General features: G+C 53.4%; 2 protein-coding genes across 5 annotated transcripts; both read right to left on the reverse strand.

Moving 5' to 3' along the window:
- Positions 1–21,113: 21,113 nt before the first annotated feature.
- Positions 21,114–48,311, reverse strand: LOC116954066 (tubulin polymerization-promoting protein family member 3-like). Of its 2 annotated transcripts, none has more exons than XM_032974479.2 (3): positions 47,443–48,311; positions 41,169–41,322; positions 21,114–25,957 (listed from the first exon to the last, which is right to left on the reverse strand). In XM_032974479.2, exons 1-3 carry the CDS (start codon positions 47,721–47,723, stop codon positions 25,763–25,765), a joined length of 630 nt encoding a protein of 209 aa, XP_032830370.1. In that variant the 5' UTR covers positions 47,724–48,311; the 3' UTR covers positions 21,114–25,762. The 2 variants fall into 2 exon arrangements, with proteins under 2 accessions (XP_032830370.1, XP_032830371.2); XM_032974480.2 differs by lacking the exon at positions 47,443–48,311 and adding an exon at positions 45,131–46,241.
- A 17,905-nt stretch (positions 48,312–66,216) lies between these two features.
- LOC116954071 (chromodomain-helicase-DNA-binding protein 7-like) lies at positions 66,217–173,666 on the reverse strand. 3 transcript variants are annotated; one of them, XM_076052164.1, is made up of 41 exons: positions 173,558–173,666; positions 168,751–170,287; positions 166,205–167,434; positions 131,408–131,994; positions 130,016–130,142; positions 127,889–128,038; positions 124,600–124,668; positions 122,744–122,802; positions 121,587–121,704; positions 116,308–116,394; positions 112,239–112,376; positions 109,681–109,802; positions 109,066–109,309; positions 107,908–108,084; positions 107,072–107,215; positions 105,896–106,157; positions 103,409–103,619; positions 96,375–96,570; positions 95,258–95,425; positions 94,865–95,044; positions 93,830–93,940; positions 92,076–92,275; positions 91,110–91,309; positions 90,688–90,847; positions 88,475–88,564; positions 88,126–88,229; positions 87,707–87,824; positions 87,139–87,220; positions 86,657–86,702; positions 85,815–86,046; positions 85,041–85,249; positions 84,300–84,585; positions 83,248–83,578; positions 80,877–81,753; positions 80,333–80,499; positions 79,661–79,924; positions 77,056–77,634; positions 75,385–75,657; positions 74,584–74,724; positions 73,638–73,742; positions 66,217–72,892 (listed from the first exon to the last, which is right to left on the reverse strand). In XM_076052164.1, the coding sequence occupies exons 2-41, from the start codon at positions 169,924–169,926 to the stop codon at positions 71,690–71,692; spliced, it is 11,223 nt and encodes a 3,740-aa protein (XP_075908279.1). In that variant the 5' UTR covers positions 169,927–170,287; positions 173,558–173,666; the 3' UTR covers positions 66,217–71,689. The 3 variants fall into 3 exon arrangements, with proteins under 3 accessions (XP_075908279.1, XP_075908280.1, XP_075908281.1); XM_076052165.1 differs by lacking the exon at positions 166,205–167,434; XM_076052166.1 differs by lacking the exons at positions 130,016–130,142; positions 131,408–131,994; positions 166,205–167,434; positions 168,751–170,287; positions 173,558–173,666 and adding an exon at positions 129,890–129,924.
- Positions 173,667–211,931: the final 38,265 nt, after the last annotated feature.

Here is a 211,931-nt window from a genome sequence, read left to right on the forward strand (position 1 = left end):
CACCAACGTTGGAAATTGTTGGGGGGGGGGGGGTGCGTCTTATAATCCGGTTGATACGGCAGTGTTTGAGACTCCTTTGGAGAGGCGCATTGCATCCGGCTGTAATGTTGGGAGCTCGTCGTAAACACGGGCTGAAAAAAACCACACGTTAGGGCTGCGTCCGTATGACTCGTTTTCAGGAGGGTCCTGCCACTACGTTGCGTTTAAAACATTGTCAAGATCTTTTAAGCCGATTAATGAGCGACGAGTTGTTGTTGTTGTGTTTATTATTCACGTGGGGAGGAAGAAAGCGAAGAAACCGGAGAAGAACCCCACGCCTGGCGCGAGGGGGAAACGCTGTATCCCCGTCCACAATGAACAGGTGGAAATCCACACGTTTCGGTACACTGCCTTCTCCTGGCGGGCCAGGGTATCACTCCTCCACATTACGATGTAAAGACAGCGCGGAGCGATAGCGGGACAGTGTGGACCATGGTTACTAATGGACGTGCTCATGATGATTGCTGACACAAACGTTGACAGGGTCACGTGAGGGGGAGCACGGGATCCAATGGCGGGGGGGGGGGGGGAGTGCAATTAGGGCGGTGATTGACGGAGCAGATGCGGCGAAGAGAATTCGAGAATAGGGGCATGGCCGGACCGGGCGAGGCTTCAGAGCCGGCACGAGCCGGAGCTGGGGGCTGTTGGTGTGGGGAATCATCGCCGTCGCCGCCTTGGAACGGGTCGTCTCCATCGTCTTCAAGATGTCTTGAGACTAGAGGCTACGTTGTCTCAGAATAGAGTCGTCTAACTACCCCAGTGTACAGAGTCACTCGTGGTTACTCGTTGAGTTGTCAGTGGACTTTATTCATAATAAATATACAGAAAGACAAGACAGTGTCTCTGAGAGTTACATTACAAATACATATACAATACAGATAAATACATCCACGTGCCACGAATGAACATTACCCAAGCTCTGTAGTCCTACATATGAAGTTTGAATGAAACAAATAATGAATAATTAAGGTTCAGGGTATGTTAAAAAGTAAGCAAACCCCTGGTATCATTCGCTCAATTAAGGGAATAATTAGAATCAGGTGTTTAAATAATTTGGTAGATCTTCAGGGAGGAGTTTGGGAGGCCCCACCCTACATAATGATCAGAAACTTTGTGAGTTTGGTCATCACCATACAGGGGTGTGGGAAGAAGTAATGCCAAGATCATCTCTGAGGACCTGAGAAAAATAGTTATTGATGCTCATCAGTCCGAAAAGGGTTAAACAACAATTTCTAAAGATGTGGGGCTCCAACAATCCACTTTCAGACAGAGTCTACAAATGGAAAGAGTTCAAGACCATAGTTGCTCTACCCAGAAGCTGTCGTCCTCCCAAAATATCTCCAAGAACAACCCGGAAAATCATCAAGGAGGTCACAAAGAAGCCCAGAAAAAACATCCAAGGATCTGCAGGCCGCTCTCGCCTCGGCCAATGTGAGTGTTCATGACTCAGCTATCAGAAAAAAACTGAACAAGAATAATGTGTTCATGGAAGGACAGCGAGGAGAAGACCCAACGCTCTCCACAAAGAACATTGCTGCCCGTCTGAAGTTCGCCAAAGAGCACATAGATGATCCACACGACTTCTGGACCAACGTTCTCTGGACACATGAGTCAAAGGTATAACTTTTTGGCCTCACTGAGAAACGTTAGGTTTGGCGAAATCCGAACGCTGCTTTCGAACAGAAGAACCTCATCCCAGTCGTCAAGCGTGGTGATGGGAATGCGATGAAGTCTGCGTTGTATCAGAAGATTCTCGAGGAGAACGTCAGACCATCTGTCCTTGAGCTGAAACTAAACCGAAAGTGGGTCTTGCAGCAAGCCACACACACACACGTGTTCACACACACACACGTGTTCACACACACACACACACGTGTTCAAACACACACACACGTGTTCACACAACAACCGCCATTCGCCACTAAGTGGCGGTGACGTCACCATGACGCTTGTGCGAGGCCATGTGCACATTGAGGCCACATGGAGTGTTGAACGCCCGCTGGCAGGAGGTCACGGGGCAGACCCAGGTGCCACGGGTCGACTGACTGAGATGACTGGCTGATGCACCACTTGTGCCCCCTACTGTGCCAACCTGCTGTGCTTTAGCCACCCGGCGCTCCGCTCGTTATTGTGAGCGTCGCTCCTCCGCCCTCCGTTGTTGTTGGAGGGCGACTGCCTCCAACTGCCCAGTAGCGTCCTTCACGAGCCTCCTCCACAGAGGCCGAACTCGACACCGCTGGTACCAGTCATCGGCAAGTCCACTCAGCTCCACGTCCTCCTGTACCACGTCACTTCATCTCTTCTCTAGCCCGTGCTGCGCCCGTTTAGCCCCCTCGATCCGGCCGAACAAAAGCTGTTTTGGCATGCGGTGGCTGGGCATGCGGGCTACATGACCCAGCCAACGCAGCCTTGCCTGCCGGAGGAGCTCATTGATGGGAACGTGCCCAGATCTTTCAAAGATTTGTGAGCTCCTCACACAATCCAGCCTGGTTAAACACAGGATGGATCGTAGGCAGGCAGGCCTAAATGTTTCTAACCGGTGAAGATGTTTCATTATGGGGGTCCACGTTTCGCAAGCGAAGAGAAGGGAGAGAATGACCGTGGCCGAGAAGACCTGAAGCTTAGTGCGGAGCGACAGACCAGGTAGCTTCCACACACCATTACACAACCGATGAAAAGATATTGCCGCTCGACTGATTCGGAGTGAAACCTCTGCTGTTAAACTGGAGCCGGTCATAAGCACACTGCCCAGGTATGGGAAACTCTCCACACTCTCCACAACTGCCCCATCACCGATTGGGAGTTGTGAGGTGGAGTGTCCGATGGTACAAAATACCCAGGCAGGTGCTTAGTTTTAGTGGGTCTGATGGTAAGGCCCCATCTCTTAGTAGCACGCTCCAGTCTTAACAGCAGCGTCTCCTCCTCTTAATGAGCAGGTATTACCAAATAATCGGCATACATAACGTGGTTGAGCAATAGGGAGCCATCCCTTGACCGCACCCGGGCATCGATCAGCCTCCCATTATATCTGTACCATATGGAGATTCCCCCGGTACAGCTATTGAACGCTTCACGAACTACGTGGTCAAAATATATGTTAAAGAATGTGGGAGCCAGAGGACATCCCTGTCGCACCCCAAGGTGTACAGGGAATGGATCTGACTCCCGGCCACGTAGTTTTACCCGGGCCCGCTCACCATTATGAAGGTCCTTAATGATCGTGAGCAGAGGGTCAGGTATCCAAAAGCACGAAGAACAACCCAGAGCCCAGGCCTACTGATGGTATCATAGGCCTTGACCAGGTCAATAAAGCAGAGCTGCAGGTCTTGCTGGAATTCTATACACCTCTGCTGTAGCAGACGGACAGAAAATATGGCATCCGTGCAGGACCGCCCTTTCCTGAAGCCGCAATGGGGCTCCGCAAGCCTCTTTTCAGCGTGCCTGGCAAGGCGATGTTGAATAATCCTTGCCAGGACCTTTCCCGGCACACTGAGGAGTGAGATGCCCCTGTAGTTGTTACAGTCTGTGCGGTCCCCTTCTTAAAGAGGGGGACCACCAGGGCATCCTTCCAATCTTGCGGAACCTGTCCAGTGGTCCAGACTGTTGCTATGATGTCATATAGGGCAGTCTGTGCACAAACGCCACCCTCCCTCAGCATTTCGCTTGGGAGATCAACTCTGCCCGCTGCCTTTCCTGGTCTCAGACTCTGGATCACCTTCAGTACTTTCTCAACAGATGGCACCTCAGCCAGCCACTCACAGGGGGTGACTTCTTCCAATATTTGAGGCACCGCAGCCTCAGCAGGGTCATCCCCACTTTGTGCCACGACGTTTTCCTGGCTGAGGGATTTCCCCTCCCCCAGGACCTCACAGAAATGCTCAGCAAATCTGCAAACCTGTTCCTGGGGCTCGGAGATTGGATCACCGTTTTTTCCCCTAATGATGGTAATAGGTGTGGTGCTGCAGGTTACTTTTTTGATGGAGTTAAATAGAGATTTGTGATCACTGGCCACTGAGGCAGACTCCATCTCCTCAGTAACCCGCGACCACCACCCGTCCTTGCAGCGCCTCACGGCTCTCCGAACCTCTGAGTGAAGGCTGCGGTAAGCCTCCTCATTCTCTGACGTGAGATTCTGTAGCCAATGACAGTGGGCCTGTCGCTTTTTCTCAACCATCCTGAACACCTCCTCTGTCAGCCAGGGTCTCTGGGGAGGTCTGGACCGCGTACCCAAAGCAGCCATTGCAGCTGCATGAGTCATAGTCCTAAATCTCGCCAATTTACCCTCGACATCAGGAGGAGTGGGGGACGATGCCAAGCCCAGCCGTATGCGATGATGAAATTCTCGCTTCAACTTTCATCAGATAACTGAGACCAGGCCACTTTAGGTTGGAATGGGGTCCTGGGTGTACACCCACCGCCGGAGTGGAAGAATGGCAGGCGCATCTTACAGATGACTAGTCGATGGTCAGAGGGCAGATCAGCTCCACGGTAGGTCCTGGTGTCAAGAACATGGGCTCGCATCCACTGGTCCGTCACTATGTCGTCCAGCAGATGTTCTTGCTTGGACCCGGCATGCATCCATGATGTTGTGTGGATGCGCCGATGCCGGAACAGCGTGTTGGTAATTACAAGCCCATGGGCTGCACAAAAATCTAGCAGCCTCCTACCGTTGTTATTGAGCTGATCTGGCCCATGCCCTCCAATCACTCCAGACCAGGTGCCAGTATCATGACCAACTCGGGCATTGAAGTCACCCAACAAGATGACTCTATCCCGAGGGGCCACTTTAGCCTGCACCTGTGACAGGAGGTCATGGAAGGCATCTGACTCATCGGCTTTGCCTGCATCCCTCCACGGATGTTTGTCTTCGGTGGGGCATAAGTAACCACGACCACCACTCCTCGCCTCCAGTTGATGGGAAGGCGAGCCCAAAGTAGCCTGGGGCTTACACTCTTCCCACACCTCACAGCCACGCTCCCATGCCCCCTTCATTCTTTTGTTCAAAAGAAGAGCCACACCCTGTTGTTTGGCAGTCTGCTGCCCCCAGTAGAGGACTGTCCACCCCTCATGGTGGCAGGAGCCAGAACCGGTCCACCGGACCTCCTGAATGCCAGAGATCCAGGCGGTACCGGTCCAGCTCCCAACAGAGGAGTGACAGCCTCTCCTCCGCAGTGAGCATTCGAACATTCCACGTGGCCATCCGTAATGGCTTTTCGTTGTTTCTGGAGGAGCCCCGAGGGTAGAGATTCAATCTCCTGGCTCCCCAATTAGAGTTTGGCCAGGAGACATCATAGACGCCTGTTCCCCCGGGGCCTCCGGCACAAGCTTATTAGTTAAATGTTGTATTCGTAGTTTAGTGGTAATTAATTGAAGGTGGAGGGGTTACCAGCCCCTCGCACCCGTCCAGAGCCCCCGTTTAGCCACTGTGGTGGACACAGACGCCATGAGGGGAGGAGCCAATCGGAATTGGACATACCCCCACAGCACTGTCCACGACAGAGTTGCCCATCCGGCACCGCGAGGAGGTAGGGGGTTGTTCACACACACACACGTGTTCACACACACACACGCGTGTTCACACACACACACGTGGTTGTTGAATGTAGAATCATTTGAGGATAAATGTTGAAAGACTATCATGTTCGTGTCATGTTTGTGTAATTTGTTTAATCAGGTTACATTTATCTATTATTAGGACTTAGTTCTAATAACATTTTAGGTTTTGAAATATGTGAAAGTTCTAATGGGTTCACAAACGTTTTATCGGCACCGTTGAGATGTAAATGGGCAGTGCATTGCGCGTAAACATCGTCACTGGGGAGACAAAAGCGGCCGGGCGTGGTGTTTGACCACCCACACCTTCGTGTGCCGTGCCAGCCATCAGAGCTTCTTGCTAACAGACAGCCCTTGACCCAACTTACTGTTCAAGGCAATGCGGGGGATGTTTATGTTGAATGTGTTTATGTGACTGTGTGGGTGAGAATGTGTTTGTGGTGGTGTACGTAGGCGAGACTGTGTGTGCACGCGTGCTTACGTGTGGTTTGTAATGACGGAAATCCGAATTAAGTTTCCCCCAATCACAGATGAGCATCAGGGGCGAGAGATAACGGAGAGTCACTCGGCCCTCTCACCTGCACGGACATCGGCTCTGGGTGAGAGAGTCACACCACTCGTGCACTGCCATTGCCCGTGGAATATTAATATTTATTATTTTGTTATGCCAGGTCAGGCCCACTGAGCTATATAGCTCTTTTTAATTAGCGACCTGGACATAAATGATAGCTCAACGAAGTGTCTCATCAGCATGTGCAAATTGAAAGCAGCCAAATACTCTTAGACGTGTGATGTTGATTATAAATGTGGAGGGGACAAAACCGGAGGACCGAAGAAAAATCCACGCGACCACGGGGAGAGAGACACCGGAGAGAGACACCGCGAACTCCAAATATAGAGCAGCAGCAGGCGTCAGGGTCGGGATGGAACCCACGACCTCGTGTATACCAGGCGAGGTAGTTAACATCTCACCACGGGAGAGAGAGACACGCAAGTCCAAATATACAGCAGCAGCAGGCGTCAGGGTCGGGATGGAACCCACGACCTCCTGTACACCAGGCGAGGTAGTTAACATCTCACCACGGGAGAGAGAGACACGCAAGTCCAAATATACAGCAGCAGCAGCAGGCGTCAGGGTCGGGGTGGAACCCACGACCTCGTGTATACCTGGCGAGGTAGTTAACATCTCACCACGGGAGAGAGAGACACCGCGAACTCCAAACATACAGCAGCAGCAGCAGGCGTCAAGGTCGGGATGGAACTCACAACCTCCTGTATACCAGGCGAGGTAGTTAACATCTCACCACGGGAGAGAGACACACGCGCACTCCAAATATACCGCAGCAGCAGCAGGCGTCAGGGTCGGGATGGAACCCACGACCTCCTGCATACCTGGCGAGGTAGTTAGCCTCTCGTAGCCACCGTGACGCCCAAACTTGCGCACGAACGACCACTTGCTCCAGCAGTCTGTCAAGGCTATGCTATTTTTACGACGCGTGTCTTTGTTTTACCGCGGGGGACCGGGGAGGGGAGGGCGTTCTACCACTGGCTCACCATCCTCTCTGACCGCCTGCGAGTGCAGAGGAGTCGCCCTTTGTCGTGGAGCGCGGGGTGAGAGAACTACACAGGGGCAGAGAGGTGGCGGCTCAGGGCGAACAACGCCAGCCCACGTGGTGCTCCATAATCCCGCAAACTCTGAGTCTCCGAATTTAAATAACCACGCAAATGAAAATGAGTGGAGCAGTTGCAGCACCATCAGCACCAGCAGCACCATTAGCACCATCAGCAGCAGCACCATCAGCAGCAGCACCATCAACACCATCAGCACCATCAACACCATCAGCACCATCAACAGCAGCACCATTAGCAGCAGCAGCACCATCAGCACCAGCAGCAGCACCATCAGCACCATCAGCAGCAGCACCATCAGCACAATCAGCAGCAGCACCCTCAGCAGCAGCACCATCAACACCATCAGCACCATCAGCAGCACTACCATCAGCACCATCAGCAGCATCAGCAGCAGCATCATCAGCACCATTAGCAGCAGCACCATCAGCAGCAGCACCATCATCACCATCAGCAGCACCATCAGCACCATCAGTGGCTGCTGCTGAAAAGCGGCACGCGTTTGGACCGCTCCTTCACCAGACACACACAGGCGGCGGTCCATCCCGGGTTACTACCTGTGTCACTACCTGTGTATCACTACCTGTATGTCACCACCTGTGTGTCACTGTCTGTGTGTCACTACCTGTGTGTCACTATCTGTGTGTCACTGTCTGTGTGTCACTACCTGTGTGTCACTACCTGTGTGCCACTGTCTGTGTGTCACTACCTGTGTGTCACTATCTGTGTGTCACTGTCTGTGTGTCACTACCTGTGTGTCACTATCTGTGTGTCACTGTCTGTGTGTCACTACCTGTGTATCACTGTCTGTGTGTCACTACCTGTGTGTCACTGTCTGTGTGTCACTGTCTGTGTGTCACTACCTGTGTGTCACTGTCTGTGTGTCACTACCTGTGTATCACTGTCTGTGTGTCACTATCTGTGTGTCACTACCTGTGTGTCACTGTCTGTGTGTCACTGTCTGTGTGTCACTACCTGTGTGTCACTGTGTGTGTGTCACTGTCTGTGTGTCAATACCTGTGTATCACTACCTGTGTGTCACAGTCTGTGTGTCACTACCTGTGTCACTGTGTGTCACTGTCTGTGTGTGTCACTGTCTGTGTATCACTACCTGTGTGTCACTACCTGTGTGTCACTGTCTGTGTGTCACTGTATGTGTGTCACTACCTGTGTGTCACTACCTGTGTGTCACTGTCTGTGTCACTACCTGTGTCACTACCTGTGTGTCACTGTCTGTGTGTCACTACCTGTGTGTCACTACCTGTGTGTCAATGTCTGTGTGTCACTACCTATGTGTCACTACCTGTGTGTCACTCCCTGTGTGTCACTGTGTGTGTGTCACTACCCCCCCGTAGTGGGGAGCGATAGTGTAGCGGTTAGCGCGCTGCCCTATGAACTTGGCGACCCGGGTTCGATTCCCGCTCACGGCCAACACCAGTGAGGGTTATCTGAACCGATCCCGGGCCTCCCCTAGGTCGACTCAGCCTCAAATGAGTACCTGGTGCGGTGTGTAAACATTGCCACTAGGGAGACAAAGGCGGTCGGGCGTGGTGCTGGCCACCCACCCCCTCGTGTACCGTTCCGGCCTTCATAGGTGCTCGCTAACAGCACTTGCCCCTACAGTCTGTTAAGGCTATATGGGGGATCTTTTTTTGTCACTACCCGTGTGTCACTGTCTGTGTGTCACTACCTGTGTGTCACTACCTGTGCGTCACTGTCTGTGTGTCACTACCTGTGTGTCACTGTCTGTGTGTCACTGTCTGTGTGTCACTACCTGTGTGTCACTACCTGTGTGTCACTACCTGTGTGTCACTGTGTGTGTGTCACTCTCTGTGTGTCACTACCTGTGTGTTACTACCTGTGTGTCACTACCTGTGTGTCACTACCTGTGTCACTACCTGTGTGTCACTACCTGTGTGTCACTGTCTATTTGTCACTACCTGTGTGTCACTACCTGTGTGCCACTAACTGTGTGTCACTGTCTGTGTGTCACTACCTGTGTGTCACTACCTGTGCGTTACTGTCTGTGTGTCACTACCTGTGTGTTACTGTCTGTGTGTCACTACCTGTGTGTCACTGTCTGTGTGTCACTACCTGTGTGTCACTACCTGTGTGTCACTGTCTGTGTGTCATTACCTGTATGTTACTACCTGTGTGTCACTGTCTGTGTGTCACTACCTGTGTGTCACTACCTGTGTGTCACTTCCTGTGTGTCACTCCCTGTGTGTCACTACCTGTGTGTTACTACCTGTGTGTCACTACCTGTGTGTCACTACCTGTGTGTCACTGCCTGTGTGTCACTCCCTGTGTGTCACTACCTGTGTGTCACTGTGTGTGTGTCACTCTCTGTGTGCCACTACCTGTGTGTTACTACCTGTGTGTCACTACCTGTGTGTCACTGTCTGTGTGTCACTGTCTGTGTGTCACTACCTGTGTCATTACCTGTGTGTCACTGTCTGTGTGTCACCACCTGTGTGTCACTACCTGTGTGTCACTACCTGTGTGTCACTGTGTGTCACTGTCTGTGTGTCACTACCTGTGTGTCACTACCTGTGTGCCACTGTGTGTCACTGTCTGTGTGTCACTACCTGTGTGTCACTACCTGTGTGTCACTGTGTGTCACTGTCTGTGTGTCACTGTGTGTGTGTCACTACCTGTGTGTCACTGCCTGTGTGTCACTGCCTGTGTGTCACTGTCTGTGTGTCACTGTCTGTGTGTCACTACCTGTGTGTCACTGTCTGTGTGTCACTGCCTGTGTGTCAGTGTCTGAGTATCACTACCTGTGTGTCACTACCTGTGTGTCACTGTCTGTGTGTCACTGTGTGTGTGTCACTACCTGTGTGTCACTACCTGTGTGTCACTGTCTGTGTGTCAGTGTCTGTGTATCACTACCTGTGTGTCACTGTCTGTGTGTCACTGTCTGTGTGTCACTGTCTGTGTGTCACTACCTGTGTGTCACTGTCTGTGTGTCACTGTCTGTGTGTCACTACCTGTGTGTCACTGTCTATGTGTCAGTGTCTGTGTATCACTACCTGTGTGTAACTGTCTGTGTGTCACTACCTGTGTGTCACTGTCTGTGTGTCACTACCTGTGGGTCACTACCTGTGTGTCACCGTCTGTGTCTCACTACCTGTGCGTCACTCTCTGTGTGTCACTCTCTGTGTGTCACTCTCTGTGTGTCACTGTCTGTGTCTCACTACCTGTGTGTCACTACCTGTGTGTTACTACCTGTGTGTCACTGTCTGTGTGTCACCGTCTGTGTGTCACTACCTGTGTGTCACTACCTGTGTGTCACTACCTGTGTGTTACTGTCTGTGTCTCACTACCTGTGTGTCACTGTCTGTGTGTCACTACCTGTGTGTCACTGTCTGTGTGTCACTGTCTGTGTGTCACTACCTGTGTGCCACTGTCTGTGTGTCACTGTCTGTGTGTCACTGTGTGTCACTACCTGTGTGTCACTGTCCGTGTGTCACTACCTCTGTGTTACTACCTGTATGTTACTACCAGTGTGTCACTGTCTGTGTGTCACTGTCTGTGTGTCACTGTCTGTGTGTCACTAACTGTGTGTCACTACCTGTGTGTCACTGTCTGTGTGTCACTACCTGTGTGTCACTACCTGTGTGTCACTACCTGTGTGTCACTCCCTGTGTGTCACTACCTGTGTGTCACTCCCTGTGTGTCACTACCTGTGTCACTGTCTGTGTGTCACTGTCTGTGTGTCACTCCCTGTGTGTCACTACCTGTGTGTCACTACCTGTGTGTCACTCCGTGTGTCACTACCTGTGTGTCACTACCTGTGTGTCACTGTCTGTGTGTCACTACCTGTGTATCACTGTCTGTGTGTCACTACCTGTGTGTCACTGTCTGTGTGTCACTGTCTGTGTGTCACTGTCTGTGTGTCTACCTGTGTGTCACTACCTGTGTGTCACTGTCTGTGTGTCACTACCTGTGTGTCACTACCTGTGTGTCACTCCCTGTGTGTCACTACCTGTGTCACTGTCTGTGTGTCACTGTCTGTGTGTCACTCCCTGTGTGTCACTACCTGTGTGTCACTGTCTGTGTGTCACTGTCTGTGTGTCACTACCTCTGTGTTACTACCTGTATGTTACTACCAGTGTGTCACTGTGTGTGTGTCACTGTCTGTGTGTCACTGTCTGTGTGTCACTAACTGTGTGTCACTACCTGTGTGTCACTGTCTGTGTGTCACTACCTGTGTGTCACTGTCTGTGTGTCACTACCTGTGTGTCACTCCCTGTGTGTCACTCCCTGTGTGTCACTACCTGTGTGTCACTACCTGTGTCACTGTCTGTGTGTCACTGTCTGTGTCACTCCCTGTGTGTCACTACCTGTGTGTCACTACCTGTGTGTCACTGTCTGTGTGTCACTGTCTGTGTGTCACTACCTGTGTGTCACTACCTGTGTGTCACTGTCTGTGTGTCACTGTCTGTGTGTCAGTGTCTGTGTGTCACTACCTGTGTGTCACTGTCTGTGTGTCACTGTCTGTGTGTCACTACCTGTGTGTCACTACCTGTGTGTCACTGTCTGTGTGTCACTCCCTGTGTGTCACTACCTGTGTGTCACTACCTGTGTGTCACTGTCTGTGTGTCACTACCTGTGTATCACTGTCTGTGTGTCACTACCTGTGTGTCACTGTCTGTGTGTCACTGTCTGTGTGTCACTGTCTGTGTGTCTACCTGTGTGTCACTACCTGTGTGTCACTGTCTGTGTGTCACTATCTGTGTGTCACTACCTGTGTGTCACTGTGTGTGTGTCACTGTCTGTGTCAATACCTGTGTATCACTACCTGTGTGTCACTGTCTGTGTGTCACTACCTGTGTCACTGTGTGTCACTGTCTGTGGGTGTCACTGTCTGTGTATCACTACCTGTGTGTCACTACCTGTGTGTCACTGTCTGTGTGTCACTGTCTGTGTCTCACTACCTGTGTGTCACTACCTGTGTGTCACTACGTGTGTGTCACTGTCTGTGTGTCACTGTCTGTGTCACTACCTGTGTCACTACCTGTGTGTCACTGTCTGTGTGTCACTACCTGTATGTCACTACCTGTGTGTCAATGTCTGTGTGTCACTACCTGTGTGTCACTACCTGTGTGTCACTACCTGTGTGTCACTCCTTGTGTGTCACTGTGTGTGTGTCACTACCCGTGTGTCACTGTCTGTGTGTCACTGTCTGTGTGTCACTACCTGTCTGTCACTACCTGTGCGTCACTGTCTGTGTCACTACCTGTGTCACTACCTGTGTGTCACTGTCTGTGTGTCACTACCTGTATGTCACTACCTGTGTGTCAATGTCTGTGTGTCACTGTCTGTCACTACCTGTGTGTCACTACCTGTGTGTCACTACGTGTGTGTCACTGTGTGTGTGTCACTCTGTGTGTCACTACCTGTGTGTTACTACCTGTGTGTCACTACCTGTGTGTCACTACCTGTGTCACTACCTGTGTGTCACTACCTGTGTGTCACTGTCTATTTGTCACTACCTGTGTGTCACTACCTGTGTGTCACTCCCTGTGTCATTACCTGTGTGTTACGGTCTGTGTGTCACTACCTGTGTGTCACTGTCTGTGTATCACTACCTGTGTTTCACTACCTGTGTGTCACTACCTGTGTGTCACTACCTGTGTGTCACTGCCTGTGTGTCACTCCCTGTGTGTCACTACCTGTGTGTTACTACCTGTGTGTCACTGTCTGTGTGTCACTACCTGTGTGTCACTACCTGTGTGTCACTGCCTGTGTGTCACTCCCTGTGTGTCACTACCTGTGTGTCACTGTGTGTGTCACTCTCTGTGTGTCACTACCTGTGTGTCACTACCTGTGTGTTACTACCTGTGTTTCACTGTCTGTGTGTCACTGTCTGTGTGTCACTACCTGTGTCATTACCTGTGTGTCACTGTCTGTGTGTCACCACCTGTGTGTCACTACCTGTGTGTCACTGTGTGTCACTACCTGTGTGTCACTACCTGTGTGTCACTGTGTGTCACTGTCTGTGTGTCACTACCTGTGTGTCACTACCTGTGTGTCACTGTGTGTCACTGTCTGTGTGTCACTGTGTGTGTCACTACCTGTGTGTCACTGCCTGTGTGTCACTGTCTGTGTCACTACCTGTGTCACTACCTGTGTGTCACTGTCTGTGTGTCACTACCTGTGTGTCACTACCTGTGTGTCACTGCCTGTGTGTCACTCCCTGTGTGTCACTACCTGTGTGTCACTGTGTGTGTGTCACTCTCTGTGTGTCACTACCTGTGTGTTACTACCTGTGTGTCACTACCTGTGTGTCACTGTCTGTGTGTCACTGTCTGTGTGTCATTACCTGTGTGTAACTGTCTGTGTGTCACCACCTGTGTGTCACTACCTGTGTGTCACTGTGTGTCACTGTCTGTGTGTCACTACCTGTGTGTCACTACCTGTGTGTCACTGTGTGTCACTGTCTGTGTGTCACTACCTGTGTGTCACTACCTGTGTGTCACTGTGTGTCACTGTCTGTGTGTCACTGTGTGTGTGTCACTGTGTGTGTGTCACTACCTGTGTGTCACTGTCTGTGTGTCACTGTCTGTGTGTCACTGTCTCTGTGTCACTACCTGTGTGTCACTGTCTGTGTGTCACTACCTGTGTCACTGTCTGTGTGTCACTACCTGTGTGTCACTGTCTGTGTGTCAGTGTCTGTGTATCACTACCTGTGTGTAACTGTCTGTGTGTCACTACCTGTGTGTCACTGTCTGTGTGTCACTACCTGTGTGTCACTACCTGTGTGTCACCGTCTGTGTCTCACTACCTGTGTGTCACTCTCTGTGTGTCACTCTCTGTGTGTCACTGTCTGTGTCTCACTACCTGTGTGTCACTACCTGTGTGTTACTACCTGTGTGTCACTGTCTGTGTGTCACTGTCTGTGTGTCACCGTCTGTGTGTCACTACCTGTGTGTCACTACCTGTGTGTTACTGTCTGTGTCTCACTACCTGTGTGTCACTGTCTGTGTGTCACTACCTGTGTGTCACTGTCTGTGTGTCACTGTCTGTGTGTCACTACCTGTGTGCCACTGTTTGTGTGTCACTGTCTGTGTGTCACTGTGTGTCACTACCTGTGTGTCACTGTCCGTGTGTCACTACCTCTGTGTTACTACCTGTATGTTACTACCTGTGTGTCACTGTCTGTGTGTCACTGTCTGTGTGTCACTCTCTGTGTGTCACTGTCTGTGTGTCACTCTCTGTGTGTCACTACCTGTGTGTCACTACCTGTGTCACTACTTGTGTGTCACTGTCTGTGTGTCACTCCCTGTGTGTCACTACCTGTGTGTCACTGCCTGTGTGTCACTCCCTGTGTGTCACTACCTGTGTGTCACTGTGTGTGTCACTCTCTGTGTGTCACTACCTGTGTGTTACTACCTGTGTGTCACTACCTGTGTGTCACTGTCTGTGTGTCATTACCTGTGTGTAACTGTCTGTGTGTCACCACCTGTGTGTCACTACCTGTGTGTCACTGTGTGTCACTGTCTGTGTGTCACTACCTGTGTGTCACTACCTGTGTGTCACTGTGTGTCACTGTCTGTGTGTCACTACCTGTGTGTCACTACCTGTGTGTCACTGTGTGTCACTGTCTGTGTGTCACTGTGTGTGTGTCACTACCTGTGTGTCACTGCCTGTGTGTCACTGTCTGTGTGTCACTGTTTGTGTGTCACTACCTGTGTGTCACTGTCTGTGTGTCACTGTCTGTGTGTCACTGTCTCTGTGTCACTACCTGTGTGTCACTGTCTGTGTGTCACTACCTGTGTCACTGTCTGTGTGTCACTACCTGTGTGTCACTGTCTGTGTGTCAGTGTCTGTGTATCACTACCTGTGTGTAACTGTCTGTGTGTCACTACCTGTGTGTCACTGTCTGTGTGTCACTACCTGTGTGTCACTACCTGTGTGTCACCGTCTGTGTGTCACTCTCTGTGTGTCACTCTCTGTGTGTCACTCTCTGTGTGTCACTGTCTGTGTCTCACTACCTGTGTGTTACTACCTGTGTGTCACTGTCTGTGTGTCACCGTCTGTGTGTCACTACCTGTGTGTCACTACCTGTGTGTTACTGTCTGTGTCTCACTACCTGTGTGTCACTGTCTGTGTGTCACTACCTGTGTGTCACTGTCTGTGTGTCACTGTCTGTGTGTCACTACCTGTGTGCCACTGTTTGTGTGTCACTGTCTGTGTGTCACTGTGTGTCACTACCTGTGTGTCACTGTCCGTGTGTCACTACCTCTGTGTTACTACCTGTATGTTACTACCTGTGTGTCACTGTCTGTGTGTCACTGTCTGTGTGTCACTCTCTGTGTGTCACTGTCTGTGTGTCACTGTCTGTGTCTCACTCTCTGTGTGTCACTACCTGTGTGTCACTACCTGTGTCACTACTTGTGTGTCACTGTCTGTGTGTCACTCCCTGTGTGTCACTACCTGTGTGTCACTGCCTATGTGTCACTGTCTGTGTGTCACTACCTGTGTCACTGTCTGTGTGTCACTGTCTGTGTGTCACTCCCTGTGTGTCACTACCTGTGTGTCACTCCCTGTGTGTCACTCCCTGTGTGTCACTGTCTGTGTGTCACTACCTGTGTGTCACTACCTGTGTGTCACTACCTGTGTGTCACTGTCTGTGTGTCACTACCTGTGTGTCACTCCCTGTGTGTCACTACCTGTGTCACTGTCTGTGTGTCACTGTCTGTGTCACTCCCTGTGTGTCACTACCTGTGTGTCACTACCTTTGTGTCACTGTCTGTGTGTCACTCCCTGTGTGTCACTACCTGTGTCACTGTCTGTGTGTCACTACCTGTGTGTCACTACCTGTGTGTCACTGTCTGTGTGTCACTACCTGTGTGTCACTACCTGTGTCACTACCTGTGTGTCACTACCTGTGTGTCACTGTCTGTGTGTCACTACCTGTGTGTCACTACCTGTGTGTCACTACCTGTGTCACTACCTGTGTGTCACTACCTGTGTGTCACTGCCTGTGTGTCACTGTCTGTGTGTCACTACCTGTGTGTCATTACCTGTGTGTCACTACCTGTGTCACTACCTGTGTGTCACTACCTGTGTGTCACTGCCTGTGTGTCACTGTCTGTGTGTCACTACCTGTGTGTCACTGCCTATGTGTCACTGTCTGTGTGTCACTACCTGTGTCACTGTCTGTGTGTCACTGTCTGTGTGTCACTCCCTGTGTGTCACTACCTGTGTGTCACTGCCTGTGTGTCACTACCTGTGTGTCACTGCCTGTGTGTCACTACCTGTGTGTCACTGTGTGTCACTACCTGTGTGTCACTGCCTGTGTGTCACTACCTGTGTATCACTATGTGTCACTATCTGTGTGTCACTACCTGTGTGTCACTGTCTGTGTGTCACTGTGGGAACTGGCCGTGCCCGATGCCTCCCGCCGCCAGTCCCGGTGGGGTCCGCGTGAAGCCCTCTGCACGCGAGGGCTTCACGGCCAGCGAAACCCCCCCCCCCGAAACCCCCCCCCCCGACACCCCCCCTTATACCCCCACCACCCCCTTATATCCGTCCCACCCTTATACCCCCCCCTTATATTGCTCTCTTACACGCCCCCCCCCCCCCACTTCTGCCCCCCTCTCCTAAGCCCTCCCTCCTTATCCCCCCTTTAACCCCCCAGTTGTATCCCGACTTGTCAGGAGACGCGTGGGGATCCATTCGGAACTCTCGCAGAGCGAGGGCGGTAGGGAGTGGGTTGTCGCTGCCAACCAATCACCATCACCACCCTCACCACCATCACCAACCATCACCACCATCACCACCATCACCAACCATCACCACCATCACCACCATCACCACCATCACCAACCATCACTACCATCACCATCACCACCATCACCACCACCCATCACTGCCATCACCATCAACCATCACTGCCATCACCATCACCACCATCACCACCAACCATCACTGCCATCACCATCACCACCATCACCACCACCAACCATCACTGCCATCACCACCAATCATCACTACCATCACCACCACCATCATCACCACCACCAACCATCACTGCCATCACCACCAATCATCACTACCATCACCACCACCATCATCACCACCAACCATCATCACCATCACCAACCATCACTGCCATCACCATCACCACCATCACCAACCATCACTGCCATCACCACCATCACCAACCATCACTCCCATCACCACCAATCATCACTACCATCACCACCGCCATCATCACCACCACCAACCATCACTGCCATCACCACCAATCATCACCACCATCACCAACCATCACTCCCATCACCACCAATCATCACTACCATCACCACCACCATCATCACCACCACCACCAACCATCACTGCCATCACCACCATCATCACCAACCATCACTGCCATCACCATCATCACCATCACCAACCATCACTACCATCACCACCAATCATCACGACCATCACCACCACCATCATCACCCCCACCACCATCATCACCACCAACCATCATCACCCCCACCAACCATCACCACCACCACCATCATCACCACCACCACCAGCATCATCAATACCAACAACCGCCATACGCCACAAAGTGACGGTGACGTCCCCACGGCGCCTGTGCCAGGCTAGGTGCACTTTGAGTCCACGTGAAGTGTCGAAGGTTCGCTACTCAGCTCCACGTCCTCCTGTACCACATCACTCCATCTCTTCCCTAGCCCGTGCCGTGCCCGTTTAGCCCCCTCTATCCGGCCGAACAAAAGATGTTTCGGCATGCGGTGGCTGGGCATGCGGGCTACATGACCCAGCCAATGCAGCCTTGCCTGCCGGAAGTGCTCGCTGATGGGAATTTGTCCAGATCTTTCAAGGATTTGTGAGCTTCTCACACAACCCAGCCTGGTTAAACCCATAATGGATCGTAGAGAATGCCAGCCTGAATGTTTCTTACCGGCGCAGATGTTACATTAGAGGGGTCCACGTTTCACAAACATACAGAAGGGAGGGCATGACTGTGGCCGAGAAGACCCGAAGCTTCGTGTGGAGCGACGGACCAGGTAGCTTCCACACAGCATTGTGCAGCCAGTGAAAATATATTGCCGCTCGACTGATTCGGAGTGAGACCTCTGCTGTCAAACCGGAGCCGGTCATGAGCACACTGCCCAACTATGGGAAACTCTCCACTCTCTCCACAACTGCCCCATCACCAATTGGGAGTTGTGGGCGTGGAGTGTCCGATGGTACAAAATACCCAGGCAGGTGCTTAGTTTTGGTGGGGCTGATGGTAAGGCCCCACCTCTTAGTGGCACACTCCAGGTTCAGCAGCAGAGCCTCCAACAAGGTGGTCATGGTGATGGTGGTGGAAATACCATCACCAACCACCACCATCATCATCGTAACAGACGCCACCACCATTGTGTTAATCGAATCGCCGTGGTTGGCGATGAATCATTAATAACCACTGAGAGTAATTTGTATTGAATCTGTGCTTCATTCCGAGGGGACCGGTTTGGACATTGGGGGGAGATACGGTCGTGGTCGTGGTGGTGGTCCCTTAACTAATTAATTAATTGGTGCACGGGCGCTAATTGTTATTGAAGCTGATCGCACGATTACTCCGCAATCAGCGTTAATTGAGCGGCGCTAATTGTGGCCTTGATCCTTCCCCCACCACGCGCACGGCAGCCTTGCGGCGGTGGTTGTGGGCAAGGTGGGTGGTACTGTCGTGAGTTCATTCGTTGTCACCCTCTCTCATGGGGACGTTCGTTTAAACCAAACTAAAACACGGTTTCATCATTAGACCTCCTTTGCCAGTACCAAAATGTGATAATAGGGGGTTTTCCCCCTTTTTTCTGGCAACAAAACTGAAACCTTTTTTTTACGAGGATTCATGTCTGCATTAACCACAAAATATAAAACACTGTTTTTTTATTTCACCAGGTAAGGCCCACTGATCCATGGTAGCTCCTATTTCATAAGCGACCTGGCTATCACGAATGATAGCTCAACGAAGCGGCTTATCGCGTGGATTGATACATCAGCCAAAGACTCTGAACGCGCGACGTTTATTCTAAATATCGAGGACCCGGAGAAAAATCCACGCGACCACGAGGAGAGAGACACCGCAAACTCCAATCGTCCTTCATACCAGACGAGGTAGTTAATATCTCCTGGCCACCGTGATGATGATGATGATGATATAGAGATGGATGTACACTCAATATATAGTAGCAGGTATCGTCAGGGTGTGGATCCAACCCACGGCCTTACTGTATACCAGGCGAGGTAGTTGATATCTCCTAGCCACCGTCGCTGTCTGCCCGAACGCTTTCCTCACTCCCTCACCAACTCCCTCACCCACACACACTCGGCAACTCTTTAATTCAATCACAGTACTCAACAATTCCCTCACCCACAAAGTCCGTCACACGCTCATCAAGTCCCGTCACTCGATGGCTCACCAACTTTACACACCCATCTCACGCTGAGTCACCAACTCCTTCACAAACTCAACTCTTTAAAATATTCAATCAACAATGTCCTCACTCATATTCTTGGTTCTTTCGGTAAAGTCACGTAGAAGGGTAACAATAAATAATACAAAATATAAAACAATAAAATTCTCACGTTTCAAACTGCAACACAAGCAATCATCATCAGGTGTGAAAACCACAACAAGAAAATTTGAAAAAAGTGGCGTTTTTTTATTATTTTATTGTTTACCTTCTACGTGACTTTACCGAAAGAACCAAGAATATGAATCCCTGCAGTCACGAAAGCTTCAAATAAAAATTGTCCTCACTCATTCACCAACTCCCTCACACTTGACGAAGCCTTACACACAACCACTCACCAACGATGTGCACAACTCACCTCACAGGCCGAATTGAATCGACTCCCTCACCACTCACTCAACATTTCACTCATTCATCTACTCGCTCACCTCACACTCACCACTCACCATACACCTCACCACACCACTCACCTCACCACACTACTCGGCCCCATCACTCACCTCACCATACACCTCACCACACCACTCACCTCACCACTCACCATACACCTCACCACTCACCATACACCTCACCACACACCACTCGGCCCCATCACTCGCCTCACCACTCACCATACACCTCACCACACCACTCACCTCACCACACAACTCGGCCCCATCACTCACCTCACCACTCACCATACACCTCACCACTCACCTCACCACTCACCTCACCACTCACACCACCACTCACCTCACTACTCACCTCACCACTCACCTCACCACACACCTCACCTCACCTCACACCTTACCTCACCACACACCTCACCTTACCACTCACCTCACCACACACCTCACCACACACCTCACCACTCACCTCACCACACACCTCACCTCTCACCTCACCACTCACCTCACCACACACCTCACCACTCACCTCACCACTCACCACACCTTACCACTCACCTCACCACACACCTCACCACTCACCTCACCACACACCTCACCTCACCACTTACCTCACCACACACCTCACCACTCACCTCACCACTCACCACACCTCACCACTCATCTTACCACTCACCTCACCTTACCACTCACCTCACCACTCACCTCACCACTCACCACACCTTACCACTCACCTCATCACTCACCTCACCACTCACCTCACCACTCACCAGACCCCCGATCACTCACTCGCGCTCGCGCATTTCCCGCTCTTTTTTTATTGAGGGCAGAACGAGGCGCGCAACAAAGCGTGGATTAAACATCAATTCTCACGCTCACGTTACATAAAGTACATCCAAGTATGCGCTTGAGAAACATTCAGTCAACTATGTATAACGTAAGGAAATTAGATGTTAAGGTTACAATGTGTATGCTAACGAGGGGAACAATAACGGACAAACGAGACGGTTGGTAGCGCGGGAAGAAGAAAAACGACGCAAACATTTAATCGAATCGTTCACGGACCAGTGAATTGTTACACGCGGGCAAGATACAGTTTATAGAATAACAGGCAAATTAAACACAACAACAGTGTGCCCCCCACTGAGATATATATATAAAAAAACAACTAAATATACGCGGCAAGTATGTGCAAGTATAATGGCTCTTAAACGCCGGGGCAGGTCCCAAGCGCCTCACCGCCTCAGCCACGGCAGCTGTCCCTGTGCACGGGTGGACGCGAGACATTAGTCTAACAGTAGGAATATCTCGACGTTTCGGACGAACGGCCTTCTTCAGGAAAGTCTTAAATATTCGGACATTGGACTCACGGGGGGGGGGGGAGGGAGAGGGCTTAATATGGGTACAGTATCGTTACAGTACACACGTACATACAGTATACACTTAAATAGAGTACATAGGTAGCAGTTTGCGTCATTCTGTTGCGAGTTCCTTAACAATAGCAAAGCCTTGCCAGCCTTCCCCCTGCACCGTGCGGTCTACAGAGTGTCCAAGCCCACACAGCCCCCCACTGCTGTTGGTGACCAAGCCCACAGAGCCCCCCACTGCTGTTGGTGGCCAAGCCCACAGAGCCCCCCACTGCTGTTGGTGATCAAGCCCACACAGCCCCCCACTGCTGTTGGTGACCAAGCCCACAGAGCCCCCCACTGCTGTTGGTGGCCAAGCCCACAGAGCCCCCCACTGCTGTTGGTGGCCAAGCCCACACAGACAGCCCCCCACTGCTGTTGGTGACCAAGCCCACACAGCCCCCCACTGCTGTTGGTGACCAAGCCCACACAGCCCCCCACTGCTGTTGGTGGCCAAGCCCACACAGACAGCCCCCCACTGCTGTTGGTGACAAAGCCCACACAGACAGCCCCCCACTGCTGTTGGTGACCAAGCCCACACAGCCCCCCACTGCTGTTGGTGACCAAGCCCACACAGCCCCCCACTGCTGTTGGTGTCCAAGCCCACACAACCCCCCCACTGCTGTTGGTGACCAAGCCCACACAGCCCCCCACTGCTGTTGGTGGCCAAGCCCACACAGCCCCCCACTGCTGTTGGTGACCAAGCCCACAGAGCCCCCCACTGCTGTTGGTGTCCAAGCCCACACAGCCCCCCACTGCTGTTGGTGGCCAAGCCCACACAGACAGCCCCCCACTGCTGTTGGTGGCCAAGCCCACAGAGCCCCCCACTGCTGTTGGTGACCAAGCCCACACAACCCCCCCACTGCTGTTGGTGACCAAGCCCACAGAGCCCCCCACTGCTGTTGGTGACCAAGCCTACAGAGCCCCCCACTGCTGTTGGTGGCCAAGCCCACAGAGCCCCCCACTGCTGTTGGTGGCCAAGCCCACACAGCCTCCCACTGCTGTGGTGCAGCAGCGGCAGCTTCCGTTGTCGCCCCCCCCCCCACTACTCTCAGCCCACGGAATAGATCCGTAACCCTTACGGCCATAGCTGTAACCCCACACGGTTTACCCCGTAGCCTCGTACAGGCACATTTAGTTCTCAGGTCCATGCGGCGTACAGCCGTTTCAGTACGGGCAATAAAAAGTGCGTCTATTTGTTTGTGTTTCTCCCTTGTGATGGGACTGTATGATGCACGGAGTGACCAATGAGGTCTGAATTGGTCTGTAATAAGCTAGGCAGCAGTGATAAAGGGATGACAGACACACTTACCCCCCACGTTATCTCCCCGGCAGATTCATTCCGAGTTGGCGACGGTGACGATGGTTGTGGTGGTGGCTGCGTTACTGCTAACAAGCAGTGGCCGCCACGCCTGTTAATTTTTTTTAGCTACTCAACATTTGTCAATCTTGAGGACGTGTGAAGGATTTTTCCTGAATAATCATCACGTCTGGTATGCTGTTGGTCAGGTCTGGGCTTCGGGGCAGGCCACGTCACATCAGATCTTCCTCCTCTCGATTCCGCCTCGTCCACTGAATTCCCAATTCAAACAATCCCAGAATTATCTCTAAGGGAACATTCACATTTCGTGCTAAGTGACTCTCTGTATGTCTCTGTCTCTCTGCACGGGCCACCCTGTAGACCAGGGGTGGGGAATGTCCGGCCCGCGGGCCGTGTAAGGCCCGCGAAATCATTTGGTGTGGCCCTGCCAAGGCAACCGCAGGCGGGACTCGAAATTCAATAAATCTAGGAGCAAACCTGGAAAAGCAGTTGCGAGTAGCAACAACATCGTCAATACCAGCTAACATCATCACCACGCCTCACCAGAGAGAAGCAGTTCCAGCCATCGCATTAAGGGCGAGTTAGTTAAATGTTTGACCAAATATAACGGGCTAATTTTTAAGTTGATAATTTTGTATGGCCCGCGAATGATGTTACAAATATCCAAATGGCCCTTGGCAGAAAAAAGGTTCCCCACCCCTGCTGTAGAGCGTCTAAAGCTAATGGCGCATGCTTTAGCTGCAATTGCGAGTCGTAATTACGCGATTACCGTGCCATGAATACGCACGGACACGTAACACAGGATTCTAAACCGTTCCGCAGTTTATATGTACAGTGCAAATCGCACACCGCGCGGTGTGAGCGCTGGGGGTTTAAGGAGGTTACTGGGGTATTTTTAGATGACCTCAGGGTTAAGTGGAGTGAATCTGAGGTAACTGAGATGACCCCGTGGTAACTGGAGGAAATGGGATCATTGAGATGATCAAGGTAGCTGGTAACTATACTGAAGAAATTGGGGTGACTGGGGTAATTGAGATGACCCCCGGGTAACGTGTAACTGAAGGGAATGGAGTGCTCGAGATGACCAAGGTAACTTTTAATTGGACTGGAGAAACTGGGGTAACTGAGATGACCTCATGGTAACTGGAAGGAATGGGATTATTGAGATGACCAAGTAACTGGTAACTGGACCGGAAAAAAGCCAGGGGTAACTGGGGTAATTGAGATGACGTCAGGGTTAACCGGAGCTAATTCGGTAATTGAGATGATCCCAGGGTAACTGGCAACTATAAGGCATAGAGTGAGTGATATGACCAGGGTAACTGGTAACTGGAGTGGAATTTACCAGGGTTACTGATAAATTGGATAACTGAGGTAACTGAGACAACTGTGGGGACAGAATTGTCCAGAGTGAGTGAAGTAACTGATATTAAAGGGGGGTAATCGAAGTGGCAGGGGTAACTGAGAGCTGGGGTGAGTGAGATGAGTGGAGTCTGCAGGGTTAACAGAAGTGAACGCGGCAATTGAGGTAACTAGCATAACTGAGATGAGTGTGTTAACCTGGGTAAAAGGGTCGCTGGGGTCTAGCGGGGGACTGGGCCAAGCCAGGTGTTTGAGGTAACTGGGGTAACCTGGAAAACGGGAGTGAATGGGTTAACTGAGATGACTGCAGTAGCTGTGAGGACGAAGGTAATGGGGGTAGCAGGGGTACCCCCCCCACCACCACCCGACAGAGCCCCCAACCACCAGGATAACGTGTGGAGAGACAAAGGCGGCTGTGAGGGCAGAGTGAGGGGGGGCTCTTTCACCACCCCCCCCCTCAGACTATACCCCACCACTATAGAGTCCGTGAACAGGGGAATACAGTAGGAGCCAATGAACTTCACTTAAGTATGCGCTGTTATAATTAACACATTCACCTCAAAGTGAAGGCCAATCCTGTAACACATTAACAGCTGTTATGTAAATATAATAGTGGATAGACGCCGTGGATGGATGGGGGTGCTACAATAAATAACTCACACCTGGCATGGGGAATCTAAGCCGAAGTGCTTCCTGCCCCTGGGCTATAGCGCCTCATCCCCTCACCCCCCTAGAGCCTCATCCCCTCATCCCCTCATCCCCCTAGAGCCTCATCCCCCTAGAGCCTCATCCCCTCAGAGCCTCTTCCCCCCAGAGCCTCATCCCCTCAGAGCCTCTTCCCCTCAGAGCCTCATCCCCTCATCCCCTCATCCCCCTAGAGCCTCATTCCCTCAGAGCCTCATCCCCTCAGAGCCTCATCCCCCTAGAGCCTCATCCCCTCACCCCCTCACCCCCTCATCCCCTCAGAGCCTCTTCCCCCCAGAGCCTCATCCCCTCATCCCCCTAGAGCCTCATCCCCTCAGAGCCTCTTCCCCTAGAGCCTCATCCCCTCATCCCCTCATCCCCCTAGAGCCTCATTCCCTCAGAGCCTCATCCCCTCAGAGCCTCATCCCCCTAGAGCCTCATCCCCTCACCCCCTCACCCCCTCATCCCCTCAGAGCCTCATCTCCTCAGAGCCTCATCCCCTCGGCCCCTCATCCCCTCAGAGCCTCATCCCCTCACCCCCTCACCCCCTCATCCCCTCATCCCCTCAGAGCCTCATCCCTTCAGCTCCTCGTCCCCTCAGCCACTCGGACCCTTCCCACTTTATTATAAAATAATGGCACCAACTATGGATGGCTCTGGGGGGGGGTGGGGGGGGGGCTTCGGGAACTGTGAAGGGGCTCACCCCCCCCCCCACCACCACCACCATTGCAAAATGTTGGCGCCACCTGTGAATAGTTCTAGGGGGCCCTAGGGGCGGTGTTGGGGGGGGGGCTACGGAGCTCTGGTGGGGGGGGGGGGGCAAAAGCGGGGGTGGGGGTGGCGAGGGTGGGGGGAGGGGGCTCGAGTGCGGAGGGCGGGGGGGGGGGGTCACTTCCCCCCCTTAACTTTGTCGTGGTAGCTGCCGGCGCCCTTGTACGAGGCGACGTAGCCGCTGGCATCCACCTCCTCCTCGCGGCCCGCACGGCCACGGCCTCGCCCGGCCTCGTCAAACCTCTCGCGGTGGCTCCCCGTGAAGCGGCTCGCGTCCGTGAGGCGGCTCACAGCGCCCGCGCTCGTCGCCTTCTGTACAGGGCAGGGAGCAGGGGGAGACACCCAGTGGGGGTTGAGAGGGGACAGAGATTGAGAGAGACGTCGGGGTGTGAGAGAGAGAGTGAGAGACACGTGGAGGAGAGGGGGTGAGGGAGAGGCGTATTGGGAGAGATGAATGGGAGAGTCGGCGGCGTGGGTTTGTGTGGGTGGGGAGAGAGTCGTGGAAGAGACACGGGGGGGCCTGTGGAGCGTGGCGACAGCGACTTCAAACTCTCAGGGGTTGTGGAAACGTTTGGGCAGCCCGGACTATGGCAACCTCCTGGCTGTGTCAAACTTCACCGACAGACGTCATCATCATCGTCATCATCACCGTCATCATCGTCATCATCACCGTCATCATCACCATCATCATCACCATCATCACCGTCACCATCACCGTCATCACCACCATCATCATCGTCATCATCGTCATATCATCACCACCACCGCCACAACCATCAGCCATGGGCAGTCCGCTGCTGGACGATGGCCCCGTCAGGCCGCCACCGAGGCGTGCGACCCCAGCGATCCACGGGAACAAACCCCCCGGTGGACGACTCGCCGCGTGTTCAGCGTCCACCTCTCCCGCCGCGTGGTGATTTTGTCGTGGGTGGACGCGCGCGTGCCCCCCGACTCCCCCGGGGGCGCGGTTCCTCTCCGTCATGGGGGGGGGGCAACCCCCACTCCGACCCCCCCCCCCCCCCCCCGAGGCAGCGTGCGTTGATATCGTTGCGATAATAATCTCGCCCGTGCGGCGTAAACACTCCGGCGACCACGACAAGACACTCGCGAGACGTCGGAGCCCGCGACGCGGTTGGGGAGAGGGGTGGGGTGGACTTGGTTAATCCGAGCGATGAGAGGCGCGGTGAGTGTGGTTGCTGGCGGTAGCACTCGGCTGTGTTCAAGGTGGGAGATGCAAGCTCAGCACGGAGTGAAGAGTGGCATCACGAAAACACGTTTTGTTGTACGGATGGTGTAGCTCGTTTTCTTTAAGAAGCGACCTGGCCATCACAAATGACAGCCAGACGACGTGGGCTCATCGTCATCGTCATCATCGTCGTCGTCGTCATCATCGTCGCGTGGAAATGTAAAGCAGCAGCCAACTACTCTAAACGCGTGTTGTTGTTGTTTCTAAATGTGGAGGGAAAACCCGGACGACCCGGAGAAAAATCCACGCGACCACCGGGAGAGAGACGCGGAAACTCCAAATAAACAGGCGACATGGTCAGCATCGAACCCACGACTTGCTGAATATCAGGCGAGGGAGTTAACATCCCGCCAGCGTGGCGCCCTATAATTAATTACGGAGCCGATGCCAACCCATGACCACGTCGCCCTGAATGTGCCCGATGTCATCAGAGCAGACTTCAGCCTGGTCGGTGTACAGGACTTGAATGGGCGATTACCACGCGCTAGAGACTTGGGGTACGCGGTAGCCAGAACATGATGGTACAGGCAGAGCCGGATTCAGGTTCTTGTAGGCCCTGGGCACGTCTCTTTCGTAGGCCTTCAGTGCTCACTTTCTACAGCTGCGACTATCGCCGATGTCACTCGCTTGGTTCACGCGAAGCACAACAACGCCGCTCGTCTTCCCTTGCACCGCTCTCTACTGAGAATGAGATTGTGCGAAAAACACCATTTGAAGATGTTATTGGTAATTTTGCAATGAAAGAATCTCGAAAAGTTAATCTCTGTTGTTACATTTTCTCACCTTATGGAAAAAAAAAAAACGATTGACATTGGCACGCATCTGCCTCTTTGCATATACACTGTGCCTATCCTCGCTATAGAAATACATTTATTCAAGACGATGTCTTTGGTAACACGTTTCATCATACAAACAACATGGTGTACGGATCTTTGAGTGTCACCCCCATGCATAGTGCACTGCGGTGGGGGTTTCTCTGAGTTCTCCGGTTTCCTTTGTAGTCCACGGGCCTACGGCTGCAAGCAGCACTTCAGTTGTCGCGATGTCTTTACGTGGCTAACGATGATACAATAGCCCCAAACGAGTTTGAAACGGTTATGTAATTCGCCGCAGCTGACCGCATCAAAAGGAACTGGAAACCGCCAAAGTGACGCCACCCCTCTGTGACAAGGCGAAGACGTCTTGGATCAGGGCCCGTGGACCGGCGGCCTTAGAGGCTTCAGCAGCCGTGGCACAGGGCAAGAAATGTCAGGGCCGCGCCTTCACCCCTCAATAACCTCGACACCGCAGACGCCGCCGCTGCGCGTGCGTGCGTGCGATCCCATCTCACGCTCCGGTCCCACAACTCCGCGACTGCTGCCACTATTGAGCACAAGTTATGGGCGTAGGGGGGGGGGGTGAGGTATAACACTAATAAAGTCGCGATGCACGCCTCGATTTTCAGTACCAGCCGACCTGCGGGCGTGACGTGTGGCGTGGATTGTGGGGGGAAGGGGGTGCGGTGTGGATTGTGGCTTGTGGTGTTGGGGGGGGGGGCCTCGTGGATTCCGTGCGGCGCGGCCACGCGCCAAGCCGCGTTGGTGCGGGGTCGCGCTCGGGTTTCGGGGCGGTAGAATTCCACCGCGCGGTCGGGAAGAGGGGACCCGGACCCGCACGGAGACATTGGCGGGGTGGCTGGGTGGGTGGGACGCAGAATCTGGCACGGCAGTGAAGTTGCCTTCTCGCCCACCGGGTCTGCTCGGGCCGGTTTCTCTCTCACCCACGTATGTATGTTGAACTTCTTTCGCACTGTACGTAGCCAACCGTGCTAATCGGAGACGCTGGGGTTAGCCCTCGCACGAATTCTCATGATGAACGGAGGTGCCCGGGTGCGATGGGGAGATGTTAACTACCTCGCCTGGTATGCAGAAGGTTGTGGGTTCGATCCCGACCCTGACGCCTGCTGCGGCTGTGTATTTGGAGTCTGCGGTGTTTCTGTCCACCCGTGGTCGCATTTAGAATCGCAACGTCCGCTTCGGGTAATTGGCTCCGATTAACTTCTTACACGTGATAAGCTATTTCCTTCAGCTATAATTTGTGGCCAGGTCGCTTCTGATAAAGAGCTACATATGTCAGTAGGCCATATCTGATCAAATAAAATAGCTTAGTTTAGTTTAGTCTCTGTTTATAAAATGTATTATAATAATACCGCGTCAAATTCATCTCATTCTAATACTTTAAAATCAGTGGGGGGGGGGGGGTCTCGCCTGCGCGTGACCTCACCAGCACGGGCTCACGTGCGACCACAACCTCTGCTCTACCCTTTCTCGATCGTGAAAAGCAAACGCAACCCCAATGACCCAGCCAGCCCCACCATGCCGTCCACACCGGCCTCCACTGCATCGCCACTGCGATAACGCGGGCGCCTCACTCGTCCCAAGCGTTCTTGTCGCTTTTACTTTACATATCATGAACTGCCACCCACGTGATTGCGATGCCCTCGGATGAAAATTCACCGCCCCCCGGGGGGGAGGTGGCAGAGGGGGTGGTGGGAGGGGGATGGGGGGGTGGTTGGGGGAGCTGGCAGGGGGGGTGGCAGGGGGGGTGGTGGGGGGGGGTGTTGAAGGAATCGGGTGGGTGGTGGAGGGGACGGTTGGGGTGGATGGTGGGGGGTGGTGGTAGGGGGGGGGGTCGTTCAACTGAGCCGGGCTTTGCTCCGTGGTGGAAGAAATTACTGTCCTCGTCATATGCACGTGGAGTTTCCACCGCTGTCTCGATGTGTATAATAGAGAAACGCTTCTGTTGACTAACTGCTGTGTGTGCACTTTGCTGTCTCCACCCCCCCCCCCTCTCCGACTAACGCGGTTGGCTACGTTCACTGCTCGATCAAAGAGGAGTTGGGCAAACGTCGCCATGTAGCAGGACCCTCCTGATGAGAGAGTCTTGAGACTCACCAAGGCTCAAGACTCTCCCCCTTTAACGTCGTTTCACAAAAACGTCGTCGCTCTATGAACGCCGCTACACCTCAAAGCCCACGCTTCTTTTTCTCATATAAACTAAGCTTATTTTAATAAAGAATTAAAGCTTTCGTGACTGCATAACTTACTCATTGTTTTTTTTTCGGTAAAGTCAAGTATGTAGAAATACCATCAAATTATATTAAAATAAATCAATCACGACGTTTCGACCGCAACACAAGCGATCTTCATCAGGTGTAAAAAACAAATCACGTAGGTGAATTCTCGTGTCTCATCTTCTTGTTGTATTCACCTGCGTGATTTGTTTTTTTACACCTGATGAAGATCGCTTGTGTTGCGGTCGAAACGTCGTGATTGATTTATTTTAATATAATTTGATGGTATTTCTACATACGTGACTTTACCGAAATAACCAATGAGTAAACTTATTTTATTTACCAGGCAAGGCCCACTGAGCTGCACTGCTCTTTTTCAGAATGCGACCTGGCCACCAATGGTAGCTCAACGAAGCGGATCATCGCTATCATGTGGACATTTATAGCATGCAAATTCTCTAAATGTATGATTCTAAATGTGGAGGGGAAAACCAGACTACCCGGAGAAAAATCCACGCGACCACGGGGTGAGAGACACCGCATACTCCAAATACACAGCAGCAGCAGCAGGCGTCAGGGTCGGGATCGAACCCACGACCTCCTGCGTACCAAGCGAGGTCGTCAACATCTCCTAGCCACCGCGGCGCCTCTCGGCCCCTACCCCCACTTTTTGATTGACGTCGTTTCGATATTCGTCGTCGCACCTTTCAGGAACGCATCCCCGACGTTAACTGGGGTGTTGCTGTATTTGTATTTTTTTTTAATGGGCAAAAGATCCCCCCCCTTGCCCCCTCCCCTTTGCCCCTGCATGATAATTATCTCCCCCCGCCCCACCCTTCCCTCCCGCTATGAACTTCCACGCTCTTGCTCGCGGTCCCCACTTGCGTGGGACAGAGAGAGACCCAAATCCCCCCCCCACACCGCGACGCCGCCGCCCTTCTCTCGGCCCCTGGAGCACCCAGCCATGGGATTTTGTCCGCGGAGTTTCTGACCACTCGCCCCTCACCTCCCCACCTTGCGTCGCGGTCGATGCTTTCACCTGGGCTGTCGTTGCATTGTAACACACAACAAACATTTTGTTTGCGTGTTTGTAACAATGGACAAAACAATGACGTCGGGACGTGTCGTGGCGAGAGGGGTTGATGTCCGGTGGCCATGACGAGTGGCGGAGTGGCAGCCAAAGGGCACGGAACGCGTCCGTGAGACAGAGACAGAAGATCCAGCAGTGGATTGATCATGGCTGATAATGATCATGGTTAAAGGCACGTGTTCAATAAAAATAATCTTCTTCTGTAATAAAAGGCTGATAAGGAAAGGTCACCTCTATTCCTATCCATATCTCCTCCTATCTGTGGCTGTTCACATGCGTGGCATGGCTCCACTCGATTCGATCTGAAAGGTTAGCGGATCTAAGTTATCTGCAGCGATAAATACAGTACAAGATAGTGGGCTAAGTGGTGGCCCTGCGGTTACCCCGCTGTCATACGAACCTGGTGACCTGACCTCGAGTTTCTAGTCCCCGACACGGCCAACTTAAGCGGCAATAATCCGAGCAGGTCCACCCTGCGTCCTCTTCGACCAAATCATCCCGACCAGATTGGTGAAGTATGGCCAAAACAACGCCAATGGCAACTCTGCCACGCCAGCCCTGCCACTCGAATCACACCGATTGTTCCATAAGAAATTCTGCGAATACTCTGCGTGTGTGGTGAGACTCGTCCATCGCCGGTCCATTCAACGATCACCAACTGTGTGAAGCAAAAAAACCCCAACGCGGGAGATCCCTGGGGTTTGATCTTCCACGAAGCTGCTCATCGTCCACCCTTAACCACATCCACTGCACAAACCATAGCAGATGCGTGATACCTGAAAAAAAAAGTCTCCAATAAGTCTGAATAACGTATAGCGACCCAATGCCCCCGGTCCACGAATGCGAAGAAGGAGACATCACCACGCCGCTGCTCCTGTCTGGGCTTGACCGTTTACATAATCCGTACGAAAGAAAAACGCTGTGTTGGGAAGTCCAGTCATGGGAATGTGGAATTTCCACAACTGGCTCTGCAGGCCTGTAAACAGGAGATGAGCACCAGTGTCTTACTGCTTTGGCTTCGAATCTCAAGATCCGATATCATCAATTAATCAATGCATCTACGTACCGTTACAAGCCTTGTATCGTCCATATTCCGAAGCCAGAACAACATCAGTCAGCACTTGAGCGTTTCTCAAAGTGAGAGGAACGGAGAGCGGAGCACCCGGAGGACCCCCCCCCCTCCCGCCCCAACGCGTGTGAGGGAGACAGAAACTCTGTCTCTCCCAGGGGGTCGGCAACCTTTACAAAGAAGAAGAGACAATTTGTGTTGTGTCTTTGACCAAAGTATTTCGAGAGAGGCCGCAGCACGCACGCAGAGCCACTGTAAGACAAACACAGCAGCAGCAGCTGTGCGGCAGATGACAAGCACACTCATTCTGACTTAGTTAAACAAAATAGGTGATGGAATAAACTGCGTCTATTTAGTGGTTGACTGTACACTTTGTTGTCACCAACACAGAAGGTATGGTCCGGTTTACGACGGGGTTTCAATGAACGCGGTGTGGCGTCGTAAAAGCGGAGACCGCCAGTACTACACCTTTAGAATGTAACTAACCGAATATAGTATATTAATTTAAAAAAAAAACAGCTTCCCGCGCGAGGGGGCAGCCAAAGAGCAGCAAAGGGGGCAGTCTCAAAAGAGCCGCAGGTTAGCGACCCCTGATCTTTCCCGTACGGAACGGAACATTCATCGCCTGTGCCTCCGTACCGCTGGCGAGCCAGGAGACGGCGCCACGTCGCGATGCCCCAGGGGAGCCTCACAGCCCGTCTGCGTGTGATCCACCCACACCACCTGACGTTTAAAAATGAAATAAATAAAAACTGTCTCTGTTCATTCCGCGCGTTTGTATTCACTGCTTGCCTCTCGAACGCTACTCGTCGTGCACGGCTGCACTCTATTTTACTTTGCTCAGGCGGTGGTGGCAGCGGAGGGCGTGAAAGGGTTTCTGTTTTAATTCACCTTTCCCTTCTGGAAGCGCTCACTTCCGATGCAATCTGCACCGATGCCTCCTTTATCGAGGGCGATATCGGCACGTTAAATGAAGATCGATTGATTGATTAAGGCACAGGGCCGTCCATATACAGGCGGGAGGAAGGTGCGGGGCCCGGGTCAAACCCCACACCGTGTGGGTCCCTTCTGACACCGTGGATGTCAAAGCATGCCCCCAACGCCCACCAAAGCGGGGGCCCGGGGCAGTCGATTTAACCAGGTGAAACGATTTAACCAGGCGAGTCGATTTAACCAGGTGAGATTATTTAACGAGGTGAGATGATTTAACCAGGTGAGATGATTTAACCAGGTGAGACGATTTAACCAGATGAGACGATTTATCCAGGTCAGACGATTTAACCAGGTGAAATTATTTAACTAGGTGAGATGATTTAACCAGGTCAGACGATTTAACCAGGTGAGACGATTTAACCAGGTGAGATGATTTAACCAGGTGAGATTATTTAACTAGGTGAGATGATTTAACCAGGTGAGACGATTTAACCAGGTGATATGATTTAACCAGGTGATATGATTTAACTAGGTGAGATGATTTGACCAGGTCAGACGATTTAACCAGGCGAGACGATTTAACCAGGTGAGACGATTTAACCAGGTGAGATGATTTAACTAGGTGAGATTATTTAACCAGGTGAGACGATTTAACCAGGTGAGATGATTTAACCAGGCGAGACGATTTAACCAGGTGAGATGATTTAACCAGGTGAGACGACTGAACCAATTGAGATGTTTTAACCAGGTGAGATTATTTAACCAGGTGAGATGATTTAGCCATGTGAGATGATTTAACCAGGTGAGACGATTTAACCACGCGAGATGATTTAACCAGGTGAGATTATTTAACGAGGTGAGATGATTTAACCAGGTGAGATGATTTAACCAGGTGAGACGATTTAACCAGATGAGACGATTTATCCAGGTCAGACGATTTAACCAGGTGAAATTATTTAACTAGGTGAGATGATTTAACCAGGTCAGACGATTTAACCAGGTGAGACGATTTAACCAGGTGAGATGATTTAACCAGGTGAGATTATTTAACTAGGTGAGATGATTTAACCAGGTGAGACGATTTAACCAGGTGAGACGATTTAACCAGGTGATATGATTTAACCAGGTGATATGATTTAACCAGGTGATATGATTTAACTAGGTCAGACGATTTAACCAGGTGAGACGATTTAACCAGGTGAGATGATTTAACCAGGTGAGATGATTTAACTAGGTGAGATGATTTAACCAGGTGAGACGATTTAACCAGGTGAGACGATTTAACCAGGTGAGATGATTTAACCAGGTGAGATGATTTAACCAGGTGAGACGATTTTACCAGGTGAGATGATTTAACCAGGCGAGTCGATTTAACCAGGTGAGATTATTTAACGAGGTGAGATGATTTAACCAGGTGAGATGATTTAACCAGGTGAGACGATTTAACCAGATGAGACGATTTATCCAGGTCAGACGATTTAACCAGGTGAGATGATTTAACTAGGTGAGATGATTTAACCAGGTCAGACGATTTAACCAGGTGAGACGATTTAACCAGGTGAGATGATTTAACCAGGTGAGATTATTTAACTAGGTGAGATGATTTAACCAGGTGAGACGATTTAACCAGGTGAGACGATTTAACCAGGCGAGTCGATTTAACCAGGTGAGATTATTTAACGAGGTGAGATGATTTAACCAGGTGAGATGATTTAACCAGGTGAGACGATTTAACCAGATGAGACGATTTATCCAGGTCAGACGATTTAACCAGGTGAGATGATTTAACTAGGTGAGATGATTTAACCAGGTCAGACGATTTAACCAGGTGAGACGATTTAACCAGGTGAGATGATTTAACCAGGTGAGATTATTTAACTAGGTGAGACGATTTAACCAGGTGAGACGATTTAACCAGGTGATATGATTTAACCAGGTGATATGATTTAACCAGGTGATATGATTTAACTAGGTGAGATGATTTGACCAGGTCAGACGATTTAACCAGGTGAGACGATTTAACCAGGTGAGATGATTTAACCAGGTGAGATGATTTAACTAGGTGAGATGATTTAACCAGGTGAGACGATTTAACCAGGTGAGACGATTTAACCAGGTGAGATGATTTAACCAGGTGAGATGATTTAACCAGGTGAGATGATTTAACCAGGTGAGACGATTTAACCAGGTGAGATGATTTAACCAGGTGAGACAATTTAACTAGGTGAGATGATTTAACGAGTTGAGATTATTTAACCAGGTGAGATGATTTAACTAGGTGCGATGATTTAACCAGGTCAGACGATTTAACCAGGTGAGACGATTTAACCAGGTGAGATGATTTAACCAGGTGAGACGATTTAACCAGGTGGGATGTTTTAACCAGGTGAGATGTTTTAACCAGGTGAGATGATTTAACCAGGCGAGACGATTTAACCAGGTGAGACGATTTAACCAGGTGAGATGATTTAACCAGGTGAGACGATTTAACCAGGTGAGATGATTTAACCAGGTGAGATGATTTAACCAGGCGAGACGATTTAACCAGGTGAGATGATTTAACCAGGTGAGACGACTGAACCAATTGAGATGATTTAACCAGGTGAGATTATTTAACCAGGTGAGATGATTTAGCCAGGTGAGATGATTTAACCAGGTGAGATGATTTAACCAGGTGAGACGATTTAACCACGCGAGATGATTTAACCAGGTGAGACGATTTAACCAGGTGAGATGATTTAACCAGGTGAGACGATATAACCAGGCGAGACGATTTAACCAGGTGAGATGATTTAACCAGGTGAGATGATTTAACCAGGTGAGATGATTTAACCAGGTGAGACGATTTAACCAGGCGAGATAATTTAACCAGGCGAGTTGATTTAACCAGGTGAGATTATTTAACCAGGTGAGACGATTTAACCAGGCGAGATGATTTAACCAGGCGAGACGATTTAACCAGGTGAGACAATTTAACCAGGTGAGACGATTTAACCAGGTGAGACGATTTAACCAGGTGAGACGATTTAACCAGGTGAGATTATTTAGCCAGGTGAGATGATTTAACCAGGTGAGACGATTTAACCTGGTGAGATGATTTAACCAGGTGAGATGATTTAGCCAGGTGAGACGATTTAACCACGTGAGATGATTTAACCAGATGAGATTATTTAACCAGGTGAGACGATTTAACCAGGTCAGACGATTTAACCAGGTGATATGATTTAACCAGGTGAGATGATTTAAGCAGGTGCGATGATTTAACCAGGTCAGACGATTTAACCAGGTGAGACGATTTAACCAGGTGAGACGATTTAACCAGGTGAGATGATTTAGCCAGGTGAGATGATTTAACCAGGTGAGATGATTTAACCAGGTAAGACGATTTAACCACGCGAGATGATTTAACCAGGTGAGACGATTTAACCAGGTGAGATGATTTAACCAGGTGAGACGATTTAACCAGGCGAGACGATTTAACCAGGTGAGATGATTTAACCAGGTGAGATGATTTAACCAGGTGAGATGATTTAACCAGGTGAGACGATTTAACCAGGCGAGATAATTTAACCAGGCGAGTTGATTTAACCAGGTGAGATTATTTAACCAGGTGAGACGATTTAACCAGGCGAGATGATTTAACCAGGCGAGACGATTTAACCAGGTGAGACAATTTAACCAGGTGAGACGATTTAACCAGGTGAGACGATTTAACCAGGTGAGACGATTTAACCAGGTGAGATTATTTAGCCAGGTGAGATGATTTAACCAGGTGAGACGATTTAACCTGGTGAGATGATTTAACCAGGTGAGATGATTTAGCCAGGTGAGACGATTTAACCACGTGAGATGATTTAACCAGATGAGATTATTTAACCAGGTGAGACGATTTAACCAGGTCAGACGATTTAACCAGGTGATATGATTTAACCAGGTGAGATGATTTAAGCAGGTGCGATGATTTAACCAGGTCAGACGATTTAACCAGGTGAGACGATTTAACCAGGTGAGACGATTTAACCAGGTGAGATGATTTAGCCAGGTGAGATGATTTAACCAGGTGAGATGATTTAACCAGGTAAGACGATTTAACCACGCGAGATGATTTAACCAGGTGAGACGATTTAACCAGGTGAGATGATTTAACCAGGTGAGACGATTTAACCAGGCGAGACGATTTAACCAGGTGAGATGATTTAACCAGGTGAGATGATTTAACCAGGTGAGATGATTTAACCAGGTGAGACGATTTAACCAGGCGAGATAATTTAACCAGGCGAGATGATTTAACCAGGTGAGATTATTTAACCAGGTGAGACGATTTAACCAGGCGAGATGATTTAACCAGGCGAGACGATTTAACCAGGTGAGACAATTTAACCAGGTGAGACGATTTAACCAGGTGAGACGATTTAACCAGGTGAGACGATTTAACCAGGTGAGATTATTTAGCCAGGTGAGACGATTTAACCAGGTGAGACGATTTAACCTGGTGAGATGATTTAACCAGGTGAGATGATTTAGCCAGGTGAGACGATTTAACCACGTGAGATGATTTAACCAGATGAGATTATTTAACCAGGTGTAACGATTTAACCAGGTCAGACGATTTAACCAGGTGATATGATTTAACCAGGTGAGATGATTTAAGCAGGTGCGATGATTTAACCAGGTCAGACGATTTAACCAGGTGAGACGATTTAACCAGGTGAGACGATTTAACCAGGTGAGATGATTTAACCAGGTGAGATGATTTATCCAGGTGAGACGATTTAACCAGGTGAGACGATTTAACCAGGTGAGATGATTTAACCAGGTGAGACGATTTAACCAGGTGAGATGATGTAACCAGGTGAGATGATTTAACCAGGTGAGACGATTTAACCAGGTGAGATGATTTAAGGACAGGGAGAGATTCGAGTCGGGGGTTTGAGCAGCGATGCGATGTCGCCCTCTCGTGGTTACTTTGTGTAGTAAAATATAGACATTATTTCCAGTATGTATAATCAATGCATATATATCTCCATATATAAAAAGGCAAAGTTGTGAATGTCTGTTCAAAATGTTTAGCGTACTTCCCAACATGCAACAAACTTGAAATTTGCCATGTGGGTACTTTCCAGACCATCCACCATGCAGAAAATTATAAAAATACACTCATATTTTTTGGGGGGGCGAGCTCAATAATGCATATTTGTTTTGCACGGCAAGTGAGCTGTGACGTCACATCTGTCATGTGACCCGCGTGCGGAAGCGTAACGGAGTGTGCCTGCTGATCGCGGGTAAAGTGAAATACAAATGTGTTGCAGGTCTAAGGCATTCTTCTCGCAGCATTGCTTTATTATTTGAGCCGTTTACTGCCGTACGCACCCTGAAAGTTGCGTGTGTCTGCAGCAAGCGCGTGTTTGTGTACCTATGGACGCACGCGCGTTTGTGTGTGGGGGGAGTGATAGTGTAGTGGTTAGCGCTACGCTGCGCTACGAACCCGGCGACCCGAGTTCGATTCCTGTTCACGGCCAACACCAGTGACGATTATTTGAACCGGTCCTGGGCCTCCCCTAGGTCGACTCAGCCTCAAGCGAGTAACTGGTGTGGTGTGTGAACATCGTCACTGGGGGGACAAAGGCGGCCGGCCATGGTGAATCCAAGGCCTGGGTGAAGCCGGGTAGTAAAGCTCGTTTTGTATAAGTAACATACAAATGCTTCGGGCCCCGCACTTTCAAGGGCCCCGCGCTAAATGCTTCCAAGCCATCAATTCCGGTTCAGTGATTCTGCACTTGCTCTATCACTACAGTACTACACCGCCTTCAACTTTTATGAACGACAGGGTGTTTAAGGTTAGCGATTTGTCGTATTACCCGGCGGCATAGCAAATGAATAAACACAATAACTTTACTATGCAAGTTAAAAAGTGTATTTGTTTTAATATTCGGGTTTTTTAATGTAGGGCCCCTCGATAAGAACATACGCTGGAGGCCCCGCACGAGCTTCATCCGGCACTGGGGGGGGGGGTCAAGGCACCCCCGTGCCTGCCCCTTGCTCGCTACGCTGCTGAGCGTTGCACGTGAGCGGAGTTGCAGGGCCGCGCCGGCGTTCAGCATCGCCAGCGATTGAGTGGAGGCCACGCCACTGGTGACGGTGGCCGCGTCGGGTGGTGGAGGGCTTCTTAACGGCGCACGTCTCGTCGCATGGTTACGTGGCCTGAGCCCCCAAGAAACATCAACCGTGCGTCACTAATCACCGTGCGTCACTAATCACCGTGCGTCACTAATTACCGCGCGTCACTAATCACCGTGCGTCACTAATCACCGTGCGTCACTAATTACCGTGCGTCACTAATTACCGTGCGTGAATTATTGTGGATTTTTCTCCGGGTCCTCCGGTTTTCCCCTCCACATTTAGAATCAACGTCACGCGTTTAGAGTATTCGGCAGCGATGAATGTCCACTTCCTCGGGCTATCATTTGTGATGATATCCAGGTCGCTTCTGAAAACTAGCCACACAGCTCAGTGGGCCTTACCCCGTAAACATCGTTTAAGTGACGAGTTGTGTGATGTTTTTGAGCGTGTAACGGTGCTGCTGCTGTTGCGCTGTGGTGCTGCTGTTGCGCTGTGGTGCTGCTGTTGCGCTGTGGTGTTGTGGTGCTGTTGTGTTGTGGTGCTGCTGTTGTGTTGTGGTGCTGCTGTTGTGTTGTGGTGCTGCTGTTGTGTTGTGGTGCTGCTGTGGTGTTGTGTTGCTGTTGTGCTGTTGTGTTGAGGTGCTGCTGTTGTGCTGTGGTGCTGTTGTGTTATGGTGCTGCTGTTGTGCTGTGGTGTTGTGGTGCTGCTGTTGTGTTGTAGTGCGGCTGTGCTGCTGTGCTGCTGTTGTGTTGTGGTGCTGCTGTGGTGTTGTGGTGCTGTTGTGTTGTGGTGCTGTTGTGTTATGGTGCTGCTGTGGTGTTGTGCTGCTGTTGTGCTGCTGTTGTGCTGTGGTGGTGTTGTGGTGCTGCTGTTGTGGTGCTGTTGTGCTGTGGTGTTGCTGTTGTGTTGTGGTGCTGCTGTGGTGTTGTGGTGCTGTGTGGTGCTGTTGTGGTGTTGTGCTGCTGTTGTGTTGTGCTGCTGTGCTGTTGTGGTGCTGTTGTGCTGCTGTGCTGCTATTGCGCTGTGGTGCTGTTGTGGTGCTGCTGCTGTGGTGTTATGGTGCTGCTGTGGTGCTGTGGTGCTGTGGTGTTGTGCTGCTGTTGTGTTGTGCTGCTGTGCTGCTGTTGTGGTGCTGTGGTGCTGCTGTGGTGTTGTGGTGCTGTTGTGTTGTGCTGCTGTGGTGTTGTGGTGCTGTTGTGTTGTGCTGCTGTTGTGTTGTGGTGCTGCTGTTGTGCTGTGGTGCTGTGCTGCTGTTGTGTTGTGGTGCTGCTGTTGTGCTGTGGTGCTGTGCTGCTGTTGTGTTGTGGTGCTGCTGTTGTGCTGTGGTGCTGCTGTGGTGTTGTGCTGTTATTGTGCTGTTGATGTTGCTGTGTTTGTAATGCTGTTGTCCACGCTGTTGTGATTGTGTCGCGGTTATGCCGCTGTTTGTTGTTGTGCTATTGTTGTCATGTTGTTGTTGTTGTGATTGTCAGTGCCGCACATTAGGTTCTGGGAGCCCCCCAAGGGCAGATCCCCCCCTCCCTCCCCTCCCCCGTATTTATGAGCGGCAGAGGGGGGCAGAGCGGTTGTTGTTGATGTTGTTGTTCATGATGTCGATGTTGTTGATGATGTTGATGTTGTTGATGATGTTGATGATGATGTTGTTCACGATGTTAATGTTGTTGATGGTGTTAATGATGACGTTGGTGATGATGATGTTGGTGATGTTGTTGATGTTGTTGATGATGATGGTGATGTTGTTGATGTTGTTAATGATGATGTTGTTGATGATGATGATGATGTTGATGATGTTGTTCACGATGTTGATGTTGTTGATGGTGTTAATGATGACGTTGGTGATGATGATGTTGTTGATGATGTTGATGATGTTGATGTTGATGATGATGTTGTTCACGATGTTGATGTTGTTGATGTTGTTATTGTTGATTATATTTTCGATGATGTTGACGATGTTGTTATTGTTGTTGTTGTTATTCTTGACGATGACAATGTTGTTGTTGTTGTTTGCCGTACCGTGACCCCCGCGATCGCGGGCGTTCCCCCCGCCACCAGCCCATGGACCCCTCTCAGCGCGTGCTCCGGCTCGCGGCTGGGGAAGCGCTTGCGGGAGAGTTCCTCGAGCGCCGACAGGAACTGTGGGACCGTGATCACTCGCGCCGTGCGCTCCCTGGGGAGTGGGGGGGGGCACGGCAAGGATGTTGACTACCTCGCCTGGTATACACGATGACGTGGGTTCGGTCCCTGCTGCTGCTGCTGTCTATTCGGAGTTTGCGGTGTCTCTCCCTCCGCGTGGTTGCGTGGATTTTTCTCCGGGTCCTCCGGTTTTTCCATGCACATTTGGAATCAACATCACCACGCGTTTCGATGATTTGGCTGCTGCTGCTGCTATCCATGTTTACGTGACAAGCCACGTGTTTGAGTTATCAGTTGCGATAGCAAAAAGCTACGTGGCGCAGGGGGGCACTTACCTGGTAAAATAAAATATGTTTTAAAACAGTTTTAGTTTAATATAAATAAAGGTGGTGCGCATACGCAGAGAGAGAGAGAGGAATGAAGATTGAGGGGGATAGGGAGCAGAGGGATGACAGTGGGGGGCACAGAGAGAGAGAGAGAGTCGAGGGCCTCTGAGGATGAGGCCGGTGGCGAGGGAGGGGGCCGCTCGTTCGCTCTGTCATGGGCGGAGTTTGTGGGGGGGGGGGTAAACTGGACATCTTTATTAATTTATTTTTAGTAGTTAATAATTAAGATTCAAAATAAATGTATTAAATGCACCCGCGATGCTTAATGTGAGGGATCTTGCCCCTCCACCAAATATAGAAGTCACCAACATCACCACCACCATCACCACCACCACCAGCACCACCAGCACCACCACCAACATCACCAGCACCACCACCACCAGCACCATCATCACCACCAGCACCACCAGCACCACCAGCACCAGCACCACCACCATCAGCACCACCAACACCTTCACCACCACCACCAGCACCACCACCACCATCACCACCACCAGCACCACCATCACCACCACCAGCACCATCACCACCAGCAGCACTACCACCACCAACATCACCACCAGCACCACCATCACCACCACCAGCACCACCATCACCACCACCAGCACGATCATCACCATCACCACCACCATCACTACGGTGACCCCCACCTCCATCACCTCTACTACCAAGCAAAGAATAAGATCCCCCGTATAGCCTGTAACAGACTGTTGGGGCAAGTGCTGTTAGCGAGCACCTATGAAGGCTGGAACGGCACACGAGGGGGTGGGTGGCCAGCACCACGCCCGGCCGCCTTTGTCTCCCTAGTGGTGATGTTTTTACACAGCGCGCCAGGTACTCAATTGAGGCTGAGTCGACCTAGGGGAGGAGGCCCAGGACCGATATTCGTCACAGCTGTTGGCCGTGAGCGGGAAGCGAATTCGGGTCCCTGGGTTCGTAACGCAACGTAGCGCTAACCGCTACACCGCCGCTCCCCACTACCATCACCAACATCGCCATCCACAACATCACCAACAATTTTCCATCCACAACATCACCAACATCGCCATCCACAACATCACCAACAATTTTCCATCCACAACATCACCAACATCGCCATCCACAACATCACCAACATCACCATCCACAACATCACCAACATCACCATCCACAACATCACCAACATCACCATCCACAACATCACCAACATCACCATCCACAACATCACCAACATCGCCATCCACAACATCACCAACATCGCCATCCACAACATCACCAACATCGCCATCCACAACATCGCCAACATCACCAACATCGCCATCCACAACATCACCATCCACAACATCACCAACATCGCCATCCACAACATCACCATCCACAACATCACCAACATCGCCATCCACTACATCACCAACATCGCCAACATCACCATCCACAACATCGCCAACATCGCCATCCACAACATCACCATCACCAACATCACCAACATCACCAACATCGCCATCCACTACATCACCAACATCGCCATCCACTACATCACCAACATCACCAACATCGCCATCCACTACATCACCAACATCGCCATCCACTACATCACCAACATCACCAACATCGCCATCCACTACATCACCAACATCGCCATCCACTACATCACCAACATCACCAACATCGCCATCCACTACATCACCAACATCACCAACATCGCCATCCACAACATCACCAACATCGCCATCCACAACATCGCCATCCACTACATCGCCATCCACAACATCACCAACATCGCCATCCACAACATCACCAACATCGCCATCCACAACATCACCAACATCGCCATCCACAACATCACCAACATCACCAACATCGCCATCCACAACATCACCAACATCGCCATCCACAACATCACCAACATCACCAACATCACCATCCACAACATCACCAACATCGCCATCCACAACATCACCAACATCACCAACATCACCAACATCGCCATCCACAACATCACCAACATCGCCATCCACAACATCACCAACATCGCCAACATCGCCATCCACAACATCACCAACATCGCCATCCACAACATCACCAACATCGCCATCCACTACATCACCAACATCACCAACATCACCATCACCAACATCACCAACATCCACAACATCGCCATCCACAACATCACCAACATCGCCAACATCGCCATCCACAACATCACCATCCACAACATCGCCATCCACAACATCACCATCCACAACATCGCCATCCACAACATCACCAACATCGCCATCCACAACATCACCAACATCACCATCCACAACATCACCAACATCACCAACATCACCAACATCGCCATCCACAACATCACCAACATCGCCATCCACAACATCACCAACATCGCCAACATCGCCATCCACAACATCACCAACATCGCCATCCACAACATCACCAACATCGCCATCCACTACATCACCAACATCACCAACATCACCATCACCAACATCACCAACATCCACAACATCGCCATCCACAACATCACCAACATCGCCAACATCGCCATCCACAACATCACCATCACCAACATCGCCATCCACAACATCACCAACATCACCAACATCACCATCCACTACATCACCAACATCGCCATCCACAACATCACCATCACCAACATCACCAACATCACCATCACCAACATCGCCAACATCGCCATCCACTACATCACCAACATCACCAACATCACCATCACCAACATCACCAACATCCACAACATCGCCATCCACAACATCACCAACATCGCCAACATCGCCATCCACAACATCACCATCACCAACATCGCCATCCACAACATCACCAACATCACCAACATCACCATCCACTACATCACCAACATCGCCATCCACAACATCACCATCACCAACATCACCAACATCACCATCACCAACATCGCCAACATCGCCATCCACTACATCACCAACATCACCAACATCGCCATCCACTACATCACCAATATCACCATCCACAACATCACCAACATCACCAACATCACCAACATCACCAACATCGCCATCCACAACATCACCAACATCACCAACATCACCAACATCACCAACATCGCCATCCACTACATCACCAACATCACCAACATCACCAACATCACCAACATCACCAACATCGCCATCCACTACATCACCAACATCACCAACATCACCAACATCGCCAACATCGCCATCCACAACATCACCAACATCACCAACATCACCAACATCACCAACATCGCCATCCACAACATCACCAACATCGCCATCCACTACATCACCAACATCGCCATCCACAACATCACCAACATCGCCATCCACAACATCACCAACATCACCAACATCACCAACATCACCAACATCACCAATATCACCATCCACTACATCACCAACATCACCAACATCGCCAACATCGCCATCCACTACATCACCACCGCCGACCGCTACGGCTCACTGCCGCGCGCGTTCTTTCACGTGGCTGTCGTCATGAGCTTGAGCGAGGCGATTGGTCGATCGATCTCTGCGTGACGCAGCGATCGATCGATCTCTGCGTGACGCAGGCTCAGCCCCAGCGATCGATCGATCTCTGCGTGACGCAGCGATCGATCGATCTCTGCGTGACGCAGGCTCAGCCCCAGCTGCCGCAGGGCGGCGCCCGAGGACCGACGGAGCCATCTGAACCTCCGAGCGCGGATGGCTGCGTACGGTGCGAAAGAAGTTCAGCGCGCACGCGCATGGACAGACGACCAATCACGCGCGCCGGAAGCGATTAATTGAAACTGCGATGTGTGGATAACGTCGCCGACGTCGATATCATTGTCATCAGCCATGGTCGATCCACTGCTGGATGAATGAAGGCCTCCCCTCCGTTGTCATCTGCTGTCGTTTTAATGGCTGGAATGTCACATGTATTTCGTTGCAGGGAGACCGTCATCATAATGGCGAACGTCATCATCGTCGTCGTCAGCTGCCAACCTTTGTGGCGGATAAGGTCAAAAGCATCGTCATCATCAATCATCTACAGCAGGAGTGGGGAATGTCCGGCCCGCGGGCCGTGTGAGGCCCGCGAAATCATTTGGTGTGACCCTGCCAAGGCAACCGCAGGCGGGACTCGAAATTCAATAAATCTAGGAGCAAACCTGGAAAAGCAGTTGCGAGTAGCAACAACATCATCAATACCAGCTAACATCACCACACGCCTCGCCAAAGAGAAGCAGTTCCAGCCATCGCATTAGGGGCGAGTTAATTAAATGTTTGACCAAATATAACGGGCTAATTTTTAAGTTGATAATTTTGTATGGCCCGAGAATGCTGTTATAAATATCCAAATGGCCCTTGGCAGAAAAAAGTTTCCCCACCCCTGCTCCACAGCCATCGTCTAATGTCAACGTCGTCATTGGTGAATAACGTCAGCATCATTGCTCTCTCCACCAGCACCATCAGCGTTTCCACCAACACCAAAGACAAAGGTCCCCCGTATAGCCGTAAGACTGTTGGGGGCAAGTGCTGTTAGCGAGGAGCACCTATGAAGGCCGGAACGGCACGCGAGGGGTCAGCACCACGCCCGGCCGCCTTTGTCTCCCCAAGGGCGATATTTACGCATTGCATCAGGTACTCATTTGAGGCTGAGTCGACCTAGGGGAGGCCAAGGACCGGTTCGGATAATCGTCACTGGTGTTGGCCATGAGCGGGAATCGAACTCGGGTCGCCGGGTTCGTAGCGCAGCGCCCTAAACCGCTACACTACCACAACCCCACACCTGGCACACCACCTCCACCAGCACCACCACCATCATCAGCACCACCAGCACCACCATCACCATCAGCACCACCATCACCATCAGCACCACCATCATCAGCACCACCAGCACCACCATCACCATCAGCACCACCATCATCAGCACCACCAGCACCACCAGCACCACCAGCACCACCAGCATCATCACATCACCATCACATCACCATCAGCACCACCATCATCAGCACCACCACCAGCACCACCAGCACCACCATCATCAGCATCACCACCAGCACCACCATCACCACCAGCACCACCAGCACCACCAGCACCACCAGCATCACATCACCATCACATCACCATCAGCACCACCATCATCAGCACCACCACCAGCACCACCATCATCAGCATCACCACCAGCACCACCATCATCAGCATCACCATCAGCACCACCATCATCAGCACCACCACCAGCACCACCAGCACCACCAGCATCACATCACCATCACATCACCATCAGCACCACCATCATCAGCACCACCACCAGCACCACCAGCACCACCATCATCAGCATCTCCACCATGATCCCATTTCAACACCATCACCTCGTACACCGCCTCCACAATCACATTGGTGACCACCACCAACAGCACCATCACCAACATCACCACCACCAGCATCATGATCAACATCATCACCACCACCAGCATCACGATCAACATCACCAGCATCACGATCAACATCACCACCACCAGCATCACGATCAACATCATCACCACCACCACCAGCATCACGATCAACATCACCAGCATCACGATCAACATCACCACCACCAGCATCACGATCAACATCATCACCACCACCAGCATCACGATCAACATCACCACCACCAGCATCACGATCAACATCACCACCACCAGCAGCACGATCAACATCACCAGCATCACGATCAACATCACCACCACCAGCATCGCGATCAACATCATCAGCAGCACCAACATCATCACGAGGGCGGTGGCGCTCGCTTACTTGACTTTGGAGAAGACGATGTCCACGTCGGTGGCCGTGACGCGCTTCCCGTCCGCCACGCGGCAGTCGCGACACAGCTTGGCCCAGTTCTTGCCGTTCAGCTCCGCGCCGCTTGCCTTGGGGTCTCCGTGCAGCGCGAAGCGACGGAACGCCTCCTCCAGCTCCCTCGGGTCCACGGGGGCTTCTCCAGCCCCACCGCCTCCCGCTCCTCCCGCTACTCCCGTCTCAGCCGCATCGCCTCCATTCTCCACCTGCGCGGGGCTCGCTTCTCCTGCCGACATGGCCACGGCTTCTCGACCGGCACCACCCCCACCCCCACCCTCTCCCCGCGGGCAAAGAGCGAGATGAGAGATCACGAGGAAGCGGCGATGGGGTGATGGATGATGGCTGGTGGTGGTGGTGGAGATGAATGCGTGTGACGATGGAGATGGGTGTAGGGATGATGGGCGTGTGTGACGAAGCCGGTGATGATGAGGGATGTGAGTGAGGATGATGGGTGATGTGAATCGGCGATGCGTGTTGCGGTTGGTGATGGGGACCTGATGGTTGTGATGGTGGTGGTGAAGGTGTCAGTGATAGGGATGATGCTGATGACGATTGGAGGAGAGGGAGATGCTAGCCACAGAGGCGTGGGGCGTGGTGACTGTGGTGCTGATGTTGCTGATGGCGATGCGCGCAGCACCGCGCACGGACGAGCGAGTGGGGGGGCACCACGTGACGGAGACGTCGCTCCAGTCGACGGCTCGAGACGGCCCACGGACGGAGGAGCGAAACGCGACGACGCTGCTGCTGCTGCCGCTGCTGCTGCACCTGCCGCTGCCGCGGGGAGGGAGGGGAAACGTGCGCGGAATGAGAGCGGCGAGCGCGATGTGACGCGGACCCCCATCCACCCCGATCCTCCCTCCCCTCATCCCACCTCCCGCTCCTCCTCCTCCTCACCCGTTCATTAGCATCCCACCGCACTCCCATCCAATATCCCAGCACATCTCTCCCCTCCATTAACCCCCCACCCACCCACAATGCCCCCCCTCTCTAAACTTCTCCACTTGCCCCCCCCCCTCATCAATTGCCATCCAAATGTCTTCAATTGTCTGCCGCCCCCCCCCCCACACCATTATCCCCCCTCCCTATCCCTCGCCTCTCACCCCCCATCCCCCCTCCACAACCCCCCCCCCAACCACCCCCCATCCCACCACTCTCTTAACCCCCCCCCCCCCCCCATTATCTCGCCCCCACACAAAAACCTCTCAAGTTCCCTCCCCCCCTTGCCCTCAAAATCCTTCTCCCTCCCTCCCCCACTGCCACCAAACCTTTAGCGCGTGGTGCAATGATCTCCTGTTCCAGCATCGACTCCCGTCGATTCGCAGGGCTCGTCCAGCGCATCGAGACCATCGAGATTCAAACTTGATTTGGAGCTTCCGTGACTGCAGGAATTACTCTTTGGTTCTTTCGGTAAAGTCACGTAGAAAGAAAAAAATAAATTACATAATAGCATACGACGTTTCGATTGCAACACAAGCAATCATCATCAGGTAGGAATGAAAGAGAAAACAAGCCTAGTAAACATAGAAATGCAATGCAATACAACAAAGGGAGTCGGCTAACACAACAGTCAACACCCTACCTGGTTGATTACGTTCTTCCAAAGATTGCTAAATTTGAGAAAGAGACAAAACACAAACACGGAGACACACAAGCAGACACACAAGCAGAGAGAGACAACACAGAGACACAGAGAGAGAGACACACACAGACAGACACACAAGCAGAGAGAGACAACACAGAGACACACACAGAGAGAGAGACACAGACAGACACACAAGCAGAGAGAGACAACACAGAGACACAGAGAAAGAGAGAGAGACACACAGACACACAAACAGAGAGAGACAACACAGAGACACACAGAGAGAGAGACACACAGACAGACACACAAGCAGAGAGAGAGAGAGAAACACAGAGACACACAGAGAGAGAGAGACACAGACAGACACACAAGCAGAGAGAGACAACACAGAGACAGAGAGAGACACACACAGACAGACACACAAGCAGAGAGAGACAACACAGAGACACACAGAGAGAGAGACACACACAGACAGACACACAGAGAGAGAGACACACACAGACAGACACACAAGCAGAGAGAGACAACACAGAGACACACAGAGAGAGAGACACACACAGACAGACACACAAGCAGAGAGAGACAACACAGAGACACACAGAGAGAGAGAGAGACACACACAGACAGACACACAAGCAGAGAGAGACACACACAGACACACAAGCAGAGAGAGACACACACAGACAGACACACAAGCAGAGAGAGACAACACAGAGACACAGAGAGAGAGACACACACAGACAGACACACAAGCAGAGAGAGACACAGACAGACACACAAGCAGAGAGAGAGAGAGAAACACAGAGACACAGAGAGAGAGACACACACAGACAGACACACAAGCAGAGAGAGACAACACAGAGACACAGAGAGAGAGACACACACAGACAGACACACAAGCAGAGAGAGACACACACAGACAGACACACAAGCAGAGAGAGACAACACAGAGACACACACAGAGAGAGACACACACAGACAGACACACAATCAGAGAGAGACAACACAGAGACACACAGAGAGAGAGACAGACAGACACACAAGCAGAGAGACACACAGAGAGAGAGACACACACACAGACACACAAGCAGAGAGAGACACACTGAGAAAGAGAGAGACACACACAGACAGACACACAAGCAGAGACAGACAACACAGAGACACAGAGAGAGACACACACAGACAGACACACAAGCAGAGAGAGACACAGACAGACACACAAGCAGAGAGAGAGAGAGAGAAACACAGAGACACACAGAGAGAGAGACACACACAGACAGACACACAAGCAGAGAGAGACAACACAGAGACACACAGAGAGAGAGACACACACAGACAGACACACAATCAGAGAGAGACAACACAGAGACACACAGAGAGAGAGACACAGACAGACAGACAGACACACAAGCGGAGAGAGACACAGAGAGAGAGACACACACAGACACACAAGCAGAGAGAGACACACACAGAGAGAGAGACACACACAGACAGACACACAGAGAGAGACAAAGAGAGAGAGAGAGACACACACATCGAAACTCTCCCCGCTTGCGCGCGTCCTTGGGTGGAGCCGTCTCCTCTGCTGCTGCTGCTCACGAGCAGCTGAGCCCATTTCGTCGCTCCGTCTCCACGGCGTGGGTCCTCTCTCGGTCGAGTCCGCGACCCGCCGCTCCGCGTGGAGCGCGCGCACCCGGCGGCGAAGAGAGCGAGTCCTCATCCCCGCGACGCGCACAATCAGAAGCGGAATATTTGTTTACACTGGAGGAATCCGATGAGCTATAAAGCGCTTTTTTCCACAGACGAGACGGACACGCGCACACAGGCCGTAGCGCAAATAACAATCCGACTAAACAGGGCGGTCCAGATGTCTTGTGACGTGCGTACCCGTCCCTACTGGACATCTGTGAAAAGAGCTTTATAGCTCATCGGATTCCTCCTGCACTATAAATACATATTGTGATTCTTGTGACCCCCCAATTAATTGACCCGTAACATGTTGTTCCCGTTGCATATTAATTTCTGTTTTTAATAAAAGTTACTCAAAAACACGTTCAGTGTTAATTAAATGGGGCTCACAAGACAGCTGGACCACCTTGAACACACAAAAAACACCGCGGCCTTTAAAAGATAAATAAAATATGCAATAGGCGACGTTTCGGGCAATGGTGCTTCTTTAGAGTGACAGCAGTGGATTTACCATGGCCGGTGATGATGCTGATTATATAAATGTATTAACGTGACCTGATCCGGCCACTTGAATCTGCTACATTCACAGTGTTTTAAAAATATAAATTTAACATGGATTCTGTAATTGAATTGCGAGCACTCTTAGAATGAGAGGTCCGCAGATATCACGTGGGAACGGTTGGTGGTGGTGGTTGTGGTGGTTGTGGTGGTCGTTGTTGTGGTGGTGGTGGTTGTGGTGGTTGTGGTGGTTGTGGTGGTGGTGGTGGTTGTGGTGGTTGTGGTGGTCGTTGTTGTTGTTGTGGGGAGCGGTGGTGCGGCGGTTAGCGCTGCATTACAAACCCCGCAATCCGAGTTCGATTCCCGCTCACGACTACCAATAATCGGTGACGAATATCTGAACAGGTACCTGGGCCTCCCCTAGGTCGACTCAGCCTCAAATGAGTACCTGGTGCGGTGTGTAAACATCGCCACGAGGGAGACAAAGGCGGACGGGCGTGGTTGCTGGCCACCCACCCCCTCGTGTGCCGTGCCGGCCTTCATAGGTGCTCGCTAACCGCACTTTGCCCCGACAGTCTGTTAAGGCTATACGGCGGAGCTTTAGCTTTGCCTTTGGTGTTGGTTGTTGTTCTGTGTGCCGGGCATAAGGGCGTGGTGTATCTGTGCAGGGTGTAAACATAGGTGCCCGCTAACAGCACTTGCCCCCTACAGTCTCACAGGCTACACGGGGGATCTTTGTCTTTATCCTGTCTGTGTGTGTGTGGGGGCAGCGACTGTGTAGCGATTCGCGCGCTGCGCTACGAACCCGGCGACTCGAGTTCGATTCCCGCTCAGGCCACCGCCGGTGACGATTATTTGAAGAGTCTGTTAAAGGCTGTACGAGGGAGCTTTGTCTTTGTGCGTGTGTATTTCAATGTCAGTTTGTGTTCCACAGCCTGCGAGAGGCTACACGGGGCGCTTTGTCTCTATTTGTGTGTCTGGACCCCCCACCCACACCCCACTCCGAGCCCTGCGCCGACCTTAATAGGCGCTCGCTGACAGCGCTTGCCCCAACAGCCTGCGCAGGATACACGGGGGACCTTTGTCTTTGTGTTTTGTTTATTTCTGCAGTAGGAAGGGCGGGTGAGGGGCGGGGTGAGGGGCGGGTGGGGGGGCAATGGGGGGGGGGGCGATGGGGGGCAGTGAGGATGGGGGTGAGGTCATCCCTGTGAAGACGAGAGATGTGATGTCCGTGACGTCACCGTGTCGAAGCATGCCGTCACAATTTCATCATCATCAGCAGCAGTATTACACTGATGATGAGTATCATCCTGAGCATCATCATCAGCAGCATAAGGCGCACCATCACCAGTAGCAACATCATCAGCAGTTGCTGTAGCAGTGGCATCACCCACGAACGCACACCCATCACACACATCACACGCACACCCATCACACGCACACCCATCACACGCACACACATCACACGCAGCATCAAAGACAAAGCTCTCCCGTGTAGCCTTTACAGACTGTAGGGGCAAGTGCTGCTAGCGAGCACCTATGAAGGCCGGCACGGCACATGAGGGGGTGGTGGCCAACAACCACGCCCGGCCGCCTTTGTCTCCCAAGTGGCGATGTTTACACACCGTACCGGGTACTCATTTGAGGCTGAGTCGACCTAGGGGAGGCCCAAGACCGGTTCAGATAATCGTCACCGGTGTTGGCCTTGAGCGAGAATCGAACTCGGGTCACCGGGTTGGTAGTGCAGCTCGGTAACCACTACGCTACCGCTCCCCATCACACGCAGCACCACCCACACACCAATCACACACAGCATCACCCACACACCGACCACACACAGCACCACCCACACACCAATCACACGCAGCACCACCCACACACCAATCACACACAGCACCACCCACACACCAATCACACACAGCACCACCCACACACCAATCACACACAGCACCACCCACACACCGACCACACACAGCACCACCCACACACCGACCACACACAGCATCACCCACACACCAATCACACACAGCACCACCCACACACCAATCACACGCAGCACCACCGACACACCAATCACACACAGCATCACCCACACACCGACCACACACAGCATCACCCACACACCAATCACACACAGCACCACCCACACACCAATCACACGCAGCACCACCCACACACCAATCACACACAGCACCACCCACACACCAATCACACACAGCACCACCCACACACCAATCACACGCAGCACCACCGACACACCAATCACACACAGCATCACCCACACACCGACCACACACAGCATCACCCACACACCAATCACACACAGCACCACCCACACACCAATCACACGCAGCACCACCCACACACCAATCACACACAGCACCACCCACACACCAATCACACACAGCACCACCCACACACCAATCACACACAGCATCACCCACACACCGACCACACACAGCATCACCCACACACCAATCACACACAGCACCACCCACACACCGACCACACACAGCACCACCCACACACCGACCACACACAGCATCACCCACACACCGATCACACACAGCACCACCCACACACCAATCACACACAGCACCACCCACACACCGACCACACACAGCACCACCCACACACCAATCACACACAGCATCACCCACACACCAATCACACACAGCACCACCCACACACCGACCACACACAGCACCACCCACACACCGACCACACACAGCACCACCCACACACCAATCACACACAGCATCACCCACACACCGACCACACACAGCACCACCCACACACCAATCACACACAGCATCACCCACACACCGACCACACACAGCACCACCCACACACCGACCACACACAGCACCACCCACACACCAATCACACACAGCACCACCCACACACCAATCACACACAGCACCACCCACACACCAATCACACACAGCACCACCCACACACCGATCACACACAGCATCACCCACACACCGACCACACACAGCACCACCCACACACCAATCACACACAGCACCACCCACACACCAATCACACACAGCACCACCCACACACCAATCACACACAGCATCACCCACACACCGATCGACACGCAGCATCACCCACACACCGACCACACACAGCACCACCCACACACCGATCGACACGCAGCATCACCCACACACCGATCGACACGCAGCATCACTCACACGCTCACACCGACGACACTCCCAATCCACTTCACCCCCCACCATTCTCATCAGCCCCCCTTTCACTGTGGTTGCGAATCTCGTGGAGTTCACCGCACGTGGCATCCTGACACACACACACACGTGTCACGCACGCTGCCCACACTCGTGACACATAGCTCCCGCGTGCCCGTTACCACGCACAGCGCAGCCCTGGTCGCAGGTACCGTATTCTCCAGATTATAAGACGCATTCGCTCCCCCTCCCATCCCCATCTTAATTTACAAGCAGACGTTTGGGGTGCGTTTTATAATCCGTGTTGTCTTTGTGGTACCAGAGGGGACTAAAAGGGCGCCGCATGGGCGAGAGAAGAGGTGGGCTGATGTGGTGCAGGAGGATGTGGAGCTGAGTGGACTTGCCGACGACTGGTACCAGCGGTGTCACTATCGACCTCTGTGGAGGAGGCTCGTGAAGGACGCCGCTACTGGTCAGTTGAAGGCAGTCGCCCTCCAGCAACAACGGAGGACAGAGGAACGACGCTCACGACGAGCAGAGCTCCGGGCGGCAAAAGGGATGAGAGTTGGCTCAGTAGTGGGCACAGGTGGTGCATCTGCCAGTCGGTCAGTCAACCCATGGCACCTGGGTCTGTTCCGTAACCTCTTGCCAGCGGGCCTTCGATACTTCACGTGGCCTCAAAGTGCACCTAGCCTGGCACAGGCGCCGTGGTGACGTCACTTCCGCTTAGTGGTGAACGACAGTTGTTAGGTTATGACACCAGATGTGTGGGGGCGCCACGGTGGCTAGGAGATGTTAACCATCTCGCCTGGTACACAGGAGGTCGTGGGTTCGATCCGGACCCTGTCGGCTGCTGCTGTATATTTGGAGTTTTCGTGTCTCTCTCCCCGTGGTTACGTGGGTTTTTCTCCGGGTCCTCCGGGTTTTCCATCCACATTTAGAAACATTTAGAGTATTTGACTGCTGCTATAAATTTCCACATCTGGCCAGATCGCTTCTGAAAAAGCGTTAAATAGCTCGGTGGGCCTTATCTGGTAAAATAAAATAAAAACCGAATATGCTGTAGTTTAATAGTGCAACTTTGTTAACAGCAGTCAAAAGCCATCGCCATCTCTCACGGTCCCACGATGTCATCATAACAACAACAATCATCCACCCAGCACGTGCATCACAACATGGAGAGGCGTTTCTCACTCCATCTCCCCGGTGGATGTCCTCACTCAAGGCGCATTTCCACTCCCTTGATTGCCGCTCCGCTCTTAGTCTTGGCCCACGGGGAGTCGCTCCCTTCCGACCATTGTCGAGCCCTCCCTGCCCAAGCCTCAATCGCAATTGTTAACAGCTTGGATGATGATGACGACGATGATCCTGCTGCTGCCATTATCCTGCGTGTGCTCTCGAATCCACGTCTTCCTTCTCCGCCTCTCGGTGTCATTACATGCTCTGCCTCTCTCCACAGCGGGTACGTCGATTGACCCGATTTTGTGTGACCTTTGAGATGGGGTGGTTCATCTGTGAAAAATGAGCTCCATAGCTCATCTGGATTTCTCCAGTATGAATAAATATTCTGATTCGGATACTGCCGTGGGGAGTAATGGTCAGCGATATGGATTTAAAATCCAGAGGTCGCTGATTCGAGTCGATCTCCCGGAACGGCAATTCAAACTGGTGCAAGTTTTATTTAAACCTGAATCCACCTCTTCCACGACGTCTAGTCAGTGTGGAAGAGTAGGCCAAATACAGTCCAGAGCAGGTTCTACTCTCGTTGGACCGCCTTACCGCCAGCAGTGGCACGGAGCAAGCAATTGCAGGGCTGTGCCCCCTAAACAAAGCTGTTTAAAATCTTTTTTTATTTTACCAGGCAAGAAGTCCTACTAAGCTGTTACGTAGCTCTTTATCAGAAGCGGCCTGGCCATCACAAATGATAGCTCAACGAAGTGGCTGGCTTATCGTGTGGAAATTAATTTCAGCCAAATACTCTAAACGCGTAATGTTGATTCTATTTGTGAAGGGGGAAAACCCGGAGGACCCGCTCAAAAATATCCACGCGACCACGAGGTGAGAGAGGCACCGCAAACTCCAAAGAAACAGCAGCAGGCGTCAAGGTCGGGATGGAACCCACGACCTCCTGCAGACCGGGCGAGGGAGTTAACATCTCCTAGCCACGGCGGCGCCCCTTTACCCTACAGAGGCGGGTGGGGAGGAACAGGGTGAGCTGTAGGGAGGAGGAGGAGGAGGTGGACGAGGTCATTGATGATGTGTGGGAGATTTTGTTGCTATGAGAGGCGTGAGTGTTCGTCAGTGTTCGTCCCGGGGATGGAATGGCGAGATGCCGGGGACGAGGGGGTGAGACAGTAGCAGGGGGACGCAGAGGGCGTTGACTCACTCGCCACAGCCACCAACGCCCTCTCGTGCTGCCCAGCAGAGCGATGGGGAATTTGTTGAGCACGCGACGGAGGGAGGGGCAGGAGGAGGGGGGCTGGGGGGGGGGCACGAGGTGGGGGGAGGGGGGCCTGGCTCCACATCTTCTCGTATGAGGGGTGGGGGGGCATTAATGTTGTGTGGGAGCCCGCGATTACGGGGTACACCGCTCAGGATAATTAAATCGGGGTCCGCCCGTGGGTCCATTGTAGTGCCGGCCTTGTGTCCGACGTTTCGCGCCCTCCACGTGCTGGGAACTTAATTCCCTAAGAAGCTCACAGCACGTGGAGCGAAGCGTCGCAACGTCATCTTTTTTTGTAAACAAATCGCGCCGAACAACACGCGCACTGATACAACCCGAAACCACACCGGATAGCCACACAGCTCAAGGACAAACAGCCTACGCCGTGATGGGGACGAGCTGATGATGGGGAGGATGAGGGCTGGGTGTGTGTCGCTCTGAAGGTGGTTGTGTGTGTGTGTGTGATGGGTGTTGGGTGTGCGTGTGACGAGGCTACCGTTGATGATTTGGTATATCAGGATATTGATTATGGTCGTACGGTATGAGGAAGCTGCTGCTGATGATGATGATAATCACGTCGTGTGGAAGGCATTGCCCGGTTACCTCGTGTACGAATAACGAAATCAGCCCTTACTCAATCCACTGCTGGATGAAGGCTTCCCGTGGTCGCTTTTCAGGACAAACGTTCACGAGAGCATCGTAAAAAAAGATTCGTGATTGTGTCAGAATAACTAAAAGTTGGATGAATGACTCAAGGTGATGACGACGACGACGGTGGATGAATCAGAAAACACATGAAGGCATTTATTGGAAAGTGACTCCATCAATGAATGAGAACATTCATAAACCGGCGAATGAATGCAAGCAAATGCATCACCTCGTGACTCTCCAACCCGCTTATTATCGAACGACGGAACGAATGAATCTCGCGGCACCAGAGGGAGGCTGCGTGGGAATGACTGCATGGGAATGACTGCATGGGAATGACTGCATGGTAAGAACTGCATCGCTCCATCCCGGGGGCAGCAGACACCAAAACGCCGTTGAGCTCCATCTCCTCATGGTCGCTGGCGACGCCCGAATGATTCGGGACTGGATGACCGCTCTCACAGCTCCACCGCGGGGCGGCGAAAGAAGGGACCACGACAGCTCCAAGCCACGGCATTGTCAAGCAGTGTCACAGAGCCTGCCACATGCGATTGCCCTCGACGGAACAAAAACAATCGATCCAGAGGCAGCGCAGCACGAACCGAGTGTGTGCCGATTCACAATTTCTGCTTTTCGGGTGAGATCACCGTGGAGTTTACAAATGACAATTGTCAGCTGTTTATCCCTCGTTCAACCGACAGAGCCACTTACGTCGGGTGGAGAGGTGTGCCCCCGATAAATTTGGGGGTTTTCAGCAAAACCGGAGGAATGATGGAAGATGATTGTTGAAACGCCCAAGCAGAATGTTGACAATTTTTTGTACGCGACGTTTCTCTGCAAATGTTAAACCATCATCCTTCATCATCATCAGGCGTGAAGAGAAGCTCGGCTCTCGCGTGGCAAGCGTTCAGGGTAAAAAGGCGCAGGCCTGCAACTACTGCTCGCGGCCACTGCTGACGGAAGGGGGCTGCACTAGGAGCTCTCGAGAGGGAGAGAGAGAGAATACCTCTAGATGAGGACATTTTGGACTACTCTTCCACACGCGCGACCTTGGCAATTGGCTGACTGGTGGTCGTACAGGACTCGCTGATACTGCTGGGTGGGTAGAGGCAGTGGGGGGTTACACTCACGGGCGCGTGCGTGTGTGTGTCCGTGTGCAACAACATTTTTCCCCCACGCAAAATAAATGTATTGATGGGGGCGATTTATGTAACCAAGGCCAATAGAAGTTTGTATCTGGGACGGTTTGATGGACGCCGAATTTAAATGAGATCTGAATGATCGCTCACTCAACCACTCTGGTATTCTCGGGGGGAGTGAGACAGGAGAGCCGAGAGAGAGCCAGCAACGCCCGCGGGCATACCAGTTGCTAGTCATCATCATCACCATCAGCCAGGGTCAATCCACTGCAGGATAAAGGCATTCCTAAGCCGCCGCCGCCACCTCTCACGATCCTGCGATACTGCAATCCACCGAGCACCTTGCACACAATCCGATTTCATCGCTCCATCTCCTCGGCGGTTCTCATCTCTTTAGACGCGCTCCTATGCCTTGGCTGTCAAGCCAAGACACATTTTTTTGTTGCTTAAACACGTGGCACAATTCTGCCACAAACCCTCTTTTATATATATTTTATTATTTTATTGTTTTCCTTCAACGTGACTTTACCGAAAGAACTAAGAATATGAATTACTGCAGTCACGAAAGCTTTAAATCAAAAATTAAACCCTCTTTTATTTGTTTTGGAGCAGTTGCAAAGCACCACCACCACCACACGAGCTTCACTTCAGCCGGGTCTGACCTCGGGTCGAACACCTGGACAAAAATATTTTCTCCGCCCGGCACACCGCGTCCAGTATACACACCCCCACCCAGCCACCAGCCTCCCAGCGAGTCTGTGGAGACAGATTGAGCGAGCGATTAATCTCCTTCGCGTGGCTCGTTCTCGAACACGGAGCACAGAGCGCAGCACACCACGCCACAGGCCCCGTGTTTGATCCATTACCATGGAGATCGCCTTATCTGCACCCGGGTGTCCGGTTGAGCCAACCAGAAAAAAAAAACATTTGGCGTATGGTGGGGGCGGGGGGGGGGGGGTCTGGGGGGGAGGGGGGGGGCTGGAAACTTCCCAAGTTGGAGGAGGAGATGGAGGGAGGGGGCTTTCTTTAAATGTCAAGCTTATTAAATAATAACACTCGTCATTACAACCACGCAATTGTGAATGTAACGTTTTGACTTAAAACTTTCGTGACTGCAGGAATTCATATTCTTGGTTCTTTTGGTAAATACTCTTTGGTTCTATTGGGTAAAGTCCCTTCACCTGATGAAGGCCGCTTGTGTTGTGGCCGAAACGTCGTGAATTTTTGTTGTTTTATTTTCACCTACGTGACTTTACCCCATAGAACGAAAGAGTATGGATCCTAGCAGTCACGAAAGCTTTAAATCTTTTGGTAAAGTCACGGAAATAGAAAACAAAAAAATAAAACAAAATTAAACATTTAAAGAATAAAAAATTAAGTTTACATTGAAAATAATAAAAGCAAAAAAACCACAAAATATAAATAGTAAAATAAAATTTGGAGCCTTGCCCCCCCTCTCTCCGCCTGGTGAAGACCGCGTGTGTTGCGATCGAAACGTCGTGGTTTTTTTGCTTTTATTGTGTTCAATTTATTTTTTTATTTACATTTGATTTAACAATTTTTAATTGTTTTTTTACGTTTATTATATTCAATGTATTATTTTATTTTATTATTTTTAATTTTACTTTTATCTTATCTATATTTTTGGTTTTCTATTTACGTGACTTTACCGAAAGAACCAAGAATGTGAATGTAACAACCGAGTTTAAACGCCAAACGACCAGCAATCATTAAAATTTTATCGGCTAAATGGAGTGAGACTCGTCGGACATGGTAATCAGAATCTGATTATTTAGACTGCAGAAGCAATCCGATGAGCTATGAAGCTCTTGTTCACCAATGTCCAGCAGGGACGGGTCAGAACGTTACAACAACAAATAATACAAGCAGCACGATAGGAGGGCAAAGTATAGGAAAGGTAAACAAATCACTTTAAAAAATACAAATAAAACTGAAACAATTTGTTTTTTTATCGTGCCATGTAAAGCCCACGGAACTATTAACTAATTTTTCAGAAGCGACCTGGCCACAAATGATAGCTGAACAAAGCGGCTTATCACGTGTAAATGTATAGGTGGTGTGGGGTAGTGGGTACCTTGTGAGGTACCGACTCGTTACCCTGGTCACTAAGGTAATAGTGGTAACCGTGGCAACGATTGACACAGGTGGCGCGAGGGGGGCGGGGCTTGTGATGGTGACAGAGGGGCGGGGGGGTACACGTGGGTGGGGGGGGGGGTCTATAAATACCCCTCCCCCTCCCTAATATGGGCATGAGCGCGTGACCCCGCGTGCTGTGGGGGGGGGGGTGCCGTGGCAAGAGGTGGAGACCGCGGGGACAGCCCCTCCCCCCGACCCCTTCTCGGCCGGCCCCGCCCCTCGCCGTGTCCCTGCGGGCTGTTGCCATGGCAACGCCGCGTGTTTCCCGCTCCCCGGGGTCGCGCGCCGGGAACAACATCCTGGCGGTTGCCGTGGCAACGCGCGCAACAACACGCGCGGGTGGTTAAAGGGAACGCGCGGAACTCCCCACAAGAGCCAGAGAGAACTCAACCCCATCACGGTTGCCATCACACACGCACACAACACGTTAAATAATATTGTTTGTGTGTTGTTGTGTGTGAGGGGAACACACACAACAACACAGCACGCGCGCACGTTGTTCAGCACGATCGCTAAAGCCAACAGGCACCGAGCCGCTCGTTCGCATGAACTTCCCCCTTCACTCCGTAATAACGCACGAGGGATGTTATTGTGTTTGTAGCGCGGTATTGCCATCGCACGCAGCAGCAGCAGCAGCAAACAACGCCGCAAACATTTGGACATTTTGGGACGAATTTCGTTGAAACCGACAACAGTTGCGCAACCTCCGATAACGACAACTCGCTGGGTGTCGTAGGCGTGCTACATTCACAACCGGCGTGCGTGTGTACCTAAATAAAGTTCCGCGCGTCCATATAATTAATGAGTATAATAATTATGATGGTCTTGGCGAGGGAAGGCGATGCTACTGTACGCGGTGTGTATGTTAACGTGTGGCGGGAGATGTTTTGACCCCCACCACCACCCCCTCCGACGTCCTTTGCCGCGAATTTGGCGGCGAGGCTGGATCGGAATGCGGGCAACGTCGCATTCCAGCGTGATGTTAGTGAGGGATGTTAGTGAGGGATTGTTCCTGAGGGATTGTTCCTGAGGGATTGTTAGTGAGGGATTGTTCCTGAGGGATTGTTCCTGAGGGATTGTTCCTGAGGGATTGTTAGTGAGGGATTGTTCCTGAGGGATTGTTAGTGAGGGATGCTAGTGAGGGATGTTCGTGAGGGATTGTTCCTGAGGGATTGTTAGTGAGGGATTGTTCGTGAGGGATGTTAGTGAGGGATGTTAGTGAGGGATTGTTCGTGAGGGATGTTCCTGAGGGATTGTTCATGAGGGATGTTCGTGAGTGATGTTCCTGAGGGATTGTTCCTGAGTGATTGTTCGAGAGGGATGTTCCTGAGGGATTGTTCATGAGGGATGTTCGTGAGGGATGTTCCTGAGGGATTGTTCGTGAGGGATTGTTCGTGAGGGATTGTTCGTGAGGGATGTTAGTGAGGGATGTTCGTGAGGGATGTTCGTGAGGGATTGTTCGTGAGGAATTGTTCGTGAGGGATTGTTCGTGAGGGATTGTTCGTGAGGGATGTTCGTGAGGGATGTTAGTGAGGGATGGTCGCCATGGCTCCCCTGTGGCGATGCGCGAGGAATCCGTTGCGCGACTTCACGGCAAGGCGGGGGTCGCGGCCGAAAGCCCCCTCGCCCTCACCCCCAACAACTACGGTACCCATAGCAACCAACACGAACCAAACTACGGTACCCATAGCAACCAACACGAACCAAACTACGGTACCCATAGCAACCAACACGAACCAAACTACGGTTACCCATAGCAACCAACACGAACCAAACTACGGTTACCCATAGCAACCAACACGAACCAAACTACGGTACCCATAGCAACCAACACGAACCAAACTACGGTACCCATAGCAACCAACACGAACTACGGTACCCATAGCAACCAACACGACCCAACTACGGTACCCATAGCAACCACCTCCGAGTACTCTCAACCAACCATAACGAGCCATATACCAAGCCGGACTACCAGTCCAGGCAGCTAGACCTAGCCATATCAACTCGCACTAACCAACCAAACCGAACTAGCTATAACCACCCCGAGATAACTAGCCATAACTATCCCGAGCAAACCATCCCAAAGAATGAGCCCTCGCCATAACAACTATCACTAACGACTTGCCATTTCCCTCGCTGGCCCCTCGCCTTAACACTCACCGAATATCCCTTGCCCCAACATGCAGCCCTGACCACAACACTTCGCCATAAACCCAACACCCCTACATCCCTAACACAATGGCCATCACCCTAACGACCTTAACCCGTACTCTTAGCCTCGACCCTTCAAGCCCAACAGACCTTTTCTACTTTACAAACACTTCCATCAGTCGCGGTCGGGGGTTGTGATGCGCTTGATAGGTACCGGTCTGGGTCACCTCAAAGCCATGCAACACATTCGCCTCCACACCCATGGGATTGTTGCTTCAAGCAGCGTTCGCTTCAAGCTGGACACCTCTGGGACACGCAGGAACACTTGTCCCGCGTTGCTGTACTGCATCAAAAGGCACCCAGTGTCCGCGCAGTGCGTTTGCACCTACAACAGCACAGTCATCGCTTAGCCATGGTCGATCCACTGCTGGATGAAGGCCTCAAACCGTCAACCACTTCTCGCGATCCTGCGATGTGCTGGAGCTCGGGCCCTGGCAGCTCCGTCCGAAATGAAGCGCGGTTGTCAGTTGCATAAAAACAAGTTTTACCCTTTCCGGCAATAAAACAGGTGTTCATAGATGTTCATAAACCAAATAGATACTTATTTCAAGGCATTAAGTCTGCATTAACCACACGTACTTGTGGCAAAACATGCAAACAAACATGCTCTGATAATAACGTAAGCCAAGGCCGTAGCCATGGAGTCAACATTGGGGGGGGACCAAATCTTCCAGGGTGTCTGGGGGGTCCCAACCCAACAAAATATCTACATTTTAAAACTAATTTCCTGCCTACAATATTGAAAAATTCACTAACACATGGGATGGACTTTTTTATTATTACTTTTACAATAATGTCTAATAGTGTATTGTATTACATTGCTCTGTTTTTACTTTTTTACCATTTCTTGTTTCATTGTATGTAATGGCAGCGATTAGGGATTAATAAAGTACAACCATGACCACAATCATATAAACAGAAATCTATGCATTGATTTATATGAAGTCCAGATATTGTGGCCAAGGTTTCGCAAATTGTTGTTTTTATTTACATAGCATAGCAATTTTTTTTTATATATAGCAACATATTGTGGGGGGGGGGGGGACATTTTGAGCATATTTGAATATTGGAGGGGATGTGTCCCCCCCAATATATATTATAATTACGGCCTTGATGTATGCATTTTCTATGCAACAGATTGGCCTACACCAGAGACAGCCTTCTTCATGGCCTTGTCTCACCACCAGTGTTAGACCAGAGAACGACAACAAGCGAACAGTAACAAAGACAATGCCAGTATCAGAACACTCAGAACTCGGGTCGAGCAGTGATGTGTCATCAGTGTCCAAAATGATGGAAAATAAGAAGAGGTTTTACCCTTTCGGGCAATAAAAAGGTGTCAAGATGTTCCAACACCAAATAGAAACCTTTTGCAAGGCATCAAAAGTCTGTATTAACCACACAGTACTTGTGGCAAAGCATGCCAACAAACATGCTCCGATTATAATACACGCATCGTCTGTGAAACGGATTGGCCTCCACCGATGTTGTGGTGTTTGAACATCTTAACGCCCGGTTTTTATCACGACGGAGTAAAAACACCCCGTTATATTCTTCACCACTTTGATACTGGCAAAGAAAGTCCCATAGATGTAAAACTCCCTTTAAATTGACACCGATTCGCATACGAGCAGGCGCGATTTCACTCAATTTGAAAGATTCCGTCCGACGCACCGAAGATTCGCCGAGTGCCATCGTTTGCGAGAAGGGCGATGCAGGGTCCTGCCAAGTTGCCGCAGCGGGAGAGATTACCGCTATTTATATTCATAAAGGAGCGATGACCACAAATGTTTTTTTTACCCCTTTCCGGCAATAATACAGGTGTTAAGATGTTCAAACACCAGAGAGGCACCACCCCCACTGCACGGCATCAAAAGTCCGCATTAACCACACGTGCTTGTGGCAAAACATGCAAGCATGCTCCCACGTTCTTCGCATCAGACACGCTCTGATGTCTTAACAGAGCATGCTTGTTTGCATGTTTTACCACAAGCATGAGTGGTTACTGCAGACTCGATGCCTTGCAGCGAGTATCTGTTTGGTGTTTGAACATCTTAACACCTCCTGCACTACTCTTTGGTTCTTATAACTACGTGACTTTACCGAAAGAACCAAAGAGGATGGATTCCTGCAGTCACGAAAGCTTCAAATCAAGACCTGTATTATTGCCGGAAAGGGTAAAATGTATTATTTTTTCCCCCATAATTTTGACACTGGCAAAAAAGGGTCCGATAGAGGTAGAGTCATTTGCGGGATTGCTTTATTTTAAAAATCTGATGGGAAAATTTTGACCATGACACTGGCACACAATGGCCTCTTGCTAAACGTCATCACGGCATCTTTAGCATCGGCTGTGAATCAGATGGAGCGTAGTATTTTAAAAGGCTATCATTATTATACCTGCGGCCATGACAGCAGCCGCTGGACTTGAACCATAAACCTCTGCAACAAGCGGCCGAACGTGATACCCCGTTCGGCCGTGTTACCCAACCGAGCCCTGGTCTATACCGGCCCCAACCACCACCTCCAGCAGGCCGCCCGCGTTTAGGATTTTACCACCGACCCGGCACAAACCGGCTGTGGTTACCACGGCGGAAGCTACTCAGCCGTAACCAAAACATTTTAAAAAAATGCCTCGAAATTCTGAGAGAAGCGTTTAAATTCCTCGGATGGGGTCTCCCCCTCCCATAAACCAATCCCCGTCAGCGTGCCCCCGCCGTGGTAAGCGGAGACATTCCAATTATCTTTCCCTGTGGCGTCAACACGGCGAGATGGCACGGGGAGGGATGAATTAAGGGGGGGGGGTCAGCGATTTAAGCCGAGATTCCCACTCGACTCGCACATTTGCACCGTGCCCAATAAATCACGAGTTCGATTCCCGCTTAGTGCCACCGACACACCAGTGACTAATATCTAAACCTGGTGCTTATCCGCCTCTAGGTCGGCTCGTCCTCAAATGAGTACCTGGTGCGATACATCAGCATCGCCCACGATGGAAACAAAGGCGGCCAGGCCCGGTGGTGGCCAATCACCCTGTTGTGTGTGCCGTAGCGGCCTTCATAGGTGGTGTTCGCGATGCCCCAAGAGTCTGTTAAGGGTATGCACGTGGGTACACCTGTGTTGTGTAAATATACCATAACAAAATAACTCCCATTGACACAGTTTGGCAAAAAAGAATGAGTTTTAATAAAAATATCGGCTCCCAAATTCTGATCTACAACTCAGGAATAAATTACAAACAACCATGAGGAGGAAATCTGACTGCATTTCATTGTGACGTAATTCACACACGAGACGGGGGGGGGTAACAACAGGGGCAGTAACTGCGCTACTGCGGGTGCAGAAATTCACGCTCACCGCTTCCAATCCGGGGCTAAGCGGAGATGTGGGTGGGTGGGGGGGGGCACAGTGGGAAGAGGGGGGCACAATGGGGGTGGCTTGGGGGGCAGCACGCAGATTAGTACTCTTACTCTCTCATCTCTCCCCGCTCTCTCTCGCTTTGTACAAAGCGCGGGCGCGGCTGTGTTGAGAAGCAGAGTTGCCTGCCCGCAGCGGCGGCAGCAGCAGCAGCAACAACAAGCAAGCCCGCGAACGGACAAACGGCCCCGCGACTGTTACTCGCGGACACAGTGAACGTGCCCACGAACACAATGAGAACACGCACGCAAAAAAAAACCACACGCACGCGCGCGCGCACAACACGCAGCGATGACGGCGCGCGGCGCACGAGGAAGCAGCGGCGGCAACGCGAGTGAGATGACGCGCGGGTGGTGCGGTCGGCGTTTGCTGGGGTCGGGGGTGGGTTTTTTTTTAGGGATTGGGAGGGGCGGTCTCGGAGGAACTGGTAGTGTCAGAAGAGGATATATTTTGCTGGTGATTCGAGTGGGTTTGGGTGGAGTGCCAATCAAGCTGGGCTCCTGTGAGATGCGATAGATTTGGTAGTGTAACAGCGAGCATGGTGGGATATTCGTGGGGGTTACGGTGAGATTGGCGAGGGTTACGGTGGGATTGGTGGCGTTTCGGGGATATTGGTGGGGTTTCGGTGGGATTGGATGTGTTACGGTGGGGTTTCAGCGGGATCTCGGTGGGATTGGTGGGGTTATGGTGGGGTTTCGGTGGAATTGATTTTGCTATGGTGGGATTACACTGGGATTTCGGTGGGATTGGTGGAGTTATGGTGGTGTTTTGGTTGGATTAGTGGGGGTTGTGGTGTGTTTTGCTGAGGCTAGGAAGGGTTTTTCAGGGTTTTGAGGGTTGAAGGTAAGGTCTGGCGGGATTCAAATGAAATTGCAGCGAGTTTGGTAGTGTTACGTGGTCGGTTCGTGACAAGCATGATGCGATGAGTGGGGCAGGCAGAACAGCGGAATTTGCCATGTTACCAGCAGCAGCAGCCCCCACCACATGATTTGTGAAATCTTGAGAGATGCTTTCACGGCCTCGCGGAAACAACAACTCTGAAACAGTCACCTTGTGCTTGAAGGAAAATAAAAACACAAATATTCCAGAGGAGCAAATGCAAACGCACACCTAGAGAGAGAAACAATAAAACCAACAAATAAAAACAAAAAACGGAAACGTCAACCCAACCGGAGCGTGCGCTGTGGTTTTTTTCCTTCCAACATTCAGCACGTTTGTAACATCGGTGGCGCAGCGCGCGGAGGATGATGAGGTTACCTCGAGGTCTGTACTTTACATGTCGCTACACACTACACGCGATTACAGCAGCTACAATGTACACCTTTACACGTGGCCGGCGCGCGTCACAGTAAAACGCACGCGGCGGTCTTTTCAAGATTTTTTGTACTTTTTTTTGTATTTTTCTATTTTTTAATCAATATACGTATATCTGCTCAGCATGAGGTAATAATAAATAACCAGGGCCGTGTCCCGAAAGGCAAAAAGGAGGCTACAGTCTTGCCAGATGTTCCTCCAAGGGTGTAGGAGCCATGTGGTGAGGGCGTTAAGGTTCGAGTCCGGATTGGTGTGGCGAGTGGGTCGGGGTGGCGTACGTGGGAGGGGTTGCGTGTTTGAGAGCAACTTGGGGAGTATGGGAGGGCGGCCTTGCAGGCAAGCACCCCTCCCTCCCCCTCTATACTTCCCCAACACTTGAATTCACACCCCAGGCGGCCACACCTCACCCGTAATCACACTCGCCCACTGCCACAAACTGATTAATGCCGCTCAGTTCCAACACTGACGCAACCACGAGGGCCACACGTCTCACCGTGAGCACATTGAACGCACACTGTCACACCGTCGCAGAATAAACAGCCCTACAGTTAATACGCACCTAACACACAATCAATTATTCACACTCATTACCCACACTCACAAAACCACATTCAATACACAGACAGCAAATGTGCGAGCGCGCGGGCGCTCACCGACACACTCGCTCACTCACGCACACTCGCGCGCACATCACACCATACCGGACACGCTGGTGAGAGATTCATTCATCACTGCGCCCCACCCCCTCCTCTCTCCACTAATCCGCCCCCAAACTCACCCTCCAACACTCATCATCACCAGCACTCAGCTCCAACTCCCCAGAGGAGTTGATCCTGGCCCTCTGCCTTCTGTCCCACCGCCCTCCACCCCCACCCCAGCCACTCAAAACTCAGAGGCTCCGGGGGCGTGGGGTGGAGGCATGGGGGTGAGAGGTGAGGGGTAAGGGTGGAGCAGCGGACACCCCCTCTCCCGCTCTACCGAGCACAAGCCTGGCCATCGGCGCTGCACTTTACCACGGGCGCCTCCGGGGAGAGGACGACGACATCTGTGTCTTATCTCCGGTCTGCGGGGACCGTATTCTACAGATTGCAAGACACACTCCCCCACCCATCCCTCCCCCTCTGTATTTTAAAGCTAAAGTTGCCCTCTCACCGTGGCTTCGACAGTCAGCCCCTGACCATGTGTGCTGCCATCATGCGTCAGAATAGAGTAGCTTAAAAGCTAAGGGATGAGTCTTGTAATCCCCGGGAGCTGTGTGCGCGCGAGAGAGACCGGATTTGAACAAAAAAAGCTTAACCGCCACCAGGCACCAGTTTGCGGTGCCTCTTACTTTCCAGAGCGTCTTTTTAATCACGGAGGATATGATATTGGCTGTAGGGAGGGGACGGGAGATAGGGGGTGAGAGAAGGAGGTGAGAGAGGGACGGAGGGTTAGGCGAGCTGGAGGTGGTCAGACGTAGGACACTCCCTGTGGCAGAGGAGCAAGGTGGGGGAGGGGGGGGGCTCTTTCTTTGTATTACGCCAATCTGTATGGGGGGGGGGGGGCTCCCTTAACAACACAACCGGCCCCGACAACCCCAACCCCGTGCTTGCGCAACACTGCGGCCCCCTTCCCGCGGGGAAACGGGACCCTGGAGGAGACCAGCGGGGCCGTGGGGCCAGAGCACGGAGGAGTACCTGAATAGTCACAGTGCACCGCGAGTAATTCTATTAAAATACATCTTTGAGAAAAAACAAAACAAATTAATTAAAACCTAAATAAAAAAAATAACGAAACAAATCGCGAGATCTCTGAGTAGTGCTACCTGATGAGTTATTCCATCACTTCAGATTTTTTTTCCGTTATTTGTCAGTGGTGAAAAGTTGAACGGGTTGTTCTGTTTAAAAAGGTCACCCAACCCGAGGGTCCAAGTCCCTCTGAACCGATGGCCAGTGACCCGGTGACCCGGTAACCCGATTTATAGCTGCCGGGGTTATTGCTGCGGCCACAGTCACATTCTGATGGTCCGACTTAAAAAATACACACGGCCGGGTCGATTATCAAATAAAAATAACTATAGAGAAATCAACGAGGCGCTGATATATAACTCCCCGATGTACGTTACATTCGCTCTAAGTCATCCTAATGCACGTCAACTAAAGACAGCTATCGTCGTTAACACGCTAGGGGCCAGTTTTTATATATATATTTTTTAAAGGTTTTACATTATTTTTTTGTGTGTTGTGTTTTTTTTTTGTATTCCTCTTCTCCCATTTGTTTTGGCTACACTGCAAAAACTTCATGCCGATTTACAAACTTTCAACTAATTCAAAAACAAATTCAACATTCATGTCCACTTGCCTATAACTAACAAAGTCACACGGTGGGGGAAGAGGGAGGGGGGGGGACACTCAGATTCCCTCTTATTATTATGAACATTATTGTCGTCGTCGTCGTCATCGTTATTCTTATTACAATATTAAATCACTTGTCGACGTCATTAACAAGTTACGCACAGACACGCGCCAGGCTCTGCTCCTGGCGGGATTCGCTGGGGAAGAAAAAGAGTCCCCTTCAGGTTCGGCCGTTTCACTTAAAAACTTTCACCCTCCTTGCAGCTGTCGCCGCTGTTGCAGCTGCAGCTGCAGCAGCGGCGGCGGCGTGTCGGTGAATTGTAGTAAAGTCGCGTACAATCAGTGTTAGGGAAAGGCAGGCACGTGGCCGGCCCCATGCACATTCACGTCGTAAGCGAGTACTGCGGTCGTGGGAGAGAGGTTTGCGTCTCTCCCCTTTCGTTCATTGGTTTTGTGTTTTTCTTATTTCCGCAGCCGATCGACTTTGCCGTCATCGCTTTTATTACCTGTGATAAGATAGTGTCTCGTGTGATTATTATTATTATTATTATTTTTTAACAGTGTTTGACTCAAGGAAGTATTACGAAATCAAAAATAATAAACTAAAACAAAAAGATACCTGAATACTCGAGGTGAGAGCGGAAAGGGCGTGCGTGCGTGCGCACGTGACGTTCGCTCGCTCATAACCCGAGCGTCCACCTCCGCTCGTTCACGGGGTGACGCAAGGGACGAGCGTGGGGTTGGGGGGCGACGGGCGAGCAAGTGAACGGGCGGGCAAGCACGCACGCACGCCCGGCTCTAGTCAGCAATGCCCGTTGGAAGATTAAACCCGGATTTACTCGCCGCTTGCGCAGCGCGCACGTTGGCGCTCATTCACACACTCGCACGCTCGCACTGTACACACTCGCACACACCGGTACCGGCACAATCGCGGCACGGGCGAATGACCACGCGGCCGCTGCCACCACCACCTCCGCACGTCCAAAATGATCGTTGTCGTCACTGCGTTTGCCGGGGTGCGGTGAAGTTCCCTCGCCTGGCTCGCGCTCCCGCGGTCGGGAGGGCGGTGGGTGGCGGCGGCGTCCGGTGACGGCGCTCGGGAGCCAAGAAATGGCAAGTCGGTGCGTCCAAATCGATGCCGGTTTGTTCAATTATTCATTCGACAAATGCTGGGGGCGGTGGGCACGGGTTGGAGAGCTGAGATGCCCGGAGGGAAGTGGGCGGGGGAGATTGGGGTCGGGTAGACACGTGCCGAGCAGTCGCAGAGGGAACGTAATTAACAAAAATGAGAAAGAAAGACCATCGTCGTCCATTACAAAAAAAGGAAAAAGTAAAAATAAAGGATTCCTGAAGTTTACATTTTTTTCTGGAAAACTGGCGGCCACACCGTGGCATCGCTGAAATTAAATCCCGCTCCAGCTAAACCGCCACCACCCCCCCCCCACACCGCCGCAGCGAGCAACCAACCGGGCCCGCTCCGACAGGGCGGGGGGCGGGGGGCAAAGGGCAAAGGGGCCGACGTCCGCACGCCCCCCCCCCCTCCTGCCATTCCCCTTGGGGCACACGGCGCTTCACTCGGCGCCGGCGTCCGAGTCGGAGTCGTCCAGCAACGTGGAGTCGTCCTCGGTGAGCGACGACAGTCCCGTCTTATTGAGCGCCTCCTCACCGCTGCTGTCGTCTGACGAGTTGTCGTCGTCGTCGTCGTCATCGTCGTCATCGTCGTCGTCATCGTCGTCGTCGTCATCGTCGTCGTCATCCTCCTCCTCTTCTGCCCGTGCGGCCGCAAGTGCTTTCGCCTCCTTCATTTCCCCGCGCCCCTGCTTCTTCGCAACTTTCAGCAGCTGCTGCTGCTGCTGCTGCTTCTGTTGCTCCAGCTCCTGCCGCTGCTGTTCCTGCTGCTGCTGCTCTGCTGCCGCCTGCTTCAGCGCGGCCTTTTTCTTGGCTTTGCCCGTCACGCCGGCGCCCTTGCCCACGCTCGAACGGGCTCTACTCGGCGTCGAACTCACGGCGATTCCCGACTGCTGCTGCTGCAGCAGTTGCTGCTGCTCTTCCTCCTGCTGCTGGTGCTCTTGCTGCTGCTGCTGCTGCTGCTGCGCAAAGCCGGGCAGAGTCACGCCCAGGCCCGACAGTGGGAACATGGAGGGGTAGAGCAGCTGCGGGGACAGCAGGAAGGGGCTGATGGACGCCAGCAGGTTGCTGTTGAACGCTGCCGTGGCGGCGGCGGTGGCGGCCGCCGACCTGCCGCTGGTGCCCGGCGCGCCGTCTTCGTCCACGCCGCCGTCTTTCCCATCGTTCAGCAACGCCGCCATCACCGCCGCCGCCGCCGAAGAAGAAGTCCCCTGCTCCCCGTCCGCTTTTCCGTTTGCGTCGGCGCCGGCGGAGGACGCTAGCGCCGTGTTGAGGAGCCCTCCAAGGCCGAACATGGGCCCCAGCCCCGGCAGCATCATGGGCAGCATCGCCGCAGCGGCCGCGGCCTTCACGTCGTCGGACGACGAGCCGGCGCCGCCGCCCAGCGCCGTCGGGAAGCCCATGAGGCTGGCGAGTTGTAGGCTGTGCAGGCTTTGCAGGTTCGCGAGGTTCGCGAGGTCGCCGGTGCTCGCCGAAAGGAGGCTGCCGCCGCCGGCGCCACCGCCGGCGCCGCCGCCAACGAGGGAGTTTGTCGAGGCTTTGAGGAGCGCAGAGGCCTTGGGGCGGCGCCCGCGCCGGCGCGCGCCCTCCTCCGGCACCACGGGGCCCGTGAGGATACGGCCGAACATGGCGTTGGGGAGGAAGCCCTGACGGACAGAGTGAGCGTGAGAACGCGCAGATTGAGAGATTGGCACGGAGCATGTGGCTGACTAAACATGCGACTGCTTAAGCCGACTAGACTGGTAGGAGAATGACCGACGTAAACTCACAGACTCGAACTTGACTGAAAGGCCACACACGTCGGTAAAAAAAGCAGCAATGCATGTGAGAATAAGAAACAGTGGTCCTTAATAAATAACGTCACGAAGAAGCGGTCCTTAAAGATCCGCAAGTTGTCGACCCCTGAACTAGACGAAGACTAGGGCCGAAATTGGACATGCTGGCGAAATGAACCCAGGTCCTAGCAACGGCGTGGACATGGCGTAGGGTGGCGACATGACCGAGCGGGAGCACGCTCACTGCCGAGAATTGCGGTGCGGGGTCAGCGGCCGCCCCGGTTAATACCACGAGGGTGGATTAACCGACAAATACGCTCCCCCCCCCCAACCCCGTCCGCTTCACAGCAGACATTTAACATTCACAACGTTCATCTGAAAAGTATATCCCCCCCCAAGATGCGGTAAATTACTTAATTGGAGAAAAACACGCAACAGTGTAGCATCGCCCGGAAGGCCCACTCGGCAAGCCAGTGTCCCGTTACACTTGTGCCACACACGGCCAGCTCCCAAAGGGGGAGCCCCCCTGAGATGCACTGTGTGGGAGGTGCATTGTAAATATTAAGTGATGACGACGATGATGATGATGGGGGTGGGGGGGGGGGGCGGCACTCACCGACTGCTTGACGACCTCGCCCCAGTCGTCGGGGACGGCGAACTCCGTGTTCTCCTGCAGCCACCGCGCCAGCTCCTTGAGCGTGGGTGCCATCGCACCGCCCATCTGGGGTCGGGGTAAAGGATGAAGAGGTAGGGCGGGGTGTAGGGGGTGGGGGAGCAAAGAGGAGATGAATGGACGCAGGAGGAGGAACAACGTGGCATCATATCGCCGCCCGCTGATCGCAATGCGGCAGCAGTTTCTCCCAGAGATCGATGTTAATATCGTTACCCAGTGAATGTTGGTGATGGGGAGAGGAAGTGAGGCCTTTGTTTTTGTAATATATATAGAACAGGCAGTCGCCGTGTGTAAGGGAGGTTGGCGGTGTTTTAGCGGAAAGGTCAATGTCAGCCAAAGAATGATATAATCAGTTTTTATTGCTGGCCTGCAGTCTGACCTGTGGCTCACCGGCCATTCAGCGCATATCATGCCTCTCGGGTCAATACAATTAGTACCACTTTTACTACCACCACTGTCACCACCAACACCACTCTCATAACTAAAACAAAAGACAAAGATCCCCCATAGAACGTTTTAGAGCACCTATGAAGGTCGGCACGGCACACGAGGCGCGGTGGGTGGTCATCACTACGGACGGTCTCGCCTTTGTCTCCCGAGTGACGATGTTTGGACACCGCACCAGGTTCTCATTCATGGCCGTGTAGACCTCGGAAAGGGCCAGGATCGATTAAAAAATTCCCGTCACTGCATTCGTAGCGCAGCGCGCTAACCGCTGCACCACAGCTCCCCACTTCACCAGCACTACCAGTAACCTGCTTCACCGCCACAGCCACCCTCATCACCACCGCCTCCCACTGGTAGTACCTTTCCACTACCATTACCACCACCACCACCACTAGTACCCTCCCAACACCACCACCATGCTCGTGACGGCGCCCGTGTCCACCTTCTTGGCGGAGCGGCGGTTGACGACGGGCACGCGCTCCTCCCCCGTGAGTCTGCGCACGTCCAGCTTGTGCGGGTTCTTGCAGCGGTGGCGCTTCTTCTTCGGCTTGTCGAGGGGGTCCACCAGGAGGCCGCTGGCGCTCTGCAGAGCCGCAACGAGGGGATATCAAAACAAAATCAATACAAACACCATCACCGCCAACAACAACCACCATTTGCCACTAAGTGGCGGAGACATCACCACGTTCACCAACGCGAGGCCTCCAATCAATCCGCGTCATCTCTCTCCGATCGACTCATCCACGGGGGTCCCACTCCCGACAAAGCCTCGCCCACGGCAGCTCTCTCCGTAACCTCTGACCCCGAGCCGCCCCCATTGAACGAGCCAGGGCCGGGCTAATTAGCACGGCACGGCCGGCGGCGCCGATGACGGTGGCAAACACAAAATGGCACCACAGCCACAACCGGTGCAAGGATGAAGGTGGAGTCCTGCAATTGCCTGGCGGAAGGGCCTACTCCACCAGAGGGAGCTCTAGAGGGTATTTGGTCTACTCTTCCACGCTGTACCGGACGTGGTGGTGGGGTAACATGCGCTAATGGCACACGTGGACCGCCCAAGGAATTTGAAAGCCGTGTTTGGCAACCAATAGGGAAATTGGGCGTTTGTATCTCCGCAAAAAAACATGATTTTTGATGGTCGGTGTGGCACACAGGTGTGGAGTCCTCCGCACATCTGTGTGATCAAGGTCACACGTGGGTAGGAGGAAGAGGAAGGGTGGTGGGGGGGGCGTTGTGTTGGTACCGGGAGCAGGCTGGCCATGTCCACGGTGTACGCCGGGTTCTGCTTGAGGAACTCCTCCAGCTGGCGCCGTGATGGCGCGTCATGCCCCGCCAGGCGGGTGCCATCCTGCAGGCTCACCACCGGCACTCGCGACTCCGGCGTTTCGGCCGGTGCCGCCGCCGCCGCCGCCGACACCACGGGCACGCTCGCCGCCGCCGTCGCCGCCGCTGTGACGGCCGCCGCCGTCGCAGCGGCAGCCGCCTCGTCCACCGGCTTGGCGCCATCGGCGTCGTCCTGCGTGGTAAATGGTGTCAAGAGGGAGTGAGACACAGCTGAGGTGCACGATTCGGCTATTGAGCCGATGGGTCAACATGTTTTTTTTTATCTTCTTTGGTTCTTTCGGTAAAGTCACGTAGAATGATAATAAAATAATAAATAGATAAAATAAAATAACACAATAATATTCTCACGACGTTTCGGCCACAACACAAGCGGCCTTCATCAGGTGAAGGGGGCGAGACTGTCTGGAGGACAGCGCTGGAGTGAAAGAGCTACGTTCAGATACGGCCTTTAAGCTGTGTGAGAGGAACAAAGCGCCTTGACAAAGGAATTAGCATAGAATTTAGCATTGAAATGGCTGAATGATTAGCTTGTGACTGGTCACAGAAATAGCTATGTTAAAAGTTAAAGCATACACACCCGCAGAGGCACCCATTGTTAAAGGGATTAGCATAGAATTTAGCATTGAAATAGCTAAGTTAAGGCATACACATCTTGACAATGGAATTAGCATAGAATTTAGCATTGAGATAGCTGAGTGGTTAGCTTGTACCTGCTGCAGAAATAGCTACGTTAAAGTCAGAGCATACACATTCACCGAGGCCCTTAGTACAAATCAAACAGGAGAATTTATCATTGAAATAACTAGGCGAATCCAGCATTGAAACAACTGAGTGATTAGCTAGTGACTGGTCACAGAAATGACTACACATCTGAGCTATTCACAGTACTATATAGTGAACCAATAAAAACTAAAATATAAATTACCTTCATGTTATCAATAAACTCTATATTCTCCAATCAGCTAAGCTACCAACAATAAGTCGTTATATATCACACTCCAGCGCTGTCCTACCAGACAGTCTCGCCCCCTTCACCTGATGAAGGCCGCTTGTGTTGTGGCCGAAACGTCGTGAGAATATTATTGTGTTATTTTATTTTATCAATTTATTATTTTATTATCATTCTACGTGACTTTACCGAAAGAACCAAAGAAGATGAATCATTGCAGTCACGAAAGCTTTAAATCGAAATGTTTTTTTTTTAATTAACTTCCATTATTATGAGTGACGAGTCGCACCACTCCAACAAATAGCAGCCGGGCCAACGTCCTGCGTCTCTGTAAATCCTGCCCATCAAAAAGTGGGGAAGAGGAGAGGCTTTATTTTATTTGAACTATTTTCGTGTCACTCAAATGGTTGAAGAATTAAACCGCAACCAGGGCAGCTCCACAATGACGGACAATCAGAAAACTGGGCAGAATTTGTAATTTTTTGGTTTCGGATTCATTCGATGCGCTTTTTTTAATTTTTACCCGTCGTGTTTTGTGGCGAGTTGAAGTATGGTCAAATAAGCCCCCGTGACCCACGTAACCCCCATGGGCGACATCTCACACCCCCGCCCCCCGCTCACCGCTCCGCCGTGCTTGTGGCTCGTCATGAGGCTAAGGTCAAACCCCTCCACGTTCTTCCTGCGGCCCCGGCGCTTGCGGACGACTCTGCCGGCCCCCAGCGCGTCCCTCGCGGCGGTGCCGTCCCCGCCCGTCAGGGCGCCGTTGTTGAGGCCGGCCCTCGCCGCCGCCGCCGCCGCCGCCGATCCGGCCGAGGCCAGCGCTCGCGCCTGCAGCACCGCGTCCAGGCGGGCCTTGAGCACATCGGCCGGGGCCCCCCGGGAGGGGACGGCGGCCGTGCCGGCATTGCCCCTGGACGCCGGCGCCGAGCCCTCCGCGCCGACGGAACCCGAGCCGCTCTCGGCGGCGAAGAACGAGAGGTCGACGGCCGAGTCTTGCCACAGCTCGTCCGGAAGGCCGAGCGTCGCCGGGGCGGCCGCCGCCGCCGCCGCCGGGGCCACCGGTGGCGCCTTGGTGGGGTCCATGGCCTGCGCCATGAGGTCCATGAGGCTGCGCCGCTTGGCCACCTGCTCGGCCTCGATCTCCGCCTTCTTGCGCCGTTTGCGCCGCTGCTTGTGGAAGGGGAGCTTGAGGTCGTCGTCCTGCACGACGAGGCAGACGTTAGGGTCGGGGCCAAGGCCGGAGTGGCTCCCGTCACCGCGAGCGCTCGCTAATCTAATTTCAGACTTGTGTACATATATTTGAAGCTTTCGTGGCTGCAGGAATCACTCTTTGGTTCTTTCGGTAAAGTAACGTGACTTTACCGAAAGAACCAAAGAGTACATATATTTGTAAAGAGCGCTTTCACTCAAGGCACTTGACAGAGCTTACAAAACGGTGGACAGAATGGAATTATTTACATGGCAAGGGCGTGCTACAAGGTATTGAGGAATGAGTGAGCGGCAATAGAGGGGTACTTGGGGATCACGAAAGGGTAGGGGAGCCACGGGAAGGAGCGGAGGGGTGAGCCGGCGTATGGAGGGGTAGGGTCCCCGCAGACTGCGAGCAATGGCACCAAGGGTCTCCTACGGTGACGCCAGCGGCGGAGCTTCACGTGTCAATGTGTCGCTTCTCTCCACAGTTATTTCAAAGTCTTCCCCAGCCCTAAATCACACCGCTACGTACATCACATTCGCATTATTTGGGTGCCGCGGTGGCTAGATGTGAACGACCTCGCATGGTATACAGGAGGTTGTGGGGGTTCGATCCCAACCCCGACGCTTGTATATTCAGAGTTTGCATATCTCTCTCTCCTTGATTGTGTGGATTTTTTTCCAGATTCTCCGGTTTTTCCGTCCACGTTTACAATCGACACCAATCGTGTATTTGGCTGAAATAAATTCCCACGTGATAAGCCACTTTGTTGAGCTATCATTTGTGGTCCGGTCGCTTGTGAAGAGCTATATACAACTCAGTGGGACTCACCTGGTAAAATAAAAAAATAAAATCGTCAATAATTCCGTTTGATCTGCAACTGTTCCAAGACTCCCTCTAGTCTGGCGTGGGACCTAAATGCTCCGGCGGGGCTGCTGCTGCCATCGAGCGCAGCACAGTGGGTGTGGGGGCGACACAGCCCAGAACACAAAGTCACGTGAGGTTATAACGGAGCAATTACAACAAAAGGCAAACCAATCCGGCTCCATCAGCTCTCAGGTCCAGACAACAAGCGAGTCGCGGGGGTGGCCGGCCAGCTGGCCGGGCCAACCAGTAATTAGGTACAAATCCGCACAGAGAAACTAACGAACGATGAGCGTGGGGATGAACGTTTTAGCAGAGCATGCGATAGGAGGGAACGCGATTCAAAACAGCAGCAGTGGCGGTAAGCGCTGGCAGCAGCCGACGGTGGAGAGGGCAGCAGAGCGGCAGAGACCGCTTCAAAAGAACAAAACTGCGAACGATTCGAGATCGCAGCGACGCGGTTGACCGACGCGCTGCCGGATCATTCGCTCGATCCAGACACCCGTGGCAGATGTTCTGCGTGGCGCCACCCCTAAGTGCGATCTGTCTCACGGCGCCGCCACTGCTGAGCGCGCTGCACGAATCCTGACGGATTCCTAGACGCGCAACGCAAAGTGGGCGTTGTGAGCGCAAGCCAAACGAGTAACACCACCACCACGAGTAACACCACCACGAGTAACACCACCACCACGAGTGACACCACCACGAGTGACACCACCACGAGTGACACCACCACGAGTGACACCACCACGAGTGACACCACCACGAGTGACACCACCACGAGTGACACCACCACGAGTAACACCACCATCACCACCCTCCCTAAAAAAACATTCAGGGATGCAACTCGATTCAAGAATCCGTAGTTCTCCTCTCTATTTGGTGGTGTCGTTTTTTTTTCTTCCAAATGGAGCCACGGGTATAGGGAGCTGCTTTTTACTCACTGCCGGAATCGAAACGTCGGACATCGTACCAAGCGACACGCAGCGGTACAGCCCAACACCACCACATTGGAGAGCTGCACGGCACAACTGCGAACATCCACGCAGGACAATTACCAACCCCTCTGCAACATCACCAACATCAAAATCGTTACTAACTCTGTCCATGTCACCATAACCCACCGCCCCCCGGTGCTAGCGCCGGTGCTGCCGCCCCCCCCCCCCCCACCTTGGCGAGCTGCGGAGACGGAGCGCCCGTCTCCTCGGCGATGCTCAGGGCCGGCGAGTCGTTGGCCAACGGGCTGTCCGTGCCACTGGGGGTAAAGGTCGCCACCGGGGGCGCTGCTGGTGCCGGCACCGGCGTTGCCGCGGCAACTGCAGCAACCGCGCTTGTCGAGGCCACCACCTCCAGCACCAGTCGCCGTGCCGACGGCCACTTGCCCCGAAGCACCGTGTAGCAGATCTGGTCGATGCGGTTGATCATCACGCGGTCCTGTTGGGCACGGCAAAGAGGCGGCAGAGATCAAATCAGAGATCGGTTGCTAAGGTGCGGGTGCCAGGTCAAGTGCTGCCCTCCCGAAGGCGGAAACCTCCCCAAAAAGCCACACCCGTCATGAGTTTGTGCAAAAAATGCGTCTAAATAATCGCACGGAAAGCCTCAAGAGCTTTCCCCGCTGCCCGAATGAGCATCGATGGCATTGATGCTCATCTCCCATTTGCAGCCCTCGCAGCAGGGGCAGCAGTGGAAATTCCGCACTCCTACGGACAGGGAGGAGTCCATTACCTAGAAGGGCAACATCTGCTGAACTCCCAACACCTCCGACAAGCACGGTCGGCTACGTACGGTGCGAAAGAAGTTCAAGGTACATGCATACGAACAATGTTGACCCCAATCACGCACCTTGGGCCAGTAGGAGAAGGTGTAGATGGGCTGGTGGGGGTCGGGGTATCCGGGCGGGCACAACTCCCCCTCCTCACGCACCGAGTCGTCCAGCGTGTCGTCCCCGCGCCCGAACGACGCGTTGCTCTCGTCGGCGAACGCCCGGGGTTGCAAAGACCCGGTCACGCCTGCTCCAGAGGGGGACCCGGGGGGGGGGGGGGGGGGGAGAAGGAGATGACGCAAGGAAAGTGACGACACGAAAACGAGACGAGAGAGAGAGAGAATCGGTGCCCTTGAGCGGGGTCCTGGGTGCCACAGATAGCTGCCGAGGACCCCAGCCAAGTGCCCGAAAACACTTTTAGCTTCCCTGTAGTGGGAGTCTGTGCTCACGATGCTTCTCCTCTGCTCATCCCGACTGATGGCCACGTTACAACGCACGGTGGCCAGCAGGCGCCAGTACGGCACTGGTCTCCATCCAACTCCTCTGCAGATGGGAGCGTTGTCCCCTCCCGTGTGTGCGTGGCGTGCGTGGGCGTTCGTGCCGTGGCGAGCGCTCGCCGCTCACCGCGAGCCTTCAACTCGAAGTCGGACTTCTCCTCGTCGTCGCTGTCCGTCTCCTCGTCGTCTTCCTCGCCGTCCTCACTGCTCTTCCTCCGCGCTTCCTCGCGACGCGCCTCCTCCTTCACCTCCTCTGTCCTGCTCTCCTCCACCACCACCTCGGCCGGTACTTCCTGCTTCACCTTGGCCAGCACTTCCTGCTTCACCTTGGAAAGCACTTCCTCCTCCTGCTTCCGCAACGCTTCCTCCTCCTGCTTCCGCAACGCTTCCTCCTCCTGCTTCCGCAACGCTTCCTCCTCCTGCTTCCGCAACGCTTCCTCCTCCTGCTTCCGCAACGCTTCCTCCTGCTTCCCCAATGCTTCCTCCTCCTGCTTCCGCAAAGCTTCCTCCTGCTTCCGCAACGCTTCCTCCTCCTGCTTCCCCAAAGCTTCCTCCTCCTGCTTCCCCAAAGATTCCCCCTCCTGCTTCCCCAAAGCTTCCCCCTTCTGTTTCCCCAACGCTTCCTCCACCTGCTTCCCCAAAGCTTCCTCCACTCGCTTCCCTAATGCTTCCTCCTCCTGCTTCCCCAAAGCTTCCTCCACTCGCTTCCCTAATGCTTCCTCCTCCTGCTTCCCTAATGCTTCCTCCTCCTGCTTCTTCACAGGCACGTCCTCCTCCTGCTTCATCACCACCGGCTCGTCGTCCTCCCGCTTCGTGGGCGCTTCTGGCTTCTCCGCCGCTTCCTGCTTCGTTGGCGCGTCGGGCTCTGCGGTGACGGCCCCGGAGTCCGGTTTCGTTTCGGTGCCGTCGAGTTTCGGGGCAGACCTCGGCTCCTCCACCTCATCCGCGGGCGGCGGCGCCGACGGCTCCCTGACGCCTGCGTCCACCTCGGCCAACGGCTCCGACTGAAACGAAAACATGGAGGGGGTGGGGCGGGAGCAAGGTGTCCGGTTGGGGTCAGGGTTCAGGTGCACAGAGACGGCCCCCGCCGAGATCCGGCGTTCGATTCTGGGTTTCGGCCACAACAACCACCACGGTGACACTGGGGCTCTCGAGCCAAGCTGCAGCTTGTGTGAAAAAAAAAAAAATTCTGGCACGTGTCGTGATGGGTACCGCAACACCCTACCGTGTCCAACCGAGCTGCATTGGCTTCCGGTTGCCGAACAAATACATTATAAGGTCACGCATCATTACACGCGATACCTCGCCGATCTCGTCAAGGAGCATAAACCATCAACACGCAAACTCCGGGGGTCATCCTCGCAGCAGCTTTTGGCTAACCATCGAACAAAGACGGTCGCCGCATCATCACACGTCGCTTTCGGAAGCATTTCTGCGGCCATCTGGAACGCTCTTCCTTCAGATATTAGGAAAGCCACTGCAGCTGTGCACTTTTTAATCATATAGATTGAAAAAGCATTTCTTTAGAACCGATTTCTGTGTTTAGTTTGTTGTCCTTCTCCCCGCACCTCCGATGGGCATGGTTGGCTATGTACGGTGCGAAAGAAGCTCAACATCCGTACAGTCATCGCACAAACAACTCGTGCCCTTAAGTTTAGGTCAGTCAACTGGGCAGACACCCAGGCATCACACATTATTTTAACTACGCGAATAAACATTACTACACGTGTCTGTAGGTGGTGGGAGCGGAGGGGGGGGGGCAGTCCCTAGTGTGCGGAGAGACAAAGAGGCCATTTCAAAGGATCTCAGAATCTGTTCTACGGCATCTCCTTTCTCGGACCACTTATAAAACGCACGCAAAGCGAGCCCATTGGGAATACATTTTGGAGAAATTAATCATTTGGCGGGACCCTGGGGTCCCGAAAAAATCAGGTCAATAATTATTATTTTTCAGTCCGCCCACTCGTGATCCCGACAGCAACGCGCCACCCACCCAGACTCGCGCCAACAAGCGCCAGCAGGCGGCGATCAACACGATGGGCGCCACCCCACCAGCCAAACGCAAGCCCGGGGGGGCGTCCGCCGCAGTCGCGCGCGGCGACGACGCCCTCCGGTCAGCCGTTGATCCTCGGATTCTTTGCCAAGGTGAGCCCCACCGCCGCCCCCCAGGCGGTGAATTTAACGTGTTTGTGTAATTTTTCAACTTTTTACGAAACTTAGTGCCCCGAGTAGCTCTCGACGAGGCCAATCGATTGACCACTAGTTTTGTTATCGGTAAGGCAACAGGACTCATGTCGCTATGTGGTTTTTCCCACCCCGGGGCAGTGATGGGACCCCGGGGTCCTGGCAATTGCTTCAAATGCTGAAAAAACCCAAAGACACAAATAAACTTGGGAAACACGGGCCTTGCTCATCCCGCCCCTGCCCTCCCCCAAAAACACCATCACCACCACAATCACCCCCCGTTGCCTTCATCGCGCTCGCCACGCTCGTCGTACCTTCACGTGCACCTCGGCCTCTCCGAAGTTCTCCACTCTCTCCTCGCTCGACTCGGACTTCACCTCTACCGGCGCCTCGGCGGCAACGGCGCCGTCCTCTCCCTCGGCCGGCGCCGTCCCGTCGGGGCCCTTCTCCGGCCCTTCGTCGGGCCCTCCCGCCCCTCCGTCTGGCCCAGCCACCGCCGCCGCTGCCACCGTCGCCCCATTAGCGGTTTCGTCGGGGGGGTCCCCAGCCACCGGGGAGGCTGCGGCACGGTGGTGGTGTTGGTGCCGCAGTAGCGCCAGCGCGTTGGCGTTATTGGTGCTGGAGGACGTCTGGCACTGGATGTACCTGGGGCGAGAGACGTGACTGGGTTGGCGCCGAGTAGCGTTCACTCTCGCTACCAGCAGCAGCAGTGAGGGCGTTCCTTATGAGTGGAGGCGTAATGATGCATCGATTGACGTTGATGAATGTGTGTCTCTATGCGAGTCTACGGGTCTCTATGCGAGTCTACGGGTCTCTATGCGAGTCTACGGGTCTCTATGCGAGTCTACGGGTCTCTATGCGAGTCTACGGGTCTATATACAAGTCTACGGGTCTATATACAAGTCTACAGGTCTCTATGAGAGTCTACGGGTCTCTATGTGAGTCTACAGGTCTATATACAAGTCTGCAGGTCTCTATGCGAGTCTACGGGTCTCTATGCGAGTCTACAGGTCTATATACAAGTCTACAGGTCTCTATGTGAGTCTACAGGTCTATATACAAGTCTACGGGTCTCTATGTGAGTCTACGGGTCTCTATGCGAGTCTACAGGTCTATATACAAGTCTACAGGTCTCTATGTGAGTCTACGGGTCTCTATGCGAGTCTACGGGTCTATAAACGAGTACGTGAGAAAGAACGAGCAGCTATCTTCAGCCGCAGGGCCCGTCGGCCTGTGGCACCAACATGTGATCCCTTTCACAGTTTGCTAGATGCCGACCGTGCCGTGCCCAGTCACACGCTGCTGCCACGGCGTCGGGGTCTGGTCGGGTTGTCCGGCTGGCGCCCGGTCAGGCGTCGGCGCTCACCTCTGCTGCGCCTCGCGGAAGGGCAGCGTGGCGTCACACAGGATGTGGTAGTCGGTGCGGCTGACTCCGTGGCGGGCGGCGCCGATGAGCAGCTCGCGGTCGTGCCGACCGCACTCCCACCAATCGGGGAGGTCGTAGGAGGGGGCGCACAGCAGCAGGCGCTCCTCCAGCTGCGGGTGGCGCAGCACCTGCTCGCGCACCTTGCGCAGCAGCTGGATACGGTAGAGGGTGCGCGACGCGCGCTCCTCCGTGATGGGGGCCAGCAGCAGCGACGGGTCCACGAGGCCTGGCCACGGATGGTGGGCAGGTGGACGCCAGAGGGGTGGGCAAGGGACGTGCGCACAGTGAGCGGGGCAGATGCGGTAGGGCGAGAGACACGGGGAGGGCGAGAGAGACACGGAGAAGGTGAGAAGGACACGGGGAGGGCGAGAGAGACACGGAGAAGGTGAGAAGGACACGGGGAGGGCGAGAGAGACACGGAGAAGGTGAGAAGGACACGGGGAGGGCGAGAGAGACACGGAGACGGTGAGAAGGACACGGGGAGGGCGAGAAAGACACGGAGAAGGTGAGAAGGACACGGGGAGGGCGAGAGAGACACGGAGAAGGTGAGAAGGACACGGGGAGGGCGAGAAAGACACAAATGCGAAGGATGCAGCGGCGTTATGCGATGACGGGACACAATAGGTGGGGTGCGACAGTAGGATGGCCACCGCGGTGCGGGCGGGCGTGCTGGCTACGTACGGTCGCTCTCGTGCGGCAGCATGCGGCACACACGGCGGCACATGGCGAGGAAGGCCAGCAGGTACTTGGTGAGGCTCTCGTCCGTCTTTTTGTCGAGCCGCGCGTAGGCGCGGAAGCGCGCCCAGTCGAACTGCTGCCGCTCGGGGTCGTACTCCACGCCGAACGTCGACACCACGCGGTAGAAATCCGTCTCCTCGCGGCGCGTCCACCTGGGCCGGAAATTCCACGTTCCCGTAACGAGGGAGGAAGGGAGGGGGTGAGTGACTTCGCTTGACGCACTCGCTCGGGAAACTTCCCTCGGAAGCGACGCTCTCAGCTTTTGATCCGGCAAGGATGGTCGCCCAATTACCCCAACAGGGATCTGAACTCAACATATTTGACCTAGAGGCGAGCGGTCTAACCAGGGCTGAATTTCAGCCGGCTGGGACGAGAAAATATTTTTCCGCACCCGGCACAGCACATCCAGTAAACCTCTCGCTATGGCTGTGACCGCTAGTCACGGCGCCACCTACTCCAAGTCTGCCAGTGACCCGGAAAATAATCAGTGAGAAATGTCAGCCTTGGGGTCTCGCACCCCACCGCACCCACCAGGCTCCACGCACGTCCGCACACATCTCGTGGATGCATGTACCAATCATCAGGCACGCGAGGCGTGTAAACGACTTCATCCGTATTGGAACGGCAAACAAAAATGTATGAAAGCGGCAAGAAGTCGCGGCCGGCGCCGTCACTCTCGGCCGGACCGGTCAGTTCGCCGGCGCCTGCCTCTCTCACCTCTGCCGGCGCTCCGTCTTGGCGGCCTCGCGAGCCTGGATGAGCTCCTCGTTGCGGCGGCGCCGCCTGCGGTCGGGCTTGGCCGCCGCCAGCAGCCGCTGCTGCTGCTGCTTGTAGCAGCGCTGGTACGCCGTGACGATGCGACGCAGGCGCGTGGTGAGCGCCGAGCCCGACGGCCAGCCCGGCCGCCCGCTGCCGTCGCCGCACGAGCTGCCGCCGACCCCGCCGGCGTCTGTAGGCGTCGCATGGGGGAGAGGAGAAGGTGGGGGGAGGTGGGGATGTCGAGGTTAGGTCTTTGGGTACAGAGCGCACAGCGCGATAACCATCATCGCGGCACCGCTCCACACCTGTTGCAATTTTCCAAGCGTATAAATCTTGTGCTGTACAAAAAACCAGGGGATACGTCCCCTTGAGAGAGTTTGTGGAGATTTTGTTATGTCGGGAGTTGACTGTGACCATCGATCTGCATGCAGGTGCAGTAACGCCGCAGCAGAGGGCAGGAGAGAGACGCCTCCTAACGAATGTGCCAGCGACCTTTGTCCTCGCTAGCGGTCGCTCAACCCGCTCAGCATTTGCACAATAGTGGCATTTAGAAAAAAAGAGAGTAAATAAATTAACCCGGGAAGACTCTGTTGCTACCTTAGGGACATTTGGCCAGCCCGAGAACATCCGTGCATAGCAGGAGATCACACGCAACACTCAAATCCCACTCCGAGAACTCCTGGAGCAGCCAGGCTGGAGAGTCTGCTTGGCTAACAAGAGCCGCCGGCGACACGGGGCACATCTACGGTGATTTGGTCGGAGGGTTAATTGGTTGTGACGAGGTGGGCAGTGCTGCGTACCGTCGGAGATCGTCATCTTGAGGTCCGACGACGACATGAAGTCGTCCTGCAACACAGAGGGGCGGGGGGGGAGGGGCGCGAGTTACACCGGCCTGGAGTGACACCGCAAGGACAGGATTTTGTTTTCGGGCGAAGGCTGCTTTCTGAGCCAGAGTTGGTCTCTGGCATCTCTCCTTTGGTCATGAAGTTGCTACCTTCCCGGCGGAAGTGGTCGAGGAAGATGATGATCGTGGCTACATGGGTGATTATGACAGAAGTGATGCCGGCGGCAGTGACTTTGTTGCAAGTGGCGGTGGTCGTGGCAGCGGTGGTGGCGATGATCGTGGCTGTGGTGGCGATTGTGGTGGCGATTGTGGTGATGGTGTTGGTCGTGTTGGTGATTATCAGTGCCTGTGGGGGACTAGATAGTGGTGGTGGCGAGCTGCCGTGGTGGTGGCGGCGGTTCTTTCCGTGGTGGATGGTGCGTGGCGCCCGCCTCTCACCTCGATGTCGATGTCGTCCCGGAAGGCGGCGCGCGCCGGCTTATACTCCGGATCCTCGCCCTCGTCGCGCTCAAACTCTCCGCTGAGCACCGGTGACGCGCACACGCAAACACACGCGTACGCACAAAATTAATGACCACTTAAATCTGCTCAACACAGAAACACGTTACTTCGTATCGCAGAACAATATCACCACTGTCAGTCCTTGGTCGAGCGCTGGCAGCATTTTCAGTAGTAGAGTTAAATTAATTAATTAACCTCGGTTCGGTGTCCTGGCCCGTTAGGATTCAACAGGTACTTTAAGCGCCGTTTTTATCCTCTCCAAGTTTTGCACAACGCTCAGATCACATTGCCCGGGTCCAAAATAGTAACAGCACCTCGCACGAGAGTTTCGTTCACACGGGATCGTCATTACGAAAGTTATCGTGGCCCCACCCCCGCCCCGCTACCGACAACATGCGGACAGAACCAACGCATCAACGCTTCCAATCTCGGCGGGAAAGCGTCGGTAACCACAAACGATAACGACGGCGAGAGTGGCGCCACCAGCACCGCCGCCGCCACTCACCCATCGCCCAGATCACCCCCGCGTTGCTCGGCTGCGAAGGCCTGCTGGTCCGGCATGCCGACCTTCTCCAGGAAGCAGAGCGTCGGGTCCGCGCGCATCGAGTTGTACCGCTCATAGCCTGCGCACCGCCACACGCACACGGCCACACCCACGCACCCACGCACCCACGCACGCAACCACACATGAACAAACACGCAAGCGGATGCGGAAACACCAGATATCAGTACTCACGTTAAATATGATTTTCATAGGTGGTCAACGATACGCTCAAACTCGTTGCCACTGAACGGCGCACCAAAAGTCCCGGGGCGTGCGCACGCACAGCGTGGCGCTATGGTGCGACCGTTTGACTGTGCAGGAGGGGTCAAGGTCAGGGGCGGGAGGCTTGATGGGGGAGGGGGGGGGGCGGGCGACCGCACCGTGCTTGAAGACCCCGATGAGCAGGGATTTGTCGGCCGTTGAGTTCCACCAGCTGGCCGGACGGTCGCCCTGGTCGAGCTCTGGGATCCACACGTCGATCTCGCTGGGGGCACAGTGCGCGCGCACACATGCGCACGCACAAGCAGGCAGGGACACGCACGCAAGAATGCACACACAAGCACGCAGGAACGCACGCACACACGCGCAGGAACACGCACCGCATATGAGTCACATACTTTGGATTCTGTGCAGTACACCAGCCCCAGGGAGAATGTGCTCACACGCATTTAAATCCACTCATTCACGCACACACGCACGCACGCACACACGGTACACTGTCCATGATACCTGGAGTCGCACCCCTGCAGCACTCGCTCAGCCTGGTCCCCGATCACCTCCTGCCGCAGGTAGTAGAGCATGCGCACCCGCAGCAACACCCTACAGCAGGGGCAGCACAACCACCACCACCACCGTCACGATGACGGGCAACAACCACAACCGCCACTGCCGTCACGAGGACAAGCAACAACCACAGCCGCCACCGCACCGACGGGCAACAAACACAACCGCCGTCACGACGACAGGCAACAACCGCCACCATAACCACCATAGCCATCACACCTCACAGCAACACCACAACCGCCACCGCAATGCCAACGAGCAAGAACCACCGCCACGCCAAGGGGCAACACCCCTACCACAACTGGCATCGCCGTCGCACCGACAACACCGACCGCAACCGACAGCACCAACCACCACCAGTCACACTGAACAGCAACGCCCAAATTCCCACCACCACCACACCGACGAGCAATTTGGTTGACAAGTCCAAGTCAGCTGTTCGTAATGCAGTTGACAAGGCAGCTGTTCGCCATGTTCTTCGCGAGTCTGGACATCACCGCAGCCACGATTCGGCGAATCCTCCGCGGTCCCCGTGTGCAGCTCGCAGTAACGCAAAACGGTGGTGCCAAATTGACGAACGCGAGTCGCCAAGAAACCCAAATTCTGGCTTAATCACCGCTTGCTTTTCCGTTTGTGGTCCCACTCCGACGCCGCCTTGCCCACGGGGTAGGGCGGGCCGCTTTAAAATGGGACGGTTGCTCTCGCTGCGACCTTTGAAACCGAGCTGCCCCCCCACTTTATCAAGGGGCAGCCGGAACATTTGGTTCGGCACAGCCAGCAGCCGCCGTTGCCGACGCTCCAGTCAGTAAGCGAGTCGGCATGGCGGCACGGTTCGTTCACCGAAATTGACGATGCGACGATTCAGAATCAGAATATTTATTTATATACTGTAGGAGGAATCCGAGGAGCTATAAAGCTCTTTTTTCGCAGATGTCCAGTAGGGTTGGGTCAGAACGTTACAACAACAAACAGTACAATAACAGGATGGTAGTGCAAAGTACAAGCCAGGTAATCTTGACTTGAAGCTTTCGTGACTGCAGGAATTTTAGTTTTTTGTTATTTTCTTTGAACCTATCTATGTGACTTTACCGAAAGACCCAAAGAATACAGGTAAACAAATCACCCAAAAGCCTACAAATAAAAGTAAACCATCCCCATCCTACCAGGCTAAGCCCACTGAGGTATTAACTTATTTTCCAGAAGTAACCTGGCCATAAATGATAGCTCAACAAAAGTGGCTTATCATGTGGACATTTATAGCAGCAGATTAATCTAAATAATCTCAATGCACGTCTCTAAAAGGAGGGAAAACCGGAGGACCAGGAGAAAAAAATCCACGATACTACGGGGGAGAGACACACGCAGACTCCCAAATATACAGGGCATCCAATCGATTATTGATCATGATAAGACTGCTGTGCTCACGACACGCACGGATACTCACGTTGCCCATCGCCAAAACATTAACCAAAGAACCAGGTCTTGAATCGCGATGGGGGGGGGGGGGGCGGACGATCACACTCCCCGTCGACATGTTGCAGACTCTCAGAATAAACTGTACGCTTACGACTTGCCAAGCTTGTGCTGCGTACGTAGAATGCCTCGTTTCCACCGTGCGTTTGTTTACATCACCACACTTTTAGCGAATCACACGATTGTAGGTTTTACATGGCGACGGCTTTGGGTGGGGGGGGGCCTTCATCGAGCAGTGGACAAATTCTGGCCGATAAAGATCATGGCTTGGCGCCGACCCACAGCGGCGCGGCGAGATCGGTGACGGATCGCCGCTGCGTGGTGACTGCACGATGCCGTGGGGGTGGGGCGACTCTCCTCCGCTCCATATCAGTCCACAGCCCCCACCCCACCTCCCCCCTGTTCAGCTCACCCTTCGCTTCTCCCAACCCTCTCTCCCCTCGCCTCCTCCTATACCCTTCTCTCGAGGGTGCCACAGTGGCGGTAAGTTAACTACCTCGCCTGGTATGCAGGAAGTCGTGGATTCAATCTCGACCATGACGCCTGTTGTATATATGGAATGTGTGTCTCTTCCCCCGTGGTCGCGTGGATTTTTCTCTCTGGTTTTTCCCCCCACCTCCTCTTCCCCTCCACATCCATCCCCTCTGCCCCTAAACACCCACCCACCCCACACTCGTCCCTCTCACTTGTTGCACTGTTGCTTGAGGTGCTTCTTGTAGCCTTCGTCCTGCAGGATGACCTCCGGGTTGCTCTTGGTCAGCCAGTCGGCCTTCTCCAGGTCAGGCAGGCCGCTCTGGGCCTTGACCTTCTTGCCCTTGCGGCCACGCGGCACTGGCGCCGACAGGCCTGTTGACGCGGCGGGGGGGAGGGGTTGTCGGAAGGTCAGAGGCGAGCCTTACGAGGTCACGAGGTCAGCTTCCGTGAGGCCCCGGATGGGCCCAGCGTGGGACTGCATTTTTGCGCGTCGCTAAAAACTAAAAGAGCAATCCCAGTAGGTTTTAACGGGAAGCTGGAATCGTTGGTCACAGGGCCAAATCTACGGGAACTAACGTCGGCATCGGTGAGGGGACGTACCGGAGCACGAGCTGTGAGCGAACGAGTGGCTCACCTGAGTGGTTCTGCAGCGTGCGCGTCTGCCCGTCGGCCGTGGGAGTGATGAGGTCCCAGATGAAGGCCTTGATCTTCTCGTCGCCGCGGTAGTGCTGCAGGCAGTACACTACCAACGAGCGGCAGATGGCCTCCACGTCGCCCTCGGCCAGCCGGCGCTTGAAGCGCCCGTACGACAGGATGTCGGTCCACCGGCCCCAGCTGAGCGGGTGAGCGGTAGGGGCCGTACGCACACAGAAGGCAGGATATCCAGAGTGACGCACACCACCGAAGCAAACATAACGAACCGTGTGGCCCACGCGGGTTGCTGGGCCAGGTGCTGTTCGCTGTTAGCGAGAACCAATTTAAAACTAAATAACTACAACTTTTTATTTCACCAGGAAAGGCCCACTGAGCTTTCTACAACTCTTTCTCAAAAGCGACCTGGCTGCCACAAATGTTGATTCTAACTGTGGAGGGAAAAAAATCCACGCGACCACATGGGGAGAGAACACAAACTAAAAAAATATACAGGCGTCAGGGTCAAGGGACAGACTACCTGCATACCAGGCGAGAGAATCAACACCAATCAAGGCCGGTATAGTGCACGTGGTGTAGCCGGCACCATGCCTGGGCGCCACCGTTTCCCCGGTGCCGGCGCTTCCACAAACCGCACCAGGTACTCCCTTTGAAGGCCACGTTGCTTCGGGGATGGCTCAGAATCAGTTCACATTCCACGTACCACTGGTGATATCCACGGTCATGGACGGAATACAGGAAACGTTGGATTCGTAGCGCAATGCGCTCACCAATACACCACCGCACCCCATACAGGCGCACATGTGGAACGCTCGGCTCGCACTAACAGAACACACCACATTCACTGCGGTGAGGCCTCAAACCAACCCGCTGCATCTCTCCCGACTGACTCGTTTGTGGTCTACGACCGTCCCCACCAGCCCAGCAGTCTCCCCCCCAGTGCTCGTACCCGTAGATGAGGAGGTTCTTCTCGACGCGGAAGCACTCGGTGCGCGCGTATCCCGTGGCGCGGTCGTGGCTGCGGCGCGTGCGTGGCGTCGCCCGCTCGTCGTCGCTGTCGCCCTCCGAGAAGTCCAGATCCTCGCCCTTCACCGCGTCGTAGTGCCGCGTCTGCTTGCGCACGCGCGGTGTGTCGATAACCAGCGTGTTCTGCTCGCACGCACGGACATGGACACACGCAAGCAATTAGTTCCAAGTCCGACACGAGCGACGTACATTTCGGCGGCCCAGGTCGCCCTCGCCAAACGGAGACTCTATCCTGGTCTTTTGAGCTCTCAGCGAGTTAAACAAAATGACGACACCAGGCGTGTGAAAGATGCTTCACGATGCAAGGGCGGGTGTGCAATGATGAATTGAAGTGGAGCGGTGGCGCAGCGGTGAGTGCACCGAGCGATGAACTCGGGGATCCAGAATCAGAATATTTATTTATACTGCAGGAGGAATCCGATCAGCTATAAAGCTCTTTTTTTCACAGATGTCCAGTAGGGGCAGGTCAGAACGTTACAACAACAAACACAAAAGCACGCCAGGGGTGCAAAGTAAAGGAAAGGTAAACAAGTGACTTACAAAAATATGCGAACAAAATGTAACAAAAAAAAATTCTTAGCAGGTAAAGCCAACCGAGCTGTTAGCTTATCTTTCAGAAGTGACCTGGTCACAAAATGATAGCTCAACAAAAGTGGCTTATCATGTACAAATTTAAAGCAGTAAAATGATCTAAGCAATCTAAATATATATTTTTCTAAATGTGGCAGGGAAAAACCGGAGGACCCGGAGGAAAAATCCACGCGACCACGAGGAGACACGCAATACACCAAATATACAGCAGCAGCAGGCATCACGGTCGGGATCCAACCCACGACCTCCTGCATACCAGGCGAGGCAGTTAAGATCTCCAAAGCCACCGTGGCGCCCCTGAAATAAATAAATCCCAGTTGCGATTCCCGGCCACGGCTGACACCAGCGGCGAATGATATCTGAACAAGTTATGGCCACTCTCCTTCAACAATCCAGAACGACCGGTGTGGTAAAGTATGGTCAAGCAACCCTCATGACTGACATGGTGCGATGGGGGTGGGGGGAGGAGGCGGAGGCCTTCATCCAGTGGTTAATTTACAAAGTGCTAGGGCTGTACATCTATTCTTAGACACACACACTCAGAATTGCAAGCGTGGATCGATGATTACGTGAAAATTAAGTGCAAATGTTACATTCACACTTGCGGAACGAACCAAACTGCACAACCGAGAGGGACACTAGTGGCGGAACACACACACATATATAACAAGATAAAAATTCCTTGTACAGCCAAACAGACAGATGGGGGAAGTGCTTTCAGTGATCCCCTGTTAATTAATGCTGGTGCCAACGCACAAGCAGTTGGCAAGGCCGGGACCACACCCAGGCACCAGCTACTCATTTGTGGCCAAGTTGACCTATGGGAAGCCCAGAACCAGTTCAGAAAATAGTCACTGGTGTTGACCGTGAGTGGGAATCGAACTCGGGTTGCCGGGTTCATAGCGCGGCGTGCTAACCACCAGACTACAACAGACGGGGCCACACGTCACACGCATGCACTTTGTTGTCCTTCTCCCGCACCTCCGATGAGCACGGTTGGCTACGTACGGTGCGAAAGATGCTCAACGTACACAGGGACAATAACAAGCGGGGGGTGGTGGGGGGGGGAGCGGCTGGTGGACTCACCCTGCGGCTGAATGCGTCCGGGTCGACTTCCGCTTTCTTTGCCCACTTAGCCCAGAAGTTGGGGTCGTCCAGAGAGATGTCGTCCCGATTCCCCGATGCCACGAAGCTCGCCTGCCGTCGTGGACACACACGGGGGCGGGCATCGCCGACATCCACGTCATCGTTGTCAACATTATTCACATCATTATTCTCATTATCTTTCATCATTCGATCATCATCAACACTGATGACATCATCACACCATGGATCATCATTCTTAGGGTCATTGTTGGCAACACAAACTTCGTTCAAATCATCATCGCCACCATCACCACAAAAATCAACTTAACTTTCAAAGTAATTTGTATTCTCATCATTATCATCAGTATTATCACCATACTCATCATTCATCATCCCCGCCACCACGACGATCTCCAACACTATTATAACGAAAATAATGATCATAATCAGAGTCATCATTATTCTCATCTCCTGAATAACCAGACATAGGCAACGCGACGAGCTAGAGATGACACGGACACCACCAGGCCAAGGGCCAACAATACCAGGTATGAGCTCTACTCTTTGGACCGAGACCAAAGTTGAATATTATGCTGTTTGCTCCGTGCCCTTGTAATGGCTCTCCATGTTATTATTACATGGGGCACCACGGTGGTGAGATGTTAACTCCCCTGCCTAGTACGCAGGAGGTCGTGGGTTTGATCCTGACCCTGACGCCTGCAGCATATTTGGAGTTTGCATGTCTTTATTCCCGTGGTGGTCGCGTGGATTTATCTCGGGGCCCTTCGGTTTTTCCCTCCACATTTAGAATCAACGTCCCGCATCAGGAGTATTTGGCTGCGATCAAATTTCCACGTGATAAGCCACATCGTTGGGCTATCATTTTATATGGAGCGCAGTGGCTTCTGAAAAAGAGCTACATAGCTCGTTGGGCAATACCTGGTCAAATAAACGTAGTTTAGAGTTTAGTAGTTTAAATTATTAAACGTGCAATCAGGCACTGGCCACACGTGTGCCCGCGCGCCCGTACCCCACCTTAGCGAAGGTGGAGCCCTTGCCCTCTGTCTCGATGGTGATGGTGTGCGTGCGGCGCTGCAGGATCTGGTCGATGTCCTCCTCGCAGAACTTGGAGCTCTCGTCCTCCTCGTCCATGATGGCCCCGTAAGCGCCCTTCCTCAGCAGGTCCTCAATCTCCTTCTTGGACATCTGCTGCACCTGGCGGCCGGAGCAGAGGTACAGACGAAGAGAACGAGAGGGACACGCGCGCAACCGTGAGGGTCGCTTAACCGGCGGTGACGAGGCTTTGCAGAGACGCCACACGCGTCGCGTCTCCCCGTTCAATCGCCGGGCTCAATTACTTGCCGCCCGGATTTGCCCGCCCGCCCGCCCCCCGCTCATTCTTCTGTGCCAGTTTCTCCGCCGTCTCACCCCGTTGGTGGCGTTCTCCCGACCGCTCATGGACTGCAGCACGGCCTTGTCGAGGCCCAGCTTGAGGCTCGCCTTGTCGAACATCTCGCGCTCGTACGAGTTGCGAGTGATGAGCCGGTAAACCTTCACTGCCTTGCTCTGCCCGATGCGGTGGCACCGCGCCTGGGCCTGGGTTGGGTGGGGGGTGATGGGAGATGGGAGGAGTGGAAGATGGCGGAAAAACAGAGGCTCGTGGTATCACCGTCGTCAAAATCGCGAATCAAACTGAGAGGACTCTACGGAACGGCTGGGAAAGTAAAGGAATTGTAATGAATAGGTTGCCGAATCCGAGAAACTCGGAATTATCCGACCGAGATAGAACAATCCAGAGGATCCGATGACGTGAGTCACCTCATGACATCGTTTTGACTAAACGGACGTCACAGATAATTATAATTCAAGATGGAACTACATGTGAGAAATGTAAATTTAATTACATCGATAAAATTGCGTGAACAGAGAAGTGATACATTTAAATATGAAAATACAAACTCAAATTGGAAAAAAAAATCCGGCGTAAAAACATAACCTAAAAGGCATCCCTCGGGGGTACGTGTGTGTGTGTGTGTGCAAGACTAGGTCGACTCAGCCTCAAACGAGTACACTGTATAAACATCACCATTGCTGGGCGTGGTGCTGGCCCACCCACCCCCTCGTGTGCCGTGCCGGCCTTCGTAGGTGCTCGCTAACAGCACTTGCCCCAACAACCTATGAACCCTTTCCTATGACGTACGTGTACATCATAGGAATGGAATTGGACTAAAAACTAAAATACATTTATTGGTACGGCTTCAGATTGGAAGATGTACTGAGGTCCCACAAGGCCATGTGGGAGGGAGCGTGGCAGTTCGACACCAGCCATACCGTAGAATGCGGTCGTGCCTTTAAAAACAACGGCTCTCCAAATAAAATGAACGGCAAATAGTTTGCGCACGTTCAGCCGGTGAACCGGACACCCGCCACCCCGCAACTTGCAGACGTCTCGGAAGGGAAAAGGCTTCAGAGGCTAGGTGGGGAGGAGGATCCTCGTCTTCGTCCCTTGCAACGCTAGGAGCCCGCGTGCGCACCATCCTCTGACCTGCAGGTCGTTCTGCGGGTTCCAGTCCGAGTCGAAGATGATGCAGGTGTCGGCGGCCGTGAGGTTGATGCCGAGCCCGCCGGCGCGCGTGCACAGCAGGAAGACGAAGCGGTCCGAGTCCGGCTTGCAGAAGCGGTCGATGGCCGCCTGCCGCAGGTTCCCGCGCACGCGCCCGTCGATCCGCTCGTACGGGTACCTGCGGGCCGTTGGGGACGCGCGCTCAGTCGCCGTCGCGTCCGTCGGTCACGACGGAGGGTGGGGCGCGTCAAACGCTTTCTCGGCGCCATCGGCTGCCACCCCCCCCCCACCACCAAACTCTACCTCCCCTCCCCCCACCTCCTGGTGTCCCTGTCACAAGACTCGGTCATCTTACGCCGGGTGTGTTCCCACTGCCCGTCACTCCCTCATCTCTGTTCTCGCCCCTTCCTTTGTCCGCTGTTGTCTTCTGCCTTAGATGTTCTCGAGATCGACTTGTAATTGCACCGCTGCTGCTGCTGCAGGGGAGACGCGGGGGGGAGACGCGGGACGAGACGCAGGACGAGACGCGGGACGCGGGACGAGACGCGGGGGCGGGACGCGGGGGGAGACGCGGGACGCGGGGGGGGAGACGCGGGACGAGACGCGGGGGCGGGACGCGGGGGGAGACGCGGGACGCGGGGGGGGAGACGCGGGACGAGACGCGGGGGCGGAGACGCGGGGGGAGACGCGAGGGGGGAGACGCGGGGGGGGAGACGCGGGGGGGGAGACGCGGGGGGAGACGCGGGGGGAGACGCGGGGGGGGAGACGCGGGGGGAGACGCGGGGGGGGAGACGCAGGGGGGGAGACGCGGGGGGGGGGAGACGCGGGATGAGACGCGGGGCGCGATGGGAGACACGGGGGGGGGGAGACGCGATGGGAGACACGGGGGGGGGGGAGACGCGATGGGAGACACGGGGGGGGGGGGGGGGGGAGACGCGATGGGAGACACGGTGCGGTGCCGGGTGAAGCGTGCGTTGCGCCTGTGGGCCGCAGGGGGCGCCACCGCCACGCGCGGCAGAGTCCAACGTCCAACGCTCACGACTCGACCGCCTGCCGCAGCAGCAGCAGCAAGGTCACAGGAGCGTGGTCGTCAACTCCCGCGAGGACAAACATCGGAGTGGGCGAGGAGGAAGCGGTGAAAAATCCGTTCTCAGGATCCATCTCCGGCTCCAGAGACGGCCGCAAGTGTGTATTTGGTCGCTATAAATGTCCACGTGATAAGCCACTTCGTTGAGCTATCATTTGTGATAGCCAGGGTGCTTCTGACAAAGAGCTGTAGAACTCATTGAGCCTTACCCTTGGTGTAGCACACCCGTGGGGGTCAAGGCAAAGCACGAGTGACCTCTGGGAAAAAATCACCCCACACCGACCCCTTCAGCTCGGAGGGGCAGCCATTATACAGGTCACGCAATTATTGAATATTTTATGATTCCCAGCTACAACTGTGGCGGGGGATTTATCCAGTTCTGTAATTGCCGCTGCACACCCTCCCATCCCCCCTCCCCCAACGTCAAACGTCACCAACCCGCACTGACCAGCGTGGTGAAGTACGGTCAATCTCAAACAACTCCCGACATGAGAAGCCGTTCACCCAGCAGGGTATTGACAAATGGCTGCGCGCGCTTCTCACTCGTTGTAATACATTACACGTATGTACGTTGAACTTCTTTTGCACCGTACGTAGCCCAGCTGTGCTAATTGGAACGACAACACGATTCGCTCGCGTTAATAATCTGGACAACGAATCAAATCCTCGCCACCCCCCCCCCCGCCCCTTCCCCGTGCGACCGCGCTCGAGTCCGTGTTAGTTCGAGGTTTATCGCGGCGAGAGAGTGCCGTCGCCGCGCGCAATTAGAACGAGCAAGGCGTGCGGCCGCCGTGGTTTACAGCAGGCGGGCTAACGAGCGCCCGTTTAGGAGCGCCTGACCCCCCCCCCCCCCCCCCCCCCAGGGGTCACCCGCTCCGCACGCCCAGGCCATCGACGCGCCGTTGCATCTCGACTCCCAGTGATAGGCGAGCGCGCGGCCAAGGGTAAAAAAAAAACACCGTAAACATCTAAAGCGGCGTCGTTAAATCCGTGGTGGCTTCGGCGGGGGGGGGGGGAGGGAAGTAAGAGCGACGACCGCGTGCGTAGACGCGCCGCCCTAATTGGATTTTTCCGCGTCCGCTTCTCCCCCCATCCAGGTATAGCACGTGGGCCCGTCGAGCTCGCGCGCGAACTTTAATTAAGATGATGTATTTGTTGTACGCGCCCGTCGCCGGCCTGCCCTCCTTGTTACGTGGGACCCATGGGGGGGGGGGGGGGGGGGGTCCCTCGCGACGGGCTCCTCCTTGTTACGGTCGCGCGACGGCGGCTGAAACGTAAGCGGGCCACGTGGCCCAGCGGGAGAGCGGTGGGGGGGGGGGGGGGGTAACTCCTGGTTGGGGGGGAACTCGGCCATGATCCCTCCAAGATTTCCTCCAGAGGGGCTCTCTGCAGCTACCTCCAGCGGAGGCCTCCTTGCACCAGCAGTGGCGTGGGAGAGCAAGCACAAGAATACAAACCGCACTTTACGCTGCTCCGCATCTCGGCTGCATCGACCGCTCAACCCCCTACCCCCCCCCCCCCTGCAAAGCTCTCAGATGCTGTCAAGGCCCCCCCCCACCGCTCCTTCCGTTAGATCAAGATGCAGCATCACCACCACTGGCGCTGCTGCCACCGAGGCAGCTGCCGATTTCACCGGATCCCCGGCGAGCTCTGATGACTGGGACATAGGGCACTGTCGCGCCACCGACATGGACTCAGCCAGGGTGGTGGGGGGGGGGGGGAGCGGTCAGCGCTGGGGAATCGACCTCCTCGCCCACGCAGCGGCGGCGGCGGTGGAGAGGACACGGGGAGCAGGAAGAGGAGGGGGGGGTGTGGTGAGGATTGAGCTAAGACATAGGGGGTAGTCACACAAGCAGGTGGGGGCAAGGCTGAGCTGGGCAAGGCAGGGGGTGGGTACGGTCGGGGCAGGACAGGGAATGGCAAGGCAAGTCTGAGAAGGGCATGAGTAGGGGACGGTAAGGGTTAAGTAGGGCAGGACTGGTACAGGGAGAAATTAAAACTAAACTATTTTTTTATTTCACCAGGTAAGGCCCCATTGAGCTATGTAGGCCTTTTTCAGAAGCGACTTGGCTATCACAAATAATAGCCCAACGAAGTGGCGGCTTGTCGTGTGGATTGCTATAGCAGTCCAAATAGTCTCAACGCGTCATGTTGATTCTAAATGTGGAGGGAAAAACCGCAGGGCAAAAAATCTACGCTACCACCACGGGGAGAGACACGCAAACTCCAAATATACAGGAGTCAGAGTCAGGATCGAACCCACGACCTCCTGCATACCAGGCGAGGTAGTTAACATCTTGCCACCGTGGCGCCCCTAGAGCCTCTGGCTGCCCCACCCCCCCGCGTGTCAGAATGTGTCAGGTGGATGGGGAACGAGCCTCAATCCAAACGTTATCACCATCTGACCGGTGCATTTCAGATTAAAGAATGAATCATCATGAATCGCCGTCACAACTCCACTGTAATCATTCCATCTATATGGGGCGGTCGGAGTGGCAGCAAGAGGGAACGTGCCAAGGAGAACGTCTTTCACGGAGACGGAGCGATAAAATCGCCTCGTTCTCAGGTGCCGGATGGATCGAGACGGTGAAAGATGGCGACGCCTTGGGGAGAGGGGCCTTCATCCAGCAGTGGATTGATCATGGTCAAGTAATGACAGCTTTGTTTGGAGTGGGATTCCGCGATGCTGTCGTGACACACGCCACACGCACGCAAATGTTAGTGCCCACCTGAGGCTAAAAATAGACGTGGCGTAATAGCGCGTGTGCGTCTTCCCCCCTTGGCAATTTTCCAATTTTCAGTTTCGGACCGCTGAGCGCATGTGTGAGTGTGCGTGTGCGAGTGTGTGAGTGTGTGTGTGCGAGCGTGCACGTGTGTGCGTGTTCGTGTGTGCGTGCACGTGCGTTTGTGTGCGCGCGTGTGTACTGCGCGTGTGTACTGCGCGAGCATGTGTGCGCGTGCGTGCGTGCAGCTGCCCGTCGCGGTCGCCTCTCGCGACCCCAACTCGTGACCCCGAGCACACTGTACGCGCCGCACTGTACTATGCACCGCGCCAGGCCCGGTTGACCCCGCTCAGTTTCCAGGTCACGGACGGTGCCACGACGCAGCCGGACGGACAAGAGGAGCCATTAATCACGGTGGCGGCAGCGGTCCCACCTCTCCGCTCGCTCTCATCCCTCATCGCACACCGCTCCTCCTTCCTCTCCTCCCAGGGAGGCCGGGGCGGGAGAGAGGGACGGAGGAGGTCATCAGTGTTGGCAGTGGGCACAGTCGGGGTTGGAGAGGGGGAGGGAGGGGTGTGCTAGGGCAGGGGGGTGGGGGAGATGGGCGGTTGCGGCGTTGGCAGGTATAACGGTGACCCCGATCATAAAGGATCAAAATCGGAACAGGAGATAAGCAAAGCACATCAGGGTCCTCTGAGACTCGGGGAGAGGAAGGGAGGGAGGTGGAAGAGGGGCGGGTGGTAGGGGCGGTGGTGAGACCCTACTCTACACATCGGCCTGCCCCGCTCTACCCTTTGAATCCCTCCTCTCGCTCCACTCCCTCTGCTTCTGAATGAGCCGTCACGTGCATTCAGTGCTCATAGCCAATTGCCTTGCACGAGGAGCACGGTGTGGACAGGGGAGAGGGAGAAAATGGAGTGGGGGAGGGGAGTAGCGCTGAGGGTATAAGGGTATAAGAGTATAAGAGCATCAGTGTGTGTGTACGAGTGTGCGTGCGGGCGAGCGCAGCAGATGGCCAAGCTGCCTTGGCTTGCTGCCAATTTGGCAGGGATTGAAGGTGGGACGTGTGCCTATGTGCGAGTCTGTGCGAGTCTGTGTGTGTGTGTGCGCATGTGGGAGCGGTGGCAGTGGTGAAGGGGAGCGGTAGGGGAGCTGTGGCGAAGCGGTTAGCGCACTGCGTGATGAACAGGGCGACCCGAGTTCGATTCCCACTCATTGCCAACACCACTGATGATTATCTGAACTGCTTCTAGACCTCCGCGAGGTCGACTCGGCCTCAAATGAGTACCTGGTGCGGTGTCTAAACATCGCCGCTGGGGAGAGACAAAGACGGCCGGGCATGGCACTGGCCACCCACCGCCTCGTGTACCGTGCCGATACTTCACAGGTGCTCGCTAACAGCACTTACCCCAACAGTGTTTCAGGCTACACGGGGATCTTTGTCTCAGTCTGTGCGCGGGTGCTAACCCCGGCATAAGCCATTTAGCATCGTGGGGGGCCGATCCATCCCGACAGGCGGGACCCCCCCCCACCCCAGCCGCCCCCCCCCCCGCCACGATCGGCCGCCCCGCACCTCCTTCCCACACCGGCCTCCGCCGCACTCCATCACCCTTACGGTCTAAGAGATGGCGCCGGGGGCAGGGAGAGATGAATTATCTCGGCTTCCAAGATGGGCGGGGGGCGCCGTGCCCGTCGAGGTGAACTCGAGCGGGGGGGGACGAGGACGAGAGAAGAGAGCGGGAGAGAGAGAGGGAGAGAGAGAGAGAGAGGAGAGGTCTGGCTGGGTGAGGGCCCCGGACGCCGGAGAAGACGCCAACTTTCAAGATCGGTTTAAAAAACCATCACGTCTCTCGCGTTCCGACGAGAAAGTGAAAGTCGCTCGCGAAGAGGGGGGGGGTGCGGGTGGCGGGGGAAGCGGTGTGCGGGTTCCTGAGGGCTACCGGGGGCGGGCGGTGGGTGGTGGGGGCGTGACGGCACGTGGCTGCCCGATGCCTCCAGGGTACGCGCACGCGCGCACTGTCAGACGCTCGCACGCACGGACGGACAAGCCGGGGCGACCGGCGCGGCGCCGCGGCAGATGTCCCCGCAGCCATCACGGCCGGCCCGTCGCGTGCCCACAATCCGCCGCGCCACCCGCCTCCACTGCTGCCACCACGGTTCCCAGACCCCCACTCCCCCTCATCCCCCCCCCCACCCACCCAGCCCCCCCCCCCCCATCACCCCACACACCCACTCCCCACCGCTTTACCCAAAATCCTCGAGACCGGAGCAGCTGCTTGCGGAACGAGACCACCGTTTGAAAGACATCGCTCACGTGTTCGGACGTGGTTACAAAAGTCCAAGCACCGAGCACACAGCCGCACCCCCCTCCCCCCCCCCGACCCCCTCTTGCTCCTCTCCCACCATTACGCCTGCCAACTACCGCTCCAACTGAGCGTAATCGGTAGCCTGGCCGGCGCTCGCTAAAAGAGGCGCGTGCCACCTGGCACGGCGGCGAGCGGCGTTGGCACGGACGCGGCCGGTGCGCTGGGCGGCGGCCGCGCTTGTCGGCACCAACGCAAGCACAGCTCCGACACGGCAATAGGATGTGGGTGTTAAACGGCGTCCTCGGTGCGACCGCGTCTCGAGGGGCCGCTGCAGGGAACCAGCCTGGAGTTTGAGCAGACCGGACCGCCGTGGGACGATCGCCGCAACGTTTCCCCCCACCCCGCCCCTCCTCCCATTGATGTTTTGTGCACAAGCACCAAGACAAAGATCGGCCGTATATACCCTTTACAGACTGTTGGAGCTGTTGTCGTTCACACCACCCCCCCCTCTTGCATACCCGTGCCGGCCTTCACAGGCGCTCGCTAACAACACACTTACAAGCGTGCCGCGGACACTCACGCCAGGGAAGGCGTGAGTGGGTGGGCTTGCGGGTAGGCTGGCGAGTGATCTCGTGGGCGAGCTATCGGGTGGACTAGCGGCGAGGCGAGTCGGTGGGCTAGTCGGTGGGCAAGCGGGTGGCTTAGCAGGTGGGTTTGTAGATGATGTTGTTGAGTGGGCTGGTGGACAGGATAGGAGGCGACTAGGCTAGCGGGCGGGCTAGAGGGTACGGATGTACATTGAACTTCTTTCGCAAAGTAACATAGCCAACCGTGCTAACCGCAGGGCGGGCTAGCGGACGGGTCGTCGCGTGGGCCATCACGCGGGGCCAGCAGCCTCACCGGCGATTGATGAGGTAGTCTTCGAGGATGTCGAGGCAGCGCACCATCTGCGAGAAGACGAGCACCTTGTGCCCGCCGGCCTTGAGTTTGGGCAGGAGTTTGTCGATCAGCACCAGCTTGCCGGCCGCCTGGATCATGGCCTGCAGGTGGAAGTCCATGGCGTCCACCCCGTGCGACTCGCGGAAATCCTCCAGGATCTTCTCCTCCGCACCTGCGTGCAAGGTCACAAGGTCACGGGGTCACAAGGTCATGGTGAGTCGTGGCTGAGAGAGAGGGAGTGGTCCGTGGCGTCGGAATCGCCGCACGAGGAATCTGTTTTTTTTTTGGTTCGTCTGTGCCGTACGAAAGGTGTCCTCGGGTGACCCCCGCAGCAACTAGAGACGCCAACACTCGCGACAATGAATCGCCGGGAAAGGCAAATCATAACACCACTAAGTAGTGAGCGATCGCAACGTGGCGAGATGTTAACGACCTCGCCTGGTATACAGGAGGTCGTGGATTCGATCCCAACCCTGACGCCTGCTGCTGAATATTTAGAGTTTGCATGTTCTCCCCGTCGTCGTGTGGATTTTACTCGGGGTCCTCCGGTTTTGTCTTCCACTTTTAGAAACATGTGTTGAGTATTTCGATAATTTGGCTGCTATAAATGTCCACACAATAAGCCACTTTAAATTTTGATTTAAAGCTTTCGTGACTGCAGTAATTCATATTCTTAGCTCTTTCGGTAAAGTCACGTTGAAGGGAAACAATAAAATAATAATAAAATATATATAAAACAATAAAAAATTCTCACGACGTTTCGACCATAACACAAACGGTCGTCATCAGGTGTGACGACCGTTTGTGTTATGGTCGAAACGTCGTGAGAATTTTATTATTGTTTTATATATATTTTATTATTATTTTATTGTTTCCCTTCAACGTGACTTTACCGAAAGAGCTAAGAATATAATAAGCCACTTTATTGAGCTTCCATTTGTGGCCAGGTTGCTTCTTAAAAATAGCTATATAGCTCAGTGGGCCTTACCTGGTAAAATAAAACGTCTTTTATAACGTCTGATTTATTCATTTATGAGCTTATAGCCCCTTGTCACATTCACTGCCGGATGAATACCTCACCGCAGAGTTATGTGTAAGTCACGGTGGCCGTTTGACCATACTTCATCAGCTGGTTGGTGAAGTGGGGGGGGGGGGGGAGGTGGTCAGCTTGTTCAGTTGGGATGTCCTTCTCCACTGACGTCAGCCGTGGCCGGGAATTGGGCCACCTGGTACCGCAGCGCGGTGCGGTAGGCGGACGACTGCTCCGCTACCAGTTCCACCGCGCTCTCCATGATGCCGAAAACACTCACAAACCCCCCAATGTTTATTTCTGTTTAGAACCCACAGTGGGCAGACGAGCTGCAAAAGAGTTAACCAATTCACCCGTTACACAGCACCAATCGTTACCCCCGACAGCCAATTAACGCACATCTGACGGATCGAAAGGTGGTGGAACAGATTCAGGCTGTACCACCTGCAACGGGGAGGAGACACCACACGGTCGCGGATCGTATCTTTTATGATTTAAGATCACGGTTGCCGTACTCAGGCCTCTGGGTACCAGAAACGCCAAGTGGCCGGTGACAAACAGCCCTAATTTCAAGGCGTGATGGATAAAGAGCAAACGATTTCCTTGAATTGAGCAAAGGGTTAACCACCGTGAGGGCGTTGGGATACTCCCAAGCGGAGAGCAGTCCGAGGGAATGAATCAGAATATCAGAATTGGAATATTTATTTGTACAGGAGGAATCCGATGTCCGGGAGTGTGTTGAGCGAGCGAGTGAATGAGTGGGCGAGTGGTTGAATGAGTGAGTGGGTGCGAGTGGGGGTGTTGCTGTGACCTGCAGTGTGGCAGATGAGACGATGACAGTCGGCAACGAGTTAACGTCACGGCAACGGTTACCAAGTCAGTAGCGATAGAAGAGCGATACGGAGGCGACTGATTGCCGGTCGAGTGAGCGAGAGATTTCAGTTAATTGGCGAGCGCTGGCTTATCAACCACCCTGACTGCTTTACTCCAAATTCTATCCCAGTGCAGTGAGCTGGAACCAGGGGTTCTGGTCGCCACCACAGGCAATAATAGCCAAAAAGTGCAGCCCTGCATCTGCTTGCTCACGCCACTGCTGGTGAAAAGGGGCCTCCACAACAGCAAACTCTAGAGGGGGTATTTGCTCTACTCTCGTATGTGTCTGCATGTTGAACTTCTTTCGCACCGTACGTAGGTGGAAGGACCGCAAACTAGCAACTCTTCCCGCACTGACCAGACGTGTTCGCAGATTCTGGCGTACCCACACTTCACCCCACCACACGCGGCCTTGCCGATCGCCCGACTGTGACGCACGCATTAACGTGCCGCTGACCGTCAACACCGCGTCAGCGTCCGACGCCCGCCACCAGCCCCCCATCCCCCCCCTGGGTGCGACGACCGTCAGCCTGCCAGCGTCGTACCGTTGATGAGGTACGGGTGGTTGCAGCACTTGCGCAGCTCCATCATGGTGTTCATGAGGTTGGGCAGGTTGGCCTGGCCGCCCGACGCGCCCTTGGCCAGGAAGGAGAAGTTGCGCTCCAGGATGGCGCGGTAGTACTTCTTCTGGATGTTGGTGAGCTCCACCTCGACGATCGTCTCCTCCTTGGGCGCCAGATTCTTCTCCACGTCCTCCTTGAGACGCCGCAGCATCATTGGCTTCAGGATGGCCTGCAGCTTCTGCACCTGTGGGGCCGGCGAGAGGGGAGGGCACGGGTGGGGGGGGGTCGGCGTCAACTCGGCGACGCGCCCCGGCGGGGGAAGGAGAGTTGGAGTCGCCGTGGTGACGCCGACACAACGACGGCGACGCCGGCACGGGAACTGAATCGCGGACGGTTTTGTGACAAAGAAGCGGGCACGGAGGGAGCAGCGTCGGAGGTGGGGTTAAACGAGGTCGGATTATGTTCAGCGAGGGGAGAGCTCGAGTACCAGGGACTGATAGGTTACGTTTAGGGGTAACGTTATGATCAAGGGTGGGACCAGCCATTGGTTCTGATGAAACCCCTATGACCTTAACCATGACCAACGATTTTATTTTTATTTTACCAGGTAAGGCCCACTCAGCTTTAGAGCCCTTTATCAGAAGCGACTTGGCCACAAATTATAGCTCAACGAAGTGGTTTATCATGTGGACATTTGTAGCAGACAAACACTATAAACGTGTGGAGGGGAAAACCCAGAGAAAAATCCACGTGACCACGGGGAGAGAGAGAGAGAGAGACACCTGAAACTCCAAATATACAGCAGCAGGCGTCAGGGTCGGGATCGAACCCACAACCTCCTTCATACCCAGCGGCAGCGTTAACATCTCGCCACCGCAGCACCCCACCAGCCACTCGTACTAGTTGGTTTAATGGTAAGGGTTGAATGGGCAGGACATGTACGAGTAGCTGTTGGCGAATTGGTTCGGGTCAGGAGTTCGGAGTGGCCTGGTTCAGACGTGCGAGACATTTCGCTTCACACGCCGAGGGGGTGTTGTTCGTGGCAAAACGTCTCTGACAATCCAAAGAAGCTCCCCCAACACGCGTGGAGCCAAAACGTCGGGAGGTCGTGCCCAACGACTCGCCGGTTACTGAGCGGGGGGGGGTGACGGCGCTTGCCTGCTCCTCCGTCTTGAGGTCGCCGTACTCCTCGAGGAACGCCGGCTCCGACGGGAAGCGCGCCGGCTCCAGGAAGTTGAGCAGGCTGAAGAGCTCCTCCACGGTGTTCTGCAGCGGCGTCCCCGTCAGCAGCACCTTGTGCTCCTGGTTTCGTGCGCACGCAAGGAAGGTTTGACCGGGACGTTAGGACGAGGCGCCAGAGAACTTTCCCGGTACTTCCGATTAGCACGCTCGGCCACGTACGGTGCGCGAAAGGCGTTCAACATACGTACACGCAGCACATACACGAGATACGCCAACCAAAAACGCTGAGAGTGTTGTGCCGACTTTTGGTCAGTGTTGAATCTACAAAAAGTTCACCGATGAACCGGAAAGACCCCGAAGGACATGGAATGTCTCGGTGAGTGAGTGGAATGTCTCGGTGAGAAAAGGAAAAATCTCGCGCCCAGAGAGGAGCCGGCGCGGGGGCCATCACGGCGGGTGGTTTTCAAACGGCTCTTGCCGAACCGGAAGCAAATGGCGATCCCGCTGGCCTCACAAGACACCTGAACCCGGCTCGGGGCCAAGCAGGGCCAAGGATGGGGAGGATGACGCGTTGATCTAGCGAGACCTCAGTGGGTAGGACAACGCGAGGACGTGGCGTCACCGCGTCTCGGCACCAGCGGCAGTGGAAATATAAATCATAATCGGTTGTATAGCGGAGAGGTACGACGAGTGAGACGGAGAGAGGGCCTCGGAGGGACAGGGGTGGTGTGATCCCTGGAGGGACAGGGGAGGTGGTGGTGGGCCCCGAGGGTTACAGGGGTGGTGGTGGGCCCTGGAGGATGGCCACCCACCAGATTGAGCTGCTTGAGCCCCTCGAGGAGCTTGCAGTTGCGGTTCTTGAGGCGGTGCGCCTCGTCGATGATGACGCAGCGCCAGCCGATGTCGCGCAGCTCGGGGCAGTCGGTGAGGATCATCTCGAAGGTCGTGATGATGGCGTCGAACTTGTATGCGCAGGGAATGGCGCGGCCCTGCCCAAGGAACGCACGGGCCGGTTAAGGCGCCAGCGATTTGTGCAAAGCCCGGTCCGACGGGGGTCGGCAACCACATCCAGAAAACCTCTCGCTCATAATCGAGGTTTTTTGTGTTGGATCGCGTAAATATAATAAATGTTGTGTCGTTAAAACCCGCCACCACCCGACACGGCCAACTAGTAAACGTTGCCGTGTAAACAGAACGTGCCAATTCGTCACTAGTACAGCACGCCGGTGTGTTGGAGAGCCAAGCCACAACATTTAGCATCCGTGTTAAACCTCTTGCTGTTAGTATGGATATTTTAGCACCTCCGATTGTTACGGTTGGCTACGGACGGTGCAAAAGAAGTTCAACGTACAAACATAGAGTTCAGTCTACCAGTGACGTATAATCGGTGAGGAATGAATCCCCGGGTGGAATGATTCACCCGTGGTGCTCTCCCCCCCCCCCTCGTCCAAACCGGACCCCGGTAATTCAATGAACTCCCGAGATTCCACGTCACTATTCCGTGTACGAATTGCTGTAGTTTCTGTTATATTTTGTTTAAACACATTGTGGCTAATGTAGTGACCACTATCGGCTGAAGGAGTCACGAGAACCGATGACATCCCGTGTATCATGAACTCGATCATCAATTTGAATCTACAAAATAATTTTGACTCGATTTAAATAAACCCTTTGCCGGCACCACGAGCTCTGACCAACCCACAACCCACCTCGTGACACCATCTTTTTTGTCGAGTTTTCGACGCCGCATCTTGGGTGACACGTGGGTACAAAGCCCGTCCCCCCCCTTCCAAATATATTTTGGCCAGCGCGGAAGAGCAGGCGGTGGGAGATGCTCTCGTTGTTGGGCTCTCAAGCGCACCCTCAATGAGCTCCCTCTAGCGCAAGTCCAGTTGCGTCGTGACCGTCTGCCGTGAATTGCGATCGCGATACCCGGTCACGCGTTTTGTGTAGCAAGGTGGGGGACTCACCTGCTCGTCGCGGTGGTGCATCTCGTACTGCTGGATGATGTGGCGGCTCGCCAGGCTGCCGTGGTACACGATGGCGTTCAGGTCGGTCCACGTGCGGAACTCCCGCTCCCAGTTAGCGATGGTGGAAAGCGGCGCGATGATGAGGAACGGCCGACGGATGCCCACGTACACCATCTCCTGCAGGAACGTGATCGACTGGATCGTCTTTCCCAACCCCATCTCGTCCGCCAGGATGCAGTTTTGCCTGTGGGGGACACGGGACGTATGAACGGACGGCCGGATAGACGGACAAATCGGACATACGGAGAGAGACAGACAGACGAAACGATGTATAGACACACAGACAGACAAATGGACAGACAGACAAATGGACAGATGGAAATTAAGCCAGGCAGACCGACAAACCGACGCAAAGATGGGGGACCGACGGATGGACAGACAGTTAGTCGGACAGATGAAACGAACAAACGGAAAAACACACACGGACAGAATGACGGAAAAACAGACTGACAGACAGACGGGCGCCCACGGTGTAAATGGCGCGAGCAGTAACAGCACGTGGCGTCCCCGCCATCCCGTGGGGAGGAGAGAGGACGTGGGGGGGGGGGCACTCACTTTTGGTACCAGTTGAAGAGCAGCCAGTTGAGGCCCTCCAGCTGGTACTCGCGCAGCTGGTTGCCGTTCTTGTAGTCGCGCGAGCGCTCCAACTTCACCCACTCGTTGGCCGGCGGCCGGTCCTGCAAGGCGGTGGGCGGGGGGGGGGCACGGGAACGCATTGAGGGCTGAGCGGATCAAGCAGTGGGAACGCCACCCCACCCACTCACAACAGGCGGTATACCGGCAGTCCTCGACTTACGAACAACAGGGTTACATTCCTGAGAGCCGATCGTAAGTCGGTTAGAATCTCTCAGAACTCAATGTTTGATTGCACTTACGGGTAAGTGTTATAAAACGCGTTACGGTTCGTTTTGTGATTTCTACGATTTCTTACCTTTTTAAAAATGTATTAGTTTGTATTAAAAAAAATGTCTTTCCCCGATGCGTTACGTCTGCCACGGAGACAGAGTGTGTGTTTTTTGTTGATGAAACCAGAACTTAAGAGCTTCCCTCGCAGGGTCCTTCAAAATAAATTAAAACTCAACTGTCAAGAAAGAGAAGCGTGGACACACTCATAAGGCGAGATATTGTACATTTGCATGTAACACTAATAAATACTGCATAATAAAAAACGTTAAATAAAGTAACATGAAAAAAAGTCACGTTTATCGCCTCGAGTCCTGGCGATGGCTTGCTTGTCGGAGACGCCGCGACTCATTACATCCCGCGGAGGATCGCTCCGCCGAGCAAAACAGCTCCGCGAGTCGGTTCGCGAGTACGACCGAACGTTCGCAAGTCGGATGGTCAAAAATAATCACGCCTTATGGCGGTTCGTGCGTAAGTGGGACGTGCGTATCTCGGGGACTGCCGGTAGATACAAGCGTGCCCGGCACATATCGCAAAGACAAAGATCCCCCACCCCCCCCCCTGTTTGGCCTCAGACTGTTGAGGAAAGTGCTGTTATAGCGAGTAGCACCTATGAAGGCTGGCATGGCACTGGTGGGGGGGGCCAGCACCAAACCCGGCCACATTTTTCTGCCCACAGGCGATGTTTACACACTGCACCAGGTCCTCATTTGAGGCCGAGTCGACCTAGGGGAGGCCCAGGACCAGTTCATATCATCGTCACTGGCGTTGGCCTTGAGCGGGATTCGAACTCGGATCGCTGGGTTCAGTTGCGCAGCACGCTAACCGCTGTGCCACCTCTCCCCACGTATAACACAAGCACACATTCTCAAATACAAGTGCTCAGATAATGCACACACGCAAACACAAAAGTACAAATAAACAAAGATCCCCATATAGCCTCATTACACAGAGGGTAATGTGGTTAGCGAGCACCTATTAGGGTTGGAACGGTAAACGAGGTGATGATGCCAGTAGCATGCCCGGCCCAGCTGTCTCCCCAGTGCAAACACGCACAAATGCTCGTAAGCATGCGCATACACACCCAAATGCATTTATGTGCACACAAGCACACACAACCGCACGCACAATGTATGTGCGCACACACGCTCACGCACGCCGATGAATGAATGAAGGCATGTGCGCACAGACGGACGCAATGGAAATGCACGCATGCACCGCGCGCACACACACACATACACGCATATACACACACGCATATATACACACACGGATATACACACACGCATATACACACACGCATACACACACACGCATATACACACGTGTGGGCGTGGGCAAAAACAAACATCGGTGAGTGCTTGGTAGTCCAAATCACAGACCACGGATCGGACCAGAATTAAACACTGCCCTCACTCACCACCCCCACCGACGCCTCTCCCCCCTCCTCACCACCAGCCTCACCACCATCCTCACCCCAACACCGCCGCCTCCCTACGGGGGGTCCCCCAATTTCCACGTCTGCCAGACTTCCTTTTGCACGTGGAGTCCCGACGACGTCAATTAGCGCTCGACGTTACTTTCGCGCGCCTCCCACGCGGCCCGCGGCAGCTCCACCGCCGTCACAGCTGCGTGCGGGGGCCGCTTTTGACGGCTGGCACCGGGTGCTCGCCAATCCGGTTGGCGCTGCCATCGTGGGCTGGCGCACATGGCCAGTCCGCTAGCCCCCACCCCCCCCCCCAAAGTGATAACTCGAGGTGAACTCCTCTCTCTCTCTCATCTCTCCGAGCGAGCGGAGAGAGGGCACGCGGAGTGTTGTACCACGACTGTGCCCAGTGCATGTAGTGCCAATACGGGGGGGGGGGGCAGCCATGCCATTCTGGTAGTCAGCAGAGATCTCCTCAATATCGCTTTAACTCCTCAAGCCATCCACAAGCTCACTCGCCAACCTTGGCGCGAACACAGAAACACGCGCACGGATAAATGCTGCCCATCAACTCCACACCATACGAAAGAAGAAAACGTAAGCATGGGCACTCTGCGAGCCCACGGTACCAGTCGGGTGGGAGTGTAGTTTCAGCAGGAGTGGAAGTTTGCAGGGTCACTCCGGACCGGACAACTCTAGTGGAGTTTCATAAAAAACCACACCCACTCTGGACCGTACCACTCTGGTGGTCACACACACACACCACCCCCACTCTGGAGCATACCATTCTGGTGGTGTCCAGTTTGCAGGTGCGTAGTTGCTCGAACTCGGTGATTTTGGTGGCGTCGACGTCCTCCCGAAGCTCCCAGGTGCTCTCCTCGTACGGCAGGGAACACCACTTCACCAGGAAGTACGTCACCGGCTGCAGGCGCACACACACACACACACGCATAAACACAACAATCCCCCGTGTAACCTTGAATAGACTTTTGGGGCAAGGCAATATCACATGTAAACAGAACCCCGTTCTGCCCTGTTACATATAATAAACGTTTTTCAATCATCAGCCAAACTGGCTTTCCACACCAATGTTTTGTGTGTAGTGTTGTTGTCCTTCCCCCGCATCTCCGATTAGCACGATTAGCTACGTACAGTGTGAAAGAAGTTGTACATACACGCATACAACATTCAGCAGCAGCATTAGTTTAAGGAGGCAATTTCAAAATTGGTTTTGCCCTCCTCAGGCCTCATCGGCTGACCCAAGCTTGGGTTGCCACATGTTATTGGCATGACCACCTGCACTAAACTATTTAACTCAAAAGGCAAGAGAGTGCACACAAAGTAGAGATGCGTCGTTTATCACGGAAGGATCGCCCGAGGTAGTCACGTTGTGTAACGGACTCTGCTCCGGTGTCTCCACGTGTTTAAATCATCGGCCTGCTGGGGCGAGAGCTCTGTCTGCGAGCACATATTAAGGTCGCCGCAGTGCACGGGGGGGGGGTGGTGGGGGCGGGGTTGGTGTGTGGCAAACACCATGCCCAGCCACCTTTGTCTCTCTGGCAGCAATTTTTTCAAGAACCCGCGTGACCAGCATGGGGGAAGTATGGTCAAACGATTCCCCGTGACAATTGTTACAAAAAATAAAACTGAACCACCGAGAAGATTTAAATTTTAATTGGTGCTCCGAGGCGGGGAGTTACAACGGCACCGGAACGCAAGGCGCCAAAACCACGGCGCCGGGGAGCAACGCCGAGCGGCACAACACGGCGCTGCGTTTGAGAAAACACCGCTAAACGCTGGCTAATTTAAATCTTTAATAACAACGTTTAATAAATAACAGTGTAGGTCCCACTCACACGCGCACATGACAAAACACAATTTACGCGCGCACGTGGCAAGCGAACAGCTTCGCCGGGTTAATTAATTCGTTTCTCAACCGCCATGCGCACCAACACCACCACCACCACCACCGTGAGCGCTCCGATAGCCTCGCGCGCTGCTTGTGCGGCTGCCGAGCGCTCAAAAACGTTTTTTGCTGCCTACGCTTCTGCCACCACCATCACCACGATAACCTAACCAACCCCACCGTCACTACCACGTTTACCGAACAGCTACCGTGATAACCTGACCACCACCACCGCCGCCGCCGCCGCCGCGACAATGCACCACCGGCATGGCCAGCACCAATCATCGGACCATCACCACCTCCACCACTAACATTAACGCCGCCAACACGGTCACTGCTACCCACTGCCAAAGCACCATGACTGCTGACAACACTACTGCCACACCACCATCGCCCTTCCTCCCATCGCCAACCCCACTCCAACTGCCCACACCACACTACCGGCACTACTATCATCACCAGAACCACTACCACCAACAGACAAAGATCCTCCCCATATAACCAGAAGATACTTTTGGGGCAGGTGCTGTTAGCGAGCACCAATGAAGGCCGGCACGGCACACAAGGGGGTGGGGGGTGACTAACAACACGCCCGGCCGCCTTTGTCTTCCCAGTGGCTGATGTTTTCACACTGTGCCAGATACTGATTAAAGGTTGAATCGACCTAGGGGGGGACCAAAACCGGTTTGAATATTCACCACCGTGATTGGTTGTGAACGGGAATTTAACTTGGGTCGCTTGGTTCGTAGCGCAGTTGCGCTAACCACTACGCAACCGCTCTCCCCATTACTAATACCACCGACCACTATCACCCAGCACAACAAACCCTGCCTCACTGTGACCCCCCCCTTTAAACCTTCACAGCCACCCTCCCTCCCATCACTTCTCGCTGGGCTGACACCCCCCCCTCCCCTCCCCCACCTCCTCTCCCCCCCTGTTTACACCCCCCTCCCCCCCCGGGAGCCCCTGCTGCCTGCTCTTGATTAAAAACCCTGTACGCGCCGCGCGTGCGCGAGCACCGTGTGTTTGGGCGACAGATGGCTTATTAATCAGCGAAGCGCGCTCCGAAAAAACCCCAAAGCAAGGGTCCTTAACCCGTGTCTGTGCACGCGGTGAGGACGCGTGGACCGGCGCACAGGCGTCGAGCGGCACCGCGCCTCCACGCGGTGCACAGAATCGGTGGGGAGCATTCTTCCGATAGACGGGAAGACAGTCGGGCATCTGTCTCTACGCGAGTCTATGGGCCCCCCGATGTGAGCATGAGAGGCGGTGGGTCTCTACGCGAGTCTATGGGCCCCCCCCCTATGCGAGCATGAGAGTCTTGGACGGCGGCAGGGAGCCAACAGCACGGACTGCGGAGTGGGGGGCGGGGGGGCAATTCCCGGGCCATGTGGTAGCAGAGGAGCGAGCGACCTCCCTCCGATGAAACATAAGAATAGGTTTCAAGCTTTCGTGACTGCAGGAATCCATACTCTTTGGTTCTTTCGATAAAGTCACGTAGTTAGAAATAAAATATAATCAAATAAATCACGACGTTTCGTTCGCAACACAAGCGGCCAACGACCGCTTGTGTTGCGAACGAAACGTCGTCATTTATTTTATTTCTGACTACGTGACTTTACCGAAAGAACCAAAGAGTGGAGTATAAAAATAGGTGCTTTACCCTTTCCGGCAATGACACAGAAGGTTTTAAGATGTTCAAACACTAAATAGAAACCTTTTGTGCAAGGAATCAAGCATGCATTAAACCACACATACTTGTGGCAAAACATGCAAACAAACACGTTCTGATAATGTATGATGCATTGTCTTTGTAACTGATTGGCCTACACCAGAAACAGCCGTCTTTATGGCCTAGTCTCACCAGTGTTAGATCAGAGAACGCCAAAAGGCGAACAGTAGAAAGGCAATAAAAGTATCGGAACACTTACAGCTCGGGTAAAGCAGTTATATCTATGGGATACCTTTCTGCGAGCATCCAAAATGATGAAAAATAAGAACGGGTACTCCCAATACCAATTCCCGTGACCCACTCCGACCACACCCGGGCACTTGCAGGCAAAGCCCTCCCACCGCCCCCGAGCACGCGCCAGCCTCAAAGCCTGCTTAGCGCTTCCGAGGTCCGACGAGGTGACGACTCGGTCAAGGCCTGACGTTGCAGGCGAGTCGTTGTGGACATACAGCGGGGCACAACGTGCACGGGACGCTCGGCTTTGGTGTTTTGGAGATGACCTGCTTACTCTTCACGTCACAACCTCTACGCCGCATGCGAAAGTGCGATTGTAAACTTATTTTCTCATCTTCATTTATGTTTATGGAGAGCTCCTCTGCTCAAAGCGCTCTCGTTAACGTAGTTGAAAAGCTGTCACAATAGCCGAGTGGTTTTAGATGGCAGGGGGCAGTAAAAGCGTCGAGGAATGAGTGACCGTAACAGAGGGCCACGTGGGGGTCACAAAAGGGCGACAGGGGAGGGACAGGATGGAGCGGAGGGACGAGGAGAGGGAACAGGAAGGGAATAGGCGATGGAGAAGAGGTGGCGAGGTTTTGAGAGAGGAACGGATGGAGGTAAAGAAGGGGGACCCCGCTCAATGTACAGGGGAAGTTGATTCCAGTGGTTGAGTGCAAGGAGGGAGAAACCCGCTAAAAACAGCTGATTAACCTCCACCGGAAAGGTGCAAGTGAGGTGGGCGAACAGACACACAGACACACACACACACACACAGGTGTGCACACCAACCCATAGCAGCAGGTGTCTGCCCACACCACTTGGTGTCCCGTCTACCCCACGCGGTGTCTTCCTACCACACAAGGTACCCCCCCCCCCCACCTACCCCACCCCCCGGTGTCTCTACCCCCACCAACAGGTGTCCCCCCCCACCCCATCACCAGGTGTCCATGCCACACCACCACCAACACCACCAGGCGTCCACACATCCTCCGCGCTCACCTCCCCGCTGTCCTTGTCGGTGCAGTGGGAAACCTCGAGGATCCTGTCCACCTCCACGTAGTCGGGGTTGAAAGGCTCGTCGTCCATCTGGCACGCACGCACGCACACGCGCCGGGGGGTGGGGTACGGATGTTAGGGACGACGTCGGCAAGGTGACGACAACAAGCGGGTAGACAACAGGGGGTCGACGCAAAGGGACAACAGCGCCGAGAGGGGGGTGGGGATAGCGATGGCACCGTGGCGATTGGGGTGCGGCGGCACGCGGGGCGATACCGGCAGCGCCGGGAGGGGTGGCGGTCGGGGGGGGTGGCAGCGGAGCGGTGCGGAGTGGGGGCGACCGTCAGGCGTGGGAGTTTGGCTACGAGAGGGGAAACCTTCGGATTCCTGCAGTATAATGCAGATTCTGATTCTGAATGTTCAGCTCGTTGGAGGGAGCGGCTCAATAGCACGGGTTTTGTGCAGAGCGCAGCTGCTCCGGCTGTTTAACGGTTCGCTCATCGGCGACGTACGGTGCGAGGGAAGTTCAACATGCAGACATACAATTTTACACGTGAGCTTTCGCGGCAAAAATTATTCATAAAGGTTTTTTTGGGTTGGATCACGTAAATACAAATGTGTCGTTAAACCCGCCACCACCCGACACAGCCAATTAGTAAGGTTTGTCACGTAAACAAAACGTGACAATTAGTTACTAGCTCAGCACACCGGTGTGTTGGAGAGTAAACCCACTACAAGATTTACAATTTGATTACCGTGATGTTTCGCTGGCGATTTAAACATCCAGCGTCGTCAGGTGATTTTTGGTGGCGGGTTAAGGACGCATATATATATTTACGCGATCTAACCCAAAACAAAAACCTTCATTATGAACGCCTGAAAGCGAGTTCTGACCCCAACCACTTGCGGTTTCTGGACCGACCTCAACAACGTCCACAGCAGCCACCTGTGTGCCTGTATCGTGAGCCAAGTTTTATCGGCGCGATGTCCCGACGTTTCGCTCCACGGGCTTGAGAAGCCGCGGGGGGGGGCCACGTGGAGCGAAAACGACGGTTGGCAAACGACGCGCGGTACAAAGGCAGAAACATGCCGGGGGAGCTGCGCGAGAATCCACATTAATGTTTGTACCATTACAGCCCAACCGGCTACCATTACGCCCGGTTATTAAATCGGCAACAGATGCCGTACAACCGCCCCTCTTAAGACTCGCGCTTCGCTCATCCTCGCCCAGCCACGGAGACCGGGAGGGGGGGTGGGGCTCGCCACCACGGAGAGGAATTAATGCTACGGGACCTCGGTTGCGATTGCTTCCTCTACCCCGTGATTCGTGTTCACTCGCACCCAGCGGCTGGATGGAGTCGCTCAGACTTTCTTTACGCCAAATGACCCCACTTCCCGTAGTTTTGGTGAGCATCATCGACGGACCGCGGACTCTCTCCAGCCCACGCAACTCGACGCACGCTCACTTCCCCAACTGGGTTGCTACGAGCACTCTCAACCCTCTCCATCACGCAAGCCAAGCAGGGTTGCGCCTGGACAGCCCTTCCAAGGACAACCTGCCACGCCTGTGGTTGCGGTCTGCCCGGCTGTGGCTACACGACGTGCAGAAATGTTGTCGTGCTGCATGTCTACGCTCCCCAGCCTCGCAAACCCACAATCGGCGGCGTGGCGAAGTACAGACAAACGACCGCCGCGGATCAGCAATTCTATCGTCTGCACACCGGAACCCTCCAAGCCAGTCGCCCAGGCGTACCGCTGGGGCAGACAACGCGGGCAGTGGTCACAGCTCCAGTGGGCTCCTCTCAACGCAAGCGCAGCCACCTCAACTCGGCAGCGCCGGTTGCAGATTTACCAGGTGGGGGGGGGGAGCTCCAATCGGAACAGCATGACAGACAGGCGGGCGAAGCCGGACTACCCACACCCCCCGCCCACGCCACCAAAAAGGGCTGTCGACTCGAGCGCCAGCGCACGCTCCCTCGCTCCGCCGAGTTCGAGTGTGCCGAATGACCGCGGTGGGTCCGGCGCCCCCGGAGGACGGGGGAGCGCCCCGTGCCGGGATTGAGAATGCCGCGACTCTCTCGCTGGCTTTCGTGCGCCGCAAACCGCTCCCCTGCCGCCCGGAGCCGTCGCCTCCGCGCGGCGATTACAGCGCCGGGGCCACAGAGAGCCAATTAACGGCGCCCGGGCACCTGATCGGCCTACTAATGAGCCAGGTCCGCCCGCTCCCACGCATCGACGCCATTAGGAAGCAATTAGCAGTCGCGCGCGCGCGCACGCACGCCGCGTCAAAGCGGGCCTCCGGGGGTTAACAGCTTGGCCCCCGGTGCGAGCAAGCCGCCACCAACGTCGGCGTCGCCGGTACGGCGCCAGCGCCGGGGACGGCGCGGGACCGCGATCGGCAACTATTGACACCGTCACCGCGGGGTCGCGCCGGGGGCCGGTGGGCGTCCCCAACGCGGCCGTGTGCGCGGGCGGCCAAAGCTCCTCGACGCGTCGCTGGCGCGCGTCGGCGCACGTGCGATCCGCGCCGGATTTCGCCAAGAGCGGCCCCCGGGGGAGGAAGGAGTTAAACCGCTTAAGATTAGTGGGCAGCCTGTCCTACGGCTCGCACGGGACGTGTCCTCACTCACCTCGACCCCCCCGCTCAAGACATTCACCGACACTCGCGTCTCTTCATCGGTCACCGTCCAAATTCGCTGCCCTAGGAACTCCTGACAGCCGAGTTAGATTCCCGGGCCCACCATTAACATGGGTGGAGGATACCTTAACCCGCCCTGGGCTTTCCACCTAACGTTGACTCGGCTTAAAATGCATACCTGGTGCGATGAGTGCATGGCGCAGCGTGTAAACATCGCCACGAGGGAGACAAAGGAGGCCGAGTGTGGCGCTGAAAACACCGTCGCCTCGTTGCGCCGCCGTGCCGGCCTACATAGACTAACAGCACCGCCCCCCAAACAGCTTGTGGCGTGCTACACGGGGGGGGGGGGGGGGGGGGGGGGGACCACCTTTGCCTGCACACTTGTAGCAATCCCAGAGGCGTCGCGCACACGCACACACGCGAGGTTTTGTCCGACTCCTCGGAGCTCTGTGCCAGGTCACACAGCAGCGGACGGCAAGGCGCTTACAACCGAGCGGTCGGCAACGACGTGGGCCATTCAATTATCACTCCCAACAAAATTAAATTAATTAAAATTAAGGCGAAAATTTGCATGCAGATTCCAGACACTTGTAATGAAATTTCCTGATGTCATCAATCCAATTACCGCCATCATTAATGCCCGATTAAATTCCAATCTCGGTCACCGCTGGGGTGCGCCGCATGAATTCGTAAAAACTGTGCCGGGCGGGGGCGGCACCCCCCCCCCCTTCTCCTCCCTCTCCCTGCCACTTACACCCCCCCCCTACCCCACCGGAAACCTGGTGTGCGAGTTTGAAGCAGCAGAGGCGGAATCTCAAACCCAGGCTGCACTGCACAGTGAACTCCACCGAGACAAAATTAATAATCACGATACCACGTTGGCAGCAGTGGTATGTATTCAGTTTAACACGTAGGGTTTTGCGACCAAAATTATTCATAATAAAGGTTTTTGGGTTAGATCGCGTTATTTATAAATGTGTCGTTACCCTCCGCCACCCGACACGGCCAAACAGTAAAAAATGTGCCACGTTTATTATGAAGTGGTATGTATTTCGAACTTCTTTCACACCGTACGTAGCCAACCGTCGGAATCGGAGGTGCGGGATTTTTATTTTACCAGGTAAGGCCCACTGAGCTATATAGCTCTTTTTCAGAAGTGACCTGGCCACACGTGATAGCTCAAGGAAGTGACTTATCACGTGGAAATCTATACCAGCCAAATACTCTAAACGCAAGCAGATTATAAATGTGGAGGGAAAAACCAGAGGGCCTGAAGAAAAATCCATGCGACCACGGGGAGAGACATGTAAACTCCAAATATACAAGTGACAAGGTCGGGATCGAACACACGACCTCCTGTATACCAGGCGAGGCAGTTAACACATCGCCACCCTGGCACCCTCATATACTGTGTTTATATTTTATGTAAAGAGATAGATATGGGAGGACACACACTCCGATTATTTACGTATCGCCTCCGCTAAGACAACTAGTCATTGCCAAGAAAGGTTACCTTATATTTATACAAATTCATATTTCCACACACACACAGGGCTTTCTGACGAGATGTGCACGTGGGGTGGGGAAAGTGGGCCAGCGCAGGCCGACAGGCGCGCATGCACCCGGCACGCTCTTCGGCGGAGAAGATCAGAGGGCCCTCCCACCTCAAAAACCTCACTTGGATTTTTGCGCGACCGCGTCAGATCCCTTTTTCTGTACGAGAACCCCCGCCCCCACATTTCCGTGGAATATTTCTGTAAAACTAACTTGGTCATTGTGATAGACAATCGCGGTCGGGACGGAATCGGCCCGAGCTGATTCGCGCCGCAGGGCATCTGTTATTTGAACGCTGATTAGTGTTTGCGCAGTATTGTTCATTTCTTGCATGGGTGGACGACGTGGTTGTTTTTCCCTTCGATTTCCATTTTGCAAAAATTGACGTTTACTTTCATTTGTTTTGCTTTTATCATTTTGCCGATCCTAGTTACTCATCGAAATTAATCTCTTCCGAGCTTCTCGAATTCCTACCTGGTTAAACTCAAATAAACTTAATTGTCTTCATCAATAGTATATATATGCAGATCTTATTTCACACCGTACCGTAGCCAACCGTGCTAATCGGAGGCGTGGGGTAAGGACAACAAACTAGCACACCAAAAGCGTTTCCAAAGAAATTAGTTGGCAATACAGATGATTTTAAAGTGTGAAGCTCCAGTAGCTTCATCATATCGGAAGAGCATTCCAGACGGCTGCAGAACCGTCTGGGGCGCATCTGAAAGCGCGCAATACAGTGACCATCTTTGTTCCATGGTCAGCCAGAAGCCGCTGCGAGGATGCCCGAAGTTGTGTGGCCACCCGACAAAGCCAATCGAATAAAGTGTGCAGAATCAGAACCTTTCGGGGGACTAGAGGAATCTGATGAGCTATGAGGCTCTTTTAAAACAGATTTCCTTGAGGGGGGGGGGGGGGGCAGGGTTCAGCAAGTTGACATTGGTTCTACGTCCAACGTCTCGCGCACTGCGGCACTTGGAACACATTGAGGTTTTTTATGTTTGGTTTTTAAACTGATTTGCAATAAAGGTTTGGAGGTTTGGGGGTTGGGGGGGGGGTGTCCACCGGGGCGGCAGAGCCGCGGCCTCCCCACCTCGGCAAAGAAGTTGTTGAGCAGCGCCTGCTTGGCCTTGTAGCGCTTGATCTTCTGGTGGACACGCTTGTCCCGCTCCAGGTGCGGCACGGTGGCCCACTCGCAGTGCAGGTACGAGCTGGGGGACGGGGCGGGGGTGGGGGGAGAGGGGGGAGGGGGAGAGCACCACATCATACTCTCTGGCCACTTTCATTCATCGTTTTGCACCGTGGGCTCCAAGTGCTGAGCTCTGCACGGAAATTCACGCACGTCGGCCCGCTGCTGCTGCTGCCACTGCCACGACTACTACTACTACTGCTGCTACTGCTACCACTGCTGCCACTGCTGCCACTGCTGCCACTGCTGCTACTGCTACCGCTGCTACCGCTGCTGCTACTGCTGCCGCTGCAGAGAACAAGCCGGAATAAGCAGGCAGTGGGCCCGGCATTTCCTGGTTCTGTCGTGCCCAGAAGCACCGCTCTTGTCATGTATCTGACACCAAGACCGCATCTGTTTTCTTTGCCATTAGAGGGCTACGGTCCCAGCTAACAATTCACTGTCCGGCGACTCCACAAATAGGTCGCGACCAGTGGTTATGATTCAAGTCAAGGATCAGTTACTTTTCTTTCGTCATCACAGTCTCATTGATAAGTTTGTGCGGTTGCCCTGCCTCATTTCTCTCCAGCTGGATGAAAGTAGCATCAGCGTACCATTAGCGTGCTCATGTCCCACTCTGCTACCTGTTGTTGGGGCGGTAACATGTCCTCAACTCTTTACAGAATTGGTGGTTCGAAACGACAAAACGGCCACACATCCAGTTCTGCCGAGCTGGTGGCCTGGATAAGGCCACACGCACGTTAGCAACCTCTGCGTGTGCGATTTTAGATGTTGCCGTGAACACCGTCACACTGACACCGCCTCCAACCACCCCCCACCCGGGTCATAATATTATTATTATTGACACCTCGCCCCTCCCATTCGGATTTAGAAATTTTGACCGCGAGATTACACAATCCGTGGAAGTGCCCTCGGTTGTTCCACGAGACACCCGCGCCCCCACCGCCCCACCCAGGGTCCTATCTCCCATCGGCGGAGGCCCAGACAAAGAGAGACTCTCGCGCGTTGATAAAATCGTGGGCGATAAGTAACACGACAGCGCTGCCCCGTTGCGTACTTACTAGTTCTTGTACTTGACGTAGAATTCCTCGACATCGACGGAACCCTCGCCGGAAGGCAGCTGGCGGAACACGCACAAGCGCGTGTAAACACAACAAACAGCAACAACCATCATTCGCCATTAAGTGGCCATGTGCACGTTAAGGCCATGTGAAGTGTCGTACGCCCGCTGGCAAGAGGTCACGGGACAGAGCCAGCAGGTGCCGTGAGTTGACTGAGATGACTGGCCGATGCACTACCTGTGCCCCCTGCTATGCCAACATGCTGTGTTTTAGCCACCCGGCACTCCACTCTGTGTGCACACACAAAAATATAAAGATCCACCCCACCCCCGTATTGCCTTTGATAGGATGTCGAGGCAAGTGCCGCTAACGAGTAGAACCTGTAAATGGCCGGCATGGCACATTAGAAGGTGGGTGGTTGGTGGGTTTGTAACCGCCACGTGAACACACACACACACATGGACACACAGGCAGTAAAAACCAGATCGTCCCCACTGACACGGACCGGATGGTCACAGACAAAGCCCCCAACACACAAGGCTGCAGTAGGCAACAAAGGCGATACTGTACTGATGATTTCTTACAGCGATTCAACTGATTCTCAGGCGTCTAAATTGTCTGTTTCTGCAGTCTAAAATAATGAAAAATTAGACTTTTGACTTTCGATGACCTAAATCAAGGATGGCTGTGGCGCATTACACGCCCGGGGTGGTGACATCAAGTGACATGTAAGGCATGGTGAGAGTCCCAATCCTTCGGTCACAATCGAAGAGATTAATCGCATGATTATAGCTTCCTTCCCACCACCTAAAAAGAACCCAAGTACTCTGTACACATCCCATCAGCAAAACGGCCTTGTGGGAGTACGTAATATCAGCGCCGTCGAGAAATTGGGCTGTGTGAAATAAATTAAGTTTCAAGATAATTTCATTCAACGAGTGTCAAAACTTAAGAGACCAGGATAGGAGTCTCGTGAACTGGGTGAGCGAGTGGGTGAATGAGTAAGTGGTTTGGTGGTTGGATGGTTGAGTGAGTGAGTGAGCAAGTGAGCGAGCGAGCGAGCGGTTTGGGTGGGAGGATGGTTGAGTAAGTAATTGAATAAATGAGCAAGTGAATGAGCGAGTGGTTTGGGTGGATGTTTCATGTGAGTGGGCTCAAGTTTGCACTTTGATTCTGTGTGCCCGGTGCGAGAACTCGTGAAAGACCAGGAGAGGATTCTCACATTCACAAGAGTGACCCCTAAACTGTCACAAAAATGACAAAAAGCCCAACAAACAAAAACCACGTACCGTCTATTCTCCTATAGCGCCACGTGTTTACATAACGCGAATTGGATATAATGCTATCGAGTGAACGGAACTACGTCGCGCGAGTAGGAATACGCGGTTGTGCGGCTGCCACGGTGTAGGATCACACAAAGGCGGCATGCTGCTGGATGCTTCTTAGATGCTACCCACACGCCTCAGTCTTTGTTCGGCCTGCATACGCATCTCACGTGTTATCGCGGACTGTCGCTTTAACCTATATTATATATTATTATTAATTACAACGCAATGTTTACATAACGCGGTGGTTCTTTAGGAACGAAACTACTACCGCCGCGTTATAGGAGAACAGACCGCACAGCAATGAGGCAAAGCAACCACCAAACGTGGACAGACGAGAGTAATGTCACACTCAAAAACCGAACGTTTAACCCATAAGTCACACGGGGTGTGGCTGGGTCGCACAATTGGCTCCGATAACCCGACTGCAGCAGGCACGGGCGAACGAGCAACAGGTTGCCCCCTGCGAGTGTGCCGAACGATCTCCTGCCGTGTTCGGGCAACGCGTAAATAAAAATAACAGCCTCCCACCTCGTTCCGGGTCGTCCTTATCGCCAGGATTTTGTCGACGACCGCCGCCTCCTCCTCGCCCAGATGTTCCTGCGTACGCGCAAGGACACACGCGAGCGGCTCCTTCACTGCCACACGCGACACACGTGACACACACGTGTAGTGTAATAGCGCTGGCTGGTGGACAGCAGCGGCAGCTGCGGCGGACAGACAGGGCACACGCCGGTGAGGGCGTGCGCGATGTGTCAGCAGAGTAGAGGAACTAGAGTAAGGGTCACGGAGGACCCCGTCTGAGGGTCCCTGGAACCTGCTAGCGGGTTCGAGAAGGGAGGCGCGGTCAGGGCGGTGCCAGGCCGTGCCGGGAGCATAAAAGGAGCCGAGAGCGGGGGGCTCGAGGCTGCCGGTTCTGGGAGTGGACTCGTCTCGTCGTCCCTGTCGTCTCGTCGCCATCGTCGCTAAACGTCTCCGCTAGACATTGCGCTACGAAGGAGAGGAGTTGGCTATCGCAGTCGGCGCCGTCAGTGTTAGGCGGCTAGTGCTGTGTACAGGCTGGGCTAAGCTACTGTGGAGAGTGTGTGGACAAAACCGTGAAAGTTGCTCATGAAGAAGGTGCCTCCTAGAAACTGTCTCTGAATCGTTGACACGACACACACGAGCAGCTCCTTCACTGCCCCGCGCCAACGGGGAACAGCTGCCGCCGGGGGCAGGCCCTTAGACCAAATACTGCACTCGGAGGAATTTGTTACATTATGGGCCTGATATAAAATGCGAGCTGTTTTAGTTGTCCAACCGCTATTTAGACCCGCGATAAGTTGATTAGGTAAGCACCACACTGTAAACGGAGGGGGGAGACACTCAGCACCGCCACCTCCTGGCCACACCTCACCACAGCCCCGCGCCGACAACACCTGGCAAGCCCTGGGTGGTGGTGGTGGCCGCGGTGATGGGCCCGCTAATCCAGGTTCGCGCCACTGCACAGCTTCCGACATCCGCCGAGATCGGGCGCGGTTGAGCGGCGATTTGATTGTACACGGAAATGTTCCGACATTAATAAGGGTAATTAATTAATGAGAGCAATTAAGGCGAGATGGCAGAGGCAGGGTGCTGCGCTCACGAGTCATTAGCCGAGCCTTGAACGATGAGAAGTCTGAGCGCAGCTCGGCCCAGATGGATGATTTCCACTTGTCCTTGCAGTCACTCCCGCAAGTCTCCCCTTTGCCAGTTTGTACTAATACCTCAATGCGCTCTGACCTGGTTATCAGGGTAACCGATTTATTAAAGGAGAGGAATATTATCTTTTTTACTTGTCACGTAATGGTTTCCTGCCACAGCGGCGATTAAATCCAAATACAATGAAACCCGGGATCGGGCAAAAACATCAAGTGTAAAATATTACTACAAACCACACCATTTTGATCACACACGGCACCATTCGCCTCCCCATACCACGACCCAAACTTGGAAGGACCCTCCTGAAAACGATTCTGAAGTATTTTTTTATTTTACCGGATAAGGCCCACACACTGAGCTACGCGGCCCGTTTTCAGAAGCAATCCTGGCCGTCACGAATGACAGCCCAACGAAGCGGCTTATCATCGTCGTCATCATGTGGAAATTCACAGTAGCAGCAGCAGCCAAATAACTGTGAACACGTGACATCGATTCTGAAAGTGGAGGGGAAAAACCGGAGGGCCCGGAGAAAAATCCACGCGAACACGGGGAAAGAGAGAGAGAGAGACACCGCAAACTCCAAATATCCAGCAGCAGCAGCAGGGCATCGTCAGGGGTCGGGGCGCCGTATCTTGCAGAGCGACGTTCCAACGCCGCAGGGTACCCCGTGGTTTGTTTATTTTCAGCGAGCAACACACAAGAGCTCCTCCCCCCCCCCCGCACGCCCGCGTGCGTTGCCGGGCGCGTTGCCGGGCGCGCTGCCGGCACGTGGAGCAAAAACGGTGGCGGAACGTCACGGACGGGCAACGATTGGCGGACGCGAGAAGCGCATCGCATCGCGGAGCCGTGCGGAACAACCGCGAAATATAACTTAAAGACGATGGTAAGGGAGGAGAGCAAAAAAAAAAACGTGCCAATGTAAACGGGAAAGAAAAAAAAACAACCCACAAGAAACGAAAGAAATGACGGAAAAAAACACGAGAGGAACGAAAAAGGATGGATTTCTCCAGCGGCGTCGTGACATTTCATCACCGCCGCGCACGCCGCATACCTTACGCACTCACGCGCGGTGTGCCGGGTGCACGTGCAACTCCAGCTGTTGTAAAAGCACTCCTTGGTGAGGAGGGGGGGATTGGTGGGGGAACTGAACCGAGGGGCGGGCAGCGCGCGGCCCATGTAGTAGGGAGCCCGGCCACACGCAGCCCACGGAGGAGCGAGTTTGTCACGGGTCTATCGACCACCACAAGCCAGGCATGAATCGTCATCACCCACTCACCCCCCCCTAGCTCGCCACCCCACGTGCCCTCAGCCCGCTCTCCCCTCCTCCTCCTGTCCCCCGCAGCCTGCTCCTCCTCCCCGTGGCCGCTGCACGCCATCGCTCACCCACCCCCACCGCCTCCAATCCCCGGTGGCCTCCGCGCTCCCGCCCCCCCCACATCCCTCCCAGCTCGGCGCCCAGCCGTCACCCCCGCCGCATTCTAACGCACGCGGAAGGCGGCGGTCGATACCGTTAGTGCCGCGGGGCAGGAGGCATCATCATCATCGTTATCATCGTCATCAGACTCATCAGCGAGGATCGGCCACCCACTCACTCGCACGCAGGCCCCACCCCTCAAGGCTCAGCGCGCCATTCGTCCGTATAATCCATGCCGCGACCTTTACCTTTCCTTTCTCCGCCGCAGATGTCACGATGCGCCGAGACTATTTGCCGACCGTCATGCATCCCCCCCCCCCCCCCGCCCCCGTTAGCTACCGCCGTTAACATTTCCCTTTCTCCTCTCTCGCAGTCTTTTATCTCCCCCCCCCCCACCCTACACACAACAGCTGGGCTGAGCGAGACAGAGGAGGAGGCAGCAGCTTTAAATAAAAACGGAGGGAACTACGATCTGGGGGTGGTGGGGGGGGTGGGAAACAATAAAAAAGAGACAAAGTGGGCAGCACAGAGGAGAGGAGAGAGAGGGGGAGAGGAAGGAGGGCGGAGCGGAAAGGCCGATAGCTCCGACTCGAACTTTAGGGTCAATCGAACGGAAGGAGATTTAGACACCGCGCTGCTGCCGCGGCGGCGGCAACGGCCGGTGATCAACGACCGCGGAGCACGGAGTCGGCCAGCGCTCGCCGCCAGCGCCGGCGTGGTGCTCACCGCGCCGTGCTGGGCCGAGCGGCCCACCGGGCTGGCGCCAGTCCCCGTCACGTCCACCTCCTCGTCGTCGTCGCCGTCGTCGTCGGTTAGCTTCATCTCCAGGTCCTCAGTGTAGCGCTTGCGCTTCACGTGCCGGTTCGAGCGCCGCTTCTACGGGAAGGGAAGCAGGGAGGAGAGGGAGGAGAGAGGAGGGAGGGAGGGAGGGACGGAGGGAGGGGAGAAGGGAGGAAGGGGACGGAGGGGGGAGAGAAGGGAGGGGGGGGAGAAGTTAGGGAGGGGAGGAAGAAGAGAACGGAGGGAGAGAAGAGAGGGAGGGGAGGAAGGGAAGGGAGAGAGAAGGGAGGGAGGGGGGAGAGAAGGGAGGGAGGGGGGAGAGAAGGGACGGAGGGATGCCCACCGCTGCTGTTAGAGAGGAGTTTGTGGAGCCCCGACGCCGGCGCTCGGTGGGGGGAAGGGCCGAGCGCGCGTGTCCTTGTGCCCCAGTACGAGAATGCTGTACGTCTGTACACCCCCATCTAATATTTGAATGCAATTCCATTAAGAACTCTGCACGGCACGTGCAGAAGTTAACTTTTGCTCAACGCAAACTTTGGTCGATTCATCCACAACGCGGTTTGAGCGCGGCACAGACGCAACATCCCTCCGGCGGCTTTTCTGGGTCGTGCCCGCGGTGTCCGACGTTTGGTTCCTCACGCCGGAGCCGAACCGTCGGGCATCGTGCCATTACAACTCTCTAGTGGGTACAACCCAAAAACGCACCGAAGATAGAGAGAGAGAGAGATGAGCAGTAGGCCACCACCGCGGAAACGTATGCAGCACGTCTGGGACGTCAACCTTCTCCTCCATGGGGAGCATCAAGTGTGTGTGTGCGCATGTGGCACACGCACAAAGACAAAGGACCCCCCCCCGTATAGCCTTCAGGGACTCAACAGACCATTGGGCCAAGTGCTGCGAGCGAGTCGCACCTATGAAGGCCAGCACCACGCCCGACCGCCTTTGGCTACACAGTGGCGATGTTGACACACCGCACCAGGTACTCGTTTGAGGCCGAGTCAGCCTAGGGGAAGGCCCAGGACCAGTTCTGATAATCGTCACCGATGTTGGCCGCGAGCAGAAATTGAACTCGGGTCACCGGGTTCGTAGCGCAGCGCGCTAACCGCTGCACTACCGCTCCCCGCTGCACTACCGCTCCCCGCTGCACTACCGCTCTCCGCTACACACGCGCGCACACACCTCGCATGCTTCCCAGCCACCGGCCTCTTATCATCGCACTGCCCCTCCTACCCGCCCTCCCTCCGCCAGCGATAAGCTTCAATAATAATTCCCGACGTGTCCGTCACATCTCATATCGAATCACCGCTGTGATACCGGCGCCACCGCCTTGCCACCGTCAGCTGGCTCCCGCTCAGCCGAGGGTGAGCGTCGATTGTCGGGCAGGAGGTTCGGGGAGGAGAGACAACCGCGATGTTCAAAACCTAACCAGCGGTCACCAGCGGCAGAACGGTTGGGGCCTTGCCCGAGAGACGGGCCCCCATTAGGAAAACTGAAAACTAAAACTACTTTTTATTTTAGCAGGCAAGGCCCACTGAGCTCTATAGCTCTTTTTCAGAAGGGCCCTGGCAACAAATGATAGCTCAACAAAGTGGTTGATCGTGTGGAAATTTATGGCAGCCAAATTATCCACGCGGAAAAGCCACAATGAGTCCGAAGATGCTTGTTCAGGAAGACCCTGCATTGGGACGTTTGGCCAACAACCATCAGACATTGGGGGGGCCTGTTGAGCCAGGAGTGGACTACATGGGCGACCGCTTCAGACACTCCAGATGAAGACTCGATTCGAGTTCCACAGGTCGGCGGCGGCTGCGTCGTAAGGAAGAAAATCGAAATAATAAAAACGGCGACTCGAGGAGTAGAGGGAGAGACCGAGTAGGGGCGAGACGGCGAGAGGCGCGGGGATGGGAGGAGAAGAGCGAGGAGGCGGCGAGGGGACGGGCCGCTTACCTCGATCAGGCTCTCCTCCTCGGGTGGAGAGGGAGGAGTAGAGGGAGAGACCGAGTAGGGGCGAGACGGCGAGAGGCGCGGGGATGGGAGAAGAGCGAGGAGGCGGCGAGGGGACGGGCCGCTTACCTCGATCAGGCTCTCCTCCTCGGGTGGAGAGGGAGGCGGCGTGCGCTCCATGTCCGAGTGGTCCGGCGAGAGCTCCCCTTTCCTCTTCTTGCTCTTCTTTAGCGAGCCGGGCGACACCGGAGGTTTGCTGCCACGAGCACGCACGACACGCACAATGATCCCCCGTGTAGCCTTAACAGACCGTTGGGGCGAGCGCTGTTAAGCGAGTTGCACCTGTGAAGGCCGGAACGGCACGCAAACGAGGGGGTGGGTGGCCAACTCCACGGCCGGCCGACTGTCCCCTAGTGGCGATGTTTAACACACCACATCAGCTACTCGTTTTATGCCGAGTCGACAGAGGGGAGGGGGCCCAGGACCGATTCAGATAATTGTCACCGGTGTTGGCCGTGAGCGGTAATCGAACTTGTGTCGCCAGGCTCATGGTGCAGCGAGCTAACCGCTGCAATACCGCGCTCCCCACACACATACACACGCACGCACACCGAAACTGCGAACGGTCAACTCGCGTCCGATCATCCGCTTCCGGATGAAGGCCTCCGACGGCACGTGGGTCGTGGGGGGCTATTTGACTACGCTTCGCCACGGCGTTCAGTGCGGGGGTGGATGATGGCGGGGACCAGAGGCGGTACAGAGTGTGCAGTACAACGCTGAATTCCGGTGCACTTCGCTCCGCGTATCACTGCTTCAAACTCAATCACTTGCTTTTTGTTCAGAGATCCCCTACGTCTCTACCATACAGCATCTCTACAAAGAGAGTGCGTGGCAAAGTGCAACACTGCCTAACGAGTCCTAGAATAACCACAACTGAGGAAGGGACGTTCCTACGCCCAAAGCGGTGACGCTCCTCACGGTGCTACCCAGGCCCCCAGGGCAGCACAGCGCCACGTTCTCACCCCCGATGCCCCACCTGACCTCACCACTACCCCCCCCCTCCTGACCTCACCACTACCCCCCCTCTTGATCCCACCAATTCCCCCCCCCCCACCTGACCTCACCACTACCCCCCACCTGATCCCACCACGACTCCCACCTGACCTCACCACTACCCCCCACCTGATCCCACCACTACTCCCACCTGACCTCACCAACACCCCACCTGACCTCACCAACACCCCACCTGACCTCACCAACACCCCACCTGATCCCACCAACACCCCACCTGACCTCACCAACACCCCACCTGACCTCACCAACACCCCACCTGACCTCACCAACACCCCACCTGACCTCACCAACACCCCACCTGACCTCACCAACACCCCACCTGACCTCACCAACACCCCACCTGACCTCACCAACACCCCACCTGACCTCACCAACACCCCACCTGACCTCACCAACACCCCACCTGACCTCACCAACACCCCACCTGACCTCACCAACACCCCCCACCTGTTCTTCTTGCCGGCCTTCGCTTTGGGCTGCGTCGTAGAGGTGGCCGTCTTGGGCTTCCTCTCCTTCTTCTCCTTGGGTTTCTTGGGCTCCTTGGGCTCCTTGGGCTTCTTGGGCTCCTTGGGGGCCTTGGGCTCCTTGGGGGGGGCAGCGGCGCCAGCCGCGGCCTTCTTCTTGGGCTTCTTGGCCTGCGGCAGCGCGATGTCGAGGTCGCCGCCGGCGTCGAGCCCCGCCGGCTGCCCCAGCGGACGCCCGTCGTGCATCTCGGCCGGCGCCAGCACGCGGGGGATGTCGGTCTCCCCCCGCGCCCGCGCCTTCGCGATGGCCTCCGCGACGATGCGGCTGGCCTTGTCGCTCGCCTTCTCCTGCGACTGCTTCTTGCGGCCGGGGCCCTTGGCCTTGCCCGGGCCCCGGCCGCCCTTGGCCTTGGCCTGGCCCTGCCCGTTGGGGTCGGCATCGCCGCCGCCGCCGCCTTCGTCGTCCTGGGACGCGCGCTTGCGCTTGCCCTTGCGGCCGGGCTTCAGCGTGGTCGTGTCGGGTTGGGTGGCGACGGTCTCCTGGTGGCTCAGAGGGACCATCTGTGGGACCTGGGTGTGAGAGACCGAGAGAGAGAGAGATGGAGGAACGCGTGAGAGGGTGAACGCACAGGCATACGTGCACACGCAGACGGGCAGAGGCAGAGCAACGCACGTGAGCACACGCGCACAGAAACACTCACACATGGGCACTGAGGCGCACGCACATGGGCAGGCACCCAGAAAACACAGATATGCACATTAACGGGTAGACACAGGCACAAACACGGATACACAGAGACACAAATACCACACACTTTGACACAGAGAGCCACAAGATTGGTAACCGCCACCAGCCGACGACGCGCGGGGCAACACGCCGCGATGGAGCAAAGCGCCACCTGCACGCGACGGCCACCCCGGCGCACGGAGCTCACCGCACTCGCCCTGCGGCACAGGATCCACCTGCCCGAAAAAGACCGCCCACCACGGGGTGTGCCGGTTTGCGCTTCACGGGAGGTGGAAGAGGGCGGGGGGGGGGGCGGTGCGGTCGACGGGACAGCCGGTGCCGGCCGTAGGCAAGTGCCGATTATAATCGCGCCGATTTTAACGTGGACGCACGCAACTTCGCCGTGCGTACAGGACGCGGGCGGCGCGCTTCCACCCCACCGCCGCCCCCGGCTTGGCGTTGCCGTTTACGAGGGACGAGAGAGGAATCGCTGAGCCGGCGGTAAAAGCAGGGGAAGGAAAATCGTACAAATACACAGATTCCGTAACACCCTCCTCCAGCACACACTTGTCCTCGGAAGTGTTTTAATTGGGATGTCAAATTCTGAGCCACACAACAAGATGAAGTCACAAGATGATGTCATCGGCATCAGAGACGCTCGCATGTAGTGACGTAGACTGATGATGTCACACCGAATGACATCGTCACCTAGGCCCCACAGGCGTATCCATATATAACGGTGTTGTTTTTTTAAAGTGATCGCCAAAGTATTGCGCAACTCTTTTAATGCGGCTGTTTTTCTATAGACAGCAAAAGCTCTGTCATCCGGCATTCGACCATCCGGAACGCTCTATTAACTGGCATCTGTCAGCCGGCAATACAAGTCTTCCTTCACGTATCCAGAAAAATTCCGACAGCCATCTGGCATCTTGCCGTGCGCTTACCGTAGATCCATTGCTGTTTACGGGATCTTCAGGACGCTGCCGAGTGGTGGTGCGAGTGGCAGTTTGCACACTCTGCACGGCCCCACCGCTCGCTACAATCAACTTAGAATGCTCTAAAAGGGACTGGTGAGTACCTCTGTAAAAGTCACTTATGGCACAGTGAGAATGTAGGCTTAAGTTTATTTCTTGAAAGTTTATGCAAGTACGACTCTCAGATAACCGCCGTAATCTGATTAACCGGCACCCCCTCCATTCCCCACGGGTGCCGGATAGAGGAGCTTATGCTGTAGCAAGTCCCAAGCGTGTAGCTACTTTGCGGACGGAGGGACAAAACAGAATCTACCGCGTGAACGCTTTCGACCGTGAAATCTTGAAGGCGCTACTTTAAAACAACACAAATGCAAGAACGAGAAAATAAAACGCGCCGACCCAAATGGAGGAACTCGCAAAAAACCCTGCGCCGAAGCAGGCGCTCATCAGCATCGTGCGGTCAATCAAAACGAGCGCACGGGCAGAAATGATTAACAATCGCTCCGGAGGAGAAGAGGAAAAAAACGGAGACCACAGGGCTACTTCATCCACCACACTCAGCGACTTCCCCACTCCGGCTCTTGGCGCCACGACCTCCGCGGTTCTGAAGCTCACGGCTGAATCCACTGCACCCCCCTCACGCGTCGCGCCGAGGATTGCGTACGAACGCGGCGCGCGTTCGCATCATCGCCTTTCCCGGGGGGACGAGCGCGTGCCAATCGCCCGTCGACGCCGGTGGAGCGCGACGGTGGTGAGATGTTATCTCCCTCGTCTGGTATGCAAGAGGTCGTGGGTTCGATCCCGGCCCTGACACCTGTATTTCTGTGGTATACGTTTGTATCTCTCTCTCACTCTCTGCCCGTGGTCACATGGATTTTTCTCCGGTTCCTTTCATTTTCTCTCCACATTTAGAATCAACGTCACAAGTTTAGATTATTTAACTGCCATAAACGTCCACGTGATGATAAGCCGCTTCGTTGAGCTATCATTTGTGCTCGGCAGGTCACTTCTGAAAAAGAGCTCTACACAGCTCAGTTGGGCCTTACATGGTAAAAAAAAAAAAGTTTAGTCGTTATTATTATTGTCATAAACAGGGAAGAAGAATAATGCGTAGGGCATGGAATCCCTAGCGCTGCCCGACGACATTGCCCAAGCGTCCGATTGGGGCAATGTGAAAGCTGACCGATGGCCGTGATGGCAAACCGCGGTCACGCATTTGCAACCGCGGGTACGACCTCGATGTGACAAACCGCTTACGGAACCAGAAGAGAGTTCTCACCGCAACAGATCAGGGGGTGTTCACGAGTCCCGCTCTTAAAGGACAATCCGAACATGAACGCACCATCGCCGCGTCGCCGAGAAACTTGCACGGGTACCGGGGTCTCGGGTCGTACAACAAAGTTGTACTGCTCCCGTCACCACCGACACACACGGATGCATGTGCAGAGCAATCACCATACAGTTGTATATTAGTGTACTGTACAATATAGTACAGTGCAGTACGGCATGATAAAACGACGACTGAGTGTTTGGCGGCGCGTACGATCGAAACGCGCGGGGGGCGGCTGACGGACGCACAAACTGACAGCAGGGTGATGCGTTTCCTGCAGCTACGCTCGTCGTGAACGAGGGGCGTGGGGGAGGGGAAGGAGATCGTTAGCAGCGCGGTGCGTGTTATAACGCGGTTACTGCCGAGTTATTTTCGCTCTGGCTTTTTTTTTGTCCCCCGAGTTGCAGTCGAAGGGCTTTTTTCAACGACGTGGCCGGCTTCCTCCGAAAACGCAAAGTCCCTATCCGGCAAACACGATGCCAAACTAACGTCCCATGGAGATGAGACCATCGCTGCGAGAGCGATCGTGGCGCGCCACCCCCACCCCCCCCCCCCACCCCTGTGTCAGACGGACACGCTTTTAAACTTCACCTGTAAAGCGGCAAGGATCGACCACCGATCTCCACGGGCCCCCCTGCTCAGGAAAGGCTCGCCCCGAGTCCCAAGACTCATCTTCAGGAGGAGGCGGGTGGGGATCCCCTGTACAAATTGGCCACTTCGCCAAAAACATTTTTGGGAGTATTCTGCTTTGTACGACGCTTCCGTTCCCCCGGTCACGACAGGGAAAATAAATCCCGCGGGGAATCTCTTGCGCGCGCGCATGCACGACCCGCTCGCAATCGACGGTGGCAGAGGCGGTGGCGAGAGCGGAATCGAAAACAGAGATTAATTAACGGGAGTTTAAAAGTCGATTCCCACAGGCCGGACCGTCTTCGGCAAACGGAACCGATCATCTCAGCCACACCCCACATGAGCGCTGAACCCACATCACCCAACGGACCTCTCCGCTATGTAGAAGGGCCATCAACCGAAACGTCGCCCATTTCATAGTTTGCATCCATCAGGCAGTGCTGATGACGAATACGTTGAGTTTGTTATTCGTGTGACACTTCCGACGCAGGAAGACAACAAAACGCTTTTGTTTTACCCACAGATTATACACCCCCCCCCCGCCTTTCATACATGGATCGGCACCACCCTGACCATCCACGGTAACGCCACCATTAACACAGACCCCCAGTATCCACAAACAGACCCCTGGTATCCACACACAGACCCTCACCGTCCACAAAGACCCCTGGTATCCACACAGACCCCCAGTCTCTAGACAGACCCTTACCATCCACACAAACCCCCAGTATCCACACAGATCTTAATCATCCACAGACCCTCACCATCCACACAGGCCCCCAGTCAACACACAGTATCTAGACTTACCATCCACACAGACCCCCAGTATCCACATAAACCCCCGGTATCTACAGAGACCTCTACCATCCACACTGACCCCCCAGTGTACACACAGACCCCCAGTATCCACTCACAGACCATCGAGTCCCGCGCCACATCCGCACGGTCCCTTACCTTCATCGCAGCGGAAACAACAAGCAGCAGCAGCAGCAAACAGGAGCCGCCTGCATAATTAATCAACGCAAAGCGTCGCCATTACCCAAGGAGAAAAAAAATGTTTACGATTTAAAAATGATCGGCGCAAGTGCACGGACAGCGGGAGGACGGCAGCACTGCAAGCGACGATTTTGTAATATCGGCGTCGCAGCCGGCTCCCCGGTGGCGGCTCTCTCACGGTGGCGCCCGCCGTGCCCGCCAGGGACGATGAGCGAGCGCCGATCGGGGCTGATCGGCGCGGCGTGTCCGAAAGGCCGAGATGTCGCGGATCGTGCTCGTGTTGCTCATATCGCGAAGTCCGGTCCAATCAATGGCTCCATCGCAGCTGCGATCGATAACGGCCATTCCCCTACGCTCCATTTCATACGCAATTAAAATTTATTATTGCCATTATTATTATTATTACTGCTGCTGTTGTCGTTATTGTTATTATCCCTGTAGCTGTCGTGGTCGATGACAGGGGATTTGGCTTGTTGGCCGGTCGGTCCGTACGTTCGCAGAGCGATGGGGGAGTTGGAAGTCACGGGGATGAGATGTTGGGGATGAGATGTTGGGGATGAGATGTTGGGGATGAGATGTTGGAGATGAGATGTTGGGGATGAGATGTTGGGGATGAGATGTTGGGGATGAGATGTTGGGGATGAGATGTTGGGGATGAGATGTTGGGGATGAGATGTTGGGGATGAGATGTTGGGGATGAGATGTTGGGGATGAGATGTTGGGGATGAGATGTTGGGGATGAGATGTTGGGGATGAGATGTTGGGGATGAGATGTTGGGGATGAGATGTTGGGGATGAGATGTTGGGGATGAGATGTTGGGGATGAGATGTTGGGGATGAGATGTTGGGGATGAGATGTTGGGGATGAGATGTTGGGGATGAGATGTTGGGGATGAGATGTTGGGGATGAGATGTTGGGGATGAGATGTTGGGGATGAGATGTTGGGGATGAGATGTTGGGGATGAGATGTTGGGGATGAGATGTTGGGGATGAGATGTTGGGGATGAGATGTTGGGGATGAGATGTTGGGGATGAGATGTTGGGGACGCGCGCACATTACGTGGTGTATGCACCCCACCCAGAAACGCACCCCATCCAGACACACCGACACTCACTGACACACACGACATCACAGACAAACTCACCGACACACACCGACCGACACTCATACCACTCAGACAGACTGGCACTCAGACACACACATAGCGACACTCATAGACAAAGACCGACACTCACCAACACAAACTAACAGACACTAACAGATCGACACTAACGCTCAGATACACCGACACTCACAGATGCACACAAATTCACAGACACACAACACACACAAGGACAAAACAGATATGTGCATACACCACACACAAAGACCAATAAAAACAGATACAAGTGCAAATAACACACATATACTCAAGACATTGACACGCTCAGTTACACACAGACACAAAGGAACTCAGATACAGACGAACACATACACAGTAGACCAGAACAGACATTCAAGCTCAACGACAGTGACAAACATACACCACACAATAGAAAGACACACGGAAACGTACACAAAGACGCACACTCACCACACGAAGACACAAGCACACATACTAAACACCACACACCAACACAAAGACACGCAGCCACAGGCAAAACACACACGGAGAAATCCATGTGCTCACCTCACACACAAATGCACAATCAAATCGCGTGCATTGAACACAGAAACACACCAAACCAAGACACACACACTCAAATGTTCCAAATCAGAAAATGACACGCACGCTACTCAACTGGAATTACACATTGCAGCAATCATCGTCCCCTTCAGACAGACTAATGGCCCACGTACAGGCCAGGTGCCGAGTCACCTTGTGTTACGCAGGGACAGCTGCCAATATGGGGCGGGGGGGCCCTTTCACGTGTTTGAGATGAGCTGCAATGTAACGCATAGGTCGAGTAGGGCACTCCGTGTCAAAAGCAACTCAGTCTAATTATTAACCATCACCACCACCATCACCGTCATCCTAAACTACTACTGAACTATGATTTTACAAGGTAAGGGCCACTGAGTTATATTATAGCTCTTTTTCAGGAGGGACCTGGCCACTAATGGAAGCTAAACGAAGTGGTGGATCACGTGGAAATTTACAGCAGCCAAATACTCGAAAGGCATTTTTATAAATGCGGAGGGAAAAAACCAGGGGACCCGGAGAAAAAGCCACGCGACCACCACAGGGAGAGAGCATGCAAACTCCACAAACAAGCAGGTTTCAAGGCTGGCGATCGAGCCCACGACATCCTGTACACTAGGCGAGGTAGTTAACATCTCCAAGCCACCGTGGTGGGTAGCTCTGCCACAGCAGCTACGCCAGGTAGCAGACAACAGCGACCTCTACACCCGAACGGGGTGGCCTGCGAACGAGCCAGCGGTTCCTCCTCCGCGCCCCACCGCGGCGCCGGACATCATCCCACTAGCGGCGCCGCCGCCGCCATCCAGCAGCGGCACACGGGAAAGGGCCGATCGCCGCTAGCGATGAGAGATCCTGCTGTGACCTGCGCTGACCCTGCCAGTGGGCAAGGGCCCAGGCCCGTGCCCGCGCGCCCCTGGGTAAACGCGAGGGGGACCTTGGTGGTGCGGACACGTGGGGGGGGAACCCACCACCCCTGGGTCGGGGTTGTTAGAGTCCTCGTGATGATGCTGGAGAGTCGTCCGGTAGGGCCTGGCCGCAGAGCTAAGCCACCAACCGAAAATCGGGTTATCTGTAATCAGATGTGGTCATCGCAAACAACCACCCGGAGCCCCTCCTCCTCCTCCCACTGCGCCTGCCTGCCTGAACGCGCCCCGTCACACACACACACTCCCCTCCCGCCCGTCTCTCTCCTGTAAGCGCCTCTCTCTCTGCCTGCCTCTCTCCACCCATCCACTCCACCCCAACTCTCCCCCTTCCCCCACACACCACATCGAGGCGCGCGTTCCTATAGGGTACCTGCTACTTGGAAACCGGCCAATGGCCGGGCAAGAGAGGGGGAGCAGTTACTGCTGATTATGATGTAAATAGAGCAAACGGGATGGGAGGAGGGAGTGGTGGGAGAAGTGGTGGCGACGGTAGTGGCAGTGGTGGGGGAGGTGGTGGTGGCAAGAGGAGAGCAGGGGAGGGGGAGGGAAGCTCCGATTGAGGGGGAGGGAGATGGGAGCTGAAGTGGGGGTGGAGGGGGAGGGAGGCAGGAGGGGGGTGGTGGGAGGTGGGGGGTTGGGGGTCCAGAAACCGGTCACAGCCGGTTAAGAGGCACCACTCGCACCACGGTTCACGAGATGCTCTGATTTCTCTCTGCATCAAACCGGGGGAGGGGGAATGGGTGGTGGGGGGGGCACGAGCGCCACTACTCCACGCTGTGCGAGTCAACACCGGGCACCATCACCACGGAGGGCTGGAGTGGGCGGGCGGGCAGGGGGGCCAATCCAGCAATCTGCTGCGACCTCCAGCAAGCAAGCGGCAGCAGCAGCAGTGAGACCCCCACCCTGCCGTCCCCCCCCGCCCCGAGAGCCTCTTCACAACGAGACCCCCGCGCCCCTGCCATGCTTTTCCAATTAACGGAGGGGGTGGCGGTGGAGCACGATGGAAATGCTTAAACGGAGCCCTTACGACCGGCTGACCACCGCCGCTCCGCTGCTCTGTCCATCCGTGATTTGCTGCTCTCGCCCCCCCCCCACCTCCCCCCCCCCCACCCGGCTCCCCCCCCCCCACCCGGCTCCCCCCCCCCCCCACCCGCCCCCCCCCAAGCACGGCTCACCACACGGGCCGTAACTTAAAAAAAATAGTTTTTGGGTTTTTTAAAGTGAAATCAATAACACAATTGCCGCTCTCGAAAACAACAACAGCAGCCACTCACCACGCGAGGCGTGGGGGAGAACCCAAAACAAAAACAAACACCACGGCCTCCATTTTATAATTTAAAACGAGGCACAGCACTTAGTGCCTTCATACATTGACCGCATTCCCACCCCTACCCCCCCACCACAACACCCACCCACCCACCCCGGGCTGCCCCCCACTCTCCCACACACCCCAGGAGATTTATGCATAATTTAGAGCAGTTGTCAACCCCCCCACCCATGCCCCCCCCCCACTCCTCCAGGCAGCAGAGGCCTCCTTCCCCGTCGCAACAGCTTCCTTTCCCCGTGGCGGCGGGCAGCGCTGGGGGTTAGTAGGTCACGGGGCCTTCCCGCGGAAACCCCGGGGGTGGCCGAGGCCCGGCTGAAGCTCCCTCCCCCGCCGCACCCGTGGGGCTGACGAGGCGGCCAGGTGGCCTTGGGGGGGACGGGCGGGAGGGGTGGTCAGGGACGCAGAGTCGGCGCCACCGACGACGCTGGGTTCGAGTCTGGGTCTTCGGTTGCACAGCTGTGATTACATCGCAATCTCAAGTGAAGCCGGTTGATGGTGCCTCATAGCCTGATCGCCAAACGACTTGCAGGGAGACACACACCGACGCATGCAGACACGGAGACTCGCACAGAGACACACAGACTCAGAGACAGACTCACACAGACAACACGGACTTACAAAGACTGAGTTGCCACTTTCAGAGAGACACAGACTCATGTAGAGACAGGGAAACTTGCACAGACAATAGACAAACTCACAGGAGACTTAGACGGAGTTGCCACTCCACTGTGATATCATGAGAAGCCGGTTGATGGTGTCACAGCCTGATCACCAATGACTTGCAAAGAGACACACGAAGACTCGCACAGACACACAGACTCACAGAGACAACACATACTTACACAGACCGAGTTACCACTTTCAGAGAGACGCGGACTCATGTAAAGACACGGAGACTCTCTACATCTGTGTGTCTGTGCGACTAAGTTACCACTTTCAGAGACGCACACAGACTCATGTGGGCACACGGAGACACAGAAACAGCCTCACAAAGACAGACTTACACAGATGACCGAGTTGCCACTCTGCTGGGATCTCGCATGAAAGAAAGTTGGTCTCAGCCTCATCACCGATGAATGAACAAAAAGCCCAGAATAGCATTTTCTTTGGTCACCTCTTTGGCTTAATTCCAGGCCTAAGAATAAAAAGACACCAGTTTGACCGCCGTGCGAGAGACATCCCAACATCGGGGCGCATGGGAAAGTACAGCGTTTGTCCCTCCCGTGTAAAACATAAGCAATCGCTTCTCTGAAGATATTCCCGCGATATTTCTCTCCACGGGTAGGGAGGGGGGGGGGGCCTTTCTCTGAACACACGGGGTTGACGCACTTATTGCCGAGAGAGTTCCAAGAGGAACACTTTGTCCCATCGCAACGACGCCGAGCAAATGGCAACGAAGGGAATAAAACTGGTTAAAATTCCAACCGCCGCACGCCACTTTCAGGACACAGCAAAGGAAGAAGGGGCCAGCCTTGAGAACCGGCCCTGAATACAAAAAAAAAACCCTTCTGTGCGCTGCGCTCCAGCGATTGGATGGACATGGAGGCATCGCCGACTGCTGCTGAGAGAGCGATGGGAGGGAGGGGGTCAAAGGACTCGGATCCTTACGCGGGATTGAACCGAGCTCCCGTATGGGGGGGGGGTGTGATGGTGGTGGGGGGGGGGTCTCAGCTGGGGTGGGTCATGAGTTCCCCATCGCATTAATTTGGTAATTGCACTTAATTTGGCGAAGCGCAGCTTTAGGGGCTTACATGTCGGATACGTGCCTCGCAAACCACTTTCATCAGCGCGCCACCCACCCCCTAACCCATCACGCCCCCCCCCACCCCAAAGCATCGCATCGCTAACCAGACGGCCTCTGTGTTGCACACGCACACGCTCACGCATACACTGTACACTAACACACACACACCCCGAGCCCATCACGCCCACAGCGCATGCTAAACCAGAGAACATGTGAGCACACACTCAAAGACGAAGATCCCCCTAGTAGCCTTAACGGACTCTTGGGGCAAGTGCTGTTAGCGAGTAGCTTTGAAGGCCGGCATGGCACACGAGGGGGGGTGGGTGGCCAGCACCACGCACGGCCGCCTTTGTCTCCTGAGTGGCAATGTTTAGACACCGCACCAGGTACTCATTTTAGGGCGAGTCGGCCTAGGGGAAGATCGGGACCAAGTTCAGATATTCATCACTGATGTTGGCCACGAGCACAAAAATAACTCGGGTGGCCGGGTTTGTAGCACAGCGAGCTAACCGCTGCACCACCGTTCCCCACACACACCCAAACAACACAATGCATCCTAAGCATACAAAGACAAACCCAGACGCATACCACCGAACACGCACCAAATATCATACAACCACACACCATAGAATACACACATCAACACGCTCACCCAAACAGAAACATCAAGATCCTGCTAGCGAGGAGGTGGTGTGGTCAGCACCACACCGCCGCGGCTGTCCGTTTCCCGAGTTCCGATGTTTACGCACAGGGGCGGAGCCAGGATTTTCAGCCCGGGGTGACATTCAACAAATTTTAATTTCAAGAATGATTGAATGAGAAATCAGCTATACCCCACGCCATCGGTTGGCGACACACTCTGACAATGCAGTTGCACGGAGCCCGCCAGACCGAGTGTCGTACACTTATACGCAGAATGTTTCAGATTTTCGATTTTTTATTTTTTTCAGGGGTGACAATTGTCGACCCTGTCACCCCCTGGCTCCGGCCCTGTTTACGCACCACCGCATCAGGTACTCATTTGAAGCCGAGTCTACCTAGGGGTGGGGGGCCCTAGGACGAGGTCAGATGTCACTCTCCACCGTGGTTAGCCATGGCCGGAAATCAAAGCCAGGTTTGCAGGGGTTCTTAGCAGTCTGCTGACCACTACCCATGCCACCGCTCCCCACAAACACACAAACAAAGATGCACTCCCACCCCTCCCCCCCCCCATCGCCTCAAGACTGTTGGGACAAGTGCTGTCAGCGAGCATCGACAAAGGCTGACAGAAGTTAGCTGACCAGCACCACGCCCGACCGCCTTCATCTCCCCAGAGGTGATGCTTACAAATTGCACCGGGTTACTAATTTATGGCGGAGTTGACCTAAGGGAAGCCCAGGACTGGTTCGAATATTTGCAGATGTTGGCCGTGGGCAGGAATTATACTCGGGTTGTTGGGTTCATTGTGGAGTGCGCTTGCCACTACACTACCGCACCACAAAGACAAAGATAGCCTTAACAAACTGTTGGGGCAAGAGATGTTAGCGAGTAGCACCTATGAAGGCCGGCACGGCACACGATGGGGTTGGTGGCCAACACCACGCCCGGCCGCCTTTGTCTCTGGAGCGGCGATGTACTCATTAGAGGCTGAGTCGACCTAGCAGAGGCCCAGAACCGGTTCAGATAATCGTCACTGGCGTTGGCCATGAGCGGAAATCGAAATCGGGCTGTTGAATTCGTAGCGCAGCGAAGCGCTAACCACCCGCGAGCACAAACACTCACGCCCAACATGGATGACAGATTGTTAAAAACACAATGCGCTGTTAACTTGAGTATCAATGTCAATCCATGAATCGATGCATCATTGCCCCTCGAGTTACAATACACTATTTAATACGTCATCAACCTTACAGAAACTCTGATGGAACTGTATAACCCTTTAAAGTCCCATCGGTTTTTTTTCAACGGTCGCATTTCGAGAGAACCACGCTCAAACATCTGCATATGTCAGGTTTTTGGAATTCCACAAATTTCTCGTTTAAAAAAATAAATTGTTTACATCAAAACCCGTTTAGCGGCCCGGGCTTACGGACGTCATCCATCGTCGTTTACAGCCGGCAAGCACGACCCACTACACCCACCCTACCCACTACACCCCACCCACCGACTCACCCGACCCTACCCACCAAAACCAACTCACAACTACCCACCCCACCAACCCACCCCCTACCCATCCTACCTACCCCACCCACCCACGCTGACCAACCCAACCCATCTTACTCTGTCCGCCCTACCCCGATAGCGTCCGAGGCGCCACCTCCCTCGCCTGCTCGCACGTGAGCAGCTCGTGGGCGCGCTGACAACGCAATTAAACTTAGCACGTAACGAGTTGCGTTAATAGCAACACACCTAACGATTCACGTCACGACGCGCGGAACAATTCACGGCACACCCGCCCGTTGTCGCGTTTTGTTTTTTTCACGGCTCGTGTCGCGAGCAACGTTTGTCGTCTCCGTGAAACCAAGTAAAGGCCATCGCCCATCCAGCACTGAATGGGCAAAAGGGCCGCACATACAATTAGCCCACAGCCACCTGCCCTGCGAGCGAGGAGGGAACGGTCAAGTGACAGTGAGCGAGCGATAGGGGGGGAATGAGCCAACGAGTAAGCGAGCAGGTGAGCGAGCGTGCTGGAGTGAACGAGAGAGAGTGCAGAGTGAACGAGAGAGTGTGCAGAGTGAACGAGAGAGTGAACGAGAGAGAGTGCAGAGTGAACGAGAGAGTGAACGAGAGAGTGCAGAGTGAACGAGAGAGTGAACGAGAGAGTGCAGAGTGAACGAGAGAGTGAACGAGAGAGTGCAGAGTGAACGAGAGAGTGAACGAGAGAGTGAACGAGAGAGTGAACGAGTGAACGAGAGAGTGAACAAGAGAGTGCAGAGTGAACGAGAGAGTGAACGAGAGAGTGAACGAGAGAGTGAACGAGTGAACGAGAGAGTGAACAAGAGAGTGCAGAGTGAACGAGAGAGTGAACGAGAGAGTGCAGAGTGAACGAGAGAGTGCAGAGTGAACGAGAGAGTGAACGAGCGAGTGAACGAGAGAGTGCAGAGTGAACGAGAGAGTGAACGAGAGAGTGCAGTGTGCACGAGTGCAGGGTGAACGAGCGAGTGAACGAGAGAGTGCAGAGTGAACGAGCGAGTCGGTTTAATTTCCCTGTGAATTGGGGGGTGCGCCCTGCGGCGCGGTTGCGCAACGCAGCACACAAAACAAAGATTCCCCGTGAAGCCTGAAGAGACTTGTGGGGCAAGTGCCGTAAGCGAGTAGCACCAATGACGGCCAGAACGGTACACGAGGGGGGGGGGGGGGTGGCCAGCAACCACGCCCGACCGCCTTTGTCTCCCCAGTGGCAATGTTTACACACCGCTCCAGGTACTCATTTGAGGCCGAATCGACCTAGGGGTTGCCCAGAACCGGTTCAAATAATCGTCATTGGGTGTTGACCGTGAGCGGGAATCGAACCCGGGTCGCCGGGTTCATAGCCCAGCGCGCTAACCGCTACACCACCGCTCCCCCACGCGCACGCAAACACGTGGCTTAGGTCCCGAGTCGTGCAGCCTCTGCTCGCCCCCAAACTTTTTTCTCCGCTTGGATCTGGAGGCCGCCGGGTTAACGGCAGCGCCAAGCGACGCCGGCGTCCTCTAAACCCCGGCCTAGGGGAGGCCCAGGGCCGGTTCAAATAATCCGTCACTGGGTGTTGGTCGTGAGCGGGAATCGAACCCGGGTCGCTGCGTAGCGCTAACCGCTGCACCACCGCTCCCCACGCGTGGCGCCGCCGGCCCCCATCGCGCCTTCCCCCTCTGGCAGTCGCTCAAGTGTGGGGGGGGGGGGGAACTGAAACTGCAGCCAAGCGTCGTGACGTACAGCGGCGCAAATGGGACGCGAGCCGCGGGGAGGGGGGGGGATTCCCTCCCCCCCCCCGCCACCTCGCCCCGGTGCAGGCTGCCCGCACGGCACTCTCGCTGGCGCTGCCAAGGCAGAGGATTTCCCTCCAGATCTCAAGAGTTTTGAATTTCGTACCGAGGGGAGGGAGGAACCGGAAGTGAGGAAAGCGAGCTCGGGGTCGGCTTTCACGGAGGGCAAACACGGGGAGGGAGGGGGGGGGTCAGGAGTCCGTCTGCCCTCCACCGTCAATAGCCGAGGAGGAGGTGGAGGGCTTGTGCATTGGGCCCCCGGGCTTGCCCACTCATGGCTCTCTCGTCTAAGCAACGCTACAGTTTTTATTGCATCGCAGCGCGGTAAGGGTTGTCGACGGCTCGGGCAGCGGGGGGGGGGGGCTCATCCAGCAGCGGAGTGGACAAAAGGGCTGGACATGCACAGACACGCTCATCAACACTCGTACGCACGCATTCAAAGCCAAAGCAATTTCCCTGCTCCAACGAGCATCGGGGGGCTCTCATTGGTGCTCATTTTCTACGTACGGCCCTGTGGAAATTCCACATCTCCGTGACGGGGATCGAGCTATCCACAGGACAACCGCGGTTGACGTCTGCCAAAAGTTTGGATTCATTTAATCGACCCCAGAGGGATTGATGGGACAGAGTTGAATGTGCAACCTTCCCATCGTTTATCGTTTTTTTTGTTTGCAGGACCGTGAGTGATGGCGACAGCTTGAGGCCTTCATCCAGCAGTGGATGCATCACAGTTGATGTTGCGGATCATCTCGTCTACTCAAATCCAATTAAAGCACCTGGAAACCTCAATAGCGGAGCCTCAGGAATCCCCGCACGCCACACACCAAGCGTCCACGCGAGATTCGGAGAACGCTGCTGCTGCATCTACGATACACCAAACAAAGAAAGGAACAAACATCCCACCCCCCCCCCCCCCCCCCCCCGTATAGCCTCAAAAGTTCTGTTAGCCTGTTAGTGAGCACCTATTAAGGCCGGCACATCACACAAGGGGGTGGATGGCCAACACCACGCCCGGCCACTTTGGTCTCCAAAGCGGTGATGTTTACACCCCGCACCAGGTATTCACTTGAGGCGGAGTCGATATAGGGGAGGCCCAGGACCAGTTCAGATAATCGTCGCCGGTGTTGGCCAAGAGCGGGAATCAAACTTGGGTCACGAGGTTTGCGTCGCAGCGCGCTAACCGCAGCACTACCACTCTACGATGCACCACACACACACCTGGACCAACATTAATTTTCTCTCTCACACAAGGCATGCAGCGGTGGCGCCGTGGTTGGCATGCCGTGCCGTGAACCTGCTGGGTCCCCAGTTAGATTCCCGGCCACGGCTATCACCAGTGGCGAGAGATATGAGAACCAGTTTTCAGAAGGTTAGAACACACGGGTGAACATAATATAATCACAGGTCAACGCAATCAGCACCCTAGCTGGCTCTCTTAACATCCCAAACACGTGCAGGAAGTCATATTCGGAGCCCCAAATACGCCTCGATGTTAAGTTCAAAGCAGCGCAGAGACCGAGTCTCATTCTCAAGAATATGCTTCAGAATAATTATTTATTGCGGTCGGCATTTTTAGTGGAAGCCTCACCTCATTCGAGACCCAAACAAACATCGCACACCACTTTTAACATTCCTCCTCCTCAAAGACACCGCTGGTGGAACCAGCAACTGCATGGGAACATCAACAGCAGGCCTCTGTGCACTGCAACAGCTCCATAATTGGACAAGTAAATGCACACGAGCCACAGTCGTGCGATTGTGGCCATGCAACACAAACTATGGACCGTACAGGATACTACTAATACTACAGTCTGTGCTGCTTCAAAAGAGGAACGGCAAAACTACAAACGCTCTCCCCTCCCGTCGTGGCGAGCAGCAAACCTCGACATCGGCATCGAGCTCCTGAAACACGTTGGGCATGCGCAAGACCAGAATAGTGCAAGGCTATTAAATCGGTGCGCGTCAACAAGGTATAGTCTGCCAAAATGTATACATGTTGAATTCTTTCACACGGTACGTAGCCAACCGTGCTAATCGGAGGTGTAGGGGTAAGGACAAATTAAAAACCCAAAAAGCAGTTCAAGAAATTAGTTTTCAATCGAGATGTTTTAAAAGTGCATAAGCTCCAGTGGCCTCCTTATATCAGAAGGAAGAGCATTCCAGACAGCCGCAGATGCGCATCTGCTTAGCTTACGAGCTCCGATGACATCGGACGCATTGTGCGCAAGAGATTCGGTCACACTGCCCTCAATTCCAAATTTAAACATCGCCAAATGATGCAGGGCAGTGGCGGCGGAACGGATTTTGGCACCACCCAACACTTGAGAGGCCCTCCGATTGTCACGGCGGAAGTGAGGTCGCTCTCGCGAAAACACGGGGACGTGTCAACACGCTCGCACCTTACAGTCTAAATAAAGGCATTGTTGCGACCTAATTTTTTTTTTTTGCCTAGTCCTAGCAACAATGACAGCCGCTCGCGCCCACACACACCTCCACCACCGGGCTTTCACACCGAGCGATTACGAGCTGACGCCGCCGAAGCCACCACCCACCACCGGAGGCGGCGGTGGAAAGGGGGGGGGGGGGGTAGCAGCGGCAGCAACGCCAGAAAGCGTTTCTCCGCCTCTCCCCGACGCGTATGGCTGTGGCCAAGCCGGCCCGCAGCCAACTCACCACAAAACACGATGCCGCAGAAGGCTTTCGATTGAGTAACGCTGCAGCGGTATTATGTTTAGAGGAAGAAAGAGGGGGGGGGGGGGGGGGAAAAAGAAGGGAAAAAAAAACGGACCGCCGTACTTTCTTTGGCAGAAAGTTGAACGCGATCGCGGCGGCGGCGCCCGCGGTGCCGGCACGAGCAGCGATCAGCGGCGTTTCCCAGCTGCGCAATTTGTCAAGCGGAGAGAGGCAACACAGGAGCCACACACGCGCACGGCGCTGGCGAGTTTCCCCGAGCTCGCCCCCCCCCCCACCTCTCGAGCAGAGGGGGGGGGGGGGGTATATGGAAGCGAGAGAAAAACGAGCGGCGTGGGGGTTTGGCTGCGGATGCCGACGCGCGACTCGCGCGCGGCGCCACGCGCGGTAGCGGGCGCCGTGGGAGTTCTTGTTGGGTTGCGCTTTGTGCACTGCTGCCAGCGCTGTGCCTGGACAGTTTAGTTTCACGCGAGAAGGAGCTGGGGGGGGGGGGGGCGAGCTCGAGAGCCAACAGAGAAGTGTAACCACGAGGATTTGCTGCAGCGAGTTTTTGTGCGGGTTTCTCGTCGGGCATGTCGACACGCGCGCGCACACAAAGACAAAGATCCCATCACAGCCCCCCCCCCACCACCACCACGCGTATCCTATAGAGGCTCTTACATACATCTTGGGGCAAGTGCTCTCGCTTGGCTGAGTGGACATATGGGAGGCCAAGGATCAGTTCAGATATTTGTCATCGACGTTAGCCGTGAGGTGGGAATCAAACTAGGGTCACCGGGTTCGAAGCGCTGCGCGTGCTAACCACTGCATCACCGCTCCCCCCAACACACACACAAAGCTCTCCCGTGTAGCCTTTACAGACTGTAGGGGGCAAGTGCTGTTAGCGAGCGCCTATGAAGGCCGGAACGGTACACGAGGGGGTGGGTGGCCAGCACCACGCCCGACTGCCTTTGTCTCCCCAGTGACGATGTTTACACCGCACCAGGTACTCATTTGAGGCTGAGTCGACCTAGGGGAGGCCCGGGACCGGTTCAGATAATCGTAACTGGTGTTGGCCATGAGCGGGAATCTAACCCGGGTTACCGGGTTCATAGCGCAGCGCGCTAACCGCTACACTACTGTTCCCCACGGGCACGCACACACATGCACAAGCACAAACACGCGGCTTAGGTCCCGAGTTGTGCAGCCTCTGCTCGCCTCAAACTTTTTTCCTCCGCTTGGATCTGGGACCCCCGGATTAACGCCAGCGCCCAGCGACGCTGGCGTCCTCTAAACCCCGGCCAGGGAAGCGCGGCTCAACAAAATTTGGCATTAAATCGGCACGCACGTTGAAGCGCAGAACATCGCGAGGCACGCGCATATTACTTTATTATTTATTTATTCTTCGCCCACGATGCTTAGAAGCTGAATAACGTTCGTTACGCCCATGTCATAACTCACACGGGTCTGCAGGGTTACACGGCACTCATTACTCCAACTCCATTATACGGACTTCTCTGCTTTTCAACAACAACAAGACCCCCCCCACCCCCACCTCCTACGCAATAATTATCCCAAACGGATTATGCCCCAGCAAGTGAGCGCCTGGCGACGTTCAGCTCCGTGCGCCGAGCACAACACATTTCGTAAATGTGCGACGCAGGATGGAGCGAGGAGGGAGTGAGCGGGCGGGCCTCCTGGGAGGGCGGGTAGAGGAGGGGGGCGTAGGTTGGAGGGTGGACGATGGGTGCTGAAAGGTGGCAGTGACAGTGGCGCTGGGGAGGGGGTTGCTGGGGGGCTGGCGGCAGGGGGGGGGGCTGGCGGGGGGCTTGGGGGGGGGGGACAAAGGCTGACAAATTAGCCCCGTGCCGGGGCGGTGAGCGGTGAGCGTGAGCTGGGTTCCGAACAGATCTTGCGAAGTCGGATAAACAGGAACAGACAGCGACCCCCCCCCCCCAAACCCTTGCCCCACCGCCCCCCTCCCCTCCTCTCTTGCCCCCCTCCCCCCATTCCCCTCCCCCACCCCCCTCTACCACCCCTCCCCCTGCCCTGCCAGAGACCTTAAGAGATCCATGGACGTTCCGCTTGGCGGGATGCAGCCTGGTGTGGAAGCTAAGAGGAATTGCAATTGAGATGTGGGTTTCCTTCTGTTCGTTCGCATTCCGTTGTTCCACCGTGTGTGTGTGTGTGTTTTAAGTAGGATCGTGTGTACTTCGGCTGGAGCGATGGCGCAGCAGTTAAGAGCGCGGCCGCGCTATTAGCCGCCGACCCGACTTCGATTCCCGAGCAGGGCTAACATCGGCGATTAGTGAGATCCATATTCCAAACCCAGGATCTCAGCAGTGATATTTCAGTGCTGCGACTTGGCCATTATGGACCCCCACCACCCCAATCCTCAGAAAATTCCCAATGCACCGAGCACATAGGCACGAGCAGCAAGACAGGACCCGTGTCAAACAGTGACCTACAACCGCTTCCTGTCCCTCCACGGAGGTCCCCTGGGAACCGCGCCGAGCCTAACCGGCCCAGACAGCGGGCGGCGGAGCGAGCAAATGAATGAGCGAGCACAGCAGTGAGCAACGGAGCAAATGAGTTGGCGAGCGAGCGACGGTGTGATCGAGGGAGTGAGCGAAAGAGCGAGCGAGGCCGACGAGTGCAGCAGCAAACAAAAGGAGAAAGCAAAGGAGCGACTGAAGGAAGAAGCAAGGGAGTAAATGAGAGGAGTGAGCGAGCGATGGCGGAGAGAATGAGGGAAGCGAGAGGGAGGGAGCGAGTCGGCAAACAAGTCAAGGAGGGAGAGCGAGTTCAAGAAAGAAATATCAAACCAAGGAACGAAAAAGAGAAGGAATCTAAGAGCGAGGGAGTGAGCGAGTGAGGGAGCGAGGCGGTGAGTGAAGATGGGCGCGATCGAAGTGAGGAGGGGCAGCAAGTGAGCGAGTGAACGAACACGGCACACGTGTGAAGGCAGGAGCGAGCGAGCGAGCGAGGGAGAGAGGGTGCAGGCGAGTGGCTCGTTGGGAATTCCAGCCCCGGAGGACGGAATTGGGCGCCGCTCTGCGCTCGCGCCGCGTCGCCACCCCCGCGTCGCCACCCCTCGCTGGGTCGACAAATAAATCCTGGCACAATTCAATGCACATGTCAATTACAGCAGTGCACTCTGGGAGTACAGCGGGGCCCGCCCGCAGCCAGCGCCGGCCGTCAAGGGCGACGCTGGGAGGGAAACCATCCCCCGCCGCCCCCCGCCCAACACCAACCCCCATTATTTTTTTTTTACTCGGCAACGGGAAATCAGACCCGGCGCTTCGCTCACTCCGCTGTCATCGCCGGTGGGTTTTCTTCACCCCCCCCCGGCCCTTCGTTCCCATTGTTGCTACGGCCACCAACGTTCGCGGGGCTCAGCCCCCCCCCCCACCCCCCAGGTTCCCCCTTCTCGCTAAAGAGGCCACCGTGATCCTCGCTCGACGGGCCTTTTCATCGGGCTTCTAAAATAAACGTTCGGGTGATTTGCTCCGTAACGTTTGTTCGCACTGCCCGCCCGTCTGTTCGTCACGTAACATACGTCGGTTCGGATCCAGCCAGCGTAATCCGGGGCGCCCGTACCCGCACTGCAAAGCGCGTGCGGCGCGTAGCGTCAAGGTTAAATGTTTAGTGTTTTGCATGGGCAGCCATCTATCATTCAATTAACTGTATTGGACGCACCTAACGTGGGCGGGGAGGCTAAACCCGGGATGGATCGCCCCGGCCCAGCACGTGGAGGATAAATTAACGGGCCGCCCGGAAAGCACGGGAAATTGGGAGGATCTGCCGCTGGTGGTTTCTCGCTCTCCTTCTCTCTCTGGACATCGCTCAGATTTCGAAATTGTGGGTTGTTCGTGACTGGCGGCGTGACGACGATTCATCCCCCCCGCCGGTAAATCGATGGATTCTCACGATTCCACCCGAGGATCGATTCTCTTGAACGCCGCGGCGAAGCGGCAGCTCCTCTCGTGGCTGCAGAGGTCACGCGAAAGAAACCCAACAGCGCGTAACACCCAATTCGAATAGAAGCATCTTTCACACACCATCCCGTTGTGTGCTACCGGGAGATGACCAATCGATGCGAATCGATTAACCGATGTACCGTTCCACCCTACACTCGTATAACCTACACACACCACAAGCCTACACAGTCCCCCTTTGCCGATCCACTGCTCGATGAAGGCCTCAAACGATGCCATGTCGGTCATGGGAGCTGGGTACGGCGAAGAGCGGGGGGCGGGGGGGGGGGTGGGCCCAGGATCACGTTTCAGATGACGGTCGCCGAGAATCCAACTCGGGTTTGTTGGATTGCGATCACAGCTCGCAAAGCGCTGCGCCCGCGTGCTCCCCTTCAATAATTCTCAAGGGTTACCAGAACAAGGAAGGGAGTGTGCACACTGCACGTTGGCTCTGTGGGGTCCGCGCGCGTGCGGCGAGAGCGACGTTTACCGACACAGACCACGGGCCGCTGTTCTCCACGGCGGAATCTGCCAAACAGCAGGAGGAGAGGCGGGGGGGTGGAGGAAGGGGGGATTCTTTTGTCTGACAAAAGCGAGTCATCTGAACCCCCCCCCCCCACCACCAGCCCCGCCCCATCCCCACACACCAACGTGGTCATTACAGCAGATTTGTCCAGAGTGGAGTTGGGTGGGTGTGTGGGGCGGGGAAGGTGGGAGGTGGAAGGCCGGGCTGGGGTGAAGGATTGGGGGCACGACGGGGTGGGGTGTGGGATGGCGAGGAGGGGGGGGTGAAGAGCAGGAAGGCCTGCGAGGAGGGATTTGGGAAGGAGTGGGGGAGACAGGAAGGGAGACACCGCAAATCCACCGCAAAGGAGAAGCCAGCAAGCCGCTTTACAGCAGAGCCTTCTAGCAAATCCCAACTCATCCACCGCACAGCACACAACCTTCGCCCGCTATTTTTAACCCTTTTAACGCCGTTTCCTTCGGTCCATCGCGCTCATCGGTTTCACTCAGGCGTCTCCTCCTCCTCCACCGCTGCTGCTGCTGCGCGTGCCCGTTTCGACGAAGCGTGGGGAGGGTTCAGCTCGATCGATTCTATTTTGTACAGCCCCAAAAACCTGCAGGGACTTAACCCAAACGTCCGCAGTGGGTCGGCCCAAGAGAAATCCCGCCTAGTGGAGGGCGCGGGACGAAATTTCTCCCAGGCAACGCTAAAACCGAGTGGGCGATGCAACGAGCGAGCGAGAGTTTGGCACCAAAAGGCCGCGGTGACCACAAACAACAGCAGAAGCAGCAGCAACAACAGCAGCAGCAGAAGCAACAACAACAGCAGCAACAACAGCAGCAGCAACACCAGCAGCAACAACAGCAGCAGCAGCAACAACAACAGCTGCAGCAACAACAGCTGCAGCAACAACAGCTGCAGCAACAACAGCAGCAGCAACAGCAGCAGCAGTAACAGCTGCAGCAACAGCTGCAACAACAGCAGCAACAACAGCTGCAGCAACAGCTGCAGCAACAGTAGCTGCAGCAACAACAAACAGTAGCAGCACCAGCAACAATAGCAGCAGCAGTACCAGCAACAATAGCAGCAGCAGCACCAGCAACAGCCATCCACCGCAGATCTTGCGCCAGGATAGGTGCACTCCAAGTCAACTGTTGGGAGGTTCGTCGGGCGGAGGTTACGGGAGAGGCCCCCGGTGTCATGGGTTAACGGACTCGCCCGCGCGTACATACACGCACATAACCGCGTGTCTAATGCAGACTACAAACATCCCAATGTGAACGCAACATAATGCAGTACACGAACGACTTCTGTGAGGCCTCTTGACTGTCGCCCTTCTACGAAGGGGTCTGAAACATTGGACATTCACCACACATCCACCGTGCGATTCCACGCGTCTCGCTTGCTTGGCACCGCGTCCGGACAGGCGGGCGCATTCAGGTGCCGGATAAAAACGCCAAGCGTAACCCCCCACAACGCATTATTTTTTTTGATTGAAGAAAAACTTTCAAAACCGTTGCTTTTCCATCCTGCCGTACTAAAGAAGTGCCGCACTATATAAAGACAAATATAGCCAATCACACTCTCGGGGAAAGTGCTGTTAGCGAGCGCCTATTAAGACCGGAACGGCACTCGAGCGGGAGGGGTGTTTGCGAGCAACACCCCCACACGGCCCGCCTGCCTCCGTCCCGACAGACTCGTGCCGATGTATACACACCGCACCTGGTAGTCATTTACGGTCGAGTCGACCTAGGGGAGCCCCAGGACCAATTCAAACATCACACACAAGAGGCCCACACACGCGGCACGTGCATCTACATGTGAAGATGGAAGACGAGCGGTAGGTCACTGCGACCTCGCGCCGCACGGACGCCGAAGGTCCATCTACGTGCGTGACTCACGTCGCGCACGAACAATGCCGTTTTTTTTAAATTAGCGATTGCTCATCCATTCATCGTCAGCATCATCATCATCAGCCACGGCCAATCCACTGCTGGATGAAGGCCCCCTCCACAAGCTGTCACCATCTCTCACGGCAACGCGACGATCCGTCATCGCTCCATCTCCGCAGCGGACGTCACTCGGACGAGACCCCTCTCCCTTTGCTCGACTCGTCTTGACAATCACCAACTTACTCGCTTTTAACATTGTACGTATTTCTGTTCACTCAAGATTATCAGCAAGAGAATATCAGAAAACGTTGAGGATAACCAACGGCACGACCGAGCCAGGTTTAAGAAAGGTTTCTCTGCAGCCAGACCATCGATCAGACACCGCGATGCCAATGTCTTTGTAGGCGACTGAATGACTCGATGGGAAATGATGTAGTGATCCAAGCTTTCAAACACGAGACATAAATAAATAATATATATCTAGAACTTGCAAAAACTACTGTTTTAAATGGAATGACGACACATGGAGGGAATAACAAAATGCAAATTAAGAGTCGGGCAAGGAGGCGCCTTGTCGCCAGTTATTCAGGAACGCCGCGGTGGCAAGATGTCAACTACCTCGCCTGGTATGTGTGTATGTATGTTGGACTTCTTTCACACCGTACATAGCCAGCCGTGCTCGTCGGGAGGTGCAGGGGAAGGACAACTAAACACAAAAAGAAAAGCAGTTCTAAAGAAATTAGTTTTCAATCTAGATGATTTTAAAGTGCATAGCTCCAGTGGCTTCCTAATATCTGAGGGAAGAGCGTTCCAGACGGCCGCAGAAGCGCATCACAAAGCACACGATGCAGTGACCGTCTTGTTCGATGGCTATGTATAAGCCGCCCACGACCTCATGGTATACAAAGGAGGTGGTGGGTCCGATCCCTACCCTGACGCCTGTATATTTGGAATTCACATGTTCTCCTAGTGGTCGCGTTAAGAGTATTTGGCTGCTATAAATGCCCACGTGATAAGCCACTACGTTGAGCTATCATTTGCGGCCAGGTTACTTCTGGAAAAGCTATATAGCTCTGTGGGCCTTATCTGGTAAAATAAAAATGGTTGGTAGTTTAGTTAATTAAAATAGTTCACGGGACCGTCGGGAGATGTTGTTTCCTAAAACTAGATTGGAGAAGGCACGAATATACACTTTAGATGTTCATGAACACATCTAACATATTTGTGCGATGGCAGGGTTATCCGTAGAACCGACGAAGTGAATTCCCGAAAGGCAGGAAATGCTAAACGGAGCTTAAATAAAACGTGGCCACAGAAAGTTGGACTTCGGGGTAAAGCAAGCCAGCCGAACGCGTACGGACGTCACCGGTGCCAGATTGCGACGCCTCCTCCAGATGACGCGCTCACCGCAGGGCGACCAACGAAATACGGACAGCTCATGTTGACTGACGAGCGTCTGGCTCAAGTAAATTATAACGATGGTCTAGAAGGCTTCAATTTTCCACAAATATAGTGGAGCCAATGTGTAAAAGGCACAACGCTGCAATTGCTTGCTCCAACCCCTACCGGCAGGAGGGAGCTCTCGGTGGGTAGTGTGGCCTACTCTTCCACGATGGCCAGAAGTCTTGGAAGAGGTTGGCATAATCCACTCGTTACCCCACCACAGACGACCTGCCGACTGACCGACCGACGATGCACACATTCACGCCGCCGGGTGGACAGATGCGGTGAGCAGGGGGGATGGGGGGGGGGAATTCAAGAACACTTGCAACATCGTCGTCTCAAACTGCCGCGCACGGGAGATTGACTGAAAACTCAAACCAGTGGAGCTCTCGATTTGCAAATCCAGCGTGCGAACCTCGGAATGGCCGTGGCGCAGATAGGGGGCAGCGCGACTCATCGAGCACAAGTTCTACATTGCTCCGAGTCTCGCGCTCAACGACGACCGTTCACCACAAAGTGGCGGTGACGTCACCACGGCGCTTGTGCCATGCTCGGTGCGCTTTTGGAGGTCGTACCAAGTGGCCAAGGCTGCTGGCAGGAGGTCACGGAACAGACCCACCCGGGTGCCGTGGGTTGACCGACCGAGATGGCTGGCAGATGCGCTCAACACACGAGCACGCGTGCGCGCCCATAGCCGAGTAATCCGCCGCGGAGTGCGACCGGTTGCTATTATGGCACACGCGCAGCGCCAAGTTAACGTTACATTGTGCGACGCTCCATCGCAGCACAACCGTTAAATTTAAAATGAGACGCACGCCCATAGTCGTGGGTGTCGTGTTCAAAAACCTAAAAGTAGCCCAGGCTTCTCACAACAACAAAACAACAACCGTTGTAATGTCCACGCTGCCAAAATGCAATCGCATCTCAAGACGTTTCCACGAACAAAAACAAATGTCGACATTTGGTCATGGAGGGGGTGGCGGCAAGGGCAGGAACCGCGGGCGGAAGGAGAGGGGAGTAACAGCGCGGCACAGCGCGGCACGCGGCCACCGGGGCCCAGTGCCAACAACCAACAACGACGGTGATGACAGGCCCCAGGGACTGTCGGGGCAGTCGGGGCAGCACCAACGAGTCCCAGGGCATCATTTGAATTTACCAGCCGAGGCTAATCTCACAAGTGAGACTAATAACAACGGTTACAACGAAGAAACACTTCGTCGACCAAGGCGGACACTTGCGACTCACATATTACAGTGCGATGCACGCATGCCTCGGTCACCTTTGTCTCGCCGTTATCGATGTTTACATGCTACACCAGGTACTCATTTAAGGCTAAGCTAAGGAATAAGCCTGCCTACAGGAGCTGGAGGATACGTTGAAAAATCACTCGCCACCGATGTAAGTCGTAAGCGGGAATCCAACTTGTGTCATCAGGTTGGTAGTGCAGTGTGATAATCACTATACAACCGCTCCCTGCGACACACTACACTGCAGTTACCTCCACGTACACCTGCACTCACTTAGCACACACACTCCTACACACCCACCTAGCAAATACACTCCCCTCGCACACCTACACTCAATAAGCAGACGCTCACATCAGCACACAAAGATCCCTGTGTAGCCTTAACAGACTGTTGGGGCGAGTGCTGTTTGCGTGTAGCGCCTATGAATGTGGCCAACACGACGCCCGACCGCCTTTGTCTCCCCAGTGGTGATGTTTACACAGCACACCAGGTACTAATTTGAGGCTGAGTCGACCTAGAGGAGAACCAGGACCGGTTCAGATAATAGTCACTTGTGTCGGCCGTGAGCGGGAATCGAACTCGGGTCGCCGGGTTCATAGCGCAGCGCACATAAGCACAAAGACACAATCACACCTACACTCAACGATTACCTGCATTGAGCAGCAGCAGCAGCAGCGGCTACGCGAGTGAACGCAAGCGCCAGCCTAACAAACACGGATCTTCCCGCAGTGGTGCCAACTCTCTTCTCACCTCCCTGCCAGCCCGTTACCCACGCCGGCCCGCTCGCTGCACACGCACGCCGCGCTGACGGAGGTGGCTACCGCCTGCCCGCCCCACCCCGATACAAACCCCGAGACGAGCGGCGCGAGCAACTGGCGCCCCGCCAAACCCACAGCCCCGCTCGCCCCGCACTCGGCCGCCCAGGGAGCCATCGCGGCGTTCCCCTTCCTCCCTCCCCGCCAATTCCAATCACGATCCAAACGGCCAAATGAAATGGCTGTTGACTGCGAGTAACTCGCTTACATCAATCCTGGGGTTTTTACATTTTTCTCCCTTCTCCCCCCCCCCGCTTGAAGTTTTCCTCTCCGTTCATCTTCCGACGAGACGGATTTGGCTCGCGAGAGCGCAACAGCTCGCGGTCCGCCAGCTCGCAACGCCGCGAGCGCGGAGCGAGCGCGTAGAGGAAAAAAATAAAACGCTGCCGGCACGCGCGGTCGCGGCGCTCGCGGTGAAGGCTACGCCAAGTGGCGACCGTCGAGTCTTTCATCGCCCACGCACCTCGGGCAGCCCCCGGACTCAGAAAAATAAACACGGCCGAGGAGGAAAAAGAACCCCCCCCCACACACACACACACGAGGCTTTTCAGGAACACGCCGGGATTCGTGCGCTGGGTTCACGCCAAGCGACGCCAAGCCGCTTGTTCGGCACGGGAGGCTTGCCGCGGGTGCAATGGCCGTGGAGTGGCGCACGCTGGACTTGGGACGCGGAGGGTCACCGATTGGATCTGACGCAGCGCGGCGAAGCGCCGGTTGCGAGTTACTTTCATCCCCCCCCCCCCCACCGCCGCCGCCACATCCCCCGCCGTGCCTCTGTTGATCCCAGCAGTGCGAACTGTGGGCGCACCGACGCGCGGTTACGTCGGTCGGCAGGTTAGCCGTGCGCGGTGAGGGTGAAGTGAGAGCCCTCCCACCTCTTAAACAATACCGTCTACCCGGCGTGCGGAAGAGTAGACCAAATACCCTCCCCGGAGGCTCCCCGGAGCGGACCTTCACGCGCCAGCGAGCAATTTCAGGGCTGCACCTTTGCCTTTACTTAGTGCGCACTATGGCTCCCTTTTGTTTTGGGGACAGAGGAAGCAACGCCCCCTCCCCCCCTGCCTGCATCCTCTCCACTTTCTCTCCTCTTCCCATCAAGACCCACGGCTGGCATGGAGTTTTTTTTTTACTGGAAGTTTGTGGGAGGCTGGTGGGGGGGGGACACAAAGGGAGGCAACCGAGGCTCGGCGATAGCGCCCCCCCCCCGCCCCCGCACTACGAATGCTCAGGGAGGACACACGGGCGACGTCACCCTTTGATGTGCAAATGACAGACAGAATGGCAATTAGCACGCTCTGAAGAGCAGAGTCGCACGGGGGGAGGAGTGGGCCGCGGGAGGATTGACAGAGGGAAAAAAACTTCCGAGCCGGGCGAGCGCCTGCCGACACGTTAGGAGACGCCACTGCGGGAATCTTCATTTGCTGGATGCGCCACGGTGGCTTGGAGATGTTAACTACCTAGCCTGCTATGCAGGTGGTCGTGGGTTCGATCCCGACCCCTGCTGTATATTTGGAGCTTGCACTGTCAAACGCGTCCCCCCCCCTCCGTTGTTTGGTCGGCCCAGTATCCGCAATGTTAAATTTCCCACAGGATGTTGCGAAACGCACACACGCGCGTGCACGGGCCCTGAACGAGACAGTTGCCAATTACGGAGACACGCCGACTCAAATTCAGAACGGCGAGGGGGCGGCACTGAACCGACACTGTCCGTCAACACGGGGGGACCTATCGCCCGTCACCCTAAGTGTGGCACGACCGTGCCGAGGCATTACCGTGCACCACGCTGGAAAAGCGACGAGACCCCGCGTTAGAATTCACCCAACACCAAGCAACGTGAAGTCAACGTTCCCCGTTCCCGCCAACGGAGGACCAACAACGTTTATATCGGGCAGTCACCAGCACCGGCGTACACGTTTTGCGTTTGTGCCTTTCGTATGCACGTATGCATGCTGAGCTTTTCACGCCGTACATGGCCAACCGTGCTATTCGGCGGTGCAAGGGAAAGACAAACTAAACACAAAAATCAGTTCTTAAGAAATTCGTTTTCAATCTAATCGATTTAAAAGTCCATAGCTCCAGTGTAGGCATGTATGTAGAACTTCTTTCGCACCACCGTACGTAGGCAACCGTGCTGACCGCGTGTTCGGGTGCGACCTGCTGCCCCCCCCCCCCCCCCCGTTTGCTCGGCTGCGAAGTCAAACGTTTTGCTCCGTGTGCTGGGGGGGAGCTTTTCTGGAAAGCAAATTCCTGGGCAAAGCTCCCGGGCCGGGGGGGGGGGCGGCACGCGGAGCGAACCGCCGTCGGAACGTCACGCCAAACGACACGCGGCGGCATTTGGCAAAAATTTAGCCGCCCGCCGACGCGCTTTCCCACGTGGCCCCCCCGGACTCCCCACCCTCCCCCAAGCCACCCACCCCAAGACAAAAACAAAACGGTGCTTCACATTCAGTCTCCTCAATCCGTTTGACCTGCGCACTCTCCCGCAATTTAAATGCAAATAACGGTTTACTGCTTTCTGGAAATCGCGAAGCGTTTGCCGTCGCTAGCGGACGCTTTAAAACCGGCTCCAGAGTTCATCTTTGGTTTTTTCAGTAAAGTCACATAGAAATAAGAAATAATAAAATTACATATTATTATTTCTTATTTCTACGTGACTTTACCAAAAAAACCAAAGAGTAATTCCTGCAGTCACGAAAGCACCAAATCAAGCTCCAGAGTTGTCAAAACAACCACAGTGTTGCCCTCGTCATTCACGAACTTGGCTACCTGCGATTTCGGTTATCCACAAATCCCATCTGGAACTTTACATGACTGCTGTATCAAGAGAGAGAAAAAAAGTGACGAGCGATAAAGTGACGAGCGATAAAGTGACGAGAGATAAAGTGACGAGAGATAAAGTGGCGAGAGATAAAGTGGCGAGAGATAAAGTGACGAGAGATAAAGTGGCGAGAGATAAAGTGGCGAGAGATAAAGTGGCGAGAGATAAAGTGACGAGAGATAAAGTGACGAGAGATAAAGTGAGGAGATAGTGACGAAAGATAAAGTGACGAGAGATAAAGTGACGAGAGATAAAGTGACGAGAGATAAAGTGACGAGAGATAAAGTGACGAGAGATAAAGTGATGAGAGATAAAGTGATGAGAGATAGTGATGAGAGATAAAGTGACGAGAGATAAAGTGACGAGAGATAAAGTGACGAGAGATAAAGTGACGAGAGATAGTGATGAGAGATAAAGTGATGAGATAAAGTGACGACAGATAAAGTGATGAGAGATAGTGATGAGAGATACAGTGATGAGAGATAAAGTGGCGAGAGATAAAGTGGCGAGAGATAAAGTGACGAGAGATAAAGTGATGAGAGATAAAGTGACGAGAGATAAAGTGACGAGAGATAAAGCGACGACAGATAAAGCGACGAGAGATAAAGCGACGAGAGATAAAGTGATGAGAGATAAAGTGATGAGAGATAAAGTGACGACAGATAAAGTGACAAGAGAGATAAAGTGACCAGAGATAAAGTGACCAGAGATAAAGTGACGAGAGAGATAAAGTGATGAGAGATAAAGTGACGAGAGATAAAGTGGCGAGAGATAAAGTGATGAGAGATAAAGTGACGACAGATAAAGTGATGAGAGATAAAGTGGTGAGAGATAAAGTGATGAGAGATAAAGTGACGAGAGATAAAGTGGTGAGAGATGAAGGTACATTAATTAAAAATATATAATTTCATCATGCAATGTATTTTTATTTACTTTATATTTCTTACAACTAATTTTTATTTTTGCGTTATGAATTCCCATATATTTAATTGCTTATGTATTAAGTAATTAATTCAAGCATTCCTCGCGAATAACGATGACACCGTACCACGCACTACCCCCCTTCCTCACGCACTACCCCCCTTCCTCGCACACTACCCCCCTTCCTCACGCACTACCCCCCTTCCTCACGCACTCACCTTCCTCGCACACTCACCTTCCTCACACACTCACCTTCCCGCTAAACCCCCAACGCCATCCCCGCCCGCCATCCCGCGAGCCCCCCCTTCCACAATTTAAATGCAAATAACAGGAGCGAAAACCCTTTAAATCAGCAGCACTCCTGCATGCGCCCGCTTGTAAATTAATTAGGACCTTAATGTGAGAATCACGTAATGAAATGCGAACCGTTTCACTATTTTTTTTAATTTTAATTGACTTTGGGGTGCTAAACGCGCAACGCGTCCACAGCCGAAATAAAAAATAAAAACCCACTTGCAGGCACGCGCAAGTGCCCTTAGCCCGTCACAAAGAGGCTCTGCGAGCGTGTGTGAGGAGGAGGCCATTTCCAGAGAGTGACCGTGTAAACACAGGGCGACCCCTGGGCATCTGTGGAAAAAGAGCTTCATAGCGCATCGGGATTTCTCCAGGATAAATAAAAAAAAAATTCTCATTCTGGAATGCCCGAGGGAACGATTGCTATCCGTTCCGCCTTCCCGCCCTCCACGCCGGGGGCACACGGAGCTAACGGGGGACACGCCGAGACCACTCAGCGTGTGTGTCCCCGTCACCGATTGCCAAATGAATTTATTTTTTATAACATTTCCCCCCCCCCCCCCCCGACATCGTGACCGACGTTTCGCTCCCCGTGCCGGAGGGGGTCAAGCGGGCTGCCAACTTAAATGTTGTGAGGTCAGGTAACAAAAATCTCCTTCCCCCAGCCATGCTGCTATTGTTTACTGGTAACCGGATGTGAGCGTCGCCTTGCTTTCCACTGGCTTCAGCGTCACACTGCACGGGAGGCGAATTACTTGGTTCACTGGTGATGATGGCGTTGCTACGTTGAAGCGTTTAGTTACTCGACTTAAGCAGTGTAGAACTGAAGGCTGATCCTGCGCCCCATGAGTGAAACCAATGAAGCAGCTGTAATTTTGGCAAATGTCAGCTCTCCCTTGTAGAACATCGCTAGAATTCACAGCACTCAGTCACCAGCATCTGTTTATATAACCGTGTTGTCATAATAGTCGGCCGTGGTCAATCCACTGCTGGATAATTGCTTCCTCCCAATGCTCTCGGATCTAGCTATGCAATAACAGATCGAGCACCTGCACGGGGGATTGATTTAATCATTCTATCTCCTCGGGGGACCTCCACATCACCATCCATTTTTATTATTACACGCTTTTAACTCAAATCTTGTAACTCAATTTTTACCAACTTCCCAATATTGTATTGACTGCAAACTTGGTATACTTATGTCATACGGATGACAATACTATATTCTATCATTAAAAATTAAAACATTATTATGCAAATGTTATGTTTCGGCTTGAGTCTAATTGTCCATGCTGAACTGACGTTGGCTGTAAATCACCATGGCCCCTGACGTTATGGCAAAGATTCGAGGCCACTTTATGGAGTCATGGAGTTCTGCCATTACGAATACGGTACATTTCATTAAAGCGTGTTTAAAAAAAAAGTATTTTTAAATATTACTTATTTGTTTACAACCGGCCTGGCCACGCACGGTCAAATCCGAAGATGTAACAAACCAGGCCAGAGTGACGTCACTGTCTGTTTCACATCATGAAAAATTTAAACGTATTTTAGAGAGCGGCCAATTGTGATCTCCCGGCCTCCGCCACACCACGCGATGGTTCAGGCCACCACCGACCGCGAGAACCAAAGTTCCTCGCGCACCCATTCACAAGTCACACACAACGCCAAGAGCAACAGCTGCCATTCGCCACTGAGCGACGGTGACTTCACCACGGCGCCTGCACCAGGCCAGGTGAAGTGTCGAAGGCTCGCTGTTGACAGGTCACCGGACAGTCACGCACAAACCCAGCACGTAAGCACACAATCGTTACGGAACTGTCCAAAGCACGCCACTGCAGAACCCTCCTGAAAGAGAGCCTTGAGACTCGGTGAAGCCTTCCCAGGCAAACGGAGAACTATTTGAGGGGTCCTTGTACGACGCGCACAGCTCGGCGGCGAGCGGCTCACGTTAGAGCGCATGTCGTTGTTTGGCGCAATTTCGAACCCACGTCTAACGTTGCACTCCACGTGCTCGGGAACTTCTTTAAATTTCTGAAGACATTCCACCCCCCCCCCCCCTGACCACTGCAAGAAGCTACTGGGGAGAGGGCATGGAAGGCGAAAAGTCGGACATGATACCCGCAACGAACCGCGGTTAACGACCCCATCCGGAGGGTCGTACGGCAAGTCAAGACTCGATTGGTTAGCATTTGGCCTCCGAAGCCCCGTTTGTACAGTCCTTGCTCCCTCCGTCGGCCTGAACGTAACACATACGCATGCGACGGGGACGTGAAATCCGACTCAAATGAAAAAAAAAACGTTCATCGTCACATCTCCCCCCACTCCCCACCACTGGTCACCCAAGGTTGGACGGGTTATAGGCGGATATGGGGAAAGGTCCGCGTGCACGTGAACATCCGTGTAATGGGACAGTTTACGCCGCCACGCACAAACAGGTTACCGGACACAAATAAAGCGTGCGCCGCTTCAGATGCCGGGCGGTGTAGGGGGGGGGTAACGGGAAATCCTTCGCTGTGCATTAGCAGCCAATGCACACGAGATCAGCGACACGGCAGCGCGCGTGTCGAAGTCACATTTGCGAACATCCCGACAGCAGAAGGACGAGTGGGGCGCGGGCGGCGGCGGCGGATAATTGACCGGGCCGGATACGCGACGTTGTGCCGTAGGTCTGTCTCTCTCTCTCTCTGGCGGAACGGAACGTCCGATGCGAAAACAAACGACAACAACAAGTGACCTAAAAACCGGGGGGGTGGTGAGGTGGTTTAAGCACAACAAAAACACGCTGCTGCTGCTGCTGCGCTTTCGGCCAGCTGTGCTGCATACCCGCCATGAAACCAAACGCTGACAAACCCCCCCCTCCCTCCCCGCTCACCCACACCACCCACCCCACCCCAACCTTCTATCGCTGTCCGCTGATCGTGAAAGAAAATCTCTCTGCCAAGGCAGCAGCAGCAGTGTGATAAGCACTCCCAGGAAGAAATCTGCAGAATCTCTTCAACGAAATAAACGCCGCGTTAGATTTCACAAGCCAAGCAATGGGGGAAAAGAGAAAACATTTCTTTTTTTTTTGGTTAAAAACCGAAAACGTTTGGGAAATGTTCACGCAGCTGAAGAAATTCAATCCTCAAACCATAAGAGCTTTGGGTGAGATGGCATGAATATGAATGTGTCGTAAAACACACCACCACCCAAAACAGCCAATTAGTAAGGTTTGTCAAGTAAACAAAACATGCCAATCCGTTACCAGTACAGCACACCGGTGTGTGTTGGAGAGTGAACCCACAACATTTACGATTCGAGTACAATGTTTCCCCGGTAATTACAACCAGCATCATCACGCGGCAGCCATTAATTTTGGAGAAATCCTGTTTCGGTCTTAGAGGGATACATGCGATGTCGTCACTTGTGAGCCAATCAGGTGCAAAGACCAGGGGGGGGGGGGTGAATATATTCATATAAATTACAAAGAAACCCCAGCAATTCATTCTTGCAGCCCATTCCACCGCGCGCCGTTCGGTCCCTGAAGGAGCTCCCAATTCCAGAACGTCGAGCGAATAAACTGAATTCCGCTCGCGAGGAATGCACACCAACACTTTGGGGGGTGGTGGGGGGGGGCAGGGCAGGTTTTCTTCAACAACTGCGCGTACGAGGAGCGAAACGTCGGCGCGCCACGCGGTAGACCGCCCAGAAAACAAAAACCTGCAGAGCTGCGCGGCGTGACCGTGCTAACCCCCCCCCGCCACGCAAGCGGTTAAACCAAATACCTATTTTTGCCGTGTATTGCTTATTTTTCCCCTCCTTTCTATTCACTTCAACAACAAAAAGTTGTGCCGGGAAGATTTACGTAAGAAACGACCGCGCAGATTTCCATCGCCGTCACCGCCGCCGGTGCTCGCGATGCGCGGATAACCCACCTGCGTGCTTGGAGGGCCTTGTTTAGGCTGCAGCTTTATCTGAAGCTTGATCTGCATGGGGGGCGGCTGCTGCTGCTGCTGGTTGACGGGCCCCGCCGACGACGGCGCTGCCCCCAAGCCCGGGTGGGGTAGGCCCTGCATGGGGGGCCCCTGGTGGTGGGGGCCCATATGCGGGTGGAGGGGCCCCATGTGAGGGGGCCCCTGGTGGGGTGGGCCTGTGTGGTAGGGATCCTGATGCAGAGGGCCCTGGTGAGGCATGCCTGGGTGAGGTGGCATCTGGTGAGGTGGCACCTGGTGGTGGGGACCCTGGTGGTGGGGTCCCGGGTGAGGTGGGCCCGGGTGAGGTGGACCTGGGTGTGGTAGGCCAGGGTGAGGTGACATTTGGTGAGGAGACATCTGGTGAGGTGACATCTGGTGAGGTGACATCTGGTGGAGGGGTCCCTGGTGAGGGGGGCCGGGGTGAGGTGGCCCAGGGTGTAGAGGTCCCTGGTGAGGTGGGCCATGATGTGGAGGTCCCAGGTGAGGGCCATGATGAGGGGGTCCCGGGTGAGGGGAACCCTGGTGAGGAGGACCAAGGTGAGTGGGTCCTTGGTGAGGACTCTGATGAGGACCTGGATGAGGTCCTGGATGTGGAGATCCTGGGTGAGGTGGGCCTTGGTGAGTCATGCCCGAATGAGGTGGCCCTTGGTGAGGGGATCCCTGGTGAGGACTCTGATGAGGGGGTCCTGGGTGAGGTGGACCTGGGTGAGGAGGCCCATGATGGGGAGGTCCCTGGTGAGGCGGACCTGGGTGAGGCGGACCCTGGTGAGGAGGTCCCGGGTGGGGCGGACCCTGGTGAGGAGGTCCCGGGTGGGGCGGACCCTGGTGAGGAGGTCCCGGGTGGGGACCCTGGTGAGGTCCCGGGTGGGGACCCTGGTGAGGTCCCGGGTGGGGACCCTGGTGAGGTCCTGGGTGCGGACCCTGGTGAGGAGGTCCCGGGTGGGGACCATGGTTAGGAGGGCCCGGGTGGGGACCCTGGTGAGGCGGACCCGGATGAGGACCCTGGTGAGGAGGTCCCTGATGGGGTGGCCCAGGATGAGGTGGGCCCTGGTGAGGTGGGCCCTGGTGAGGTGGGCCCTGGTGAGGTGGGCCCGAGTGGGCCGGCGCTAGCACAAACCGCTGGCCCGACAGCGCCACCATGCCACCGCCGCTGGAGGCAGGCTGAGGCCCAGCGGTGCCCACCATTGTCACCTGGCACACACGAGCACCGCCAAAAGTTGGGGACGACGGTAACGACCCCCCCTCCAACCCCGCCCCTCTCCCCCAGTGATCTATCTCTCCGCCGGTCACTGCATCCACATCCGAAGTCAAAACCTCCGCCGATTAACTCCCACGGGCACCGGAATCTCTGGTGGATTATAAGACGCAACTGCCTCCCCCGACCTCAAGGTATTGAATAAGCAAGTTTTGGTGGGGGGGGAGTGCGTCTTACAATCCCAATAGGTAAGTGCGACCAGATTTGTAGAACTTTAGTGACACTGGGAAGACGTTTTTGGAGCGCGTCTCTAATTGCAGCAGTGTGAAACGGGAGTTGCATTCAGACGCTTCACAAATCCGAATTAAGCAGAAAAAAACCCCCCATGAAAATAACGGGCCCAGTTTCCAATAAACAATTCAAAATAAATCTAGATGATTTTTAGCACGTGTATATTTTTTTAAAGTAAGATCAAGCAAAAGTTTTAAAACCTAACTTTAACCAACTTGATATAAAAACGGACCTCAACGGTATAAAGTTATTCAGCACCAAGACGTTTAAAAGTGAGATCCATAAAGGATGATATTTGAACAAAACTGTGACGTTTGTGCGGCACAATACTTGTAAGTGTAACGCCAGTGCCGTGGATTCAAATTGTTTGCCTACGTTTGCTAAAAAAATAACTCATCGACACCTGAGCAGTACAGTGCCATACAAGCTGCCTTCAGTTTTTTTTTTATCCAACACACCCTTATGGAGCATGAGCCTCAAACGCTCGGCGGCCAGTAATAAAACATCACGCCCACAGGGGTCACACGGATAAGAGTGAACAGTTTTTCGAATTGGGCAAGGTTACGAATGGAAATTCGGGAAAGAGACGACAATGGGAGGGGATTCCAAGTAGGGCAGCGCGAGGGTAACAAGCAAGAAGAGTTGTACCCCTGCAGTGAGGATGAGAGAGTGGGTGCGTGTGCAAGTTTACCAGTGCGTGAGTGGGTGTCCAGGTATACCCCTGCAGTGTGGATGAGTGTGTGGGCGAGTGTGTACGATTACGAGAGTGGGTGGGCGAGCGTGCTGTTGTGACCTGCACTGCGGTGGTGGCTGAACACTGTTTCGTCTCATCCACCACGGTCGGTTTGGTAGAGAGAGTCCTCAACACGGGGTGGAGCGATCAACCATCGGAACCAATCCACGGCCTCACAGATCCCCCTTTCCGGACGTTACAAACCATCACCGTGTGCTCTCTCTCCCAGCCACGCTCGTAAGCATTTCATTCCATTCATTCATCCATTCAATCACGGGAGGAGCTCACCTGTTGAGACTGCTGCTGCATAACGGGAAATCCGCTCGGTTGCTGGCCGGGTCCCAGTGGCTGCTGGCTTAGGCCTCCTCCCTTCATGGGGGACGCGCTGAAGTTTCCCTGAGTGTGCTGCGACTGTGCCTGGCTCTGAGGATTCGCAGTGTTCTGCATAGCCGACATTTGGTTCATTTGGTTTGGGTTCAGAGGGTGTACATTCATGGCCCCTTGGGCATGCCGCAGGAACTGGGGGCTCCCGGGGCCCCCTGCGAAGCCGTGGCCCGGCGGCGGCCCGTCGTGGCCCATTGCGCCCGGGTTGGCAGGCCTCTGCGGCTGCGTGGCGTACTGGTACGGGTGAGGGAACTGTCCTGAGTTGCTCGCACCGTGGTTAGGGGGTGGCGGAGGCATGCTGTTCGTCTGACCCCTGACCGGATACTGCTGCTGCTGCTGCTGCGGTGGCGGCGGGGGCGCCCCCGGGGCCTGCATGTAGGCCGGTGGGCCACACGCCTGGTGGGGCGGCATCATGCCATGCGAGTGCGGCACCGCCACGCCGCCCATGTACGGGTTGCGGCCGTCCGGCCCGTACTGGTTCATCCTCTGCTGGGGGGGTGGCGGCGGTGGCCCCGGCCCCACAGGCGGATGAGGCCCACCTTGGGGAGGCTGCATGGGGCCCTGCTGCTGCTGCTGGTGTAAGGCATAGTCGTGGTGAGGTTGCATGTAGCTAAGCTGCTGCGTCTGCATAGTCGGCGGCGGATGTCCAACCTGGTGGTACGCATTGGAGTTTGGCGGAGGAGCAGGGGGCCCGCTGGCCGGGCCCTGCCCCCCCCACAAAGGGTCTGCATCCATGTAGGGTGGACACAGGCCGTACTGGCCAGTGGGGGGGTTGGGGTGGTACTGCGGGCCCTGAGGCCCCGCGATCCCGTTGCCCTGCTCCCCCTGCTGCGGGTACTTTCTGGGCGACTGATACTGCGCATACTGCTCGTAGTGGTGTAGCTTGTGCTGAGGCTGCTGCTGCTGTTGAGGCTGCTGCTGCTGCATCCCACCGTAGCCTTGCTCCATCTGCAGCTGCTGCTCTAGGGGGTCGGCGGCAGCGCCTCCACCGTCGGCGAAGGCCTCGGCGCCAAGCCCCGGCAGGCTCTCCGAGTCGAAGATGTTGCCATCTTCGAAGAGATCCATCATAGGGTCGGCCATAATGCCCGTCGTCGTCGCAGTCCCTCTTCCTCCTCCTCCTCCTCCCCACGTCCGCGCGGGTGGTGGGACGGCTCCCTCCTCTGCCTTCTCCTCCTCCTTCCTTCGTCCGCGTCTCGACTGGCCTTCCTGCTGGCTCTGCGAGTCAACGGCATCAACGCCAGCGCGCAGGCCCCCTCTGCTCGCCGCCGCTAAGCCATCATTGCTGGCCAAACTTTCTCGAGAGGTGACCGAGGGGGGGTGTGTGGGGCAGGTGGGGAGGAGGTGGTGGTGTGGGGAGGAGGATGAGGAGGTTATTTATTGTTTTTTATGTTTTTGGGGAGGGGATGGGGAAGGGGAATCCCTCATCTATTTCACCGATTTCCTGCAAAGAGAAGAGAGAAAGAACAAATAAACAACCTGGGTTTAATTTAATTTGTTGTTGTGCATCTTCCCCCGTCAACATCACTACCCCCCCCCTTCTTCCTTCGCTCAGGAAGCCATAAGATGAGGAAAATGTTTGTGAAAAATAAAAAGTGTCCCATAACTTACCACTTTGGGGGGACATTATGGAAATATTTAAGTGGCTGGCTGGTTCCGATAGGGGACAGGCAAGGCGTGTTTACACACAACAGATTTTCTTTCGTAAACAGACGCACGGCTAAAAGGGTGCCTCTCAGACTTCGGTGTCCTTGATGAAGGCGGCGGCCATCGAAAGGGAAGAAATAAAACAAAGAGCATTTTTATTAAATTTTAAACGGGGTCTGCCAGACCAGTGCGGGAGATGGTGGAGGGGGCAGTGAGTGGCGGGGTAGGGGAGGGGGGGAAAGTTCAAATTGTGAGTGGGGGGGCACCCACAATTGTATTTAAATGGAAAGGTGGCATTACTTTGTGAGGTAAGTGGTGAGGTGGGATCTGCAACCCCCCCACCCCAAGCCTTATAAAACAACCACCACAGGAAGTACGGACCGCCGTGTTACACCACGTCGTCGTCCACCCTCGTCACAATCCCCCTCGGCCTGAGCCAGATAGGATCCTCAAAATATGACGACTCGGCCGGTCTCAAACAACAAAATTAGTTTGAGTGTTGAGGTCAAGTCCACACTCGTCCAAACCAACCGCCGTCATTTCCATCGTCGTCACCATCTCTCCATTTTAATGTGGACAGGCGATGGCACAGCAGCTGCCACAGCAGCAGCAGCAGCCTCATCACCCATCAGCCACCACTACCACTGTCAGCATCGGCAGTATCATCACAACAACCACCACCACCACCAGTTAGTGTGGACACCTCCACACACTTTGTTCAAATACAGGCAAGCACCGGCAAGCCCGAATTCGCAACTATCACCATCAACTACACTATCAGCATCATTACCATCAGCGGCATCACAATCACGAACATTATCACGACCATCATTACCAGTCGGTGTGCAGGGACCGGCAACACTTGGTCGGAACACAACGGGAAACCATGACCACCATCGCGATCGTCACTACCGTGGCCATAAAGATTCTTCACCACTAGCAGCAGCAGCATCGCCAATGAGCGGCACCATCTCCAACATCGGCAAGAACCTCACCACCACTATCGCCGTCGTCACCATTATCAGTTCAAATGCGGACAGGCGATCAAAGTCACTCGAACACAGCAGCGGCAGCAACCTCATAAGCGCGGTCACACATCGCCACCATGACCACAGTCGCCGTGAAAAAAAAGAGCTTTACAGCTCATCGGATTCCTCCGGTAGAAATAAACATTCAGATTTCGGATCCGTTTCATGTGTGTGACATGCGACCCACACGCACAGAGACACTCGCTCACACACAGCGGGAAAAACGCATCAGCAGCAGCCTCAATCAACCCTCCACCGCCATCGCCACGATCATCAGCAAGCACCGCGTCTATCAGCATCATGATCATCACGATCATCACGATCATCATCAGCCAACGGGGGGGGGGGGTAATGCTGCTAGCCGTGTGGCCCCCGTGTTTAGCGGGTGGAAGAGACGGGGAGAGAGCGGGGAGAGGGAGGACGCGCGGCGAGGTGCAGGAGGCGGCGGCGCAAACAAAAGCTGCCATTTTAGTGCCCTCAGCGCGGCGCGCGGAGACAGCCACAACAACAACAACAAACAACAACAACAAACACCACCACCGCCACTCTCCTTCGTACTCAACGCGGCGCTCACAACAACGCGTCTGTGTGCGTCGTCCACCGCTACAAACATCGCCGTTACGATGTCACCTCGACTCTTGTTTTTCGTCTTGTTATTTGACTACAAAGGCAGACCCCCCCCCCCACACCGGAGGGATCGTGGTATCCACTGGTCCTCCCGGGGTCCCTCTCTTCCCCCGTGTCGCTCCAAAGGGGACCCCCCCCTGCCCGACTCGCCCCTTACCCCAATCCCTGGGGTCTGCCCTCCGGCACCCCGCTCAATGCGGGTCCATCCCCTACCGTCTCCACCCCCCTTCGTGTCCCTCGCTAAGGGGCTCGTGCCTACTCGCTTACCCCCATTTGACCCACTCACTGGGGTCCCCTCACTCCCTGGGGTCCTCTCGCACCCCTCTTCCCGACTCCCAGGAGTACCCCCAAAGAGGTTTGTCGTCACTCTACCCCCTTACCCCCTCGACCACGTTTGCTCCACTGAGCACCCCCCCCTCCGTCACCCCCACATCGTGCCCTCGAGAGTCGCTCCCCCTACAGTCTCTCCGTCTTTGTCCGTCCAAGAGGAACCCTCGTATCGTCTCTAACCCCCCCCTTACCCCCTTTTATCCCGGTCCCCGGGGTCCCCCTCGTGTCCCCTCGGGAGCGAACAAAGGCCGGTAGGCCCCGTGTCACCACGCCGAGCCTCGGATAGAGGGGGCGGCGGTGGCCATGCCGGCCCGGCCGGGGTTAGGCAAGGGTCGTCCCGTCCGCGGGTTCCTACCCCACTTTTAACTCCGTGCCCCCCTTGATCCGCATCCCCTCAATGCGTACTTTACCCCCATGGGCACGAACAAACAAGAGGTGGGGGGCTTAGGGAGTTGTGGGGAGGAGGAGGAGGGGGGGGTAGTTCGAGGAGTGGAGTGGCGGCCCGAACACGTGCGTCTGTCAAAGCGCGACTCCCCCCTCTCGCCTCGCTCTCTCGTCGCGCTCTCCATCCCCCTTGCAGGAGAGACGAGGGGGTAGGACCCCCCCCCCCTCTCTCCCCACCTCTCCATTCGAGCCGCTAGCCAGCACGATGAGGTGGCCGCCCAGGGGTTCGGCGAAGCCGCCCGCGCCGAAATCGTCGCGAAGCGGACCGAGCGGAGCGACGCGAACGGCAACAAAAGAGCGGCGGGCGAGGCGAGCGCCATTTGGGACACCCGAGCGGGGAGGACGAGGAGATGGTGATGAGGAGGAGGAGAACGAAGAGAGGAGGAGGATGAGGTAGAAGAGGGGGACACGGAGAGAGACAGAGGAGAGAGCAAGTCGAGAGAGGCTAGGCATGGGCAGGGGTATGGCGAGAGACGATGGGACACAGAGAACAGAAACGGGATGAGACGGGGTTAGAAGACTCCGGGTCGGGGTGGGTTAGAGGCACCGCAGCGGCCCCGTCCGAGGGGAGCCAGGGCCCCCCACTATCCCCGCAAGCGAGGGGACCGTCGTACCCCTCGCCGAGCCGGCTCGCTTACCCATGAGGGCCCCGGGAGGGCGAGCGGGCCGACGGACAGAGCTCCCAGGCGCCGCGCCGTCGGGAAGTTGGACGCGGGCTCTGGAGCCGGGGGGAGGGGCCGCGGGGAGTGAGGGGCGGGGGGGGGGCTGTGAGGAGGGGGTGGGGAGGGGAGGGGCTATGGGGGGAGGAGTTGGGTGGGTGGGCGTGGTCACGTGGAGCCGTTGTGGGAGGGGTTCGGATCTAATTAGATTTCCTAGAGCGAACAGGCGCCGGGACCGGCACCGCCCCCGATCACGTGGTAAGGCGAAACGTGAGGTGATTGGACGAGGTGAGAGCGAGGGTGCGCGTGCGCTCTAGGGTATTTTAATTTGGGTCCGCCGAGAGGCGGAGGAACGCGGCGGGGGGGGGGGTTAAGAGGCGGGGTTCCGGTAGTAGCGGGGGGAGGTTTGGGTGGGGGGAAGTCTGCAACCGGAACCCCGCCCCTCACACGTGCGTCGCTGATTTAAAGTGCTCATTGTTGTGAGCACGTGTTGGGGAATTAATGGAAAGTGAAGTACTTCGAACTCATCAGCAGCCACGGTCGATCGGCTGCGTGATGAAGGCCTCTCCAAGCCGCCGCCGCCACCTCTCACGCCTAAGCGACGGAACATGCCCGATTATACAGTAACTCACAATGACAATAAGTAATTGATAACAAAGGGCTTTGCAAGCAACGTATAATTATCAATCTATTTGTGTGCTAATCCCAGCGAGTGACATCTGGACCGGTTCTGCGTGTCCTCCCCCCACCAGCCCGCACTAACCATCGTGGTGAGGTCTGGTCCAACAAGTCCCATGAATAGTGGGTTGAGAAAGCGCGTCACTAAAATGTATCCAGAAAATCCTCGCAAGAGCCCTAAGAGAATGTTTGGCCCGATTATGTTTAACTTGCACGTGCATTGGCCATTTACTGACTGCTCATTAAGAGAGGCATTGGTAGCAACAACACGCACCAGCAAAGAACAACAATTAAACACTGATCCCCGCCATGAAAATGTAGAATTTCCACCATTCACTCCACTCACTGTGGAATAGAATAACTCTCCAGAGGCACTCTCTAGAGCTCCCTCTACTGGAGGGCCTTCCGCCATCAGTGGCACAACGTTGAACGCGTACCATGCACAGCCACTTTTGCCACTCCACTGCTGGATGAGGCCCTCCCACAAGTTTGTGCGGGGCGTGTGCGGTTAATTTACCATTCCTCACCACGCCGGTCAGTGCGAGTTGATCAAAACAAACTCTGAACAGGAATTCGTTTCAAAGGATCCTGTCGACCCCTGCCAAAGAGGAGGAGGAGGAGGAGGCGGTGGTGGATCACTGAAGCGACCCCCCCAACTCATAACGGAAAACGGACGCGAGCCGTCACGGCACGAGAGGGAGGCAGAAGCAGGTCTGGAGGCAATCCGGCAGTGCCCAAAAACAATCTAAGTGGCCACCAGAAACTAGAATCTTTATGTTGCATAGAATGTCCTGGACGTGTTACTACCGCGGGGGGTTTTCTCGGTTGTGCTGCTGCACTGCAATATAACGTGGTTTGTGTTTGGGCTGTAGCGTGCCTCTCTCCCATGACCGCGTGTTGTTCCCTATGATGTCCAGCGAAGAAGGTTCCCAGCACGTTGGGCGAAACTTCAAAGGCACAAACACACGTGCGCGCGTCATTTATCACGCAGTGAAGAGACGATGGCGAATGACGAAACAAATGGTGAGACCATCATCCAAAGTGGACGAGAGCTCATGATGATGACAAGCCTCCATCCAGCAGTGGATCGACCGTGGCTTGCCTGACGAAAACAAATCTCTAAAAATTAAATTGAGCGCACGAACATTTCCCAATGCCTTCGACTTCCAACAGCCGCTTGAAGCATTGTGTGATGAAGCGAAAATGAAAAGCAGAAGGAAAGGCGTGTGTTAGTTAACATGCCGTAGCTTACACCTGTGGTTGGTGATGGTGGTAAGTGGAATTAACGTTGAGGCTCAAGTGAGTTGGGGTTGGTGGGCCCCGCACACACGTGGGGATGGTGGCCGCCACACACACACGGTGGGGGTGGTGGGCCCCAGGTGGTGGGCCCGACACCCACTGTTTTTTTGAAACGGAGCCTCGTCCCGGCCGGTAGCGCCACCTGGTGGCAACGGGAGCGAGCTGCCATCACCGTGGCGAAGACGAAGCGCTCGACAATCCCTGCTTGTCTCAACCTTTTTGGTATTATTCCCCCCTTCTCCCCACATTCGTTACTAAAAATATAACTAAGGTTACTGAAGCCAAAATAAAGAGAGATCACGTGCCCACGTCTGTAGTCACCGCAGTGAGTAAAAGAGTGAATGACATTATATCATGAGGTTGTGCTTGTTAGATCGCGCAAAATATAAATGTGTCGTTAAACCCGCCACCACCTGACACAAACAATTAGTAAGGTTTGTCACGTAAACAAAACGTGCCATTTCGTTACTAGTTCAGCACACCGGTGTGGAGAGTAAACCCACAACATTTACAATTCGAGTACGACGTTTCGCCAGTCATTACAACAAGCATCATCAGGCTGAGAGCCACAGTGGAGAAATCCTCCTGCTGCGGTTGTTTTGTAAAATAAAGAATTATTGCGATAAATATTGTTTTACATCTCGCACCGGTTTACCGCCAATACCTTGATTTGCTGATTCTGGTGCTGCGTTAGCAGTGGTGGACAAGCACACATAACACTTAACCGCTACCTTAAAATTACATATATAACGTTCGGAGGCAATTACCCATCCCCAGCTAAGGACAGAGAACTGACACAATAACGAACGGTGCCGTGGGGTGGATAAAATGCAGTGAGGTGGCACAGTTGGTAGCACAGGTGGTGCATCTGTCAGTCAACTCAGTCAACCCACAGCACCTGGGTCTGTCCCGTGACCTCCTGCTCACAAGCCTTCCTCGACGTGTGGAGTTTAAATTTCCCCGAAGCTGTTCATGGTCTACCATAAACCGCATCCACTGCACTAACGATGGCAGATGCGGATACCTGATACACAAATGGAAAATGGAAAACTCTCCAGTAGTAGTGTGCGACTGTGGTCATCTAGAACAGACCTTAAAAAAACATATAACGACGCAAAGACCCCGAAGGAGACATCACAGCGATGATAGACTCCGCTGCTCTTCACTTGGTTCTCTGGGCTTGACCAACCTGAATTGTGAAATTGTAGTTCTAGATTTGAAGCTTTCGTGACTGCAAGGATTCATACTCTTTGTTTTTTTCGGTGAAGTCACATAGGTAAAATAAAATAAATGAAAACAACTAAATTAAATCACGACGTTTCGGAGGCAACACAAGCTTCCGTCTTCAGGTGGAAACCGTCACAGCAAAATTGCTGTATCAACCGAGAGGATGGTTTTAAATTGAGCAATCATTGGAAAGGTGTCATAAACCAAGTAAAACTTTAGCTGCCTTATAATTGTACAGCCATTTCAATTTCTTCCAGTCGGTTGTGCTCGTTTTCGATCACCGCTCGCCAATCGCCTCTCCATCCCCCTAACCCCCTCCAGCATAACAAAAGGCGGCTTAACTTAGCCCCTCTCCACGGCCCTTCCTGGCTCCTCCCCCCCCCCCCCCTTAACCTGTATATAATCTCGGGTCTCTAAGAGCTCTTCACTTGATACAGCTATTTTGCTTTGACTGTTCCACCTGAAGACGGAAGCTTTTGTTGCCTCTGTAACGTCGTGATTTAATTTAGTTGTTTTCTTTTATTTTACTTATGTGACTTTACCGAAAAAAACAAAGAGAAATTGTAGTTGTTGCTCTGCATCTACAAGAAGACTTGACGTGGCCTCGGAGTGCACCTAGCCTGGCGCAAGCGCCGTGGTGACATCACTGCCACTTGATTCTTGGCGAATGGTTGTTGTGTTTCTGTGTTTGTGAGGGCGAGCCCATGTGTGTATGTGAGTATCAGAATATCTATTTCGACTGCAGGAATCCGATGACCTCTGAAGCTCTTTATCACAGATGTCCAGAGTGCAAAATAGAGAACATGGAAAGCAAGTAATTATGTAAAATTACAGCACGTACATTCAATAAGTCCAGTGCTGGATTAAGCTAATGCGGGGCCTGTAGCATATGTTATAAAGGGGCCCTAAATAAAATAAAAACACTCAAATATTAAACCACAAACATTTTTAACTTGTGTAGTGACATTGAATGAGTTACTGTAGCGCGTGGCGCTGGGAGATTGGTAGACAATGGGATTGGGGGTAGCAGCCCGTTCTACCAGTTGGACATGTGGGCGAAGCACGGAGCCTTCTGGGGGATCCAGAGGGGGGTGGAGCCTAGAGCGGAGCCTGGCCACGTTGGGGAGGATAAAAGGACGAGCTCCTACTCACAGTCGGGGCTGCTGCCATCTGGAGTGGAACTCGTCTTGCTGCCGTTGTCGTGGACTTCGCCTCTTCAAGCTGTGGGTCTGGAAGCATGTTGGTTGTCCTGACCCGGTATGTAGTTATCCCCTATAGCTGTAAAGCCCGGAATAAACAAGAGAGAGTGCCTCCTACTCGTGTCTCTGAATTAGTACACTACACTTGCATAATAAGGTAATTGTATTTTTTCAATTGCTATAGAGCCAGGTAATATGACAAATTGCTAACCTTAAACACCCTGTCGTTCATAAAAGTTGAAGGCGGTATAGTACTATAGTAATAGAGCAAGTGCAGAATCACTGAACCGGAATTGATGGCTTGAAAGCATTTAGCACGGGGCCCTTGAAAGTGTGGGGCCCGTAGCATTTGTAGCTACTTTTCCCACGAGGATAATCCGGCACTGAATAAATCCCGTTGATCAAGCTTGGGCAAGGCAGCAAAAAGAACAAAAACAGCGCAGTCCCAGACCACACCAAGATAACACCACACAGTAGCAGTCCCTCAATACAATGGCACATTAACATTGAACTATCGATACTACACGGGTAAGGATCAAAGTCACAAATCACATTTGCAGACCGTGTCAACCCATTACGTTTTACCCGTTATTCTCGTACAGGGAAATTGAGTTTTCAGGTCCATGCGGCGTACAGCCGTTTCAATACGGGCAAAAAAAAGTGTCTGTTTGCGTTTCTGTAGGATGAACGCAGAGATTTATAAGGGCACGGGGTGACCATTAAGTCTGAATTGGTCTATAATAAGTAGACGGTACTGATAAAGGGGTTGCAGGTATGCATTTTTTACTGTAACCAGCACTAATAGAGCAGACTTAAGGGTGGTCTTGACCCACCGGCCCCTAAGCTCTCAACACAATTTACGCGATGTCTTCATCCTAAATCCCGTGTGGAACCTGAGCTCAAAAAACGAATTCAATTATGCAATGTCTAAAATTTCAAAATTGCATTAAAGTTGTTCGATTTCTCTTCCTTTGGGGTGACGCCCCCTCGCTCACCAAGCCTCGCCCCTGATTAGTAAGCCCCGCCCTCGCGAGTGTATCCCCGCCCCTTTGTGTCAAGCCCCGCCCCTCATGGATGTAACCCCGCCCCTTTGTGGTAAGCACCGCCCCTCACGTGTCTAGCCCCGCCTATACAAGTGGCGGAGGAGGCTCGTGTAGGACGCTGCTACTTGGCAGTTGGAGGCAGTCCCGCTTCAGCAACAACAGAGGGCAGAGGAGCGACGCTCACAACAACGAGCGGAGTGCCGGGTGGATAAAACGCAGCAAGTTGGCATAGTAGAGGGTACAGCTGCTGCATCTACCAGTCTTCTCAGTCGGCCAACCCATGGCACCTGCTGGGTCTGTCCCATGACCTCCTGTTAGCGAGCCTTCGACACTTGACGTGGCCTCACAGTGCACCTGGCCTGGCACAGGCGCCGTGGTGACGTCACCGTCACTTCGTGGCGAGTGGCGGGTCTTGGTATACAAGTGGATGAGTGTAACACCGCCACCAAAGATTGCATTTGCTGTTGAAAAATCAGCAGCAATTGCAATTCGCACGTAAATACTTTTATTTTATTTTAGTGACTTGTTTAGTTTCCTATACTTTGCACTCCTCTCGTTTTTTAGGAATTGTTTGCTGTAACTTTCTAACCCGCCCCTAATTGACATCTGCGAAAAAGAGCTTTATGGCTCATCGGATTCTTCCAGTCTAAATAAATATTCTGATTCTGATGTGAGTCGTTGTTGACCGAGCTGAGACCATCAACTCACTTTACCTGAGAACCCAGTTTAAACACATTCCTGCGGAGGGAGCTGGTAGGAACGTTGGGTTGCTCGGTCAATGGCCAGGGTCAACAGCGGCGTGGTGTATTCCTAAAATATGCCCGACTGTGAGGGCGGGCACAAGCCGGCGTTAGTAGGTTAAACGTTGAGTTTTATAAGGGCACCACGGGGTGACCAGCCCCTCCCCACCTAGCCCCACCCCTCCCACCCCCCACCCAGCCCCACCCTCCCCACCCAGCCCCACCCTCCCCACCCTCCCCACCCAGCCCCTCCCCACCCTTCCCTCCCCACCCAGCCCCTCCCCACCCTCCCCACCCATAGTTTCATAGTTTATTTATTTATTTGGTATAGCCCTGTGAGCCATTCGGCTCTTGAATCGGGTGCAACCTCAACAAACAAAAACATGAACAAGAAAACATCTTAAAGTGATTATGTGACTGTGCAAACAGAAAATCCAGGAAAAAAACAATCAAAATATTCCTGAAATAGCACCGTACACCAACGCTGTGTGCAAAAATCCCAGTGGGATGCAAGTCAAATAACAACAACAACAACCACAAGACAACTAAGATTAAGGCCATCAGTCTAACTCCGTACTACAATAAACAAAAACATGACCAAAAACAAAAAAAACGTTTTCGAAATCACCAAAATAAAAGCCATAAATGCAATGTAACAGTGATCATAGGGACTGTGACCGAATATTTAACAATAAACTACATATATAAATTATAACACCAAAATCTAGAGCCATATTTTAGGCCACTTAATAGCAGTGGCAGCTAGGGGTGTACAACTCCTCTAGAGCAGTTTTGAGTGAAGATCTCATAGGTAATGATTCAAGTTGCAGTTTATTGGCAATAGCATTCCAGACCCTGGGGGCATCAATAGCAAAGGCCCTTCCTCCGGTTTTTGTGCGGCAATAGGGAATGTGAAGCTGGTAGATGAGCGAAGACCTGAGGTCAAATTTGTTCTTTGAAACAGAGAGGAGATCCAGTAGGTAGTCTGCGGATTTTTTTGTAAGTACATCGTGAATAAATAAGATCAGGTGCACAAGCCGTCGAACATTAAGAGATGTTAAGTTTGACCCAATGTAGAGATCACAGTGGTGAGTCCTATATGGGCAGTTCAATGCAAATCTTAAGGCCGAGTGATAGATAGAATCAAGCTTCTTCAGTACAGTACTTGGGGCTGATTTATACACGATGTCACAGTAGTCAAGTAGAGGCAGTATGGTAGCTTTTATCAATTCCAAACGGAACATTGGGGGGAAGCAGTGCTTGTGTCGATACAGAAAAACAATTTTTATTTTTGTCTTTTTACCAATATAATCACTGTCATCTTCAAAATTCAGTTTTGAATCCAGGATGACCCCAAGATATTTATAGATCTTGACTTGCTCTATTTGATAATTATTCAAGGAATGTAATTGGGGAAAAATAACTTCCTGCTTTAGTCCCGGTGAGAAGCATAGCACCTTGGTTTTGGAGGTATTCAGGACTAGTTTAAGAGAAACTAGCTGATGTTGTAGTTTGTTGAAATCACCCTGGAGCTTAGCAATCACGTCATCCGGAGAGCGGCCAGCAGTAATCAGTATCGTGTCATCTGCAAAAAGATTTACCCTGGAATGATCCAGGTCAGTGCCCAAGTCATTGACATAAAGAGAGAACAAGAGGGGGCCGAGGATGGAACCCTGTGGAACCCCTTTTGTTATCTTAACATTGTTTGACCTCCAACCATCTGTGAATACAGTTTGGGTGCGAGAAAAAGAGGTAATTTTTTAACCATTGTACTGTGTTCTCGGAAAAACCGAGGCAACTTAGTTTACTAAGCAGGGTGTTGTGGTCTACTGTATCAAAAGCTTTGGACAGGTCAAGAAAAAGACAGGCACAGTACTGCTTATTATCAAGGCTATTGTAAATTTGATTCAAAGAGTCTAATGCAGCAGATGTGGTGCTGTATTTTTTTCGGAACGCAGATTGTTTTAGATGTAGTAGATTGTTGGTGGACAGGAAACTGCTAATTTGGTAGTTCAATAATTTTTCAAAAATTTGCATCAATGGGGACAAAATTGAGATAGGTCGGTAGTTATTGGGATCATCTTTAGGGCCCCCTTTGTGAAGTGGACGGACATAGGAATGTTTTCATTCTAGAGGAACCAATGCTTCTTTGATGGACAGGTTGAAAATATGGGCTATAGGTTTGCATATTAGGTGACCAACAGTTAGTAGAGCAAAGACGGGAAAACTATCTGCTCCAGTAGAGGAGGACCCTTTGAGGTAGGACAGTTGTTTCAGAACATTACTTTCGTGGATTGGTTGGAAACTAAATTCGTTTAATGTTTGGACAGGGGTGTAGGAATTTGCAGGAGCAGGGGTGACTCCCAATACATTATCAAAAAGATTACCAGCTTCAGAAAAATGAAGGTTAAAATTGTCAACTATTATTTTGGGATCTGAAAAATATTCCCCATTTCGGTGAAGCTCAACGGGCAGATGTTCTGTTTTGGATGCCTTTTCGATAGATTTTATTGTTTTCCAAAAAATCCTGGCATTTCCATGTGATTCCGGGAGAGTGGAGGAAAAGTAGGCATTTTTTGCATGCCGTATTTTTTTTACGCATCTATTCCTTAAAATCCTGTATTCTAGCCAGTCATTTACCAAATTACTTTTTTGAGCACATGCCCAAGCCTTGTCCCTAGTTTTCATGAGCTTTGTAATCAAAGGATCAAACCATGGTGGGCGGTTGCCTTTAGTTTTAAATCTAACCAACGGAGCATGTTTGTTAAGAATTTGGAGAAACGTGTACCTGAAAGTCTCTCAAGTCGTAGTCAGGTTGGGGATATCACAGACCTTATCAATATCCGAGTGAAGCACATCATTTGTAAATGCCTGAGAGCTGTAGTGCCTCATAGAGTGCTTCTCAACAATTTTAGGGGGGGGCTTTGGGTCTGGCTGATGATCTCACCCCAAAAATGAACGAGTGATCACTAAGGTGATTACCCAGAACACCAGTCAGTGCGAAATTGTGAGGGGCAATTGTCAATAGGATGTCAAGCAGAGTTGACTGTCCCGGATTTTTTAGGTTGGGTCTTGTGGGGACATTTATTAATTGAAACAGGTTAAATTCATCTGTAAAATTTGTGGCCACGGCCGGCGGGTTTAGCCAATTCCAATTTAGATCACCCACTAAAACTATTTCACCTTTAGGGAGGCCCCCAAAAAGCTCTCTCAGTGCCGATGCAGCTTCAATATCCTTCCCACAAGGCGGTCTATAGCAGCACACTACCAATATCTGTTGATTATTTGGGAGAGTTATTCTGAGAGCCAAACCTTCAAAGCAACATTTTTTTAAACAAGAAGTGAGCTGGTGAACATGCAATAGTATTACGAACATAGATGGCAATTCCACCTCCTTTAGATCCTCGGTCAAGCCGAAAAAGGTTGTAGTTGTCAATCGTAATCTGCAAGACATTGACGGCAGCCCCACCCACCCCACCCAGCCCCTCCCCACTCTCCCCTCTCCACCCAGCCCCACCTCTCCCATTTGTGGATGCACGACGGACGGACACAATAATCCCCTGTGGGCTGGTGGAACCAGGAGGTTCCTACCAGTATTACAACTCAATCTATGTAAGTCTATGGGTCTCTTTGTGAGTCAATGGGTCTCTATGTGAGTCTGTGGATGTCTATGTAAGTCACTGGTCTTCTATCCGAGTCAATGAGTCTCGATATGAGTCTATTGGTCTCAATGTGAATCTATTTGTATCTATGTGAGTCAATTGGTCTCTATGTGAATATATGTGAGTCTATGCGTCTCTATGTGAGTCAATGCGTCTTTAATGTGAGTCAATGGGTCTCTATGTGAGTACTTGGGTCTCTTTGTGAGCCTTTCTATCTGTATGTGAGTCTATGAGCTTCCATGTGAGTCAATAAGTCGACGTGAGTCTATTGGTCTGAATGTTAGTCTATTTGTATCTATGTGAGTCAATGGGTCTCTATGTGAGTCATTTGGTCTCTATGTAGGTATATTTGTAAATATGTGAGTCTATGCATCTCAATGTGAGTCAATGGGCTTCTATGTGAGTCAATGAGTCTCGATATGAGTCTTTGGGTCTCTATGTGAGTCTATTTGTATATATGTGAGTCAATGGGTCTCTATGTGAGTCAGTGGTGTTGTATATGCCGGGTATGAAAATTTGATTTAAATAATAAAATGTAAATGAAATTATTAACAAATGCGTAAATATATGAAATTATGTGCATAACGTATGCTAATTCGAGAGATAATCGTATTAATTCATGCGAATGTATGCGATTATGCTAATGCAACTCGTTATGATACTTTGGCCCTGCCTCACTGACAAGGGTCGTATCATCAATCGGGATAAGACAACGAATCGCGTGAAGTTATGCAGGTGTGCTGTAAGTACGCCAGGTTAAACTCGGCTTCGTTGTCTAGGTTCGTATTATCGATCGGTATAATACAATTATTCTCGCTTTAACATTTACTGATTATGTATTAGTGTGTTTTATGTCAGGTCTGCAAATTCAAATCTCACCGCAGTATACAGTTCTTATAATTAAGATTATTATGCATGAACTCAGGAAAGAAACACTCAAACACTTCTGTGTTAAGCAATTTTAATTTCTAAACAAAACCTTAACACGCTAGTATGTGAATTCTTATGCTTGAAATTGTCAACACAGTACTACAGGAGATGTTCTCCTCATTGATCCATACATTTAACCCTCAATGATTACGTTTGTTAACTGGGTAACAGAACAATTGATTCCTTCCTCAGAGTAACACGAAAATATACGGCGATATGAACCAAAAGTCCTTAAAAATTCATGCCACAATCTTCATACGAAGGCAATCAAGAAACATGTCCAGAAAGCAGAGTATACGGTAATTAATTCATGAGCAAGATTACGTAATTGCGAAATGTCTTGGAGCAAGGGTGTGTGGCAGTACATCTGCTTCAGCAAATACCTATCGATTAACTAAGGCTTCATGGATTCATACATTTAACCTTCAATGATCACATTTGTTAATTGGGTAACAGAACAAACGATAACTTCAGAGTAACACGAGCATATACGGAAAATAGGAATAAAAGTCCTTAAAAATTCATGCGACGATGTTCATACGAAAGGCAGTAACAGCAAATTGTTATACCCCAAAGGCAAAAGTATACGTCAATAGATTCATCGGCAAGATTATATAATTAACGAAATGTCCTGGAATAAGGGTGTGCGATGGTGTTCGTGCTCTCCCACGGGAGATTCTTATCTTTGGCTAAGTTTTCATTAATTCGTGGACAAGATTACATGATAAAGAAACAGGTTTAACACGATATTCTCTCTGTGAGCGTATAGAATCGTGGCGAAGGTTTCAAAATGTTTAGTTTGCATTGATGAATCTATTGGTAATTTATGCGATTGGAAGTAAAATCACGTAAAAAAATAAGGAAAAAATATTAATGTACTTATAAACAACGTATTGTTATCACTCTATGAGCCGCGATGCCTTCACGGCCAGCTGATGGTTCATGAACTTTATAATTCGTCTGCTTATTAATGATTCGTGTATGTGTTGAGTGGGGATGGTATGGGTTGAATGAAAATGTGTTCTTGATCAATTCTTAGCGTCAAAGCAGACGCCAGGTGATGCGTTGTAATGTGTGGCAGTGTGCGTATCATACGGATAGCTGGGTTCGCCTTCTTTCACACGGGCGGCCGGAGTTCGGTGCACAGCTGGTTAGACGAGTTGGCACGACGCTCGCTTTCGGGCACGATGATCCATCGTCAGATAGCACCCGCAGCTCGTCCGCTGGCAGCTGACACTCTTGCTTGGTGTCGCTGGTGGCGCTGGTGTGCTCTCTCCTTCTCCGGCTCTCTGGCGATGAACGATGCTTTCGTTCGCTGATGACAGGCTTGGTCGACGTTTGGCGCTCTCCGCCCTCTCTGACGGATGATGCTGGAATTCTCGTCAGCTTAGCTCGGCTGCAGTGGCTCTTGTGAGTCGATGCCCAGAGCGGAATGACTTTCGAGCGATACTTCTTCTGATGGCGCTGAATTCGCACGGCGTAGCATATCGCTACTTAGCGAGCCTCGCCATCTTTGCTGAGTTGCAGAGTCTTCTTCTGTATTGGTGGTGATCTCCTGCGTCGGTGGCTGGCTGTTATCTTGGGGGTTGAGCATCTTCGATAGTTGGTCGCCGTCTTCTGCCGCTGGTAGCTGTGATGATTCAATGCTGGCGTGTCTCTCTTTTTATGCCAAAATTTCTCCCTCTGACTCGCCTTCTCACAAAGGACCGGATCTCCCTTTGATCTCGCTCTGTGTTGTGGGGGATGGATTGTACGTGTGTCCGTGTGTGTCATTTATTGAGGTAATATGAGTTTCATCAAGGCATGGTTCCCTGTCGCCTTCCTGAAGCCATCCCACCATTAAAGGGAAACCGATGCTCCAGATTGCCCCGAGTGCGTCCTTCTGTCTCACCCTCTGCACTAATTAATCTGGAAGGAGGGGGTGCCCCCTGTCCGCTCGAGTCCTCTCCCCCCTGCTTTTCCATCTCGGTGTGACATACTTTTGACTCGCACAAAGAGTGTGTTGAGGCTTTTGAAGTTAAACATTTATTTTACCTCATAGTTTGATACCGTACCCTTGTAGTTATGATTCCGTACGTGACTCAAGGTATGTTGTAGTAGTGTTTCCATCGTGGTGTTTGATTTTTATTTTTAAGAGGAGATGCCCTCTGCCTGCGTATGCAAATTCTTATCACGTGCTGCTGGAAGACAAAGGCGGCCGGGAGGCTCTCTTTCTCTCTGGAATACATTTATCTTGGTCACCTCGCCTCATCTCTTCTGGCTGGCCCTCGGTTTAACACTGCATCATTATTATTTGGTTTATGTTTCCCAAGATTTGTGATTTAACATTGTCATCATTAGATGTTACCTCCGGTATTTCAAGGGTTTTATTAACTTTTGCTCCCCGTCTGCATCCAGGGATCCGTGCTTTTTATTCTGGAGGTCAGAGATATCCCGAGGTTTAGAGAATTCGTTTTGGCTTAGGAATAACCCTGACTGCCAGAACTATTCTTGATGCTTCGGTCAGGTCGTGTAGGAAATTATTAAAGCTGAAAATAACATTAGTATTGAATTAATAAATGAGTAATGATTCACTGATGTAGATTGTGGCCTGGTTTTTAATTGGAGTGAGTGTGAGGATCGATAATGTTAGCTTCATCTTTGGTCGCTAAGTTTTGGAATTTGTGCCATTTGTTAGCAGAAGCATGAAAAAGTTAACCAAAACGAAACGCCTGTCTGTTATCCTTCCTCCGGGGGGGGAGGCGTGTGTGTGCGTTTTTTTTATTTGACTTTATGACTGACCCTTTCCGTTGGTGGGAGGGGAGGGTGTCATTATCTTTGCGAGGGTGACAAGACAGCTGCTCGAAAAGGGGGGGGGGGGGTTCCGTTTGTTTGTGCTCCCAGCGACCCCGTGAGTGATTAAAAAAAGATATATCGGCAAAATCATTATTAATATCAATTTTAGAAAAGGCCTATATTTATACAAAAGTGGGTCTCTATGGAGATACGCAGGGTGTGCCAGCAGAGCGGAGGAACTGGGGCAAGGGTCACGGTAGACTTCGTGGTGAAGCCCCTGGAACCCTCATAGACTCGCATAGAGACCCATATACTTTCATAGAGACCTCATGGACTCGCATAGGGACCCATTGACTCACATAAAGAGCCCATAGACTCATAAAGAGACCCATTGAAATGCATAAACACCCCATCGCCCCACATATAGACCTCATAGACTCGCATAGAGTCCCATGGAATCGCTTTAAGACCCATAGACTCACATAAAGACCTCTTAGACTCGCATAGAGACCCATAGACTCGCATAGAGACGGATTGACTTGCATTGAGACCTCATGGACACACATAGAGATCTCATAGACTCACGAAGAGACCCATATACTCGCATAGAGACCCATTGAATTGCATAAAGACCCCATAGACTCGTATAGAGACCTCATAGATTCGGATAGAGACACATGGACTCACATAGAGACTGCATAAACTCGCACAGAGATTGATTGACTGACATAAAACCCCATAGACTCGCATGGAGACCCATTGACTCGCATAAAGACCGTGAACTCGCATAGAGACCCATAGACTCACATAGTGACCTCATAGACTCGCATAGGGATTCATTGAAATGCATAAAGATCCCATCAACTCGCATATAGACCTCATAGACTCGCTTAGAGACCCATAGGCTCGCATAAAACCCCATAGACTCGCATAGAGACATCTTATACTCGAATAGAGGCCTATAGACTCACAGAGACCTCAGACTCGTATGGAGACCCAAGGACTCGCATAAAGACCCATAGACTCGCATAGAAACCTGTAATACTCACATAGAGGCCCATAGACTCATATAGAGATATCATTGACTCGCATTGAGACCCATAGACTCGCATAGAGACCAATAGACTCGAATAGTGATCTCATAGACTCGCATAGAGACCTCATGGACTCGCATAGAGTCCCATAGACTCATATAGAGACATTTTAGACTCGCATAGAGACCCATAGACTCGCACAGAGATCTCATAAACTTGTATAGAGACCAATTGCCTTGCATAGAGACCCCATCGACTCGCATAGAGACCTCATACTCGCATAAAGACCCATTGACTCGCATAGAGACCTCATACTCGCATAAAGACCCATTGACTCGCATAGAGACCTCTTATTCTCGTGTAGAGGAGTAATGGGAGGAAGTTAGGTCATCGGCAGGAAAGAGCTGGATGACGTCATAGGGTGACGTCATGCTACCCAGAGGGGAGGGATACTTAAAGGGGACCCCGGAGAGAGGGGTGGGGTCGTTGTGGGTAGCCGAGGGAACGGAGGACTGGAGGGAATGGAAGACACGCCGGAACGGAAGACACGCCGCTCGGCACCGAGACCCTAGGCCGAGGAAAGAGTGGGATTAGTGGGGAGCTTAGGTCAGAATATGCCAAGGAGTTAAGCGGGTACCGGGACGGTCCACGGGAAGGACCAAGTGTAGAAGTACCTCCCTCTGGTCTGATCCTGTGATCCTGTACAGGAGTGTGGTAGTTAATAATCTGGCAATAAGCCCCTACAGAGAATATTCTCGTCTCCGTGTGAGTTTACACCTCTACACTTGCATTGAGACCTCATAAACTCGCATAGAGACCCATTGACTCGCATAGAGACCCATATACTTGTTTAGTGTAATAGCGCCGGCTGGTGGCCAGCAGCGGCAACTGTGGTGGACAGACAGTACACATGCTGGTGAGCGTGTGCATGAGTGTGTTGGAAGAGCAGAAGAACAGGGGCAAGGGTGATGAAGGGCTCCATCTGGAAGCCCCTGGAACCTACTAGTGGGTTCGAGAAGGGAAGCGCGGCCAGGGCAGAGCCAGGACGTGCTGGTTGCATAAAAGGAGCCGAGAGCGGGAGCTCGAGGCTGCCGGTTCTGGGATTGGATTCGTCTCGTCCTGACAGCAGTGGCAACCATAGTTGCAACCATAGTTGCCACTGCTCGACAGCAGTCGGCGCTGTCTCACTACATCACCCCCCCCCCCTGTTAAAAAATAACAGCCATCGCAGCTGCCAATACAGGCAGCTGGTGGACAGGCAGAGCAACCCCCAATCTCGAGAAACACCCCTAATACTAACACAATCGAACTTGAAAAAAAAGGAGAAAATATATATTTTTCACAATCCCGCAACAACCGCGGTGCCCCGCGCGAACCAATAGCACACTCACATAACACGGCATCCCCCCCCCCCTCCGTGAATCGACAACACCTTCAACCAACCTTTTTACCCAGGCCCTTAACCCAAACACCTCCTCTATCCCGAATCCCTCCGTGCAAGTGTGGTGTTGACAAAGGAGGCAGAGACTTCTTCGTAGGCAACACTGTTTATTTACCTTAACGTCAGAGAACGTCCCCAACACAGAGAGGTAACGGCCTCTCCCATCCGATAGCCTAGAGGATACATCCTCATACTTAGTGTGCCTTCACACTATACTCTGCTTAATGGGTACCGCCACTGGGCCATTCAGACCTGGCACTGACAAGGGCCGGAGGTCGGAAGTCCCAGGGCACTATCTAGATGTCTTGAGTCTTGAGATGAGTGTGGACTGACTCATGCTGGGAGAGCTGCCCTTTATATCCTTGTCTCTCCCAACCGTCCTGTCTCGAGAGGGTCTGGGTCCAACCGTTGCCCCCCCCAGCCCCCTCCCTCAGTGGGCTCTGGCCCCCTCACCCCTGGTCAACGGTTATTGTAGTCGTGACTCATACAATACTGCTATGCGATAAGTATATACGTTGCGCGTAACAATGCCGCTACATCAGGAAGAGTCCCCCAATACCGGCACGTAGCTTGCGCAATCCGGTCCATATCACCGGTCACCTCCGTTTCAGCAGGGTCTTGCACCTCCGGAATTCCGGGGGATAAGAAGAGATGATGGAAGAAGAAGGAACCCGCGGCTTAAAAGGGCGTGGCCCCTCTCTGCTCTGCCGCACCTGTCCGGATTCGGTCCCGGAGACCTCGCACATGGCAGTCTCTGTAGGCCGCAAAGACCTGGGTCCTGTGGGGCTTGGGTCGACGTTGCTGATGGGTCGGAGGGCATCGGTAATTCTGCCGGTGGCCCGCTGTCACCCCGACACTCCACAGCGATGTGGCCCAACCGGCCACACATGAAACACCTGCGCGTAGATTCCCAGGGCGGGTGGAACTCCTCTCACAGGGATCCTCTTGCGTGCATCCTCTGGCCACCCAACGCCGCAATCATGTCTTCCATCCGCCATGCCACAGCCTCCCTCGTTGCCCATTGCTGGTGTTCCTCGAAGGCTTGTACCTTCCGGGCCATCGTTAAGGATGAAATCTTTGCGCCGGCGGCAGAGGGCAGGGCGACCCTCAACTCCCTCGCCAGCTCCCGCAGCCTTTCCGGTACCCGAAAGTCAAGCGGCCCCTCACCAGGCGTAGGGCATCTCGGCCTCCTTTCACTCTCTGTGGAGGAATTTTGTGTAAGCGTCCCATGCCAGGTCAGGAGCGGCTCCTTGCAGCTCCGCCAGCTTTCGCGCCTCCTCCACGCATTCCCGCACTCACCTCAAAATGGCGCCCGCTGGCCACGGCAGGTCCTCCGAGGGCAAAATGGCGCCCACCATGTGCACGGTCTCCCTTCTGGGGCCCCCTGCTCCCGCTCCGATGGAAGCTGCAGCTGGGATTTCCTCAATATTCCTCTCCGTGCCATTGCCCGGGGTGCGCTCTGCGTGACATCCCACGCTCCTCTCCACAGGTGGTCCTCTACAATGCCACGTGGTTGGCACGTGACCGTGGAAAATCTCAGCCGCTCTCCCCATCAATGCGCAGCTCTCGCTCGCCCCATTGGCGTGCAGCCGCTCTCCCCGTCGAAGTGCAGCTCTCGCTCTCCCCATAGCAGCTCTCCCCGCAGATGCGTAGCCGGTCTCCAGCAGATGCGTAGCGGCTGTCGCGCCGATCCACGGTGGCTATTTCGCTGCCCTTCAGCCAACAGGCTTTGTAAGCGGGGTCCCGGGTCGGAGGGATGAATGTCTTGCCGTCCTCGTCCCGACGACACTGCAGGTTGTTTTTTGGAATCCCACTCCTGACACCAGATGAAGTGTCCTCCTCTCTCTCGGCGTGTGTGTGCTTGTGGTTTACGGCGCACACACTCAGTCGGAGACGAGGTAGTTGCAGGAGGCGCTGTCTCGCTCTCTTTGTCTTTATTATCCCGTCACACCAACTCCAGGCTCCTCTCTCTCGACCACGCTGCCATACAGCCTGGCCTCGACATAACCCTGATCGCGTTGCACTGACGGCGTCGACCGAGACAGCCAACTACTGTCCGGCCACTCAATTATTTGGCAGAGGCAGCGACGAAGGCAGCGAAGATGACAGTGACGACGAGACGAGTCCACTTCCAGAACTGGCAGCCCGGAGCTCTCGCTCTCTGCTGCTTATATTCTACTCGGCGCCGCCTAGCTCAGCCCTAGCCACGCCTCTCTTCTCGAACTCACCAGAGGGTTCCAGGGGCCTTCCTATGAGGTCTTCCGTGACCCTTGCCCCAGTTCCTCCGCCCTGCTGGCACAGCCATGTATATGCTCGACGGCAACGTGTGCGCTAACTGTCCACCGCAGTTGCCGCTGCTGGACAGCAGTCGGCGCTGTGTCGCTACAATTGTGTAGTTGAGAGGGTGCAAACAGGTGTGAGCGTTGGGGCACGGAGTAGGTGCCACAGAGGCAGGAGCTGGAGGCAATAATTAGGGATTAGCAAGTGCGAGAGGCGCCGTGGAGACGGCAGCTTAAGAGGGGGCACGTGAGGACTCGAAATGAGAAGGGGTATATAAGCAGGAGTGTGCATGAGTAGAGGGAGACGTTGTTCGGGGACCAAGAGAAGAGACGTCTCGCCGCTGCCGCTTGGACCATCAACGGGACCTCGCCCCTCACCTCGTTGCCGGGCAGGTGTTGGCTCAACCCCCCACCCGGGACAGACGGGTGAGTGGGTGTGATGCAACGTAGGTGAGAGCAGGGAGCAGCGGCGAGATAGAGAAGAGTAGGTGCGGGGCAGAGTAGATGAGAGCAGGTAGGAGGAGGAAGCGGCGTTGTGTGATCACAGTGAGAGGCAGTCATAGGTGTGGCTAGAACTGGTGCGAGGGTAGGATTAATGAAGTGTAAGCAGGTGACCTTCTTACGCTGTGTCAGTGTGAGTAATTTGATACACTACACTTGCATAGAGACCTCATACACTCGCATAGAGACCGACTGAAATGCATAAAGACCCCTAGAATTGGATAGAGACCTCAAGAACTCATTTAGAGACCAAGTGGCTCGCATAGAGACCCACTGACTCGCATACAGACCTCATAGACTCGCATAGAGCCTATTGACTCGCATAGAGACCCATAGACTCACATAAAGACCCCATAGACTCGCATACAGACCTCATAGACTCGCGTAAAGACCCATAGACTCGCATAGAGACCTCAAGAACTCGTATAGAGACCCATCGACTCGCATAGAGACCCATCGACTCGCATAGAGACCCATCGACTCGCATATAGACCCATTGACTCGCATATAGACCCATCGACTCGCATAGAGACCCATCGACTTGCATATAGACCTTATAAACTCGCATAGAGACCCAACGACTCGCATAGAGACCAATGGACTCGCATAGAGACCTCTTAAACTCGCATAGATACCCATAGACTCACATAGAGACCTCTTAAACTCGCATAGAGACCCATTCACTCACATAGAGACCTCTTAAACTCGCATAGAGACCCATAGACTCACGTAGAGACCTCTTTAACTCGCATAGAGACCCAAAGACTCACGTAGAGACTTCATAAACTCGTACAGACACCCATTGACTCACATAAAACCCTATAGACTCGGATAGAGACCTCATAGACTCGCATAAAGACCCATAGACTTGCATAGAGACCCCACAGACTCGCATAGAGACCTCTTAGACTCGCATAAAGACCCATGGACTCGCATAGAGACATGTTAGACTCGCATAAAAACCCATGGATTCGCTTAAAAACCCATAGACTCACATAGAGACACATCGACTCGCATTGAGATCTCATTGACTCGCATAGCGACCTTTGACTTGCATAAAGACCCCAAAGACTCACGTAGAGGTCTCATAGACTAGAATAGAGACCCATTTAAATATATTAAGACCCCATCGACTCGCATATAGACCTCATAGACTCGCATAAAGACCCATAGACTCACATAGAGACTTCTTAAACTCGCATAGAGACCCATAGACTCACATAGAGACCTCTAAAACTCGCATAGATACCCATAGACTCACATAGAGACCTCTTAAACTCAGATAGAGACCCATTGACTCACATAGAGACCTCTTAAACTCGCATAGAGACCTATAGACTCACGTAGAGACCTCTTAAACTCGCATAGAGACCCATAGAGACCCATAAACTCACATAGAGACTTCATAAACTCGTACAGACACCCATTGACTCACATAAAACACCATAGACTCGCATAGAGAGCTCTTAGACTCACATAGAGACCCATAGACTCGCATAGAGACCTCATAAACTCACACAGAGATCCATTGACTCACGTAAAACCGCATAGACTCGCATAGAGATCTCATAGACTTACATAGATACCTCATAAACTCGAATAGAGACTCATTGAAATACATAAAGACCCCATCGACTCGCATATAGACCTCATAGACTCGCATCGGGATCCATGGAATCGCATAAAGACCCATAGACTCACGTAGAGATCTCATAGACTTGAATAGAGACCCATTGAATTACATAAAGACCCCATCGACTCGCATATAGACCTCTTAGACTCGCAAAGATACCCATAGACTCGCATAGAAACCTCAGAAACTCGTATACAGTCCCATAGACTCACATAGAGACTTCATAAACTCTCACAGACACCCATTGACTAACGTAACATCCCATAGACTCGCATAGGGACCCCGTAAACTTGCATAGAAATCTGTTTGACTCACATAGAGACCCATCGACTCGCATAGAGACCTCATAGACTTGCATAGAGACCCATTGACTCGCATAAAGACCCCATAGACTCGCATAGAGACCTCATAGACTCGCATAGACACTCATCGACTCAATAAAAATCCCATAGCCTCGCAGAGAGGCCCACGGACTCGCATAAAGACCCATAGACTCGCATTGAGACCTCTTAAACTCACATAGAGACCCATAGACCAGCATAGATACCTCATAAACTCACATAAAGACCCATTGACTCACACAGGGACCCGTTGACTCGCATAAAGACCACATAGACTCGCATAGACACCTCATCGGCTCACATAGAAACCCATTGATTCGCATTGAGACCTCGACTCACATAGGGACCCATCGACTCGCATAAAGACCCCAAAGACTCACGTAGAGATCTCATAGACTCGCATATAGACCCATAGACTTGCATAGAGACCCCATAAAGTCGCATAGAGCCCATAGATTCACATAGTGACCTCATAGATTCACAAAGCGACCCATTTACTCGCAAAAAGACCCCATAGACTTGCATTGAGACCTGTTAGACTCGCATAGGGTCCCATAGACTCGCACAGAGACCTTATAGACTAGCATTGAGACCCATTGAAATGCATAAAAACCCCATCCACTCGCATAGAGACCCATAGACTCACTTAGGGACCCATTTGACTCAAATAGAGACAGGTTAGACTCGCATAGAGACCCATAGACTCGCATAGAGACTGGTTAGACTCGCATAGAGACCCATCGACTCGCATAGAGACTGTTTAGACTCGCATAGAGACCTGTAGACTCGCATAGAAACCGGTTAGACTCGCATAGAGACCCATAGACTCGCATAGAGATTCACAAAGCGACCCATTTACTCGCAAAAAGACCCCATAGACTTGCATTGAGACCTGTTAGACTCGCATAGGGTCCCATAGACTCGCACAGAGACCTTATAGACTAGCATTGAGACCCATTGAAATGCATAAAAACCCCATCCACTCGCATAGAGACCCATAGACTCACTTAGGGACCCATTTGACTCAAATAGAGACAGGTTAGACTCGCATAGAGACCCATAGACTCGCATAGAGACTGGTTAGACTCGCATAGAGACCCATCGACTCGCATAGAGACTGTTTAGACTCGCATAGAGACCTGTAGACTCGCATAGAAACCGGTTAGACTCGCATAGAGACCCATAGACTCGCATAGAGACCCATAGACTCGCATAGAGACCGGTTAGACTCGCATAGAGACCCATAGACTCGCATAGAGACCGGTTAGACTCGCATAGAGACCCATAGACTCGCATAGAGACCCATAGACTCGCATAGTGACCTGCTAGACTCGCATAGAGACCCATAGACTCGCATAGAGACCTATAGACTCGCATATGAACCTATAAACTCGCATAGAGACCTGTTAGACTCGCATAGAGACCCATAGACTCGCATAGAGACTCATAGACTCGCATAGAGACCCATAGACTCGCATAGAGACCTGTAAACTCGCATAGAGACCCATAGACTCACATAGAGACCCATAGACTCACATAGTGACCCATGGACTCGCACAGAGACACATAGACTCGCATAGTGACCCATAGACTCGCATAGAGACCCCATAGACTCACATAGGATCCCATTTGACTCATATAGATACCTGTTAGACTCGCATAGAGACCAATAGACCAGCATAGAGAACTCAGACTCGTGTAGAGACCCACTGAAATGCATATAAATCCCATAGACTCGTATAGAGCCATCATAGACTCGCACAGAGACCTCACAAACTCGCATAGAGACCCAATGATTAGCATTGAGACCTCATAAACTCGCATAGGGTCCTATCTACTCGCAAAAAGGCCCCATACACTCGAATAGAGTCCCATAGACTCGCACAGAGACCTTAGAGACTAGCATAGAAACCCATTGAAATGCATAAAAACCCCATCGACTCAAATAGAGACCTAATAAACTCGCATAGGGACCCATTTTACTCATATAGAGACCTGTTAGACTCGCATAGAAAACCATAGACTGGCATAGAGACCTTATAGACTAGCATGGATACCTGTGAGACTCGCATAGTGACCCCATAGACTCGCATAGAAACCCATTGAAATGCATAAAAACCTCATAGACTCGCTTAGACACCATATAGATGCACATACAGACTCATTGAAATACATAAAGATTCCATCGACTCGCATGGAAACCTCATAGACTCGCATAGGCTTGCATAGAGACCCATATATTCGTGTAATGACATGGTGACACCTGCTGGCCGGGAAAGGGAATCACGGGTACGGACATGGTTAAAGTAACAACCAATCAGAGAAGGAGAGGTATCTGGGGCAAAGGTAACAGGTGGCGTTAGCCGAAATACTCCGGGAACCTGCTCGAAGGTTCAATGAGAGGGCGTGGCCAGAGGCGGGGCCTAGCCACGCCTGGGGGGATATAAGGGGAGCGTACCCGGGGCTCGGGGCTCGTGTGTGGATTCTTGGGCCCTGGCTGCATCGCTGCTCGCCGACATCTCTCTTCGTCGTCCAGCCACGTGGAAGATCTGCGGGGTTTCCATCGCCATCATCAACGCGTAGCCGAGTTAGGGCGGTAGGTCCATGCCGAGTGATCGGCTGTGTGTAGCCAGTAGAGACGTTAATATCTAAGTGTTGCACTCAGAGTGAGAAATAAAAGAAGAAGTTCCCTCTGCATGACGTGTCGCGGAAGTCGTTCATTACATTGGAATCAGAAGTGGTTGAAAACATTACTTGTGTTAGACAGCGAAGAAAGAAGTATGTCGAAACATCAGAAAAAACGGAACCCACCTGTGGCGTCTTCTGACGACGATGAAATTGCGACCCAAGACCTCCTACCTGCCCCGGGAACCGTGGTCCCGGTTATTGAAGCCACGGCGGGCGAGTTGGCTGGGCCAGAGGCGGTGGATCCGGGAGCAGCAACTCTACACCAGCAGCCCGAACACAGCTGGCGAAAGGTGTCAGGCAGCTGGACCTGTTGCGGGTGGTTGTCGTGCAGTTGGTGACGCTCGTCACAGAAACTACATTGGCTGGAAGCTCTGCACTGACATCACCGGGAAGGAACGACCAGCAGTCCGGAGTTGACATCCTGGCGGGAACGTCCGCAAGCGCGACGGCCGCCATTACCCGTGGCGAGGAGAATGCACAGCCGGACGCCACCATTACGAGTGGCACGGGGGAGGCGCGGACGGAGTCTGTCATTTTACAAAACAAGCGTGATACGTACGATGCGGCACCCGCCACTAAAAACGAGGAAAGAGGAACCGAACGTACTCGCAGATTACATCAGATTAAATAATTCGTCGCAGCAAGAGGCAATTGGGGTGCCGTCACTTGACGATTTGAAGCGGCTTTTCCAATCAGTACATTGGACAGAAGATGAGGCACTAATTGCTCTGCCGACTGTTTTGGATGACGATGCTCTTGCTGTTATCTTCAGGGCTATTCCTGCTGCTAAGGAGGCTACACTTCAAGGTGCATATGCTAAGATGGCGGATGTGTACGAGCCGCCTTCCGACACACGCAGGAAGTTTCTTCAGCGTAGGCGAGGGGAGGCCGAAACGCTTCTTGCGTACCGCAGTGCACTGTTAGCATTGGCGGGAGCAGCTTACCCCGGAGTGGATCCAGATGCCCTTGTCTTGCTCATCATGGAAAATATGTTGGGAATGGCACGAGAAATAGGAGTTGTCTTACATGTGTGTGATGAAGATGTACAGACGTCCCAGTGGGCCGCCAGGTGTCTTCAGGCCCACGAAAATCCGCAGCGATGGGCTCAAATGACGGCGTGGACAGGGGACCCCAGCTGAGAAAGGGAGCCGAAGGGGTTGTCGCCACGCAAAGTCGTGGTGCTTCCGCCTGATGATGCAACTTCGGAGGAGGACGTTGCTGCTGCACACCCGGTGCGGAATCGGATGAGAGGGGATGCTGCGCGATGTCAGTGGAGCTGGAGACGGCATCAGCAAGAAGATTGGATGGCGCAGAAGCCCTCACTTACCTACTTCCGCCACAGACAGCCGGGGCACTTCGCGCGAGGATGTCAGAACCGTCCTCGGACAGCGACCACGACTCCGGTGCCCACAGCTCCATCTAAACCCCAACAGGCGAGTCGAGACATATCAGACACCCGGCCTATATTGCAGTCTCAGACATCTGAGGATTTATGGGTCATCTCCACCCAGCACGACACACACATTGATATCGGGCAGCGAAATCTTGTTGAGCATGAGTGGCCTAGCTCGGGGACGCAGTGGAGGAAATTGGCGTGTCGAGTGGCCACGGCGACTGCGGGTTCCTCGGCAGTATCTGGCTCTATTCAGGGTGTTGAGGTTCGTGTCTTGGTGGACACGGGAGCTTCGGCCACCATTATTTACGATGTTATTTTTCAATTGTTGCCGATGTCTGCACGACAAGTGCGACCTGTCGTAAATGCTTGTGTCGCGGCAAATGATGGGAGCATGGGTATCGTTGGACAAGTGGTGGCCCGCATCAAAATTGGTGAGGTCGCTGTAGTAGGGCCCGTACTAATCTCAAAAACGCTGGCAGTGCCCTGCCTTTTGGGTACCAATTTACAAAAAAAAATGCCTGTTAAGATCCTGGTCGTTAAAGGTTTTGTGGAAATGCCGTCGGGTCGCAAATTACTTTTTTTTGTTGGCGTCTCCTCATGTGGGTACGGCAGCGTGTGTCATGGTCCAAGCCCTTGTTAGGGACTCGGTGGAGATCCCACCGGGCTCACAGATGCTTGTACCGTTACGCTATCGTAAACAGTTGGGGAAGGTTGATCCAAGGCGGGCGTCCTTCTGACTCCGTCGAATACGGCGACCCGTGGATTGGAGCTAGTAGGCGCACAAACGGTCCTTCGCCCGAACCAAGAGCCGTTCTTACAAGTGCTTAATGTGGGTCCAGGAACGGTTGCAGTCCAGGCGCATACAGTATTGGCTCACGCGACGACCGCAATTTGCGAAAATAATGCCGATGCGTCAGGTGCTGTGATTGGTGCAGTGGAACAGACTGGATTTGTGAACGGGATGTGGGCAGAAGCGCTATGTCAGGAGAATTCGCAGTTGTCTTTGGTGCAGCTCCTGTGTGAATTCTCTGACGTGTTTAGCAAAGTGAATTTGATATTGGCCGTACCTCCTTATTGCAACATCATATTGACATTGGGGAGGCTGGCCCTATTCGTCAGAACTCGTATCGATTGAGTCCACTAGAAAAGGAACGTGTGCAACTGGCGGTCGACGACATGTTGGCCGCCGATATTATTTTTCCGTCTACCAGCCCTTGGGGAGCGCCTGTTGTGCTTGTTAAGAAAAAGGATGGAAGTCTTAGGTGTTGTGTTGAACAAGGTTTCCATAGCCGACGCATACTCGCTCCCGCGCATGGACGACTCTTTGGATGCTTTGTCCGGTGCATGTTTTTTTTCTACACTCGACTTGTCATCGGGGTTTTGGTAGTCCTCGAAGCCTAAATCCGCGTTCCGCACATCTCAGGGACTCTTCCAATTTAATTGCCTTCCGATGGACTTGAATTTGGCTCTGGCCACCTTTCAACGGCTTATGGAACTGGTTTTGGCTGGCCTACAGTGGGACTCGTGTCCCATTTATATCATTGTATTCAGCCGCACTTTTGACGAACATCTCCAGCGGCTGCGATCTGTTTTTGTTAGAATGCGATCATCCAATTTGAAATTTAAACCAGTTAAATGTCATTTGTTGCAGAATTCTGTGCGTTATTTGGGTTACATTGTTAGCGCGAATGGCATAGCCACGGATCCCGATAAAACTGTTTGTGTGCATGATTGGCTGACCCCCAAGTCCGTGGGAGATGTGCGCAGCTTCGTCAAGTTTGCGTCGTATTACCGCAGGTTCGTGCCGCAATTTGCCAAAGTTGCTAAGCCCTTGCACGCGTTGACAGCTAAAAAACAGAGGTTCCAGTGGGGAGTGGAAGAAGAGACTGCATTTTTAGTCCTTCTAGAGCGGTTGTCCGATGCACCCACACTTGAGTACCCTAATTTCTCCCTGCCATTTATTCTTGACACAGACGCTAGCAATACGGGCATAGGCGCCGTCCTGTCCCAAGTTAAGAACGGTGTGGAAAAAGTAGTCACATATGGTAGCCGCGTCCTGTCTCTCGCTGAATGGCATTATTGTGTAACTCGCAGATAACTGTTGGCCATGGTTTATTTCGTACAACAGTACATGCCTTACCTCTACGGCAGAGAATTCATTGTCCGCACGGAGCACCCGGCCCTTCAGTACTCCTTGAAGGTTGAACAACCTTCTGGTCAACCTTCGTGTTGGTTTGAAATTCTGCAGGATTACTCATTCTGCGTGATATATTGTAAAGGGGTTCGGCATTGCAACGCTGACGCGTTGTTTTGGTTGCCTCAATCGTCTAGCTGTGCATGTTCTTCCGGTGCGGGCTGTTGTAAACCCCCGACGGCGAGTTCGACTACTGCCATAGCAGCGTTCAAGGATGCTGAGCCCGCCGAGGTGGTTGCACCTACGGATAACATTTTGCACCTTACGCGCTTTGAATGGGTTCGAGAGCAGTTGGAAGATAATTCCCTGACGGTCTTGCGGCGTCAGGCGGAATTGGAACAAAAAGCTCATGTGCCTGCTGATGGGCTGCAAATGGTCCTTCATGATGACCTGTTGATGTTGAGGGAAGATATGTTAGACCGTTGTCGTGTTGTCGTCCCCACTGCTCTTCGAGGTAAATTGAATAAGTGGTGCACGAGGATAAATTGTTGCATCTCGGAGTCCGGAAGACCTTGCTAAGACTGCAGCATGATTATTATTGGCCAGGTATGCCCAGTGATGTGCACCACTTGGTCCAAGGGTGTACAGAATGTGCACATAGGAAACCGCCGCAGAGGAAGTCCCAGCCTCCGCTGCAATCCATTTGGGTTTCACGGATTAACGAATTGGTAGCGCTCGATATCCTTGGGCCCTTCCCGGCCAATCAAAGAGGGAATAAATTTATTATGGTGGGGGTTGAGTATTTACCACAATGGCCTATTGCTTAGATTGCTGAGGCGTTTTCGTATGGGTACGTAATGGACAAAGGGGCCCCTGAGCAGCTGCTCACTGACCAGAGGCGCAACTTCTCGTCGAAGCTGCTATGCGAGGTTTGCGACACTTTGGGCACTAAGAAAATTAGAACGTCGCCATACCATCCACAGACAGATGGGATGGTGAAGCGGCTGAATAGGACTCTAACGTCCATGCTCTGTCAGGCAGTTGACGCAATGCAAACGGATTGGGATTTGCATGTTCCAAGTATATTAGCTCCATATAGGATGGCCCCACATGCTTCCACGGAATTTTCACCGTTTTTTTCTCATGTATGGGAGGGAAAATGTGCCTCCTATAGACGCTCAATTGGGTTCGTCGCAGGAAAAGGGGAAATCCAAATTGCCTGTGCACGTGCAAATTACTCTGGAACACATTTCGTCGGCTCGGGAAACAGCCAAAATGAACGCCACCAAAGCACAGGCGGACAAGGAGCGCAATGTGGGGAAACGGGATCACGTGGTCCATAGGTGACAGGGCATGGTTGCATTGCCTGCAGGTACCGGTAGGTACATCCCCTAAGCTGCATAAGCCTTGGCAGGGTCCCGTGGAAGTGATCGAGGTCAAACGGCCGCAGTGCGTGCGTGTACAGGTGGGCCGTCGCCGTTGGTTTGTCCATCCGCCTCGGTTGAAGCCATTTGTTCCTCCGCAGGTTGACTCTTCATCTCCAAAAATTGGCCGGCCGGTGAGTCTATGAGGTCTCTATGCGAGTCGATGGGATCGTTATGCATTTAAATGAGTCTCTATGCGAGTCTATGAGGTCACTATGCGAATCTATGGGTCTCTATGCGAGTTGAATTGGTCTCTATGCGAGTCTATGGGTCTTTATGTGAGTCTATGAGATCTCTATGTGGGTCTATGGGGTCTTTATACGAGTAAATGGGTCCCTATGCGAGTCTATGAAGTCTCAATACGAGTCAGTCGGTCTCTATGCGAGTCAATGGGTCTCTATGCGAGAGTATGAGATCTTGTGGGGGCCGACGTCCGCCCCGCCGCCCTCGTTGGGCAGATGGAGCGCAAGGTTTGCCCCCTCCACTCCCTCCTCCACTCCTTCCTCCACCACGCAATTCGGCCCCTCTCGCCGGGCCCCCGCCGATCGAGTGATCGGTCCCCCCACACCAGCGCCCTCTCTGAGGGACATGGCTGATGGCTGGCTCACCACCGCCCGGGGTTATCCCGCACACGCCCGCTCCCCTGCGTGCACGTCACTCACGCTAATGCGGCGGCCCGCGGCACGACCGCACCCACGCCTGCAGCGATCTCCTCTCAGCACAAGTGCACACGCCGCAACTCTACGCTCCCTCTCTTGCGCACACCGTCTCCCCGCGCAGTCACACCGCACACAAATCACAGACACCACACCGAGGTTCTACCCACACACACAGAAATCACACTGCACCGATCCTCTGAACTAAAGTTTATGAACGGCGCAAATACACACTACCTGGAGGTCGAATACTTTGCAAGAAGGGCTTAGCCTGACTCTGCCTACGAAACCAGTCACTCAAACGTCCTACCACGTACCTCGTAGCTGTACTCACCGCGTTGCACGGATGCTGTGAGAGTCGGAGGAAAAGGACGAGCAAAAACCTCACCTATCACTGCCTCGTAGCAGCACTCGCTAGCATCACACGGATGATGCGAGCGGCTCGAGGAGGCAGGATGGCAGGGAGTGGGTCCTGATGGCCCAGAGGTTGAAGACAGCTCACCAAAATCGTCCCAGGCTACTCTTATTATATACTTAACTTCGCAGGCCCGGGGTGGCATTGTACCGTGGGGCCAATCGTGCGCTTACCTGTGCCACCGTCCCTCTCCCTGTGACCGGCGGGCAGTGGCGGCGACCTATTGTCCCTTTGTCTTGCGCCCGTCTTGCTCAGGGTTCCGTCCTCCGTTCTCCCCCCCGAGTTGTAACTCATTGCGGTTGGCCCAGGGAACCTTTTCTTTCTGCGCCCACCCAATTTTAAACCAATTTTAGGGGCACAGCAATTTCACCTGCCCTGCGAGGGTCGGCCAATCTCCTGGCACCGGGAAACCATGTGGCTTTCCCTCTAGGGGCCCTTCGGATTAAAACCCGATGTGCCAGGCAATCCCCTGCCAGGAAACCACGTGGGTGTTTTAGTGCTGTGGCCGGGATGGAATCGGGGCGCTTGTGGAGTTGCTCCGCCGTCGTGGCACCACAATCTCTCTATGCGAGTCTATGGGTCTCTATGCGAGTCTATGGGTCTCTATGCTCTATACGAGTCTATGGATCTCTATGCGAGTCTATGGGTCTCTATGCGAGTCTATGGGTCTCTATGCTCTATGCGAGTCTATGGATCTCTATGCGAGTCTATGGGTCTCTATGCTCTATACGAGTCTATGGATCTCTATGCGAGTCTATGGGTCTCTATGCGAGTCTATGGGTCTCTATGCTCTATGCGAGTCTATGGATCTCTATGCGAGTCTATGGGTCTCTATGCAAATCTATGGGTCTCTATGCGAGTCTATGGATCTCTATGCAAATCTATGGGTCTCTATGCTCTATGCGAGTCCATGGATCTCTATGCAACTCTATGGGTCTCTATGCTCTATGCGAGTCTATGGATCTCTATGCAAATCTATGGGTCTCTATGCTCTATGCGAGTCTATGGATCTCTATGCAAATCTATGGGTCTCTATGCTCTATGCGAGTCTATGGATCTCTATGCAACTCTATGGGTCTCTATGCTCTATGCGAGTCTATGGATCTCTATGCAACTCTATGGGTCTCTATGCTCTATCCGAGTCTATGGATCTCTATGCAAATCTATGGGTCTCTATGCTCTATGCGAGTCTATGGATCTCTATGCAAATCTATGGGACTCTATGCTCTATGCGAGTCTATGGATCTCTATGCAAATCTATGGGTCTCTATGCTCTATACGAGTCTATGGGTCTCTATGCAAATCTATGGGTCTCTATGCTCTATGCGAGTCTATGGATCTCTATGCGAGTCTATGGGTCTCTATGCTCTATGCGAGTCTATGGGTCTCTATGCTCTATACGAGTCTATGGATCTCTATGCGAGTCTATGGGTCTCTATGCGAGTCTATGGGTCTCTATGCTCTATGCGAGTCTATGGATCTCTATGCGAGTCTATGGGTTTATGCTTTATACGAGTCTATGGATCTCTATGCAAATCTATGGGTCTCTATGCTTTATACGAGTCTATGGATCTCTATGCAACTCTATGGGTCTCTATGCTCTATGCGAGTCTATGGATCTCTATGCAACTCTATGGGTCTCTATGCTCTATGCGAGTCTATGGATCTCTATGCAAATCTATGGGTCTCTATGCTCTATGCGAGTCTATGGATCTCTATGCAAATCTATGGGTCTCTATGCTCTATGCGAGTCTATGGATCTCTATGCAACTCTATGGGTCTCTATGCTCTATGCGAGTCTATGGATCTCTATGCAACTCTATGGGTCTCTATGCTCTATCCGAGTCTATGGATCTCTATGCAAATCTATGGGTCTCTATGCTCTATGCGAGTCTATGAATCTCTATGCAAATCTATGGGTCTCTATGCTCTATGCGAGTCTATGGATCTCTATGCAAATCTATGGGTCTCTATGCTCTATACGAGTCTATGGGTCTCTATGCAAATCTATGGGTCTCTATGCTCTATGCGAGTCTATGGATCTCTATGCGAGTCTATGGGTCTCTATGCTCTATGCGAGTCTATGGATCTCTATGCAAATCTATGGGTCTCTATGCTCTATACAAGTCTATGGGTCTCTATGCGAGTCTATGGATCTCTATGCAAGTCTAAGAGGTCTCTATGTGAGTCTATCGGTCATTATGCGAGTCCATGGGTCTCTATGCGAGTCAATGGGGTTTGTATGTGATTATATTTGTCTCTACGCGAGTCTATGAGGTACCTATGCGAGTCAATGGGGTCTTTATGCCAGTCAATGGGTCTCTATGCGAGTCTATGAGGTCACTATGCAAATCTACGGGTCTATATGCGAGTTTATGGGGTCTCTATACGAGTCTATGGATTTCTATGTGAGTCTATAGATTTCCGTGTGAGTCTATGAGGTCGTAATGTGAGTCACTGGGTCCCTATGCGAGTGTATGAGATATCAATGTGAGTAAATGGGTCTTCATGTGAATCTATGAGGTATCTATGCGAGTCTATGAGGTCTCTACTCTATGCGACTCTATGGGGTCTTTATGCATTTCAATGGGTCTCTATGCGAGTCTATGGGTGTCTACGCGAGTCTAACAGGTCTTTATGCGAATCCATGGGTTTCTATGCGAGTCTATGAGGTATCTATGCAAGTCAGTGGGCTCTCTATGCGAGTCTATGGGTTTTTATGTGAGCCTATGAGGTATCTATACAAGTCTATGGGGGTTTATGTGAGTCAATGAGTCTCTTTGCGAGTTTAGAAGTCTCTATGTGAGTCTATTGGTCTCTATCCGAATCTATTAGGTCTCTATACGAGTCTATGGGGTCTTTATGCGAGTCATTGGGTCTCTATGCAAGTTTTTTGAGGTCACTATGTGAGTCTATGTGGTCTCTATGCTAGTCTATGGGACTTTACACTAGTCTATGGGTTTCTATGCGAGTCTATGAGAGCTCTATGCGAATTCATATGGTATTTATGCGAGTCAATGGGTCTCTGTACGAGTCTGTGGTCTCTATGGGAGTCTATGGGGTCTTTATGCGAGTCAATTAGTCTCTATGCCAGTCTATGAGGTCACTATGCGAGTCTATGGCGTCTCTATGTGAGTCTTTGTGCCTCAAATATTGGAAGAACTACTGGTAGTCACCCCCCATGAGTGGCTGGATGAGGTGCCATCTGTTGAGGAAGTACAGAAGGCGTTCCAGAGTCTGAGACCAGGAAAGCACCGGGCAGAAATGATCTCCCCAGCGAAATGCTGAGGGAGGGGGCATTTGTGTGCAAACTGCCCTACATGACATCATAATAAGTCTGGACCACTGGACGGGTTCCGCAGGATTGGAAGGATGCCCTAATGTTCCCCCTTTTTAAGAAGGGGCACCACACAGACTTTAACAACTTCAGGGGCATCCACCCACCTCAGTGTGCCGGGAAAGATCCAGGCAAGGATTATTCAACATCGACTTGCCAGGCACGCTGAGGAGGGGCTTGCAGAGCCCCAATGTGGTTTCAGGAAAGGGCAGTCCTGCACAGATGCAATATTTTCTGTCCGTCTGCTACAGTAGCGGTGTAGAGAATTCCAACAAGACCTACATCTCTGCTTTATTGATCTGGTCAAGGCCTATAATACCATTAGTAGGCCTGGGCTCTGGGTTGTTATTCGTGCTTTCGGAGTCCCTGATTTTCTGCTCACAATCATGATGGTGATCAGGCATAGGTAAAACTACGTGGCCGGGAGTCGAAGCAATTCCCTGTTCACCTTCAGGTGCGACAGGGATGTCCTCTGGCTCCTACATTTTTAAACATCTATTTAGACCACGTAGTTCGTGAAGCCTTCGATGGCTGTACCGGAGGAATTTCCATCTGGTACAGATACGATGGAAGGCTAATCGACGCCCGGGTGTGGTCAAGAGACGGCTCCCTATTGCTCAACCACATTATGTATGCCGATGATCTGGTGATTGCTGCTCACTCAAAGGAGGAGTTGGAGTCACTGCTGGTGAACCTGGAGCATGCCACTAATAGGTGGGGCCTTACAATCAGCCCCACCAAAACTAAGCACCTGCCTGGGTAATATGTACCATCAGACATTCCACCCCCACAACTCCCAATTGGTGATGGGGCAGTTGTGGAGAGAGTGGAGAGTTTTCTATACCTGGGTTTGACAGCAAAGGTCTTACTCCGCATCAGTCGAGTGGCATCATCTTTTCATTGGCTTCATAACCCCGTATGGAAGCTTCCTGGTCTGTCACTCCACACGAGGCTTCGGGTCTTCTTGGCCCGAAGCCTCCCTTCTCTATGCTTGCAAAATGTGGACCCCTCTAATGGACCATCTTTGCCGGTTAGAAACATTTCGGCTGGCCTGCCTACAATCCATCCTGGGTTTAACCAGGCTGGATTGTGTGAGGAGCTCACAAATCCTTGAGACCTGGACAAAGTAATCTTCTCCGGCAGGCAAGGCTGCGTTGGCTGGGTCATGTAGCCCGCATGCCCAGTCACTGCATGCCGAAACAGCTTTTGTTCGGCCGGATCGAGAGGGCTAAATGGGCGCGGCACAGGCTACAGAAGAGATGGAGTGATGTGGTACAGGTGGACGTGGAGCTGAGTGGACTCGCCGATGACTGGTACCAGCTGTGTCAAGATCGGCCTCTGTGGAGGAGGTTCGTGAAGGACGCTACTGGACAGTTGGAGGGAGTCGCCCTCCAACAACAACGGAGGGAGGAGGAGCGACGCTCACAACAACGAGCGGAGCGCCGGGTGGCTAAAGCACAGCAAGTTGGCACAGTAGGGGGCACAGGTGGTGCATCACGCAGTCATCTCAGTCAGTCGACCCGTGGCACCTGGGTCTGCCCCGTGACCTCCTGCCAGCGGGCGTTCGACACTTCACGTGGCCTCAACGTGCACATAGCCTGGCACAAGCGTCGTGGTGATGTCACCGCCTCTTAGTGGCGAATTGCGCTTGTTGTTGGTGGGTCTCATTTGCAAGTCTGCGTGCGTCTGTGAGTTTCTCTAAAGGAGGTGGAATTGCCATCTATGTTCGTAATACTATTGCATGTTCACTAGCTCACTCCTTGTTTAAAAAATGTTGCTTTGAAGGTCTGGCTCTCAGAATAACTCTCCCAAGTAATCAACAGATATTGGTAGTGTGGTGCTATCGACCGCCTAGTGGGAAGGATGTTGAAGCTGCATCTGTACTGAGAGAGCTTTTTGGAGGCCTCCCTAAAGGTGAAATAGTTTTAGTGGGTGATCTAAATTGGAATTGGCTAAACCCGCCGGCCGTGGCCACAAATTTTGCAGATGAATTTAATCTGTTCCAATGAATAAATGTCCCCACAAGACCCAACCTAAAAAATCCAGGACAAATTTTGATTTAAAGCTTTCGTGGCTGCAGTGATTCATATTCTTGTTTCTTACGGTAAATACACGTTGAAGGGAAACAATAAAATAATAAAATATATATAAGACAATTAAATTCTCACGACGTTTCGACTGCAACACATACAGTCATCATCAGGTGTGAAAACCAACGGTAAGAACTCATCTCTGCTTGACGTCCTATTGACAAATGCCCCTCACAATTTCACACTGACTGGTGTTCTGCGTAATAACCTTAGTGGTCACTCCTTCATTTTTGGGGTGAGATCATCAGCCAGACCCAAAGCCCCCCCTAAATAGGTTGAGAAGCACTCTATGAGACACTTCAGCACTCAGGCATTTAATAATAATGTGCTTCACTCGGATATTGACATGGTCTGTGATATCCCCAACCTGACTACGGCTTGGGAGACCTTCAGGTACACATTTCTCCAAATTCTTAACAAACATGCTCCGTTGGTTAAAACTAAAGGCAACCGCCCACCATGGTTTGATCCTTTGATTACAAAGCTCACGAAAACTAGGGACAAGGCTTGGGCATGTGCTCAGAAAAGTAATTTGGTCAATGACTGGCTAGAATACAGAATTTCAAGGAATAGTTGCGTCAAAAAAATACGGCATGCAAAAAATGCCTACTTTTCCTCCACTCTCCTGGAATCACATGGAAATGCTAGGATTTTCTGGAAAACAATCAAATGTATCGAAAAGACATCCAAAACAGACAATCTGCCCGTTGAGCTTAACCGAAATGGGGAATATTTTTCAGATCCCAAAAAAATAGTTGACAATTTTAACCTTCATTTTTCTGAAGCTGGTAATCTTTTTGATAATGTATTGGGAGTCACCCCTGCTCATGCAAATTCCTACACCCCTGTCCAAACATTAAACGAATTTAGTTTCCAGCCAATCCACGAAAGTATTGTTCTGAAACAACTGTCTTACCTCAAAGGGTCCTCCTCTACCGGAGCAGATAGTATTCCCGTCTTTGCTCTACAAACTGTTGGTCACCTAATATACAAACCTATACTCTTTGGTTCTATTCGGTAAAGTCACGTAAAAAAATTCACGACGTTTCGGCCACAACACAAGTGGCCTTCATCAGGTGAAGGGACCAGACTGTCTAGAGGACTGCGCTGGAGTGAACACAGCCAAGCTCAGACCGCGACCTTTAAGCTGTGTGAGAGGAAGCAGAGCGCCTTGACAAAGGAATTAGCATAAAAATTTGCATTTAATTTGCAGACTCAGCATGATGAACAATGTAGAGGGGGGGAGCATGTGCAGACCGGCGAGGGGGGAGGGGGGGGGAGTTTACCTATTGATGGTGTGAAAAGGGAAATTAAGCAGCTGCGAAAGTTTGGGATACCACTACTTGAAAAAATATACTGTACCATTGAAAATTAGTTTAATGTTTGGTTTCATTCAGAACATCTTTCCAATGGTTGCTTAATTTGAAACCATCCTCTCGGTTGAAATTGTGTCTGTGTTTGTAAATCTGAATTGCCTCGTGAACAAATCTCTGATAAAAAAAACCCGTGGGTTTGCAAAGAACCTTGGTATCGGAGAAAATTATATCGTGATCACCCACAGTGTTGTAACAGTGATCAGCTACGGCAGAAGAATTCGTTCTGCCGTGTTTCAAATCTGATTTGTGTTCACGAATTCGGTCAGAGACATGTCGTTTCGTCTCCCCGATATAGCAGTCACCACAGGTGCAGATCAATTTGTAAACTCCGGGATACTGTAAGTCAGGAATGACATCCTTTACCGAATAGAACCAAAGAGTATGGATCCTTGCAGTCACGAAAGCTTCAAATCTACTAACCTATAGCCCATATTTTCAACCTGTCCATCAAAGAAGCATCAGTTACTCTAGAATGGAAACATTCCTATATCCGTCCACTTCACAAAGGGGGCCCTAAAGATGATCCAAATAACTACCGACCTATCTCAATTTTGTCCCCGTTGATGAACATTTTTGAAAAATTATTGACCTAGCAAATTAGCAGTTTCCTGTCCACCAACAACCTACTACATCTAAAACAATCTGGGTTCCGAATAAAATACAGCACCGCATTTGCTGCATTAGACTCTCTGAATCACATTTACAGTAGCCTTGATAATAAGCAGTACTGTGCCTGTCTTTTTCTAGACCTGTCCAAAGCTTTTGATACAGTAGGCCACAACACCCTGCTTAGTAAACTAAGTTGCCTCGGTTTTTCCGAGAACACAGTACAATGGTTAAAAAATTACCTCTTTTCTCGCGCCCAAACTGTATTCACAGATGGTTGGAGGTCAAACAGTGTTAAGATAACAAAAGGGGTTCCACAGGGTTTCAGCCTCGGCCCCTTTTGTTCTCTCTTTATGTCAATGACTTGGGCACTGACCTGGATCATTCCAGGGTAAATCTTTTTGCAGATGACACGATACTGATTACTGTTGGCCGCTCTCCGGATGACGTGATTGCTAAGCTACAGGGTGATTTCAACAAACTACAACATCAGCTAGTTGCTCTTAAACTAGTCCTGAATACCTCCAAAACCAAGGTGCTATGCTTCTCACCAGGACTAAAGCAGGAAGTTATTTTTCCCCAATTACATTCCTTAAATAATTATCAAATAGAGCAAGTCAAGATCTATAAGTATCTTGGGGTCATCCTGGATTCAAAACTGAATTTTGAAGATCACATTGATAATATTGGTAAAAAACAAAAATAAAAATTGGTTTTCTTTATCGACACAAGCACTGCTTCCCCCCAATGTTCCGTTTGGAATTAATAAAAGCTACCATACTGCCTCTTCTTGAGTACTGTGACATCGTGTATAAATCAGCCCCAAGTACTGTACTGAAGAAGCTTGATTCCATCTATCACTCGGCCTTAAGATTTACATTGAACTGCCCATATAGGACTCACCACTGTGATCTCTACATTAGGTCAAACTTAACATATCTTAATGTTCGACAGCTTGTGCACCAGATCTTATTTATTCACGATGTACTTACAAAAAAATCCGCAGACTACCTGCTGGATCTCCTCACTGTTTCAAAGAACAAATTTGACATCAGGTCTTCGCTCATTTACTAGCTTCACATTCCCTATTGCCGTACAAAAACTGGAGGAAGGGCCTTTGCTATTGATGCCCCCAGGGTCTGGAATGCTATTGGCAATAAACTGCAACTTGAATCGCTACCAATGAGATCTTCTCTCAAAACTGCTCTAGAGGCGTTGTACACCCCTAGCTGCCACTGCTATTCTTTGGCGTAAAATAAAATGTTTCGCTCCGGATGACGCTGCAAAGTATTATCTGTATTTTGATTTAGTGTGCTGATCTTAAAGGTGCATTGAAAAATGTGATACTCCGACTGATGCTTCTGTTGTTGTGGAGTAACTCATGCAGCCCGCTATGGCTCTAGGATTTGGTGTTACATGTTATTTATGTAGTTTATTGTAAAAATTCGG

The sequence above is a fragment of the Petromyzon marinus genome, chromosome 54 (genome assembly GCF_048934315.1).
Source record: "Petromyzon marinus isolate PM22_M1 ecotype Great Lakes invasive population chromosome 54, UKy_Petmar_22M1.pri1.0, whole genome shotgun sequence".
NCBI lineage: Eukaryota > Metazoa > Chordata > Hyperoartia > Petromyzontiformes > Petromyzontidae > Petromyzon > Petromyzon marinus.

Bases quoted from the DNA above. Each gene is read 5' to 3' on its own strand.
- LOC116954066 (XM_032974479.2), bottom strand. From the start codon at position 47,723: ATGTCGGCAGGAGAAGCGAGCCCCGCGCAGGTGGAGAATGGAGGCGAT. The intron at 41,323-47,442 runs GTAAGCGAGCGC...CCCACTCCCCAG, and splicing joins ATCGTCTTCTCCAAAGTCAA to GGAGCGCACGGCGCGAGTGA. The intron at 25,958-41,168 runs GTACGGCAAACA...TGCCCTGTACAG, and splicing joins CCGCGATCGCGGGGGTCACG to AAGGCGACGAGCGCGGGCGC.
- LOC116954071 (XM_076052164.1), bottom strand. From the start codon at position 169,926: ATGGCCGACCCTATGATGGATCTCTTCGAAGATGGCAACATCTTCGAC. The intron at 92,276-93,829 runs GTGAGTCCACCA...GCGTGCGAGCAG, and splicing joins CGGACGCATTCAGCCGCAGG to AACACGCTGGTTATCGACAC. The intron at 74,725-75,384 runs GTACCAACACAA...GCGGCTCTGCAG, and splicing joins ACATGGCCAGCCTGCTCCCG to AGCGCCAGCGGCCTCCTGGT.